Source organism: Bombina bombina, chromosome 1 (assembly GCF_027579735.1).
Source record: "Bombina bombina isolate aBomBom1 chromosome 1, aBomBom1.pri, whole genome shotgun sequence".
Taxonomy (NCBI): Eukaryota; Metazoa; Chordata; class Amphibia; order Anura; family Bombinatoridae; genus Bombina; species Bombina bombina.
Window position 1 is genome coordinate 568944086 of NC_069499.1, and position 288358 is coordinate 569232443.

General features: G+C 39.4%; 1 protein-coding gene and 1 long non-coding RNA gene across 2 annotated transcripts; one reads left to right on the forward strand and one right to left on the reverse strand.

The window, feature by feature from the left end:
* Positions 1–92882: 92882 nt before the first annotated feature.
* On the reverse strand, positions 92883–199361 carry LANCL1 (LanC like glutathione S-transferase 1). Its single transcript, XM_053698784.1, has 10 exons — positions 199283–199361; positions 193246–193337; positions 183317–183434; positions 182482–182689; positions 144910–145057; positions 142362–142508; positions 141391–141573; positions 141064–141240; positions 140789–140861; positions 92883–93300 (listed from the first exon to the last, which is right to left on the reverse strand). Exons 2-10 carry the CDS (start codon positions 193321–193323, stop codon positions 93224–93226), a joined length of 1209 nt encoding a protein of 402 aa, XP_053554759.1. The 5' UTR covers positions 193324–193337; positions 199283–199361; the 3' UTR covers positions 92883–93223.
* On the forward strand, positions 179654–227974 carry LOC128645653 (uncharacterized). Its single transcript, XR_008400135.1, has 2 exons — positions 179654–179878; positions 225148–227974. It is a non-coding gene; the product is annotated as an uncharacterized LOC128645653 (long non-coding RNA).
* The last annotated feature ends 60384 nt before the right edge of the window (positions 227975–288358 follow it).

Here is a 288358-nt window from a genome sequence, read left to right on the forward strand (position 1 = left end):
AAGGTATTATCTCGTCCGTGGGGCGCGTGGAGGGGGGATTTAGGGGCTTTTTTCCCTTTTTTTTTTTTTTTTTTTGTGTGTTTCTTGTACACTTTGATATTGCAGGTGTAATGTTTAATTTAAAAAAGACAGGCTGATGATATATAATGCAACGGTGTATGTATTATTTGGTGATACAGAGTGAACATGTTTTTGACATAAGAAATACCAGAAAATGGAGCTTGTGTTATTGATTGATTCGTTTCACTGCTATTGTATTAATGTTTTTTTTTTTTTTTTTATGTTGTTTTGTTTGTATCTGTATACTTCAGCCTTGTTTTTCTTTGTATATTAAGAATTGATAAATCAATAAAAAGAATTAAGAAAAAAAATACATAACAAGTCTAATATACCTCAGCTTTACAGAACCACAGTATTCTAGTATTGTTTATCATTCACTTAAAAGACCATATTTAACCATCAAACGTCTGTGTCTGCTCACCTGGTTATACCTCAAAATGTATAAGGTAATTTATGTATTCCATGGGGATAAAATCATATTCTGTGGTAAAGATGTATCCTCTGTTACAATGTAATGTGAGGGACAGGACTTTTGGAACCTATTGGCTTTTCACTGAAAGGATCAAAATACCTTCAACTTTTATTTATTTATGATAAATGTCCATTATACTAATGTAAGAGGAAGGCTCATCATTCAAAATTGATTATAAAATCCTTGATTATATTTTTTCAGAGGCCTCAGCTATTTCTATAACCGATCCAAAATAACCAGAGATAATGAGCAAAGTTTTGTATGAAAGTTTCCAAAGTTCTAACCTAGAGTTACCAGTTCTCTGCTTTTGAGAAACAGCTCCTGGCATTTCTCACAATTCTGGAATCCTTAACAAAAGAACCATACAACTGATTGGTAACACTAGACATATCCTCTGTATACTTCCATTCCCCATTGACAAAGGGGGGAGGTAATTAAATACTCAATACAGAAATATGACAAATCAGGAGGATGTTTTTTTTATTTTTGTTTAATGCCATTATTATTATTTTCAATAAAGCAACAAACAATCACTTCCATAATAAAGAGAACATCCACATAAGTATAACCATTGTACTTTGTTATATAGACACAAAACAATAGACAAATAAGGCATAAGAAATTATCAAACTATTGAATACCTAGTTTGCCATACATGAATACACTCCTCCTTGGAGAAGAAAAAAAATGAATTATATACATACATATGTATTATATACATACATATGTATATATAAAACATTATGCTGTAGGTCTGACAAAAGAAATCAGAGAGATCAAGAAAGATTAATCAGCTCTCAATTCTCTCCTCTCTACCTGTGTCTCCCCTGATGTAACTTACCCTCAACAGTCCTCTGTTGGAGGACTTCCTCTCTGTTAATAGGCCTCTTCATATATTGAGAGTCCAAAAATGGATTCAACAATTGTATTTGAATAACCCTGGCATTAAATTGAATAAGCATCACCGATTTACCAAGAAAGTGTTAAACTTTTAGTTCAGATAAGCTCCTTGTAACATATTGTTCAATAATAAGTTAATTCTTAAAATCCATTTTTTTTGTGTGTGTTTTTTGTATTTCCAATATTTCAATAATACATTTCTGGTAGCTAGAATCACCATATTAATCAATTTGTCTTCTTTCTGTTTAATCTGCCTAAGAAAAAAAAATATGTTTGGAATTTAAAATTATTTCGTTTTTAAGCAATTTCCTTAACTGTAATTAGCACTGTTCCAATTGTTTTGCACTTTAGGGCAGTTTCGAAAAACAGTGGACTATAACTGCTTTTTCAAAATTACATTTATAGCAAAAAAATTGGGGTGGGGGGGGCATCCATTTAGACATTTTATCAGGTGTTAGATATGCTTTATTTAATACTTTTGTTTGAAATATTCTCCACGCTGAGGAAAGTATAACATTTTCTACTCTGGAAAAGCTCATTTTAAAAATTTCTATGCTAATATCATGTAAAGTAGATTGCCATGTTGACCTTATCTCTTGTAGATTATCCTGGCCTTTAGTTAATTTTAATTAAAGGCTAAAGATGGAATGATTCCCTATTCTGCATTATTTTATCTATAAAGTCTACAGGTGTTTTTCTAGTTAGTTCAAAAATATAATGTCTAATTTGTAGATGCACAAAAATCCCTTATTTGGTAAGTCAAATTCCTGTTTGAGGGCTTCAAAGAACTTACAAACATTTGGACCTCCTCTTACTTTTCCAAAAAATTAAAATCTTTTTATAAATCAAAATTTAGGAATAGTTTAAAGTGTACAATTTCTCTGGATTATGGGAGATTTTAATACCCAAATAGTTAATATAATCAACTGCTTATGCAAAAGGAATTTGTTTTAGACTATACTTATTTTTAATAATCCACAAAATCAAATATTTAGTAGTTACATCTGTAATAAAAAAGGAACCACATTCTTTCAAAATAGATAAAACAAACCATCTGCATAAAGAGATAATAGTAATCTTTTCTCCCCACGTGTAATGCCTTCCAATTCCTTCTTCCGGTATATTGCAAGTGGTTCTATAGCGAGGTTAAAAAGATATGGTGATAGAGGACAACCTTGGCGTGTACTTTTTTGTAGCTGTATATACTGTATGTTGCTGGGAACCATTCACGAAAACAGAAGTTAAAGGTTGACTTTATATCAGTTTAATAACATTTAAAAAATTCCCATTAAAACCAAATTTAGTTAAAGATGTAAATGGATGGTCCCAGGTCACAGAATCAAACGCCTTTTCAGCAGCTAATGCAATAATAGCTACGTTTGATTTTGCCATAACTCTTTCTTTCTGAAATTTAGACCAATGCTGATCTAGTAGCAGGGCTGGCGCTCCCACTAGGAAACTAGGCAGCCGCTTAGGGTGCACTGTTGCCAAGGGCGCAGCTGGCCACGACCCGGTTCCCCAACTTGCAGCCTGCTACAACTATGTCAGAGTCAGCAGCCCCAGTCTCTACTAAAAAGCTTAATTTTGCAGCCGCACTGGTCCAAAGTAACTATTGTTTTTCAAATGATTCAATCAGCCAATCAGATTTTTCCCACCTTAATTCCGATTGGCTGATAGAATCCTATCAGCCAATCGGAATTCAAGGGACGCCATATTGGACGCCATCCCTTAAAGGAACCTTCATTCGTCGTCTAGTCATCGGGAGAAGAGGATGTTCTGCGCCGGAGGTCTTGAAGATGGAGCCGCTCCTTGTCGGATGGATGAAGATAGAAGATGCCGCTTGGATGAAGATGTTTGCCTGTCTGGATGTCCTCTTCTTGCTGGATAGGTTGAAGACTTTGGAGCCTCTTCTGGACCTCTTCTTGCTGGAAAGGATGAAGACTTCGGAGCCTCTTCTGGACGGATCGGTGATACCCGGCGTGGTGAAGATAAGGTAGGGAGATCTTCAGGGGCTTAGTGTTAGGTTTTTTAAGGGGGGTTTGGGTTAGATTAGGGGTATGTGGGTGGTGGGTTGTAATGTTGGGGGGTATTGTATGTTTTTTTTATAGGCAAAAGAGCTGTTTTCTTTGGGGCATGCCCCGCAAAAGGCCCTTTTAAGGGCTGGTAAGGTAAAAGAGCTGTAAACTTTTTATTTTAGAATAGGGTAGGTGTCAGGGTTTAGGGTGCACTGTTTCCTTAATTAGAGATCAACCAATCATAACCTACTCACTCCCATAAAACACCTGATCACTAAGCACACCTTGCTTAGTATTTTGTTATTCTCCTCAGAGTAACACTGAGCCTCTCAGTTCTCTGTAAGTTTCTAAATTGAATCTTATCTCATCTACAACTGGAGTTATATCTTTCAAGAACATTTTACTACGAATCTCCCAGTGTATTCCAGCCTGTTACAACTTCTTCAATATTGGAAATCTAAGTTTGGGCAAGTACTTACATTTATTCAAGACTGTCTGTTATTTGTGGACTTACGCTACCTGTACCATCTTATGCGCTCATATGTTATTTTAAACAACCTTGTGGCTCCCATTAAGAATAACCGGTTATTGAAGTTCTAAACAGTTATAACTTATCTGTTCCGTTTCATTAACATTATCTTGTTTTCGGCTGCACCGGAGAATCGTGACGTCACACGCTGTCAGTCAGCCGGCTTCAGCGTGTCTCAACTCCTGCTGCACTCGCAGCGTACAGAACCCGGAAGTGTTTGTCACTACCTACCGCACTCACAGTTTGCAAGGTACAATACCTCGTTTGCATTATAACTTTATTTGCTGATTTTCTCCATTATGTGATTCTATCTAAATTATCTTGGATAAGACTTACTTGCTGTGTATTCAATTTCTTCATATTACGCATTCAATTATTAATTACTCCTTACTTATTCATTTGGAAAGTTTCACCTATTCCATAACCTCTTATATTTTACAAGCCTGTTTATTCCAAGATTTATTTTGATATTATTCCTAATATTGCAGATTATACTATAGTGTGTATTTTATGCAGGGAATCATTAATCTTAGATTAACTGCACATATATCTATATGGGTTTACCAAGTAATAGTATTCTCATTTGATACTGTGCTACAAACCTATATCACATTCATCCATACTAAGCAGGCTTGAATCTTACATAATACTAAGCCATAAAAGAAAATGGAACCTGCTGATATTCCCCAAGTAGTCTATAACCTGAGTCAAAAGGTAGACAAAATGGGACAGGCTATCCTGGACTTACAGCTTGAAAATCTGGTTCTCAGAGAACTTATAAAGGAGGTAAAAGAACAACAAACCCCCAGTTCTGAACCACAGATAAGCTTGCCAGAATTATATAATGGTGATAGGAAAACCTACAGGCAGTTTAAAAATGCTTGCTACTTGCTCTTTAATTTAAAACCAAAAACTTACCCCACTGACAGGGTAAGGGTTTTGTCCACAATATCATTTCTAAGATCCGAACCCAGAATTTGGGCAGATCATTTGTGTGAAACAAATGACCCTCTACTAGACTCACTAACAAATTTTTTTCAAGCTATGGATGAGCTATATAGAGATACTGATATTCAACTAACGGCTGAACAGAAGATGAGGAGCTTAAAACAAGGAAAAAAGACAGTGGAAGAATATACCACTGAATTTAAGCTGTACGCATCAGATTCAGCATGGAGCTTGGTTTCTCTCAGAAACCAATTTAGATTGGGATTGTCTGATCCCGTCAAGGATGAGCTAGCTCGTATAGAGCTTCCAAGTACCTTGGATGCCTTAATGAAAGTCGCAACCCAAATCGACCGTAGGCTCAGGGAACGCAAAGCGGAACGTGGTCATTTTGATCCAACATTTAAAGCCACCACCTCCACCTATGCACATACAAAATCCCCTCCTACGGAGCATGTAACCCCCATGGAAATAGGAGTTATACGTGGACCATTAACTCCTGAAGAAAGGATAAGGAGAAGAACCAATCACCTCTGTATGTATTGTGCGAATCCCAGTCATACAGTTACGGACTGCCCAACACTACGAAAAAATAAAAAGAGTAAGTTTGTTCATATTAACAATACTCAAAGTTTAGATAAACAAATTTCTTACTGCAAACTATCTCTCCTTTTGCAGTGGGACCTTAAGAGATTGTCTACATCTGCCATCGTTGACTCTGGAGCCTTTGGCAACTTTATAGATAAATCTACTGTATTGAAAAATAAAATACCTATTGTGTTGAAGAAAACACCAGTCTCAATCAAAGTTATTGATGGCTCTGTGATTGCAAATAGTCCTATAACACACAACACAATACCTATATTAGTCATTACTGAGGATGGACACACCGAATATATAACATTCGATGTAATTCCATCACCCCATTTTCCTATAGTATTAGGTTTATACTGGCTACAGACACACAATCCCCATATTGATTGGACTACTTTAACTGTTACCTTCCAATCAAAATTTTGTGAAAACACTTGCTTTCCACATCATAAAATACTTCACACAGAATTAGAACAGATACAAATACCGGAACCATACCAGGACTTCATAGAGGTCTTTAGCAAAGTTGAGGCTGAAACTCTTCCACCCCATCGAGTATATGATTGCCCAATTGAATTAATTCCAGGTGCAACATTACCGGTTGGTCATTTGTATCCATTGAGTCACCCAGAGTTGATACATCTAAAACAATACTTACAAGATAATCTACGGAAGGGTTTTATCAGACCCTCTTCTTCACCCACAGCAGCCGGAATGTTCTTTGTAACCAACAAAGACACATCCCTTAGGCCGATAATAGATTATCGAGAGCTTAATAAACGGACGGTAAAAAACCGTTATCCGTTACCTCTCATCCCGGAATTAATTGAAAGATTAAGTAATGCTACCATCTTTACTAAGTTGGACTTGCGCGGGGCATACAATCTCATACGTATAAGGGAAGGAGACGAATGGCTCACAGCATTCAGAACTCGGTATGGACTCTATGAGTACCTAGTGATGCCATTCGGTCTTTGTAATGCCCCCGCAACGTTCCAACACTTCATTAATGATATTTTCCGGGATTTATTAGACATATGTCTAGTAGTATACTTAGACGACATCTTAATCTACTCCAACAACTTGTCAGAACATATAAAACATGTCCGTTGGGTATTAGCTCGTTTACAAACGCATAAACTATATGCCAAATTAGAAAAGTGTTCATTCCACAATACCACTATCTCATTCTTAGGCTACACTATATCTCCTGACGGTATCCAAATGCAAACCGAGAAGGTTGATTCAGTGAAAAATTGGCCAACTCCTAAAGACAAAAAGTCTCTCCAAAGGTTCTTAGGGTTTGCCAATTATTACAGAAAATTTATAAAGAATTTTTCTTCAATAGTGAGACCACTCACACAACTTACTGGTTTAACTCAACAATTCCATTGGAATCAAACTCATTCCAAAGTATTTGACTTCCTGAAACAAACTTTTACAGAAGCACCCATACTTAAATTTCCGAATGTTGATTTACAATATGTACTGGAAGTTGAATCCTCAGACTTTGCGATTGGTGCAGTACTTTCACAACAGAAAACATCCAAAGATCCTTTACATCCAATCTCCTATTTCTCAAAAAGTATGACATCAGCAGAGAGGAATTACGCAATAGGAGACAAAGAATTACTCGCCATCCGCAAATCGTTAGAATTCTGGAGACACTTACTAGAAGGTGCAAAAATGCCCTTCATAATTTATACGGACCACAAAAATCTCCAATACCTGCAAAATAACAAAACTCTATCAGCTAGACAGGTACGGTGGAGTCTTTACTTTGCAAGATTCGACTTCCAAATCCTATACCGCCCTGCAAACAAAAATGGAAAAGCGGATGCACTCTCTCGACAATTATCCGAACCTATTCCTAATGAAAATCCTAGATCTATAATTCCTTCTGAACGCTTCATCGGATTAACTTCAGACTTTCTTACTGATATAAAGAACTCTTCGAAAAATTCACCCACTGACACTAAGGTTCCTTTGGAACTGAAAGACGGATTATACTACTACAAGAATATGATCTATATTCCTAAAGATTTGAGACATCAAATCCTACAACACCACCATGATTCACCCTTAGCTGGTCATCCAGGGGAATCACGCACCATCGAACTTATAACAAGGACATATTGGTGGCCTCAATTGAGGGAAACTGTCTCAAGTTACATAAAGAGTTGTGTTACTTGTCAAGTATGCAAAACAGAGCGGAAATTACCGTACGGGCTTTTAATATCCATTCCAACTTCTGACAGACCCTGGAAACAAGTAGGAGTTGACTTTATTGTGGATCTACCTCCATCAAAAAATTATACCACTATCATGGTAGTTGTTGACAGTTTCACCAAAATGTCGCATTTTATCCCATTTCATAAACTTCCCACTTCAGCGGAAACAGCTAAACTATTCATACAACATGTGATTCGGCTTCATGGAGTACCAACAGTTCTGATATCTGACAGGGGATCTCAGTTCACATCTAAATTTTGGAAAAGTCTCTGTCAATCTCTTAACATAACTCATCAATACACAACTGCATTCCATCCACAAGCAAACGGACAGGTTGAAAGAATCAACCAATGGTTAGATGAGTACTTACGATGTTTCTGTTCCTATCAGCAAGACAACTGGATAACATACCTACCCTTCGCTGAATTTTCCTACAATAACCTAACCAACTCATCCACAAAATTATCTCCGTTCTTTGCAAATTATGGGTACCATCCAACCATCACTTCAGTTAGTACTACTCCTTCCAATTCTCCTCTGGTTGATGAATGGAATAATGCACTCCTAGACAATTTTCGGGTTATCAAAGAAAACATTTCAAAAGCTCAGAACTCCCAAAAGCACTATTATGATTTGCGGCACAGACAACCACCTTCATACCAAATTGGAGACCAGGTATGGTTGTCAACGAAAAACCTAAATCTACATCTCCCGAGTAGAAAAATGACGCAAAAATTCTGCGGACCTTTCCCCATTACTAGGGTAATAAATCAGAACGCAGTTACTTTAGATTTACCATCATCTATGAGAATACATCCAACTTTCCATGTTTCCCTCCTCAAACCATACGTTCCTACGAGAAACAATACACCCCAATTACTGCCGACCAGTTCCATCCAAGACTCAGAAGTCTATGAGGTGAAAGAAGTACTCGATTCAAGGTTTTCCAAGGGAATTCTGGAATATTTAATTAGGTGGAAGGGATATTCAGAGGATGATGACACCTGGGAACCCGCATCTAATCTTAATGCACCTCGACTTGTTACCCAATTTCACAGGAGATATCCAGATCGCCCCAGACTTCAAGCTGAGGATCAGCTTGTTTGAGGGGGGAGTCATGTCAGGGTTTAGGGTGCACTGTTTCCTTAATTAGAGATCAACCAATCATAACCTTCTCACTCCCATAAAACACCTGATCACTAAGCACACCTTGCTTAGTATTTTGTTATTCTCCTCAGAGTAACACTGAGCCTCTCAGTTCTCTGTAAGTTTCTAAATTGAATCTTATCTCATCTACAACTGGAGTTATATCTTTCAAGAACATTTTACTACGAATCTCCCAGTGTATTCCAGCCTGTTACAACTTCTTCAATATTGGAAATCTAAGTTTGGGCAAGTACTTACATTTATTCAAGACTGTCTGTTATTTGTGGACTTACGCTACCTGTACCATCTTATGCGCTCATATGTTATTTTAAACAACCTTGTGGCTCCCATTAAGAATAACCAGTTATTGAAGTTCTAAACAGTTATAACTTATCTGTTCCGTTTCATTAACATTATCTTGTTTTCGGCTGCACCGGAGAATCGTGACGTCACACGCTGTCAGTCAGCCGGCTTCAGCGTGTCTCAACTCCTGCTGCACTCGCAGCGTACAGAACCCGGAAGTGTTTGTCACTACCTACCGCACTCACAGTTTGCAAGGTACAATACCTCGTTTGCATTATAACTTTATTTGCTGATTTTCTCCATTATGTGATTCTATCTAAATTACCTTGGATAAGACTTACTTGCTGTGTATTCAATTTCTTCATATTACGCATTCAATTATTAATTACTCCTTACTTATTCATTTGGAAAGTTTCACCTATTCCATAACCTCTTATATTTTACAAGCCTGTTTATTCCAAGATTTATTTTGATATTATTCCTAATATTGCAGATTATACTATAGTGTGTATTTTATGCAGGGAATCATTAATCTTAGATTAACTGCACATATATCTATATGGGTTTACCAAGTAATAGTATTCTCATTTGATACTGTGCTACAAACCTATATCACATTCATCCATACTAAGCAGGCTTGAATCTTACAGTAGGGCATTTTTTTTATTTTGGGGAACTTTGTTATTTTTTTAGGGGGCTTAGAGTAGGTGTAATTAGTTTAAAATTCTTGTAATCTTTTTTTATTTTTTGTAATTTAGTGGGGGTTTTTTGTAATTTAGTGTTTTTTTTTTTTGTAATTTAGTTTAGTTGATTTAATTGTAGATAATTGTAGGTAGTTTATTTAATTAATGTATTGATAGTGTAGTGTTAGGTTTAATTGTAACTTAGGTTAGGATTTATTTTACTGGAAATTTTGTAATTATTTTAACTAGGTAGCTATTAAATAGTTATTAACTATTTAATAGCTATTGTATCTGGTTAAAATAAATACAAAGTTGCCTGTAAAATAAATATTAATCCTAAAATAGCTACAATATAATTATTATTTATATTGTAGCTATAGTAGGGTTTATTTTACAGGTAAGTATTTAGCTTTAAATAGGAATAATTTATTTTATTTCGTTAGATTTAAATTATATTTAACTTAGGGGGGGTGTTAGTGTTAGTGTTAGACTTAGCTTTAGGGGTTAATACATTTATTATAGTAGCGGTGAGGTCCGGTCGGCAGATTAGGGGTTAATACTTGAAGTTAGGTGTCAGCGATGTTAGGGAGGGCAGATTAGGGGTTAATACTATTTATTATAGGGTTTTTGAGGTGGGAGTGAGGTGGTTTAGGGGTTAATACATTTATTATAGTGGCGGTGAGATCCGGTCGGCAGATTAGGGGTTAATAAGTGTAGGTAGGTATCGGCGATGTTGGGGGGGCAGATTAGGGGTTAATAAATATAATATAGGTGCCGGCGATGTTAGGGGCAGCAGATTAGGGGTACATAGCTATAATGTAGGTTGCGGTGGTGTCCGGAGCGGAAGATTAGGGGTTAAAAGTGTAATGCAGGGGTCAGCGATAGCGGGGGCGGAAGATTAGGGGTTAATAAGTGTAAGGTTAGGGGTGTTTAGACTCGGGGTACATGTTAGGGTGTTAGGTGCAGACTTAGGAAGTGTTTCCCCATAGGAAACAATGGGGCTGCGTTAGGAGCTGAACGCTGCTTTTTTGCAGGTGTTAGGTTTTTTTCAGCTCAAACTGCCCCATTGTTTCCTATGGGGATATTGTGCACGAGCACGTTTTTTAAGCTGGCCGCGTCCGTAAGCAACGCTGGTATTGAGGGTTGAAGTGGCGGTAAATATGCCTGTACGCTCCCTTTTTGGAGCCTAACGCAGCCCTTCAGAGAACTTTCAATACCAGCGTTGTTTAAAAGGTGCGGGGGGAAAAAAACACGCGTAGCTAACGCACCCCTTCTAACACAAAACTCTAAATCTAGGTGTTAATAAATGCTAGATAGAATAATGCATTCAAAGAAAAGATTAGTCTGAGAATAACATGTAGATGTATTTTTTAAAGTTTCATTAGCTGTTAAAATAATGACAAAATAAGTGCAAAGTTTTAGTGCCTATAAAATAATGGGAGCTGCCATGTTGTAACTTGAGTTACCTTCTTTGCGGCGGCCAATTAGGGAGAGTTATAATTAGGTCACAAGAGTGTGCAGCCAATGGCTGTGTGGAATATAACTGTGTTCTGCACTTCCATTTCTTACAGGAACTGAAAAGCTCACAATTTCAGAATGTAATCACAGGAAAAGGGGACAAAGTAAATAATGAAAGTATACTGCAGAGTTTTTTTATATATATACAATTTATCATTTTATATTACCACCACAAAGTGTTAAATGTCCCTTTAATAGGGATATTTTTCTTAATAGCCTTTGTAATTTCCTCATCTGAAATGGGACTATTAATCACATTCAGATTTTCTACTGATATTTTAGGGAGTTGAATATTTTCCCTGAATTTTTTTTTCTGCTTGTTCACAAATATCCTTTTCTGTAACAATCATTGGAAACATTATGTAGCACAACTGATAATCTAGTAAGTATTATATCTATTAACCCCTACATTTAATGCTTCTATATTTTGTTTTTTCCTTTTAATCCGGACCAGGTTGGCCAAATATTTACCTGCTTTCTCTCCAAACCTATAAAAAGGGCTTTAGTTTTTAATTAATCTTGTGCTATATTCTGGTAAATAAAAAGTTTCCTTTCTTTTTTAGACTGATTTTTTCCCCCCCATAAATCTCTTTTGGGGTTGTTTACATAGGAGGCATATTTTTTCTGAAGCTGATTAAATAGTTGTGTTTTTCTTGCTTTATATTGTCTTTTTTAACTATATATGTTTTTATCTAAACTCTAATAAAGGCTTTGAATGTCTCCAAAAGGGTCTCTATTTTATATTTATATGAATAATTAAAGTAAGAAAATACAAATACACTTTGTTTTTAACCAATTCTGAAAATGCACATTAGATGGTAAAAATATGGGGGGGGGGGGGATATTTCCTAAATTATTTTGAAAATAATTTCTAGTAGCAACCTTTAATGAGATTATTATTGCATGATCTAACAGTATAATGTCTTTGATGTCTGATTCTATTTCTAAACTCAATATTTTCTCTTGAACAAAAAAAAAGTAAATTCTGGAGAGGGACTTGTGAGATCTGAAGTTGTAGATACATTTTTTAAAATATGGTTTCTCCAAATATCTTTCAATTTTACATTTTTACAAAAATTCTTCAACGGTTTAGTTGCTATATTACTAGCCTTCCCCTTTTTGTACATGGACCTTTCTAAGTCCTTAAATACTAACTTTGTTTTAACAATAATTTTTTTCAATTTAATGGCAAAATTAAAAGCGCATCAAATCATTGTGACATTTTTTTCCATATCACACAGTCATTGTATTATAGCTTTTAAGAGTATTTTAAAGTAACAAATGTATACCAACTAATTTTGTTAGTATATATTAGTTTTCTTAAAAATTAGTGCATTCGTTTAGATATTTTTACTTAAAAATTAAATAAACATCTATCTAGTTTTTTTGTTACCTGTATTAAATCTAATGGTTTATAGATGTTACAATGTAAAAATGTAAAAAATTGCCTTTGATGAACTGAAGACCATTCACAAAATGTGTCAGGGCAAAGATAGAGTACAGTGGTTTGAAAAAACACAAATGTTAATGCTGTTTTTCAATAGCAAAGCACTGGTAACTCCAAGTAAAAACTTTTTTTAAAAAAACTTTGCTAGTTACTTCTGGTTATATTGGAAATGCTGAGCTTTGCTCTAACATTGAAGATTTGTATGTTGCACATTTGTCATAAATAATTTACCTGTTTCAATAAAAAGGAATATATCAAACTGAGCCAACAACTTCCAAAGGAATTAAACTCTTTCCCTCACATTACACCATGACAGAGGGTACATCTTTACCACAGAGAGGGATTATATCTCTATGGAATGCCTACTTCATAGATTTTGAGGTATAACCAGGTGGGCAGATTCATTTTAAATTAATACTGGAGCATATACCTGGTGATAATACAACACTATAGAAGGATTTTGGTTTTCCTCTCTCTCTCATTCTTTTTCAGAGCTTCCTAATCCCCTTTCTTGTGTGTGTTTTTTATAACAGACATTTTCATCAGTGGTAATGAAGAAGGAACATTTATTTTAAGGAACAGTTGCAGAAAAGAAGGATTTACAATTGACTTTTGAAAAGAACAGTCTTATCACAGTATTGTACAGGTTTGACTGGTGCTCTTTAGTGATATACAGTATATATATATAATTTTAGCCAAAATATATTTCAAGTGTTTAAAATGAAGCTTTGGGGATATAGAAATCCCTTTCTCCTGAATGAGATTCCCTGGCTTTATATACAACTCTAATACGCTATCATGAGTACACTGGAGCTTAGCCAAAAAGGCAAAGTATTGTATTGTTAGGACCAGCCGAAACTGGGGCACCTTGTAAATTGGTGACTGGCTAAGCAGAATATGGCCATATTGGTTACGATTTTGGTTGCCAAACAGCTTTTCTAGATGACGTTGTGAAGATTTGCGTTTTCTCACATTTCCAGCAGTTCTCGTTTAGTCTAGTATCAAGATTTCAAGTACATTGAAAGATGACCAGAAAGGCTTAATTACTATGTTTCTGTCAATGGTTATACAGACTTTAATGTATAGTTGTTTCAATTGATTTTATTAATTTGATTTGTCCTAAGAAAAAAGTCTATATACAATTGTTTTAAGAATCTTGTCCTAATATGAGATTTATTGACCCTTGTTTTAATAATTTTAAATATAATATACATTATATTGTGCATAATTTTGTGTATAAACCTGATCTTGTCATTTAAGAAAGTATTAATTTGTGGTATATAATCATATAATATAAAATGACTAAACTTAAAGGGACAGTCAACACCAGAATTTTTGTTGTTTAAAAAGAAAGAAAAACCCTTTATTACCCATTCCCAGTTTTGCATAACCAACACTGTTATAGAAGTACACTTTTTACCTCTGTGATTATCTTATATCTAAACTTTTGCAAACTGCCCCCTTATTTTAGTTCTTTTGACAGACTTGCATTTTAGCCAATCAGTGCTCACTCCAGGGTAACTTCACGTGCATGAGCTCAATGTTATCTATATGAAACACATGAACTAATGTCCTCTAATGCATTCAATTAGAGGCAGTCTTCAAGGTATAAGAAATTAGCATATGAACCTCCTAGAATTATCTTTCAACTAAGAATACCAAGAGAACAAAGCAAAATTGGTGATAAAAATAAATTGGAAAGTTATTTAAAATTACATTCCCTATTTAAATCATTAAAAAAAAATTGGACTTGACTGTCCCTTTAATGCAAAAAATATTTAAAGCTTAAATAATAAAAACATAAATATCATTTGTTTCATTTTGTAAACATGTTATAAATCTAATGTAACAATGATGAATATATATTACTATAAAAAAAATTAAATCCAAAGACATATATTAAAAATCCATTTTGCAATCACAGTATCTTTCCCCCCTATATGTTTCTGTCTTAAATGTTTGATATAACTTAACTTACCTATGAAGGGAATACTGACTGACAAAAGGTAAGTCAAATTAATAAATAACACACAACAAATATCTTTGATGGAATCTGCCCACCCCAATCCTGTCAAAGAGGAAAGAGTGATGCAGGATATGCCAGTCACGAGTGCTTCTGGGGAATGCCTCATTAACATTTATGATGTGAATAGAATGATTGCAAACCAATTGCACATTGATTGAGAGTTTGCTGCTCCTACAAAACACTTCTTGCTCTTGGGATGCCCTGGGCATCAATTGGGTGCAATTTATTTCTCTCAGGACATTGTGATTTCCACCCTGTGCATTAAAGCCTGTATTAGAATTTTGCTATCCATCAGGAATAGTTGTAAAGTAAATAAACTTCTTACAGTGTGGCATCAACAGCCCAGTACCTTAAAAAAGCAAAGTGGGCCATTCCCTGACAAGCTTCTCAATACAGTGATGGTTACCAGGGGCAAGAAAGCTTACATGGAGTAGTATCCTTGCCAACCAACCTATGTTGCTGTTATCCTGTGGTTATCCTTGAGCAGTTCATATAAAGCAGAGACTTGAATAATTCAACCTTTATCTTTCTACTACCCTCACATCTCTCAGCACCTGAGGCAGTGCCCTTTGTATTTGCCTGGTTGGGTCCTATTGCTGGATGGATCACCCTTTCATTGAAAATCCAAGTCTAGTTTGTGTTTTCACCTTATTTGTGAGTATGTGGGGATCGAAAGCTTGGAGAACACTATACATATTTCAGAGGATCTTTTCAAATGAAGCAGAGGTGTGTATTCTTGCTGGGTGCACTATGGGGTATTCTCTTTTTGGTATATGAATCTATGTTACTATGTATGACTTACACTAATTCTTGTATATATAGCTATTGCATTATACATACTTTTATGTCTCTTATATTTAACATTGAAGTGTTTATTTAGCAGCTCAGTATAATTACAGTAGGTGAGTGCTTAGGCCAGTTGTAACATGAATTTAAGACATACTTAAATGTCAAAAAAGCTGCAAATAATGGAAACGTTGAGAACCAACAATTAAAATGTTATCCTTAAAGGGACAGTAAAGTCAAACAACTTTCTAATTTACTCCTGTTATCAAATTTTCTTTGGTTTGTTGAAGAGTAAAACTAGGTAAGTTTATAAGCGCTCAGGAGTGTGCATGTGTCTTTAGTATTCTATGGCAGCAGTATTTTGTAAAATTGTATAACAAAGCTACAAATATTGTTGCAAAACACTGCTGCCATAGAGTACTAAAGACACGTGCACACTCCTGAGCTCTTATGCGCCTACCTAGTTTTACTATTCAATAAAAGATACCAAGAGAACAAAGCTAATTTGATAACAAAAATAAATTGAAAGTTGTTTAAAACTGCATGCTCTGTCTGAATCATGAATGAAAAATTTTGACTTTACTGTCCCTTTAAACTTTTACGGTTGATAATACTCTTCAGCTGCTGTATGCTGCCATCTGCTGGATCTGTTAAACACTTGTTTCATTTTAGTTGTATGATTGAAGGAATGAATCAATTATGTTTTTTCAGATAGTAATATTCAAAGGAACAATTGAATTAGGAATAAACTGAGGTAAAGGTCTAAATTTACTCAAGCTTACAAAATGGTATATTAATTGTAAGAAAATTTCAGTTTTATAGTTGTAAAATTTTGGATAGAACCACACGAACTGATAAACCCACACCAAGACCTGTAATTACCACCACTATTCCTTTCCGCATTCTCATCACCACCCCCCAAGGGTCAGCAATCTATCGTACAACCTACAGATTTATTTATATTGGGATTTAGATTGTTGAGTAAAACATTAGGCTGGGTTGCCTGGTTGGTTACATTACTTCAGCACAGTGACCATAATAAGTTTCCGAGTTTCATGGGAAACAGCCACAGCCAAAAAGGGGACATATTGCCCATGCCTACATGTGTCTGAGTAAGGCAGTGTGTCTGAGTGTCTGTTTGTGTGTCTTCGTGTGTGAGAGAGTGTGTGTCTTTGTGTTTGTCAGTGTATTTCTGCATGAGAGTGAGTCTGGGAAAGAGTGAGTATATTTGTGTGTGTGTGAGAGAGAGAGAGAGTGTGTGTGTAAGAGAGAATGTGTGTAAAAATATATGTGTTAGTATGTGTGAGTGTGTGTTTAAGAGATAATGTATGTAAAAATATATGTGTTAGTATGTGAGAGAATATGTGTGTGTAAGAGAGAATGTATGTAAATATATGTGTTAGTATGTGAGAGTGTGTGTGTGTGTGAGACATAGTGTATGTGTGTAAGAGAGAATGTGTGTAAAATGTGTTAGTATGTGAAAGAGTGTGTGTGTAAGAGAGAATGTGTATAAATATGTGTTAGTATGTGAAATGGTGTGTGTGTGAGAGATAGTGTATGTGTGAGAGAATGTGTGTGCTAGTATGTGATAGAGAGTGTGTGAGAGTGTTAGTGTCTTTGTGGGGTTGACTGTCTTTGTGTTTGAGAAAGAGTGTGTGGGAGACAGAGTGTGTGTGTGTTAAAGTGTGTTTAAAGGGACAGTCAACACCAAAATCTTTGTTGTTTTAAAAAAATAGATAATCTCTTAATTTCCCATTCCCTAGTTTTGCATAACCAACACATTTATAATAATACACGTTTTACCTCTGTAATTACCTTGTATTTAAGCCTCTGCAAACTGCACCCTTATTTCAGTTATTTTGACAGACTTGCATTTTAGCCAATCAGTGCTCACTCCTCGGTAAATTCACGTGCATGAGCTCAATGTTATCTATATGAAACACATGAACTAATGCCCTCTAGTGGTGAAAAGCTGTGAAAATGCATTTAGATTAGAGGCGGCCTTCAAGGTCTAAGAAATTAGCATATGAACCCCCTAGGTTTAGCTTTCAACTAAGAATACCAAGAGAATAAAGAAAAATTGGTGATAAAAGTAAATTGGAAAGTTGTTTAAACTTGCATGCCCTATTTGAATCATGAAAGTTTTTTGGGGACTTGACTGTCCCTTTAAGTGTGTGTGTGAGAGAGAGTGTGGAAATCTATGTGCAAGTTTGTGTTATGAGCCATTATACATAGTGTGTACCCTGCAAACATTTTTTTGCAGTGTTGTACATGGTGCAAGAGTGTTTGGGTTGGGCCTGAACCCTCAAATGTCGTCCCCCCCCAAAAGGTACAAATAAAAAACAAACATTCATAGATCAAACAATCCTAATAGGCATACTGGCAGCAAATGATAAACAGGTTAATGGCAGTACCATAAAATATATAATGTAAAAGCATGTGTAATGCATCTCAGATACAACTATATTCTACCTCTTTTCTAGCTCCAGTAGTTAATATTAATGACCCTAACTTGCAGGTTATGAAAGTCCACCTGGCATGTTAAACTTGTCACCCAATAAATTCAATTAATATTTTATTCCAATGGTTGGGGGCGGAACTACCATTGGTGCAGTGGCACCCGGGGCCCAAGTGCTGGGGGGGGGGCACATAGCAGACAGTCTATAGAAAGGTGTGTGCAGAATGTGTACAATCCTTTTTTGTTTACAATAAAATCTGTTCATTTGGATCTCGGGGTTTTGGCGTGTTGTTACTCAGATGGGATAGAGTAAAGCCTCACTTTATTGTCACGCCATCAAGCAATCCTTGGAGCCGTGTCTTATTACGGCTTGTGGATATCGGAGCTCTTTTTTGGAGCAGCTTGTACCCCGGTCCCTGCACAGGAGATTCCAGGCCCTTTCACCCAGGCCTATTTGACCAATATTGGTCTTGACGCTGGAGCAATAGTGAAGCAGCAGGGGGTAAGCGACGCGGCGCAACAGTACAGCGGAGGGCAAGCCTCGCTCGTCAACTGTGAGAGTTGTGGATACCTGGCTCAGTTGGCGCACGCAGGAGATACACAAACACCCCGAGTGGCTGCCTCACGGTGAATCATTTGCTGACGACCTCAAATTTTGTGGACTCTGAAGCTTAAAGAGAAAGCCAGAGAGGGGAGTAGGCTTGCCGAGAGGTGAGGTGGTCGTAGTTCTGCTTGGAGCACGCAGTTTGTGGGGCACTAGATTACCATACTTGCAAGACCCGCTGGTTGGATGCTGTATCAATCACAGCTATAAGAAGATTGATACTATAAAGAGAATAAAAGCTTTTAAAACGGAAGACCCTGAAAGAGGCACCTAGGAGATACAAGCTCACTTGTTTGTTTTGCAGCATTAATCTTTTGCCTTAAGGAACTTGTTTATAAGCTGTCTCGGTGGGTTCCTAGCATTCTCAGCTTACTAATCCTCCAGGAAATTATTGATCTGAACAAGCAGCCCCATAAAGCATGTAAAGGTGTTCAAAGAAATGTTTCCGTTTAGAGGCAACCAACAGCAAACTTAATGTGTGGCATTCCACTCTGACTGGTAACTTATTTTCTGTGTATCAAGCATATGCACGCTTTTCTTCCTAGAAGACAGCTTGATGAATCCCCTGGGCTGGACATATAACGCTACTATCATGCTTATTGTAGTAGGCTAGTGCCCCCTTTTAAAGCTACTTATTTTTTTACCTTATGATATAATTGTATATTGTGGCTACTAAAATGCTACTAAAAGGGAAAGAGGGGGCAAATCTAAATTGAAAGGAAAAGGAGCTAGTAATATTTGTACAAAGCCCAGCGCTTTATCTTATTCAGTTCTTCCTATTGTATAAAAGGCCTTAAAAAGTGATATTGGTACGAACCTCCTGAACCTGAAGGTATCTTTGTACAGGGAATTATTCTCACGCACCATTCACGTAAGGTTAATTGACCTTCAAAAAATATATATACACATTTAGGTATACACTACATTTTTTCCTGGCCCAATGGCCCTTCTTAAGGACTAATAATGCACCCATCACAACATCACAGTTCACTGCGTGTCTGAACACTATCACTTTTTTTACTGTGTTCTCTTTTCTTTTTTTCTTCTTTTTACATGGAGAGATTTATCACTAATTATAAAACACAATCACCAAATATGCCAGCAAAAGTTAGAGACAGGAAAAACAGGGCCAGTACTGACAATACGGGGAATATCCCTTCAATGGTTACTACTACAGATACTGCTACTTCAGAATCACAAGATATAGTAAAGCAGATAGTCGAACTTATGTTACCTCAATTTGACCAAATTAAAATGGATATAAGTAATCTGACCACTGAAATTAAACACTTTACATTGAGATTAAATTAGGTAAAACAACACATCTCTGATTTGGAGGATGCTAAGGTAATACAGGACCAAATAACTAAGGATCAAAGCGTACAGATAGCAAGTTTACAATATAAATTAAATTAATTGGAAGACAGAGCACAACGTAACAACGTTAGATTCCTGGGTATCCCTGAGTCAAATGAGTATCAAGACTTATTCAATCTTATTTCTTTAATAATTCCTCAGAGCCTAGGAATAGCACCCAATGTATTACCACTAGCAGGGCACACCACTTGGGACCACTAAAAACATTACCAGATGGATCAGTTAAGACTAGGCCGGTTATAGCTAGGTTTCTTAATTTTCAGGGTAAGGTAAAGATTATGCATTATTATAGACAGAAGGCCCCATTCATAATTGAAGGTAGATCTATTTTAATGTTTTAGGACTTCTCAGTTGAGACGTCTCAAAAACGTAGAGAAATAACCCCTTTATGTACAAAATTAATTCAGGCGGGTATAAAGGCCACAGTTATCTACCCTGCAAAGGTTAAGATATTAACAGATGGTGAAAATAAGATTCTGAATAATCCTGAGGAAGTCAGGGAATTTGCAAAACTGAAAGCTATCTCTCTTTGAAATGATGCCATATAAAATTGCTATTATAATTTTTACTCTAGTACAGACATGTATATATGTATTATTAGGATATGCTACTTTTGGACTATGCTCCGGTCAAAGATGTTGATGTTGTTCAAATATCTTATTTTAATTTTTAATTTTTTTGTTTTGTTTTGTTTTGTTTTTCTTCTCTCCTCCTCTGCTCCACTCTCTCTCTCAGGCCCAACCCTACCTATAATTAGAAAATGAGCCGACCCTATGCATTTACTAATGTTGTTTAATACTTTTTAATGAATAATATAGTTGGAATGTTGGGGGGATATCCTCACCGCAGAAGCGCAAAAATATTTTAGCACAGTTAAAGAGATATAAAACTGACATTGCTTTTCTTCAAGAAACGCATTTGAATGATACTGAACTAAGTAAAATATGGTTGGGTGGGGGAAGTAGTGGGTACCCCTTGTGTAAATAGGTAAAAATGGAGTTGCTTTTCTCTTTCATAAAAAAACTTCAATATAAAATTATAAGAATGGAGTTAGATCCAGAAGAAAGGTATCTTATTATTCAGCTTGAAATATCAGGAATGACTCTTACACTGTGCAATGTCTATGGACCCAATAAAATAGATACATCTTTCTGGGCAAATTTACAGCATAAGTTGCTATCTAGTTTTTCAGAGAATTTGATTATTGCAGGTCATTTTAATCTAGCTAGGTACCCTACATTAGATAGATTAAAGCCTTCATTAAATAGAAACAGTAAGCAGGAAGTCAAAGTCTTTAAGAATTTTTGTAACTTAGTACATCTTAAAGACATCTGGCGGATTCAAAATCCAGACTTGAGAAAGTTTTCATGTGAATCCCGCTCACATCAAACGATGTCCAGTATAGACTATTGCTTAGTAAGCGAAAAAATGCTCAGACTAGAGATGAAGTCCGATATACAAGAAATAATAATATCAGACCATGCTATTTTAGATTACGCAATTCACAGGAAATCAATTTCAACAGTTTTTTTCCCCCCAGATATCTTATGGCAAATACCCAATTTAAGGCATGGTTAAGAGTAAAATGGATAGATTTTATCCAGATTAACTCCACACCAGGAGTGAAAACAGAAACCTTATGGGAAACTTTTAAGGCAGTGATAAGGGGCGAAATTAAAGCCTATTTGGTAATTCAAAAGTGCAAAAGCGTGGCTAGGGACATTGAACTTTCTTGTCAATTGCGTAATATATATAATTCTTATATTAGTGATCCATCTAGGGTACTATGGAACTCATACCATAGAGTTAAAAAGGAAAGATAACTATTTCTAGCACAAAAGGTTGCACAAGATGACCTTAGGAAGAGGTTTTTTTTTTCTTTAGACATGGGGGTAAAGCAGGGTAATTCCTAGCAAATCTAACCAAATCCAAAAAAAAGAGGGATATAATTGAATCTCTTAAGACTCCAACAGGCCGAATTATCAGTATTAAAGAACTCAAAAATTATATATCCTCTTATTTTCAGGAAGTATATTCTGAGACTCCAATAAATATGCAAATTAACAATGACTTTTGGGGAGAATTCAGGTTCCAAGGTTGGACAGGGCTAGACTAGATGAACTGAATCTCCCTACAACACTTTTAGAGGTAACTAATGCTATTAAGAAATTGTCAGCTAATAAGGCCACAGAACCAGACCAGATTCCAGCTGAGTTATATAAAATTCTCTCTGAGGACATTGCACCTTTGTTAGTATTCTTATTTAACCAATATTTCATTAATACCATCCCATGTTCAAAGTATTTTGCTGCATCACTTATAGCCTTGATTCTTAAAAAAAAAAAATCCAGAAGAGATCGGTTTGTATAGACCGATCTCGCTCTTAAATAGTGACTACAAAATTCTCATGACAATTATAGCACATAGGTTCAAACTTCTCATTGGTTCATTGATTCACAAGGACCAAGTAGGCTTCATGCCGGGGCAGAAATTCCACACATAATTTAGGTAAGCTCCAGTTATTATTAAATTTCTTTCAAACCCAAGCAGACAAGAAATAACCTACAGCAGGGCCAGATGCAGGAAAAGTATCAATTGATGCAGAAAAGGCCTTCGACTCCATTACGTGGGACCATTTGTTTACAGCATTAAGGAAGTATGGGGTCAAAGGTCCTTTTCTCCAACTTATTCGCTTAACGTATAATTCATCTAAAGCTTCTGTTATTGTTAATGATACTCTCTCAGATTATTTTCCTTTGCACAAGAGCTCAAGACAGGGATGCCCATTATCCCCTTATTTGTTTAACCTGGCCTTGGAGCCTCTTGCCATACAGTTAAGGAAAGAGCTGGATGGGATTAAGTTGGGTAAATGGAAGGTAACAACACTACTATATGCTGATGATTTACTAGTTCTATTGTCTAATACAAAAAAAATATACCAGTGCTAACTCAAATTCTACAAGATTGCGGGGCCTTTTCAGGCTACAAAGTTAATTCTTTAAAAACAGAAATTTACTGGCTAAGTAAAAATACGGCTTCCTTGCAATCTTCTCCTTTCAAGGAAGCAAAATAATTTTTTATATACTCTTTAGAACGGAAGGAAGACTTGCATTACCTGATATAGAAGCATATAATTTAGTCTGTATTGGAAAGATTGCTTTAGACTGGCTGACGGGAGCTGATTATTATGCAGTACTCCCTCTAGAGGAAAGTTTAATATACCCATTCTCTCTTTGTGCCCTCCTTCATACCCCCATTGATAAATATCCTCATAAAATTAGACATTTTCCCACGATACAGACGGCGATGGTGGTTTGGCAGAACATACTCAGAACTCTAGATATTACTCTAAGGCCTAGATTTGGAGTTTGGCGGTAGATGGGCTGTTAACGCTCCGCGGGCTTTTTTCTGGCCGCACCATAAAATTAACTCTGGTATCGAGAGTTCAAAAAAATGCTGCGTTAGGCTCCAAAAAAGGAGCGTAGAGCATTTTTACCGCAAATGCAACTCTCGATACCAGAGTTGCTTACGGACGCGGCCAGCCTCAAAAACGTGCTCGTGCACGATTCTCCCATAGGAAACAATGGGGCTGTTTGAGCTGTAAAAAAACCTAACACCTGCAAAAAAGCAGCGTTCAGCTCCTAACGCAGCCCCATTGTTTCCTATGGGGAAACACTTCCTACGTCTGCACCTAACACCCTAACATGTACCCTGAGTCTAAACACCCCTAACCTTACACTTATTAACCCCTAATCTGCCGCCCCCGCTATCGCTGACCCCTGCATATTATTATTAACCCCTAATCTGCCGCTCCGCACACCGCCGCCACCTACGTTATCCTTATGTACCCCTAATCTGCTGCCCCTAACACCGCCGAGCCCTATATTATATTTATTAACCCCTAATCTGCCCCCCTCAACGTCGCCGACACCTGCCTACACTTATTAACCCCTAATCTGCCGAGCGGACCGCACCGCTACTATAATAAAGTTATTAACCCCTAACCCGCCTCACTAACCCTATCATAAATAGTATTAACCCCTAATCTGCCCTCCCTAACATCGCCGACACCTAACTTCAATTATTAACCCCTAATCTGACGACCGGAGCTCATCGCTACTATAATAAATGGATTAACCCCTAAAGCTAAGTCTAACCCTAACACTAACACCCCCCTAACTTAAATATAATTTAAATCTAACGAAATTAATTAACTCTTATTAAATAAATTATTCCTATTTAAAGCTAAATACTTACCTGTAAAATAAATCCTAATATAGCTACAATATAAATTATAATTACATTGTAGCTATTTTAGGATTAATATTTATTTTACAGGCAACTTTGTAATTATTTTAACCAGGTACAATAGCTATTAAATAGTTAAGAACTATTTAATAGTTACCTAGTTAAAATAATAACAAATTTACCTGTAAAATAAATCCTAACCTAAGTTATAATTAAACCTAACACTACCCTATCAATAAATTAATTAAATAAACTACCTACAATTACCTACAATTAACCTAACACTACACTATCAATAAATAAATTAAATACAATTGCTACAAATAACTACAATTACATAAACTAACTAAAGTACAAAAAATAAAAAAGAACTAAGTTACAAAAAATAAAAAAATATTTACAAACATAAGAAAAATATTACAACAATTTTAAACTAATTACACCTACTCTAAGCCCCCTAATAAAATAACAAAGACCCCCAAAATAAAAATTTCCCTACCCTATTCTAAATTAATAAATGTAAAAGCTCTTTTACCTTACCAGCCCTGAACAGGGCCCTTTGCGGGGCATGCCCCAAGAAAATCAGCTCTTTTGCTTGTAAAAAAAAACATACAATACCCCCCCAACATTACAACCCACCACCCACATACCCCTAATCTAACCCAAACCCCCCTTAAATAAACCTAACACTAAGCCCCTGAAGATCTTCCTACCTTGTCTTCACCATCCAGGTATCACCGATCCGTCCTGGCATCCGGTGCTGAAGAGGTCCAGAAGAGGCTCCAAAGTCTTCCTCCTATCCGGCAAGAAGAGGACATCCGGACCGGCAAACATCTTCTCCAAGCGGCATCTTCGATCTTCTTGCATCCGGTGCGGAGCGGGTCCATCTTGAAGCAGCCGACGCGGATCCATCCTCTTCTTCCGGCGTCTCCCGACGAATGACGGTTCCTTTAAGGGACGTCATCCAAGATGGCATCCCTTGAATTCCGATTGGCTGATAGGATTCTATCAGCCAATCGGAATTAAGGTAACAGCCAATAGAATGCGAGCTCAATCTGATTGGCTGATTGGATCAGCCAATAGGATTGAACTTGATTCTGATTGGCTGATTCCATCAGCCAATCAGAATATTCCTACCTTAATTCCGATTGGCTGATAGAATCCTATCAGCCAATCGGAATTCAAGGGACGCCATCTTGGATGACGTCCCTTAAAGGAACCGTCATTCGTCGGGAGACGCCGGAAGAAGAGGATGGATCCGCGTCGGCTGCTTCAAGATGGACCCGCTCCGCACCGGATGCAAGAAGATCGAAGATGCCGCTTGGAGAAGATGTTTGCCGGTCCGGATGTCCTCTTCTTGCCGGATAGGAGGAAGACTTTGGAGCCTCTTCTGGACCTCTTCAGCACCGGATGCCAGGACGGATCGGTGATACCTGGATGGTGAAGACAAGGTAGGAAGATCTTCAGGGGCTTAGTGTTAGGTTTATTTAAGGGGGGTTTGGGTTAGATTAGGGGTATGTGGGTGGTGGGTTGTAATGTTGGGGGGGGGGTATTGTATGTTTTTTTTTACAGGCAAAAGAGCTGATTTTCTTGGGGCATGCCCCGCAAAGGGCCCTGTTCAGGGCTGGTAAGGTAAAAGAGCTTTTACATTTATTAATTTAGAATAGGGTAGGGAATTTTTTATTTTGGGGGTCTTTGTTATTTTATTAGGGGGCTTAGAGTAGGTGTAATTAGTTTAAAATTGTTGTAATATTTTTCTTATGTTTGTAAATATTTTTTTATTTTTTGTAACTTAGTTCTTTTTTATTTTTTGTACTTTAGTTAGTTTATGTAATTGTAGTTATTTGTAGCAATTGTATTTAATTTATTTATTGATAGTGTAGTGTTAGGTTAATTGTAGGTAATTGTAGGTAGTTTATTTAATTAATTAATTTATTGATAGGGTAGTGTTAGGTTTAATTATAACTTAGGTTAGGATTTATTTTACAGGTAAATTTGTTATTATTTTAACTAGGTAACTATTAAATAGTTCTGAACTATTTAATAGCTATTGAACCTGGTTAAAATAATTACAAAGTTGCCTGTAAAATAAATATTAATCCTAAAATAGCTACAATGTAATTATAATTTATATTGTAGCTATATTAGGATTTATTTTACAGGTAAGTATTTAGCTTTAAATAGGAATAATTTATTTAATAAGAGTTAATTAATTTCGTTAGATTTAAATTATATTTAAGTTAGGGGGGTGTTAGTGTTAGGGTTAGACTTAGCTTTAGGGGTTAATACATTTATTAGAGTAGCGGTGAGCTCCAGTCGGCAGATTAGGGGTTAATAATTGAAGTTAGGTGTCGGCGATGTTAGGGAGGGCAGATTAGGGGTTAATACTATTTATGATAGGGTTAGTGAGGCGGATTAGGGGTTAATTACTTTATTATAGTAGCGCTCAGGTCCGCTCGGCAGATTAGGGGTTAATAAGTGTAGGCAGGTGTCGGCGACGTTGAGGGGGGCAGATTAGGGGTTAATAAATATAATATAGGGGTCGGCGGTGTTAGGGGCAGCAGATTAGGGGTACATAAGGATAACGTAGGTGGCGGCGCTTTGCGGTCGGAAGATTAGGGGTTAATTATTGTAAGTAGCTGGCGGCGACGTTGTGGGGGGCAGGCTAGGGGTTAATAAATATAATACAGGGGTCGGCGGGGTTAGGGGCAGCAGATTAGGGGTACATAAGTATAACGTAGGTGGCGGTCGGCAGATTAGGGGTTAAAAAAATTTAATCGAGTGGCGGCGATGTGGGGGGACCTCGGTTTAGGGGTACATAGGTAGTTTATAGGTGTTAGTGTACTTTAGGATACAGTAGTTAAGAGCTTTATGAACCGGCGTTAGCCCAGAAAGCTCTTAACTCCTGCTTTTTTCCTGCGTCTGGAGTTTTGTCGTTAGATGTCTAACGCTCACTTCAGAAACGACTCTAAATACCGGAGTTAGAAAGATCCCATTGAAAAGATAGGATACGCAATTGACGTAAGGGGATCTGCGGTATGGAAAAGTCGCGGCTGAAAAGTGAGCGTTAGACCCTTTAATCACTGACTCCAAATACCGGCGGTAGCCTAAAACCAGCGTTAGGAACCTCTAACGCTGGTTTTCATGGCTACCGCCAAACTCTAAATCTAGCCGTAACATTCTCTAAATATCTTCCCATTTTGGGAAATCCAAATTTTATACCAGCATTAAAATCTAAAGTATTCAAATACTGGGCTCTGAGAGGAATTAAAATGGTCCACCAATTGATATATAAAGAATTAGGGGTCTGTAAAACCTTCACTAAAATTAAACAAGAATTTGATATAAGAAATAGAGAATTCTATGCCTTTTTACAGATAAAAATGTCCAGGAGATTTTGCAGAATAATACAGGGGCAGAGTTATGGGATAAGCTAGAACCTGTTATAACCCTCTTTAAGGCAGGCAAATACAACATTTCAGCTATATACAAAACAGTTATCGCTTCCTACGGCCATAATAATTTACAAAGACTAGCAGATATTTGGCAGGTCTCACCAGAAAGAATACAGGAAAGCTTTAATCTTTTAGATAGAGCAACAATTTCCTCCTCCTGGAGAGAAACACACACTAAAATTATAAATAGAGCATATGTTACTCCCCAGGTGAAGGCAAGATGGGATAAAACATTGGCACGCTGTCAGAAATGTAAGACTGTAAATGCAGACTTAGATCATTGTTTCTGGAATTGTACTAAAATTAAAAAATTCTGGTATAAGATAATTAATTGGGTCAATAAAATCAACCAAAGCAATATTTATCTAACTGATAAATATGTTTTCTTTCTTGTCAGCCAAGAAGAAATCCCGTTTAAAAATATTCGTCAGTTAAACATAATAATTATAACGGGAAGACTTCTGATCTTGAAATATTGGAAATCTAACAAAACCCAAAGTTTGAAGGAATTTATTCAGAAACTTAAAAACCAGCTAATACTGGAACAAACTGATACTTCTGTAAACTCAGAGCCCCAAGTTAAACAATGTTTCTATAAATGGAAAAGTATAATTGTGAGCTTCCCTGAAGAGATACAGAAGCAATTAATTGCACCTTTTAGGGGTACTACTTATCTTGAGTTGGCCATTGCAAATGAAGAATACCCTCCCTAATAGAAGATTAAAGGGGTGAGGGGTGAGGGGTGAGCCGAAACAGAGAGTTGAGTAGTTCTGTGGTTGTATTTTTTTTCTCTTTCCATTAGTTTAAGTTTATGTTTATTTCCGCTTATTTTTGTACATTTTAGTTTATTAAGAAAACACCATACAGTATGCAACTTAGTTTATAGTGCCAAATGTTGGGAATTATAAATATTGTTAATTGTAAAATTTTCTAGGAAATAAGGGATATATGTTCCTCAACTTTAATTTCAAGTATTTAATATTTAATGTTTAAAATTTATTTTGTGGCTATTTTGCCAATGAATGGTATAATTTTCCTTATAATGTTAAATATGTCAACTTTACTTATGTTAATGTTGCCACTACTGTATTCCCCTATATAAGGGGGTCAATATTTGTTATGACAAGGAAATATATTCCATATATGTATATTGAGGTATTGTTAGTAATGACAATGTCTGTAAAATACTTAGGGTACTATTTGTGTTCTCTTTTTTTTTTGTTTCTTTTGGAATTGTATACTGAATTGGTCTATCAATAAATATATAAAAAAATAAAATAAAAAAAGTGAGCCTTTTATTAGTGCAAACTGCAGGTTACTCTTATACTTTCTATCTATCCTAATCTATCTATCTATCTATCTATCAATCTATCAATCTATCTATCTATCCTTAATATCATTATACAGAGAAGCATGTCAATTATTGTTACTATTGCTTTCTACTGAGTTACTGTGGGGGGCCCAAAAACATTTTTGAACCATTTGTTTTTTTTTACCATTTAATTTATTACATCCTCATTTAGCTACTCTATAGACAATATTTCAGGAATACTTTTTTCTTTCGTAAGATGAGGAGAGTTCATAGGTGTCCATAACATGTGGGATATACTTCCTGCCACTAGGAGGAGGTCAAGAACCCTCACAAGAGCTTTAATCGCTCCCACTGCCTCTCCCCACTCAATTTGTTCTTGACCTTTAAAGAGAGAGGTTGAGAAAAGTGCACTGCAAGCAAGATTTTATTATTTTCTACCTAATTATTTATTGTAAGCTGAGAACTGACTTGAGACCTAGTACCCCTCTTTCATCTTCACTCAGGGAATAATTTCTCCAAGATTCTGAGTGAAGCAAGAATAAAGGAATACCTCAATTATGGGATATCAGTACTCTCACAGGTAAATCTCTCAGCCATAATTGCCTTCAGGTGTCACGTGGGGCCCCGTCTCTTAGCCTTCACCTGAGGGGTTGTTGGTATATTCACAAGTATCCTCTGCAGTATATTTATTTGCAATGAATGGGCTCTCTACTGGATCAGTATTCTGTGAGGAAGAAAGGAATCAGCATGCTTGTAAGATACAGTTAAGGGGTGCTGCAGTCCAGGTGAGTGACTCAGACACTAAACACAACCCAGGAACTATCCCTTGTACTCTACTTTTATAGGTACTACATAGTTGGGGGTTGTCAGCCTTTATTAATAGTGCATCACCTATGTGTTTTACACAAAGAAATATGGAATTCAGAGTTTCATTGCCTTATTACCCTGTTAGAAGCCCTCAGTATGTTTTAGTCCTGGGTTTACTTTATTTCCTCACAGAACAAAAAAGCAACACTGCCTCTTTAAGAAAACCGCTATTTGATTTGCGCAGTTAGTGGTTCAGCTCATAATGGATGAGGTTAGGGTTGGGGACACAAGGGGGAACAACGTTTTTTTTTTATTCTATATAATGTGTATGATGTGTTTTAGTGTTTTTTTTCTCACAGTCCTGCAGATCATTCTGGACTTAGGCTCCGCCCCACTTTGACTCCCTCACTGGATCTCCAAGTGACTGAACAATTTTCCTGGGCCTTTCTCCAGACTTTACAAGCTACCTGGGCTGGGTCCAGTTATAACCCTTGGAACAAAATTAAAGGGAAAATTTACCCAAAAATGTTCTCCCCTTTAAATTGTTACCAATGATACATTTTACCCGACAGCCTAGCTATAAAACTTGTGACAAACGCTATTTTAGGCTGTTAGCCGACAGCATGATTATTTAACCAGTAGTTTGTTAGTAAAGCGAGTGGGGTAGATATTCTTATAGCAGCTGGTGTTATAATCTAAGTTGATTATTGAGCTGAAAGCAGCAACAGTTATCCGGTACAATTTATTTAGTTAAACTACGAATTATAGAGCTATCAAAACTGTCTTACCTGTGGACTTAATTATATGACCTATCGGAATATAATAACCTATAGATCCAAGACTTATGGTATTTCCCTATTTAAAATCTATTGAAGGCGCTGCCTGTTGAAGCCAGTAAAACCACCTAGGTTTGAAAGTATTCTATTATAGTGCAGGATAACTAACCTGCTGTATATATATAAAAAATATATTAGATACACGCATACCGTGGTTTATTTAAACTTACAGGAACTAACCTGATATTGGGAAATATTGCTCATATCAATATAAGTCTTCAGTAGGTATCCACAGAAATTAGGCTATATAAAACGTTTATATTAGCACCAATACGGGTGATATTCATAAATCAGAGTACAGCTCACTAGGAGAAGTTGAATATCCTCTTTAATATATTTTGTGACAGCATTACAAGTGTATTGTTACTAGCAACATAGTAATTTATTAACATTCTGTTCTTCAACAAATTTGGATACGTTACCTAAGCATGTTCAGTCGCACCAAACACTTTTATTTACACCTGATAGTACCGTATAGTATTTATCCCATTCATGGTATCCCCCTATTCTAACTGATTAATTGAAGCCAGTACAACTATCTATATAAGAAAAAGTTTTACTATATTGCATGGATATAACCTGCTGTAAAATAAACAAGATATAAGCATACCTAAGTTTATTCAAATCACAGGAATTAACCCGATATGGGGAAATATTGAGAGCACTATTATGAGCCTCCAATAGATATTCATAGAATCAGGCTGTATGAACGTTTACATTAGCCCTAACACGGGTAATACCTATATCAGAGCTTTCCAAACTTTTCATGTTGGCGACACACTTTTTATACCTACATCATTTCGCGACACAGTAATTCAGTTGTACTGGCAAACAGGAGGTTAAACTAACTTGTTTTAAGAGATAGAGACACATACATAAATGATATAATAACAAAATGTATTTACAAGTATTTACAAGTAACAGTACGTATGTATGTGCAAGAATTAAAAAAAAGTTTAATAACACCAGTAGCTACTTACTATTTTAATGGGATGTATGAGGTTGATGGTATGAACACAATTTCTGAATATTTGGTGGAATATTAGCTAAAGACATTCGCATTTCATCATCAAGCATTTTTAATCTTCCCCTTCCTATCCATATATCAAGAGCAGGAGCAGCAATGCACTACTGGGAGCTAGCTGCAGAAAAAACCCACTGACTTCTGACTTCAGCTCAGCGTTTAAGCTGCCGCCCTCAGAGCTCTGTGGGTCTGATTGACTACTGCCCGCGCTGCAAACACACTGCTGTCCCACTCACTGACTACACATGCAGTCATGAGTCAATTAAGGAGACTACACGTGCAGTCAGGAGCCAATGTGCCGCCAAAGCTGCCAATGGGAATAGTTTCAGTTCCCACGGAGCTGCGCCAATAGGTTAAGATGATCTGTGGCCCCCTAGGTATCAATCACGTGTCAACCATGTGATATGCTTAGCAGGCAGGCGGAAAATCAGAAACCAAAAAAAAAAAATTTAAAAATTGGTGCTGAAGCAGGGACACACCAACACACTGCCGCCGACACACAGTTTGGAAAGCACTGACCTATATGATTGATTATAGCCTATAAGGAGGACTGGATTATTTTTCCCATCCAGTTCTGTAACAGATGTACGAGTGATACTAATAGTAACTTTTATTCAGAATACATAATATCATGAGTGACAACATAGCAATGTATTAACAATCTGAGCCTCAATCTAATATTACAAAGTTGCTTAAGCAGATATGAACATTTAATGTCAAGCTAATAAACGCCATTAGGTGTACTATACACATTAGGAAGTCAAATATTATGTTCAGTCGCACTAAACACTTGTACTAACATTCAACAGTACCGTATATTATTATTACTTTATTATCGGTTATTTATAGAGCGCCAACAGATTCCGCAGCGCTATTAACAAAGGCGGAGTAGAACAAAACAATTATAGGGATCAAATGGGTAGAGGGCCCTGCCAAGAGTTGCACTGTTGTAGTCAGCTCTTAAGAAGGTGATCTACAAACAGCTGGACTTTTAGGCTTACATGCTAAGGGGGTTCAGGGGATAGCAATGGAGGAGAGGAACTGGTATAAAGTAAGGTTAGCGTAGGTTGTATGCATCCCTGAACAGTAGAGTCTTTAGGGAGCACTTGAAGCTTTTAAAACTAGATGAGAGTTTTGTGGAGTGAGGCAGAGAGTTCCACAAGATGGGAGCCAGTCTGGAGAAGTCCTGCAAACGGGAGTGTGATGAGGTGACAAGAGAGGAGGAGAGTAGGAGGTCATGAGCAGAGCGAAGGGGACGGGAGGGAGGGAGAGTATCTGGAGACAAGGTCTGAGATGTAGTGGGAGCAGTGCAGTTGAGGGCTTTGTATGTCAGAGTGAGAATTTTGTGTTTAATCCTGGAGGCAAGAGGAAGCCAGTGAAGGGATTGGCAGAGAGGTGCAGCAGATGAAGAGCGACGTGTAAGGAAGATGAGTCTGGCAGAGGCATTCATTATGGATTGTAAAGGAGCTAGGCGGCAGGTGGGGAGACCAGAGAGGACAGAGTTGCAGTAATCAAGGCGGGAAAGAATGAGAGAGTGGATTAAAATCTTAGTCATGTCTTGTGTAAGGAAGTGTCTAATTTTAGAGATGTTTTTAAGGTGGAAGCGGCAGGCTTTAGCCAAGGACTGAATGTGAGGAGTGAAAGAAAGATCTGAGTCAAATGTGACCCCGAGACATCGGGCATGCGCGGTAGGGGTAATGATGGAGTTGTTGACAGTTATAGAGATATTGGGGGTGGAGATTTTGGAAGAAGGGGGGAAAATGAGGAGCTCAGTTTTGGAGAGATTTAGCTTGAGGTAGTGAGAGGACATCCAGGAAGAGATGTGAGAAAGACAGTTAGTGACACGGGTTAGCAAGGAAGGAGATAGGTCTGGTGCAGAGAAGTAGATTTGGGTGTCATCAGCATACAAATGATACTGGAAACCGTGGGACTTAATTAGGGAACCTAGTGATGACGTATAGATTGAGAAGAGAAGGGGACCGAGAACAGAGCCTTGCGGTACTCCGACAGAAAGTGGTGACGGGGCAGAGGAGGCCCTAGAGAAGGCTACACTGAAGGTACGGTTTGATAGGTAGGAAGAGAGCCACGAAAGGGCTGTGTCACAGATGCCGAAGGATTGGAGGGTTTGGAGCAAAAGAGGGTGGTCGACAGTGTCAAAGGCTGCAGACAGATCAAGGAGGATAAGCAGAGAGAAGTGGCCTTTTGATTTAGCTGTAAGTAGGTCGTTGGTGACCTTAACAATAGCTGTCTCTGTGGAGTGATAGGGACGAAATCCAGATTGCAGCAGGTCAAGAAAGGAGTTTAATGTAAAGAAATGGGATAGGCGTGCATATACTAGTTTACCGTATACTATTCATTCGCGAAGGGAATAGATTCTTGACTAGGGATTGTTCATCCTAGGTTCACAAATTAATCCCATCAGTAACTTTTTACCCTAAACACACGCTGCACACGATATCCCCTACCTCATCTGTGTTTTTAATTGTAGAATATATGTTTGTTTGTTTGTGGACTATTATTTTATTGAGAATCCTAATAAAGGTTAAATTTTAACTTGTTACGGTTAAGACCGTCTCCCCTCCCTGAGAATCCCTGTTCCAACCTAGAGCCTCTTCTTCTTAGATAAGAGTGCTTTCCAAGTGTACAATATTTTCAATCCCAGGATTGAAATTCCCTGTCTTTTCTCGAAACTAAAAAGTACACAGCACCTGACTCTGCTAATTATTTATACACAGAATAAGAGTGCGCTCAAAAAGAGCTCTACCAAGACTACTAAATAGGTATATTGAAAAGTATATAAGAACAATATAAACCTTAATAAAATAAGATCTAATACTGTAAATAAGAATATGAATATTTATTTATATAATCAACTTTAAAAACGTATACTTTATAAGCATTCATACAATAAAATGAGAATAAGGTGCACCTTATATTTTATACACAATTAGATTCTATACACAATTTGGATGTCTTCACATTAGGAAAAAGCAAAGATTTAATTGGAGTTTCTTGTATTTTTAGCGTGTATAAAGGATTGTATCCAAATCTTGCAACAAAGTATTTTACAACTCTAAATAGATGTATCCGATGTTTGAATATAGTTCACACAAATAGTAACATCCAGCGGACAGCTGAGTAGCAATATTAGCCCAATGATTTCCAAAAATTGTACTGTTTAATTTCTTAGGTGTAATATCGTCTTGTAATCAAAATTGAGAGTTGCCCACACTAGAATTAACTCACCAGAATACGAAAGTTCACAGATATTTCACTGCCTTTCTCTGACCCCTTTTTTGTTACCTTCTGTGTAGATTCGGCGTTTCAGAGAGCCGTTAGGTCTAGCTCTGACGTGTCTCACACACGTGTTTCTCTCCTCCACCAATCACAGGGTCAGATTACCGGTGGTAAAATTTTGAAAGCTCCGTAGACCGCAATCGATCAAGAGTTGTTTCAAGGGCAATATTCCAGCTGCTGCAAAAAACAATACATCTATTTCGAGCAGGAAACTTCACATTAATCCTAGCCATGTCCTAAGGAGGACTTTTACGTGTTAACGGCTTCTGTAGTAATCCGTGCAAAGTTTATACAAAGTTCAACATTTTCCTTTACGAGACGTCCACATTAAGCTGGCCAGCTTTCACAGGTCTGAGTCATCTACGCGTTTCAGCAGAAATGCTTTTTTCAAGATGTGCCTGTGGACTTCCCATCATGCTTTTATACCTGTCTTCTTAAAGTTGCAGGCTATTTTTATTGGATACTTCATATTAAATAGTTTTTTGACACGCTTATACCTCATTATAAACATTATACACGCTGTTATCCATTTCTTTGTATAGAATATAAATTAATAACGATCTTTACCTATAGACAGTAATCTGAAATTTGGCATAAATGGTATAAACCTTTCAAGCATACACCATTATCATTAATATTACTGATATGGGAATATTTGATCTATAACACAATGTGAATCTAATAAATGCAATAAATACAAAATATATATATATGCTATTTCATTCCAATTTCATTGTTATTTTTCCAAGAATAAAAACCTACTACATATAAATCGATAGATAACAATCTTACATATAAAAATTATTATTAAATATATAAATATTATTATTTAAAAAAAAAATTATAAAAAATATATAGAAATACATATACACAATTAAATTGTTTCAATTAATCACTTATGATAATCATGCTCATATAAATATATGAGTATAATTTATTTTAAAAGGCATTAGGTTTAAAAGTTCATTAGGATTAATATATATTAAATAAAAGGGTTTAGATCTAACTCAGCGTTTAATCCCCAAGGGGCCAGGGTTTTAAAATTAAAAATTAATTCGGCTTCCGTTTTTAATAATCTTTTATTTAAATCGCCCCCTCTGAACTGAAGCCGAATTAATTTTTAATTTTAAAACCCTGGCCCCTTGGGGATTAAACGCTGAGTTAGATCTAAACCCTTTTATTTAATATATATTAATCCTAATGAACTTTTAAACCTAATGCCTTTTAAAATAAATTATACTCATATATTTATATGAGCATGATTATCATAAGTGATTAATTGAAACAATTTAATTGTGTATATGTATTTCTATATATTTTTTTTAAATAATAATATTTATATATTTAATAATAATTTTTATCTGTAAGATTGTTATCTATCGATTTATATGTAGTAGGTTTTTATTCTTGGAAAAATAACAATGAAATTGGAATGAAATAGCATATATATATATATATATATATATATATATATATATATATATTTATTTTGTATTTATTGCATTTACTAGATTCACATTGTGTTATAGATCAAATATTCCCATATCAGTAATATTAATGATAATGGTGTATGCTTGAAAGGTTTATACCATTTATGCCAAATTATTTCAGATTACTGTAATTGTCTATAGGTAAAGATCTTTATTAATTTATATTCTATATAAAGAAATGGATAACAGCGTGTATAATGTTTATAATGAGGTATAAGCGTGTCAAAAAACTTTTTTAATATGAAGTATCCAATAAATATAGCCTGCAACTTTAAGAAGACAGGTATAAAAGCATGATGGGAAGTCCACAGGCACATCTTGAAAAAAGCATTTCTGCTGAAACGCGTAGATGACTCAGACCTGTGAAAGCTGGCCAGCTTAATGTGGACGTCTCGTAAAGGAAAAAGGTTGAACTTTGTATAAACTTTGCACGGATTACTACAGAAGCCGTTAACACGTAAAAGTCCTCCTTAGGACACGGCTAGGATTAATGTGAAGTTTCCTGCTCGAAATAGATGTATAGCTTTTTGCAGCAGCTGGAATATTGCCCTTGAAACAACTCTTTATCGATTGCGGCCTACGGAGCTTTCAAAATTTTACCACCGGTAATCTGACCCTGTGATTGGGGGAGGAGAGAAACACGTGTGTGAGACACGTTAGAGCTAGACCTAATGGCTCTCTGAAACGCTGAATCTACACAGAAGGTAACAAAAAGGGGGTCAGAGAAAGGCAGTGAAATATCTGTGAACTTTCGTATTCTGGTGAGTTAATTCTAGTGTGGGCAACACTCAATTTTGATCACAAGACGATATTACACCTAAGAAATTAAACAGTACAATTTTTGGAAATCATTGGGCTAATATTGCTACTCAGCTGTCCGCTGGATGTTACTATTTGTGTGAACTATATTCAAACATCGGATACATCTATTTAGAGTTGCAAAATACTTTGTTGCAAGATTTGGATACAATCCTTTATACACGCTAAAAATACAAGAAACTCCAATTAAATCTTTGCTTTTTCCTAATGTGAAGACATCCAAATTGTGTATAGAATCTAATTGTGTATAAAATATAAGGTGCACCTTATTCTCATTTTATTGTATGAATGCTGATAAAGTATACATTTTTAAAGTTGATTATATAAATAAATATTCATATTCTTATTTACAGTATTAGATCTGATTTTATTAAGGTTTATATTGTTCTTATATACTTTTCAATATACCTATTTAGTAGTCTTGGTAGAGCTCTTTTCGAGCGCACTCTTATTCTGTGTATTCTGGTTATAATTCTGGTTATTTTGAGTGTGATTGTTAGGGAATATCACGCTTTAAGAGTTGCTCTACTACCTTCCTGGGTATGTCTTATTTTATATTTTCTGCTAATTATTTGTAAAGAGATATATATTATCTTAGTTACTATTCAGAGTATCCTGAGTATAACCTATAGTAGTGCCATTAGTCTTGTTTTTTTCTTGTGTTGACTATAATAAACTCATAAAACCCTAATCTGCCTCTTCTGACATCGCCGCCACTAATAAAATGTATTAACCCCTATTCCGCCGCTCCCCGACATCGCCGCCACTATACTAAAGTTATTAACCCCTAAACTGCCGCCCTCCCACATCACAGACACTATTTAAATATGAACCCCTAATCTGCCGTCCGCCCTCATCGCCCCCACTATACTAACGTTATTAACCCCTAATTCCGCCGCCACTATAATAAACCTATTAACACCTAAACCGAAAGCCCCCCGCAACAAAATATACTAAATAAACCTATTAACCCCTAAACTGAAAGCTCCCCACATTGCAATATACTAACTTAAACTAGTAACCCCTAAACCTAAAGCCCCCCTAACTTTATATTAAAATTACAATTTCCCTATCTTAAATTTAAAACTTACCTGTCAAATTAAAAAACCTAACTAATAACTATTAAATAATATTAAACTACCAATTAAATAAACTATATTACACATTAAAAATATCCTAACATTACTCTAAAAGTTACAAACTAGGGCCTAGATTACGAGTTTTGCGTTAGCCTTAAAAAGCAGCGTTGGCCGGTCCTAACGCTGCTTTTTAACGCCCGCTGGTATTACGAATCTTGCAGGTACAGGTGTACTGCTCACTTTTTTGGCCAGACTCGGAAATACCACAAATCCACTTACGTCAATTGCGTATCCTATATTTTCAATGGGACTTGCATAGCGCCGGTATTACGAGTCTGACAAAAAGTGAGCGGTAGACCCTCTCCTGTCAAGACTGGTACCGCATTTAAAAGTCAGTAGTTAAGAGTTTTACACTACAAAGCCGTAGCATTAAACTATTAACTAAAGTGCTAAAAAGTACACCAACACCCATAAATTACCTATTAACCCCTAAACCGAGGCCCTCCCACATCGCAAACACTAAAATAAATATTTTAACCCCTAATCTTCCGAACCGGACATTGCCGCCACTATAATAAATATATTAAACCCCTAAACCGCCGCACTCCCGCCTTGCAAACACTAGTTAAATATTATTAACCCCTAATCTGCCAGCCCTAACATCGCCGCCACCTACCTACATTTATGAACCCCTAATCTGCCGCCGCCAACGCCGCCGCCACTATAATAAAGTTATGTACAACGATTAGTACAGCAACTCAGGAGTGCAGTGCTCGTGAAGACAGGGTCCTGCCAAGTCTCCCCAATTCCAATAGTGAATATATAAATGTCCACAGCACTGTATCATTCAAAATATTTTATTCTCTGTACATAACAGGTACTCAAACAGGGACGTTTCGAAACGTCGCTGTTTGAGTACCTGTTGTGTACAGAGAATAAAATATTTTGAATGATACAGTGCTGTGGACATTTATATATTCACTATAATAAAGTTAATAACCCCTAAACCTAAGTCTAACCCTAACCCCACCTAACTTAAATTTAATTTAAATAAATCTAAATAAAATTCCTATCATTAACTGAATAATTCATATTTAAAACTAAATACTTACCTATAAAAAAAACTAATAGTTACATTGTAGCTAGCTTAGTGTTTATTTTTATTTTACAGGCAACTTTGTATTTATTTTAACTAGGTACAATAGTTATTAAATAGTTATTAACTATTTAATAACTACCTAGTTAAATAAAAGACAAATTTACCTTTAAAATAAAACCTAAGCTAAGTTACAATTACACCTAACACTACACTACAATTAAATGAATTACCTAAATTAAATACAATTAATTACAATTAAATAAAATTATCTAAAGTACAAAAATCAAACACTAAATTACAGAAAATAATAAACAAATTACAAGATTTTTAAACTAGTTAAACCTAATCTAATCCCCCTAACAAAATAAAAAAAGCCCTGCCCAAAATTAAAAAAAAGCCCTACACTAAATTACAAATAGCCCTTAAAAGGGCCTTTTGCGGGGCATTGCCCCAAATTAATCAGCTCTTTTACCTGAAAAAAAATTACAATCCCCCCCAACATTAAAACCCACCACCCACACAACCAACCCTACTCTAAAACCCACACAATCCCCCCTTAAAAAAACCTAACACTAACCCCCTGAAGTTCACCCAACCGGGCCGAAGTCCTCAACGAAGCCGGGAGAAGTCTTCATCCAAGCCGGGCGAAGTGGTCCTCCAGACGGGAAGAAGTCTTCATCCAGATGGCATCTTCTATCTTCATCCATCCGGCGTGGAGCGGGTCCATCTTCAAGACATCCGACGCGGAGCATCCTCTTCAAACGACGGCTAAACAAATTCTATCAGCCAATCGGAATTAAGGTAGAAAAAATCCTATTGGCTGATTACATCCAATAGGATTGAGCTGACATTCTATTGGCTGTTCCAATGCCAGTTCAATCCTATTGGCTGATTACATCAGCCAATAGGATTTTTTCTACCTTAATTCCGATTGGCTGATAGAATCAGCCAATCGGAATTGAAGGGACGCTATCTTGGATGACGTCATTTAAAGGAACCTTCATTCTGTGTTTAGCCGTCGTTTGAAGAGGATGCTCCGCATCGGATGTCTTGAAGATGGACCTGCTCCGCGCCGGATGGATGAAGATAGAAGATGCTGTCTGGATGAAGACTTCTGCCCGTCTGGAGGACCACTTCGCCCGGCTTGGATGAAGACTTCTCCCGGTAAGGTGATCTTCAGGGGGTTAGTGTTAGTTTTTTTTAAGGGGGATTGGGTGGGTTTTAGAGTAGGGTTGGTTGTGTGGGTGGTGGGTTTTAGTGTTGGGGGGGAATTGTAATTTTTTTTCAGGTAAAAGAGCTGATTACTTTGGGGCAATGCCCCGCAAAAGGCACTTTTAAGGGGTATTTGTAATTTAGTGTAGGGTAGGGCTTTTTTTATTTTGGGGGGCTTTTTTATTTTGTTAGGGGAATTAGATTAGGTGTAATTAGTTTAAAAAAAATTGTTTATTATTTTCTGTAATTTAGTGTTTGTTTTTTTTTGTACTTAGAATTAGATAATTTTATTTAATTGTAATTAATTGTATTTAATTTAGGTAATTCATTTAATTGTAGTGTAGTGTTAGGTGTAATTGTAACAGGTTAGGTTTTATTTTACAGGTACATTTGTCTTTATTTTAACTAGGTAGTTATTAAATAGTTAATAACTATTTAATAACTATTGTACCTAGTTAAAATAAATACAAAGTTGCCTCTAAAATAAAAATAAATAGCGTAGGGTTTATTTTATAGGTAAATATTTAGTTTTAAATAGGAATTATTTAGTTAATTGTAGTAATTTTATTTAGAGTTATTTAAATTATATTTAAGTTAGGGGGGGTTAGGGTTAGTGTTAGACTTAGGTTTAGGGGTTAATATGTTTATTATAGTGGTGGTGACGTTGGGGGCGGCAGATTAGGGGTTAATAAATGTAGTTAGGTTGCGGCGACATTGGGGGTGGCAGATTAGGGGTTAATAAGTGTAATATTAGGGCTGTTTAGACTCAGGGTTCATGTTAGGGTGTTAGGTGTAGACATAAATGTATTTTCCCTATAGGAATCAATGGGGCTGCGTTAGGAGCTTTACGATGCTTTTTTGCAGGTGTTAGGTTTTTTTCAGCCGGCTCTCCCACATTGATTCCTATGGGGAAATCGTGCACGAGCACGTTTAGCCAGCTCACCGCTAACGTAAGCAGCGCTGGTATTGAGGTGAGATGTGGAGCTAAATTTTGCTCACTTTTTTGCGGTTAACGCCGGATTTGTAAAAACCCGTAATACCAGCGCTGTCTGTAAGTGAGCGGTGAGCATAAATTGCTCATTAGCACCGTACCCCTGTTAACGCAAAACTCGTAATCTAGGCGTATCTAATTACAAAAAATAAAAAAGACTAAATTACAAAAAAATAACAAACAAAATGATCAAAAATAAAAAAGAATTACACCTAATCTAATAGCCCTATCAAAATAAAAATCCCCCTTAAAATAAAAAAACCTAGCCTACAATAAACTACCAATAGCCCTTAAAAGGGTCATTTGTAGGGCATTGCCCTATGTAAACAGCTTTTACCTGAAAAAAAAAAATACAAAGATCCCCCCAACAGTAAAACCCACCACCCAACCAACTAACTCTAACAAAAACCTAAGCTACCCATTGCCCTGAAAAGGGCATTTGCATGGGCATTTCCCTTAAAAGGGCATTTAGCTTGTTTATGAATAGCCCAAACCCTAAACTAAAAAAAAACCCTCCCAAAAACCCTTAAAAAAAAAACTATCACTAATCCCTGAAGATCCACTTTTTTTTTTTAAGTCCCGCTTGAACGATCTTCATCCAGACGGCAAAGTCCTCATCCAGGCAGCCTCTTCTATCTTCATCAAGTCGGCGAGAAGTCTTCATCCAGGTGGCCTCTTCTATCTTCATCCCGGCGGCGCAGAGCGGGTCCATCCTGAAGACATCCAGCGCGGAGCATCTTCTGCATATGGTCATCGCCGTATACTGAATCTTCAATGCAAGGTACTCGATTCAAAATGGCATCCCTTGCTTTCCTATTGACTGATTTGATTTTGGAAATTCAAATCAGCCAATAGGATGAGAGCTACTGAAATTCTATTGGCTGATTTGAACAGACAATAGAATTTCAGAACCTCTTATCCTATTGGCTGTTTTGAATTTCCAAAATCAAATCAGCCAATAGGAATGCAAGGGACGCCATTTTGAATTGCGGCGGCGACCGTATGAAGAGGCTGCTCCACGCCGGATGTCTTCAGGATGGACTTGCTCCGCGCCACCTGGATGAAGATAGAAGACGCCTCCTGGATGAAGATAGAAGAGGCCGTCTGGATGAAGACTCTCGCCGCCTGGATGAAGATAGAAGAGGCCGTCTGGATGAATACTTCTCACCCTCTGGATGAGGACTTTGCCGCCTGGATGAAGATCATTCAAGCGGGACTTCAAAAACTGTAAGTGGATCTTCAGAGGTTTTTTTAAGGGTTTTTGGGTGGGGTTTTTTTAGTTTAGGGTTTGGGCTATTCGTAAACAAGCTAAATGCCCTTTTAAGGGCAATGCCCATACAAATGCCCTTTTCAGGGCAATGGGTAGCTTAGGTTTTTTAGATAGCTTTTTTTATTTTGTGGGTTTGGGGGGGTGGGGGGTTGTAATGTTAGTGGGTCTTTTTTTTTTCTTCAGGTAAAAGAGCTGTTTAACTTAGGGCAATGCCCTACAAAAGGCCCTTTAAAGGGCTATTGGTAGTTTATTCTAGATTAGGTTTTTTATTTTTGGGTGTTTTTTTTTAAATGGGTATTAGAATAGGAATAATTTTTATTATTTTTGATAATTTGTTATTTTGTGTAATGTATTTTTTACAAGCTTAATGCCCTTTTAAGGGCAAAGCCCATTCAAATGCCCTTGTCAGGGCAATGGGTAGATTAGGTTTTACTTTATTGTTATTTTGTGGGTTTGGGGGGGGGGGGTTGTATACTGTTAGGGGGTGTTTGTTTTGTTTTGTAGCAAAAGAGCTGTTAACTTTGGGGCAAGGCCCTACAAAATGCCCTTTTAAGGGCCCTTGGTAGTTTATTCTAGATTAGGCTTTTTTTATTTTGGGGTGTTATTTTTTTTTTTAAAGGGTATTAGAATTGGAATAATTTTTATTGTTTTAGATAATTTCGTCTGTTATTTTTTGTAATGGTAGTTTTTTTATTTTTTGTAATTTTAGTGGTTTTTATTTTTTGTAATGGTAGGTGTTAGTGTAAGGCATCTTAGGTTCTATTTCACAGGTAATTTTGTATTTATTTTAGCTAGGTAGTTAGTAAATAGTTAATAACTATTTACTAACTAGTTTACCTAGTTAAAATAAATACAAACTTACCTGTGAAATAAAAATAAAACCTAAGCTAGCTACAATATAACTATTAGTTATATTGTAGCTAGCTTAGGTTTTATTTCACAGGTAAGTATGTACAGTGGGGCAAAAAAGTACTTAGTCAGCCACCAATTGTGCAAGTTCTCTCACTTAAGAAGATGAGAGAGGCCTGTAATTTTCATCATAGGAATACCTCAACTATGAGAGACAAAATGTGGAAACAAATCCAGACAATCACATTGAGTGATTTGGAAAGAATTTATTTGCATATTATGGTGGAAAGTATTTGGTCACCTACAAACAAGCAAGATTTCTGGCTCTCACAGACCTGTGTCTTCTTCTTTAAGAGGCTCCTCTGTCCTCCACTCATTACCTGTATTAATGGCACCTGTTTGAACTTGTTATCACTATAAAAAGATACCTGTCCACAACCTCAAACAGTCACACTCCAAACTCCACTATGGTGAAGACCAAAGAGCTGTCGAAGGACACCAGAAACAAAATTGTAGACCTGCACCAGGGTGGGAAGACTGAATCTGCAATAGGCAAGCAGCTTGGTGTTAAGAAATCAACTGTAGGAGCAATAATTAGAAAATGGAAGACATACAAAACCACTGATAATGTCCCTCGATCTGGGGCTCCACGCAAGATCTCACCCCATGATCACAAGAACGGTGAGCAAACATCCCAGAACCACACGTGGGGACCTCGTGAATGACCTGCAGAGAGCTGGGACCAACGTAACAAAGGCTACCATCAGTAACACACTACGCTGCCAGGGACTCAGATCCTGCAGTGCCAGACGTGTCCCCCTGCTTAAGCCAGCACATGTCCGGGCCCGTCTGCAGTATGCTAGAGAGCATTTGGATGATCCAGAAGCGGATTGGGAGAATGTCATATGGTCAGATGAAACCAAAGTAGAACTGTTTGATAGAAACACAACTCGTCGTGTTTGGAGGAGAGAGAATGCTGAGTTGCAGCCAAAGAACACCATACCTACTGTGCAGCATGGGGGTGGCAACATCATGTTTTGGGGCTGTTTCTCTGCAAAGGGAACAGGACGATTGATCCGTGTACATGAAAGAATGAATGGGGCCATGTATCGTGAGATTTTGAGTGCAAACCTCCTTCCATCAGCAAGGGCATTGAACAGGAAACGTGGCTGGGTCTTTCAGCATGACAATGATCCCAAACACACCACTCGAGCAACGAAGGAGTGGCTTCGTAAGAGGCATTTCAAGGTCCTGGAGTGGCCTAGCCAGCCAGATCTCAACCCCATAGAAAACCTTTGGAGGGAGTTGAAAGTCTGTGTTGCCAAGCGACAGCCCCAAAACATCACTGCTCTAGAGGAGATCTGCATGCAGGAATGGGCCAACATACCAGCAGCAGTGTGTAACAACCTTGTGAAGACTTATGAAAACGTTTGACCTTTGTCATTGCCAACAAAGGATATATAACAAAGTATTGAGATGAACTTTTGATATTGACCAAATACTTATTTTCCACCATTATTTGCAAATCAATTCTTTCCAAATCAGACAATGTGATTGTCTGGATTTGTTTCCACACTTTGTCTTTCATAGTTGAGGTATACCTATGATGAAAATTACAGGCCTCTCTCATCTTCTTAAGTGGGAGAACTTGCACAATTGGTGGCTGACTAAATACTTTTTTGCCCCACTGTATTTAGTTTTAAATAGGTATTATTTAGTTAATAATTGTAACTTTAATATAGCTCTATTTTAATTATGTTAAAGTTAGTGGGTGTTAGGGTTAGGGTTACCTTAGGGTTAAGGTTACGTTTGTTTTAGGCTTAGGTTTAGGGGTTAATAGTTTAATTTAGATTGTTGCGATGTGGGGGGGCTGGCTGTTTAGTGGTTAATAGGTCTATTAGTGGTAGTGATGTGGGAGGCCAGAGGTTTAGGGGTTAATAACTTTATTTAGTGGCAGCGATGTCGGGGAGCAGCTGAATAGGGGTTAATATATTTATTATAGTGTGGGCGATGTTGGGGTGCAGGGGAATAGGGGTTAATAACTTTAGTATAGTGGCTGCAATATTGGGAGCGGCAGATTGGGGGTTAATAGATTTATTTAGTAACAGCAATATCGAGAGTGGCAGATTAGGGGTTAATAACTTTATGTAGGTGTCGGCGATATTGGGGGTGACAGATTAGGGGTGTTTAGACTAAGGGTTTATGTAAACGTAACTTTTTTCCCCATAAACATCAATGGGGCTGCGTTACGGAGCTTTTCATTCCGCGCTTCAGGTGTTAGGTTTTTTTTCTGACATCTTCTCCCCATTGATGTCTATGGGGAAAACGTGCATGAGCACGTCAAAACATCACTTGAATTGTGTGTGGTATGGAGCTTAAAACCACCATATCGCACACACAAGCCGGCTGTTTGAAAACTTGTAATGGCAGCGCTATAGAGGGTTAAATAACGCAACTTTTGTTGCGTTTGTTAATTTCCCTATAGCGCGCATAACTTGTAATCTAGCCGATAGCTTCTAAAAATAGGCTATTATCTGCCTCTTTTGAAGGGTAGATGCTTTTTGGATCAGAATTTGATTCTATTATCAAAACCGTCTCTGGGGGAAGGTTTTTTTTTTTTTCCTCAGGACAAGAAATCTAAGAGGAAGTACACACAAACAAATCGTTTTTGTTCTTTTCGCTCCCCTAGAGATCAAAAGTCCCCTCCAACCAGAAGTCTGAATCCTCCAAACCTTCCTGGAAACCAGGATCTTCTTGGTCTAAAAACAAACCAAAAAGCCCAACTCAAATCAGAACGCTGCATGAACATCAGACCTCCTTGGGGATGGTTTCATCTGACTCATATACCGTAGGATCTTGTAAAGGCGGCTGCATTTGTTCAGTGTGTTCAAGACTTAGAGGCTATGGGAGTTATCCAACTTTTTCCAATATCTCAAAAGGATCATGGTTTATACTTCAACCACTTCATTGTCCCAAAGAAGGAAGGCACTTATCCTATTCTGGACTTAAAAACTCTGAAGAATAACCAAACCTAATTGATGGAAAGACAAGAGATCTTTGGTAAGACCAATACACATTTGTATTTTTGTTTTGTTGAATGTTTTATAATTGTTTTGAATGATATGACCAGGAATAATGATTTGCACAGCAATTTCATACTGACAAGAAGGGTTGGCGCACTTAAAAACACCTGCTTAGAAGCACACATAGAACCTGCAACAACTGTAGAGAAGACAGGGGGACTGCCTACACACTACTATAACTACACCTTACAGAAACAAAGAAAAGAAAAAATAGACAGGCTTCTCCTAATACGCACACCCATGCTCTCTATCCATAACCCAGGCTTTATGTTCCCAAATGCACCACATAGAGTATATTCAACTGGCAAACTTGCTCACTTGACAACTCACGCTAGAGAGAATGGGGAACAGAGAGATGAAAGACACATGAGTAATGGAAATACAAGGATAGAAACCACTCCAAAATCCAGACAACAACCCAGACAAGACTATTAGAATGTTGCCGAAAATTACTCATACAAGGTTGACAGATATCTTGGTCATGTTTTGGTCAACTCATAAATCTTACATAAAATTTGATGTCACATTTTGCTTCCCCTCTCTCTCTCTCTCCCACCCCCCTACTGCCCCCCCCCCCTCCCCCTTCTTTTTTTTTTTTTTTTTTTTTTTTTTTTTTTTTTTCTTTTTTTTTTTTTCTCTCTCTCTCCCTCTCTCTTCACCCGTCATAACACAAACATGTAAATATGCCTCTTAAGGTGATAACATGGAACGTGGGGGGTCTCAATACACCCATCAAACGTAAAGCAGCCCTTAATCATCTTAGAAAATTAGGAGCAGACATCGCAATGTTACAAGAGACGCATCTCACAGATGTAGAACATCAGAAGCTACAGAGAGAATGGGTAAAGCACGTAGTTTTTAGATCACACACCAGCGCCAGTCGGGGTTTAGCTATAGTGTTTGGGAAAAGAGTGACAGTTGATGTGAAGAATGTACATCCAGATCCCAACTGCAGATACCTTATAGTTGAAGCAACAATAGACTCCATAGACTATACATTTTGTAACTTATACGCACCTAACCACAGAGACATGAAGTTCTGGCAAGACCTGATAAAGTCCTTAGCCCCTTATATGGGATCCAAATTGATAATAGGAGGAGACTTCAATCTCTCACCCACGCATACATTAGACAGGCTTTGGCTGGAAACACTCAGAATCAAGGACCCCAAAAAGAATTACAAAGCCAAATATGAATCTAGGATATTTAATATGTTCTTTAGGGACACTAACACCTGCGACATATGGAGGCTACATAACCCGGAAGGCAAGGAATACACATGTCTGTCAAAAGCCAAACATACACTCTCCAGAATAGACCTATTTCTAATAGCCAATAATCTATCCAACGAAATACAGAGCTGTAGAATACATGATATACTAATCTCAGACCATGCCCCGGTAGAACTAACGTTGAGAACAAGCAAACATCACACTAACAGGAACACACTCCGTTTCCCCACATACTTAGTCAAATCAGAATCGTTCGTTAAATTTTTACAACACTCCTGGACAGATTATGTAACAGACAATGCAATACATGTAGACAACCCTACACTCTTCTGGGAAGCAGCCAAAACAGTACTGGCAGGCAACATAATCTCATACGTTGCAAAAGTAAAATACAGAACTCAACACAGACATAAGGCCTTGCAAGAACGGCTAGGACAAGCCTATCTCCAATTCCTTCAGACAGGGTCGAGATCAACATATGATAACTACATAGTAGCTAAAACAGATCTAGAAACATTTACAAATCAGCAAGCAGCGGCAGGACTGCTGAAAACAGCGGGTAGACTATATAGATTTGGGAACCGGGCAGGCAAACTGTTAGCGACTCTAACCAAACCACACACGGTAAAGACTGGAGTAACTGCCTTACGCTGGAAAGACAAGACATATAACGACCCCAAAGACATAGTTAGGTGTTTTAAAACATATTACACGAACCTCTACACTAAGCAGCCACCGGCACCAAAAGAGACAGTAGCTCAATTCTGGAGCTCAGTAGAATTACCACAAATTAGGTCAGACCAAAACGATGCACTAAACGCCACGATCACACAGGATGAATTAATTGCCACCATCAAAAGTCTCCCCACAGGCAAGACACCAGGCCCAGATGGACTCCCATCCGAGTTCTACAAAGCCCTGCAGCCGCAAATATCCGTGACACTCATCAAAGTATTCAACACTTTGATGTTAACAGAAACACAACCCTCTAAGGAGTTCACAGCAGCCCATATCACATTGATCCCCAAACCCGGCAAAGATCACTCACTACCAGAGTCTTTTAGACCGATATCACTCCTAAACGTGGACTATAAGCTGTTCACAAAACTCATGGCAAATAGACTGCGGACGATCCTGCCGGATCTGATCCACCCAGATCAAACGGGCTTTGTGTTCAAGCGCACCTCAGTGGTGAACCTCCGCAGGGTCCTCCATGTCATAGAACATTACTGGACAAAGGGGAGAGAGAGCGCCACACATCCCTCACCGGAAGCCTTCCTGTTGTCTTTAGACGCAGAGAAGGCTTTCGACCGGGTAGAATGGCCACACTTGTTGGACTCAATGCGTAGATTCGGTTTTGACGGCCCGTTTCTGGGAGTGTTAAATAAAATTTATGACAAACCGGTGGCGCGGATTCTATCCAACGGACTCTTTTCAGGGGACTTCCCCCTTCAAAGAGGCACCAGGCAGGGATGCCCCCTATCTCCGCTGTTGTTCAATTTGGCGTTGGAACCGCTGGCAATAAAGCTCAGACACACCTTCCCGGGAATTGTACTTAAAGGGGTCCCCCTCCACTTGGCACTATACGCGGACGACATGTTGCTATTCGTGAACTCTCCACGAACACACATCCCCAACATCCTCCGAGCAATAACTGACTTCGGTAGCTTCTCAGGGTATAAGATAAATACCACCAAATCTGAGGTAATGTGGCTCAATAAACACCCTCACTCCACACATGACTTCCCTTTTGTGGAAGTAACAGAGAGACTGACGTATCTAGGCATTCACCTGCATAGAGACCCCTCCAAAATCTACAAACTAAACATCTCAGAAAAAGGTAACCAAATCGCTTCCCAATTATCCAACTGGCTCAATCTCCCTCTGGGATTGTCAGGTAGGATCAACCTGGTAAAAATGACGATACTGCCCAAAATACTCTACCCCCTGCTCATGCTACCATTCCTCATGACCAAGTCAGACATACAATTGCTCAACCGTGCAGTATCACAATTCATTTGGAAAAAGGGCAAACCGAGAATAGCAGCAGAAAAACTGCAACTTCCATACTCGGCGGGAGGACTGGGCCTCCCAAATCTCAGACTGTATAACTGGGCGGCACTGGCCCGTCTGGTCATAGACTGGCAACTAGACACAGGTCATTTCGGCGATCCCGGCCTTGAAAAGGCGATGGTAGCACCTGTGGCACTGTCATATCTACCATATGGGGGCCGGAAGACGCTCCCGCCGGGGGTACACAACAATGTGCTGTACGCAGACCCACTTATGGCTTGGCAAAAAATCCATAAATACCTGAAATCGGACATGCCCTCACCAAAATACATCCCGTTAATCGGAAACCCAGAATTTCCAGCTGGGAATGATCAAGAACCATTCCGAATCTGGAACAGAACCGGCCTCAAAATGGTTGGTGACGCGCTCGACACGCTACAACACACGATACGGTCATTTCAAGACTTAAGAGATAAATATCAAATCCCAAACAAACACTTTTATGCTTACTTACAACTGCGCCACTACATAGCGTCAATGCAATCATCTAATGCGGGATTCTGGGATGCATCACCCTTCGCAGTTTCACAAACACTTTTCAGGGCAGGGGCCTTCTCTTTGTCCCATATATACACACGACTGATACAACAAAGGGAAGCTCAGATCTTAAGTGATATAGCAGCCAGGTATAACAGCGACTGCTCAATAGAAATAACGACACAAGACATCAAGGAGAGCCTAGAACATGTACAACAAGCGACACTGGCAGTGTCACACAGAGAGGCACAGGTTAGAATCCTACACATGGACTACATTACACCTCATAGACTTTCAAAATGGAATGCTTCAATTTTGAATAGATGTGTCAAATGCAACTTAGAGGCCCCGTCACTTCACCACTATTTTTACACCTGCCCGAAGATTAGGAGGTTCTGGAGTCATTGTCATCACTGGCTTAAAACTACACTACACATAGAAACAGCAATAACTGAGGCAGAAATTTTCATGCTAAGATGGGAAGACTCACACAAAAGAATACACAAATTCCTTACACTATGCACTATCCTAGCTAGGCAATGCATCCTCACAAGATGGTTAACTAGACAGGCCCCAACAGTAGCACAACTGAAACATCTACTGCTTAAACATCTTTTTGTGGAGCAGTATGATGTCCGACTAGATACAAAACGTAGACTGCGCCCCTTCTTGAGGAAATGGTGGCCTTTTTTAGACTCACTGGACCTAGCTATTCGAAACCAGGTGTTGAAACCTTTTGCTCACCTGGAAGCAATGCAACAGATAGACATGGGAGGAGGGGCGGAACACACAGAGCAGACCACACAGAATCGAGAACCTCTTGAAGTGATGTTGTTCTAAGGGGGGAGAGGTGGAGGGAGAGAACCCCTTTTTTTTTTTTTTTTTTTTTTTTTTTTACCACCCCCCCCCCCAACCCATACAACATATCCAACCCTTTCCATCTATTTATCTCTCCTCTATCTCCCATTGGATACAAAACTGCTCGCAGTTAAACCACCTATGGATACCTGGTCAAAGTATTTATTTATCTATCTATTTATCTTTGTGTTTATCTTTGTTTTTTTTTTAGAAAGTTAATTCATATGTTTTTGAATGTTTTAAGTGTTTAAAAAAGGAAAAATTCTTTAAGGAATGGAGTGCGCAATAATATACTGGGACCGAGATATGGACATTACCTTTGAGATATGCCTCTCCTACAATGACTTTTGATCACTCACACCTGAATGTTCATACCTGTGTACTGGATCTCAAACAGCTGTGTAACTGTATAAATGTTCATTGAAAGTGATTACTGTCTATATGAAACATGATCAACGCGAAAATGTTGTAACACTCAATTCCTTTAATAAAAACGAATTTAAAAAAAAAAAAAAAAAAACTCTGAAGAAATGTGTTCAGGTACCCTCTTTCAAAATGGAAATGATCCGTATCATCTGGCCTCCAATTCAGGAGGGTCAATTTACGATAGAGTTAAAGGATGCATAGCTGCATATTCAGAAGGATCATTTCCAGTTTCAGAGGTTTGCTTTTCTAAACAAGCATTATCAATTTGTGGCTCTCCCCTTCGGTCTGGCCAGTGCCCCTTGCATCTTCAAGAAGGTTTTAGGGCCTCTCTTAGCAGTGAACAAAGCTCAGGGAATCTCTGTTGCTCCTTATTTGGAAGATATCTTGGCCTGTCTCTTTCTATGGCTACTGCTCATACCCATAGAATGATATTTTTATTTTAGGAACAAGGGTGGGAAATCAATGTCCCCAAAAGTTCGTTATCACCAGCCAAAAGGGTGGACTTTCTGGGTGTGATAATAGACTTGCTTATTTTTTACAGAACTTCACAGAACCAAACTCCAGACTGAATGTCTTTTCCTACAGATGGCGCATTCTCCGTCTGTAGCACAATTTATGGAAGTAGTGGGTCTTATGGTTGCAGCGTCAAAAGGGGGGACCTTTTTCCATTTCCATCTGGAAGAGCTCAGTTCTTCGGTCAAATAATCTCTCTCATGGTGGAGGTAAAGTCACTATTTGACCCTGGGAGCGTCTTTTCTTCTGCATATATAAATTGGGGTGCTTTTTGGGAGTCTCGAAGGGTCCAGGGAGTATGGTCCCCTCTGGAGGCGAGGTTACCTATAAACATCCTAGAACTTTGTGCAATTCTTTGGGCCCTTCAATATTGGCCTTTCTCAAACAGCCGTGGCATACATCAATCATTAGGAAGGGACTTGAAGTCCCTTAGCTATGCAAGAGTTATTTGATAAATTATTACTGAGGTGGGATCTTCAAGAAATAGATCTCATACATCCAGATTGATCCACAAGCTTCCGGTTTATTGTGCCAGGTCAAGAGATCCAAGGGTTCACATGATAGATGCTCTAGTCTGCCCTTGGAACTTTCATCTGGCCTATTTTCCCTATTTGTTCTTCTTCATTACAAGAATCAAACAGGAATTTACTTCTATAATTCTCATAGCTCCAGCGTGGCCCTGCAGAACTTGGTATCTGGACCTAATACAATTGGCATCTCTTCATCCATGGGCTCTACCCCTGAGGAAAGATCTGCTGTCTCAAGGACCCTTGTATCTTCCGGATCTCAAATCTCTAAATTTGATTGCATAGAGGTTGAATGACTAGTTCTGAAAAACAGAGGTTTAACAGATTCTGTTATCTTTACTGCAAGTCAGAATGCCTGTTTTACAGAATATTTATCATACGATTTGGAAAACTTACTTACTTTGGTGTTCTTCTAGAAGTTTCTTTTGGAAATCTTTAAGAATCCCTAGAATTCTTCAATTTCTTCAAAATGGACCAGATAAGGGATTATCGGCTAGTTTTTTAAAGGGTCAGATTTTGGCATTATTGAGTATATTTTACAAAAAAGTATTGGTGAAAATTCACCCTGTTATTAAACCCATTTCTCCCCCATAGAATTTGAATCTGAATCTTGAACCTGTGCACTCCTTGGGCCTAAAGTTATTGTCATGGAAAGTTTTCTTTCTTCTACCCATTTCTTTCTCTAGAAGAGTTCCTGAATTCTCTGACCTATCTTCTGATCACCTCTTCTTGATTTGCCATCAAGATAAAGCAGTCCTCCAGACTAAATATGATTTTCTATCGAAGGTAGTGTCTTCAGAAAAAGTAAATTTATGCTTACCTGATAAATTAATTTCTTCTACGCTACGACAAGTCCACGGATTTCATCCTTACTTGTGGGATCTTAACCTCCTGCTAACAGGAAGTGGCAAAGAGCACCACAGCAGAGCTGTATATATAGCTCCTCCCTTCCCTGCACCCCCAGTCATTCGACCGAAGGTTTAGGAAGAGAAAGGAAAAGCTAAAAAGGTGCAGAGGTGACAGAAGTTATAAAAAGAAAATATAATTTAAATCTGTCTGAAAAACGACAGGGAGGGTCGTGGACTTGTCGTATCGTAGAAGAAATTAATTTATCAGGTAAGCATAAATTTACTTTTCTTCTACAAGATACGACGAGCCCACAGATTTCATCCTTACTTGTGGGATACAATACCAAAGCTACAGGACACGGATGAAATGGGAGGGACAAGACAGAGACCTAAACGGAAGGCACCACTGCTTGAAGAACCTTTCTCCCAAAAACAGCCTCAGAAGAAGCAAAAGTATCAAATTTATAAAATTTGGAAAAAGTATGAAGAGACGACCAAGTCGCAGCCTTGCAAATCTGCTCAACAGAAGCATCATTTTTAAAAGCTCATGTGGAAGCCACAGCCCTAGTAGAATGAGTCATAATTCTTTCAGGAGGCTGCTATCCAGCAGTCTCATATGCCAGGCGGATGATACTCCTCAGCCAAAAAGAAAGGGAGGTAGCCATAGCTTTCTGAACCCTACGCTTTCCGGAATAAACAATGAATAATGAAGATGATTGATGGAAATCCTTAGTTGCCTGTAAATAAAATTTCAAGGCACGGACCACGTCCAGATTATGTAACAGACGCTCCTTCTTAGAAGAAGGATTAGGACACAAGGAAGGAACAACAATTTCCTGATTAATATTCTTATTTGAAACAACCTCAGGAAGGAATCCAGGTTTGGTACGCAAAACCACCTTATCAGAATGAAATATAAGATAAGGCGAATCACACTGTAACGCTGAAAGCTCAGAAACTCTACGAGATGAAGAAATAGCAACCAAAAACAAAACTTTCCAAGATAATAATTTAATATCTATGGAATGCATGGGTTCAAACGGAACCCCTTGAAGAACTCTAAAAACTAAATTCAAACTCCATGGAGGAGTAATTGGTCTAAATACAGGCTTAATTCTGGTTAGAGCCTGACAAAAAGACTGAACATCTGGAACATCTGCCAAATGTTTGTGAAACAAAATTGACAAAGCAGAAATCTGTCCCTTTAAGGAACTCGCTGATAACCCTTTCTCCAATCTTTCTTGGAGAAAATACAGAATCCTGGGAATCCTAACTTTACTCCATGAGTAACCCTTGGATTCACACCAAAAAAGATATTTACACCATATCTTATGATATATCTTTCTAGTGACAGGCTTACGTGCCTGTATCAAAGTATCAATGACTGAATCTGAGAATCCCCATTTAGATAAAGTCAAGCATTCAATCTCCAAGCAGTCAGCTGCAGAGAATTTAGATTTGGATGTTGAAAGGTCCTTGAATGAGAAGGTCCTGTCTTAATGGAAGTTTCCACGGTGGCAGAGAGGACATGTCCACTACATCCGCATACCAAGTCCTGCGTGGCCACGCAGGGGCGATCAGGATTACTGAAGCTGTCTCCTGTTTGATCCGAGCAATCACATGTGGAAGGAGAGGAAATGGTGGAAACATATAAGCTAGGCTGAACGACCAAGGCACTGTCAAGGCATCTATCAGTTCTGCCTGGGGATCCCTTGACCTGCATCCGTATCTTGGAAGCTTGGCATTCTGACGAGATGCCATCAGATCCAATTCGGGTCTGCCTCATCGGAGAATCAGAGAGGCAAACACCTCCGGGTGGGGTTCCCACTCTCCCGGATGAAAAGTCTGTCGACTTAGAAAATCCGCTTCCCAGTTCTCTACTCCTGGGATGTAGATTGCCGACAGATAACAAGAGTGGGCCTCCGCCCATTGAATTTTCTTGGATACTTCTATCATAGCCAAGGAACTCCTTGTTCCCCCTTGATGATTGATATAAGCTACAGTTGTGATATTGTCCGACTGGAATCTGATGAATTTGGCCAAAGCCAACTGAGGCCATGCTTGAAGCGCATTGAATATTGCTCTCAATTCCAGAATATTGATTGGAAGTAGAGACTCCACCTGTGTCCATACACCCTGAGCCTTCAGGGAATTCCAGACTGCACCCCAGCCCAGAAGTCTGCGGAAACACATCTGGGTCTGCGGAAACAGATGATCCAGTGACAACCACCAATGAAGAGAGTCTCTGGTCTCTTGATCCAGATTTATCTGAGGACATAAATTCGAATAGTTCCCATTCCACTGTCTGAGCATGCACAGCTGCAGTGGTCTGAGATGAAAACCAGCAAATGGAATGATGTCCATTGCCGCTACCATTAATCCAATTACTTCCATACACTGAGCCACTGATGACCGAGGAATGGACTGAAGGGCTCGGCAAGTATTTAGAATATTTGATTTTCTGATCTCCGTCAGAAATATCTTCATGTCTACAGAGTCTATCAGAGTTCCCAAGAAGGGAACCCTTGTCCGTGGAACTAGTGAACTCTTTTCTAGGTTCACCTTCCAACCGTGAGTTCTCAGAAAGGACAACACTGTGTCTGTATGAGATTTCATCAGATGATAAGTCAATGCCTGAATTAAAATATCGTCCAGATAAGGCACCACTGCTATGCCCCGTGGTCTGAGAACCGCCAGAAGGGACCCTAGAACCTTTGTGAAGATCCTGGGTGCTGTGGCCAACCCGAAGGGAAGAGCCACGAAACTTAAAATGTTTGTCCAGGAAGGCAAACCTTTGGAACTGATGATGATCCTTGTGAATAGGGAAATGAAGGTATGCATCATTCAAGTCCACGGTAGTCATATATTGACCCTCCTGGATCATTGGTAAGATTGTTCGTATAGTCTCCATCTTGAACGATGGGACTCTGAGAAACTTGTTTAGACACTTGAGATCTAAAATGGGTCTGAAAGTTCCCTCTTTTTTGGGAACCACGCAAAGATTTGAATAAAACCCCTGTCCCTGTTCCAGTTTTGGAACGGGAAAAATTACTCCCATGGTAGAGAGGTCTTTTACACAGCATAAGAACACCTCTCTTTTTATCTGGTCTACAGACAATTGTGAAAGATGAAATCTCCCTCTTGGGAGAAAATCCTTGAATTTCAGTTGATACCCATGGGTCACGATTTCCAATGCCCAGGGGTCCTGAAATCTCTTGCCCAAGCCTGGGCAAAGAAAGAAAGTCTGCCCCCTACTAGATCCGGTCCCGGATCGGGGGCCGCCCCTTCATGCTGTCTTTGTAGCAGCAGCGGGCTTCTTGGGTTGTTTACCTTTGTTCCAAGCCTGGTTGGGTCTCCAGACGGATTTGGACTGAGCAAAATTCCCTTCCTGCTTTGTGGAGGAAGAGGAAGCAGAGGGTACTCCTTTAAAATTTCGAAAGGAACGAAAATTATTTTGTCTCATCTTAACAGACTTATCCTGAGGTAGGGCATGATCTTTACCTCCAGTAATGTCAGAAATTATTTTCTTCAACTCAGGCCCGAATAGGGTCTTACCCTTGAAAGAAATAGCTAAAAGCTTAGATTTTGATGACACATAAGCAGACCATGATTTTAACCATAACGCTCTACGCGCTAAAATGGCAAATTCTGCATTTTTCGCCGCCAATTTAGCAATTTGAAAGACAGCATCTGTAATAGAAGAATTAGCTAGCTTGAGAGCCTTCATTTTATCCAAAATGTCCTCTAAAGGGGTCTCAACCTTTAGAGACTCTTCTAGAGCATCAAACCAAAAAGCTGCTGCAGTAGTAACTGGAACAATGCAAGCTGTTGGTTGTAAAAGAAAACCCTGATGAATAAATAATTTCTTTAAAAGACCCTCCAACTTCTTATCCATAGGGTCTTTAAAAGCACAACTGTCTTCAATAGGTATAGTTGTACGCTTAGCCAGGGTAGAAATAGCTTCCTCCACCTTAGGGACCGACTGCCAAGAGTCCCGTATGGTGTCTGATATGGGATACATTTTCTTAAAATTAGGAGGAGGAGAGAACGGTATACCTGGTCTATCCCATTCCTTTTTTATAATTTCCGAAATTCTTTTAGGAACCGGAAAAACATCAGTGTAAGTAGGTACCTCTAGATATTTGTCCATTTTACACAATTTTTATGGAGGAATCACAATAGGGTCACAATCATCCAGAGTCGCTAAAACCTCCCGGAGTAACAGGCGGAGGTGTTCAAGCTTAAATTTAAAGGACATGACGTCCGAATCTGTCTGAGGTAACATACTTCCAGGGTCTGAAAGTTCTCCCTCAGACAACAATTCCCTGACCCCCAACTCAGAGCCCTGTGAGGGTACATCGGAAATAGCCAGAAAAGCATCAGAGGATTCAGTATTTACATTAATACCTGAGCTACTGTGTTTACCCTGTAACACTGGTAACTTAGATAATACCTCTGTAAGGGTAGTTGACATAACTGCAGCCATATCCTGCAGAGTAAAAGAATTAGACACACTTGAAATACTTGGCGTCGCTTGTGTGGGCGTTAAAGGTTGTGACACTTGGGGAGAATTAGATGGAATATCCTGATTCTCTTCAGACTGAGAATCATCCTTAGGCACACTTTCTTTACCTAAAATATGCTTTTTACATTGTAAGGCCCTTTCAGTACAGGAGGTACATAAAGTAAGAGGGGGTTCCACAATGGCTTCTAAACACATAGAACAATTAGTTTCCTCAATGTCAGACATGTTGAACAAATTAGTACTAGCCACACTAGTCGTAAATCACCTCAAATATTGAATCAAAACAATTTTTAGAAAAAGGTACAGCGCCTTTAAAGGGACAGTCTAGGCCAAAATCAACTTTCATGATTCAGATAGAGCATGTAATTTTAAACAATTTTCCAATTTACTTTTATCACCAATTTTGCGTTGTTCTCTTGGTATTCTTAGTTGAAAGCTTAACCTAGGAGGTTCATATGCTAATTTCTTAGACCTTGAAGCCCACCTCTTTCAGATTGCATTTTAACAGTTTTTCACCACTAGAGGGTGTTAGTTCACATATTTCATATAGATAACACTGTGCTAGTGCACGTGAAGTAATCTGGGAGCAGGCATTGATTGGCTAGACTGCAAGTCTGTCAAAAGAACTGAAAAAAGGGGCAGTTTGCAGAGGCTTAGATACAAGATAATCACAGAGGTTAAAAGTATATTATTATAACTGTGTTGGTTATGCAAAACTGGAAAATGGGTAATAAAGGGATTATCTATCTTTTAAAACAGTAAAAATTCTGGTGTAGACTGTCCCTTTAAGAGATAAAAAGCGCAACAATTTTTCTCAAACTGCTTAAAGCGATCGAAAACGCTAAAACAATCAAATATAATAACTCAATTGGCCCAAAAATTATTGCACCCTATAGGTAAATGATGAATCTAAGTAGCATTTTAATCACAAAATATATGTTAATAGAAAAAAATGACCCCTGCACCTCGCCACAGCTCTGCTGTGGCGCCTACCTGCCCCAGGGTACTGCGAAAATGACTAGACAACGATCCAGTGAACAGATCTCAACTCTAGGCCCCACCGGAGCTAAATACCTGCTGCCTTCTCAGTCAGAGTTCAAAAAACTCCAGCCACCATCTTAGTTAAAAGACCTTTATTGTCTTATCCTGGGTCCAAACATACAACGTTTCAAGCCAATATGGCTCTTAATCATGTACATCTTAATTATACAGGTTCCTGCTTTTTATACCCTCACCTGTTAATTATTCATCAACTGTTCATTAACCCATTGTATGAAAAACACATATTGCAACTGCAATAGTGACATCTAGTGGTTATAATATATAGTACACTTTTCTTTATTTTTGATGTCTGCTTTTCAATAGAATGGGTGAACAGTATGTATATCATTTAAAATATAAACATAAAACCTATATACAATGTTAAAAGAGGAGCATAAAATCCAAACATCCACAATGTCCACACAGTCTACAGAGTATATTTACATCAACCAAGATTTATTCCTTTACAGAATGTATTTTTATTGAGAAAAATTCTTTCATTTTATTTAATTCATTATCTTTTTGTTCTAACATTATAGAACAACCTGCTATCCACAAGCCACTTCATGTGCCCATGATCAACCCAAAAGTGTAAACAATCCTAACCTATCCATGTATGATTTTCCTTAGTAAAACAGACTCCAATCAGTCTTTATTAAGACCCTTGGGGATAAGGCAATCTAGTTTATGGATCCAGAACATCTCCCTAACTTTTAGAAGATGCTCTCTATCGCCCCCCCCCCCTCCTTGGTTCTTTTAGAGCATCTTCTAAAAGTTAGGGAGATGTTCTGGATCCATAAACTAGATTGCCTTATCCCCAAGGGTCTTACTAAAGACTTTGATTGGAGTCTGTTTTACTAAGGAAAATCATACATGGATAGGTTAGGATTGTTTACACTTTTGGGTTGATCATGGGCACATGAAATGGCTTGTGGATAGCAGGTTGTTCTATAATGTTAGAACAAAAAGATAATGAATTAAATAAAATGAAAGAATTTTTCTCAATAAAAATACATTCTGTAAAGGAATAAATCTTGATTGATGTAAATATACTCTGTAGACTGTGTAGACATTGTGGATGTTTGGATTTTATGCTCCTCTTTTAACATTGTATATAGGTTTTATGTTTATATTTTAAATGATATACATACTGTTCACCCATTCTATTGAAAAGCAAAGAGACATCAAAAATAAAGAAAAGTGTACTATATATTATAACCACTAGATGTCACTATTGCAGTTGCAATATGTGTTTTTCATACAATGGGTTAATGAACAGTTGATGAATAATTAACAGGGGAGGGTATAAAAAGCAGGAACCTGTATAATTAAGATTTACATGATTAAGAGCCATATTGGCTTGAAACGTTGTATGTTTGGACCCAGGATAAGACAATAAAGGTCTTTTAACTAAGATGGTGACTGGAGTTTTTTGAAGTTTGTGATTGTGCTGAAGATTTGGCAAGTCTGTTGCTCCGTGCCCCACAAGAGAAGATTCAGGTGTGCTGTTTTCCACTTTTTTTGATTTTGATTCTCAGTCAGAGTACCATGCACGTCTGAGCGCGTGAAATAGGCCCCGCCCATCATGGACGTCGTCTGTGTTTGTATAACCGCATGGGAAGCGGTTAGGAAAATAAGCAATGTGGTCCCCTGAATTTCAATAAAAATAAACTGCAGCCCTACTGACTTTTATAAGTAATAAATATATATATAATGTCAAGATGCCTCTCCCAGTGTCCAGCCCCATGCAGATATAAACAATATGTATGCAATATAAGGATCTCCAGTAACACCCTCAGTGTTACAGGTCTACTGCTTACCCCTTCCCTTGCAGGGAAAAAAATGTCAGCCAATTCTGATATAACAAGTCTCCTCAGAAATAAAAGACTGAACATACCTCAATGCTGTTTGTAGCATGACACCGTTCTCCACACTGAAGATTTATCTTGCACTACCTTCAGAAGCTCTGTGGGAACCAAAATGGATCTTAGTTACAACTGCTAAGATCATCAACCTCAGGGCAGAAATCTTCTTCCATATCTCCCTGAGGAAAATAGTACACACCAGTACCATTTAAAATAAAAAACTTCTTGATTGAAGAATCTAAAACTAACACCTCACTTTACCTCTTCCTATTACTAACACAGGCAAAGAGAATGACTGGGGGTGGAGGGAAGGGAGGAGCTATATATACAGCTCTGCTGTGGTGCTCTTTGCCACTTCCTGTTAGCTGGAGGTTAATATCCCACAAGTAAGGATGAAATCCGTGGACTTGTCGTATCTTGTAGAAGAAATATTAATCAGGAAATTGTTGTTCCTTCTCTGTAACCAAATCTTTCTAACCCCAAGGAACGCAACAATATGGATGTAGTCAGAGCATTACAATTCTATCTTAAGGCTACTAAAGATTTTAGTCAGTATTCTAGCTTGTTTGTCCACTTTTCAGGTCCCAGAAACGGTCAAAAGACAGCCTCCAAAAAGAGTAACTGCTCATTCTACTAGATCTGTATCTACTACTTGGGTTATCAAAGATGTCGCCTCCTTAGAACAGATTTGCAATAGGGCAACTTGGTCTTCTCTTCATAAATTTTCTGAATGTTTTCTTATTGATACTCATGCTTCTTCCAAAGCTGCTTTTGGCAGGAAAGTCCTTCAGGTTGCAGTGTTAGGTATATAGGAACTGCCACCATTTTGTCCCACCCGCCCTTAATATGGACTCTCAGCTTGGGTATTGCATCCCACATGTAATGGACTCTCCTCATCTTACGAAAGAAAACAAAATTTATGCTAACCTGATAAATATCTTTCTTTCTTGACACGATGAGTCCACGGATCATCTAATTACTAATGGGATATATCACTCCTGCCCAGCAGGAGGCAGCAAAGAGCACCACAGCAAAGATGTTAAATATCACCTCCCTTCCCTCCCACCCCAGTCATTCGACCGAAGTAAAGGAGAGAAAGGAAGTAACAAGGTGCAGAGTTGTCTGAAGTTTATAACATACTAACACCCTGTCTAAAAAACAGGGTGGGCTGTGGACTCATTGTATCAAGAAATAAATAAATTTATCAGGTAAGCATAAATTTTGTTTTCTTTCTAATGACACAATGAGTCCACAGATCATCTAATTACTATTGTGAATCAATACCAAAGCTAGAGTACACAGATGATAAGGGAGGGAAAAGACAGGGAACCTAAACGGAAGGCACCACTGCTTGAAGAACCTTTCTCCAAAAAGCGGCCTCAGCTGAGGCAAAAGTTTCAAATTTATAGAATTTGGAAAAAGTCTGGAGAGGACCAAGTTGCAGCCTTGCAAATCTGTTCCATAGAAGCTTAATTTTTGAATGCCCATGAGGAAGGAACAGCCCTCGTGGAATGAGCCATAACTCTCTCTGGAGGTTGCTGTCCAGCAGTTTATAGGCAAAATGTAGACATGTGCATGGCGAAAAAATTTGGTTTGGTTCAATTCGGATTTTTTTGAATTTCGGTTCGAAACGATTCAAATTCGGAAAAATTTGAATCAATTCGGTTCGGATTTGTTTCGGATTCATTCGGATTCGAATAAATTCGGTTTGGATTTGTTTCGGATTCATTCGGATTAGAATAAATTCGGCTGGATTCGGTTCGAAAATTCGGAATTTCGGTAAGTGTTAGGTGGGATTAGACTAGTATTATGTACTGTACATTAGGTGTAACCCATAGCAGAGTGATATAACCTAATATACTGTACAATACTAGTGTAATCCATGGCCATCCGAATCTACCGAATAAATCCGAATAAATCCGAAGTAATTCGGATTTATTCGGTAGATTCAGCACTATTTTAATTCGGAGATTCAGTTCAATCCGAATCTCCGAATTTGCCGAATTTCCGAATCGAACCGAACCGAATCGCACATGTCTAGCAAAATGTATGATACTCTTCAGCCACAAAGAAAGAGAAGTAGCCGTAGCTTTCTGTCCCTTACGTTTTCCAGAGAAAACCACAAACAAGGCAGAAGACTGATGAAAATCCTTAGTCGCCTGTAAATAAAATTTTAGTGCATGTACCACGTCCAGATTGTGCAGAAGCCGTTCTTTCTGAAAAGAAGGATTAGGACACAAAGAAGGAACAACAATCTCTTGATTAATGTTCCGGTCAGAAACTACTTTAGGGAGAAAACCTAATTTGGTACGTAAAACTACCTTGTCCGAATGAAAAATAAGGTAAGGAGAATCATACTGTAATGCCGAGAGCTCTGACACTCTACGAGCAGATGAAATAGCAACAAGAAACTTTCCAAGATAGCAACTTAATATCTAAGGAATGCATAGGCTCAAACGGAGTCCCTTGAAGAACCTTAAGAACTAAATTAAGACTCCAGGGAGGAGTAACTGGTTTGAACACAGGCCTGATCCTGACCAAGGCCTGACAAAACGATTGCACGGTACGGAACGGTACGTCCACCAGACGTTTATGTAACAAAATAGACAAGGCAGATATTTGACCCTTTAGGGAACTTGCCGATAATCCCTTCTCCAAACCTTCTTGGAGAAAGGACAGAATTCTAGGAATCCTAACTCTACTCCAAGAGTAGCCCTTGGATTGACACCAATATAGATATTTACGCCATATCTTGTGGTAAATCTTTCTAGTCACAGGTTTACGAGCCTGAATCATGGTCTCTATGACCGATTCTGAAAATTCCTGCTTGGATAAAATTAAGCGTTCAATCTCCAAGCAGTCAGCTTCAGAGAAACTAGATTTGGATGAAGGAAGGGCCCTTGAAGTAGAAGGTCCTTCCTCAACGGAAGTCTCCAAGGTGGAAGAGATGACATGCCCACCAGATCTGCATACCAAATCCTTCGAGGCCATGCCGGTGCAATGAGGATCACTGACGCCCTCTCCAGCTTGATTCAAGCAATGACCAGAGGTAGAAGAGCGAACTGAGGAAATAGGTATGCAAGACTGAAATTCCAAGGTACCGGGCGTCTATCAGTACAGCCTGAGGGTCCCTTGACCTCGATCCGTACCTTGGAAGCTTGGCATTCTGTCGAGATGCATAAGATCCAATTCCGGCTGACCCCATTTGCGAATCAGGCTGGAAAACACTTCCGGATGGAGTTCCCACTCCGCCGGGTGAAAGGTCTGTCTGCTCAGGAAGTCCACCTCCCAGTTGTCCACTCCTGGGATGTGGATCGCCGACAGACAGCAATTGTGGGTCTCCGCCCACTGAATTATCTTAGCTACCTCTGTCATGGCCAAGGAACTCTGCGTTCCTCCCTGATGGTTAATGTAAGCCACTGAAGTTATGTTGTCCGAATGGAACCTGCTGAACCGGGCCGAGGCTAACTGGGGCCAGGCCAGAAGAGTATTGAAGATTGCTCTCAGCTCCAGAATGTTTATGGGCAGAACAGACTCTGACCGAGTCCAAGTTCCCTGAGCCTTTAGAGAGCCCCAGACTGCTCCCCATCCCTGAAGGCTGGCATCTGTTGTCACAATCACCCAAGAGGATCTGCGAAAGCAGGTTCCCTGGGAGAGATGATCCTGAGACAACCACCAAAGAAGAGAATCCCTTGTCTCCTGCTCCAGCTATATTCGCGGAGACAGATCCACATAATCTCTTTTCCACTGACTGAGCATGTCTATCTGCAGAGATCTGAGGTGGAAATGGGCGAATGGGATGATGTCCATTGCCGCAAACCATCAGACCGTTTACCTCCATGGACTGAGCCACTGATGGCCGAGGAGAGGACTGAAGCACTAGGCAAGAATTAAAAATCTTTGATTTTCTGACTTCTGTCAGAAAAATCTTCATTGATAAGGAATCTATTATGGTTACCAAGAAAATTACTCTCGTATTTGGAACAAAGGAACTCTTTTCCAAATTTACCTTCCATCCGTGAGATTGCAGGAAAGAAAACAATAATTCTGTGTGGGACCTTGCTTGTTGAAAGGATGGTGCCTGGACCAGAATGTCATCCAGATAAGGCGCCATTGCAATGCCCCGCAATCGGAGCAACACCAACAGGGATCCCAGAACATTTGAGAAAATTCTGGGAGCTGTGGCAAGGCCGAATGGAAGAGACACAAACTGGAAGTGTTTGTCTAGAAATACAAACCTTAGAAACTTGTGATGGTCCCTGTGGATGGAAACATGCAGGTACGCGTCCTTTAAATCCATGGTAGTCATAAATTGACCCTCTTGGATCAAAGGAAGTATGGAATGAATAGCTTCCATCTTGAAGGATGGTACTCTGAGGAATTTGTTTAGACTCTTGAGATCTAAAATTGGTCTGAAGGTTCCCTCCTTTTTGGGAACCACAAGCAGATTGGAATAGAACCCCAGACCCCGTTCCTGCCTCGGAATAGGAACTATCACCAGGTCAGAGAGGTCCCGTACACATTGTAGGAACACCTCTCTTTTTGTCTGGTCTTTTTGTCTGGTCTAATCTTGAAAGCAGAAACCTGCCCCTGGGAGGAAAGTTCTTGAACTCTAGTTTGTATCCCTGTAACACAATGTCCACCGCCCAGGGATCCTGAACATCTCGAACCCAAGCCTGAGTGAAGAAGGAAAGTCTGCCCCCCACAAGATCTGGTCCTGGATCTGGGGCAGGCCCTTCATGCTGTCTTTGATTCAATAGCAGGCTTTTTGGATTGTTTTCCCTTGTTCCTAGATTGATTGAAATTTCGAAAGGAACGAAAATTAATCTGATGTCCCTTTTGTTTGTTTCTCTTATCCTGAGGGAGAAAATGGACCTTTCCTCCCGTAATGTCAGAAATTATTTCCGTCAAACCCGGTCCAAACAAGGTCTTACCCTTGTAAGGAATTGCCAAAAGTTTAGACTTAGATGACACGTCCGCAGACCAAGATTCTAGCCATAAAGCTCTGCGGGCTAGCACAGCAAAACCTAAATTCTTTGCTCCCAGTTTAATAACCTGTAGGCAAGCATCCGTAATAAAGGAATTGGCCAACTTAAGGGCCTTTATCCTATCCTGAATCTCTTCAAGGGGAGTGTCTGTCCTAATAGAATCAGACAATGCATCAAACCAGTATGCCGCAGCACTAGTGACGGTAGTAATGCACACTTCAGGTTGCCATTATAAACCCTGGTGTACATACATCTTCTTAAGTAACCCCTTTAATTTTTGGCCATAGGATCCTTAAAAGCACTATCCTCTATGGAAATAGTAGTCCTCTTGGCCAGAGTAAAAATTGCTCCTTCCACCTTGGGTACTGTTTGCCAAGACTCCATGATAGAGTCCGCTATGGGAAACATCTTTTTAAATATAGGGGATGGAGAAAAAGGGATACCCGGTCCCTCCCATTCCTTAGCAATGATCTCAGTAGCTCGGTCTGGTACAGGAAAAACCTCCACCAAGGAAGGTACATCAAAATATTTGTTTAGCTTACTGGATTTCTTAGGATTAACTACGACCATGGTGTCACTATCATCCAATGTAGCTAAAACCTCCTTGAGTAACAGGCGGAGGTGTTCTAGCTTAAACCTGAAAGATACCACTTCAGTATCAGCAGGAGGAATTACACTTTCAGAATCTGAGATTTCACCCCCAGATGCTACCGAAGTATCCTCCTCCTCAGGCTTCTGGGAGGCGGCGTTCGAAATAGCAACAACTGTATCAGTAACCTCGCTAGCTGAATGTTTATTTTTTCTCTTGCATTTTTCCTGCAACATGGGAAAAGCAGTCAATGCATCAAAAACTGCAGAAGACATGAGGGAAGCAATGTCTTGCAATGTAACTCCAGGAGGACTCATAGAGGATGCGCAGGGTACTGCATGTGTGGGCGGAAAAATTTGGGACGCTTGAGGAGAAAGCTGCAGCATATATTGAAAATTGTCATTAGACTCCTGAACAGCATCCGCCTTAGAGAATGTTGGCTCAGAAAAAAGTTTATCCCTATGAGATAAAGTTCTCTCAATACATGAGGAACAGAAAGGGATTGGTGGTTCCACATTGGCATCAAAACATAAAGAACAATTGACATTTTGCAAAGCCTCTTGGTCCATTCTGACTCACAATGGATCAAAATATCAAATAAAAAAACTCAAATTTTTTTATAAAAATTAACAAAAAATTTTTACTGTCACTTTAAATTTTAAACCGTAACTTTTATTTTTTATCTGTAGAAAGGATAAACTAACTAAATTATCCTGCAGAACACCTCTACACATCAGCTGAGGTGCCTACCTGCCCTGCTGATACTGGCTCTCACTGTCAGAAACCGTCCCTTCTAGCAACAGATCTGGAACTCGGTAGAAGCAATAGAAGACCGGCTCCGGTCCTAAAAACGCACGCCTTTAGAAAAACATGCATCACCTAAATTGAGGCTGTATTCTCTTTCCCTCTGGACTAGGAAGTCAGGGAAAAATGTTTTTTTTTTTTTTTTAATTTCTTTATTATACATAGCCAACATAGAATACAATAAGCAACAATCAAGACATTCATCATTACACAGGACTTAATACACAAAATTGATACCTTCTCGGTATGGACATATTTAAAGAATAATAAACCGATTGGTTTAAAGCAAAATAAGAAAAAGAGGGAAAAGAAAAAACAAAAAAATAAAAACTGCAAGTTTAAATGTATTTCCGTCCTGCAGAGACAATAAACAAATAATTTGAATGAATTAAGTGGCAATGTATTTTTTTTCCCTATAAATCTAAAAAATAAATAATAAACAGGACTAGTTCAGCGAAGCTGATAGAGGAGACAAATGGAGACAGAATCCGCCACTGAAGTTGTAATGAGTAAGTCTTAATGATAGGTGCCCACTCTACCAAAAATATCTTAATTCTTTTCTCTGAAGCATGGGATAAGTGAAAAGATTCATATATAATTTGGGATTGTATCCCTTTAAGAATTAGCCCTAAGCTAGGAGGGCACTTAGCGATCCAGGATTTGAAAATATTATATCTAACTTAGTATGATGGTGTTTAAGATCCGAATTTTCAAGTCTGTCCTGGGATTGAGTACCAAACAGACTATATCTTCCAGGGAAAACGAGTAAACCCCATTATAGAGTCTATTGAACCAATATTGAATTTTCTGCCAGAGTTGTTTTATTTTGGGGCAGTGCCATAACATATGCATGAGATAGGGAAAAATGTTGCGCAACGCACATCGTGGGCGCCTCAAGAAAGTAATCTTCCGGTCTGCATATTGCTTCTAAAGTAACACTGCCGGGAGCCGTGATAACCACCTAAACCACAGAGCCAAATATACCTTTAGCCCCAGTGCCTGCATCCAAGCTGTCTGCATATTGTCTCCTCTATAGGAGAATTTATGCCATTACAAATAAAGTGCTTTATGTATTGTCCCATCATTGGTAAATAAAGTGCCAAAATTATTTCCTGGGTCTTTTTTTATTACCCCAGAAAAAATGAAGTCAGCACTTACCTCATAAATCTGCCAGACAGCAAGGCAGCTCACCAAGTTTGAGAGGTCCTCTCCCTCACATGGGCCTGTGGAAAAAAGGATAAAGACTGACGGCTAGATTACGAGTCTTGCGTTAGCCTTAAAAAGCAGCGTTGAGGGGTCCCAATGCTGCTTTTTAACGCCCGCTGGTATTACGAGTCAGGCAGGAGAGGGTCTACCGCTCACTTTTTTCCGCGATTTTAGCTTACCGCAAACCCCCTTACATCAATTGTGTATCCTATCTTTTTAATGGGATTTTCCTAAAGCCGGTATTACGATCGCTGGAAAAAGTGAGCGGTTAAGAGTTTTATGGGCTAACGCCAAAACATAAAGCTCTTAACTAAAGTGCTAAAAAGTACACTAACACCCATAAACTACCTATTAACCCCTAAACCGAGGCCCCCCACATCGCAAACACTATAATAAAATTATTTAACCCCTAATCTGCTGACCGGACATCGCCACCACTGTAATAAATATATTAACCCCTAAACCGCCACATTCCCACCTCGCAAACACTAGTTAAATTTTATTAACCCCTAATCTGCCGTCCCTAACATCGCCGACACCTACCTACATTTTTTAACCCCTAATCTTCCGCCCCCAACGTCGCCACTACTATATTAAATGTATTAACCCCTAAACCTAAGTCTAACCCTAATCCTAACACCCCCCAACTTAAATATAATTTAAATAAATCTAAATAAATTTACTATTATTAAATAAATTATTCCTATTTAAAACCAAATACTTACCTATAAAATAAACCCTAAGATAGCTACAATATAACTAATAGTTACATTTGTATCTATCTCAGGATTTATTTTTATTTTACAGGCAAGTTTGTATTTATTTTAACTAGGTACAACAGCTATTAAATAGTTATTAACTATTTAATAGCTACCTAGTTAAAATAAGTACAAATTTACCTGTAAAATAAACCTTAACCTGAGTTACAATTACACCTAACACTACACTATCATTAAATTAATTAACTAAACTACCTACAATTAAATATAATTAAATTAAACTAAAGTACAAAAAAAAACACTAAATTACAGAATATAAAAATGTAATTACAATTTTTTAACTAATTACACCTAATCTTATCCCCCTAATAAAATAAAAAGCCCCCCAAAATAAAAAAATTCCCTACCCTATACTAAATTACAAATAGCCCTTAAAAAAAAAATACAATACCCCCCCAACATTAAAACCCACCAACCACACACTCAACCCTACTCTAAAACCCACCCAATCCCCCCTTAATAAAACCTAACATGACCCCCTTGAAGATCACCCTACCTTGAGCCATCTTCACCCAGCCAGGCACAAGAGGACATCCAGACCGGCATAAGTCTTCATGCAGACGGCATCTTCTATCTTCTTCCATCCGGAGCGGGTCCATCTTGAAGACATCTGACGCGGAGCATCCTCTTCCATCCGACGGCGACTGAAGAATGAAGGTTCCTTTAAGTGACGTCATCCAAGATGGCGTCCCTTCAATTCCGATTGGCTGATATCAGCCAATCGGAATTAAGGTAGAAAAAAATCGCCATCGGATGGAAGAGGATGCTCCATGTCCGATGTCTTCAAGATGGACCCGCTCCGCTCCGGATGGAAGAAGATAGAAGATGCAGTCTGAATGAAGACTTCTGCCAATCTGGAGGTCCTCTTCTGGCCGGATCTGATGAAGACTTCTGCCCCCCTCTGGACGTCCACTTGTGCCCGGCTGGGTGAAGACGGCTCAAGGTAGGGTGATCTTCAAGGGGGTAGTGTTAGGTTTTATTAAGGGGGGATTGGGTGGGTTTTAGAGTAGGGTTGGGTGTGTGGGTGGTGAGTTTTAATGTTGGGGGGTATTGTATTTTTTTTTACAGGTAAAAGAGCTGATTACTTTGGGGCAATGCCTCGCAAAAAGCCCTTTTAAGAGTTATTTGTAATTTAGTATAGGGTAGGGAATTTTTTTTATTTTGGGGGGCTTTTTTATTTTATTAGGGGGATTAGATTAGGTGTAATTAGTTTAAAAATTTGTAATTTCTTTTTTTCTTTGCTGTAATAGTTAATAACTATTTAATAACTATTCTACCTAGTTAAAATAAATACAAAGTTGCCTGTAAAATAAATATAAATCCTAAGCTAGCTACAGTGTAACTATTAGTTATATTGTAGCTAGCTTAGGGTTTATTTTATCAGTAAGTATTTAGTTTTAAATAGGATTAATTTATTTAATTGTAGTAAATTTATTTAGATGTATTTAAATTATATTTAAGTTAGGGGGGTGTTAGGGTTAGACTTAGGTTTAGGGGTCAATACATTTATTATAGTGGCGGCGGCAGATTAGGGGTTAATAAATTTAATATAGTTGCGGCCACGTTGGGGGAGCAGATTAGGGGTTAATAAATATAATGTAGAGTTCGGCGATGTTGGGGGCAGTAGCTTAGGGGTTCATAGGGATAATGTAGGTGGCGGCGGTGTCCGGAGCGGCAGATTAGGGGTTAATAATATAATGTAGGTGGCGACAATGTCGGGGGCGGTAGATTAGGGGTTAATAAGTGTAAGATTAGGGGTGTTTAGACTCGGGGTTCATGTTAGGGTGTTAGGTGCAGACATAAAATTCATTTCCCCATAGGAAACAATGGGGCTGCGTTAGGAGCTGAACGCTGCTTTTTTGCAGGTGTTAGGTTTTTTTTCAGCCAGCTCAGCCCCATTGTTTCCTATGGGGAAATCGTGCACAAGCACGTTTTGCCAGCTTACCGCTACCATAAGCAGCGCTGGTATTACAGTGAGATGTGGAGCTAAATTTTGCTCAACGCTCACTTTTCTGAGGCTAACACCGGCTTCAGAAAACTTGTAATACCAGTGTTGGCTTAAGTGAGCGATAAGAAAAAAATGCTCGTTAGCCCCGCCCAGCCTTAACGACAAAAACATGTTACTGTTCATGGCATAGATTCCGGTAAGATCGTTTCATTTTCTTTTCATTGTAGGAATATATGTAATGATAGGATCTCAGTGGGACTCCTTTATCTTTATGGAATCAAGGATTAATATCTCCTAAGGGGGGTTATTGAACAGTAGGGGACTTTAATCATGTTTGTTATGTTATTCTGACTGCTTATGTGTAGAGATGTTGGGGCTCATAGCTATTACGGAATGTTAAAGGTTTTTCGAGCTGCGCAGTTCTTGAGGATTCTCTCTGTTTCTCTACTTGTATGGGTCATAGGAGGTGATGAGTGCCCCAGCCATTGGGGGTGTAAGGTGCCAGTTATTTTTGTCCATAATTTAATCAGTCAAGTTATGGAGGATTCTGATTTTTCAGAGAAGGATTTCTTTGATTAAGATTCAATTACCTGCGCAGATTGTAGGGAGGCCCGGGTATTACAGCCCAATCAATTATGTTTCATATGCCGTAATAAAGTGCTCTCTTCTCCCAATGCGTTCCCTAGAATATTCTGTTCCTATACAGGCAGTCGTCCCAAATACTGTTAACCCTTCTACGGAAGGAGGTTTATTTCAACCAGAGGTTGCTGCACGGTTTCGCACGGCCATATATTTGGCGTTGGCGCACTTACATCTTCCTGATTGCAAGCGAAAAGTTCATCCGTGTCCACTTAACCTGGGTGCGTCAGGTGAGAGATTGATTATTTTGGATCTTTCCTCTGGGGAAGCGGTTCTCTCTGAGGCTTCAGGGGTGCAGCCTTCTGGGTCGGGGTATTCAGATGCCCCGCCGGAGGCAAGTTTTGCCTTTAGATTCATCCTGGCGTGCCTGCGTATCCTGCTGAAAAATGTGTTGGCGGCATTGGAGGATTCTGGTTCTGACTCGTCAGCAACTCCTCAGTCTTCTGAATCAGATGGCGAACAGCGCTAGACGAGTGGAGGGATGGAGATCCTACTCCTGATTGTCTCTTGTTTGTGTATCTAATCCCAGTTCTGAGCTCTTGAGGAATCAGGTCTCTGACAGGCGGTCCTATTAGTGTTTCCATTCCTTTTTGGCATCCACCGGCAGGTGCTGCCTATTTTTTTTTTTATTCGGTTAGGATGTGTTTTATTTCTTTATTTCCAGAGCTCGAAACTGTTGTAAGACTTTTCCTTTTAGGAATATTTTCTGGGATTTGATACTGATGACTATATGGTGGCGATAGATGCTACTTCCGGCGGAAGTTCAGAAAAAAAATTCAAATTTTTCTTAAGAGACAAGGTTTAAGTCTCAGAGCTAATTTGTCTATCATTTGTCTGTTTATTTAGTCTAGCCCGGCTGGGTTTAGAACTTTCAGTTAACTGTTGAACAGTTCTGTCATACCCTGGACATCAGGCTGGTCCTGGTTGAGTACTAGTTTTCTCTGTTCTTTTGAGGTTTATATCAGACACGTTGTATCCTTGACAACAGGCTAGTCCTGTTTGGGTACTAGGTTTGTTTACTTCTTGTTTAGAGGTTATTTTTTTGTTTTCTACAAACTAAAGGTGGCCCTTCTATCTTAGATGTCAGGCTGGTCCTAGTTTATTTCATCTTGGTGGGGCATCCAATGTTTGGTCGTACTCAATCCTATGTGTCTTGTCCCTGCATAGCTAGCAGGGAATACGAATCCTGCTATGGCAGTATATTTGTAGTTCCTGAGGTCCTTTGGGCAGGCACTAGAGTTCTTCCTTCTGAGGAGAACTGTGGCTCAACTCATATGTAACAGAGCCACAGGTTCTAATCCCCACAACATGGAGATCTTTAGTACTTGGTGTAGAGGGTGATAAATTCCCTTCTATTGGTACTCCTTTGTGGATTGAATTGTCCTAATTTGGTTCTGATCTCTTTAAGCAGTGCTTCCTTTCTGAGGATTGCTGTATATTTTGCTTCCCCTTGCCGTTGGGGAAGACCTTCCTGTTATCTGGTTGAGGAGTCCAGGTTCTTAGGGACCGTTTTTCTTGCAGTATCCTCCTTTGGTATCTCATATACTTGGGGATCTGGAGGATTGATATGCAGCCTCTTTTCCCACCGCCTGATAGGATGCTCGTTCATTCATCAATTCCTTGAGCAGTGGGCTTTCCGGGGGTTGATCCTGACTAGATCTTTAGAGACTGTCATATTCTCTCAAACAGGGATTCATTTCTAAGATTTGAGTTCGGATCTCTTTTGGGTCCTACCTTTGTCTTCAGACTTTGTGGGTGTTATACTAGAAGACCATTTGGGGCTGAGTGGACAGTCACTGGGATACAGCATGAGAGATCAGAGTTCAAGACCCCATGGGGGCATGGCAGTGATTGCATCAACTTGTGTGCAATTTTCTTTACTGCAGGGATAACTTTGTGGTTGTTCCGCAAGGTTTTTAGGATTTGATCCGGCTCCTGGTTCTGGGTGTCCGGTTTTTATCCTAGTCCTTGTCTTTGACTTGGCATTTTGGTTAATCTGTTTTCCAGATTTTCATAGACTTTGGATCTGTCCGGCGACCAGTAGTAGGTTTGTTTCCTGGTCCTGGGGAAATCTCCTTGTTCCTACTGGAGTGGTTCATTTTCTCTCTTCAGGAGAAATGGAGGACATTTCCTGGGAAATTCTCTACTATAGTTTTCATGGGTTTTCCTTGATTTCCTTCTATTCGGGAGGATCTGGTCTTCTGCGCCTATCCAGTTGGCTCCTCCTAGTTATTTTCTCATCTGTCTCTAGGAGTTCAGTGAGTTGAGGGTCTTTCTTTGCTGAGGGTACCTTCCCTTCGAGTTTCTGAAGGGAACTGAGGATGGGTATCTGTGCTAGATAGCTGTCTGTAGTAAGGTAGTTATGTTCTACCTTTTTGTCCTTCTAGGACTTCGGTTCTGGTTAAGGCTTTACATTGGTTCTTTTGATCCATGTAGGAGATGTCTGTTTGCTGTCTGAAATTGTTTTCCTTTCTGTACTCTCCTCCGTCGGTAGAGTATTCTCTACGGGGCTTTGTCCTCTTGCAGCCTTGTAGGCCGCTCTTTTTCGAGTCATGCTAGGGGCTTCACCCTCTGTTTGTCCTCGAGTTTTCGGGGATTGCTTCTGGTGGTCCTTTCGGACCTTCTTATCTGATTCTCCCTTCTTCTCAGTTAGGAAGTATGGGGTGTTTGTTGTCCCCCTTGCCATTGATAATGGAGAGGTTTTTTTTTTGTGTGCTTCTGGTCGGTGGGACTTTTGTCTCCTCAGAGGTTTTTGTGCTCAGTTGAGTCCAGGATTTTAGAGTGGTCTCCAACAGGGATCCTTATGGTTCTAATTGATGAGCAGTTACTTTGTCCTCTTCCCATTTTTTTCCTTCTGCTTCTGTTGAAGTAGTTTTTATGGCAGGCTGTGGTGCCCTCAGAATAGGCCACCTTTTTTGTTCCTGCCTGTTTGCATTCAGTGTCCTCTATAGCTTGGGAATAGATTTACCAAAAATAATGAATGCAGCTGTGGAACCTCCCCATTTTAAGAAGCAAAACTTAAATTATGCTTACCAGATAATTTTCTTTTCTTCTGTATGGGGAAAGTCCACAGTTCCCCCACCCGTTATTTTTCCATGGGCAGCTTTAAATTCTTTTTTATTCGTTCTTCTGGCACCTTTTTCACCCTGATATTTCTCCTACTGTTCCTTGTTCCCTTGGCAGAATGACTGAGGGAAGTGGGGGAGGTATTTAAACCTTTGGCTGGGGTGTCGTTAACTTCTCCTGGTGGCCAGGTTCTGTATTTCCCAAAAGTAATGAATGCAGCTGTGGTCTCTCCCCGTACAGAAGAAAAGGATCTGGTAAGCATAATTTAAAGTGAAAGTAAATCCTAGCTTTGTACAAACGCTAGGATTGACTATTGAAACAAATAAAGGGGACTTTCATTCCTGAAGAATCAGATACTTCATGTAGAAAGCTCCTTTACTTGTTTCAACCGTTCGCCGTTCTTAGCTGCTACGGCAGCCCACGGCTAAATAAATGTTTTGCTAAGAGGTGACATTTTCACCTCTTAGCCAATAGCCGTGCAGTTAATCCGGCTTGGCGCCCATTTTTTAACCGTTGGCTGCTGTATCAGCTAAGAACGGCGATCGATTGAAACAAATAAAGGCGCTTTCTACATGAAAAAAATACTATTTATTAAAAACAAATTAAAATACATGTACATGTATTTTAATTTATTTTTAATAAATAGTATTTTTGTAATTTGTAAAAATACTCTTGTGAGTGATTTTACCTGCCTGCACCTGCTTGGAGTGGAACCTAACACACAGAAGTCTGCCACTTTTAGATATTGCATCCTAAGGAAAAGTCCCTTGGTGGTGAGCTGACACACCTTACCATAATATGCCAGCTTGCTTCTACTAGCACATAAGTGTGCCCATCTAACATGCGAGTACCCAATCTTCCTTTGTGCTAAGTCAAACACTATATCCTTTGTGATCTGCACAATTTGGTGCTTTTCCTGTGTTTTATCTTTCTACTACAGTTAATGACTGATGTCCTCTGTGGGTGAGCTGTCACACCTGATAAAATCTGCAGCCTGTCCCTACAAGCACATAGGTGTGCTCCAGAGCGGACAAACTTGAAAAGTAGAGGAGCATTGACAAGGGTTTGATGCACGTAAAATGTAAGTTTATTACAAGTAGCGCAACATGAGTGAAAAAATATACACGAGTGACAAAAAAACATATATACACAGCGTGGAGGGGATAATCACCCTGGGGTTAGATACTGAAAAAACCTTATCTTACGGGCTGGAAACAAACAGGTAGACGCGTTTCAGCATGTAGCCTTACTCTTTACCTCAGGTAAAGAGTAAGGCTACATGCTGAAACACGTCTACCTGTTTGTTTCCAGCCCGTAAGATAAGATTTTACCTCAGGTAAAGAGTAAGGCTACATGCTGAAACGCATCTACCTGTTTGTTTCCAGCCCGTAAGATACGATTTTACCTCAGGTAAAGAGTAAGGCTACATGCTGAAACGCATCTACCTGTTTGTTTCCAGCCCGTAAGATACGATTTTACCTCAGGTAAAGAGTAAGGCTGCATGCTGAAACGCATCTACCTGTTTGTTTCCAGCCAGTAAGATAAGATTTTTTCAGTATCTTAACCCCGGGGTGATTATCCCCTCCACGCTGTGTATATGTTTTTTGCCACTCGTGTATATTTTTTCCACTCATGTTGCGCTATTTGTAATAAACTTACATTTTACTTGCATCAAACCCTTGTACGTGCTCCTCTACTTTTCAAGCTTGTCCGTTCACAGTGGCCATTTTTGAGTGAGCACAGACGTAGGGTGCTAACAAGGTCCTGACCGCAGAGTACACTTACTATCAAGGACGTAAACAGGAGGAAGGGATACCGGCTTTACCGCCAGTGGAGGCGGTCCAAGACACAGCTCAGAGTTCTCGACAGGACAGGAGCATCTGACACTCAGAGGGGAGCGGTGTTTTCTACGGCTTCTCCAAAGTGAATGCCCAAGTAGTCCGGGGAGAACGGCAGGTACATACCTTGATGAACACTGTATCCTAAAGAGTCTGGTCGTGTTAAACCTTTAGGGCCACAGGTTGCGAATAGCCGAGAGTTTCCAGCTACACATCCCCATAGGGGAAATCCTTATGGGGCATCAATCCTCCTTTGTACAAACAAGTATATGAATGTTTATATCAGATGACATACAGGTTGTGATGAAGACTATCGTTTCCACAGCAGTGCTGCATATACGAATATCTGTGATTACTCATCCAACACCTTTTCCCCATACCTTTGTGCTCCAGAGCCTTGTAAGTACCCATTTGGCTTTGTGCTTATTTGATGATACTACACATGAGGTGCCCCTTTGTTTTGTCTTTTATATAGTATAATACCACATTGGTGACTATTGTTGTATAGGTTGTTTTTAATTCACATTATTTCATATAATACCACTTTTATATTCTTATTTATCTCTGTGAGATTCTGGTTGCCTTTCTAGCACTGTGTATCCGTTTGTATTTTTATATATATATATATATATATATATATTTATATATACTTATAACATATCCCCCTATGTGAAGAACATTGGATTGTGAAATATTTACAGTACATACACTTTATGAAATATGAATATTGCATAAAAAGAATTTTTCACATTTTCATCTAGTTGACTGCAAAGGGCTCCAATGCACTCATATATATACTTATGTATGTGTTTGTATGTCTGTAAATACATATATACACATATAAACACACACACAGATGAAACGTCATCTAATAAAGCTGACACTTTTTTTTGAGTGAAAATCCTGAGAGTGCATCTTTTGTTCCTGATTTATTGTAGCATTGTTACACCCAGGTGGTTGACCCAGGAGGGAGGATTAATTTTTTGCATTATATATATATATACACACACACATACATACATACATATATACATATACACACACACGTATATCCATATTTAGATATGTATGCACATTCGTGACAAAAATTATATTTTGTTTTAACAAAACGAATATCCGAATTGCTGCACCAACAAAAATTAAAGAAAACTAAAAAAAATACTGCTGAAAATCGCCCGTATTTCTTTGTTTACTTAAAAAAAAAATAGTTTGAAGTGGTTAAAGTGACACTGAACCCAAATTTTTTCTTGTGATTCAGATTGCTTGTGCACAGTAAAAGGACTAAGCACATTTGTGAAAACGTGTACAATTCTCCCATTAAAGAGATATGAAATCCATTTTTCCCCATGATTCAGATAGATTAGAGCATGCAATTTTAAGCAGCTTTCTAATTTACTCATTATCAAATTTTCTTTCGTTCTCTTGCTATCTTTATTTGAAAAAGAAGGCATCTAAGCTATTTTTTGTTCCGAACGATGGACAGCACTGATTTATTGGTGGGTTAATTTATCCACCAATCAGCAATAACAACCCAGGTTGTTCACTAAAAATGGGGCGGCTTCTAAACTTACATTCTTGCATTTCAAATAAAGATGCCAAGAGAATGAAGAAAACGTGATAATAGGAGTAAATTAGAAAGTTGCTTAAAATTGCATGCTCTATTTGAATAACTCAAGAAAAAAAATTGGAATCAGTGTCCCTTTAATACTTACCTTAGAGCGTTTTCTATGCTCTCAAGAGCGCATTAAGGTAAGTATTGTAGCTACAGGTGAACAAACTTTTCAACTGTAGCTTTGAAACATTTACATTTGTTTTTAATGAAAATGCAGTATTTGTTGTTTTAAATTAAAAGAATACCAAATAGTGCAGCCACTAATTTTCATGAATATTTGGAACAAAACTTTATTGGCTGCACATCTCCAATATATATATGTATCTCTATGTTAAAGCCTTTTGCATGCCTGAGACCTCATAACTTATTGAGTCCTTACAGCTTCCGTTAATGCAATTTTTTAAAAAAAATCATTTTTATTAGACTGGGTTATTATGAGTGTAACTGTACTTTTAAAAGTATTTTTGATGTGTATTGTGCAACTTTTTTGACTTATGTAAGTTAACCAAAGCTCTCACTATCCTGAAGCACGTGTAATTTAATTGCGCTCAAGCAAACTCCTTTACTTTCAACTTGTAATACTCGCATTACTTCCAACGCTCGCAAAGAGCTGCAATAATCCCCTTATTGCTCGCGTGCAACAATTAGTGCACCACTCGTAATCTAGCCCATAGAAGGATGAGGAGCTTAAAGAGATATGAAAAACAAAACATTTCTTTTGTGATTGAGACAGCAAACCATTTAAAAAAGTTTCCAATTTACTTCTATTATCAAATTTGCTTTCTTCCATGATATTATTTGTTAAAGAGACAGCTTTGGTGTCTGGAGCACTACAGGGCAGGAAATCGTGCTGCAATCTCGTGCTTTTGCATAAATAAAAAGAGAAAAGCGCTCAACCTGGGAATGAACAATAGCATAATAGCTTGTTCTATGGCCAGTTACCACCCAAGAAGCAGCCTCTTTTTGCTCAACATGTGCCTTTCACAGAGAAGAGCTTTCCTGTAGCATATCAATCTGATCCTGACTTAAAGAGACACGAAACCGAAAATTTTTCTTTCAAGATTCAGACAGAGCATACAATTTTAAACAACTTTCCAATTTACTTCTATTATTTAATTTGCTTCCTTCTCTTGTTATCCTTTGCTGAAAGGTTTATCTAGGCAAGCTCAGGAGCAGCAGCGCACCTAGGTTCTAGCTGTTGATTGGTGGCTGCATATATATATACATATTGATTGTGATTGGCTCACCCATGTGTTCAGTTAGAAACCAGGGGCACGATCCGATATAGATCGCAGTTTGCGGCGCAAGCGAGGGAACCGGCGTCGCCCGCAGTTTCAGCTCGCAACTCGAGCTATCCCATATAGGTCGCCGTCAGATGCTAACGTGCCGTAAGTCTGACAAACCAGCGATGTCCAGAAATCTGCGCAAGTACAAATTTCTGGCGTCGCCAGTGACTTGCGGCACGTTAGAAACTGCCGGCGCCTATAAAACCTGACTAAAGTCTAAAACACCCGCACTGTCTAACACGCCTCCCTAACATAGCCCGACACGTCTAACCCTCTATCCGCTATCCCCCCTCACTAGCCTAACAATAAAAAAGCTATTAACCCCTAAACCGCCGCTCCCGTACCCCGCCGCAACCTAATAAAGTTATTAACCCCTAAACCGCCGCTCCCGTACCCCGCCGCCAGCTATATTATATCTATAACCCCCTAAAGTGAGCCCCTAACACCGCTGCCATCTATATTAAAATTATTAACCCCTAATGTAAGCCCCTTACACCGCCGCCATCTCTATTAAAATGATTAACCCCTAATTTAATCTACCTACCCCGCCGCCAGCTATATTATCTATATTAACCCTAAGTATATTATAGTTAATATAGTTATTACATTATATATATTAACTATATTAACCCTAATTATATTAGGGTTAATATAGTTAATATAGTTACTATAGTATTTATATAAACTATATATTAACTCTATCTAACCCTAACACCCCTAACTAAATTTATATTAAATTAATCTAATTCATTTATAAACTAAAATATTCCTATATAAATCTAAATACTTACCTATAAAATAAACCCTAAGATAGCTACAATATAATTAATAATTACATTGTAGCTATGTTAGGGTTAATATTTATTTTACAGGTAAATTGTTAATTATTTTAACTAGGTATAATAGCTATTAAATAGTTATTAACTATTTAATATCTACCTAGTTAAAATAATTACCCAATTACCTGTATAATAAATCCTAACCTAAGTTACAAATACACCTACACTATCAATAAATTTAATAAACTACAAACATCTATCTAAAAATACAATTAAATTAACTAAACTAAATTACAAAAAAAAACAAACACTAAATTACAAAAAATAAAAAAAAGATTACAAGATTTTTAAGCTAATTACACCTATTCTAAGCCCCCTAATAAAATAATAAACCCCCAAAATAAAAAAAATTCCCTGCCCTATTCTAAATTAAAAAAATTTCAAAGCTCTTTACCTTACCAGCCCTTAAAAGGGCCTTTTGTGGGGCATGCCCCAAAGAATTCAGCTCTTTTGCATACAAATACAATCCCCCCCCCCATTACAACCCACCACCCACATACCCCTATTCTAAAACCACCCAAACCCCCCTTAAAAAAGCCTAACACTACCCCCCTGAAGATCTCCCTACCTTGTCTTCACCACACCGGGCCGAACTCCTCATCCGATCCGGGCGATGTCTTGCTCCAAGCGGCAAAGAAGAATTCTTCCTCCGGCGATGTCTTCCTCCAAGCGGCAAAGAAGAATTCTTCCTCCGGCGACGTCTTCCTCCAAGCGGCAAAGAAGAATTCTTCCTCCGGCGACGTCTTCCTCCAAGCGGCAGCAAAGTCTTCATTCTTCCGGCGGCATCTTCAATCTTCTTTCTTTGCTCCGCCGCCGCGGAGCATCCATCCCGGCCGACTGCTGTACTACGAATGAGGTACCTTTAAATTACGTCATCCAAGATGGCGTCCGCCGAATTCCGATTGGCTGATAGGATTCTATCAGCCAATCGGAATTAAGTTAGAAAAATCTGATTGGCTGATTGAATCAGCCAATCAGATTCAAGTTCAATCCGATTGGCTGATCCAATCAGCCAATCAGATTGAGCTCGCATTCTATTGGCTGTTCCGATCAGCCAATAGAATGCGAGCTCTGATTGGCTGATTGGATCAGCCAATCGGATTGAACTTTAATCTGATTGGCTGATTCAATCAGCCAATCAGATTTTTCTAACTTAATTCCGATTGGCTGATAGAATCCTATCAGCCAATCGGAATTCGGCGGACGCCATCTTGGATGACGTCATTTAAAGGTACCTCATTCGTAGTACAGCAGTCGGCCGGGATGGATGCTCCGCGGCGGCGGAGCGAAGAAAGAAGATTGAAGATGCCGCCGGAAGAATGAAGACTTTGCTGCCGCTTGGAGGAAGACGTCGCCGGAGGAAGAATTCTTCTTTGCCGCTTGGAGGAAGACGTCGCCGGAGGAAGAATTCTTCTTTGCCTGTTGGAGGAAGACATCGCCGGAGGAAGAATTCTTCTTTGCCGCTTGGAGCAAGACATCGCCCGGATCGGATGAGGAGTTCGGCCCGGTGTGGTGAAGACAAGGTAGGGAGATCTTCAGGGGGGTAGTGTTAGGCTTTTTTAAGGGGGGTTTGGGTGGTTTTAGAATAGGGGTATGTGGGTGGTGGGTTGTAATGGGGGGGGGGGATTGTATTTGTATGCAAAAGAGCTGAATTCTTTGGGGCATGCCCCACAAAAGGCCCTTTTAAGGGCTGGTAAGGTAAAGAGCTTTGAAATTTGTTTAATTTAGAATAGGGCAGGGAATTTTTTTTATTTTGGGGGTTTATTATTTTATTAGGGGGCTTAGAAAAGGTGTAATTAGCTTAAAAATCTTGTAATTTTTTTTATTTTTTGTAATTTAGTGTTTGTTTTTTTTGTAATTTAGTTTAGTTAATTTAATTGTATTTTTAGATAGATGTTTGTAGTTTATTAAATTTATTGATAGTGTAGGTGTATTTGTAACTTAGGTTAGGATTTATTATACAGGTAATTGGGTAATTATTTTAACTAGGTAGATATTAAATAGTTAATAACTATTTAATAGCTATTATACCTAGTTAAAATAATTAACAATTTACCTGTAAAATAAATATTAACCCTAACATAGCTACAATGTAATTAATTATATTGTAGCTATCTTAGGGTTTATTTTATAGGTAAGTATTTAGATTTAAATAGGAATATTTTAGTTTATAAATGAATTAGATTAATTTAATATAAATTTAGTTAGGGTTAGATAGAGTTAATATAGTTAATATAAATACTATAGTAACTATATTAACCCTAATATAATTAGGGTTAATATATATAATGTAATACCTATATTAACTATAATATACTTAGGGTTAATATAGATAATATAGCTGGCGGCGGGGTAGGTAGATTAAATTAGGGGTTAATCATTTTAATAGAGATGGCGGCGGTGTAAGGGGCTTACATTAGGGGTTAATAATATTAATATAGCTGGCGGCGGTATAGGGGGATTAGATTAGGGGTTAATAATTTTTATATAGGTGGCGGCGGTGTAAGGGGTCAGATTAGGGGATAGATAAGGTAGATGGCGGCGGTTTTAGGGGCTCACAGTAGGGGGTTAGTTTATGTAGATGGCGGCGGGGTCCGGGAGCGGCGGTTTAGGGGTTAATAACTTTATTAGGGATTTCGGGGGGGGGGGGGGGGGGGGAGAAATCGCGGTTGACCGGTAGATAGACATTGCGCATGCGTTAGGTTTTATTTAGCAGATCGCGGTTGACAGGGAGATAGACATTGCGCATGCGTTAGGTGTTAGGTTTATTTTCTAGTTAGTTTAGGGAGTTACGGGGCTCCAATAGTCAGCTTAAGGCTTCTTACGGCTGCTTTTTGTGGCGAGGTGAAAATGGAGTAAGTTTTCTCCATTTTCGCCACGTAAGTCCTTACGCTGCATATTGGATACCAAACTGCGCTGGTTTGGTATACCTGCCTATGGCCCAAAAAACTACGGGCGACGGCAGAAATATACGCGCGTAACTTCTAGGTTACGCCGTATATAGGATACCAAATCAGCGTAAATATTGGCGTCGCCGGCTTTTGCGGGCAACGATTTATATCGGATCGACCCCCAGTAGTGCATTGCTGCTCCTTCAACAAATGATACCAAGAGAATGAAACAAATTAGATAATGGAAGTAAATAAGAAAGTTGTTTAAAATTGTATTCTCTAACTGAATCATAAAAGAAAAAATTGGGGGTTTCATCACCCTTTAACAGTACAGTCCAGCCCTGAAATACCAGGCAATCCCTCTCAGAACAAGGGAAACTGCAAAACCCCAGACGTACGGCCTAGTGTGGGCCTCGCCAGTGAGGGGCAGCCATCATGCTTTTGCAAATGTTGAACAGAGTGCAAATTGCTTAAGATATAGGATTTGAAATGATGAATTATATAGCTTGTGCATCATTTTCCATGTCCCTTTACATTGCACAAACGTTTGAAGCTTTAGACCCCCATTAATGAATGTAATATTGATGTATGAAAGGTGCTATCGTAAAACATATACAGTATATATTAATATTATATTTGCATTGTGTCAACAGACATTTTCTGAAAAACACAGAAAGAAAAGCAAGATGAATCACTTTATTAAGTATATGAAAATTGTACAGCTTCAAAAATATTTGCAGTAATAAGTAACATGCAATACCGCAGAATATTTTCATCACTAGATAAGTAATGAAGTGCAGGATGATACAAACTGTAAGTATGTGGAACAGTAACATCTATTAGGGCATTTTATTTAAGTCTGGTGTTATAGAACAATGTGAATATATGGAAAAAAAATTAATGAAAAATCCATACTCTGAGAAAAAACAATACAAAAATGTACAATGTAATACTACTGCAATATTGAGAAATATAGAAATATCAAATGAAGTACAGTTTATAAACTATAAAGTGTATGCACTATACAGCAAAACAAAATGTATTCCTACTTTTGTTTAATATTTTACAATGTTTACACTGGCTTGTTTAAGAACAATATAATGGGACCCAAAAGTTGTATCAATCAATGTAGTGTGTTGACCTGGACTCTCAAAAACACAATCATGGAACCCAGAAGTAAAATATTGATTGGCTAATATTGGCTATTGTTATAATCAAATCATGTGACTTTATTAAATTGTTTAACCATTGGTTCTAATTAAAGGAGAGATGGAGGTATGTATCTGAATTATCAATAGGATTTTTTTTCCCAAGCTTCTGATTGGTTCCTAAAATATTTAAATATTTGGTTAAAAAAAAACACAAACAAAGAAAATGCTGTCTTTTTGTATTGTTTATTTTTTGCCCGTTGTTCTGTTTGTTGCTCCAAGGACTCCCTCACCAAGGAATCTGATTATTGACCAGGAAATAAGGGATTTTCTTTGTGACTAAGCTATTTCTATATGCAGATTGTTGGCTGCGGGGGCAAGATAAGATTAATTTTTTTTTTTTATTAAGCGTAACAATATAGGTTTTCTTTTCACCCAGTATATTTACTATATGTATGATGTTTTATTCCAGTGTTCATGTACTGGGGAAATTTGTATACATAACTTAAAAGACTTACAATAAAGTTAATATTTTTAAAGACCGTAAAATGCACATCAAATCCAACTCTTTTTTTCATTCTGGTATTTTGGCTTTTTCAAGTGTCAGATATTAACATCAAATAAAAAGAGATTTGAAAGCAACAGTATTATCACTATAGCCCACTGCATCACTCAGCAATCACAATATAGAGAGAAATATAATGCTGTTTCATGCTCTGCTTTTGACTGCAAACAGTTTGTGACTGTGACATCGATCAATAGTCAGGAAAACTCAGCAAAAAATGTCAGCAGCTGCACAGGATAACTGATCATGGAGTGAGATTTTCATCATTGCATTCCTTTATCTATCTTGTTAATCAACAAAGGGTATGTATATAAATAACAAAATAAATAACATTTACGTGTAGCTATATTATTATTAGCTAATAAACTAAAAGGAAACTAATCCAATTTAAATTTTCAACTAATTATGGAGTAAAAAAATTACAAATTATAGTTAATATGACCCTCCCCCGATATAACAAAAAAGAAAAAACGGACAGTGGAAGAGGCAATATAAAAAGGTAATAAATGGTTCATACTATCATATCAAGCCGAGTTAGAAAAGTATTTTTATCATCTCCATTCATCTAGTAAAACGTGGCTAACTCTCATGACTTGAATCATCCAAGATACATAGTGATGTGAAAGGCTTTTCACAAGGAGCTCTGATAAATGTTGTGGAAAATCCTCTCTTGTCGATAGTAGAGATATTTATATACCTGCCATCTGTCTCATAGGAAAACAATTTCCTTTGTAAGTAATGAGGAGGCAGTTTTGACAGCACTTGATGAAATCACGTTGCACTTGAATGCTTCTCAATTTCATCAGCCCAAAATGTCACATTTACAACTTTTTTGTTTTGCAATGTCAGAACACACTGCTTATCTCTATTTCTAATCTATCAAACCAGAATTATATGCTTAGTGTCATCTCATTGCTTCCTTAAACCTCTGCGCTCAAGTGCCTCCTCAGCTGGGCTCTGACCGTCATTGTTTATCAAATTCTAAGATGCATTAGTTGTTGAACAGCAATGAATTGCATCACAAGCATATATTAAAGGGATATAAAATGTTTCTGCTTTGCTTATAAATAATTAAAATGTTTTCTTTCAGGCAAATGGGTGAAGAAAAAAGCTCATTAAATTTAAAGGGACAGTCTACACCAGAATTGTTAGTGTTTAAAAAGATAAATTAACGCCTTTACTACCCATTCCCCAACTTTGCACAACCAGCATTGTTATATTAATACACTTTATAACCTTTAAACGTCTAAATTTCTGCCTGTTTCTATGCCACTAAAGCCTCTTATCACATACTTTATTTACTTTTCACAACAGGGGACTGCTAATTCATGTGAGCCATATAAATAACATTGTGCCAACGCCCGTGGTTTGTGGTAGACACTGAAATAATTGGATAAAATGCAAGTCAATATATAATAAAGTCATGTGATCAGGGGGTTGTCAGAAAAGGCTTAGATACAAGGTAATCACAGAGATAAAAAGTGTATTAATAAAACCATGTTGGTTATGCAAAACTGGGGAATGGGTAATAAAGGCATTATCCATCTTTTTAAACAATAAAAATGATGGAGAAAAGGAATAGACGGTGCCTTTAAGTTGAAACTAACAGGAAATACAAGTTGCATATCTCAGTGTTCACTGCTAGTTGGCTGATAGGGTAACTCCCACAGCTCCATCAATGGTACGGCATATCCTTACATAAGCCAGACAAGAAAAACATTATTTATGCTTACCAGATAAAATTCCTTTCTTCCAGATAGGGAGAGTCCACGGCTTCATTCTTTACTGTTGGGAAAAACAACACCTGGCCACCAGGAGGAGGCAAAGACACCCCAGCCAAAGGCTTAAATATCCCTCCCACTTCCTCACTACCCCAGTCATTCTGCCGAGGGAACAAGGAAAAGTAGGAGAAATATCAGGGTATAAATGGTGCCAGAAGAATAAGATAAATAGGGGGCCGCCCTTAGTCAAGAAAAAACGGGCTGGGGCCGTGGACTCTCCCTATCTGGAAGGAAAGGAATTTATCTGGTAAGCATAAATTATGTTTTCCTTCCTAACATAGGAAGAGTCCACGGCTTCATTCCTTACTGTTGGGGAAACTATACCAAAGCTCCAGAGGACACTGAATGAATAACGGGAAGGAACAAAAAGGAAGAGGCGGACCCTAGTCTGAGGGCACCACAGCCTGCAAAACATTTCTCCCGAAAGCTGCTTCAGCCGAGGCAAAAACATCAAACTTGTAAAAATTAGAAAAAGTATTTGAGGACCAGGTAGTCGCCTTACAAATCTGATCCAGAGGCCTCGTTCTTAAAGGCCCAAGAGGAAGCCACTGCTCTAGTGGAATGAGCCGTTATCCACTCAGGAGGATGATGTCCCGCTGTCTCGTAAGCTAAGCGGATGACACTCATTAACCAAAAAGATAGGGAAGTCGAAGTAGCCTTCTGTCCCTTACGCTTCCCCGAATAGACAACAAAGAAGAAGATTGTCTAAACTCCTTAGTAGCCTGAAGATAGAACTTCAAGGCGCAAACCACATCCAAATGGTGAAGTAAACGTTCCTTTGATGAAGGAGGATTAGGACACAATGAAGGAACCACAATCTCTTGATTGATGTTGCGATCTGACACAACCTTAGGAAGAAAACCGAATTTAGTATGCAAAACGGCCTTTTCTGCATGAAAAATCAGATAAGGGAACTCACATTGCAAAGCAGAGATCTAACAAACTTGGCAATAGCCAATAAAAAGAGAAGCTTCCAAGATAACAATTCAATGTCAACGGAATGCAGAGGCTCAAACAGTGCCTGTTGCAAAACACGAAGAACAAGATTTAGGCTCCAATGAGGAGCCCCATATCTAAACACAGGTCTTATCCTAATCAGAGCCTTAACAAAGGACTGCACATCTGGCAGCTTAGCCAGTCTCTTGTGCTATAAAACCGACAGGGCCAAAATCTGTCCCCTCAGGGAACTAGCAGAAAGGCCCTTCTCCAGTCCATCCTGGAGAAAAGATAAGATCCTGGCAACCTTGACTCTGTGCCAGGAAAAACCACGCTCTTCACATAAGAATAATTAGGTCCTCCACCCTTTGTGGTAGATACGCCAAGTAACTGGTTTCCGAGCTTGAATAAGAGTATCAATGACACTCTCAGAGAAACCTCTCTTGGCTAAGACTAAGCGTTCAATCTCCACGCAGTCAGCCTCAGAGAATCTGGATATTGATGAACAAATGGACCTTATATCAGCAGGTCTCTGCAACAAGGTAACTTCTACAAAGGAGATGAAGACATCCCCACTAGATCTGCCAACCACGTCCTTCGCGGCCACGATGGAGCAATCAGGATTACTGATACCCGCTCCTGCTTGATGCGGGCCATCACTCGAGGAAGAAGTGGCAATGGAGGAAAAAGATATGAGTTTGAACCTCCAGGGCACTGCTAGTGCATCTATTAGATTCGCTTGGGGATCCCTTGACCTCGACCCGTACCAGGGTAGATTGGTATTGAGACGGGACGTCATGAGGTCTATCTCCGGCATCCCCCACTTGCTGCATATCTCTGCAAACACCTTCGGACGGAGAGACCATTCCCCTGGGTGGAAGGATTGCCTGCTGAGAAAATCCACCTCCCAGTTGTCCACACCCGGAATGTGGATTGCTGACAGCGAACAACTGTGGGCCTCTGCCCACTCCAGAATCTGAGATACTTCCTTCATCGCCAAAGAACTTTTCGTTCCCCCCTGATGGTTGATTAAGCCAAGGATATATTGTCCAATTGGAATCTGATAAACTGGAACGAACCCAGAAGTGGCCAAGCCTTTAAGGCATTGAAGATTGCCCGTAGTTCCAAAATTGATAGAGTCCACAACCCCTGTGCCTTCCTGGCACCCCAAACAGCTCCCCATCTGGATAGGCTGTCTAATACAATCTGTAGAGACAGATCAGAGTGATCGCCATTCCACTGTCTCAGCATGCACAGTTGTAAAGGTCTGAGACGAAACCTGGCAAAAGGAATGATGTCCATGCAGGACACCATGAGACCAATCACCTCCATACACTGAGCCACAGAGCGACTCAAGGAGGTCCGGAGGGCAAGACATGCCGAAGTTAGCTTGCAATGTCTCTGGTCTGTTAGAAATATCCTCATGGATATGGAGTCTATTATAGTAACCAGGAATTCCACCCTGGTACTTGGGATAAGAACTCTTTTCCAAGTTTATCTTCCATCCATGTGATCGAAGAAGACTGAGAAGGGACTCAGAGTATTCTTCTGTAAGACAAAAAGATGGTGCTTGCACCAGAATATCATTCAAGTATGGGGCTACTGTAATACCCTGAGTTCTGGCAAAGGCTAGAAGAGCCCCCAGAACCTTCGTAAGGATTCTTGGAGCAGTAGCTAGGCCAAACGGAAGGACAATGAACTGGAAGTGCTGGTCCAGGAATGCAAACCTCAGGAACTGAAAGTGCTCCCTGTGGATTGGAGCATGAAGGTAAGCGTCCTTCAGATCTATAGTGGTCATACACTGGCCTTCCTGAACTAAAGGAAGGATGGACCTTATCGTCTCCATCTTGAAGGAAGGGACACTGAGTTATTTGTCTAAGCACTTTAGGTCCACAATTGGGCGGAAAATTCCCTCCTCCTTTGGGATCACGAAAAGGTTTGAATAAAACCCCAAACTTTCTCCGATAAGCACCGGGACAACAACTCCTGAGGATAGGTCCCGAACGCACCCTAGAAAGGCATCCCTCTTTTCTGGTCTGGTAGACAGGTTCGAGAGTAGGAATCTGCCCCAGGGAAGATCAGATTTGAAGCCTATCTTGTATCCCCGAGTACGACCTCCAGGACCCAAGGATCCTGTACATCCCTGAACCAAGCATCTGAAAAAAGAGACAGTCTGCCCCCTACAAGGTCCCGGATCGGACCTTCATGCCGATTTGTTTTTGGCAGGCTTCTTATTCGGCTTGGACTTATTCCAGGACTGAGCCAGCTTCCAAGTACTCTTGGGTTGCTTGAGCTTGGAGGAGGATTGTTGTCGTTGGGATTTGTCTGAACGAAAGGAACGAAAATTAGAAGATTGTCGCCCCTTAGACTTCTTCTTATCTTGCGGTAGGAAGGCACCCTTGATTCCGGTAACGGTAAAAATAATGGAGTCTAGGTCTGCACCAAATAAAATCTTTCCCTTTAAGGGAAGAGAAAGGAGTCTGGACTTAGATGTCATAACTGCAGACCAAGACTTCAACCAGAGCGCCCGGCGGGCTAGAACCGCAAAGCCAGAGGCCTTTGCATTTAGGCGAATAATTTGCATGTTCGCATCACAGATAGAAGAATTAGCAATTCTCAGAGCTTTAATTCTGTCTTGAATATCCTTGAGGGGAGACTCCACCTCAATGGAGTTCCGACAAAGAGTTGCACCAGTAGGTAGCTGCTCTAGCAACCGTGGCAACTGCAGCCGCCGGTTGAAACAAAAATCATGTATGTTGAAACCTTTTCCTCAGAAAGGTTTCCATTTTCTTATCCACTGGCTCTCTGAACAAAGAATTATCCTGAAGAGGTATAGTAGTACGTTTAGCAAGCGTAGAGATAGCACCATCCACCTTAGGAATGGAGCCCCACAAATCCAGTTGAGAGTCCGGGAACAACTTTTTAAAAATAGACGAGGGGGAAAAAGGAAGATCCAATTCCCTCCCATTCGTTAATAATGTTCGCCATTTTAACCGGCACAGGAAAAGTGAAAAGGAACTTTCCTGTCTTCTTAAACTCTATCTAATTTAGGTATCATAGGTTCTTCAGGCAGATCGGCCTCTTGAACCTCCAATGTAGATGGAACCTCCTTTAGATTTAAAATTGAGCACTTGCATTTTTTATTAAAGGACGGTTCCTCTGCAGCAGGAGGCTTAGACGCTAAAGACTCCGACCCAGAAAGTTCACCCTCTGAAGCTACATCGGATAACTGGTGACATAATAGCTAAATCCAATAAATATTTAGATGACTCCGGGTCAGGAGAGCTATGTTTAACCTTTCTCTTGCGTTTTTTAGAGTGAGGTAATGCACTGAGGGCCGCAGACACTGCCGTTTGTAACTGCGCTGCAAAGTCCGCAGGAAGAAGGCCCCCTCCGGATGGAGGATTAGATGTGATACGGGGAACTGCATGTGGAGTGAATAATGTAGCAAGGGTAGAAATCTCACAGGAAGTCCTGAGAGGTAGACGGCTCAGAGGGACCAATAGCCTTAGCAGGCTTGTCTCCCTTCTTAGACTTATAAACGGTCTTAAGGCATGTGGCACATAATTGAGTGGGCGGGAAAACCACAGCCTCCTCACAATATAAACAGGTATGATTTAGTACAGAAGAAGTACTTTCTAACACGTCAGCTCAGGTTATACCCACAGAAGGACACAAAAAAAAAAAAAAACTTCTTTTTTTTTTATATATACTCCCAATGGCTGGGGTACTCACCACCTCCTAGATCCAGACAGTTAACAGAGGAAACGCTCTCCTCAGGTTGAAGTCTCAGCTGGAATGGAGGAAATGAACATAGACCACATGCTGTGAAAAGTTCAGCAAGTTAATAGAAGCTGTGCATCATTTTCAAAAATGAAAGTGAAACCAGTTTGTTCCAGCCCAAAACACAGTCTATGAGCCAAGAAAATAAAATCACATAAAGCAGCATGTAAATAATTAATACACTGATTAATTAACCCCAATTGTTCAATAAACCCCCCTCAGAGGATATTAACCCTGGATCCTATCAAGGTATAAAGGAGACACACTGTGATCCTGTTATAGAGTTTTATGTGTAAAAAATTGAAACAATCTTACCTCCTGGATCCATGCTGCAGAACAGAACACAGCCTCTTAAGTGTGACAGTCTTATAGCAGCGCTCCTGACATGGACTTGAGTGAGAGAAAGCAGGCAGTGAAACTCGTCAACACTGTTTGCTTAGGAGCTGTTAGCAGTAGTCTGGATGGTTTCGCAGAAAAATTTTCCCTGCATCTACAGACTCTAACTTTCATCAGTACTCTTACTGAGAGGTTGATATGACTACTTAAAACTCCAGTCCTATCTCGAAGGGCAGATACCCTTTTTCAGGACTCTACAAATCTTCTGACACTTCTCTGCCACCTCCTATCATGACAAAAGGCAAAGAATGACTGGGGTAGTGAGGAAGTGGGAGGGATATTTAAGCCTTTGGCTGGGGTGTCTTTGCCTCCTCCTGGTGGCCAGGCGTTGTTTTTCCCAACAGTAAGGAATGAAGCCGTAGACTCTCCCTATCTTAGGAAGGAAATATTTTAACCACAGGATCTTCCATTAAAAAAATATATATATTTGAAATGCATTTAAATTGGAGAAATAAGGTGACACCATTGTCCCTTTATTAATGTGGGTGCAGCACAGAAATTTTTAGCAGTATTATTACATACAAAAAAAAGCATTTACTTTATCTGGGGGTTCTCTTTCAGAAAATAATACTAAAAAAATGCATCTATACTGGAAAGTCAGTGTACCCCATTGCCAATACTTAAGTATGAAACCATTCAGAATCGTTGCACAATAGCTAAACCAGTTTCATCTCAAAAACACAAACAAAGCAAGCAATGGTAGGGGGGACAATAGCCTTCCCTAGAGCATCCACTCCAGTCATCTGTTGTAAGTCTGTACCAAGTGCAAGGACACTCCTCACATTTCAAATGCAGGGAACCTGGCTTTTGCTGGCTCCAGTAAATCTGCCAGGAAATAAATAGTTCCAGCTATACCTATAGAGTAAGAGAGAAAAATATTATTTATTAAACAAGCCAAACTTTTTTTTTGTAACATTTGAATCCAGAAAAAGTAATCAACACTTTAATGGAGTAATTTATGGGTATACCCTACCCACATGCTCCAGTAAGGTCAGCAGATTAGCTTTCCAAAAAATAACGTATTATATATTTACTGAAGTAAAGTCAATTGATATAGTGGATATTAAAAGTCTGCACACCGTTGTGAGATTGCAGCTTGTTGAAATGTATAGAAAGAAATAACAACAAATGTAAATGTAAGACTTTTTCCATCTGTAATGTGATCTTCCAACAAACTTCAACACCCTGATTGCATAAGTCGTCTGCACTCAACTAATACTTTGTGGAAACACTTTTTGGATTTATTTTGTGAATAATGTTCTATTAACTTTGCGCATCTAGACTTTGGAATTTTATCCCACTCTTCTTTGCAATAAAGTTCAAGTTCCTTTAAAGGGACAGTCAACACCAGAATTATTGTGGTTTAAAAAGAAAGATAATCCCTTTATTACTAATTCCCCAGTTTTGCATAACCAATACAGTTATATTAATACACTTTTTACCTCTGCGATTACCTTGTATCTAAGTCTCAGCAAACTGCCCCCTTATTTCAGTTCTTTAACAGACTTGCTTTTTAGCCAATCAGTGCTCACTCCAGGGTAACTTCACGTGCATGAGCTCAATGTTTTCTATATGAAACACATTAACTAATGCCCTCTAGTGGTCAAAATGCATTCAGATTAGAGGCAGTCTTCAAGGTCTAAGAAATTAGCATATGAACCTCCTAGAATTAGCTTTCAACTAAGAATACCAAGAGAACAAAGCAAAATTGGTGATAAAAGTAAATTGGAAAGTTGCTTAAAATTACATTCCCTATTTAAATCATGAAATTTGTTTTTGGACTTGACTGTCCCTTTAAATTGCAAGGGGTTCTCCTGTGTAGAGCTCTCTTTAGGTCATTCCAACAGGGATGGCTAACTGGAGGCCTAGGGCCTCATGCGGCCCCTGGCAAAAAGCAGAACTAACGTGTGCAATATTTTTTGTGGCCCCTGGAAAAAGAATAACTAAAAATGTGTGCTTTGGGGTGGCGAAAACTCAAGTCCTCTGGAGAACAGCAAATAAAGGCTACCCTGCAACCATACCTATATGCCATGTGCCACTGGATATTTTAGGGAATTATTTAGGTTTAATAGTCAAAAATCTATACATGCAGCCCTTTAGGCTTCAAAAATATTAACCTGCAGCCCCCCTGAGTTAGGAAGTTGGCCATCACTGTTTTACAGTTTAGGCCGAAAAGTTCAACTTTTGTCTCGTTTGACCGTAGCACATTTTCCCACATGAGTGACTGAATTCATCTATTGGCATTATTTAGGTGGGATCGATGTCCAGACAAGTGCAGATTACGAGAGATGGTGGTCACAAGCAAGGAGTGACCGGTACCTGCCAGAATTTCCTGTAACTCCTTCAATGTTGCTACTGGCCTCTTGGTAGCCTCCCTGATAAGTTTTCTCCTCATTCTCTAATACACTTTTGAGGGCCATCTGATCTTTGCAATGTCTCTGTGGTGCCACATTTTCTCCTCTTATTGATAAAGATTTTGACAGTGCCCTTAATATCATTGTATATCCCTCTCCTAATTGGTACTTTTCAAGAATTAGCTCTTGCAGTTTCTATGGCAACTCTCTGCAGACCATGGCTCTGCCAGCAGGTTGCAACCCCAAACATTTAAAGGGACAGTCTAGTCAAAATTAAACTTTCATGATTCAGATAGGGAATGTCATTTTAAACAATTATCAAATTTAATTTTTAAATTTGCTTTGTTTCTTTGGTGGTATTTTTGAAAAGCTAAACCTAGGTAGGCTCAAACTGATTTCTAAACCGTTAAAAACCGCCTCTTGGCTCAGAGCATTTTGAAAGTTTTTCACAGTTAGATAGTACTAGTTCATGTGTGTCATATAGATAACATTGTGCTCCCTCCCGTGGAGTAATTTAGGAGTTTGCACTGATTAGCTAAACTACGTGTCTGCCAAAAGCCCTGAACTAAGGGGGCAGTCTGCAGAGATTTAGATACAAGGTAATCACAGAGGTAAAACATATTAATATAACAGTGTTGGTTATGAAAAACTGGAGAATGGGTAATAAAGGGATGATCTATCTTTTTAAACAAAAATTTTGGTGTTGACTGTCCCTTTAAGTAAATACCAAAGCAACAGCTGACTACCGGGTAGATTACGAGTTATGCGCGCTATAGGGAATTTAAGGATTGCAACAAAAGTTGCGTTATTTCACCCTCTATAGCGCAGCCATTACAAGTTTTGAAACAGCTGGCTTGTGCGTGCGATATGGTTGCGTTGAGCTCCATACTGCACAAAATACAAGTGCTTTAAGCAGCTCTCATTCTATTGGCTGATTCAAATCAGCCAATAGAATAAGAGCTGCTTCAATCCTATTGGCTGATTTGAACAGCCAATAGTATTTTAGCAGCCCTAATTCCTATTGGCTGATTCAAATTGTTCAACCAATAGGAATGCAATGGTAACCCCAGTAAAAAAGGGGTACCTTGCATTTCAATCCTCCGTGTGCGGCGGAAGATCGCATGAAGAGGACCTCCACCTCTCGCCGCCTGGATGTCCGGACTTCAGGAACTGTAAGTGGATCTTCGGGGGTTAGTGTTAGGATTTTGTAAACTTTTTTTTTTTTTTTTTAAGTTTAGGATTTGGGCTTTTCTTAAGAGAGCTAAATGCCCTTTTCAGGGCAATGCCCATACAAATGCCCTTTTCAGGGCAATGGGTAGCTTTGGATTTTGTTAAAGTTAAGTTTTTTTTATTTTGGGGGGTTGGTTGGGTGGTGGGTTTTACTGCTGGGGGGTCTTAGCTCTTTTACCTGTAAAAAAAAACTAACACAGTTTAACTTAGGGCAATGCCCTACAAAAAGGCCCGTTTAACCCCTTAATGACCGAGGACGTGCAGGGGACGTCCTCTTAAAAAAGTCACTTAACGACCAAGGACGTACCCTGCACGTCCTCGGTTTGGAAAGCAGCTGGAAGCGATCCTGATCACTTCCAGCTGTTTTCCGGTTATTGCAGGATGCCTCGATATTGAGGCATCCTGCAATAACATTTTTTACCCCTCCGGTGCAGAGAGAGCCACTCTGTGGCCCTCTCTGCACCGGACATCGATGGCCGCATTCGTTGGTGGGTGGGAGCTGAAGTGGGAGGTGGGTGGGCGGCCATTGATGGCTTCTTGGTCAGAGAGGGGGGCGGGATCGGGGGCGGTATCGCCACGGGTGCGCGCGCATGCACGGGGGGTGGTGGGCGGGCGCGTGCACGGGGAGGGAGCGGGTGGGAACCACTTACACTACAGAAAAAAATTTTTATTGCGGGGAGAAAGGAGGGATAAAATCCCTGATAAAAGTCATCAAAGGGATCTGGGAGGGGGTGGGGGATTAGTCTTGGGGGGGGTGAAGCTACACTGCAGAAAAACAAAAAATAAAAAATAAATAAAAACATTTTTATATGCAAACTGGGTACTGGCAGACAGCTGCCAGTACCCAAGATGGCCCCCAATAAGGCAGAGGGGGAGGATTAGAGAGCTGTTTTGGGGGGGATCAGGGAGGTTGGGGGCTAAGGGGGGAATCTTACACAGCAGCATATGTAAATATGCTATATAAAAAAGGATACCTTTTATTTTAGTACTGGCAGACTTTCTGCCAGTACTTAAGATGGCGGGGACAATTTTTGGGGTGGGGGAGGAAAGAGAGCTCTTTGGGAGGGATCAGGGGGTCTGATGTGTCAGGTGGGAAGCTGATCTCTACACTAAAGCTAAAATTAACCCTGCAAACTCCCTACAAGCTACCTAATTAACCCCTTCATTGCTGGGCATAATTCACGTGTTGTGCGCAGTGGCATTTAGCGGCCTTCTAATTACCAAAAAGCAACACCAAATCCATATATGTCTGCTATTTTTGAACAAAGGAGACCCCAGAGAAGCATTTACAACCATTTGTGCCATAATTGCACAAAATGTTTGTAAATGATTTCAGTGAGAAATCTAAAAGTTTGAAAAATTTAACGTTTTTCTTTATTTGATCGCATTTGGCGGCGAAATGGTGGCATGAAATATACCAAAATGGGCCTAGATCAATACTTTGGGTTGTCTACTACACTACAGCTAAAATTACCCCAAAAAGCTCCCTACATGCTCCCTTATTAACCCCTTCCCTGCTGTGCATAATACATGCATGGTGCGCAGTGGCATTTAGCGGCCTTCTAATTACCAAAAAGCAACGTCAAAGCCATATATGTCTGCTATTTCTGAACAAAGGGGATCCCAGAGAAAAATTTACAACCATTTATGCCATAATTGCACAAACTGTTTGTAAATAATTTCAGTGAGAAACCTAAAGTTTGTGAAAAAATTTGTGAAAAAGTGAACAATTTTTTTTATTTGATCGCATTTGGTGGTGAAATGGTGGCATGAAATATACCAAAATGGGCCTAGATCAATACTTTGGGATGTCTTCTAAAAAAATATATATACATGTCAAGGGATATTCAGGTATTCCTGACAGATATCAGTGGCCCAATGTAACTAGCGCTCATTTTGAAAAAAAGTGGTTTGGAAATAGCAAAGTGCTACTTATATTTATTGCCCTATAACTTGCAAAAAAAAAACAAAGAACATGTAAACATTGGGTATTTCTAAACTCTGGACAAAATTTAGAAACTATTTAGCATGGGTGTTTTTTGGTGGTTGTATATGTGTAACAGATTTTGGGGGACAAAGTTAGAAAAAGTGTGTTTTTTTCCATTTTTTCCTCATATTTTATATTTTTTTTTATAGTAAATGATAAGATATGATGAAAATAATGGTATCTTTAGAAAGTCCATTTAATGGAGAGAAAAACGGTATATAATATGTGTGGGTACAGTAAAAGAGTAAGAGGAAAATTACAGCTAAACACAAACACTGCAAAAATGTAAAAATAGCCTTGGTCCCAAATGGACAGAAAATGGAAAAGTGCTGTGGTCATTAAGGGGTTAAGGGCTATTGGTAGTTTATTGTAGGCTAAGAATGTTTTTTTTTTATATTGGGTGGGCTTTTTTATTTTTACACGGCTATTAGATTAGGTGTAATTCTTTATTTTTGATCATTTAGTTTGTTAGTTTTTGTAATTTAACGTGTTATTTTTGCAATTAGATATTTTGTAATTTTTATAGTAGTGTTAGGATTTTTTTAATGTGTATTTTAGTTTTCTTTAATTGGTAGTTCGTTTAATTGTTAGTGTAAAAGTTAGTTTTAATTTAATTTAAGATAGGAAAATTGTAATTTTAATATAATGTTAGAGGGGGCTTTCGGTTTAGGGTTACTAGTTTAAATAAGTTTATTGCGATGTGGGGGGCTTTTGGTTTAGGGGTTAATAGTTTGATTTAGTATATTTCGTTGTGGGGGCTTGCGGTTTAGGGGTTAATAGGTTTATTATAGTGGTGGCGGTGAGCGGCGGAATAGGGGTTATTATCTTTATTATAGTATGGGTGATGTTGGGGTGCGGGGGAATAGGGGTTAATAACTTTAGTATGGTGGCGGCGATGTCAGGGAGCAGTGGAATAGGTGTTAATAAATTGTATTAGTGGCGGCGATGTCGGGAGCGGCAGATTAGGGTTTAATAACTAATTTTGTGTTTTGTGATGCGGGAGGGCCTCGGTTTAGGGGTTAATAGGTAGTTTTTGGGTGTTAGTCTACTTTGTAACACTTTAGTTATGAGTTTTACGCAACAAAACTGTTACATAAAACTCATAACTACTGCTCTCAGATGCGAAACGGATCTTGTTGGTATAGGCTGGAACGCAAGCTTTTTAGCCTCACCGCAAAACTCGTAATCGCTGCGCTATGGAAATCCCATGAAAAAACATAATTTTTACGATTGTGAGACTGACGTTGTGTTACAGGCTAAAAGACTTGCGGTACAGCTATACCGACAAGACTTGTAATGGCTGCGGTGCTGTTTTAACGCTAAAATTACACATTTTTGCAGTGTTAAAACCCGTACGCAAAACTTGTAATCTAGGTGTTTATCTGGCTTTAATCAAAATCACTTTCATTGATGGAAGGGGTATGCTGTTTATCTACAGGCATGATTTAGAATGTGAGATTTTTTTTATTTATTTTTTAACTGAACTCGGCTAGAGAGACTCCCATTATGCAATCAGGGTGTTGTAGTTTTTTTTTTATTTAAAATTTTTCAAATAATTAACTATTTGGTTTTCCCCTGGATTTTTGTGTTTTGGAAGATCACATTACAGACGGAAAAAGTCTGATATTTACATTGTTTTTATTTCTGTCTTTACATTTCAAAAACCTTCAATTTCATGAGGGTTTGTAGACTTTTTACAGTCATTGTATCTGTAATATTGCAACTTTTGTCTTTAAGCGCTTTGAACATGGTTTCCCATCAAACCCTTAAACAAATGCAAATTCGTAGAGTGGAATTGTATAAGCTTATATGGAGTGTCACGGTAAAACATTGTATCAGACACTATATACCCTTGGAGGAGAAACCGCAGATATTCCTTTTACTGCGGTGGTAAATATTTACCCTCTTTACTGAGCAAACTCCTGGAGTTTGAACAATATTTGTCATTCCTTGAATCCCATAATATACATCACATAATTATTATTTTTATTAATTGTTATTATTGTCATCATCCATGTATAAAATCATATACAAGAGTTCAAAGAGTTGGTTCAATTAAATAGACACATTTTGGAGTTCTACGATAGTAACCTCACAGTTCATTACAGGCCGTAAATAAACAGAAATATTTTGATACGCTTGCTCCAGGGGTGCTAAAGTCCAAAGCTAACAATTGTATATACAAATAGGAAAATAAATACTTAATGTGATGGGAAACTCCCCCTTTGAATAAACAGATCAAAAGGTCCCCTTATGCCCATCCCACTTACAATTTACTTCTAGTGCACTACTGCTTACTGATTACTGCACATATATGCCTTTCCCCAGTCTCACACTCACCCAGTGCGTTCAGCTAGCTCCCAGTAGTGCACTGCTACTATTTAAAAAAAGGATAAGACAATGAAGCAAGTTTTATAGAAGTAAATCGGAAAGTTGTTTAAAATTGTATGTAATAAAATAAAAAATGTACAGTTTCATGTCCCTTTAACTTCAACTACAGATGAAAAATACAGAAAAAAATGCAAATGCAACCAAAAGCTCTAAAATATGTGCACATGCTCAATAACTTAAAGGGATAGTCTAGTCAAAATGAAACTCATGATTCAGATAGAGCATGCAATTTTAAGCAACTTTCTAATTTACTCCAATTATCAATTTTATCACCGGCTCGCGACAGACCTCTCTGCTCTAACACTAATGTACGTTTTTCTCAAAGATACTGGAAAACAGCACACAAATCACTGAGGCACGGAATCACAGACTTGCCAAGTTTTTATCAGCAATATCAAACAATAGATTCCAGCCTCCAATTTTGAAAAAAACAAACAAAAAACTTTATTTTTTCATCATTGGGTCCAAGGAAAAAAGTACAACGTTTCAGGCCTGCACTAGGCCCTTAGTCATGTATGTTTGATTATACACAAATGATTGCCTTTTATATTTTCTCCTTTTACAATAGAAGCACTACCTGCATACTAGTGACATCTTGTGGACAAAAATTAATATTACATTTTAAGCATTTTTGTCTATTTTAGTAATGCAAAGTGCTCCTGGGAACATAATTTATACCAACAGACAACTTAAAAACCCATATATACAATTAAAAAAGGAGAAATTGCACAACATATAGCGCATACCAAATCCACTTAAAAAAACAGGGCCAAATCAAAATCTTTGTTTAAGTCCTTAGAGGTTAATGTCTAACAATCTATTGTTTAATATTGCTGACACTAATGTACAGCAGCATCTCCAGGCCTGAGTGTAGTGTGTGGTTGGGACCCCCACTGCAGAATCTTTGCTTCCCCAAGTTCCACTCCGCCAGTCTCAGCCAAAGTGTAAACAACACCCCCCGGGCCCACAGGCTGCAGAGCAGAGTGCAGCTTCCTAGTCCCTCTGCCCCTACTCACCTTGGCCTCTCAGTTAGAAATTAAACTCCATCTAAAATATCACAATCATTCCGTATCTGTTTATTCAAAGAGGGGAGTTTACCTTCACTTTAAATTTAAAGCACTATGGTCTCAAACCAGATTTATTAAACCATATATGTGATAACAATATTTAGCATAGTTAGTACAAAAATAACACTGACTGCCTAATTTACCAAGCACAACACTAAAATACTTTTGGAGGGGAACACAAAACATCTTAAATATTAGCATAACATAATTAAGCATAATACACATTCTGACCTACAGTTTAGCTCTGCAATAGGATTGAACAGTAAGATGTCATATAATGACCAAATTAGGGGTGGGCGATATGGGCAAAAATAGAAGAAAAAAAAAAAAAAAATCAAGAGTTTTGACCCCAAAAAAATAGCGATTGCGATTTTTATACCGATTTTCTTATAAAATTACTATAACACCTTCATTTTTCAATAAAAATTTTATTCAACACTACAGAATCTTAATGTACATGTTTCTCAATGTGCAATATACTCTGGGAGCATAAAAATGCAAACCACAAAATAGTTAAAATAAAATTAGCTGCCTATGCTGTGGTTACATAGTAGACACTAGCCAGTTCTTAGGTCTTCTGACGCAACATTGTCATGTTTTCTTGGGCAGTCAGTCTAGCTGTGGGCCGATTAATATAAGTATAAGCATGGAGAAACATGAAAAGTGCTGACTTTACAGCAGTATGATTTGTGTATAAGTGCAGTAAAGGTAGTACAATGCACACACTGCTGCATTTGTTATTCATTTGCAGGGGTGTGGAAATTTAAAAAAAAAAAAAAAAAAAAAAAACTACTTGTCCAAGGGACTAAAGCGGGAGCAAATCTACAATCTATAAAGCGGGAGCCAATCTACTTCAGTACTACAATCTAACAAAATAATTTTAACCAAAACTGTATTTAAATAAGGTTTTTATTGATAAAAAATTAGGAGACAGACCTAACAATACTTTAATGCAATCAACAAAAGCAAGTAGGTAGTGAGATTAAACAGAACAGATTTCCAAATAAGAATTGTAGCTTACTATATATATATATATATATATATATATATATATATATATATATATATATATATATATATATATATATATATACAGGGAGTGCAGAATTATTAGGCAAGTTGTATTTTTGAGGATTAATTTTATTATTGAACAACAACCATGTTCTCAATGAACCCAAAAAACTCATTAATATGAAAGCTGAATATTTTTGGAAGTAGTTTTTAGTTTGTTTTTAGTTTTAGCTATTTTAGGGGGATATCTGTGTGTGCAGGTGACTATTACTGCGCATAATTATTAGGCAACTTAACAAAAAACAAATATATACCCATTTCAATTATTTATTTTTACCAGTGAAACCAATATAACACCTCAACATTCACAAATATACATTTCTGTCATTCAAAAACAAAACTAAAACAAATCAGTGACCAATATAGCCACCTTTCTTTGCAAGGACACTCAAAAGCCTGCCATCCATGGATTCTGTCAGTGTTTTGATCTGTTCACCATCAACATTGTGTGCAGCAGCAACCACAGCCTCCCAGACACTGTTCAGAGAGGTGTACTGTTTTCCATCCTTGTAAATCTCACATTTGATGATGGACCACAGGTTCTCAATGGGGTTCAGATCAGGTGAACAAGGAGGCCATGTCATTAGATTTTCTTCTTTTATACCCTTTCTTGCCAGCCACGCTGTGGAGTACTTGGACGCGTGTGATGGAGCATTGTCCTGCATGAAAATCATGTTTTTCTTGAAGGATGCAGACTTCTTCATGTACCACTGCTTGAAGGTGTCTTCCAGAAACTGGCAGTAGGACTGGGGGTTGAGCTTGACTCCATCCTCAACCCGAAAAGGCCCCACAAGCTCATCTTTGATGATACCAGCCCAAACCAGTACTCCACCTCCACCTTGCTGGCGTCTGAGTCGGACTGGAGCTCTCTGCCCTTTACCAATCCAGCTACGGGCCCATCCATCTGGCCCATCAAGACTCACTCTCATTTCATCAGTCCATAAAACCTTAGAAAAATCAGTCTTGAGATATTTCTTTGCCCAGTCTTGACGTTTCAGCTTGTGTGTCTTGTTCAGTGGTGGTCGTCTTTCAGCCTTTCTTACCTTGGCCATGTCTCTGAGTATTGCACACCTTGTGCTTTTGGGCACTCCAGTGATGTTACAGCTCTGAAATATGGCCAAACTGGTGGCAAGTGGCATCTTGGCAGCTGCACGCTTGACTTTTCTCAGTTCATGGGCAGTTATTTTGCGCCTTGGTTTTTCCACACGCTTCTTGCGACCCTGTTGACTATTTTGATTGAAACGCTTGATTGTTCGATGATCATGCTTCAGAAGCTTTGCAATTTTAAGAGTGCTGCATCCCTCTGCAAGATATCTCACTATTTTTGACTTTTCTGAGCCTGTCAAGTCCTTCTTTTGACCCATTTTGCCAAAGGAAAGGAAGTTGCCTAATAATTATGCACACCTGATATAGGGTGTTTATGTCATTAAACCACACCCCTTCTCATTACAGAGATGCACATCACCTAATATGCTTAATTGGTAGTAGGCTTTCTAGCCTATACAGCTTGGAGTAAGACAACATGCATAAAGAGGATGATGTGGTCAAAATACTCATTTGCCTAATAATTCTGCACTCCCTGTATATATAAATACTTAAGGGACAGTCTACTCCAGAATTATTGTTTAAAAAGATAGATAATCCCTTTATTACCCTTTCTTCAGTTTTGTATAACCAACACGGTTATATTAATATACTTTTTACCTCTGCGGTTACCTTCTATCTAAGCCTCTGCAGCTAATCAGTGCTGACTCCTAGGTAGCTCCATGTGCGTGAGCACAATGATATCTATATTGCACACATGAGAACAAAGAAAATGTGATGATAAAAGTAAATTGGAAAGTTATTTAAAATTGCATGCCCTCTCTGGATCATAAAATGTTTAATTTTCACTATATTGTCCCTTTAATAGGGAGACAACCTCCCTCTAAAAGGGACATTGAAGTAAAGTAAGTTTTTTGTTTTTTTTATGTTCCTGTGTTTTTAAAAAAAAAAAACTAATATAGCTATGCGATTTCTGCTTGTCCTCCTATAAAGTAGTTGGTCCCAGGGATTCGTTTTGTAGGAAGCATTTTTACGTAGCTTTAAAATTAACTTAACTTTGTTGAAACTAAGCTCTTCTGCATGAGGGCATACCTAGGTAAGCTCAGGAGTGTTGCATGTGTAAATTATATATATATATATATATATATATATATATATATATATATATATATATATATATAATCTCATTACATGCAAGTACTACTGCCATATGTTCAACACACATGCACACTGCAGAGCGTACCAGGGTATGTTGTCATGGCAATAACCTCCGTTTTCTTTAAAAGTAGCCTTATTCAGCCCAATCATATGGACTAAAAACATAATTTATGTAAGAACTTACCTGATAAATTAATTTCTTTCATATTAGCAAGAGTCCATGAGCTAGTGACGTATGGGATATACATTCCTACCAGGAGGGGCAAAGTTTCCCAAACCTCAAAATGCCTATAAATACACCCCTCACCACACCCACAATTCAGTTTAACGAATAGCCAAGAAGTGGGGTGATAAAAAAGTGCGAAAGCATATAAAATAAGGAATTGGAATAATTGTGCTTTATACAAAATCATAACCACCACAAAAAAAGGGCGGGCCTCATGGACTCTTGCTAATATGAAAGAAATTAATTTATCAGGTAAGTTCTTACATAAATTATGTTTTCTTTCATGTAATTAGCAAGAGTCCATGAGCTAGTGACATATGGGATAATGATTACCCAAGATGTGGATCTTTCCACACAAGAGTCACTAGAGAGGGAGGGATAAAATAAAGACAGCCAATTCCTGCTGAAAATAATCCACACCCAAAATAAAGTTTAATGAAAAACATAAGCAGAAGATTCAAACTGAAACCGCTGCCTGAAGTACTTTTCTACCAAAAACTGCTTCAGAAGAAGAAAAAACATCAAAATGGTAGAATTTAGTAAAAGTATGCAAAGAGGACCAAGTTGCTGCTTTGCAAATCTGATCAACCGAAGCTTCATTCCTAAACGCCCAGGAAGTAGAAACTGACCTAGTAGAATGAGCTGTAATCCTCTGAGGCGGAGTTTTACCCGACTCAACATAGGCAAGAAGAATTAAAGATTTCAACCAAGATGCCAAAGAAATGGCAGAAGCTTTCTGGCCTTTTCTAGAACCGGAAAAGATAACAAATAGACTAGAAGTCTTTCGGAAAGATTTAGTAGCTTCAACATAATATTTCAAAGCTCTAACAACATCCAAAGAATGCAACGATTTCTCCTTAGAATTCTTAGGATTAGGACATAATGAAGGAACCACAATTTCTCTACTAATGTTGTTGGAATTCACAACTTTAGGCAAAAATTCAAAAGAAGTTCGCAACACCGCCTTATCCTGATGAAAAATCAGAAAAGGAGACTCACAAGAAAGAGCAGATAATTCAGAAACTCTTCTGGCAGAAGAGATGGCCAAAAGGAACAAAAAACTTTCCAAGAAAGCAATTTAATGTCCAATGAATGCATAGGTTCAAATGGAGGAGCTTGAAGAGCCCCCAGAACCAAATTCAAACTCCAAGGAGGAGAAATTGACTTAATGACAGGCTTTATACGAACCAAAGCTTGTACAAAACAATGAATATCAGGAAGAATAGCAATCTTTCTGTGAAAAAGAACAGAAAGAGCAGAGATTTGTCCTTTCAAGGAACTTGCGGACAAACCCTTATCTAAACCATCCTGAAGAAACTGTAATATTCTCGGTATTCTAAAAGAATGCCAAGAAAAATGATGAGAAAGACACCAAGAAATATAAGTCTTCCAGACTCTATAATATATCTCTCTAGATACAGATTTACGAGCCTGTAACATAGTATTAATCACAGAGTCAGAGAAACCTCTTTGACCAAGAATCAAGCGTTCAATCTCCATACCTTTAAATTTAAGGATTTCAGATCCTGATGGAAAAAAGGACCTTGAGACAGAAGGTCTGGTCTTAACGGAAGAGTCCACGGTTGGCAAGAGGCCATCCGGACAAGATCCGCATACCAAAACCTGTGAGGCCATGCCGGAGCTACCAGCAGAACAAACGAGCATTCCTTCAGAATCTTGGAGATTACTCTTGGAAGAAGAACTAGAGGCGGAAAGATATAGGCAGGATGATACTTCCAAGGAAGTGATAATGCATCCACTGCCTCCGCCTGAGGATCCCGGGATCTGGACAGATACCTGGGAAGTTTCTTGTTTAGATGAGACGCCATCAGATCTATTTCTGGAAGTTCCCACATTTGAACAATCTGAAGAAATACCTCTGGGTGAAGAGACCATTCGCCCGGATGCAACGTTTGGCGACTGAGATAATCCGCTTCCCAATTGTCTATACCTGGGATATGAACCGCAGAGATTAGACAGGAGCTGGATTCCGCCCAAACCAAAATTCGAGATACTTCTTTCATAGCCAGAGGACTGTGAGTCCCTCCTTGATGATTGATGTATGCCACAGTTGTGACATTGTCTGTCTGAAAACAAATGAACGATTCTCTCTTCAGAAGAGGCCAAAACTGAAGAGCCCTGAAAATTGCACGGAGTTCCAAAATATTGATCGGTAATCTCACCTCCTGAGATTCCCAAACTCCTTGTGCCGTCAGAGATCCCCACACAGCTCCCCAACCTGTGAGACTTGCATCTGTTGAAATTACAGTCCAGGTCGGAAGCACAAAAGAAGCCCCCTGAATTAAATGATGGTGATCTGTCCACCACGTTAGAGAGTGTCGTACAATCGGTTTTAAAGATATTAATTGAGATATCTTTGTGTAATCCCTGCACCATTGATTCAGCATACAGAGCTGAAGAGGTCGCATGTGAAAACGAGCAAAGAGGATCGCGTCCGATGCAGCAGTCATAAGACCTAGAATTTCCATGCATAAGGCTACCGAAGGGAATGATTGTGACTGAAGGTTTCGACAAGCTGCAATCAATTTTAGACGTCTCTTGTCTGTTAAAGACAGAGTCATGGACACTGAATCTATTTGGAAACCCAGAAAGGTTACCCTTGTCTGAGGAATCAAAGAACTTTTTGGTAAATTGATCCTCCAACCATGATCTTGAAGAAACAACACAAGTCGATTCGTATGAGATTCTGCTAAATGTAAAGACTGAGCAAGTACCAAGATATCGTCGAAATAAGGAAATACCACAATACCCTGTTCTCTGATTACAGACAGAAGGGCACCGAGAACCTTTGAAAAAATTCTTGGAGCTGTAGCTAGGCCAAACGGTAGAGCCACAAACTGGTAATGCTTGTCCAGAAAAGAGAATCTCAGGAACTGATAATGATCTGGATGAATCGGAATATGCAGATATGCATCCTGTAAATCTATTGTGGACATATAATTCCCTTGCTGAACAAAAGGCAAGATAGTCCTTACAGTTACCATCTTGAACGTTGGTATCCTTACATAACGATTCAATATTTTTAGATCCAGAACTGGTCTGAAGGAATTCTCCTTCTTTGGTACAATGAAGAGATTTGAATAAAACCCCATCCCCTGTTCCGGAACTGGAACTGGAACTGGCATAATTACTCCAGCCAACTCTAGATCTGAAACACAATTCAGAAATGCTTGAGCTTTCACTGGATTTACTGGGACACGGGAAAGAAAAAATCTCTTTGCAGGAGGTCTCATCATGAAACCAATTCTGTACCCTTCTGAAACAATGTTCTGAATCCAAAGATTGTGAACAGAATTGATCCAAATTTCTTTGAAAAAACGTAACCTGCCCCCTACCAGCTGAGCTGGAATGAGGGCCGCACCTTCATGTGGACTTAGAAGCAGGCTTTGCCTTTCTAGCAGGCTTGGATTTATTCCAGACTGGAGATGGTTTCCAAACTGAAACTGCTCCTGAGGATGAAGGATGAAGGATCAGGCTTTTGTTCTTTGTTGAAACGAAAGGAACGAAAACGATTATTAGCCCTGTTTTTACCTTTAGATTTTTTATCCTGTGGTAAAAAAGTTCCTTTCCCACCAGTAACAGTTGAGATAATAGAATCCAACTGAGAACCAAATAATTTGTTACCCTGGAAAGAAATGGAAAGTAGAGTTGATTTAGAAGCCATATCAGCATTCCAAGTCTTAAGCCATAAAGCTCTTCTAGCTAAAATAGCTAGAGACATAAACCTGACATCAACTCTGATAATATCAAAAATGGCATCACAGATAAAATTATTAGCATGCTGAAGAAGAATAATAATATCATGAGAATCATGATTTGTTACTTGTTGCGCTAAAGTTTCCAACCAAAAAGTTGAAGCTGCAGCAACATCAGCCAATGATATAGCAGGTCTAAGAAGATTACCTGAACACAGATAAGCTTTTCTTAGAAAGGATTCAATTTTCCTATCTAAAGGATCTTTAAACGAAGTACCATCTGACGTAGGAATGGTAGTACGTTTAGCAAGGGTAGAAATAGCCCCATCAACTTTAGGGATTTGTCCCAAAATTCTAACCTGTCAGACGGTACAGGATATAATTGCTTAAAACGTTTAGAAGGAGTAAATGAATTACCCAATTTATCCCATTCTTTGGAAATTACTGCAGAAATAGCATTAGGAACAGGAAAAACTTCTGGAATAACCACAGGAGATTTAAATACCTTATCTAAACGTTTAGAATTAGTATCAAGAGGACCAGAATCCTCTATTTCTAAAGCAATTAATACTTCTTTAAGTAAAGAACGAATAAATTCCATTTTAAATAAATATGAAGATTTATCAGCATCAATCTCTGAAACAGAATCCTCTGAACCAGAAGAGTCATCAGAATCAGAATGATGATGTTCATTTAAAAATTCATCTGTAGGGAGAGAAGTTTTAAAAGATTTTTTACGTTTACTAGAAGGAGAAATAACAGACATAGCCTTCTTGATGGATTCAGAAACAAAATCTCTTATGTTATCAGGAACATTCTGCACCTTAGATGTTGAAGGAACTGCAACAGACAATGGTACTTTACTAAAGGAAATATTATCTGCATTAACAAGTTTGTCATGACAATTAATACAAACAACAGCCGGAGGAATAGCTACCAAAAGTTTACAGCAGATACACTTAGCTTTGGTAGATCCAGCACTAGACAGTGATTTTCCTGTAGTATCTTCTGACTCAGATGCAACGTGAGACATCTTGCAATATGTAAGAGAAAAAACAACATATAAAGCAAAATTGATCAAATTCCTTAAATGACAGTTTCAGGAATGGGAAAAAATGCCAAAGAATAAGCTTCTAGCAACCAGAAGCAATGAAAAATGAGACTTAAATAATGTGGAGACAAAAGCGACGCCCATATTTTTTAGCGCCAAATAAGACGCCCACATTATTTGGCGCCTAAATGCTTTTGGCGCCAAAAATGACGCCACATCCGGAACGCCGACATTTTTGGCGCAAAATAACGTCAAAAAATGACGCAACTTCCGGCGACACGTATGACGCCGGAAACGGAAAATAATTTTTGCGCCAAAAAAGTCCGCGCCAAGAATGACGCAATAAAATGAAGCATTTTCAGCCCCCGCGAGCCTAACAGCCCACAGGGAAAAAAAAGAGTCAAATTTTCGAACGTAAGAAAAAATGAATAATTTAAATGCATAATCCCAAATATGAAACTGACTGTCTGAAAAATAAGGAAAGTTGAACATTCTGAGTCAAGGCAAATAAATGTTTGAATACATATATTTAGAACTTTATAAACAAAGTGCCCAACCATAGCTTAGAGTGTCACAGAAAATAAGATTTACTTACCCCAGGACACTCATCTACATGTTTGTAGAAAGCCAAACCAGTACTGAAACGAGAATCAGCAGAGGTAATGGTATATATAAGAGTATATCGTCGATCTGAAAAGGGAGGTAAGAGATGAATCTCTACGACCAATAACAGAGAACCTATGAAATAGACCCCGTAGAAGGAGATCACTGCATTCAAATAGGCAATACTCTCCTCACATCCCTCTGACATTCACTGCACGCTGAGAGGAAAACCGGGCTCCAACTTGCTGCGGAGCGCATATCAACGTAGAATCTAGCACAAACTTACTTCACCACCTCCATCGGAGGCAAAGTTTGTAAAACTGAATTGTGGGTGTGGTGAGGGGTGTATTTATAGGCATTTTGAGGTTTGGGAAACTTTGCCCCTCCTGGTAGGAATGTATATCCCATACGTCACTAGCTCATGGACTCTTGCTAATTACATGAAAGAAATATATTTACTGACAGATATATAGCTAACTCAACAGCAAGCTCCAGCAAAATATGTTAGCAGGCACTTAATCATGGGCAGAATAAATCAAAAGGTCATGTCATTAAATGGAAAAAAATGTAGACACCGCTTTTGACTAGGAGATAGCCAATGATAAAAATTTACAAACAAACTATTAGAGAAAAATGCGGTTAAATGCAAAATAACAGCCAAATGAAAAAATACATAATAAAAAGGAAATAGTAGTAGTAGCAATCACATTTCAAATGAGCAGATTTTATTTAATTTTTTCTGGCTAATTTCAAACTAAGCGACCAGTTTGCACTAATTGTTACTTAACTTAGTTGCGAGGCTTAAGTGTAAGAGCTTACACGAATTAGCAAGTAATAAGCTTGATTTACACTAGCAATTTATGTGGTTGAAAAACGTGGTTGAACTGGGGGCCCTTACCTGCTAATAAGTGTCACTCTGAGTTCAACTGCTCTGCTTCACGCTACTAATCTTCTGTGACAGCTCTGTGTTCCCAGGACTCCATGTTGTTGTCTGCTATGCTCCCAGTCTTCACTCTTCAGTGATGTGAGCTGTTGACCTGCTGCGCTCCCAGGACTCCTTGCTCTCGGCTGCTGATCCCCTGCACTCCCAGTGACCGCTCTGTCTTCCATCTCATGATCCTCTTACCGCCAAATAAAGGTTTCACATGCGCACTAGGCACTAACTAGACGCCAGCCTCAACCACATGTAATTGCTATATTTTTGGATTACTGTCTCTTTAAGAATCGCTGGTCCGGAGGTTACTATTCTCTCAGTGCTCCGGTAACAGGATTTTTCCTGGAGGCACTGAGGCAGCAACAATCACTGGCTGCATGACGGGGGATGCGGCGCTTGTTCTCTCCTGCGACTACGGAAGGGTTAAACAGTTTCTACAACAGGAGAGCCGTTTGGCATGCATCCCCACCCACCGTTCTATCACTTCAGCAGTGCTTAAGCCATTTCAAGACAGGCTGCACCGTTCGCTACACTCAATGCACTTGACCTAAGGAGGGGGGCATTATATACTTATATATGTCCCAACAAGGTTGGGAGTGTTAAGGATACAATGCCATCAAAAATAAATAAATAAATCTCTAGCCTTGCAGTCTGCTTGCCCGTAGCAAGGCTAAATGTAAAAAAAAAAAAAAAAAAAAGTACATGCCCGGCGCACAGAACTACATGTCCCGGGCGATAGGAATTGCGTATCCCTGATTTAGATGAGTGACTGTCCAGGCAAACATGAGGGATGTGTCATTAACAAGGTCAATCCTGATATCCTGCAGCCTGTCATATTACATCACACAGTTATTCTGTAGTACATAACAGAACACTAAGAACAGTTATCGTTAGAGTACATAATACAAACAAGTGAACTCAACACATACAAAGCTAATTGAAATTAAATTAGCTGGTCAGTTCTTACCACATTGTCCATGTTTTCTTGGGCAGTCAGTCTAGCTGTGGTATGAGTAACATATGAAGCAGTGCATGGAGAGACCTGAAAAGTGCTGACTGTCCAGCAGCATGATTTGTGTTTCTAAGTGCAGTAAAGGTAGTACAATGCACACTGCTTCATGTGTTAGTCATTTAGCTGAGTGATTCGTATTCAATCGGGTTGATTTCCGGCGATTCCTGTCCGCCTGCTCAGAGCAGGCGGACAGGGTTATGGAGCAGCGGTCTTTAGACCGCTGCTTCATAAGTTGTGTTTCTGGCGAGTCTGAAGACTCGCCAGAAACACGGCCCTTCAAGCTCCATACGGAGCTTGATAAATGGGCCTGTATGTGTTTAACCAAAGAAACAGGATTAAACAAACAGTAGAAGTACTGCATGTCATTTTTTGACTATTATGGCCCTTTAATGAAGGTCTTAAAATTTTGATAAAACACATATCTGTAGCAGTGGTCTCCCCATGACCTTTTTAGCAGGTGCACCACCCGGCTGATTTAAGTCAATATAAAGCTAAAATTAGTTTATTATTAAAATTGTTTAATTTTAATGCACACATTTTCATTAAATACATTTATGTTAAATTATGCAATTACTTTGTGCTTAGGATAGCAGAAAATATTACACTGACCCACCCCGCTACATCATAATACCACCAGGCTTGCTGCAAAATGTTCTGTGGAGAACACTGTATAGTGTTACGAGAATTTCCCGTTTACATAGAACGTGCTTATTATTACTGCAACTAGAGGTAAATAACATTTAAAAGTTGTTTGTAGAAGGAGCAGAAATTGTATGGCAGGGCTTGACCAACCCATGCGCAAGGGAGCCACTGGCTTCTAGAATTTTACCCCTGGCTCCTAAGATTTTGGGTTATTCTCCATATATCTATAGCGAAATACCACTATCTGGCTTCTAAATGTTTGTCTGACTACTAAATATTCTATTTCTTACTGGCTCCTAAATGTTAAACAGATTTGTCGACTTCTGCTGTATGGTATGGTTCGCACTGCGATTTTAACCAAGTGAACAATAAAATATTACAATATCTATACTATAATCGCGTTTGTAACGTGTTCGTCACAGTCGCCAACGCATCCTTTAAAGGAATGTTGGCTGCGCGCGCAGCCAAAAGAATCCTGCATCCAGGTGGATTCCGAAAATGGCAGGGTGGTGAAAAAATCCACCTGGATGCAGCGTAGGCAAATGAAGCATTAAGAAAAGAAAAAAAAAAAAAAAAACACGCAACCGCCCAAACAAACACCTAACCACTCGCACGGAATATTAAAAAAAACTAAACCGCCAGCACAAAGTATTAAAGGGATAGTAAATCCCAACATTTTCTTTTACGATTCAGATAGAACATACAATTTTAAAACAACTTTCCAATTTAATTCTATTATCAAATTTTCTTCATTCTCTTGTTATCCATTGCTGAAGGGACAACATTGCACTACTGACAAGAACCTGAAAATATCTATTTAGCCAATAACAAGAGACAAATGTGTGCAGGCACCAATTAGCAGCAGCTCCCACTAGTGTATATGTGCATACTCATTTTTTAACAAGGCATACTAAGAGAACAAAGCACATTTGAAAATAGAAGTGAATTTAAGTGTCTTAAAATAAAATGCTCTATCTGAATCATGCAAGATTAATTTTGACTTTCCTATCTCTTTAACAAACACCTAAACCGCCAACCCACACATCGCAAAATAATAAAGTAATTAACCCCTAATCTGCAAATTAAACAACGGAAATATAAATTAAAATATTAACCACTAAATCGCCAACCCCCCACATCGCAATAAACCTAATTACAAATAAAACCTAACATTAAATTACAAAAAAATAATCTAAAATTTCAAAAAATAAAAAAAAAAAAGTCTAAAATTACAGAATTTTTTTTATCAAAAATAAAAAAATAAACCTAATCCCTATGAAAATAAAAACACCCCCTAATCTAAACTAAACTACCAATAGCCCTTAAAATGGACTTTTGTAGGGCAATGCCCTAAGTTAAACGGCTCTTTTACATGTAAAAAATACTAAGTCCCCCCTAACAGTAAAAACACCCCCCGCAATAAAAAAAACTAACACTAAAAAAATCTAAAGGGGCATTTGTATTGGCATTGCCCTTAAAAGGGCATTCAGCTCTTTTACTGCCCTTAAAAACAGCAAACAGCATTTTTTTTTTATTTTGGGGGGTTGGTTGGGCAATTTTTTTTTTTAGGTAAAAGAGCTGTTTAACTTAAAGCATTAGATTAGATTATGGGGTGTTTTTATTTTGCGGGGGATTTTTTATTTTTATAGGGGTATTAGTTTAGGCTTTTTTATTTTGATTAGCTTGTTTATTTTTTTTCTGTCATTTTACAATTTTTATTTTTTGTAATATTACCTTTGGGATTTGTATTTTTTTAAAACATAGACTGCCGTCTGGGCAGGCTTATTGCCTAGTAAATATATATTTGTATTATACAATTGTTCAATGAAGAAACAGAGTCAATTATTCCCCTTCTTGAGACTGAAAATGCACAACGGATGGGCTTACACAGAATATTTAATGAAAAACATAATTTATGCTTACCTGATAAATTCCTTTCTTCTGTAGTGTGATCAGTCCACGGGTCATCATTACTTCTGGGATATTACTCCTCCCCAACAGGAAGTGCAAGAGGATTCACCCAGCAGAGCTGCATATAGCTCCTCCCCTCTACGTCACTCCCAGTCATTCGACCAAGGACCAACGAGAAAGGAAAAGCCAAGGGTGAAGTGGTGACTGGAGTATAAATTAAAAAATATTTACCTGCCTTAAAAACAGGGCGGGCCGTGGACTGATCACACTACAGAAGAAAGGAATTTATCAGGTAAGCATAAATTATGTTTTCTTCTGTTAAGTGTGATCAGTCCACGGGTCATCATTACTTCTGGGATACCAATACCAAAGCAAAAGTACACGGATGATGGGAGGGATAGGCAGGCTCTTTATACAGAAGGAACCACTGCCTGAAGAACCTTTCTCCCAAAAATAGCCTCCGATGAAGCAAAAGTGTCAAATTTGTAAAATTTGGAAAAATTATGAAGCGAAGACAAAGTTGCAGCCTTGCAAATCTGTTCAACAGAGGCCTCATTCTTGAAGGCCCAAGTGGAAGCCACAGCTCTAGTAGAATGAGCTGTAATTCTTTCAGGAGGCTGCTGTCCAGCAGTCTCATAAGCTAAACGAATTATGCTACGAAGCCAAAAAGAAAGAGAGGTAGCGGAAGCTTTTTGACCTCTCCTCTGCCCAGAGTAAATGACAAACAGAGAAGACGTTTGTCGAAATTCCTTAGTTGCCTGTAAGTAAAATTTTAGAGCACGGACTACATCCAGGTTGTGCAGTAGACGTTCCTTCTTTGAAGAAGGATTTGGGCATAAAGAAGGAACAACAATCTCTTGATTGATATTCCTGTTAGTAACTACCTTAGGTAAGAACCCAGGTTTAGTACGCAGGACTACCTTATCCGAATGAAAAATCAAATGAGGAGAATCACAATGTAAGGCTGATAATTCAGAGACTCTTCGAGCCGAGGAAATAGCCATTAAAAATAGAACTTTCCAAGATAACAACTTTATATCAATGGAATGAAGGGGTTCAAACGGAACGCCCTGTAAAACATTAAGAACAAGGTTTAAACTCCATGGTGGAGCAACAGTTTTAAACACAGGCTTAATTCTGGCCAAAGCCTGACAAAAAGCCTGGACGTCAGGAACTTCTGACAGACGTTTGTGTAACAGAATGGACAGAGCTGAGATCTGTCCCTTTAATGAACTAGCAGATAAACCCTTTTCTAAACCTTCTTGTAGAAAAGACAATATCCTAGGAATCCTAACCTTACTCCAAGAGTAACCTTTGGATTCACACCAATATAGGTATTTACGCCATATCTTATGGTAAATCTTTCTGGTAACAGGTTTCCTAGCCTGTATTAAGGTATCAATAACTGACTCAGAAAATCCACGTCTTGATAAAATCAAGCGTTCAATTTCCAAGCAGTCAGCTTCAGAGAAATTAGATTTTGATGTTTGAAGGGACCCTGTATCAGAAGGTCCTGTTTCAGAGGTAGAGACCAAGGTGGACAGGATGACATGTCCACCAGGTCTGCATACCAAGTCCTGCGTGGCCACGCAGGTGCTATTAGAATCACTGATGCTCTCTCTTGTTTGATTCTGGCAATCAATCGAGGAAGCAACGGGAAGGGTGGAAACACGTAAGCCATCCTGAAGTCCCAAGGTGCTGTCAGAGCATCTATCAGGACTGCTCCTGGATCCCTGGATCTGGACCCGTAACGAGGAAGCTTGGCGTTCTGTCGAGACGCCATGAGATCTATCTCTGGTTTGCCCCAACGTCGAAGTATTTGGGCAAAGACCTCCGGATGAAGTTCCCACTCCCCCGGATGAAAAGTCTGACGACTTAAGAAATCCGCCTCCCAGTTCTCCACTCCCGGGATGTGGATTGCTGACAGGTGGCAAGAGTGAGACTCTGCCCAGCAAATTATCTTTGATACTTCCATCATAGCTAGGGAGCTTCTTGTCCCTCCCTGATGGTTGATGTAAGCTACAGTCGTTATGTTGTCCGACTGAAACCTGATGAACCCCCGAGTTGTCAACTGGGGCCAAGCCAGGAGGGCATTGAGAACTGCTCTCAATTCCAGAATGTTTATTGGCAGGAGACTCTCCTCCTGACTCCATTGTCCCTGAGCCTTCAGAGAATTCCAGACGGCACCCCAACCTAGAAGGCTGGCGTCTGTTGTTACAATTGTCCAGTCTGGTCTGCTGAATGGCATCCCCCTGGACAGATGTGGCCGAGAAAGCCACCATAGAAGAGAATTTCTGGTCTCTTGATCCAGATTCAGAGAAGGGGATAAGTCTGAGTAATCCCCATTCCACTGACTTAGCATGCACAGTTGCAGTGGTCTGAGGTGTAAGCGTGCAAAGGGTACTATGTCCATTGCCGCTACCATTAAGCCGATTACCTCCATGCATTGAGCCACTGACGGGTGTTGAATGGAATGAAGGGTGCGGCAAGCACTTTGAAGTCTTGTTAGCCTGTCCTCTGTCAGGTAAATCTTCATTTCTACAGAATCTATAAGAGTCCCCAGGAAGGGAACTCTTGTGAGTGGAACGAGTGAACTTTTCTTTTCGTTCACCTTCCATCCATGTGACCTTAGAAATGCCAGCACTAACTCTGTATGAGACTTGGCAGTTTGAAAGCTTGAAGCTTGTATCAGAATGTCGTCTAGGTATGGAGCTACCGAGATTCCCCGCGGTCTTAGTACCGCCAGAAGAGCACCCAGAACCTTTGTGAAGATTCTTGGAGCTGTAGCCAATCCGAATGGAAGAGCCACAAACTGGTAATGCCTGTCTAGGAAGGCAAACCTTAGGTACCGATAATGATCTTTGTGAATCGGTATGTGAAGGTAAGCATCTTTAAATCTACAGTGGTCATGTATTGACCCTCTTGGATCATAGGTAAAATTGTCCGAATAGTCTCCATCTTGAACGATGGAACTCTTAGGAATTTGTTTAGGATCTTTAAGTCCAGGATTGGTCTGAAAGTTCCCTCTTTTTTGGGAACCACAAACAGATTTGAGTAAAACCCCTGTCCCTGTTCCGATCGTGGAACTGGATGGATTACTCCCATTAACAAGAGCTCTTGTACGCAGCGTAGAAACGCCTCTTTCTTTGTCTGGATTGTTGACAACCTTGACAGATGAAATCTCTCTCTTGGAGGAGAGTATTTGAAGTCCAGAAGGTATCCCTGAGATATTATCTCTAGCGCCCAGGGATCCTGAACATCTCTTGCCCAAGCCTGGGCGAAGAGAGAAAGTCTGCCCCCCACTAGATCCGATCCCGGATCGGGGGCCCTCAATTCATGCCGTTTTAGGGGCAGCAGCAGGTTTCCTAGTCTGCTTGCCCTTGTTCCAGGACTGGTTAGGTTTCCAGCCTTGTCTGTAGCGAGCAACAGCTCCTTCCTGTTTTGGTGCAGAGGAAGTTGATGCTGCTCCTGCTTTGAAATTACGAAAGGAACGAAAATTAGACTGTCTAGTCTTGGCTTTGGCTTTGTCCTGAGGCAGGGCATGGCCTTTACCTCCTGTAATGTCAGCGATAATCTCTTTCAACCCGGGCCCGAATAAGGTCTGCCCTTTGAAAGGTATATTAAGCAATTTAGACTTAGAAGTAACATCAGCTGACCAGGATTTTAGCCACAGCGCCCTGTGTGCCTGAATGGCGAATCCTGAATTCTTCGCCGTAAGTTTAGTAAGATGTACTACGGCCTCCGAAATGAATGAATTAGATAGTTTAAGGACTCTAAGCCTGTACGTAATGTCGTCCAGAGTAGCTGAACCAATGTTCTCTTCCAGAGACTCAATCCAGAATGCCGCTGCAGCCGTGATCGGCGCAATGCATGCAAGGGGTTGCAATATAAAACCTTGTTGAACAAACATTTTCTTAAGGTAACCCTCTAACTTTTTATCCATTGGATCTGAAAAAGCACAGCTATCCTCCACCGGGATAGTGGTACGCTTAGCTAAGGTAGAAACTGCTCCCTCCACCTTAGGGACCGTTTGCCATAAGTCCCTTGTGGTGGCGTCTATTGGAAACATTTTTCTAAATATCGGAGGGGGTGAGAACGGCACACCGGGTCTATCCCACTCCTTAGTAACAATTTCAGTAAGTCTCTTAGGTATAGGAAAAACCTCAGTACTCGTCGGTACCGCAAAATATTTATCCAACCTACACATTTTCTCTGGTATTGCAACTGTGTTACAATCATTCAGAGCCGCTAACACCTCCCCTAGTAATACACGGAGGTTTTCCAGTTTAAATTTAAAATTTGAAATATCTGAATCCAGTCTGTTTGGATCAGAACCGTCACCCACAGAATGAAGTTCTCCGTCCTCATGTTCTGCCATCTGTGACGCAGTGTCTGACATGGCCCTAATATTATCAGCGCACTCTGTTCTCACCCCAGAGTGATCACGCTTACCTCTTAGTTCTGGTAATTTAGCCAAAACCTCAGTCATAACAGTAGCCATATCCTGTAATGTGATTTGTAATGGCCGCCCAGATGTACTCGGCGCTACAATATCACGCACCTCCCTCTGAGCGGGAGATGTAGGTACTGACACGTGAGGCGAGTTAGTCGGCATAACTCTCCCCTCGTTGTTTGGTGAAATTTGTTCAATTTGTACAGATTGACTTTTATTTAAAGTAGCATCAATACAGTTAGTACATAAATTTCTATTGGGCTCCACTTTGGCATTGCAACAAATGACACAGGTATCATCCTCTGAATCAGACATGTTTAACACACTAGCAAATAAACTTGCAACTTGGAAATACAATTCAATTAGAATAATATTAAAATGTACTGTGCCTTTAAGAAGCACAGAAGATCTATGACAGTTGAAAATTAATAAATTGAAACAGTTATAGCCTCAATCCTTGTAAACAACACAACTTTAGCAAAGGTTTAATCCCATTAGCAAAGATAACAAATTCTGAAAGCAGGAAACAAATTACAGAATAAACGTTTTTTATCTCAGTCAAACTATAATTCTCACAGCTCTGCTGAGAGAAATTACCTCCCTCAAAATAAGTTTGAAGACCCCTGAGCTCTGTAGAGATGAACCGGATCATGCAGGGAATACAATGAGTTGCTGACTGAAATATTTGATGCATAGAAAAAGCGCCAAAAAACGGCCCCTCCCCCTCACACACAGCAGTGAGGGAGAACAGAAACTGTCAGAAAAACAGATTAAGCAACTGCCAAGTGGAAAAATAGTGCCCAAACATTTATTCACTCAGTACCTCAGTAAATGAAAACGATTTTACATTCCAGCAAAAACGTTAAACATAATCTCTAGTTATTAAACAGCTTTATGTATTTCTTACAGTGTAATTCTAGTGAAGTACCATTCCCCAGAATACTGAAGTGTAAAGTATACATACATGACATTATATCGGTATGGCAGGATTTTCTCATCAATTCCATTGTCAGAAAATAAAAACTGCTACATACCTCTATGCAGATTCATCTGCCCGCTGTCCCCTGATCTGAAGTTTACCTCACTCCTCAGATGGCCGAGAACAGCAATATGATCTTAACTACTCCGGCTAAAATCATAGCAAAACTCTGGTAGATTCTTCTTTAAACTCTGCCAGAGAGGTAATAACACACTCCGGTGCTATTTTAAAATAACAAACTTTTGATTGAAGATATAAAACTAAGTATAATCACCATAGTCCTCTCACACATCCTATCTAGTCGTTGGGTGCAAGAGAATGACTGGGAGTGACGTAGAGGGGAGGAGCTATATGCAGCTCTGCTGGGTGAATCCTCTTGCACTTCCTGTTGGGGAGGAGTAATATCCCAGAAGTAATGATGACCCGTGGACTGATCACACTTAACAGAAGAAACATATGGCTGCAGCCCCTGAGAATTTAGATTGTCACCGATTAACACTCTCATATTATTTCCTGTCAGTTACCGACCTATTTCATTTGGGCAGCCTGTAAATGTTTATAGGACCAGATTTTATAAGATTTATGAAAAAGTTTTAAATGGCCTAATATTAACGTTCTAGCTCAAGACCACAGCTAATAAACTTAAAAACGTGCACGGGGAGTTATATAGTTATAGTAAGCAATGAAAAAAAGAAAAAAAAAAGTAGTCTGGCAATTTTTTTTAGGAGAGCAGTTTTGTTTACTTTTTGGTGGTTTTCTCTTTTGACATTTTATTAAACAGAAATGTGGTAACTTAGAAAGATGTGCTTTCCATATCCTGTAAAAATAAACCCCACAATATTTCAGAAGTGTAGTGCTAAAAGGACATTATGGTCAAAATTGCTTAAAGTGAATGTAAATTGTGATGATTAAGTACCCGTTTTTAAAAAATTCGATTAAAAACAGGGGCACTTTAATTTATCAAAATTTACATTTCACTTGTGTTGTGAAAATACTTACCTTTTAAATCTCGACAGCCGCTCCAGCTTCCCTCAGTCGTCGCAAGCTTCTTCCTATGTCAGAAATGACGGATCGGTCATCCTCCAATCACAGCTTCCCCCTGGGGGAATCGGTGTCTGATTCAAAGCCGTGATTGGAGGATGCCGGATTCCTCATTTAAGAGGCTTTGCGACGGGTGGAGGAAGCGATGCAGCAACTGTCAAGATTAAAAGTATTCTTACAACACAAGTGAAATGTAAATTTTGATGAATTAAAAGTGCCCCTGTTTTTACGGCACTTTAGCATCAAAATTTACATTCACTTTAAATATTCATAGTCAGAAAAAAAAATAAAAAAAATTCATGCTTACCTAATAAATTTCTCTCTCTTGTGGTGTATCCAGTCCACGGGTTCATCCATTACTTGTGGGATATTCTCCTTCCCAACAGGAAGTTGCAAGAGGACACCCACAGCAGAGCTGTCTATATAGCTCCTCCCCTAACTGTCACCCCCAGTCATTCGACCGAAGACAAGCAAGAAAAAAGGAGAAACTATAGGGTGCAGTGGTGACTGTAGTTTAAAAATAAAAAACACCTGCCTTAAAGTGGCAGGGCGGGCCGTGGACTGGATACACCACAAGAGAAAGAAATTTATCAGGTAAGCATAAATTTTGTTTTCTCTTGTAAGGTGTATCCAGTCCACGGGTTCATCCATTACTTGTGGGATACCAATACCAAAGCTTTAGGACACGGATGAAGGGAGGGACAAGGCAGGTACTTAAACGGAAGGCACCACTGCCTGTAAGACCTTTCTCCCAAAAATAGCCTCCGAAGAAGCAAAAGTAGCAAAAGTATCAAATTTGTAAAATTTGGAAAAAGTATTAAGCGAAGACCAAGATGCCGCCTGACAAATCTGTTCAACAGAGGCCTCATTTTTAAAAGCCCATGTGGAAGCTACCGCTCTAGTGGAATGAGCTGTAATTCTTTCAGGAGGCTGCTGGCCAGCAGTCTCATAAGCTAAACGGATTATGCTTCTCAGCCAAAAAGAAAGAGAAGATGCCGAAGCCTTTTGGCCTCTCCTCTGTCCAGAGTAGACAACAAACAATGCAGATGTTTGACGAAAATCCTTAGTAGCTTGTAAATAAAACTTTAAAGCACGAACCACGTCAAGATTGTGTAATAGACGTTCCTTCTTTGAAGAAGGATTAGGACACAGTGAAGGAACAACAATTTCCTGATTGATATTCCTTTTAGATACTACCTTAGGAAGAAACCCAGGTTTGGTACGTAAAACTACCTTATCTGCATGGAAGATCAGATAAGGGGAATCACACTGCAAGGCAGATAACTCTGAAACTCTTATAGCAACTAAAAACCGAACTTTCAAAGATAACAGCTTGATATCTATGGAAAGCAAGGGTTCAAACGGAACCCCTTGAAGAACCTTAAGAACTAAATTTAAACTCCATGGCGGAGCAACTGGTTTAAACACAGGCCTGATTCTAACCAAAGCCTGACAAAACGCCTGAACGTCTGGAACATCAGCCAGGCGCTTGTGTAAAAGGACAGAGCAGAAATCTGTCCCTTTAAGGAACTAGCCGATAATCCCTTTTCCAATCCATCTTGGAGAAAAGATAGTATCCTTGGAATCCTGACCTTACTCCACGAGTAACCCTTGGATTCACACCAATGAAGATATTTACACCATATCTTATGATTTGGATGTTTGAATGGACCTTGGAGTAGAAGGTCCTGCCTCAGCAGCAGAGACCATGGTGGGAAAGATGACATGTCCACCAGATCTGCATACCAAGTCCTGCGTGGCCACGCAGGTGCTATCAAAATCACCGAAGCTCTCTCCTGCTTGATCTTGGCAATCAGACGAGGGAGGAGAGGGAATGGTGGAAACACATAAGCCAGGCTGAAGGACCAGGGCAATGCTAGAGCATCTATCAGCGTTGCCTGGGGATCCCTTGACCTGGACCCGTAACGAGGAAGCTTGGCGTTCTGACGAGACGCCATCAGATCTAGTTCTGGTTTGCCCCATAGATGAATCAGCTGGGCAAATACCTCCGGATGGAGCTCCCACTCCCCCAGATGAAAAGTCTGCCGACTTAGAAAATCCGCCTCCCAGTTCTCTACTCCTGGGATATGGATAGCTGAGAGATGGCAAGAGTGAATCTCTGCCCATAGAATTATCTTGGAAACCTCCATCATGGCCAGGGTACTCCTTGTTACCCCCTGATGGTTGATATATGCTACAGTCGTGATATTGTCCGACTGAAATCTGATGAACTTGGCCGCAGCTAGTTGAGGCCATGCCTGAAGAGCATTGAATATCGCTCTTAGTTCCAGAATGTTTATCGGAAGGAGGGCTTCCTCCTGAGTCCACGAACCCTGAGCCTTCAGGGAGTTCCAGACTGCGCCCCAGCCCAGAAGGCTGGCATCTGTCGTCACTATAGTCCACTCTGGCCTGCGGAAACACATTCCCCTGGACAGATGGACCCGAGATATAACCACCAGAGAACAGAATCCCTGGTCTCTTGATCCAGATCTAACAGAGGAGACAAATCTGTGTAGTCCCTATTTCACTGGTTGAGCATGCAAAGTTGTAGTGGTCTGAGATGTAGGCGGGCAAACAGAACTATGTCCATTGCCGCTACCATTAGGCCGATCATTTCCATACACTGTGCCACTGATGGCCGAGGAGTGGAATGAAGAGCACGGCAAGAAGTTAGAAGCTTTGATATCCTGACTTCTGTCAGAAAAAATTTCATTTCTACTGAATCTATTAGAGTTCCTAGGAAGGAAACTCTTGTGAGAGGAGAGAGAGAACTCTTTTCTATGTTCACTTTCCACCCATGAGACCTCAGAAAGGCCAGAACAATGTCCGTATGGGACTTAGCGATTTGAAGAGTAGACGCCTGAATCAGAATGTCGTCTAGGTAAGGGGCTACCGCTATGCCCCGCGGCCTTAGAACCGCCAGAAGGAACCCTAGAACCTTCGTAAAGATTCTTGGTGCCGTGGCTAACCCGAAGGGAAGAGCCACAAACTGGTAATGCCTGTCTAGGAAGGCGAACCTGAGGAACTGATGATGATCTCTGTGAATCGGAATGTGGAGATAAGCATCTTTTAAGTTCACTGTAGTCATTATTGACCCTCCTGGATCATAGGGAGGATGGTTCGGATTGTCGCCATCTTAAAGGATGGGACCCTGAGAAATTTGATTAGGATCTTGAGATCCAAGATAGGTCTGAAAGTTCCCTCTTTTTTGGGAACTATAAACAGGTTTGAATAGAAACCCAGCCCCTGTTCCTCACTTGGAACCGGGTGGATCACTCCCATAACCAGTAGGTCTTGAATGCAACGTAAGAATGCCTCTCTTTTTATCTGGTTTACAGATAGTTGTGAGAGATGAAATCTCCCCCTTGCAGATGACCCTTTGAATTCCAGAAGATATCCCCGGGAAACAATCTCTAGCGCCCAGGGATCCTGGACGTCTCTTGCCCAAGCCTGGGCGAAGAGAGAAAGTCTGCCCCCCACTAGATCCGGTCTCTGATTGGGGGCTACTCCTTCATGCTGTCTTAGAAGCAGTCGCAGGTTTCTTGCCCTGCTTCCGCTTGTTCCAAGCCTGGTTACGTCTCCAGACTGGTTTGGACTGGGCGAAATTTCCCTCTTGTCTTGCATTAGAGGAAGTTGAAGCTGCGCCACTCTTGAAGTTTCGAAAAGAGCGAAAATTATTCTGTTTGGTCCTTAACTTATTGGACCTATCCTGAGGAAGGGCGTGGCCTTTTCCTCCAGTAATATCAGAAATGATCTCCTTCAGACCAGGCCCGAATAAGGTCTGTCCCTTGAAGGAGATGTTAAGAATTTTACATTTTGAAGTAACGTCTGCTGACCAGGACTTAAGCCATAGCGCCTCTAACGGGGTCTCCACCTGCAGAGCCTCCTCAAGAGACTCGAACCAAAAAGCCGCTGCAGCAGTAACTGGGGCTTTGCATGCAAGAGGCTGGAAGATAAAACCTTGATGTATAAAAATTTTCTTAAGGAGGCCCTACAATTTTTTATCCATAGGATCTAGGAAAGCACAACTGTCCTCGACGGGGATAGTTGTACGCTTAGCTAGGGTAGAGACTGCTCCCTCCACCTTAGGGACCGTCTGCCACGAGTCCCACATGGCAGCATCTATGGGAAACATCTTTTTGAAAGCAGGAGGGGGAGAGAACGGCACATCTAGTTTATCCCATTCCTTAGTAATAATTTCCGAAAACCTCTTAGGGACTGGAAAAACATCAGTGTAAACAGGCACTGCAATGTATTTGTCCATTTTCCACAATTTCTCTGGAACCACAATGGGGTCAGTCATCCAGAGTCGCTAAAACCTCCCTAAGCAATAAGCGGAGGTGTTCAAGCTTAAATTTAAACGCTGTAATTTCAGAATCAGGCTGAAGTAACGCCTTCCCTGAGTCTGAAATGTCACCCACACAGATAGAAGCTCACCTGCCTCGGCTTCTGAGTATTGTGAGCGAATATCGGACACAGGCATTAAAGCATCAGAAAGCTCTGTATTAGTTCTAGCCCCAGAGCTGTCTCGCTTTCCTTGTAACCCTGGCAGTTTGGAAAATACCTCTGTGAGGGTATTATTCATAACTGCCGCCATGTCCTGCAAGGTAAACAAATTAGACGCGCTAGATGTACTTGGCGTCACTTGAGTGGGAGTTATAAGTTCTGACACATGGGGAGAGTTAGATGGCATAATCTCCCTTTTTTTTTTTAAGTCAGAGAATCCCCTGGAGATAAATCTTTAAGCGCCATAATATGGTCTTTATAGTTTATAGAAATTTTAGTAGATTTGGTACACATTCTAAGAGGGGGTTCCACCATGGCTTCTAAACATATTGAACAAGGAGTTTCCTCTAAGGTAAAACAGCAATTAAACAAAAACGTTACTGTGCCTTTAAGAGAAAAAAAACTAACACTTAAACTGCAAAACAGTGAAAAAAATATAGCAAATTCTTTGAAATTTTTAGTGTGTGTAAGGGACTAAAGCAGCATTGCACCCACTTGCAAATGGATGATTAACATCTTAGGCCCCAAACCGGATTAAAAAACGTTAAAAAAACGTTAAAAGACGGTTGAGCAGCCTGCCACAGCTCTCCTGTGGCTCCTACCTGCCCTCAAATACGATTCTGTGCAGAAATAAACCCCTTGTAATGGTCCTCAGGTGTCAGAGGACTCCTCTAGGGAAGCTGGATGTCTCAGTCTGAATAAAAACTGTGCATTTAGAGCGCCAAAATAGGCCCCTCCCACCATGTACTGGATGCCAGATGGGCCTTAAGAAAGTACTCCTAGGAGTATCTGAATATCCATGTGGAAACTAGGACCTAAATAAAGAGTTATCTCCCTCAGAGAAAAAACTTCCTATTTTTAAAATCATGTAAACGTTTTGTCCCTAAGTAATATAAGCATCAACATGAGTATTACCCTGTTCTGTAAGCATGATCCCAGTATCAGGCTTACCTCAGTACACAAGGCTCTGTCAGCATTTTCTAGAACTCTCATCATCTCTCTAGAAATAAAAATACTGAACATACCTCAAAGCAGGTAATCTGCAGGCCGTTCCCCCAACTGAAGTTGTCCCATATTCTTCAGTTATGTGTGAGAACAGCAGTGGACCTTAGTTACAAACCGCTAAGATCATCAAATCTCCAGGCAGAACTCTTCTAATTTCTGCATGAGAGTAAAACAGTACAATGCCGGTACCGTTTAAAAATAACAAACTCTTGATTGAAGGTAAAACTACACTAAGTCACCACATATCTCTTGATACTTCCTTTCTTGTCGAGAGTTGCAAGAGAATGACTGGGGGTGGCAGTTAGGGGAGGAGCTATATAGACAGCTCTGCTGTGGGTGTCCTCTTGCAACTTCCTGTTGGGAAGGAGAATATCCCACAAGTAATGGATGAACCCGTGGACTGGATACACCTTACAAGAGAAAATCCATTTTTAATTCTGCCAGTTTTTCCTAAAATCTAGACCTTAAGAATGCCACACAATTAATGCTTCATATGTCCAAGAGTTAATTTCTATCTGTCCCTAATTGGTCACAGCAAAGAAACTAAAACAAGTAATACCTAAGAGGCTTTTCAAAAGGGGGGTGTCCCTGAACTGCAAAACAATACAAAATTTATTATAACAACAATAGTGTTAAATGCTAAAAAGGGACAAACTCTTTCTTTCGTGATTCAGATAAAGCATACAAACAACCTTCCAATTTATTTATATGATCAAATTTGATTTGTTGAAAGAGCAGCAATGCATTACTGAACGCAAGCTAAACACATCAGGTGAGTCAATAACAAGAGGTGTACACTAAATACAACAGAACTCAGTACAGCTTCCATTATGCAAATCTGTTATTGTTTTCCAAAACTTCCATACTCAATCCACCTCAGCATGAAGGATACCAGTGTTGTACAAATATCTGGAGAGATGTTCTGCTATTATTCAGACATTTGTTTCAGCTGCTCTTTGCTCTATCTTTCTCTTTAAAATACCCCAAAGGTATTGAATTCAAGTCAGGTCCATACTTGGCCAGGTCATAGTTTTCACTTTTTTCTTCTCTAGAAACTGTTATTTTGTCAGTGTGCTTTGGATCGCTATCATGCTGGAATATTCCTCTTCTGCCAAGCTTCTGGAGACTGGGAGTCCTCTTGTCAGCCAGTATTTTGGTATAGCCACAGGCATTCATGGTGCCATCTATAATATATCACTCATGTATCCCTCTATCATCACACTCCAACTTCCATGCTTCACTATTGAGACTATGCATTCACTGTGGTAATCCTGGCCAGGTTCACGCCAAATATGCTGGTGCCCAAGAATGTGCTTCAAAATATTCATCAGCATTATTTCCATGTACTTTAGCAAAGTTTAATCTTGCAATTTTGGGCCGAAGAGCAAGTACAGATTTTACTTGGACGCCATTCATAGAGGTTGACAATATACAAACTCCTTTGCACTGTCACAGAAACTCAGATTTCTATTGATAACCCCTGAGCCAAGGCTGAAACACTTGCCTGACTGTCAGAGCTAGATTGTGCAAGTAGCGCACTGCCTGTGGCATCGCTTTAGGAGGACGGCCACTGCGACTCTGATTAGTGGTACTATGACTCGTTCTATACCGCCTGATTACTGCTGCAACGGTGTTTCCACTTTTTATATTTGGTCACTGATCTTCCTGTATCCTTTTCCATCATTGTGACGTCTCAAAATCAGATTTTTCAGTTATTCTGGCTATTCTTTTACATGTGGAGCCATGCGGATAGAAACAACCCATAGGTCCAAAATTGATTAAGTTCTGGTGTTCACAGGTAATTTTATAATCATGTTCATGCAACTAGGCTAATTGGAAATCACAGGTGTACTAAATTTTGTTTTCTAACTTGTGCGTCAGTGATCACAGGGGTATTCGCTTTTGTTGCATTAAGTATGTGCATCCACCAATCAGTAGCTAGCTCCCAATAGTGGACTGCTGCTCTTGAGCATACCTAGGTATGCATTCAAACGAAGAATACATAGTGAATGAATCAAATTAGATAACTGAAATAAATTGGAACATTGTTTAAAATTGTATGTTCTATCTGAATCATCAAAGCTTAATTTTGACTTTACACTCCATTTAACCCCTTAGTGACCAGAGCACTTTTCCCATTTGTTGACCGTTTGGGACTAGGGCTATTTTTACATTTCTGCAGTGTTTGTGTTTAGCTGTAATTTTCCTCTTGCTCATTTACTGTACCCAGACATATTATATACAGTTTTTCTCGCCATTAAATGGACTTTCTAAAGATACCATTATTTTCATCATATCTTATAATTTACTTTAAAAAAAAATATTATAAAATATGATGAAAAATTGGAAAAAAAACACACTTTTTCTAACTTTGAACCCCAAAATCTGTTACACATCTACAACCACCAAAAACACCCATGCTAAATAGTTTCTAAATTTTGTCCAGAGTTTAGAAATACCCAATGTTTACATGTTCTTTGCAAGTTATAGGGCAATAAATACAAGTAGTACTTGCTATTTCAAACCAATTTTTTTTTTTCAAAATTAGCCATAGTTACATTGTAACACTGATATCTGTCAGGTATCCCTGAATAACCCTTCACATGTATATATTTATTTTTAGTAGACAACCCAAAGTATTGATCTAGGCTCATTTTGGTATTACTTTTTTAAGACACGATGAGTCCACGGATCATCTTAATTACGAATTGGATATTCACCTCCTGGTCAGCAGAAGGAGGCACAGAGCACCACAGCAGAGCTGTTAAATAGCTCCTCCCTTCCCTCCCACTCCAGTTATTCTCTTTGCCTACGTTAGTGATAGGAAGAGGTAAAGTGAGGTGTTAAATCAAGAATGTATTATTTTTAAAGTAGTGCATGATTGTGCTGCTTTGTCCTGGGGTGCAACCGTAGTCCATATCAGTCTCTTTAGAGGACATTGGTGGCTTTAGAGCAATGGGAACTTGTGGGACATAATTCTCACTGCGCCTCCTATATTATTGCTGCCCTAACCCTGAAAACCTGAGGAATACATATTCAGGAATTTCTTTTTCTTCACAGGTCCATGTGGGGGATAGGACCCCTCAAACCTGGTGAACTGCCTTTGCTGTCAGGCAGCCATATGAGGTAAGTGCTTGATTTTTTCCTAGGTCTTAGAGGAAAAGGAGCAATTGTATTTGACTTCATTTTATTCATAAAGGGCTTATTGTTATACAACGTATTAGGCTTGCGACATAAGACTCTCAGTTTGAGAGAACAAGACAGCATGTACAGGCACTGAGGCTGGCAGTATTAGCTTACAAGGTGTTTTTTAGAACTAAGGCGTTAGTTTTATCACTGTTTAACGCCCATGAGAGCGTTGTTGTGATTAGCCACGCCCACGATGGGCGGATTGTCCGGATTGCATGCTCTCTGTTCTGCGCCTCTATCTGGAGTCAGATTAAGACCAGGTACACAATGGATAAACTCCTCTGCCTAGAGACGCATGGTTTCTGTCTAAAGCAGGCGTTTCTAGGTCAGGAGAGTTACTAATTCGCTTCCCTATCAAGTCCAGATTGCTGGCCAGAAGGGGAAAAGAGGCTCTGGTCTTGCAATAAGGTAGGCACCTCAGCAGAGCTGCTGAGGTGTAAAGGTAATGAATCAGTCATAGACTGACACAAGTGTACATATGTGTAGCACTCACATTCCTTTTGGGCCTAGTTGGGTAGATAGAGGTAGGAAAAGGTAAGGGAGGGGGAAGTGTATATACAGTTAAAAATAAATCTTTAATAGGAATTATTTAAAATATGATGTTTCACATACACACAAAAAGAACAACTTAAAAACACAAGGGAATGGAAGTGTTGATGTGTTACAGAAATATATTGGTCAATTCACTATCAGTAACAATGATGATCATGGGTTCCAACCTAGGATGTCGTTGTTAATCCATAGTTAGTACATATTGAAAAATTGTTTCACTGGTGAATTACTACGTAAGAGTTTTTTTATAAGGAGGTCTCCAGTTAAGTGTTGTTTAGAAGAGAAATAATCTCTATATATAAAGTTGCAAATAAGCTTTTATCAGGGAATATAAATCTAGTAACAGAGGATTAATAGCACATAATTATTCCTGAATATAAATATTCAGCATATATAGATGTGAAAGGATATTTATGTAATCAAATTCAGCTTACGCTGTTATCATATGATTCACAGTGATATCCTAAATTATAGTATTGCAGTATGTTCTTTCCCTTTCCTTGACTATGTGTTTATACACAGGATTAAACGTTTTCAAATAATCTAACACTAAAGAGAGAGGAGAAACAATCAATCTAAACTCGTTTAATTTTATGAATGGAACATTTGTGGGATTGATACATATAACCGCTACTTTTTAAGTGTATCTTATAGGTACTTGTGCGGTTCAAAGTAGTTATAAAGTGATATATATCTTGGAATGATACATATAAGTAATGGAAAACTACAGCAAACGGTTTATAGATAAATCATGTATGGTAATTTTATGCATAACCATCTGTGTTACTTCATTAGTTATGATGATCGCATATGAATATTTATCCAGATTTAAGTAACAACTGATATGTGCGTTTGAACTGTATGCAGCGTGGATTCATCAAATTATTTTACAACAAATATATGCTCATTCATCTAAGCAAGTGGCTGCAACAAAACGCTGTAGTTGGTATCTGTTTAGTGTCCGGTATAGGCTATGTATATTAGACCGTAAGTAGAATTGACTACTATATAGTTCTATAAATTAGATACTGCACAATATCAGTAGCCGTTAACGTTTTTATGCATTTAGAATAACAAAAGAGGAAGAGTACAGATCCTCAAGTAGCAGTAGCCAATGTCTGCTAAATAATACCAATAATACTGGTATGAAGTTATTTCCCTAGGGACGAGTTAATTCTTTTTGTTATAAGAATATTTTAACTTGCAGGGATAGAAAGTGTTGATGCTAATATTAGCGGTACTTGATAAAACTTAATACCAGTATGAAAGTGGATGGTCACATATATTTTGAACATATTTGATCTAATTTTAGCGGTACTTGATAAACTTAACAGTAGTATGAATGCGGTACTTTAAATAACTTAATACCAGTATGAATGTGGTAGGTCATATATATTGTGACCATATTTGATTTACCTTTAGCAGTACTTGATAAACTTAACAATAGTACAATGTGGATGGTCACATATATTTTGACCATATACGATCTACCGTTATAGGTGGTATTATTTAGCAGACATTGGCTACTGCTACTTGAGGATCTGTACTCTTCCTCTTTTGTTATTCTAAATGCATAAAAACGTTAACGGCTACTGATATTGTGCAGTATCTAATTTATAGAACTATATAGTAGTCAATTCTACTTACGGTCTAATATACATAGCCTATACCGGACACTAAACAGATACCAACTACAGCGTTTTGATGCAGCCACTTGCTTAGATGAACGAGCATTTATTTGTTGTAAAATAATTTGATGAATCCACGCTGCATACAGTTCAAACGCACATATTGTATACTTAATAAATAAATAGCAACTATAGCGATTTACTGTGTTGTGCGCGGATAGTTGAAATATACATCTACTCCATATAACAACTTAAATTTGTGGATATTCAAGCTCACGCCACATATACCTGAACCGCATATCATATGTATTTAACATAAGTCAGCAACCATAGCGATTTGTCACAGCTGTATGATTAGGCGGTTGAACACAAACCAATTATGGGAAACAACTGAATACTTTGGAATACATGAGTGTATACCGCCCAACTTATATTTATATAAAACAATTGTATACTTATAGATATATGAGCTTGGGCCGCCCCAACTTATATTGAATTCACTGTAATCAGTTTTTACTTAAATCTGGATAAATATTCATATGCGATCATCATAACTAATGAAGTAACGCAGATGGTTATGCATAAAATGACCATACATGATTTATCTATAAACCGTTTGCTGTAGTTGTCCATTACTTATATGTATCATTCCAAGAAGAGTCCGATATATATCACTTTATAACTACTTTGAACCGCTCAAGTACCTATAAGATACATATAACCCCTACTTTGTAAGTGTATCAATCCCACAAATGTTCCATTCATAAAATTAAAAGAGTTTAGATTGGATGTTTCTCCTCTCTCTTTAGTGTTAGATTATTTGAAAACGTCTAATCCTGTGTATAAACACATAGTCAAGGAAAGGGAAGGAACATACTGCAATACTATAATTTAGCACGTTAGGTGTGAATCATATGATAACAGCGTAAGCTGAATTTGATTACATAAATATCCTTTCACATCTATATATGCTGAATATTTATATTCAGGAATAATTATGTGCTATTAATCCTCTGTTACTAGATTTATATTCCCTGATAAAAGCTTATTTGCAACTTTATATATAGAGATTATTTTTCTTCTAACCAACACTTAACTGGAGACCTCCTTATAAAAAAACTCTTACGTAGTAATTCACCAGTGAAACAATTTTTCAATATGTACTAACTATGGATTAACAACGACATCCTTAGTTGGAACCCATGATCATCATTGTTACTGATAGTGAATTGACCAATATATTTCTGTAACACATCAACACTTCCATTCCCTTGTGTTTTTAAGTTGTTCTTTTTGTGTGTATGTGAAACATATTTTAAATAATTCATATTAAAGATTTATTTTTAACTGTATATACACTTCCCCCTCCCTTACCTTTTCCTACCTCTATCTACCCAACTAGGCCCAAAAGGAATGTGAGTGCTACACATATGTACACTTGTGTCAGTCTATGACTGATTCATTTCTGTTCTGTATACACAGCACCCCTGCTCATCATTATATTACACTATTGTATCTATCAATGTTTAGATCAATAAATTAATTATTTATATGAGCATCCCTGCCTCTTTACCTTAGTAGTGCCATTAGTACCCCTTCTCTTCTCTCTGAGGTGTAAAGGTGTCTTATTTGTGTATGCTGCTTTGAACACGTTTTTTTTCCTCACGCAGTAAAAAAAGATTTCCCTTTTAAAGAGACAGTAACGTTTTTTTAATTCAAACTTATTTTGTCAAAATTAAAGTTTTTATTGCATATTTATATCTTTGTGATTAAGTATGGACATAGGAGCCATGCAAAATGTTACTTGCTCCATGTATTTGGACGCAAATGTGGAACCACCAATCCCTTTCTGTCGCTCATGTATTGAGAGGGCTTTAAGTTATAGGGAAAAGATTTTTACTGAGCAAAACTTTTCAAGAGCGGATGCTTCACTAGAGTCTAATGAAGAGATTCAAGGTATGCCGCAGCTTTCTCCACAAGCGTCCCAGACCTTAACGCCCGCTCAAGCAGTGCCCTGTACTTCTGCTCTAGCGCCTGCTGGAGTTACCTTGAAAGACATAGCTGCTCTTATGTCTTCCACAATTTCTGATGCGTTGTCTGCTTTCCCAATGCTGCAAGGCAAACGTAAGAGGAAAGCCAGACATGCAGTAAGTGAGGTTTCTGATGCAATGGAGGCAATCTCGGAAGTACCCTCCCAAGGACCTGAGGAGGAGGGTATTGAGGTTCCATCTGAAGGCGAAATTTCAGACTCAGAAAGTTCATTGCCTCTGAATAATTCTGAGGTTGTATCTTTTAGGTTTAAGCTAGAAGACCTCCGCCTGCTGCTCAGGGAGGTGTTGGTTACTCTAGACAACTGACTCCACAGTAGTAGTTACCCCTGAAAAGTCTAGTAAATTGGACAGATATTTCAAAGTTCCTTCTTACTCAGACGTATTTCCAGTGCCAAAGCGAGCTTCGGAGATTGTTACTAGTGAATGGGAGAGACCAGGTATTCCCTTTTCTCCCTCTCCTATTTTCAAGATGTTTCCCATAGCTGACTCTTTCAAGGAGGGCTTGGCAAACAGTTCCTAAGGTGGACGGTGCTGTTTCCACCTTAGCCAAGAGAACTACTATTCCCATAGAGGATAGTTGTGCTTTCAAAGATCCTATGGACAAGAAGTTAGAGGGTTTGCTTAAAAAGCTTTATGTTCACCAGGGTCTGTTATTACAGCCTGCTGCATATGCATTGCTACCGTCACTAGTACGGCAGTATATTGGTTTGATGCTCTGTCTCTCAGGACTGAGACTTCCTTGGAGGAGATCCACGACAGGATAAAGGCTCTGAAGCTAGCTAATGCTTTTATTACGGACGCTTCACTTCAAATTATTAAACTGGGAGCTAAGAGCTCGGGTTTCTCTGTCCTAGCCCGCAGAGCCTTATGATTAAAACCTTGGTCTGCGGACGTGTCATCTAAGTCTAAACTTTGAGCGATTCCTTACAAGGGGAAGACCCTGTTTGGACCTGGCCTGTCAGAAATTGTTTCTGATATCACGGGAGGTAAGGATCATCTACTCCCTCAGGATAAGAAAAACAAACAAAAAAGGACGACAGAGTAATTTCCGTTCCTTTCGTAAGCAGGAACAATCTAAGTCTACTTGGAAACCCAACCAGTCTTGGAACAAGGGTAAACAATCCAGGAAGCCGGCTATTGAATCCAAAACAGCATGAAGGGCATGCCCCCGATCCGGGACCGGATCTGGTAAGGGGCAGACTTTCCTTCTTCATTCAGGCTTGGGTTCGGGACGTTCAGGATCCCTGGGCGATAGAAATAGTCTCTCAGGGATACAAATTGGAGTTCAAAAGTTTTTCTCCCAGAGGCACCTTTCTGCTTTCAAGATTATCTGCAGACCAGAGAAAAGGAGAGGCATTCTTACATTGTGTAAAAGACCCTTCCGCCTTGGGAGTGATTGTTCCCGTTCCAGTCCAGGAACAGGGTCAGGGTTTTTATTCCAATCTGTTTGTGGTTCCCAAAAAAGAGGGAACCTTCAGACCAATTTTAGACCTAAAGAGTCTAAAACAAATTTCTCAGGATTCCTTCCTTCAAGATGGAAACTATTCGTTCCATTCTTCCCTTAATCCAGGAGGGTCAATTCATGACAACTGTGGATTTAAAGGATGGGTACCTACATGTCCCTATTCACAGGGATGACCACAAGTTCCTAGACAAACACTTCCAATTCGTGGCTCTTCCTTTCGGCCTGGCCACGGCTCCCAGAATTTTCACAAAGGTTCTGGGGTCTCTGTTGGCGGTCCTTTGGTAACGGGGCATTGGGGTGGCGCCTTATTTGGACGACATTCTAGTCCAGGCACCATCTTTTCAGCAAGCAAGATCCCACACCAACATAGTGTTATCCTTCCTGAGAATTCACGGGTGGAAGGTAAATTTTAGTCACTTTCTTGGAAACCATAATAGACTCCTGGTCCATGAAATTTTTTCTGACAGAAGTCAGGAAATCAATGATTTATCGATACTTGTCTAGTCCTTCAGTCCACTCCACGGCCGTCAGTGGCTCATCCCATTTGCTCGTTTCCATCTCAGGCCTCTGCAGTTAAGCATGCTCAGGCAATGGAATGGAGATTATGCAGACTTGTCTCCTCGAATAACTCTGGAACAGGAGACAAGGGACTCTCTTCAATGGTGGCTGTCTCTGGATCATCTTTCCCAGGGAACCTGCTTTCGCAGACCTTCTTGGGTGATTGTGACAACAGACGCCAGCCTTCTGGGGTGGGGAGCAGTATTGGGCTCCCTAAAGGCTCAGTGAGTTTGGACTCAGAGTCTGTTCTTCCTATAAACATTATAGAATAGAGAGCAATCTTCAATGCTCTTCTGGCCTGGCCCCAGTTAGCCTCACTATGGTTTATCAGGTTCCAGTCAGACAACATAACTTCAGTGGCTTACATCAATCATCAGGGAAGAACGAGGAGTTCCTTAGTGATGACAGAGGTAACCAAAATAATCCAGTGGGCGGAGGCCCACTCTTGTTGTCTATCGGCAATCTATATCCCAGGGGGTGGACAACTGGGAGGCAGATTTTCTGAGCAGGCAGACCTTTCATCTGGGGGAGTGGGATCTCCATCCGGAGGTGTTCTCCAATCTGATTCTTAAGTGGGGTCAGCCAGAATTGGATCTCATGGCATCCACATCAGAATGCCAAGCTACCGAGATACGGATCAAGGTCCAGGGACCCCCAGACGAAACTGATAGATGCTCTGGCGGTTCCTTGGACCTTCAGTCTAGCATACCTATTTCCTCTGTTTGCTCTTCTTCCTCGGGTAATTGCTCGAATCAAACAGGAGAGGGCTTCGGTGATTCTTATAGCTCCGGCCTGGCCTCACAGGATTTGGTATGCGTATCTGGTGGAGATGGCATCTCTGCCTCCTTGGAGACTTCCGTTGAGAAATAACCTTCTGATTCAGGGGCCCTTCCTTCACCCAAATCTAGTTTCTCTGAAGCTGACTGCTTGAAGATTGAACGCTTAATTTCATCCAAGCGCGGATTTTCTGATTCGGTCATAGAGACCATGATTCAGGCTTGTAAGCCTGTGACTAGAAGGCTTTACCATAAAATTTGGTGTAAATACCTTTATTGGTGTGAATCCAGGGGCTACTCATGGAGTAGGGTAAGGATTCCTAGAATTTTGTCTTTTCTCCAAGAGGGTTTGGAGAAGGGTTTATCGACGAGTTCCCTAAAGGGCCAGATCTCGGCTTTGTCTATTTCGTTACATAAACGTCTGGTGAATGTCCCAGACGTTCAATCATTCTGTCAGGCCTTGGTCAGAATCAGGCCTGTGTTTAAACCAGTTACTCCTCCATGGAGTCTTAATTTAGTTCTCATAGTTCTTCAAGGGGCTCCTTTTGAGCCCATGTATTCCTTAGATATTAATATGTTATCTTGGAAAGTTTTATTTCTTGTTGCTATTTCTTCTGCTCGAAGAGTGTCAAAGCTTGCGGCTTTACAGTATGAGTCTCCTTATCTTATTTTCCATTCAGATAAGGTAGTGTTATGTACTAAATTAGGATTAATTCCTAAGGTTGTTTCTGATCGGAACATTAATCAGGAGATTGTTGTTCCTTCGTTGTGTCCTAATCCTTCTTCTCAGAAGGAAAGACTTCTGCAAAATTTGGACGTGGTCCGTGAGTTAAAGTTTTACTTACAGGCGACTAAGGACTTTCGTCAGTCTTCTTCTTTGTTTGTGGTTTTCTCAGGAAAACGTAAGGGACAGAAAGCTACGGCTACTTCTCTTTGGCTAAAGAGTATCATCCGTTATGCATATAAGACTGCTGGACCGCAGACTCCCGAGAGTGTTACGGCTCATTCCACGAGGGCTGTTGCTTTCTCATGGGCGTTCAAAAATGAAGCTTCTGTGGAACAGATTTGCAAGGCTGCAACTTGGTCCTCTCTTCACACTTTTTCAAAGTTCTACAAATTTGACACTTTTGCCTCGGCTGAGGTTCTTCAAGCAGTGGTGCCTTCCATTTAGGTTCCCTGTCTTGTCCCTCCCGTATCATCTGTGTACTCTAGCTTGGGTATTGGAACCCATTAGTAATTAAGATGATCCGTGGACTCATCGTGTCTTAAAAAAGAAAAGAAAATGTCTGCTTACCTGATAAATTTATCAGGTAAGCATACATTTTCTTTTCTTTTTTGACACGACGAGTCCACGGCCGCCCTGTTCCTTTAAACAGATTGTGGGTTATTAAGTAAACTTCAGACACCTCTTCACCTTGACTTTTCCTTTCTCTTCCTAACTTCGGTCGAATGACTGGAGTGGGAGGGAAGGGAGGAGCTATTTAACAGCTCTGCTGTGGTGCTCTTTGCCTCCTCCTGTTGACCAGGAGGTGAATATCCCATTAGTAATTAAGATGATCCGTGGACTCATAGTGTCAAAAAAGAAATACATTTATCAAGTAAGCATACATTTTCTTATTTCATGCCACCATTTCACAGCCAAATGCGATCAAATAAAACAAATCATTCATTTTTTCACTAACTTTAGGTTTCTCACTTAAATTATTTACAAACAGCTTGTGCAATTATGGCACAAATGGTTGTTATTTCTGAACAAAGGGGATCCCAGTGAAGTATTTACAGACATTTATGGATTTGGCATTATTTTTTGGTAATTAAAAGGCCACTAAATGCCGCTGCGCACCACACTTGTATTATGCCCAGCAGTGAAGGGGTTAATTAGGTAGCTTGCAGGGAACTTGTAGTGTTAATTTTAGCTGTAGTGTAGTAGACAACACAAAGTATTGATCTAGGCCCATTTTGGTATATTTCATGCTACCATTTCACCGCCAAATGCGATCAAATAAAAAAAAAATCATTCACTTTTTCACAAACTTTAGGTTTCTCACTGAAATTATTTACAAACAGCGTGTGCAATCATGGCACAAATGGTTGTAAATGCTTCTCTGGGATCCCCTTTGTTCAGAAATATATGTCTTTGGCATTTCATTTTGGTAATTAGAAGGTCGCTAAATGCCGCTACGCACCACACTTGTATTATGTCCAGCAGTAAAGGGGTTAATTAGGTAGCTTGTAGTGTTTCATTTTAGATTTAGTGTGGAGATCAGCCTCCCACCTGAAACATCCCACCCCGACCTCTCTCAGGCACCTCTCTTCCCTCCCCCACCTCACAATTGTTACGTTCATCTTAAGTACTGGCAGAAAGTCTGCCAGTACTAAAATAAAAGGTTTTGTTTTTTCTTTAAATATATATTATCTGCAGTGTAGGTTCCCCCCCTAACCCCCAACAGCTCTCTTAATGTCCACCCTCTTCCTATTTGCGGCCATCTTAGGTACTGGCAGCTGTCTGCCAGTACCCACTTTGCACACTCCGGTGCTATTTTAAAATAACAAACTTTTGATTGAAGATATAAAACTAAGTATAATCACCATAGTCCTCTCACACATCCTATCTAGTCGTTGGGTGCAAGAGAATGACTGGGAGTGACGTAGAGGGGAGGAGCTATATGCAGCTCTGCTGGGTGAATCCTCTTGCACTTCCTGTTGGGGAGGAGTAATATCCCAGAAGTAATGATGACCCGTGGACTGATCACACTTAACAGAAGAAAATTGTGCTTTTTTTTTATTATTTCCATATTTTCTGTAGTGTAGCTGCCCCCCCCTCAATAACCTCCCCCTCCCAGATACCTTTTCCCAAGACTTATCTCCACCTCCTTTTCCCTCTCCCTTCTTATCATCATTCGACTAAGTACTACAAAAGCGTGCACAAGCGCGTTCCCGCCCCCCTCGCCGCACTGGATCAAAGGAATCATCACTGACAGGAAGTGATCCAGCGATGGGCCTCCCTCCCACGCCACCAACGATCGGTACCATTGCTGTCCGATGCAGAGAGGGCCACAGAGTGGCTCTCTCTGCATCGGTTGCTAAAAAAAAAAAAAAAAAAAAAAAAAAAAAAAAAAAAAAAGGAAGGAGTATTTGCAGGATGCCTCAATATCGAGGCATCACTGCTAAATCCTGAATGCGTCTGGCAGCGATCACGATCGCTTCCAGCGCTTGAAACCCCAGAGGACGTGCCCTTGGTTATTAAGGGGTTAAACATTAATTGTGTATGCAATGCACAACTTATTTATGGTGCATTTATTAAAATGGTCTTTCATGTCCATTTAAGGAGCATATGTACGCAAACAACACATTGTATTGATAATTGCAGCAGTTACACATATACATACATATATATATACATATATATATACACATATATATATATATATATATATATATATATATAAATTTTTTACATATATACAGTTGTAATCAAAATTATTCAACCCTCATTGCAAATCAGGTTTGTCAATTTACAGACTTTCAGCTGCTTGCAATGATCAAATCAAACAAGCTTATGAAATAGCTAAACACAACGAATGCTTTAAGTGTTTTCCTCAAATTCAACTGAAAATGCAACTTTTAATGAATTCTGCAGTCTCAAAATGATTCAACCCCTTTTATGATGGGATATATATATATCACTGATCACCTTGTCTGTTAATGATTGCCTAGGGTTATTGACCAGACATTTCACTTACCTTCAAAAAGCGAATAAGGAGTATCTGGCGTGCTGCAACCATGCTCACCATAATCCATGCACCACTCTGCAAACTAATATAAAAAAAAACACAGAACAAGAGAATCATACAAAGAATATGTAACTGATACTAATCATGATTGCTGCTCAGACACTAACTATTCTGTGTACAACATGGGTAACGTTTCATAACTCACTATATCATGCAGCAGAGGAAACCCATGTTATCTGCCTAGCGCAGATATTAATCCGAGGATCAGAAGTGTATGACCATACCTTGCATGCCCTATACAAATACTTGACATCCTTAGTCAAGTTGTAGAGAGCCAGGAAGCTGTAGGCATTTCCTGCCACTCCGTGGCAAAGACCGTAACCTTTTTTCAGTAAGCCACGTTGCCATGAGACCTCTGCACAGTGGACAGCATCAATCAGGTACTGCTGCTCCCCAAAAACCTGAAGCAGGGCAATGTCAAATTGAAGAGAAAGAAAGGTAAGTCTAGTTTTCTCTAGAAAGACATCCAACTGAGATTTTGGCACAAATAGCCCCTTCAGTTGTTTGATTCGATTGATATGTTAGAGAGTGTTAGAGACGTATACTTGTACCTTGTGGGCCTGTATGAGCATGTAAATCACACCAGGGGCACCGTGGCACCAATGTACAAGCAGGTCTCTATTATCTCCAATACAGGGAGGGTAATTGCCAGTTGGAAACTTCAGATGATTGAAATATTTCACGCTGGGTCTAACTAAGTAATGGAGCTTCTCTTGGCTGACATGACATTCAGGCTGAGGACAAAACAAATTATTACACAGCAAACAAATCATAGTGTCATAGTTTCACATTTAGCTGTTAGCACACACACACTATCCATAAAGAGTTAACATTGAAGTAGGAAACTCTAAGACAACATTTTCTGGTTTGCACTAGTTTGTCACACCTGTCTTACTGTCACTACAATGTTATGAGTAGGTATCTCCATACCTTCCTATATACATATATAGTGTGCATTAAACTAATCATCAGACTGGATTTATATGAAAGTTCATGCTTTTATAAGAAAGTTATTTGTACATAAAATATGGAAATAACCCTTTCAAGTGAAATTAAGTTGAGATGCCAACTTTAGTTGCATATTTGGATATACTCGGGATTTTACAGATTTTTCATTTGTTTTGCAGATTGTCTAGAAATCTTAATGTTTCTTGGCATATTTTTTTTTCTTTTGAAACAGAGTGCTGGTGACTTAACCAGTCAATGCCGGACCCAACACCGAACTGGTGTTATGCTAAGGGCACCAAGCAGATTGCATAGTGCTGCATATAGTATACAGCTTCAATACCAGTTGCATTTCAGTAATAAGTTCTATTTCGTCCATTAAATATGGACACATTTTTGAGCACATTCTTCAACAATAATACATTTCCTGAATGAATTCATTCTAAATCAGTGCCAAGTACTTGCTGAATATTCAACATTACCTTTTACAAAAAAAGTACATTTGCCCTTTATTGGATGGAACATTTGATTGAAATAAAAATCTGTGTCGTATTTTTGCACAGTTAAGCTCTCTTACCTGCATTAGGAAGTAGTATATCCCAGCTATACCATGGGCTGGGCCCACATAGTACTCTTTATACCACTCATACATCAGAGGGCTCTGAGCAGTCAGGTTCCTGCTTCCTGCCAGTCTTTGCCCAGATTCCACCACAGTGTTACACACCTATCAAAAAACAAACTTTTAGACCTCGAGGACATGAGCCTCCAACCACACCATAACTAATCTGCATAGTCTGTCTGTCTATAATTAAATGGTTTCATTTTGCTTTGAACCTTAAAGTGAATGTAAACTTTGACTAATGTGTGCCCGGTTTTTAAAAATCCTATTAAAAACAGGGGAACTTTCATTCATAAAAGTTTACATTTCAGCAGTTTTGTTAAAATACTTACCTTTTCTTCTTGAAAGCCGAACCAGCGATTCCCCCGCCCGCCACTCGTCTCTTCATAGGTCAGAAATGAAGAATCCGACTTCCTCCAATCATGGCATGGCCTCTGACATTGTTTGCTCGGGGGGGGGGGATGCAGTGATTGGAGGAAGCCGGATTCTTCATTTCTGACATAAGAGACGAGCGGCAGGTGGGGGAATCGCTGGTTAGGCTTTCATAGAGGAAAAGGTAAGTATTTTAACAAAACCACTAAAATGTAAACTTTGATGAATGAAAGTGCCCCTGTTTTTAATAGGATTTTTAAAAACCGGGCACACATTCGTCAAAGTTTACATTTACTTTAGGTCACTATGTTATAGATTATGTGCTACATGCAACTAAACATAGCAACTACAGACAGTTTTTGTTTAGGTATTTAATTAGGGTAACAACCTTCCTGGCAGTTCTACAGCAAGTGTGCGTGAGAAGTAAATACATTTCCTAGCATTTAATACAACAAATGATTGAAAACAAATTTATTGGAAGAGTTGTAAAGATCAAATAAAATCAGTTACCTGAAAAGAAAATGGAATTTTACGAGCAATCAAAGTGTGGATCTTAATGGCTAAGAGGGTAGTAAATGCCACAATACCTTAGATACATTTAAAAATGGCTTAGATACATTTCTGGCTAGAAACAGAATTCAGGCATATGATTGTTTGTGTTAAATGGGTCACCCTTTAAATGTATTTAAAATTAAGCTCAATTGGACCTTTTTATTGTAAATCAAGTAGGATCTATAGAGGTTGAACTTGATGGACTTCTGTCTTCTTTCAACCTCATCTTCTATGTTACTACCCTAACAGCTGTCAACCATGTTTGACCATTTCATTACCCTAGCAGCACATTGACAGTGCCAATAAGCAGAAAAGAACAGAACTTTATATTGCTAATGTAGCTTACAGATACAAACTTTAAATACATATTTTCAAAGTGAGTGATGCATGTGAATTGACCAAATTTCTAGGAACACACTACAAATGTTCAAAAATGGCCCCATATAACCCAAACACAAACTTATTTGCAATAGGTCCTTGTAAATTGATTGGTAAACAAAAATGCTAATACTATTTTAAATTATTTTTAAGGAAACGGTGACATTTACTAATTATATCAATAAGAAGTTGAAGAGATTTTATCAATAAAGTAGGTTATGTTTCTGTGTGTTAAAGAACATTAGATTGTGATGATACATTGCATAAGTGATGAAATGTATATTGTGTGCTAGAAGTTGCAACGTATATATACCAGTTGTGTGGACCTACCTCATATCTAAAGAAGCAGTCATTTGTGAGATGTTGTAAAAAGTGTGAGTGGGTGGAAAAATCTAATCAAAGGATGGAAACCAGAAAATAAAAAGCGTTTTCTTAGGATAAGTTTATTCAAGCTCCATCAAGCTCAGAATGGAGCTTGATGCCCGTTTCCACGCGAGCCTTCAGGCTCGCCAGAAACAGCAGTAATGAAGCAGCGGTCTAAAGACCGCTGCTCCATAACTTGTCCGCCTGCTCTGAGACCGCGGACATCAATCTGCCCGATCCTATACGGTCGTGCTGATTGACACCCCCTGCTAGCGGCCGCGAATCTGCAGGGGGGGCAGCATTGCACAAGCAGTTCACTAGAACTGCTTGTGCAGAGATGCACGCTGCCTAAAGCCTTACAGTCAAATAGGCATGTGGGGTAAGCTTTGTGGTCTTTTCTCTTTGACAGAAACTAGGTGCACTTCACTTAGTCACTTATGCCTGTTTGGTCAGTAAGTGTGCAGGAGAATATACAGTGCTATTAACATTTATTTTTTAAAGAGATAATGATTGCCATTCCAGAACAGATTATATTAACGTTTGTTAAGCTGTATTTCACTTTGAATTACCTTATGGTGAAATAAACCAGTACCAGTTTACAATCCCTTCAGGTTTTTAGTAGCTCAGTACACCTCACAAAGAAACAGAGCATACATTTTAAAAAGAGGAAAGGCTCCAGCATAGATAAATATAATTGAACAACATGAAAGATATTTTGTTTGCATATATTCCAGAATATCACCAACTAATACAAAATAATGTTTTTGTGCTGCTTTAATTGTTAAAGTTGTGAGTATAAAAAGTGTACAGTGTCTGCCTGTAACATAAAAAGACATCTCACTTGTTGAATGTAGCCAGAAGGAATCTTTTCCTCTCCAAAGTGCCTGTTGACAAAGAGTAGAGCATACAGATACCCCATGCGACCATATAGTAGTTCGTCTGGGAGATGCGAATCTAGCTTTACCACTGAAGCTTGCATCTGTAGTAGGCTGCAAAACAAAGTCTGATACAGCAATTGCACAAAGCTGGGGGTATTCAATAGGGCAAAGTAGGAATTAAGTTACAACTAGTTTAAAGGGACAGTGTACTCTGCCAACCAGATTTATCAAAGTATTGTATGAAACAAGCAATTGTTTAAAAATAATAACTGTTCTGTGCAAAAATAAACAATCAAAACAATAATCCTCAAACAGGCAAGATTTGTATGTTTCAGGGTGAGTGTAGGAATGCCCTTTGAAGGTGCGGAAGAAGAGCAGCAACACCCAAAAGCCAATTCAATCCTACAGTTAAATTACATGACAAGCTAGTGGCTGAGCGCTAAAGCCTTACTACAGCCCATGCTCTGCTGCCATACGGACCTGCTTGCTTCATCTAATCAGCTATCACTGTGCTTCTATACTGCCAAGCCCTGCTTCCTTAAATTAAAGGGACAGGAAAGTCAAAATTAAACTTGCATGATTCAGATAGAGCATGTCATTTTAAGACACTTTTCATTTCACTTCTATTTTCAAATGTGCTTCGTTCTCTTAGTATCCCTTTTTAAAAAATAAATATGTACATATCATACACTAGTGGGAGCTGCTGCTAATTGGTGCCTGCACACATTTGTCTCTTGTGATTGGATAACTAGATATTTTCAGCTTCCTGTCAGTAGTGCAATGCTGTCCCTTCAGCAATGGATAACAAGAGAATGAAGAAAATGTGATAATAGACTTAAATTGGAAAGTTGTTTAAAATTGTATGTTCTATCTGAATTATAAAAGAACATTTTGGGGTTTACTATCCCTTTAACCCCTTAATGACCGGACCATTTTTCAATTTTCTTACCCTTAATGACAATGGCTATTTTTACATTTCTGCAGTGTTTGTGTTTAGCTGTAATTTCCCTCTTACTCATTTACTGTACCCACACATATTATATACCGTTTTTCTCGCCATTAAATGAACTTTCTAAGGATACCATTATTTTCATCATATCTTATAATTTCCTATAAAAAAAATATAAAATATGAGGAAAAAATTGAAAAAAACACACTTTTTCTAACTTTGACCCCCAAAATCTGTTACACATCTACAATCACCAAAAAACACCTATGCTAAATAGTTTCTAAATTTTGTCCTGAGTTTAGAAATACCCAATGTTTACATGTTCTTTACTTTTTTTGCAAGTTATAGGGCCATAAATACAAGTAGCACTTTGCTATTTCCAAACAACTTTTTTTCAAAATTAGCGCTAGTTACATTGGAACCCTGATATCTGTCAGGAATACCTGAATATCCCTTGACATGTATATATATTTTTTTTAGAAGACAACCCAAAGTATTGATCTAGGCCCATTTTGGTATATTTCATGCCACCATTTCACCGCCAAATGTCATCAAATAAAAAAAAAAGTTCACTTTTTCACAAATTTTGTCACAAACTTTAGGTTTCCCACTGAAATTATTTACAAACAGCTTCTGCAATTAAGGCACAAATGGTTGTAAATGCTTCTTTGGGATCCCCTTTGTTCAGAAATAGCAGACTTATATGGCTTTGGGGTTGCTTTTTGGTAATTAGAAGGCCACTAAATGCTGCTGCGCACCACACGTAAATTATGCCCAGCAGTGAAGGGGTTAATTAGGTAGGTTGTAGGGAGCTTGCAGGGTTAATTTTAGCTTTAGGGTAGAGATCAGCCTCCCACCTGACACATCCCACCCCCTGATCCCTCCCAAACAGTTCTCTTCCCTCCCCCACCCCACAATTGTCCCCGCCATCTTAAGTACTGGCAGAAAGTCTGCCAGTACTAAATAAAAGGAGTTTTTCTTTTTTTTAATAAAAAAAAATAAAATGTTTTAGCTGTGATGGACCCCTGCCTTAGCCCCAACCTCCATGATCCCCCCCCCCAGCTCTCTAACCCTCTCCCCTACCTAATTGCCGCCATCTTGGGTACTGGCAGCTGTCTGCCAGTACCCAATTTGCCCCAAAAACAAGTGTTTTTTTTATCTGTTTTGCCATTTTTAAATGTTTTCTGTAGTGTAGCAGCCCCCCACAATACCCCAACCCCCTCCCCCTCCCAGATCCTTATATATTTATTAATTTTATTCTTTTTTCCCCCCTCTTCCCTCCTCATTGGTGTCAGTGGGTAGCTAATCGCGCATGCGCACCCCCGCACGCTCCCGGCACCCGGCGTGCACATTGCACTTACAGGAGCCGGATGCCGGGTAGCGATGGGCCGCCCACCCGCCTCCCTGTTATGCTCCCACCCACCAACGAACCGGCACCATCGCTACCGGTGCAGAGAGGGCCACAGAGTGGCTCTCTCTGCATCGGAGTCTTCTGAAAGGGTATTGCAGGATGCCTCCATATGGAGGCATCACTGCAATACCCTGAGAGCTGCTGGAAGCTTCCAGCACTCTCTTAGACAACTGACGTACCAGGTACGTCTATTGTCATTAACTGTAAGTTAATGCATGACGTACCTGGTACGTCAGTTGTCATTAAGGGGTTAAGGGTTATATTATAAGAGCCATAGTTGCTATAAGAACATATATGACTGCATCAGTTATTGCTTTTTCTACTGGCAACACAGCAGTTTTAAAATAACAAAGGAACATAATAACCTATATATCTCTGTTACAAACGCTGCCTATAGCAACACATGAAAACCAATGAAGTAATGCAAATATAGGGTGCGCTTAGACAAGCTAGCAGGATCTGCACACTACAACTCATACAATAAATAGTACAATCGCTTAGAGAAGCTAGCAGGATCTGCACACTACAACTCATACAATAAATAGTACAATCGCTTAGAGAAGCTAGCAGGATCTGCACACTACAACTCATACAATAAATAGTACAGTCGCAAAACAATGGAGTAAACCAGACAAATTTAGTAAAAAATTGAGATGACTCAAAGACATCAATTATTCAGACTTATAAATTCATAAAAAAGCACATATAATTTCACCAAATCTAGTTCTGCATTTAATCCTTTCAGATGAAGGGTTTTAAATATGAAAATAATTTCTTCTTCCTTATAAAGCAATCTTTTCTCAATATTGCCTCCTTTAAAGGGACAGTCTACACTTTAAAGACTTACCTTAGATTAGGCAGCAAATAGCCTCCTGCACCCATTTCTATAGTATGCAGCAGGAACGGTAAAACAGTTATTTTAAAAAGAATATTGTTTCTGACACTTTGAAATGGCCGACAAACCCCGCCTACTGATGACTTCACAATCTGAGCTGCATTTGGGCACTCTGCTAAATAGTATTGAGTCTGCTGAATCCAACTAAGCGAGGCTTTTGCGATTCGACTTACTAAGTTACATGAAGCCACCAAGAGACAAAGGGAGTCCACCATGTAAAAATGCACAGTGCTATATCGTTTGTCAAGACAGAAAGTGAAAGGAAAATCATATAGAATACAGTTTATATTTCACAATTTAAAATAGCTTATTTGGCATTGAGCAAAGCTGTACAATGCTAAGTTAAAATCACATCATAGGAAATTAGATACTCAAGTTTCACATATTAATCTAGTCACAATGTGCCATAGCCCTAATTAGCAATTATACAAATATTTGTCATAGTGTGGGTAAATTATTTTTAGAAATTATATAGCTACTGAAATAATCCTAAAAAAGTAATACAAAAATATAAATTGCATTATGACAAGACAAAGGGAGAGGGATAACTACTTAAATATAGGTGTTTTGTAAAATGTTTAAAGTAAGGGTGTGAAATTATATCATCCTACACAAACACCAAAGTATAAAGCAAACTTATCTGTTCATAGAGTTAAATTAAAGGGACACTGAACCCAAATTTTGTCTTTTGTGATTCAGATAGTGCATGACATTTTAAGCAACTTTCTCATTTACTCCTATTATTAAATTTTCTTCATTCTCTTGGTATCTTTATTTGAAATGCAAGAAAACAGAATTTATGCTTACCTGATAAATTACTTTCTCCAACGGTGTGTCCGGTCCACGGCGTCATCCTTACTTGTGGGATATTCTCTTCCCCAACAGGAAATGGCAAAGAGCCCAGCAAAGCTGGTCATATGATCCCTCCCAGGCTCCGACTACCCCAGTCATTCGACCGACGTACAGGAGGAAATATGCATAGGAGAAACCATATGATACCGTGGTGACTGTAGTTAGAAAAAATAATTCATCAGACCTGATTAAAAAAACCAGGGCGGGCCGTGGACCGGACACACCGTTGGAGAAAGTAATTTATCAGGTAAGCATAAATTCTGTTTTCTCCAACATAGGTGTGTCCGGTCCACGGCGTCATCCTTACTTGTGGGAACCAATACCAAAGCTTTAGGACACGGATTAAGGGAGGGAGCAAATCAGGTCACCTAAATGGAAGGCACCACGGCTTGCAAAACCTTTCTCCCAAAAATAGCCTCTGAAGAAGCAAAAGTATCAAATTTGTAAAATTTGGCAAAAGTGTGCAGTGAAGACCAAGTCGCTGCCTTACATATCTGGTCAACAGAAGCTTCGTTCTTGAAGGCCCATGTGGAAGCCACAGCCCTAGTGGAGTGAGCTGTGATTCTTTCAGGAGGCTGCCGTCCGGCAGTCTCATAAGCCAAACGGATAATGCTTTTAAGCCAAAAAGAAAGAGGTAGAAGTTGCTTTTTGACCTCTCCTTTTACCAGAATAAACAACAAACAAAGAAGAAGTTTGTCTGAAATCTTTAGTGGCCTCTAAATAGAATTTTAGAGCACGGACTACGTCCAAATTGTGCAACAAACGTTCCTTCTTTGAAACTGGATTCGGGCACAAAGAAGGTACAACTATCTCCTGGTTAATATTCTTGTTGGAAACAACTTTCGGAAGAAAACCAGGCTTAGTACGCAAAACCACCTTATCTGCATGGAACACCAGATAGGGTGGAGAACACTGCAGTGCAGATAACTCTGAAACTCTTCTAGCAGAAGAAATTGCAACCAAAAACAAAACTTTCCAAGATAATAACTTAATATCTACGGAATGTAAGGGTTCAAACGGAACCCCTTGAAGAACTGAAAGAACTAGATTGAGACTCCAGGGAGGAGTCAAAGGTCTGTAAACAGGCTTGATTCTAACCAGAGCCTGAACAAACAGCTGCCAGCCTTTTGTGAAGTAAAACAGATAACGCAGAAATCTGTCCCTTCAGAGAACTTGCAGATAATCCCTTCTCCAACCCTCTTGTAGAAAGGATAAAATCCTAGGAATTTTTATCTTGTTCCATGGGAATCCTTTAGATTCACACCAATAGATATATTTTTTCCATATCTTATGGTAAATCTTTCTAGTTACAGGCTTTCTAGCCTGAATAAGAGTATCTATTACAGAATCTGAAAACCCACGCTCTGATAAAATCAAGCGTTCAATCTCCAAGCAGTCAGTTGGAGAGAAACCAGATTCGGATGTTCGAATGGACCTTGAACAAGAAGGTCCTGTCTCAAAGGTAGCTTCCATGGTGGAGCCGATGACATATTCACCAGGTCTGCATACCAAGTCCTGCGTGGCCACGCAGGAGCTATCAAGATCACCGAAGCTCTCTCCTGGTTGATCCTGGCTACCAGCCTGGGAATGAGAGGAAACGGTGGGAAAACATAAGCTAGGTTGAAGGTCCAAGGTGCTACTAGTGCATCTACTAGAGTCGCCTTGGGATCCCTGGATCTGGACCCGTAACAAGGAACCTTGAAGTTCTGGCGAGACGCCATCAGATCCATGTCTGGAATGCCCCATAATTGAGTTATTTGGGCAAAGATTTCCGGGTGGAGTTCCCACTCCCCCGGATGGAATGTCTGACGACTCAGAAAATCCGCTTCCCAATTTTCCACTCCTGGGATGTGGATTGCAGACAAGTGGCAGGAGTGATCCTCCGCCCATTGAATTATCTTGGTCACTTCCTCCATCGCCAGGGAACTCCTTGTTCCCCCCTGATGGTTGATATAAGCAACTGTCGTCATGTTGTCTGATTGAAACCTTATGAATTTGGCCTTTGCTAGATGAGGCCAAGCTTTGAGAGCATTGAATATCGCTCTCAGTTCCAAAATGTTTATCGGGAGAAGAGATTCTTCCCGAGACCATAGACCCTGAGCTTTCAGGGGTTCCCAGACCGCGCCCCAGCCCACCAGACTGGCGTCGGTCGTGACAATGACCCACTCTGGTCTGCGGAAGCTCATTCCCTGTGACAGATTGTCCAGGATTAGCCACCAACGGAGTGAATCTCTGGTCCTTTGATCTACTTGAATCGTCGGAGACAAGTCTGTATAATCCCCATTCCACTGTCTGAGCATGCACAGTTGTAATGGTCTTAGATGAATTCGTGCAAAAGGAACTATGTCCATTGCTGCAACCATCAATCCTATTACTTCCATGCACTGCGCTATGGAAGGACGAAGAACAGAATGAAGAACTTGACAAGAGCTTAGAAGTTTTGATTTTCTGACCTCTGTCAGAAAAATTCTCATTTTTAAGGAGTCTATTATTGTTCCCAAGAAGGGAACTCTTGTTGACGGGGAAAGAGAACTTTTTTCTATGTTTACTTTCCATCCGTGAGATCTGAGAAAGGCTAGGACGATGTCCGTATGAGCCTTTGCCTTTGACAGAGACGACGCTTGAATCAGGATGTCGTCCAAGTACGGTACTACTGCAATGCCCCTTGGTCTTAGAACCGCTAGAAGGGACCCTAGTACCTTTGTGAAAATTCTCGGAGCAGTGGCTAACCCGAATGGAAGTGCCACAAACTGGTAATGCTTGTCCAGAAAAGCGAACCTTAGGAACTGATGATGTTCCTTGTGGATGGGAATATGGAGGTACGCATCCTTTAAATCCACCGTAGTCATGAATTGACCTTCCTGGATGGTAGGAAGGATCATTCGAATGGTTTCCATTTTGAACGATGGGACCCTGAGAAATTTGTTTAGGATCTTGAGATCTAGAATTGGTCTGAACGTTCCCTCTTTTTTGGGAACTATGAACAGGTTGGAGTAAAACCCCATCCCTTGTTCTCTTATTGGAACTGGATGAATTACTCCCATCCTTAACAGGTCTTCTACACAATGTAAGAATGCCTGTGTTTTTATTTGGTTTGAAGATAATTGAGACCTGTGGAACCTTCCCCTTGGGGGTAGTTCCTTGAATTCCAGGAGATAACCTTGAGAAACTATTTCTAGTGCCCAAGGATCCTGAACATCTCTTGCCCAGGCCTGAGCAAAGAGAGAAAGTCTGCCCCCCACCAGATCCGGTCCCGGATCGGGGGCCATCCCTTCATGCTGTTTTGGTAGCAGTGGCAGGCTTCTTGGCCTGCTTACCCTTGTTCCAGCCTTGCATCGGTCTCCAGGCTGGTTTGGGTTGAGAAGTATTACCCTCTTGCTTAGAGGATGTAGAAGTAGAGGCTGGTCCGTTTCTGCGAAAGGGACGAAAATTAGGCTTATTTCTAGCCTTAAAAGACCTATCCTGAGGAAGGGCGTGGCCCTTTCCTCCGGTGATGTCTGAAATAATCTCTTTCAAATCAGGCCCAAACAGTGTTTTGCCCTTGAAAGGGATGTTAAGTAATTTTGTCTTGGAAGACACATCCGCTGACCAAGACTTCAGCCAGAGCGCTCTGCGCGCCACGATAGCAAACCCTGAATTTTTCGCCGTTAATCTCGCTAATTGCAAAGCGGCATCTAGAATAAAAGAGTTAGCCAATTTAAGTGCATGAACTCTGCCCATAATCTCCTCATACGAAGATTCTTTATCGAGCGACTTTTCTAGTTCTTCGAACCAGAAACACGCTGCCGTAGTGACAGGAACAATGCATGAAATTGGTTGAAGAAGGTAACCTTGCTGAACAAACATCTTTTTAAGCATCCATAGGATCTTTAAAAGCACAACTATCTTCTATGGGAATAGTAGTGCGTTTGTTTAGAGTAGAGACCGCCCCCTCGACCTTAGGGACTGTCTGCCATAAGTCCTTTCTGGGGTCGACTATAGGAAATAAATTTCTTAAATATAGGGGGAGGCACAAAAGGTATGCCGGGCCTTTCCCATTCCTTGTTTACTATATCCGCCACCCGCTTGGGTATAGGAAAAACATCGGGGGGCACAGGAACCTCTAGGAACTTATCCATCTTACATAATTTCTCTGGAATGACCAAATTGTCACAATCATCCAGAGTAGATAATACCTCCTTAAGCAGTGCGCGGAGATGTTCTAATTTAAATTTAAATGTTACAACATCAGGTTCAGCTTGTTGAGAAATTTTCCCTGAATCTGAAATTTCTCCCTCAGACAAAACCTCCCTCCTGGCCCCTTCAGATTGGTGTGAGGGTATGTCAGAAGCGTTATCATCAGCGTCCTCTTGCTCTTCAGTGTTTAAAACAGAGCAATCGCGCTTTCTTTGATAAGTAGGCATTTTAGATAAAATATTTGCAATAGAATTATCCATAACAGCCGTTAATTGTTGCATAGTAATAAGTATTGGCGCACTAGATGTACTAGGGGCCTCTTGTGTGGGCAAAACTGGTGTAGACACAGAAGGGTGTGATGCAGTACCATGCTTACTCCCCTCATCTGAAGAATCATCTTGGGCACTATTATTATCTGTGGCATCATTGTCCCTACTTTGTTTGGACACCATGTCACAATTATCACATATATTTAAATGGGGAGACACATTGGCTTTCATACATATAGAACATCGTTTATCTGATGGTTCAGACATGTTAAACAGGCTTAAACTTGTCAACAAAGCACAAAAAACGTTTTAAAATAAAACCGTTACTGTCACTTTAAATTTTAAACAGAACACACTTTATTACTGAATATGCGAAAAAGTATGAAGCAATTGATCAAAATTCACCAAAATTTCACCACAGTGTCTTAAAGCCTTAAAAGTATTGCACACCAAATTTGAAAGCTTTAACCCTTAAAATAACCGGAGCCGTTTTTACATTTAACCCCTATACAGTCCCAGGAATCTGCTTTGCTGAGACCCAACCAAGCCCAGAGGGGAATACGATACCAAATGACGCCTTCTGTAAGCTTTTTCAGTGTATCTTAGCTCCTCACACATGCATCTGCATGCCTTGCCTTCCAAAAACAACTGCGCATTAGTGGCGCGAAAATGAGGCTCTGCCTATGACTAGAGAAAGGCCCCCATCTGAAAAAGGTGTTCATACAGTGCCTGCCGTTTTTTAACAACAATCCCCAAGATTATAATAATTATAAAGCGCTATAATCTGTCAAATATGCTTAGCAAGTAATCGTTTTAGCCCAGAAAAATGTCTACCAGTTTTTTAAGCCCTTATAAAGCCTTTATTCTCATACTTAATCTAAGAAAATGGCTTACCGGTCCCCATAGGGAAAATGACAGCCTTCCAGCATTACCAAGTCGTGTTAGAAATGTGGCCATCATACCTCAGGCAGAAAAGTCTGCCAACTGCTTCCCCCAACTGAAGTTACTTCATCTCAACAGTCCTGTGTGGAAACAGCAATCGATTTTAGTAACGTTTGCTAAAATCATCTTCCTCTCACAAACAGAAATCTTCTTCTCTTTTCTGTTTCAGAGTAAATAGTACATACCAGCACTATTTTAAAATAACAAACACTTGATTGAAGAATAAAAACTACATTTAAACACCAAAAAACTCTTAGCCATCTCCGTGTAGATGTTGCCTGTGCAACGGCAAAGAGAATGACTGGGGTAGGCGGAGCCTGGGAGGGATCATATGACCAGCTTTGCTGGGCTCTTTGCCATTTCCTGTTGGGGAAGAGAATATCCCACGAGTAAGGATGACGCCGTGGACCGGACACACCTATGTTGGAGAAACTAAGTTTAGATGCCGGCCCATTTTTGGTGATCAACCTGGGTTGTCCTTGCTGATTGGTGGATAAATTCATCCACCAATAAAAAAGTGCTATCCAGAGTTCTGAACCCCCCAAAAAAAAGCTTAGATGCCTTTCAAATAAAGATAGCAAGAGAACGAAGAAAAAACATAATTTATGCTTACCTGATAAATTCCTTTCTTCTGTAGTGTGATCAGTCCACCGGTCATCATTACTTCTGGGATATTACTCCTCCCCAACAGGAAGTGCAAGAGGATTCACCCAGCAGAGCTGCATATAGCTCCTCCCCTCTACGTCACTCCCAGTCATTCGACCAAGGACCAACGAGAAAGGAAAAGCCAAGGGTGAAGTGGTGACTGGAGTATAAATTAAAAAAAAATATTTACCTGCCTTAAAAACAGGGCGGGCCGTGGACTGATCACACTACAGAAGAAAGGAATTTATCAGGTAAGCATAAATTATGTTTTCTTCTGTTAAGTGTGATCAGTCCACGGGTCATCATTACTTCTGGGATACCAATACCAAAGCAAAAGTACACGGATGACGGGAGGGATAGGCAGGCTCTTTATACAGAAGGAACCACTGCCTGAAGAACCTTTCTCCCAAAAATAGCCTCCGATGAAGCAAAAGTGTCAAATTTGTAAAATTTGGAAAAAGTATGAAGCGAAGACCAAGTTGCAGCCTTGCAAATCTGTTCAGAGGCCTCGTTCTTGAAGGCCCAAGTGGAAGCCACAGTTCTAGTAGAATGAGCTGTAATTCTTTCAGGAGGCTGCTGTCCAGCAGTCTCATAAGCTAAACGAATTATGCTACGAAGCCAAAAAGAAAGAGGTAGCGGAAGCTTTTTGACCTCTCCTCTGCCCAGAGTAAATGACAAACAGAGAAGACGTTTGTCGAAATTCCTTAGTTGCCTGTAAGTAAAATTTTAGAGCACGGACTACATCCAGGTTGTGCAGTAGACGTTCCTTCTTTGAAGAAGGATTTGGGCATAAAGAAGGAACAACAATCTCTTGATTGATATTCCTGTTAGTAACTACCTTAGGTAAGAACCCAGGTTTAGTACGCAGGACTACCTTATCCGAATGAAAAATCAAATAAGGAGAATCACAATGTAAGGCTGATAATTCAGAGACTCTTCGAGCCGAGGAAATAGCCATTAAAAATAGAACTTTCCAAGATAACAACTTTATATCAATGGAATGAAGGGGTTCAAACGGAACGCCCTGTAAAACATTAAGAACAAGGTTTAAACTCCATGGTGGAGCAACAGTTTTAAACACAGGCTTAATTCTGGCCAAAGCCTGACAAAAAGCCTGGACGTCAGGAACTTCTGACAGACGTTTGTGTAACAGGATGGACAGAGCTGAGATCTGTCCCTTTAATGAACTAGCAGATAAACCCTTTTCTAAACCTTCTTGTAGAAAAGACAATATCCTAGGAATCCTAACCTTACTCCAAGAGTAACCTTTGGATTCACACCAATATAGGTATTTACGCCATATCTTATGGTAAATCTTTCTGGTAACAGGTTTCCTAGCCTGTATTAAGGTATCAATAACTGACTCAGAAAACCCACGTCTTGATAAAATCAAGCGTTCAATTTCCAAGCAGTCAGCTTCAGAGAAGTTAGATTTTGATGTTTGAAGGGACCCTGTATCAGAAGGTCCTGTTTCAGAGGTAGAGACCAAGGTGGACAGGATGACATGTCCACCAGGTCTGCATACCAAGTCCTGCGTGGCCACGCAGGTGCTATTAGAATCACTGATGCTCTCTCTTGTTTGATTCTGGCAATCAATCGAGGAAGCAACGGGAAGGGTGGAAACACGTAAGCCATCCTGAAGTCCCAAGGTGCTGTCAGAGCATCTATCAGGACTGCTCCTGGATCCCTGGATCTGGACCCGTAACGAGGAAGCTTGGCGTTCTGTCGAGACGCCATGAGATCTATCTCTGGTTTGCCCCAACGTCGAAGTATTTGGGCAAAGACCTCCGGATGAAGTTCCCACTCCCCCGGATGAAAAGTCTGACGACTTAAGAAATCCGCCTCCCAGTTCTCCACTCCCGGGATGTGGATTGCTGACAGGTGGCAAGAGTGAGACTCTGCCCAGCAAATTATCTTTGATACTTCCATCATAGCTAGGGAGCTTCTTGTCCCTCCCTGATGGTTGATGTAAGCTACAGTCGTGATGTTGTCCGACTGAAACCTGATGAACCCCCGAGTTGTCAACTGGGGCCAAGCCAGGAGGGCATTGAGAACTGCTCTCAATTCCAGAATGTTTATTGGCAGGAGACTCTCCTCCTGACTCCATTGTCCCTGAGCCTTCAGAGAATTCCAGACGGCACCCCAACCTAGAAGGCTGGCGTCTGTTGTTACAATTGTCCAGTCTGGTCTGCTGAATGGCATCCCCCTGGACAGATGTGGCCGAGAAAGCCACCATAGAAGAGAATTTCTGGTCTCTTGATCCAGATTCAGAGAAGGGGATAAGTCTGAGTAATCCCCATTCCACTGACTTAGCATGCACAGTTGCAGTGGTCTGAGGTGTAAGCGTGCAAAGGGTACTATGTCCATTGCCGCTACCATTAAGCCGATTACCTCCATGCATTGAGCCACTGACGGGTGTTGAATGGAATGAAGGGTGCGGCAAGCACTTTGAAGTCTTGTTAGCCTGTCCTCTGTCAGGTAAATCTTCATTTCTACAGAATCTATAAGAGTCCCCAGGAAGGGAACTCTTGTGAGTGGAACGAGTGAACTTTTCTTTTCGTTCACCTTCCATCCATGTGACCTCAGAAATGCCAGCTCTAACTCTGTATGAGACTTGGCAGTTTGAAAGCTTGAAGCTTGTATCAGAATGTCGTCTAGGTATGGAGCTACCGAGATTCCCCGCGGTCTTAGTACCGCCAGAAGAGCACCCAGAACCTTTGTGAAGATTCTTGGAGCTGTAGCCAATCCGAATGGAAGAGCCACAAACTGGTAATGCCTGTCTAGGAAGGCAAACCTTAGGTACCGATAATGATCTTTGTGAATCGGTATGTGAAGGTAAGCATCTTTTAAATCTACAGTGGTCATGTATTGACCCTCTTGGATCATAGGTAAAATTGTCCGAATAGTCTCCATCTTGAACGATGGAACTCTTAGGAATTTGTTTAGGATCTTTAAGTCCAGGATTGGTCTGAAAGTTCCCTCTTTTTTGGGAACCACAAACAGATTTGAGTAAAACCCCTGTCCCTGTTCCGATCGTGGAACTGGATGGATTACTCCCATTAACAAGAGCTCTTGTACGCAGCGTAGAAACGCCTCTTTCTTTGTCTGGATTGTTGACAATCTTGACAGATGAAATCTCTCTCTTGGAGGAGAGTATTTGAAGTCCAGAAGGTATCCCTGAGATATTATCTCTAGCGCCCAGGGATCCTGAACATCTCTTGCCCAAGCCTGGGCGAAGAGAGAAAGTCTGCCCCCCACTAGATCCGATCCCGGATCGGGGGCCCTCAATTCATGCTGTTTTAGGGGCAGCAGCAGGTTTCCTAGTCTGCTTGCCCTTGTTCCAGGACTGGTTAGGTTTCCAGCCTTGTCTGTAGCGAGCAACAGCTCCTTCCTGTTTTGGTGCAGAGGAAGTTGATGCTGCTCCTGCTTTGAAATTACGAAAGGAACGAAAATTAGACTGTCTAGTCTTGGCTTTGGCTTTGTCCTGAGGCAGGGCATGGCCTTTACCTCCTGTAATGTCAGCGATAATCTCTTTCAACCCGGGCCCGAATAAGGTCTGCCCTTTGAAAGGTATATTAAGCAATTTAGACTTAGAAGTAACATCAGCTGACCAAGATTTTAGCCACAGCGCCCTGCGTGCCTGAATGGCGAATCCTGAATTCTTCGCCGTAAGTTTAGTAAGATGTACTACGGCCTCCGAAATGAATGAATTAGCTAGTTTAAGGACTCTAAGCCTGTCCGTAATGTCGTCCAGAGTAGCTGAACCAATGTTCTCTTCCAGAGACTCAATCCAGAATGCCGCTGCAGCCGTGATCGGCGCAATGCATGCAAGGGGTTGCAATATAAAACCTTGTTGAACAAACATTTTCTTAAGGTAACCCTCTAACTTTTTATCCATTGGATCTGAAAAAGCACAGCTATCCTCCACCGGGATAGTGGTACGCTTAGCTAAGGTAGAAACTGCTCCCTCCACCTTAGGGACCGTTTGCCATAAGTCCCTTGTGGTGGCGTCTATTGGAAACATTTTTCTAAATATCGGAGGTGGTGAGAACGGCACACCGGGTCTATCCCACTCCTTAGTAACAATTTCAGTAAGTCTCTTAGGTATAGGAAAAACCTCAGTACTCGTCGGTACCGCAAAATATTTATCCAACCTACACATTTTCTCTGGTATTGCAACTGTGTTACAATCATTCAGAGCCGCTAACACCTCCCCTAGTAATACACGGAGGTTTTCCAGTTTAAATTTAAAATTTGAAATATCTGAATCCAGTCTGTTTGGATCAGAACCGTCACCCACAGAATGAAGTTCTCCGTCCTCATGTTCTGCCACCTGTGACGCAGTGTCTGACATGGCCCTAATATTATCAGCGCACTCTGTTCTCACCCCAGAGTGATCACGCTTACCTCTTAGTTCTGGTAATTTAGCCAAAACCTCAGTCATAACAGTAGCCATATCCTGTAATGTGATTTGTAATGGCCGCCCAGATGTACTCGGCGCTACAATATCACGCACCTCCCTCTGAGCGGGAGATGTAGGTACTCTCCCCTCGTTGTTTGGTGAAATTTGTTCAATTTGTACAGATTGACTTTTATTTAAAGTAGCATCAATACAGTTAGTACATAAATTTCTATTGGGCTCCACTTTGGCATTGCAACAAATGACACAGGTATCATCCTCTGAATCAGACATGTTTAACACACTAGCAAATAAACTTGCAACTTGGAAATACAATTCAATTAGAATAATATTAAAACGTACTGTGCCTTTAAGAAGCACAGAAGATCTATGACAGTTGAAAATTAATAAATTGAAACAGTTATAGCCTCAATCCTTGTAAACAACACAACTTTAGCAAAGGTTTAATCCCATTAGCAAAGATAACAAATTCTGAAAGCAGGAAACAAATTACAGAATAAACGTTTTTTATCTCAGTCAAACTATAATTCTCACAGCTCTGCTGAGAGAAATTACCTCCCTCAAAATAAGTTTTGAAGACCCCTGAGCTCTGTAGAGATGAACCGGATCATGCAGGGAATACAATGAGTTGCTGACTGAAATATTTGATGCATAGTAAAAGCGCCAAAAAACGGCCCCTCCCCCTCACACACAGCAGTGAGGGAGAACAGAAACTGTCAGAAAAACAGATTAAGCAACTGCCAAGTGGAAAAATAGTGCCCAAACATTTATTCACACAGTACCTCAGCAAATGAAAACGATTTTACATTCCAGCAAAAACGTTAAACATAATCTCTAGTTATTAAACAGCTTTATGTATTTCTTACAGTGTAATTCTAGTGAAGTACCATTCCCCAGAATACTGAAGTGTAAAGTATACATACATGACATTATATCGGTATGGCAGGATTTTCTCATCAATTCCATTGTCAGAAAATAAAAACTGCTACATACCTCTATGCAGATTCATCTGCCCGCTGTCCCCTGATCTGAAGTTTACCTCACTCCTCAGATGGCCGAGAACAGCAATATGATCTTAACTACTCCGGCTAAAATCATAGCAAAACTCTGGTAGATTCTTCTTCAAACTCTGCCAGAGAGGTAATAACACACTCCGGTGCTATTTTAAAATAACAAACTTTTGATTGAAGATATAAAACTAAGTATAATCACCATAGTCCTCTCACACATCCTATCTAGTCGTTGGGTGCAAGAGAATGACTGGGAGTGACGTAGAGGGGAGGAGCTATATGCAGCTCTGCTGGGTGAATCCTCTTGCACTTCCTGTTGGGGAGGAGTAATATCCCAGAAGTAATGATGACCCGTGGACTGATCACACTTAACAGAAGAAAATGATAATAGGAGCAAATTAGAAAGTTGCTTAAAATTGCATGCTCTATCTGAATCACGAAAGAAAAAAATTGGGTTCGGTGTCCCTTTAATGATCCTATTCTATTACTCCCTTAAAGGGAAAGTAAAGGCAAAATTAAACTTTCATGATGCAGATAGAGCATCTTAAACAACTTTCCAACTTACTTCTGTTATCAAATTTGCTTTGTTCTCTTGGTATCTTTTTTGAAGTAACTAGGTAATCTCATAAGAGCTCAGGAGTGTGCACGTGTCTTTAAAACTCTAGGGCAGCAGTATTTTGCAACATTGTATAACAAAGCTTCAAATAATGTTGCAAAACATTGCTGCCCTAGAGTATTAAAGACACGTGCACACTCCTGAGCTCTTATGAGCCTAGTTTTACTTTTCAAAAAAGATACCAAGAGAACAAAGCAAATTTGATAACAGAAGTTGGAAAGTTGTTTAGCTTTTTTTTTTGTTACTTGAAGTGACAGTTAAGGCAAATCTAAACTTTCATGAGTATAGTTTTAGTGATTAATCTACTATGTTAGTAATCTCCATCAGATGTAGCAATATTCAATTGCTTAAAGTGTATGTCAACTTTCATGAATGAAAGCCCTGTTTTTAAAAATACTATTAAAAAAACAGGGGCACTGTCATTCATGAAAGTTTACATTGAAGCCGTTCTTTTAAAATACCTTTTATTCCTAGCAAGCGTGGAACACCGGAGCAGCAATTCCTCCATCCTCAGGACGTCTCTTCTTACTTCAGAAATGACGAATCCGGCTTTCTCCAATCACAGCGTGGCCCCAGGCAACATTTGCTCTGGGGGGGGAGCTGTTATTGGAGGAAGCCGGATGCGTCATTTCTGACGTAAGAAGAGACGACCTGGAGGCTGTTCCACGCTTGCCAGGAAGAAAAAAAAAAAAAAGTATTTTAAAAGAACGGCTTCAATGTAAACTTTCATGAATGAATGCCCCTGTTTGTAATAGTATTTTTAAAAACAGGGCTTTCATTCGTGAAAGTTGACATTTACTTTAAACAAAAATGACAACAAATTGTGACTAGTTTGTAAAAATATTAACACTGTACCTATCTGTAACTAATATTCCTATGTGTAGGATACAGTATTAAGTGGATGGGAATAAACTATAGAGTTTTGGTGAAAACATAAATTCATAATCTCCATACATACCAAACTCATCAAATATGGGCTAAACAATCTGGGAGCTATATTGGGGTAGATTACAAGTGGAGCGCTAATTTCTTGCGCACCCGTAAACACGCAAATTTGCCAGTTTACTGGAGCCCGATAAATAACCAGCCATTACAAGTGGCTGATTATTGCTACCCCACATAACATCTTTATTTTTCAATAAAGTAGATGCATGAAGCAGTTATAAGGGGCTAAAGTTGGTGTGTGTGGGGTGTTAGAAAAAGAAACGGCACTGAAAAGTGCCTTTACATAGCAGTCTATGGGAACTGTTTGTTCCCTGTAAATATAGGTTTATGCTAATATACATATATATTTATAGGTGTATATACACATATTAACACAAATATATATGTATATATTTAAAATTGCTGCCCATCGCTGTGCAACTTACCCCCTTCGCTGCGCTAGTTCTAATGCCGTGTCTGACGGCATGAGAAAGAGGCTCCCATAGGAGGCTATGGAAGAGTGCTCTCATGAGTGCAATAGGAACGCAAGGTCACATTCGCATTGCAACTCACTTGGTATACTAGCGCACATTTGTGTGCGCTGGTATTACTAAGTTGAGCACAAATACCGCTTTCGCAGAAGCAATATTTTGCGCACAACTTGTAATCTAGCCCATTATGTTTAACATTATCTAGACTCTCCCATCAATAACTTCCTCACTTAATTATAGTTAAGGCACACACAAAAATAAAAAGGAGATAAAACTCCAAGTGCAAAACACCCCTAACACGGGTTTCACATATATGCTTCTTCAGAGGTTGGGTGAACAGCATTACCACTGCTTCATTTAACAACATAGGAAACCCACCTCTCATTGTGGATTGGTTTATGAGCCAGTCACCTGATCAATATCATTAGGTAGCTTAATTTGCTGTTTATCAAATGTTTATATAGACACATTAATCAAATCCTGAGTATGACACAGCCGTGCAGCATTGTGATAAACAGGAATTGTTCCTATAAGGATTATATGTATTAATTCCATATATACAGAATTAACTTCTTAAGAAATAACATTCACAATCATGTACTGATATTGCAAAGATAAAGTAGATTATTTGTCTGGGAGCATAAATACATTTTATATAGCAAAATCCTAAAAAAAAAAAATCCATAAATGACACTGAATAATTTGTATTTTCTGAAATCTGAGAGTATCTGCACATATGAAATTCAGTTCTAAAAGGATGGTATTTTGTTCAGGCAGCCCACAGCAGAAACTTATTTTGCTAAGAGGGGACATTTTCACATTTTAGCAAATAGCGTGCGGGAAATCCGGCTCCCATGGGCGCCAAGCAGGATTTACTGCAAAGCTATTGGCTAAGAGGTGAAAACATCGCCTCTCTAGCAAAACAGTGATCTGCCGTGGGCTTCCTTAGCAGCTCAGAACGGCAATCACTTGAAACAAATAGGCGCTTACTGCATGAAGTATGTTATACTTCATGAATGAAAGTCCCCTTTATTTATTTCAAAAACGCTAGAGATTGACTGTTACTTTAACATTTACATGTAAATCAAATAGAAAAAGGAATCTATACTATAATCGCGTTTGTAACGCGTCCATCGCACACTCAGCCAAAAGAATGCTGGCTGCGCGCGCAGCCAAAAGAATCCACCTAGATGCAGCGTAGCCAAATGAAGCATTAAGAAAAAAAACACCTAAGCGCCCGCACAAAAAAAAAAACACAATGTAACTGCCCGTACGAAGTATTAACAAAAAAAAAACACAACACCTAAGCGCCCGCAAGAAATATTAACAAAAAAAAAAAAAACACGTAACCGCCAGCATGAAATAAAAAAACCTAACCGCCCGTACGATGTATTAACAAAAAACACCTAAATGCCTGCAAGAAATATTAACAAACACCTAAACCACCAACATCGCAAAATAACGTAATTAACCCCTAATCAGCAAATTAAACAACAACGCAAATAACAAAATTAAAATAACTCCTAAAACGCCAACTCCCCACATCGCAATAAATCTAATTAACCTATTAACCCCATAAACCGCCAACTCCCCACATCGCAATAAACCTAATTAACCTATTAACTCCAAAACCGCCAGCCCCCCCAAAACGCAAATAACTAATTTATTTACTAAGCCCCCTAATCTAACACCCCCTAAATTAACCCCAATTACATAAAATAAAAAATACTAGGTTACAATTAAAGAAACAAAAACCTAAGATTAAATTAAATAAATCTAAAAATTACAGAAAAAATAAAAATAAAATTATGCACCCATAAAAAAAACATAATTTATGCTTACCTGATAAATTCCTTTCTCCTGTAGTGTAGTCAGTCCACGGGTCATCATTACTTCTGGGATATTAACTCCTCCCCAACAGGAAGTGCAAGAGGATCACCCAAGCAGAGCTGCTATATAGCTCCTCCCCTCTACGTCACACCCAGTCATTCGACCAAGAACCAAACGAGAAAGGAGAAACTATAGGGTGCAGTAGTGACTGGAGTATAATTTAAAAATTTAGACCTGCCATAAAAAACAGGGCGGGCCGTGGACTGACTACACTACAGGAGAAAGGAATTTATCAGGTAAGCATAAATTATGTTTTCTCCTGTTAAGTGTAGTCAGTCCACGGGTCATCATTACTTCTGGGATACCAATACCAAAGCTAAAGTACACGGATGACGGGAGGGACAGGCAGGATCTTTATACGGAAGGGACCACTGCCTGAAGAACCTTTCTCCCAAAAACAGCCTCCGAAGAAGCAAAAGTGTCAAATTTGTAAAATTTGGAAAAAGTATGAAGAGAAGACCAAGTTGCAGCCTTGCAAATCTGTTCAACAGAGGCCTCGTTCTTAAAGGCCCAAGTGGAAGCCACAGCTCTAGTGGAATGAGCTGTAATTCTTTCAGGAGGCTGCTGTCCAGCAGTCTCATAGGCTAAACGTATTATGCTACGAAGCCAAAAAGAGAGAGAGGTAGCAGAAGCTTTTTGACCTCTCCTCTGTCCAGAATAAACGACAAACAGGGAAGAAGTTTGGCGAAAATCTTTAGTTGCCTGTAAATAAAATTTCAGGGCACGGACTACATCTAGATTGTGCAGAAGTCGTTCCTTCTTTGAAGAAGGATTCGGACATAATGATGGCACAACAATCTCTTGATTGATATTCTTGTTAGTGACAACCTTAGGTAAGAACCCAGGATTAGTACGCAGAACTACCTTATCTGAATGAAAAATCAGATACGGAGAATCACAATGTAAGGCTGATAACTCAGAGACTCTACGAGCCGAGGAAATAGCCATTAAAAACAGAACTTTCCAAGATAACAGCTTGATATCAATGGAATGAAGGGGTTCAAACGGAACACCCTGTAAAACGTTAAGAACTAAATTTAAGCTCCATGGTGGAGCAACAGTTTTAAACACAGGCTTAATCCTGGCCAAAGCCTGGCAAAAAGCCTGAACGTCTGGGACTTCTGACAGACGCTTGTGTAAAAGAATGGACAGAGCTGAGATCTGTCCCTTTAAGGAACTAGCAGATAAACCCTTTTCTAAACCTTCTTGTAGAAAAGACAATATCCTAGGAATCCTAACTTTACTCCATGAGTAACTCTTGGATTCGCACCAATGTAAGTATTTACGCCATATTTTATGGTAAATCTTTCTGGTAACAGGCTTCCTAGCCTGTATTAAGGTATCAATAACTGACTCCGAAAAACCACGCTTTGATAAAATCAAGCGTTCAATTTCCAAGCAGTCAGCTTCAGAGAAATTAGATTTTGATGTTTGAAAGGACCCTGAATTAGAAGGTCCTGTCTCAGAGGCAGAGACCAAGGTGGACAGGATGACATGTCCACTAGATCTGCATACCAGGTCCTGCGTGGCCACGCAGGCGCTATCAGAATCACCGATGCTCTCTCCTGTTTGATCCTGGCAATCAATCGAGGAAGCATCGGGAAGGGTGGAAACACATAGGCCATCCCGAAGTTCCAAGGTGCTGTCAAAGCATCTACCAGGACTGCTCCCGGATCCCTGGACCTGGACCCATAACAAGGAAGCTTGGCGTTCTGGCGAGACGCCATGAGATCTATCTCTGGTTTGCCCCAAAGTCGAAGTATTTGGGCAAAGATCTCCGGATGAAGTTCCCACTCCCCCGGATGAAAAGTCTGACGACTTAGGAAATCCGCCTCCCAGTTTTCCACTCCAGGAATGTGGATCGCCGACAGGTGGCAAGAGTGAGACTCTGCCCAGCGAATTATCTTTGATACTTCCATCATCGCTAGGGAGCTTCTTGTCCCTCCTTGATGGTTGATGTAAGCTACAGTCGTGATGTTGTCCGACTGAAACCTGATGAACCCCCGAGTTGTTAACTGAGGCCAAGCCAGAAGGGCATTGAGAACTGCTCTCAATTCCAGAATGTTTATTGGAAGGAGACTCTCCTCCTGAGTCCATGATCCCTGAGCCTTCAGGGAATTCCAGACAGCGCCCCAACCTAGCAGGCTGGCGTCTGTTGTTACAATTGTCCAATCTGGTCTGCTGAATGGCATCCCCCTGGACAGATGTGGCCGAGAAAGCCACCATAGAAGAGAATTTCTGGTCTCTTGATCCAGATTCAGAGTAGGGGACAAATCTGAGTAATCCCCATTCCACTGACTTAGCATGCACAATTGCAGCGGTCTGAGATGTAGGCGTGCAAAGGGTACTATGTCCATTGCCGCTACCATTAAGCCGATTACCTCCATGCATTGAGCCACTGACGGGTGTTGAATGGAATGAAGGACACGGCAAGCATTTTGAAGCTTTGTTAACCTGTCTTCTGTCAGGTAAATCTTCATTTCTACAGAATCTATAAGAGTCCCCAAGAAGGGAACCCTTGTGAGTGGTAAGAGAGAACTCTTCTCTACGTTCACCTTCCACCCATGCGACCTTAGAAATGCCAGTACTAACTCTGTATGAGACCTGGCAGTTTGAAAGCTTGACGCTTGTATCAGAATGTCGTCTAGGTACGGAGCCACCGAAATTCCTCGCGGCCTTAGCACCGCCAGAAGAGAGCCCAGAACCTTTGTGAAGATTCTTGGAGCCGTAGCCAACCCGAATGGAAGAGCTACAAACTGGTAATGCCTGTCTAGGAAGGCAAACCTTAGATACCGGTAATGATCTTTGTGAATCGGTATATGAAGGTAGGCATCCTTTAAATCCACTGTGGTCATGTACTGACCCTTTTGGATCATGGGTAAGATTGTCCGAATAGTTTCCATTTTGAACGATGGAACTCTTAGGAATTTGTTTAGGATCTTTAAATCCAAGATCGGTCTGAAGGTTCCTTCTTTCTTGGGAACCACAAACAGATTTGAGTAAAAACCTTGTCCGTGTTCCGACCGCGGAACCGGATGGATCACTCCCATTAGTAAAAGATCTTGTACACAGCGTAGAAACGCCTCTTTCTTTATCTGGTTTGTTGACAACCTTGAAAGATGAAATCTCCCTTTTGGGGGAGAGGCTTTGAAGTCCAGAAGATATCCCTGAGATATGATCTCTAACGCCCAGGGATCCTGGACATCTCTTGCCCAAGCCTGGGCGAAGAGAGAGAGTCTGCCCCCACTAGATCCGTTCCCGGATCGGGGGCCCTCACTTCATGCTGTCTTAGGGGCAGCAGCAGGTTTTCTGGCCTGCTTGCCCTTGTTCCAGGACTGGTTAGGTTTCCAGCCTTGTCTGTATCGAGCAACAGCTCCTTCCTGTTTTGGTGCAGAGGAAGTTGATGCTGCTCCTGTCTTGAAGTTACGAAAGGCATGAAAATTAGACTGTCTAGCCCTAGGTTTGGCTCTGTCTTGAGGCAGGGCATGGCCTTTACCTCCTGTAATGTCAGCGATAATTTCCTTCAAACCGGGCCCGAATAAGGTCTGCCCTTTGAAAGGTATGTTAAGTAATTTAGATTTAGAAGTAACATCAGCTGACCAGGATTTTAGCCACAGCGCTCTGCGTGCCTGAATGGCGAATCCGGAATTCTTAGCCGTAAGTTTAGTTAAGTGTACTACGGCATCAGAAATAAATGAATTAGCTAGCTTAAGGGTTTTAAGCTTGTGTGTAATCTCATCTAATGGAGCTGATTCAAGGGTCTCTTCCAGAGACTCAAACCAAAATGCTGCTGCAGCCGTGACAGGCGCAATGCATGCAAGGGGTTGCAATATAAAACCTTGTTGAACAAACATTTTCTTAAGGTAACCCTCTAATTTTTTATCCATTGGATCTGAAAAGGCGCAGCTATCCTCCACCGGGATAGTGGTACGCTTAGCTAAAGTAGAAACTGCTCCCTCCACCTTAGGGACCGTTTGCCATAAGTCCCGTGTGGTGGCGTCTATTGGAAACATTTTTCTGAATATAGGAGGGGGTGAGAAAGGCACACCGGGTCTATCCCACTCCTTAGTAACAATTTCAGTAAGTCTCTTAGGTATTGGAAAAACGTCAGTACTCGACGGTACCGCAAAATATTTATCCAACCTACACATTTTCTCTGGTATTGCAACTGTGTTACAATCATTCAGAGCCGCTAATACCTCCCCTAGTAATACACGGAGGTTTTCCAGCTTAAACTTAAAATTTGAAATGTCTGAATCCAGTTTATTTGGATCAGATCCGTCACCCGCAGAATGAAGCTCTCCGTCCTCATGTTCTGCAAATTGTGACGCAGTATCTGACATGGCCCTATTATTATCAGCGCACTCTGTTCTCACCCCAGAGTGATCTCGCTTACCTCTAAGTTCTGGTAATTTAGACAAAACTTCAGTCATAACATTAGCCATGTCCTGTAGTGTGATTTATAATGGCCGCCCTGAAGTACTCGGCGTTACAATATCACGCACCTCCCGAGCGGGAGATGCAGGTACTGACACGTGAGGCAAGTTAGTCGGCATAACTTCCCCCTCGTTGTTTGGTGAATGATGTTCAATTTGTACAGAATGACTCTTATTCAAAGTAGCATCAATGCAATTAGTACATAAATTTCTATTGGGCTCCACCTTGGCTTTTGCACATATAGGAAAAAAGGTGTGTTAGGGTTAGCGCTAAATTAAAGCTTAAAAAGGGTGTAAAGATAGATATTCTTTAAGAGTTATATATATATTTCTTATATAGTGATGTTCATATAAACATTGTGTTTCATATTAAAAGTTTTAATGAGAATTAAAAATACAAATAAAGATGGATGCCGGCATCAATTCTATATGGATAGTTAAATACAATGTATACAAATGTAGCGTAATATTATAAAACAATTGACAAATATATCAAAATAATTAAAAGCAATTTAAACAGGTTTGAAATATTATACTTTAAAGAAAAAATAGCGATTATCACCGTGCATATAGGTGTTAGATATTTGCATTGATATTACCTTATATGCAGAGATTTGTGTATATTCGCTATTGCAATGGACCGGGACTCTCAGTGTTTAGTCCTGTATTGATTATGTTTTTTTGAAACAGTTTCTATTTGTCGGCAGTTCTCTCAAGAAAAAGAAAGGTCAAAGTTCCAACTTTAATTTTCACTGCCGTATGATGTCCGTGTCCTGATATTTGTGATGGCTTTGTGTGCGTATCATATACGCCGTATCGAATGTCAGCGTGACAGTGAAATCTCTATATTGTTGTGGGGAGATTTCTCCTTGTGGTTAGTTGCCTCCAAGTGGTTCCGGAGCAAAGTTGAAGAGAAGTGGATTGTTTACTGAGTCACCGCTGTCTTATTTCACAGCGTTAGTATATAAGAAGGATAGTGATCAGATCATGGGTTAGGAATTATACTTATGGAACTGCACATGCTTATGATTAGTTCAAAGTACCCAGCCTACTGCACTATATCCGACTTAAATGAAAGTATCCAAAAGTAACAATGTTTCCAGTGAGCAAAAGTGGTTTCTGCTGTGAGTGATTACCTCCCTCAAAATAATTTTTGAAGCTCTGTAGAGACGATCCGGATCATGCAGGAAGAGAAAAAGACTTTTAACTGAATTTTTGATGCGTAGCAAAAGCGCCAAAATAGGCCCCTCCCCCTCACCCACAGCAGTGAGGGAAGTTCAGTAAACTGTCTCAGATTAAAATAAACGACAGCCAAGTGGAAAAACAGTGCCCAAAAAACAATTTTTCACCCAGTACCTCAGATATTTAAACAATTTAGCATGCCAGCAAAAACGTTTAAAATCAAATATCATGAAATGTCATTAAACAGCCTGTTGCTAGACGTTCCCACTGCAAGTAAGGCTAAAGATTATATGCATATAGTATTACCCAGAGAAGTACCATTCCCCAGAATACAGAAGTGTACACATATATACATAAACAGCCTGATACCAGTTGCTACTACTGCATTTAAGGCTGAACTTACATTATATCGGTATTGGCAGTATTTTCTCAGTCAATTCCATTCCTCAGAAAATAATATACTGCAACATACCTCTTTGCAGGTGAGCCTGCCCGCTGTCCCCTGATCTGAAGTTTACCTCACTCCTCAGAATGGCCGAGAACAGCAAAATTAATTTTAGCTACGCCGGCTAAAATCATCCAAAAACTCAGGTAGATTCTTCTTCAAATTCTACCTGAGAAGGAACAACACACTCCGGTGCTGTTTTAAAATAACAAACTTTTGATTGAAGATATAAAAACTAAGTATAATCACCACAGTCCTCTCACACATCCTATCTATTAGTTGGGTGCAAGAGAATGACTGGGTGTGACGTAGAGGGGAGGAGCTATATAGCAGCTCTGCTTGGGTGATCCTCTTGCACTTCCTGTTGGGGAGGAGTTAATATCCCAGAAGTAATGATGACCCGTGGACTGACTACACTTAACAGGAGAAAAAATCCCTAGGTACTCACAGTTCCTGAAGTCCGGCGGCAAAGGTCTTCTTCCAGGCGATGAAGGTCTTCATCCAGCACGGGGACATCTATCTTCATCCGGAGCGAAGGAGGCGCAGAGGTAATTGTGGAGCGGAGGTGACCGCGGAGCACGAGCGGCCGTCGTGGAGGTTACTCTTTATGTGGTCGCCACCGCACAATTATATTGGGGTACCTTGCATTCCTATTGGCTGAAATTTTGAAATCAGCCAATAAGATGAGAGCTACTGAAATGGATTTCAGTAGCTCTCATCCTATTGGCCGATTTCAAAATTTCGGCCAATAGGAATGCAAGGTACCTAAATGGGGTACCTTGCATTCAATATTTAGTATGCGGCGGCGACCACATGAAGAGGATCCTCCACACTGGTCCTGCTCCATGGTCACCTCCGCTCCGGATGAAGACCTTCAACACCTGGAAGACCTTTGCCGCTGGACTTCAGGAACTGCGAGTACCTATTTCTTGGTTAGGCTTAGGTTTTATTTTTATGGGCGCAAAAGCCCATACAAATGCCCCTTTAGGGACAAAGGGTAGCGTTTTTTTTTTAGACAGGTTTTTATTTTTATTTTGGGGGGTTGGCTGGGTGGGGGTTTTAATGTTAGGGGGTAATTGTTAAAATTGTTAGGTAAAAGAGGTGTTTTAACTAGGGCAATGCCTACAAAAGGCCCTTTTACGGGCTATTGGTAGTTTAGATTAGGGGGTGTTATTTTTTATAGGGGTATTAGATTAGGTTTAATTATTTATTTTTATAATTTAGTTTATTTTTTTCAGTAATTTTAAATAGACTGCCCTCTGGGCAGGCTTATCGCCTAGTTGGATATTAATTGAATTCTTAAATTTTTACAAACTAGTCACAATTTGTTGTAATTTTTGTTTAAGCAATTGAATATTGCTACATCTGATGGAGATTACTAACTTGGGGCGCGATACGATAAAGATCGTAGTTTGCGGCGCAAGTGAGGGAACCCCCGCCGCCCGTAGTTTCAGCTCGCAACTCGAGCTATCCTATATACGGCGCCGTCAGATGCTAAAGTGCCTTAAGTCTGATAAACCAGCGATGTCCAGAAATCTGCGTAAGTACAAATTTCTGGAGTCGCCAGTGACTTATGGCACTTTAGAAACTGCCGGCGCCTACAAAACCTGACTAAGTTATAAAATCACCCGTACTGTCTAACATGCCTCCCAAACATAGCCCGACACGTCTAACCCTCTATCCGCTATCCCCTTTCACTATCCTAACAATAAAAAATGTATTAACCCCTAAACCGCCGCTCCTGGACCCCGCCGCCACCTACATTATATTACCCCCTAATGTGAGTTCCTACCCCGCCGTCATCTACATTAACTACCCCCTAATGTGAGCCCCTTACACCGCCGCCAGCTATATTAAAAATATTAACCCCTAATTTAATCCCCCTACCCCGCCTCCAGCTATTTTAAAATTATTAACCCCTAATCTAATCCCCCTACCCCGCCGCTAGCTATATTAAAATTATTAACCCCTAATTTAATCCCCCTATACCGCCGCCAGCAATATTAAATACATTAACCCCTAATTTAATCCCCCTATACCGCCGCCAGCTATATTAAATAGATTAACCCCTAATCTAATCCCCCTACACCGCCAGCTATATTAACCCTAATTATATTAGGGTTAATATAGTTAATATCGTTATTATATTACATATATATATATATTAAGTATAATAACCCTATCTAACTCTAACATCCCTAACTAAATTCTTATTAAAATTAATCTAATATTAATATTATTAATTAAAATATTCCTATTTAAATCTAAATACTTACCTATAAAAGAAACCCTAAGATAGCTACAATGTAATTAATAATTACATTGTAGCTATTTTAGGGTTTATATTTATTTTACAGGTAACTTGGTATTTATTTTAAAAAGCAAAGAATTGCACAAGCACCAAGGGTATAAATCAGCTTGTTTGCAGGTGTGCCATCTATTGGACCTGCACCAAGGTCCCAAGAAGTCAGTCCAAAAATAATGATATAGCTGCACCACCATCTGTATTAAAACATCATTATTTTATTGTGCCACTTAAACCAGACAACGTTTCGGACCCATGTCCTTATTCATGTCTAACATACAACTCTAAAAACAAACCTTATAAAGGCTGCGGCTCCACCCACCACACCTGTTCTCACCTGTGTTCAATTAATACAAACTTTTTTGTTTTGCTTAATGCCATCTAGCGGTCATTATTTACATCTCTAATTACATTTATCATAGTTTTTCAACAAAGGACATAAAGAGAACAAAACTTTTCCCCATCATTGTTAATCATACATCAAGTTAATCTACTCAGTACAAAAAATAATTGAATATACACTTATTGTCATTAGTTATTGTATTGCAATGTATTATTTTCAAAAAATAACATACAAAACATAAAAAAGGGGATTTTTTCTTTTCTTAATTCTTTTTCAACATTGCTAATTCAAATATCTTTTGAAGAAAAGCCAATTTTAATTGTTGCCCTTCCAATTAGATCTTATTAAATGGTCATCTTGAAAAAAGAATACTTTTTGGAGCTCTTAAACAATTACCAAGAACGTCCTTCAACAAAGGATAAAAAACAAAAAGGTCAACCTAAAAAAATTCTTTTTTTTATAAAATTTATGCCAGTTCTTAAATCTTTTTACATGTTCAGCATTAAATTTAAAAAGGTATTAGCTAAATGAATTTAAATTCCAATCTATCCAAAAAAAGACTTTCAACAAAAGATATCAAAAGAACTGAGTAAATGTAACTATCCGTATCCCTGAAGTTTTAAACCCAAATTTTTTTTAGAAAAGCCTGCCAGTTAAACTACTATCAAGTACCTAATCATCCATATTTACTGACATACACTCCAATCCATTTCTATTCATCCCATTGGGTATCATAGTCCCCAGTTCATGAATCCAGTATAATTCTCTATATTTTAACAACCTAACCCTATTACCACCCCTCCTAGGAAGACTAATTTGTTCTAACACCTGGAATCTAAGTTGATTAATCTGGTGTCCAGCAGTTATAAAATGGTGGGATACAGGAGCATCCAATTTTCCTGTCCTGATATTACTTTTGTGTTGGTTAATACGCTCCCGTACCATCTTGGTGGTCTCGCCCACATACCCTAAACCACATGGGCACTTAATTAGATACACCACGAACTTAGAGTTACAAGTATAGTAATCCTTAAGTTTATATTTCTTACCCGACGAGGGATGGGTAAAAATGGGGCCTTTAATGATATTATTGCAGTTTTGACAATTAAGGCATGGAAAACATCTCAAGTTTTTATGCCCAATGTGTCCCTGGGTAATTCTATGTTATGTTTTGTATGTTATTTTTTGAAAATAATACATTGCAATACAATAACTAATGACAATAAGTGTATATTCAATTATTTTTTGTACGGAGTAGATTAACTTGATGTATGATTAACAATGATGAAAAAAAGTTTTGTTCTCTTTATGTCCTTTGTTGAAAAACTATGATAAATGTAATTAGAGATGTAAATAATGACCACTAGATGGCATTAAGCAAAACAAAAAAGTTTGTATTAATTGAACACAGGTGAGAACAGGTGTGGTGGGTGGAGCCGCAGCCTTTATAAGGTTTGTTTTTAGAGATGTATGTTAGACATGAATAAGGACATGGGTCCAAAACGTTGTCTGTTTTAAGTGGCACAATAAAATAATGATGTTTTAATACAGATGGTGGTGCAGCTATATCATTATTTTTGGTATTTATTTTAAACTAGGTACAATAGCTATTAAATAGTTAATAACTATTTAATAGCTACCTAGTTAAAATAATGACCAATTTACCTGTAAAATAAATCCTAACCTAAGTTACAAATACACCTACACTATCAATAAATTAAATAAACTACAATTATCTAAACTACACTAACTAAACTACAAAAAAAAAAAAAAAAACAAAAAAAAAACACTAAATTACAAAAAATAAAAAAAGATTACAAGATTTTTAAGCTAATTACACCTATTCTAAGCCCCCTAATAAAATAATAAAGCCCCCCAAAATAAAAAAAATAGCCCTACCCTATTCTAAATACAAAAGTTAACAGCTCTATTACCTTACCAGCCCTTAAAAGGGCCTCTTGCGGGGCATGCCCCAAAGAAATTAGCTCTTTTGCCTGTAAAAAAAAAAAAACACAATAACACCCCCAACATTACAACCCACCACCCACATACCCCTACTCATACCCAAACCCCCCTTAAATAAACCTAACACTAACCCCCTAAAGATCTCCCTACCTTTTCTTCACCCAGCCGGGCAGAACTCTTCATCCGATCCAGGCGATGTCTTCAATCAAGCGGCAGAGAAGAAGTCTTCCATCCGGCGATGTCTTCATCCAAGCGGCAAAGAAGAAGTCTTCCATCCGGCGATGTCTTCAATCAAGCGGCAGAGAAGAGGTCCTCCATCGGGTCGAAGTTTTCTTCCAAGCGGCATCTTCAATCTTCTTTCTTCGCTCCTCCGACGCGGAACATCCATCCGGCACAACGACTTCCCGACGAATGAGGTTCCTTTAAATGATGTCATCCAAGATGGCGTCCGTCGAATTCCGATTGGCTGATAGGATTCTATCAGCCAATTAGATTAAAGTTCAATCCGATTGGCTGATTGATTCAGCCAATCGGATTGAACTTGAATCTGATTGGCTGATTCAATCAGCCAATCAGATTTTTCTACATTAATTCCGATTGGCTGATAGAATTCCATCAGCCAATCGGAATTCGACGGACGCCATTTTGGATGACGTCATTTAAAGGAACCTCATTGGTCGGGAAGTCGTCGTGCCAGCAAAGAAAGAAGATTGAAGATGCCGCTTGGAAGAAAACTTTGCCCCGATGGAGGACCTCTTCTCTGCCGCTTGATTGAAGACATCGCCGGATGGAAGACTTCTTCTTTGCCGCTTGGATGAAGACATCGCCGGATGGAAGACTTCTTCTCTGCCACTTGATTGAAGACATCGCCCGGATCGGATGAAGAGTTCTGCCCGTCTGGGTGAAGAAAAGGTAGGGAGATCTTCAGGGGGGTATTGTTAGGTTTATTTAAGGGGGGTAGAGTAGGGGTATGTGGTTGGTGGGTTGTAATGTTGGGGGATGGTATTGTGGGGGTTTTTTTACAGGCAAAAGAGCTGATTTCTTTGGGGCATGCCCCGCAAAAGGCCCTTTTAAGGGCTGGTAAGGTAAAAGAGCTGTTAACTTTTGTATTTTAGAATAGGGTAGGGACATTTTTTTTATTTTGGAGGGCTTTATTATTTTATTAGGGGGCTTAGAACAGGTGTAATTAGCTTAAAAATCTTGTAATCTTTTTTTATTTTTTGTAATTTAGTTTAGTTTATTTTATTGTATTTTAGTTTAGATATTTGTAGTTTATTTAATTTATTGATAGTGTAGGTGTATTTGTAACTTAGGTGAGGATTTATTTTACAGGTATATTGGTAATTATTTTAACTAGGTAGCTATTAAATAGTTATTAACTATTTAATAGCTATTGTACCTAGTTAAAATAAATACCAAGTTACCTGTAAAATAAATATAAATATAAACCCTAAAATAGCTACAATATAATTATTAATTACATTGTAGCTATCTTAGGGTTTATTTTATAGGTAAGTATTTAGATTTAAATAGGAATATTTTAATTAATAATATTAATATTAATTAGATTTATTTTAATAAGAATTTAGTTAGGGATGTTAGAGTTAGAAGGGGTTATTATACTTATATATATATATATATACATATGAACGATATTAACTATATTAACCCTAATATAATCAGGGTTAATATAGTTAATATATATATATAATATAATAACTATATTAACTCTAATATAATTAGGGTTAATATAGCTGGCGGCGGTGTAGGGGGATTAGATTGGGGTTAATTAATTTAATATAGCTGGCGGCGGTATAGGGGGATTAAATTAGGGGTTAATGTAATTAATATAGCTGGCGGCGGTGTAGGGGGATTAAATTAGGGGTTAATAATTTTAATATAGCTGGCGGCGGTGTAGGGCTCACATTAGGGGGTAGGTAATGTAGCTGGCGGCGGTGTAGGGCTCACATTAGGGGGTTATACATTTAATATAGGTGGCGGGGTCCGGGAGCGGCGGTTTAGGGGTTAAATACTTTATTAGGGATTGCGGCTGGGGATCGCGGTTGACAGGTAGATAGACATTGCACATGCGTTAGGTTTTATTTGGCAGGTAGTTTAGGGAGTTACGGGGCTCCAATAGACAGTGTAAGGCTTACTACGGCTGCATTTTGCGGCGAGGTGAAAATGGAGTAAGATTTCTCCATTTTCGCCACGTAAGTCCTTACGCTGTATATTGGATACCAAACTGCACGGGTTCGGTATACCTGCCTATGGCCCAAAAAACTACGGGCGAAGGCAGAAATATACGAGCGTAACTTCTAGGTTACGCCGTATATAGGATACCAAACCCGTGCAATATTCAGCGTTGACGGCTTTTGCGGGCGACGCTGCATATCTGATCGGGCCCCTGGTAGGTAAATTGCTAAAACGAATACTTTTTTGTTACTTAAGGGAGTAATAGGATCATTAATTATTTAACTCTGAGAACAGATAAGACATCGGAGGAACTCTTCTGGATCGATTGGTGAAGATAAGGTAGGAAGATCTTCAGGGGCTTAGTGTTAGGTTTATTTAAGGGGGGTTTGGGTTAGATTAGGGGTATGTGGGTGGTGGGTTGTAATGTTGGGGGGGGGGGGGGGGGTATTGTATGTGTTTTTTTTTCAGGCAAAAGAGCTGAATTCTTTGGGGCATGCCCCGCAAAGGGCCCTGTTCAGGGCTGGTAAGGTAAAAGAACTTTGAACTTTTGTAATTTAGAATAGGGTAGGGCATTTTTTTTATTTTGGGGGTCTTTGTTATTTTATTAGGGGGCTTAGAGTAGGTGTAATTAGTTTAAAATTGTTGTAATTTTTTTCTAATGTTTGTAAATATTTTTTTATTTTTTGTACTTTAGTTAGTTTATTTAATTGTATTTATTTGTAGGAATTGTATTTAATTTATTTATTGCTAGTGTAGTGTTAGGTTTAATTGTAACTTAGGTTAGGATTTATTTTACAGGTAATTTTGTAATTATTTTAACTATTTTAGCTATTAAATAGTTCTTAACTATTTAATAGCTATTGTACCTGGTTAAAATAAATACAAAGTTACCTGTAAAATAAATATAAATCCTAAAATAGCTATAATATAATTATAATTTATGTTGTAGCTATATTACGGTTTATTTTACAAGTAAGTATTTAGATTTAAATAGGAATAATTTATTTAATAAGAGTTAATTTATTTTGTTAGATAAAAATTATATTTAACTTAGGGGGGTGTTAGGGTAGGGTTAAAATTAGCTTTAGGGGTTAAAAAATATATTAGAGTAGCGGTGAGCTCCGATCGGCAGATTAGGGGTTAATACTTGAAGATAGGTGTCGGCGATGTTAGGGAGGGCAGATTAGGGGTTAATACTATTTATTATAGGGTTATTGAGGCGGGAGTGAGGCGGATTAGGGGTTAATAAGTGTAGGCAGGTGGAGGCGACGTTGTGGGGGGCAGATTAGGGGTTAATAAATATAATATAGGGGTCGGCGGTGTTAGGGGCAGCAGATTAGGGGTACATAGCTATAATGTAGCTGGCGGCGGCGTGCGGACGGCAGATTAGGGGTTAATAAGTGTAGGTAGCTGGCGGCGACGTTGTGGGGGGCAGATTAGGGGTTAATAAATATAATATTGGGGTCGGCGGTGTTAGGGGCAGCAGATTAGGGGTACATAGGGATAACGTAGTTGGCGGCAGTGTACGGAGCGGAAAATTAGGGGTTAAAAAATGTTTATAGAGTGGCGGCGATGTGGGGGGGCCTCTGTTTAGGGGTACATAGGTAGTTTATGGGTGTTAGTGTACTTTAGAGTTTAGAGCACAGTAGTTAAGAGCTTTATAAACCGGCGTTAGCCCAGAAAGCTCTTAACTACTGACTTTTTTCTGCGGCTGGAGTTTTGTCGTAAGAATTCTAACGCTCACTTCAGCCACGACTCTAAATACCAGAGTTAGAAAGATCCCATTGAAAAGATAGGATACGCAATTGACGTAAGGGGATCTGCGGTATGGAAAAGTCGCGGCTGGAAAGTGAGCGTTAGACCCTTTCCTGACTGACTGACTCCAAATACCGGCGGTAGCCTAAAACCAGCGTTAGGAGCCTCTAACGCTGGTTTTGACGGCTACCGCCAAACTCTAAATCTAGTCCTCAATGTTTACATGTTCTTTGCTTTTTTTGCAAGTTATAGGGAAATAAAAAGAAGTAGCACTTTGCTATTTCCAAACCACTTTTTTTTTAAAATTAGCGATAGTTACATTGGAACACTGATATCTTTCAGGAATCCCGGAATATTCCTTGACATGTAAATATTATTTTTAGAAGACACCCCAAAGTATTGATCTAGGCCCATTTTAGTATATTTCATGCCACCATTTCACCACCAAATGCGATCAAATAAAAACAATCCTTCACTTTTTCACAAACTTTAGGTTTCACACTGAAATTATTTACAAACAGTTTGTGCAATTATGGCACAAATGGTTGTAAATGCTTCTCTGGGATCCCCTTTGTTCAGAAATAGACATATATGGCTTTGGCATTGCTTTTTGGTATTTTTTTTTTTTACATAATATATTTCGTTAATAAATGTATTTTCTTCTCCCCTACAGTTCCGTTACAAGCTCCGCCCACGATCCATTTCCTGTCTGTTTAGCTTATGACGTATAGAGCGTTCCCACTTGCTCTATACGTGCCTACAATGCTCGTGCCCGGCGAAGATAACCACTGCGCATGCACAAAACATAGACAACGGTACACAATGCACATGCGTTAATGCCAGTCTTTGCTTTATAAAATAAATATATATAAATAAAACAGGCTGAATCGTAAGCTTGTTAGATTGCGACTAAAAACGGATAAAACTAATAATAAAGCTAAAAATGAAAATTTTCATGAATGAAAGTGCCATTGATTTGTGCTGTATTGCAGATAAGTGCATAGTAATACAGCAAACTTTACCTTCACTTTAAGTACTGGCAGAAAGTCTGCCAGTACTAAAATAAAAGATACATATATTATTATTTTTTAAAGCCATATTCTGCTGTGTAGGATCCCCCCTTAGCCCCCAACCGTCCTGATCCCCCCCAAACAGCTCTCTAACCCTCCCCCTCTACCTTATTTACGCTATCTTGGGTTTACAATTAAATGGGGTTTTTTTTGGTTTTTTTCCTATTTAGTGTAGCTTCACCCCCTAGATCCCAATTCCCTCCCTCCTCTCTCCCACTTAATTTTTCAAAATGTTCCATAGTGTAGCGGTTCCCACCCGCTCCCGCCCCCCCCCCCCATGCCCAGTGACTCCGCCCATGATCCCGCCCCTCTGTGACTGATTCCTAACACCAATGGCCGCCCACCCGCCAACGATCACGGCCATCGATGTCCGATGCAGAAAGGGCCACAGAGTGGCTCTCTCTGCATCGGGTGGCTAACAAGTGTTATTGCAAGAAAGGGATATTTTAAAAACTTTTCTGCGCTGCCTTGTTAAGGTATGCCTTTGCTCCTGGGATATTTTCCCCAAAAAATATCTTGTATGGATGTGTGAGAGAAAGAGTTCAGGTATTGCACTAGGTGTTACAATGTACTAGGTGCAATACTCAGATCAGTTTTATATCATTTCTGTACATCAGAAAAAGTGTTTCAATAATACAATACACCCTCACATATTTGTATCACTAACTGTTCCTCTTGATATCAAGTGTTTTAAGAACATTTCTTACAGCCATATAGATATATGACTTTAATTTTTATTTATATATCTTTTGTAAATAAAAATTATACTCTTTTTAAGAATTATATGAGTCCAGTGAAGTATTTGAAACTAGTTCATTTCTAGCAATTCACATAGGTTTAAGCATTTATTTGCACCATATACTCCTAAACTCTCTCTCTCTAACAAGTGTTATTGCAAGAGGACTCGATAGAGGCATTACTGCAATAACATGAAAGCGGCTGGAAGCGATCAGGATTGCTTCCACCGCTTTCAAAGACCAACGACATATGGGGTACGTCGTCGGTCGTTAACTGCATTTTTTGCAGGACGTACCCATACGTCGTTGGTCGTTAAGGGGTTAAACACCTATATTAAAATAGTTATCCCTCTCCCTTTGTTGTGTCATATTGCAATTTATATTTTGGTATTACTTTTTTAGGATTATTTCAGTAGCTATATAAATTTCTACAAATGATTTACTTACACTATGACAAATATTTGTATAATTGCTAATTAGGGCTATGGCCCATTGTGACTATATTCATAAGTATAAGTGAAGTTAGACTATTTAATTTCCTATGATGTGATTTTAACTTAGCTTTGTACAGCTTGGCCAATGCCAAATAAGTCATTTTTAAATTGTTAAATATAAACTGTATTCTATACTTTATAATTTAACTCTCTCCCTAAATGTTTCTTTCTTTGGGATTGGACGCCATATGCAGCTTGGATCGTGATGTCATCAGTGGGCGGATTTGTCTGGCATTTCAAAAATGGTCAGAAATTATTTACCTTTTTAAAATAACATTTTTACCATTATTGTTGCATGATATAGAAAGGGGTGTAGGAGACTATTTCCATCTTAAAAGGGATACTGAACACAATTTTTTTTTCTTTCGCGATTGAGAGAGCATGCAATTTTAAAGCAACTTTCTAATTGACTCCTATTATCAATTTTTCTTCGTTCTCTTGGTATCTTTATTTAAAAAAGCAGGATTGTAAGCTTACGAGCCAGTCCATCTTTGGATCAGCACCTGGGTAGCGCTTGCTTATTAGTGGCTAAATGTAGCCACCAATCAGCAAACGCTACCTAGAGTGCTGAATCTATTTGAAAAAGCAGGAATGTAAGCTTACGAGCTGGACCATTTTTGATTCAGCACTCTAGGTAGCGCTTGATGATTGGGGGCTACATTTAGCCACTAATAAGCAAGCGCTACCCAGGTGCTGATCCAAAGATGGACCGGCTCGTAAGCTTACAATCCTGCTTTTATTTTTTTTAAATAAAGATACCAAGAGAACAAAGACAAATTGATAATAGGAGTCAATTAGAAAGTTGCATGCTCTATCTGAATCATGAAAGAAAAAAAAAATGTGGGGTCAGTATCCCTTTAATTCAAGGTAAAACTAAGATGATTACGGTGTAGACTGTCCCTGTAAACTTTCAGATGAAGTTTATCATCACTAGAATGTTGCATGCAGCAGCATTAGTGTCACTGGTAACTTTTTTTATAATAAAAAAACGTGCATTGGTGATATTTTTAATATGCTACAAAACCACACTCATCCACGCTCTCCATTTTTCACTCTTACTAACAGGGCTCCTTTTTTAAAAAAAATATTTTTATTATTAGTCGTTTCAGTTACTTACACCCTGATGCAGTCATCTGCTTCTCTTGAACATCCCAGTTTATGATATACAGCAGCCCCTATAGCATAAGGACCAGCATCCCCACAAAAAAAGGTGACATCGCGTCTGGTTAGACAACGCAGGCTTCTGTTGATATACTCTTGTGCTTTCTGCAGAAGAGATGGCTCTCCATACACGTCAGAAAGATGCAGGTACAAAAGTGCAATTCCTGGTTATTGTAAATACAGATAATGCAAGTGAGGAACACCTGTGACACAATCATTTTTTTACAGTTGCCTTAAATGTATCAGTTGTAACAAATATATAGAGACTATAATTAAAGTACTTAGAGCAAGAGGACTCATTCCAAAAATGTCCTATCTGGAAAATAGAACCGAGGACCTAAAATATTTGACACTAATGTTTAGAAAATAGACCAAGTAACTATCTCATAGTATTGACTGGTCATACAAAAATGCAGTGATATGTGGGAGTGCAAAAGAGCTCCTAACACTTGTGGCTGGGTATCAGGGACTCAGGAGGTTGATGGGGGCCTGTCACTATTTTGTGAGTGCAGCTGTGTTTAGAGGGGTTGTTGTTAGAGGGAAGGTTTGTGGGTGTGTCTAGGTGGTCTGTGGGTGTGTCTAGTCGGTCTGTGGATGTGTCTGGGCAATGGGAAATTCTGCAAATAGGTACATATGCCTGTCTCAGTGGGACAGCAGGGCAGAGCTCTGAATCAGGGACTGTCCCTCTCAGATAGGGACAGTTGGGAGTTCTGGTGCAAATCATTACTATATATACACTTACAATTACAGAATTAAAGGGATTAAGTTTAGTTCTTCTGTGGAGATTTTACCTGCCCAGCCGGTGTACACAGTGCAGTCTCCTGGGTCAGCAGATTTTAGGCCTTTTTCCATATATTGCAGCATGTCCTTTATCTTATTGTTCAGGCGATGAATAAAATCAGATGTCAGCTACAAATAAAAACATAAATTATGCTTACCTGATCGTTTTCTTTTCTTCTGACGGGAAGAGTCCACAGCTGCATTCATTACTTTTGGGAATACAGAACCTGGCCACCAGGAGGAGGCAGACACACCCCAGCCAAAGGCTTAAATACCTCCCCCACTTCCCTCATCCCCCAGTCATTATGCCAAGGGAACAAGAAACAGTAGAAGAAATATCAGGGTGAAAAAAGGTGCCATAAGAACAAAAAATTAAGGCCGCCTCATATATAAACACACGGGTGGGAGCTGTAGACTCTTCCGGTCAGAAGAAAATAAAATTATCAGGTAAGCAGAATTTATGTTTTTCTTCTTAAAACGGGTCCACAGCTGCATTCAATACTCAAGCTAGAGGACACTGAATGCAAACAATGGGTGGGTACACTTCGAAAGGCACCACAGCCTGAAATTAGCAGACACCCTATAAAAATATAGATACGACGGATGAAAACTCGAAGCCCAGGTAACCACATTAGTTACACCGCCAGCAAAGCCAAACTTAAGACCACTCAGTCCCAGAGTCCGTTGAGCACAAACAGCCTCCGAGGAGTCAGTCCCGCGGTTCACAACTCCCATGAAGGTACCCGGCCGAAAGACAAGGACCCTATCTGCCCCCAAAAGGGAGAACAGATTTCCAGGAGAAATCCAAAGGATTATTCCACACAGCTCAACAAACATAGAACAACCCATGGTTGTCTTACAATAGTTAAGACCAAGGAGACAAACTCCCTAAAAACACAAGGACCTAATAATAAAAAAATTAAAAAAAAAAAGAAGGATCCATACACAGGGAACACGTCATAAAAAGGACTCGAGGGACACCATATCCCTGACCCAGTACCATACCATAAGGTACTTCAGAAAAACATGAGTTCCCTGATGCCTCATATCAGATTGAAACCTGCAGGCTAGACAAGCATAGACAGCAGAAATAGGATAACTATCCCAGCAGTTAGTAAAGATCTCTCCAAGAGAACACCAAACCGCCTGAACAGGAACTCTTCCAGCTTCCAGGTTGGAAAGCTGACTCAACCATTGTGAAACCCAAATCACCGAAAAGGTGTTTTAAAAGCCTGCTAGCATACATACACAGTGCAAATAGTTGTAGCTTGTTTCAAACTGCAAACCTTCCATAGGCTCAACAACAGCCCTCCGAATACAGGGCTCCAAGGAGCGTCCCCTCCCAGCACCAGTAGAAAAGAGGACATCAAAAGTCCTCCCACCAAAGGGGAGGACCGACTCTGGAAGAAAACGGTCAACACAGCATAGATTAACTGATCCCCGACCTTCCCTCCAGGGTAATGGTCCCAGCCCAAAGGCTAGTCAAACATTGAAGACAAGAGTCCCAGACCTCTGGAAGAGAAAAGGATGGGTCGAAGAACAAAGCCCCCGGGTACACCTCTGACCACTACTACAAACGGCTTGCTACCGTTAGTCAGGATAGACATTGTGCTCAGTACGAGACCCCCTACACTGCTGTCTTCCCAAAAGAGGAACACTTTCCAAGAGGGCTCTCAGACCTCCAGCATCTATATATCAGCATCCAACATTTAGCAGGAGCCCCAACAGGGTTGCAACCCACAGCCTCTCGCTGCAGGAACGGTGGAACCAGTTACTACTCCACATCTCCCCTTGCAAGAATCTAAAAACAAAAGAAGGGAAAAACCCTTAAAAAAAGGAAAGAAAACAAGGGGCTCACAGGTCGCCACAGATACTAAGGTAACTCCAAACCAGGATAACTCATCTCCCGCTCTAGAAAAGAAGGGTACAAAAAGCAACGGAAACCACCCTACCATAGAGGCGAGACTCCCAGGCCATATGGCCAACCCAGTTGAAAGACACCTGGAGTCTACAAGGAACATCAAATGCACCAGAAGACCAGTAGGGACCCGTCAGAAACCTAGAACCTAAGCCACAGGCAGATAGGTATCTCCCATAAGAAACAGAGCCCTTCCCCCTCTCTGAGAGAGGTACACGGGACCACAAACACCTAAGGTGAGACCGAACCGTCCACACCCATCCAGGGAGAGACATTGACTCAGGCCCAAGTCTTCGAAAAATGGAATTGATCGAAAGATCTAACTTCCTGAGGAACCCTAAGCTGCCTCCTATGATTAGGAGCGCACCATCTAAAGCCTATAGACTTGGCGATCTAGCAACAGCCTCAAACTCAAGAGTCTGAAAGAGCTCCTGAACAGTTTAAGAATTCGGCACTCAGTGCACTTGGATCGCAAGGACAATCTCGTGGACAAGCGTTAACACGTGTTACACACGCAGGCAAGGTAGCAACCAACACCCGAAGGTGAATGAGAACCCTGGACCTTGCTTGCCATCCCAGAGAGCTAGACGTAAAGCACCCTCCACAAAGCCCCTAACGGAACATTGAGGATAAGTGGTCAGCTACCTGACCCCAGAAGGGCGACCGTCTGTAACCGACCTCGACTCTTCACTGTTAAGCCCCAAGGCTAGATTTGCAACGAGGACGCAGATAACACCCAAATGTCGAATACCATGGTCAGACCAAGGGTGTAATATGGAAGAGACAACAGCCAGAGATCCTTGTGGGATCGATCTTCCAAAAAAAAAACTAACAGGGTAAAAGCTGGAAGCCTCGCAGCTCCCCACAGAAGTCAGGGAACCCCTGCACTACACCTCTTAGAGTAACGCAACTCTGAGCAGAGAAAGAAGGACATGTCCGCGCTTCCAGACCAGATGATCCACCCAAGGCGGGAAGGAAGGCAACTCCATCACCGCAAAAAAATAAATAAAAATATTATCAGCACCACGAGGGTGACATGAACCCAGGTAACAGCAGAAAGGCGTCCGACCAGTACCTGCCTGGTATAAGGATACTCTAGAACTGCCCAAGGTCCAAGAAAATTCAATCTGAAGGATCGATAAATGAACTAGAAAACATAATTCTATGATTCAAAAAGTGCGCAACTTCCGAAGAAGTGCCCATGCGACCACAAAAATCGCAAGTATCGGTTCCAGAGAAGAACGAACGTTCTCAAAAATGAAAATCTAACAGACATGAGCTTGAGAAAAACAAATTAAACACTTCCATCCGGAACGCAGTACCCATCAGGTGAACGCCCAAGGTGAATGAGAACGCCAACGGGTCCAGACAAACAGAGGCCCCATTCACCCAAGCTCAGAACTGGAACCGAAACATAAAGAAAAAATAAAACAGAGACTTTAGGAGATTGGCTTCATCCTCAAACATCATATCCCATTTGCCATCCAGCATCTAAGGCCTCAAATCCCTCGGCCCACTAGGATTGGGATCCTCCAACATCGCCAAAACATGTCTTAAAAGAAAACGAAGACGTGCCAGCCTTTAATGGAAGGCAAAATCATCCCTCGCCGGATCAACGAAAGACCCTGGCGCTGAGGATGGGGCCCCTAAAGCCTCAGAGGCCAACCCTTCCCCAGAAGGCCGAACTAAATCAGGTGATCCCACGCTGAACGGGCCCTTGTTATCAGAACACGGACAGTATCTAAGAAATATTTCACTTGGGAGATATAAATGAGTCAGCGCCATAGAAATAGCCATGAGGAATCGTGCCGTAACCTCTGGAGGAAACAAGCCACCCTCCGGAGGAGTAAAGGCCATAAGGACACCTGCTTGCGTAGCCAAGAAAGTGTCTAGGGCACACGCCTCACAGGACATGGAAACATCGGAGGCGGATGGCTCAACGCACTAAGCTCCCTGATTCGGGAGGAGAGAGTACTCTAGAACGGCAATCAGAACATAACTGATGGGCATTGATTACCCGGGCCATTTATATTCATCACAAGACACATTCTCCGTATCAAAAACATTTGTGTCTAACATATAAGAATCCTCCATAATCTTGGGATTACAAAAACTAACTGGCACCCTTTTTACACCCCCAATGGCTCTGTCACACAGCATACGGAAGTGAGAAACAACGTAACCGCACCCATCACAAGGTGCGCCGTGCAATCTCGAGAGATCACGTCATTAAGATAAGGCCGTTATGTCCCATAAAAGCCGTGAGCCTAGTTATTGCTACATATTCGCAGATAGAACCACATAACAAACATGATTAAAGTCCCTCCTGTTCAATAACCCCCCTCAGGAGATATTAACCCACGATTCCTTATTAAAATAAAAGGAGTCCCACTGTAACCCTACCTTGTTTCGTTAACATTACATTCAAATATCGAAATAAAATGAAACGATCTTACCGGAATCTATGCCGTGAAACAGGAACACGGCCCTTCAAGTGTGACAGATAATAGCCTCGCTTTCGACATGGACTTGAGTGAAGAAAGGTAGGCAGCGAAACTCGTTACCACTGATTACCAAGGGAACAGGTTTAGGAGATGGATATCTCCTAATGGAAGTACAAATAAGTGAGGGTAGGTTAGCTGTTACACCTGGGAAGAAGTGTGTGTGGATAACTACAGTTTTTGTTTGATACGTCTGTACCTTTGTGGCTTAACAATACTAAGTCAGATAGTTAAATGCTTTTAAACCTAAATAGTTAGACAATGCTGGGTCTGACTCAATGTGATTTGAAACTCAGTATATAATGTGAATGAAATCTATTAAACATATCTCTCATGAGGTTAAATGTATTTTCCTCAAGGGGTTGATATATTGTGTCAAATAATCACTCACATCACTTTATATCCCACAACTAAGTTATTGTTAGGCTTGAGAAAATATATGGATATGAGTGGCGGTGAATAGCGCAAAATTAAATGTTATTTGGAACCCTTAAGGTTCTATGATTATATTTATATCAAGGGGTTGATAAATTTATGTCAGACAATCACTCACATCACTTTATATCCCAACACTTAGTTGTTATGAGGTTTGCACACATGTGTAGATATGGGTTGTAATTAATTGCTCAATAGTAAATGTTATTTGAGACCACTCCGGTTCTATAATTGTGTTTACCTCAAAGAGTTAATATATTGTGTTAAAAAATAGCACAATAGTAAATATTATTTAAAACCACTCCGGTTCTATAATTTTATTTACCTCAAGGAGTTAACATATTGTGTCAAATAATCACTCGCATCACTTTATATCCCACAACTATGTTGTTCTGAGGCTTGCAAACAGGTACAGACGTATCAAACAAAAACTGTAGTTATCCACACACACTTCTTCCCAGGTGTAACAGCTAACCTACCCTCACTTATTTGTCCCTTCAGACAATTGCGGTGCAACATATTCAGAATGCATTATAGCAACACTTTGATTTTGTGTAAGTGTTTTTAATTCTCACTTTTTCTTCCCTATCGTAAACACTTTCTATTAAAAGTTATATTTTAAATTCTTTCTCATCTGTCCATTTCACAAATGAGATTGGCAATATTGGCATTAATGTACAGTACAGTTACGGCTAGATTTAGAGTTTGGCGTTAGCCGTGAAAACCAGCGTTAGAGGCTCCTAACGCTGGTTTTAGGCTACCGCCGGTATTTGGAGTCAGTGATTAAAGGGTCTAACGCTCACTTTTCAGCCGCGACTTTTCCATACCGCAGATCCCCTTACGTCAATTGCGTATCCTATCTTTTCAATGGGATCTTTCTAACGCCGGTATTTAGAGTCGTTTCTGAAGTGAGCGTTAGAGCTCTAAAGACAAAACTCCAGCCGCCGGAAAAAAGCAGGAGTTAAGAGCTTTCTGGGCTAACGCCGGTTCATAAAGCTCTTAACTACTGTACCCTAAAGTACACTAACACCTATAAACTACCTATGTACCCCTAAACCGAGGTCCCCCCACATCGCCGCCACTCGATTACATTTTTTTAACCCCTAATCTGCCGACCGCCACCTACGTTATACTTATGTACCCCTAATCTGCTGCCCCTAACCCCGCCGACCCCTGTATTATATTTATTAACCCCTAACCTGCCCCCCACAACGTCGCCGCCAGCTACTTACAATAATTAACCCCTAATCTTCCGACCGCAAAGCGCCGCCACCTACGTTATCCTTATGTACCCCTAATCTGCTGCCCCTAACACCGCCGACCCCTATTATATTTATTAACCCCTAATCTGCCCCCCTCAACGTCGCCTCCACTTATTAACCCCTAATCTGCCGAGCGGACCGCACCGCTACTATAATAAAGTAATTAACCCCTAATCCGCCTCACTAACCCTATCATAAATAGTATTAACCCCTAATCTGCCCTCCCTAACATCGCCGACACCTACCTTCAATTATTAACCCCTAATCTGCCGAGCGGACCGCACAGCTACTATAATAAAGTAATTAACCCCTAATCCGCCTCACTAACCCTATCATAAATAGTATTAACCCCTAATCTGCCCTCCCTAACATCGCCAACACCTACCTTCAATTATTAAGATTATGGGTATGTGGGTGGTGGGTTGTAATGTTGGGGGGGGGGTATTGTATTATTTTTTTTACAGGCAAAAGAGCTGATTTTCTTGGGGCATGCCCCGCAAAGGGCCCTGTTCAGGGCTGGTAAGGTAAAAGAGCTTTTAACTCTATTAATTTAGAATAGGGTAGGGCATTTTTTTATTTTGGGGGTCTTTGTTATTTTATTAGGGGGATTAGAGTAGGTGTAATTAGTTTAAAATTGTTGTAATATTTTTCTTATGTTTGTAAATATTTTTTATTTTTTGTAACTTAGTTCTTTTTTATTTTTTGTACTTTAGTTAGTTTATGTAATTGTAGTTATTTGTAGCAATTGTATTTAATTTATTTATTGATAGTGTAGTGTTAGGTTAATTGTAGGTAATTGTAGGTAGTTTATTTAATTAATTTATTGATAGGGTAGTGTTAGGTTTAATTATAACTTAGGTTAGGATTTATTTTACAGGTAATTTTGTTATTATTTTAACTAGGTAACTATTAAATAGTTCTTAACTATTTAATAGCTATTGTACCTGGTTAAAATAATTACAAAGTTGCCTGTAAAATAAATATTAATCCTAAAATAGCTATAATATAATTATAATTTATATTGTAGCTATATTAGGATTTATTTTACAGGTAAGTATTTAGCTTTAAATAGGAATAATTTATTTAATAAGAGTTAATTAATTTCGTTAGATTTAAATTATATTTAACTTATGGGGGTGTTAGTGTTAGGGTTAGACTTAGCTTTAGGGGTTAATCCATTTATTATAGTAGCGATGAGCTCCGGTCGTCAGATTAGGGGTTAATAATTGAAGTTAGGTGTCGGCGATGTTAGGGAGGGCAGATTAGGGGTTAATACTATTTATGATAGGGTTAGTGAGGCGGGTTAGGGGTTAATAACTTTATTATAGTAGCGCTCAGGTCCGCTCGGCAGATTAGGGGTTAATAAGTGTAGGTAGGTGTCGGCGACGTTGTGGGGGGCAGGTTAGGGGTTAATAAATATAATATAGGGGTCGGCGGTGTTAGGGGCAGCAGATTAGGGGTACATAAGGATAACGTAGGTTGCGGCGGTGTACGGAGCGGCAGATTAGGGGTTAATAATATGCAGGGGGCGGCAGATTAGGGGTTAATAAGTGTAAGGTTAGGGGTGTTTAGACTCGGGGTACATGTTAGGGTGTTAGGTGCAGACGTAGGAAGTGTTTCCCCATAGGAAACAATGGGGCTGCGTTAGGAGCTGAACGCTGCTTTTTTGCAGGTGTTAGGTTTTTTTTCAGCTCAAACAGCCCCATTGTTTCCTATGGGAGAATCGTGCACGAGCACGTTTTTGAGGCTGGCCGCGTCCGTAAGCAACTCTGGTATCGAGAGTTGCATTTGCGGTAAAAATGCTCTACGCTCCTTTTTTGGAGCCTAACGCAGCATTTTTTTGAACTCTCGATACCAGAGTTAATTTTATGGTGCGGCCAGAAAAAAGCCCGCGGAGCGTTAACAGCCCATCTACCTCCAAACTCCAAATCTAGGCCTTAGAGATTTGATGCAAAAATCATACAATTAACTTATCAAACTCCCTGAGTGCTATAAATGTATACTTCCATTAGGAGATATCCATCTCCTAAACCTGTTCTCTTCAAGTTTGCTTATACACAGCACCCTTCAGCTCATTATATACATCTTTACTATTTCACTGTATTATCAAACTCGAGCTATTGGGAATTTAGTTACAAATTGCAAGTAGTGCCTTTGGACCCATTCCCCTTCAATCAAAGTATCAAGCAGCTGATTACCAAGGAGCTGTTAATATGAGTTGGGATGGGTTCGCAGGAAAACTCTCCCTGCATCTCCAGACTCAAACTTTCATCCATGCTCTCACTGAGAGGCTGACAGGATTACTTAAAACTCCAGTCCCATTGCGAAGAGTACTACCCTCCATAAGAGAATATCTCAAACTTCTGACACTTCTCTGCCAACCTCCTGTGACGAAAGGCAAAGAATGACTGGGGGATGAGGGAAGTGGGGGAGGTATTTAAAAAGGGACAGTCTAGGCCAAAATAAACTTTCATGATTCAAATAGAGCATGTAATTTTAAACAATTTTCCAATTTACTTTTATCACCAATTTTGCTTTGTTCTCTTAGTAGTCTTAGTTGAAAGCTTAACCGAGGAGGTTCATATGCTAATTTATTAGACCTTGAAGGCCACCTCTTTTCAGAATGCATTTTAACAGTTTTTCACCACTAGAGGGTGTTAGTTCATGTATTTCATATAGATAACACTGTGCTCGTGAAGTTATCTGGGAGCAGGCACTGATTGGCTAAACTGCAAGTCTGTCAAAAGAAGTGAAATAAAGGGGCAGTTTGCAGAGACTTAGATACAAGATAATCACAGAGGTTAAAAGTATATTAATATAACTGTGTTAGTTGTGCAAAACTGGGGAATGGGTAATAAGGGGATTATCTATCTTTTAAAACAATAACAATTCTGGTGTAGACTGTCCCTTTAAGCCTTTGGCTGGGGTGTCTTTGCCTCCTCCTGGTGGCCAGGTTCTGTATTTCCAAAAGTAATGAATGCAGCTGTGGACTCTTCCTGTTTAAGAAGAAAAAAGAAACATTACATTGCAACCTTAAACATAGGTTAAAACAATTAAGATTACTTTTCTATTTTTTTGGATTACTGAAGGGCTTGCCTTGCTACAAATAAAACAAATAAAAGATAAGATAAAAAAAATAATTATTGCACTCATTGTAGTGAAAACAAAAAGGGATAATATGGATTTATCATCAAAAAGATTTTCACCAACTCATTGTATGCTTCTTGAAATGTATTTAAAAACAAAAACAAGAATTTAACAGCTTTCAAAAAAAAACTAAAAAAAAAAAAAACCCTTTGAGAATATATAGATTTTAGTGACCTGTTCCGATTGTTTTTAACAAAAATGTGTTTACTAAGTGATTGTAAACTTTAACAAATTAAAGCCCAGTTACAAAAACTCTTAAAACTGGGGCACTTTAATTCATTAAATTTTATAATGATGGTTATTTTTAAAAATACTTACCTTTGCGTTATGGTAAATATAACGCTGAGCCTCTGCTCACATCTGCTGCTTTCTTTAGCATATACATGGCAACTTCCTCCAATCATTGCGTTGCCCCACGAGCTGGGCACCAAAGGGGGCACACAACGATTGTTGTTTAAAATAACGCAAAGGTATTTTTAAAAAAAAGCGTCATTGTAAACTTTAATGAATTAAAGTGCCCCATATTTTTAAGATTATTTGATACTGGTCTTTAATTAAATAAAGTTTAAAGTAACTTTAAGGTGACTCTCTAAATGACTTACTTCCAGCTTTACCTTTTAAAAAAGAAGTTCCACTGCTATGACATCCATTTAATATACACATTTCCTAATTCTCACCTGTCCCGTGGGATGAAAGGCTGTAGCAACATGCTGACTGTAATCTGGATATGGGTTTTGGAAATTCCTCTGCTCCATGATACAACACGGTCCTAAGGGAAGTGACAAGGTTTAAATTATAACTGTTATTGGCTTTAACCCCTTAAGGACAAGGCCATTTTTCAATTTCTTTCCCTTAAGGACCAGGGCTATTTTTACATTTCTGCGGTGTTTGTGTTTAGCTGTAATTTTCCTCTTACTCATTTACTGTACCCACACATATTATATACCGTTTTTCTCGCCATTAAATGGACTTTCTAAAGATACCATTTTTTTCATCATATCTTATAATTTACTATTAAAAATATGAGGAAAAAATGGAACAAAAAAAACACACACTTTTTCTAACTTTGACCCCCAAAATCTGTTACAGATCTAAAACCACCAAAAAACAACCATCCTAAATAGTTTCTAAATTTTGTCCTGAGTTTAGAAATACCCAATGTTTACATGTTGTTTGCTTTTTTTGCAAGTTATAGGGCAATAAATATAAGTAGCACTTTGCTATTTCAAAACCGCTTTTTTTCAAAATGAGCGCTAGTTACATTGGGACACTGATATCTGTCAGGAATCCCTGAATATCCCTTGACATGTATATATTTTTTTAGAAGACATCCCAAAGTATTGATCTAGGCCCATTTTAGTATATTTCATGCCACCATTTCACCGCCAAATACGATCAAATAAAAGAAATTGTTCACTTTTTCACAAACTTTAGGTTTCTCACAGAAATTATTTACAAACAACTTGTGCAATTATAGCATAAATGGCTGTAATTGCTTCTCTGGGATCCCCTTTGTTCAAAAATAGCAGACTTATATGGCTTTGGCGTTGCTTTTTGGTAATTAGAAGGTCTCTAAATGTCACTGCGCACCACACGTGTTTTATGCCCAGCAGTGAAGGGGTTAATTAGGGAGCATGCAGGGAGCTTGTAGAGTAAATTTTAGCTTTAGTGTAGTGTAGTAGACAACCCAAAGTATTGATCTAGGCCTATTTTGGTATATTTAATGCCACCATTTCACCGCCAAATGCGATCAAATTTAAAAAAAAACGTAATTTTTTTCGCAATTTTAGGTTTCTCACTGAAATTATTTACAGCCAGCTTGTGCAATTAGGGCACAAATGGTTGTAAATGCTTCTCTGGGATCCCCTTTGTTCAGAAATAGCAGACATATATGGCTTTGGCGATGCTTTTTGGTAATTAAAAGGCTGCTAAATGCCGCTGCACATCACACGTGTATTATGTCTAGCAGTGAAGGGGCTAATTAGGGATCTTGTAGGGAGCTTGCAGGGTTAATTTTAGCTTTAGTGTAGAGATCAGCCTCCCACCCAACACATCAGACCCCCTGATCCCTCCCAAACAGCTCTCTTCCCTCCCCCACAATTGTCCCCGCCATCTTAAGTACTGGCAAAAAGTCTGCCAGTACTAAAATAAAATGTATCTTTTATTTATTTTTTTTAGCATATTTATATATGCTGCTGTGTAGGATCCCCCTTAGCCCCAAACCTCCCTGATCTCCCCCCCCCCCCAAACAGCTCTCTAACCCTCCCCCTCTACATTATTGGGAGCCATCTAAAAAAAACATTTTTTTTATTTTTTCCCCCACTTTTCTGTAGTGTAGCTCCCCACCCTCTCCCAGATCACTTTGATTATTTTGATTTAAGTTTTTATTCCCTCTCTCCCTCTAAATTTAAACAAACTATGTTCCATAGTGTAATGGTTCCCACCTGCTCCCTCCCCGTGCACGCGCCCGCCTCCGCCGTGCGTGCGTGCATCCGTGCGCGCCCCCCCAGCGATCCTGCCCACCTCTGCAATCCATCGATGGCCGCCCACCCACCAACGATTGTGGCCATCGATGTCCGGTGCAGAGAGGACCACAGAGTGGCTCTCTCTGCATCGGATGGGGCAAAATGTTATTGCAGTGATGCCTCGATATCGAGGCATCAATGCAATAACCGGAAAGCGTCTGGAAGCGATAAGGATCGCTTCCAGCCACTTTCAACCCCAACGTCGTACAGGGTACGTCGCTGGTCTTTAAAGACCAGTTTGTGCAAGACGTACCCTGTACGACGTATGTCGTTAAGGGGTTAAAGGGACATAAAACCCAACAATTTTCTTTCATGATTCAGATAGAGAATACAATTTCAAACAACTTTCTAATTTAATTCTATTATCTAATCTGTTTCTTTCTCTTATAATCATTTGTTGAAGGAGCTGCAATGTACTACTGGTTTCTAACTGAACACATTAGTGAGCCAATCACAATCAATATATATATATATATATATATATATATGCAGGCACCAATCAACAGCTAGAACCTAGGTTCTCTGCTGCTCCTGAGCTTCTTTCAGCCAAGGATAACAAGAGAAGGAAGCAAATTAAATAATAGAAGTAAATTGGAAAGTTAATTAAAATTGTATTCTCTATCTGAATCAGGAAATAAAAAAATTGGGTTTCATGTCCCTTTAATCCTAGAACTCATTTTCATATACATATAGTAGCCATAGATTTGTACTCCCCCTTTCAAAAGTTTCTGTCCAACTCTACCTCCCATAGAACTTTATGCCTTAAAGAGATATGAAATCCAAAAATATTCTTTTGTGATTCAGCGCATACAATTTTAAAAGAATTTCCAATTTACTTCTATTATAAAATTTGCTTTGTTCCCATGATATTCTTTGTTGAAGAGATGCCCAAGTAGGCATCTACAGCACTACATGACAGGAAATTGTGCTGCCAGCTAGTGCTCCTGCGAATGAATAACATTCTTGCAAAATGGCTGACATATAGTGCTTCAGACACGTGCACACTCCTGGGCGTTCTTTAAAATTGGTTGCTCTAAATAATGAAAGAAAAATGTTGTGTTTCATGTCCCTCTTAGGTTTATTCTTCTCTTCATCTCCACATACATCAGAAGCTTGTCCAACCTAAAACCTGCAGTTCACAACTGGTAACAAGGATTGTCATACCCAGCATTCTCTTTCCCCTACAGTACTTTCCATGCATAAGGTGCACTAAGCACTCACACAAACAGGACAAAAGCAACACTAAGATGTAAGGGTCTACAAAAAGCATCCATCTAGTCTGAGGTCTGATGTGGCTGTGTAGCTGGCATCTAAAGGGTTGCTGAAGCATATGGTATAAAGTTTGTTATGGGCATGTTACAGTGACACTCGATTTGTCTTATGTGTGAATATAGAGGTCAAAGGATTTTCTGACGCATGCAATTAGTTGACGTTTTGATCTAAGTATTTAGTGGTATTAAAGGAACATGAAAGTTATAATTAAACGTTTAAGGTTCAGATAGGACATGCTGTTTTATAAAACTTATATTTACTTCTGTTATCAAATTAAGTTTCATCTCTTGGCATCCTGGGTTGAAAATCATACCTAGGTACGCTGATGAGCAACAGTGCACTACTGGAAGACAGCTGGTAATAAATAGCTACACACATGGGTTTGATCATTGGCTCAACAGACATGTTCAGCTAGGTACCAGTAGTGCACTGCTTCTATGGAGCTTAAGCTTATGAAAGGGTATTTATATGATCTGGGGTCCGATGTACCACTAAGGCATGCATTTGCTTTAATTCTGGCATTACAAGTGTTGCTGCAACCTACATTTGGTTTAAAGTCTAATGTCTGGATATGTAGCTGGCAAAAAGCAGATGCTGAGCCATTTCATCTTTGGTTTGGGTATACAAGCATTTTTTTGTTAAAAAATATACACAGCATGGTTAAAATATTGTGTGTCTCTAAAAAATGCACAATTTACTTCTAAATTTGAAATATATTTGTTGACCCCAGTTTAATACATAACCTATAAAATGAAAACCTTGAGTCTGATGACTCTTCACAGCAAGAGAAGTTACCAGTTCCACCCAGATAACATATATATATTTGTCACAGAACACAGCCTGCATGCCCAGGTCTGACCAATCTCATTCCATAAATGAAAGTGCTTTCCATAAAAAGATATTGGTTCTGTAATTGTGTACACATCAATGACAGACTTCCAGGCCATTATAATTCAGGGGCGTCCACATTAGAATTAGAATTTTTATTTTCATTGCAGGGTCAGAATGATTCAACCACAGAGAAAAAAAGCAAGATCTTTCAGCCAGCAACACAAATAAGTTTTAGAAATATTGGTGAGCAATCTGTATTTTAAACAAGAAAACGTACATGAGTAGTGAATGGTGATTGCTAAATACACCACGATAACATTAATGCGCCATGTGTCGCACATAAGCATCATTGAATGGCAAGGAGTCCTTGTAAGTCTTGTAATGTACCACCATGACATTATTTAACTCATTAGTACCCCAGAAGAGTGCAAATAGCATTAGGAATGAGGGAAATATTGTGGAAACTAGAATTATAAAATATAATATTTAACTATCTTGATTACCTTCTGACCACAGACAGAATGTGATCTGATACACAGTTTTAATACTGATAACCCTTCAAATTCAGTTTATTAAAGGGACACTAAACCCAAAATGTTTCTTTCATGATTCAGGTAGAGAATACAATTTTAAACAACATTCCAATTTACTTCTATTATCCATTTTGCTTCATTCTTTAGATATCCTTTGCTGAAGAAATAACAATGCACATGGGTGAGCCAATCACAATGCATCTATGTGCAGTCTCCAATCAACAACTACTAAGCATATTTAGATATGATTTTCAGCTAAGGATATCAAGAGAATGGAGCAAAATAGATCATAGAAGTAAATTAGAAAGTTGTTTAAAATTGCATGCAATTTATAAATCATGAAAGAAAAATGTTTGGTTTCATGTCCCTTTAATACACAAACAATGTCAACCCAAATGGCAGAAATGCATCCCAGAAATGCTAAATAATGATTTTAAACTCTATGATGAACCCTCTCCAAAAAGCTTAATTTAGATTGAATTATTATACAGGGAATGATTATGAGTGTAGATATATAAAATGTACAAATGGATACCACAGCACCATGATGGGGGTACAATAAATAAAGACAAGAGGATGATTACAAGGCCCTGCTCCCAAGAGAGCTTTCAATCTAAGTAGTGGGAAAACATGGTTATAGTAATGCAACACTAGTTCCCCCTAAAGATGCCTATGTACAAATCTAAAGCCTCAATTGGTGGAAAAACAAGTTATCATATAATAAATTGTAACAACAATGATAAAAGTTGATTTAAAAAATATATATAATATGATCTGTATTGGTTCTGGACTGGGAGCCCCTGGACTGCAAGGTTATTTCACATTTATTTATAAAATATTTTACCAGGAAAGATACATTGAGATTTCTCTCGTTTTCAAGTATGTCCTGGGTACATATACACTTAGCTTAGGGCTAACAGCCTGGTATTCAGTGCTGGCAGTACAGTAAAATGTAAGTACAAAACTGGACACTGTGTGGTCAGATCTAAAGTTTGATTAGGGCTTATAGCAGCTGATCTGAGGTGCAATAAAGGCATATAACTGACAAAGGGTGCAGACAATAGGGTCTAATAAAAAGTATGAATAATACCCTAAGTACCACGACCCCCTTATTACCTGCTGGCAATTTAGTATTTGATGGCAGGAGACCTGGAAACCCTAACAATTCCCAATCCCCTACCTTACGAGGAGGCAAGGAGATGGGGGATCACACATAAACCTGGATGCAAAGATACCTCCCACTACTACTCCGTGAGCATACTCATAACAAACATCAATAGGCCTAGATACAAGAAATAACGCATAGGGCTGCTGGGGTCTCTCATATAAGCACAGCCTATACACTCTCATATATTAACACAAGCCAGGCATTGTCACAACAATTCACACTACTCGGAACACAAGCAGAGGGTTCTAGCTGCTAAAACAATTCATACAGACACCCACATAAGCTGTCAGCACCCCTCAAATGCTCAAGGGTAGGTCTGTGTGCAGAAAATATATTTTGGAGATAGATAGGACAAAATACAGCAGGAAGAAAGAAAACAACTCACTGCGATGAGAGAAAGAAAAGATGCACTCTATCTCCAGGCCTGCTTCTTACAGCGTGACAGCAACACCTCCCACTGCATGAGATCACAGAAACACGCCCTCCCTGCACTGACACACGCCTCCTCTTACTGAAGCATCCAAATACTATAGTTCTGAGGGCTATATACTTGCTTGAATTGCAGATACCCTCTCAGTCTACTCGCCAAATTATGCGTAAACACATTAAAATAAGTAACATATACACACAGGCACATTTTAGAATCCTTTCAGTCTTTAAAGCACACATATCTCCTCTTTACTTGTACATACACAAAACCACACTGCCTCCATTACAGAAACCTCATGTTAAAAACAAAGGCCTAGATTCACTACAAACTAAGGATCTACTACTATTTCATTACAGGGGTACTACACGTGTTAGTGTATCATCTCTATGGGATAGCAGAGAAACTGGGGAGATTTAAATGTACATTTATTAAAGTGAGAATAAGAAAATTATCCAGTTTTTTGGTACAAAAAAAAAACCCTCACGGAGTTCTTTAATTGCAGAGTGAATTTGGGTCAGAGGCAGAAATGTAATTGATTGTACCTTCTGTTATACCAGCACTCGCCGCCTTCCTTTAACCCCTTTGCCTCGCGATGTTATATAACACCCCTGTGCTTGTGCTGTAGCTGCTTTAATCTGGCTCCATTGCATTTATAACTAAATTTCAACCTCATTTAAATTATATATATTTTTTTAACAGACCAAGTAGCAAGCACTCTTAGAAAAAAACTAGTTTGCAGAAGAAATAGCCTAACATGGTAAAACACAGCCATATGAAATTGATAAAAAGACATATTTGAGTCATGTTCCATGATGTACATGGTAAATAGCAGCATATGAGTCATTATTTCCTAAATGTTTCACACATAATATTGTCCCACATCGAATGATAATTTAAAATGTAATACATTGTAGTTATAAATGAACATTCTGATATCTGTATATATTTTTATTTATTTATAATTTAAACACATGTTTTGAGCTATATTGCTTTCTAATAAGCAAGATAATAATCATGCTTACTAACATTCAGTATGAGCATTAAAGGGACATTGTACTGTTTATTTTCTTCCCTTGAACCCCTTCACTACCGGGATTTTCAGAGAATAACTTGCCCAAAATACCAGAGAATTTTTTAGCATTTTTGCTATCACTCCATTTAAGCAGAAATAGAGCCTTGTTTTTTTTTTATTTACGTTCAGTCGAAGAGCCAGGTTTTGAGGTCCTTTCTGAACTTTGTAAGGGAGATGGATTGTCTGAGGTGCAGTGGGAGGGTGTTCCATGTCTTTGCTGCTATGTGGGAGAAGGATAGGGTTGCCACCTTTTGCCCAGAAAATTCCTGGACACTTTTTAAGTGGGCGTGGAGGTGGTGTGTCCCAGGGCGTGGCTTCTCTCTGCCTCAACTTCATTATAAAATCAATATTTTATATATATAGTAGTATAGTATACAAGTCCCTTCCTATGACAGAGGTCATATTGTGAGGTACAAGTCCAAGTCCCTTCCTGTCAGTGACAAGGAGGGAATGATATAATGGGGTACAAGTCCCTTGTGACCCTGACAGGGTGTGACATAAAATAAGTAAGATACGCTCTTTTCTTGGCAGGAGTGCACAGTGCGTTGTGGGCACCAGCTTTCAGTGACAGTGGGTGATAAAGTCGGCACAAATGAGTGCATGTGGGTGATATTTTATCACTGTGTATATAGTAACTATTTACAGTTACACACAGGACACCCCCATGTCCCTTTAATAAATCAGTAAACATATATCAAGTATATTATATTTAGAAATGGATCTCTGATCTATTTTAAATGTAATATAACTACCAATGAATGATGGAGGAAATGTTTTTATTACTCATCCTGATAAAACCTTAAAATTGCTGTCAGACTTTCCATGACAAACGAAAAAAATAAGTTTCTTCACTAAAATATTGTGCAGTTTTCTAATTGGTACAGCAATTTAAATAAGACAGTTTGGTTTACGGAATAGCTTAGATTATATCACTGCTTACTTTCATTTAACCTACTAAATTTGCACTCTTGCGAAATCAATTCAATGCTCTGTGGATCAATTGTTAAATCTATTGTAAAGTCCACATTGAACTAATTGAACATTTATATTGAGCTATTATTATTATTATTATTATTATCGGTTATTTGTAGAGTGCCAACAGATTCCGCAGTGCTATTAACAAAGGCGGAGTACAAAAAAACAGTTATAGGGATCATGAGAAAAAATTTATCCAGATTTTTGCATTAAGCTATTGATTGCGAGATAAAGCTGCAGAACAACTGGCTTCTCATTTTGGCAGCCGATGGGCTTAATCAATACACATTGATCTAATCCATCGTTTACTCCAAACTGCTTTACCAAAGCTATTGATCTGTTCCCTCTCCGCCTGTAGCTTTTCCCGCTGAACCTGAGGCTTCAGTTCCCGGGACAAATACCTACCCTGAGAGATCCACTGGCGCCCTAGCACCTTCCCTCTGCAACCCACGATCATATCAGTGTTTGTATGTTTCTGCTTTATTTACTGCCATGGAGATGTTTAATATGAGCCCTAGCCTAGCACCTTCCCTCTGCAGGCTTCAGCCCCAGCTCACCGTACTCCACGGGCCAGGCCGCGCCGCCTCTCTAACCTCCGTCTGCACAGACAGCCTAAAGTCTCTCACATTTTCAGCTGCAGCATCAGCTCCTACCGGCCCGGGCTCTCCTGCCAGGCTCGCACAAACAACAGCTCAGTACTTGGCAGCAGGCTGGAATCAGTCGCCATGTCAGTGAGTCAGTGACCCACCAGGCCAGTACTACCTAGCCATTCGTCACTTCCTGTACTCACAGTATGGGGGGGAGGCGCCCAGTTCATTCACTCACACATGTCAGACTCACAAGGCCACATAAATTAAAAAAAAAAAAAAACTAAGAAAAATGTTGTGTGTGACAGCGTAAGTGACAGGTAGCTGGGCAGGCCAGGACATTGGAGGCTAGTTCCGGGACACGGGACATACAGTCCCAGACCGGGACTGTCCCGGTGAGACCGGGACAGGTGGCAACCCTAGAGAAGGATCTTCCGCCCGCTGTGGATTTGGTGATGCGGGGGATGACTGCGAGTGCTTGGTCGGCCGATCATAGTTGTCTGGCGGGGTGTAGACATTTACGCAGTGGTTGATGTATTCGGGTCCGATGTTGTGTAGGGCCTTGAACGCATGGGTAAGGAGCTTGAAGGCGATTCTCTTGTTGATGGGAAGCCAGTGAAGGTTCCTTAGGTGTTCGGTGATGTGGCATTGGAGAGGGATGTTGAGGATGAGTCTGGCTGAGGCATTCTGGATATGTTGGAGTCTCTTTTGGAGTTTGACGGTGGAGCCGGCGTAGAGTGCGTTGCCGTAGTCCAACCAGCTGCTGACAGGGGCATGGGTGACTGTTTTCCTGGTTTTGGTAGGGATCCACTTGAAGATTTTTCGTAGCAGGTGTAGGGTGTGGAAGCATGTTGAGGTGATGGCATTGATTTGTCGGTTCATGGAGAGTGATGAGTCCAGGATGAAGCCTAGATTTCGTGCGTGGTCGGTTGAGGTTGGAGGGTGACAGAGGGCTGTGGGCCACCAGGAGTCAGCCCATGCGGATTTATTGGGTCCGAGGAGGAGGACTTCGGTTTTGTCTGTGTTCAGTTTGAGCCGGTTGTCATTCATCCAGGCGGCGACTGCTGTCAGCACTTCGTGGACATTCTTTTTGGCGGTGGTGGGATCTCGGGTGAGTGAGATGATTAACTGGGTGTCGTCGGCGTAGGAGACAATGTTGAGGTTGTGGCGTCGGACAATGGCTGAGAGAGGGGCCATGTAGATGTTGAAGAGGGTGGGACTCAGCAAAGAGCCTTGTGGTACACCACAGTTGACTGGTGTGCATTTGGAGGAGAAGGGCGAGAGTCTGACTTTCTGGGTCCTGCCCGTGAGGAAGGAGGTGATCCATTCCAGGGCTTTGCTTCATATGCCGGCATCGTTGTGGTCAACAGTGTCAAAGGCTGCTGAGAGGTCTAGGAGGATGAGGGCTGCGGTTTATCCTCGGTCGAGCATGGCACGGATGTCATCTGTGGCGGCGAGGAGGGCGGTCTCTGTGCTGTGGTTGCTTCTGAAACCGGATTGCGAGTGGTCCAGGGTGTGGTTGGCCTCAATGTGGTCAATAAGTTGCGAGTTGATGGACTTCTCTATGACTTTGGCTGGGAAGGGGAGTAGAGAGATGGGGTGGTAGTTATTCAGGTCCGTGGGGTCTGCCGAGAGTTTCTTCAGCAGGGGTTTCAGTTCCGTGTGCTTCCAGACATCTGGCAAGGTGCCATTTTTGATGGAGCAGTTGATGGTGCAGCGGAGTTCAGGGGCGATAGTGTTGCTTGTTTTGTTGAATATGTGATGGGGGCATAGGTCCGAGGGTGCGCCAGAGTGGATGGATTTCATGATTCTGAGGGTGTCCTCTGTGGTGAAGGGGCTCCAGATAGTCTGTGTGTGGTGTGTGTGTGGGGGGGGAATTTGGGAGGAGTGTCGTTGGGTGTAGGGGAGTGGGTAGTGGAGGTTGAGTTATGAGGTGCGAAGCTGTCATAGATGTCGAGGATCTTGCGGTGGAAGTGTGCAGCAAGGATATTGCAGAGGTCCTGGGAGGGTGGGATGTTGGTGGTGTCGCTGTTGGGTTTAGAGAATTCCTTGAAGACTGAGAACAACTCCTTGTTATTGTGTGCATTAGAGTTGATTCTGTCTTGGATGGCTGTTTTTTTGGCAGTTTTTATGAGGTGGTGGTGGGTGGTGATTACTCCCTTAAAGGCAGCTTTTTCCAGAAGGGTCTTGCTGGATCTCCAGGTTCTTTCCAATCGTTTGAAGTGGCATTTGGAGTCCTGAAGGGCTGGGGTAATCCAGCTGGCCTTGCTGGTGGTTTGGCGGATGGACGTTTTTTTGAGGGGAGCGAGGGTGTTGGAACATTCTGTAATCCAGAGGTGGAGGTTGCGGGCGGAGGAGTTGGTGTCTGTGGTGGTAGGTGGGGAGGATTTGTTTAGGGTGCAGTGTAGTTGGTCTTGGGTGATGTTCCAGTTTCTGCGGGGCGGGTGGTACTGTCGGAGGTGGGTGGTGGGTTTGTTGAAGGAGAAGTGTATGCAGTGGTGGTCAGTCCAGAGGAGTTCGGTGATGTTATTGATTGAGATGTGGTTGCCTGAGGAGATCGGGTCGAGGGTGTGGCCGGCTGCGTGGGTTGGGTAGTTTACGAGTAGCTTTAGTCCGATGGTTCCAAGGTTTTCCAGGAGGGTGGAGGTGTTGTGATCATTGGGGCTATCAACATGGAAGTTGAGGTCACCAAGGAGGATGTAGTCCATTGAGGCTAGGGCATGGGGTGCAATATGCTCGGTGATGGAGTCGCAGAAGACGGGACGAGGTCCGGGAGGTCTGTATGAGGGTGCCGCAGAGGGTGGTGTTGGGGTTGACCTGGATCTTGAAGTGTAGGTGTTCTAGGCCTAGTGAGTGGTCGTCAGAGCTGGTTGCGACTTGCATGGTGTGTTTGTGGATGATGGCAATGCCTCCTCCAGGTCGGTTGCTTTGTGGTAGATCTTGTAGCCTTCGGGTATTGCAGTAGCAATGTCCGGCACTGATGTGGGGTTTAGCCAGGTCTCGGTGAGGAAGGCGACCTCTGGGAAGGTGTAGTCTAGCAGGTTCCAGATTTCGAGGGCGTGCTTGTGGATGGAGCAGGTGTTGAGGAGGATGCAGTTGAGGTAATTGAGGCTGTTTTTGGGTGGGTTAGTTGGTTGCTGCAGGTAAAAGGTCCGAAGGTGTTGGTTGGGTATGCGTGGTGGCAGGCAGACGATCTACAGATGTTGAGCTCGTGGAGGGTAATGGCGTCATAGTGGCGGCAGTTTCTGGAGCCAAGGTTCGTGGCATTGGGTGCGGTCAGGGCACGGACGGGAGCTGATGGGCTTGCCTTTGGCATGCCAGCAGCGTGGTCGTGCAGGGAGCAGCATTAAATACAGCAGGAAGGTGGGGGTGGCTGGTTAGCTGGATAGGGGTAGGTGTGAAATAAAAACAGAGCAAGCAGGATACAGTAAAATACAGCAAAAATACATAAGGAGGAGGGAGAGAGAACTGGAGGTTTAGAGTGGAGCAAATATAACTCCTTCAGAGCTATCCTCATTCTGCTATACAAAAATACAGATACCCTAAGGTATTATACAGACTCACAAACAAATAAGATTTTTGTACTACAGCTAAATCCAGCCTGCAGTTAAATGGGGACACAATACAACAGAGGTCCTAACCTAAGCACAAAATAAAATAGCATTTTATGATCTAAAAAAAAAAATTACTACAGGAGTCAGTGACTAACAATTAGCAACTTTAGCACCTTGTTGCGTTATGTTCCTGGTCTTGATCCCACACTGCATAAACTGCATAGAGGTTAAGGTACAAGCAGGAAAATATTTGTTGAAGATCACTGTCTCCATTAGACACTGCAGATGAGCTTTCTGCCATGATGTCTGATATATGCTAAATGCCGATGATTGAGGTGCGAACATAGTACACAAATACAAAAGTTAAACTGTTATCTATAGCTCAATGCTGGTGTTCCTAAAAAAGGACTGGATTAACACTTCCACAATATACGCAACATGCTCTCAAGTCTGCAATTACAAGACATGCTTACTTATAATGAAAGACCTAAAGCAGTGATTTTTAACCTTTTTTTTGCTGTGGCACACATTTTTACATTAAAAAAATCCTGTGGCACACCACCATCCCAAAATTTAAAAAAAAAATCACACATTGTAGCCTAATACAGCAATATATATACACACATACATACATACACACACAATGTATGTAATTGTGCTGTGATGCCATGCCATCTACAAACTATACGTGACATATTGACATTCATTCACAAACAATCATAATGATTGTCTGTGAATGAATGTCAATATGTCATGGTTGTAAATGATGTCTGCCTGATGAGCCTGTCACATACCACACAATATTTCAAAATTTGAAAGAGGGACATCCCTGCACTGGGAGTAAAAAACAAGCAAAGTTTAAAAAATATGTCACACTGTTGTCATTCTGCCGCGGCACACCTGAGGATCTCTCATGGCACACTAGTGTGCCACGGCACACTGGTTGAAAAACACTGACCTAAAGAATGACATCCTGGGTAATGGACAAAGAACTTCCACCATGGAGGATAAAGTTGATGAAATAATTGAGGAAATACCCTTTTTTAAAGACCTTGAAAATAGGTCGTGAAGATCTAATATTCAACTAAGAAATCTACCAGAATCCTATGACAAATTACCTGAGGTTTTACTTAGACAGAGCTCACAGAGCAACATACAAGCCTCAGAATCCTAATATACCTAGAGATATCATAATTACATTTTACTATTTCCTCACTAAAGACCGTCTACTTCAAGCTAGAAGCTACAAGGAAATTGTCACAATTTGAATTTGAAGGTCACAGGCTTGTTTTTCACAGACCTATCACCTATCACTTTGAAAAAGAAAAGGGAGCTTAAAAATGATTTATCTTCTAAAGGCACAAATCAAATATAGATGGGCCTTTCCTTTCAGACTTATATGTATACATAATAGCAACACATACTCATGTACCAACTTAGAGTAAGGTCTAGAAATGCTGAGAAGACTTAACCTGCAAGTTGAGAGTAATGCTCCACCATTGCCACAAAGACCCCCAAGGAAACAGATCCAGCGAATCTGGAACAAGGCCTCTAAAGACCCCTCCTCGTACACAAGCTTGCAAAGTTCTACCAGAAAGAGTCCTGAAACACCAAAGCAGCCTATGACTTTTAGTTGAATACCTTACTACAGAACATGTGGAAGATTAGACTTGCTAAATTGTTCTACTGAAAGTGAACAATTTAGAATGTTACTCAGTTCAGTTTAATTTACCAAAAGACTGACTGCATGAAGCAGAAAGTTGTTTATTGATGAGGTTTCGATTATACAATTTTATGTTCCATTTGGATTTGATTGTTCATTTTTGTTTCCCATTTTAGTAGGTGAATAACCTTCTACAGAATAGATAGAAGATTAGACCTGCTGAATTGTTCTATTGACAATTAATAATATACAACTAGATTATGAGTTGTGCGTTAGGCTGAAAAAGCAGCGTTAACAGGTCCTAACACTGCTTTTTCCCTACCGCTGCTATTACGAGTCTTGCAGGTTTAGGGGCACCGCACACTTCTTTGGCCTTACTGCAAAACGACTTACGTAAAGTTTGTAAAGTCTTTTTTCTATGGGACTTCCATAGCATTGATATTACAAGTCTGTCCTGGGAGGCCAAAAAGTGAGCGGTACACCCTCTACCTCCAAGATCCCTAACGCATTTAAAAGTCAGTAGTTAAGAGTTTTATGGTACAACGCCGTAGCATAAAACTCATAACTAAAGTGCTAAAAAGTACACTAACACCCATAAACTACCTATTAACCCCTAAACTGAGGCCCTCCCGCAAACACTAAAATAACATTTTTAACCCCTAATTTGCCGCTCCGGACATCGCCGCAACTATAATAAACATATTAACCCCTAAACGGCCTCACTCCCGCCTCGCAAACACTAGTTATATATTATTAACCCCTAATCTGCCGTCCCTAACATCGCCGCCACCTACCTACATTTATTAACCCCTAATCTGCCGCCCCCAACGTCGCCGCCACTATACTAAATGTATTAACCCCTAAACCTAAGTCTAACTCTAACCCTAACACCCCCTATCTTAAATATAATTACAATAAATCCAAATAAAAATTAATATTATTACCTAAATAATTCCTATTCAAAACTAAATACTTACCTATAAAATAAACCCTAAGCTAGCTACAATATAACTAATAGTTACATTGTATCTAGCTTAGGGTTAATTTTATTTTACAGGCAAGTTTGTATTTATTTTAACTAGGTAGAATAGTTATTAAATAGTTATTAACTATTTAATAACTACCTAGCTAAAATAAAGACAAAAGTACCTGTAAAATAAAACCTAGGCTAAGTTACAATAACACCTAACCCAACCCTACAATTAAATAAATTAACTAAATTAACAACAATTAAATAAATTAAATTAAATTAGCCAAAGTACAAAAAAACAACACTAAATTACAGAAACTAATAAACAAATTACAAGATCTTTAAACTAATTACACCTAATCTAATAGCCCTATCAAAATAAAAAAAATCCCCACCCCAAAATAAAAAAACCCCTAGCCTAAACTAAACTATCAATAGCCCTTAAAAGGGCCTTTTGCGGGGCATTGCCCCAAAGTAATCAGCTCTTTTACTTGTATAAAAAAATACAAACAACCCCCCAACAGTAAAACCCACCACCCACACAACCAACCCCCCCAAATAAAATACTATCTAAAAAAACCTAAGCTCCCCATTGCCCTGAAAAGGGCATTTGTATGGGCATTGCCCTTAAAAGGGCAGTTAGCTCTTTTGCGGCCCAAACCCTAATCTAAAAAATAAAACCCAGTGTACAAATAAAAACAATTGGATCAGCTCTGGTTTTAGTAAGAGGAATCTATCAACCAAATCAGTAGATGGACGAATAAATTATATGATAAAGATATGATGTATTTATTAAAAGATTATTAAAATGTTAAATGTTATATAGCAGATAATATCATAATATAATATAAAGTGACCGGTCACCTCTACACAATTGCTAATCTTATAAAACAATATCTATTCATATAAATTACAGTAAAAAATTGAAAATCATAAACATATGTTAAAAAACGGCTGGTCTCAGATGTATGCAATACTTGTAATGTGCCTCTGTGGGCAAAGTTCGATCCTTTAAGGGGCAAATACTGTCACTCACTTTCAATCACACCTTATTACACACCTTATCCCTTTCTCCAATACAGATCCGGAATGATGTATTCTGTGATATTTCCGGACTCCTACTTTTAGCAGGTGGAGGGTGGTGTATTGTTTAAGTGTACAAGTGTCCACAGAAAAAGTTCAATCTCACCTCAAGTGTAGATATAGTGCTTTCTCCACAGCCACTGCGACTCCTGTGCTCGAGTGCTTATTTCTGTGTTTCCTTGGACGCCACCGCGTCTCCTATGCGACTCCTCGTTGGTTGTTGCTTCCGTGTTCTATCACGTGTGTTTAGCCGGCCAATAAAGGTCCTTTAAAAATGGGATAGTTCAAATGGCTTGTTATCCGGGTATTTCAGCATATATTAAACTCTGCGCAGAGTAATGCGAGCTCAATCCTATTGGCTGATTGGATCAGCCAATAGGATTGAACTGATTGCATCAGCCAATAGGATTTTTTCTACCTTAATTCCGATTGGCTGATTGAATTCTATCAGCCAATCGGAATCTAAGGGACACCATCTTGGATGATGTCACTTAAAGGAATCGTCATTCAGTAAGAAGACTTCGTTTAAAGAGGATGCTCCACGTCGGATGGACCACTTCTGTCAGGTTCTGTGTTAGACAAGTTCTGTGTGCAGTGAATCTCAACTGCAGACCTAGTATGTAACTGGTAAGAAGGAATTTTAAGTAGGCTCCTGCTATCTTGTTACAGGAGAGTGGTTGTGAGATGCTTCAGGCAGCAGTTAATAGGAGAGATATGGTTGAGCTAAGGTAACTGCAAAGAGAGAGCGAGGAGCGCCGTATCCAAACAAGCAGGTATCAAACTAGTTGCATATAGTCCAGAGGCTAAACGTCTTAGTTAGCAGTTTATAGGGTAGTAATTGTCTTACTCAATATGCAGTTAGTAGTCCGGTAGTAGGCTGTGGGAGCAGAGGACAAAACAACAGGTCCGTTGTGCTGTGAAGGGAGAAATGCTTGAAGCTGCAGCGGCAGCGTCTGAGAAGGGTGTGTGCGTCCTGCCCAATCAGGAGGCTGGATTTGCTGACAGGCTCTATGCTCACTGAGCGCACTGGAGGCAGACGGCCAAAAGCAGAGGGAGACGGTAAGCGGCTGAAAGCAAACAAGCCGAAAGTAGAAGCCCAGTAAGTCAGAAGCACAGCTTCTAGTCAGAGGTTTCCAATTGTAGTTGTCTTTGGTAATAGTTCTTGTAGCAGCTGTGAAGTCCGGTAATTAGAATGAGGCAGCTTGAGGAATCCCACAAGACAGGGAAAAGTCTTTAGATAACCCCTTTAGTGATGATAGGTGTTATGGGGTCACGGCACTTAACGAGTGCTAGGAATGTAATCCAGAAGATTAATAGTTTTAGCTTTGCCGGGCGTTAGGAGTCTCTGCATCAAGGTAGCTTGGTCAGTAACTCAAACGGATTAATTGGCAGGTGTAAGGGGGAGGAGTAGCCTTATATAAGGTTTGCTTAAAGGTACATACACACTGACAGGAACCTGACAACTTCGCCCGGCTTTTTTGAGGACTTCGGCCCGGTTGGATGAAGACTTCTGCCGCTTCCTTGAGGATGGATGTCTGGTCTTCAGAACAGTAAGTCGATCTTCAGGGGGTTAGTGTTTTTTTTTAAGGCTGTATTGGGTGGGTTTTATTTTTTAGATTAGGGTTTGGGCCGTAAAAGAGCTAACTGCCCTTTTAAGGGCAATGCCCATCCAAATGCCCTTTTCAGGGCAATGGGGAGCTTAGGTTTTTAGATAGTATTTTATTTGGGGGTGGTGGGTTTTACTGTTGGGGGGGTTGTTTGTATTTTTGTTATACAGGTAAAAGAGCTGATTACTTTGGGGCAATGCCCCGCAAAAGGCCCTTTTAAGGGCTATTGATAGTTTAGTTTAGACTAGGTTTTTTTTTATTTTGGGGGGGCTTTTTATATTTTGATAGGGCTATTAGATTAGGTGTAATTAGTTTAAAGATCTTGTAATTTGTTTATTATTTTCTGTAATTTAGTGTTTTGTTTTTTTGTACTTTAGCTAATTTAATTTAATTTATTTAATTGTTGTTAATTTAGTTAATTTATTTAATTGTAGGGTTAGGTTAGGTGTTATTGTAACTTAGGTAAGGTTTTATTTTACAGGTACTTTTGTCTTTATTTTAGCTAGGTAGTTATTAAATAGTTAATAACTATTTAATAACTATTCTACCTAGTTAAAATAAATACAAACTTGCCTGTAAAATAAAAATAAACCCTAAGCTAGATACAATGTAACTATTAGTTATATTGTAGCTACCTTAGGCCTAGATTTGGAGTTTGGCGGTAGATGGGCTGTTAACGCTCCGCAGGCTTTTTTCTGGCCGCACCATAAAATTAACTCTGGTATCGAAGTTCAAAAAAATGCTGCGTTAGGCTCCAAAAAAGGAGCGTAGAGCATTTTTACCGCAAATGCAACTCTCGATACCAGAGTTGCTTACGGACGCGGCCAGCCTCAAAAACGTGCTCGTGCACGATTCTCCCATAGGAAACAATGGGGCTGTTTGAGCTGAAAAAAAACCTAACACCTGCAAAAAAGCCGCGTTCAGCTCCTAACGCAGCCCCATTGTTTGCTATGGGGAAACACTTCCTACGTCTGCACCTAACACCCTAACATGTACCCCGAGTCTAAACACCCCTACCCTTACACTTATTAACCTCTAATCTGCCGCCGCCGCTATCGCTGACCCCTGCATTATATTATTAACCCCTAATCTTCCGCTCTGTAAACCGCCGCTACCTACGTTATCCCTATGTACCCCTAATCTGCTGCCCTAACATCGCCGACCCCTATATTATATTTATTAACCCCTAACCTGCCCCCCACAACGTCGCCGCCAGCTACCTACAATAATTAACCCCTAATCTTCCGACCGCAAAGCGCCGCCACCTACGTTATCCTTATGTACCCCTAATCTGCTGCCCCTAACACCGCCGACCCCTATATTATATTTATTAACCCCTAACCTGCCCCCCACAACGTCGCCGACACCTGCCTACACTTATTAACCCCTAATCTGCCGAGCGGACCTGAGCGCTACTATAATAAAGTTATTAACCCCTAATCCGCCTCACTAACCCTATCATAAATAGTATTAACCCCTAATCTGCCCTCCCTAACATCGCCGACACCTAACTTCAATTATTAACCCCTAATCTGACGACCGGAGCTCACCGCTATTCTAATAAATGTATTAACCCCTAAAGCTAAGTCTAACCCTAACACTAACACCCCCCTAAGTTAAATATAATTTTAATCTAACGAAATTAATTAACTCTTATTAAATAACTTATTCCTATTTAAAGCTAAATACTTACCTGTAAAAAAAAATCCTAATATAACTACAATATAAATTATAATTACATTGTAGCTATTTTAGGATTAATATTTATTTTACAGGCAACTTGGTAATTATTTTAACCAGGTACAATAGCTATTAAATAGTTAATAACTATTTAATAGTTACCTAGTTAAAATAATAACAAAATTACCTGTAAAATAAATCCTAACCTAAGTTATAATTAAACCTAACACTACCCTATCAATAAATTAATTAAATAAAATACCTACAATTACCTACAATAAAACCTAACACTACACTATCAATAAATAAATTAAATACAATTCCTACAAATAACTACAATTACATAAACTAACTAAAGTACAAAAAATAAAAAATAACTAAGTTACAAAAAATAAAAAAATATTTACAAACATAAGAAAAATATTACAACAATTTTAAACTAATTACACCTACTCTAAGCCCCCTAATAAAATAACAAAGACCCCCAAAATAAAAAAATGCCATACCCTATTCTAAATTAATACATTTAAAAGCTCTTTTACCTTACCAGCCCTGAACAGGGCCCTTTGCGGGGCATGCCCCAAGAAAATCAGCTCTTTTGCCTGTAAAAAAAAACATACAATACCCCCCCCCAACATTACAACCCACCACCCACATACCCCTAATCTAACCCAAACCCCCCTTAAATAAACCTAACACTAAGCCCCTGAAGATCTTCCTACCTTGTCTTCACCATACCAGGTTCACCGATCGGTCCAGAAGAGCTCCTCCGATGTCCTGATCCAAGCCAAAGCGGGGGGCTGAAGAGGTCCATGATCCAGCTGAAGTCTTCATCCAAGCGGGGCAGAAGAGTTCTTCCATCCGATTGAAGTCTTCATCCAAGCGGCATCCATCCGGAGCGAAGCGGCAGCATCCTGAAGACCTCCACCGCGGAACATCCATCCTGGCCGATGACTGAACGACGAATGACGGTTCCTTTAAATGACGTCATCCAAGATGGCGTCCCTCGAATTCCGATTGGCTGATAGGATTCTATCAGCCAATCGGAATTAAGGTAGGAATATTCTGATTGGCTGATGGAATCAGCCAATCAGAATCAAGTTCAATCCGATTGGCTGATCCAATCAGCCAATCAGATTGAGCTTGCATTCTATTGGCTGATCGGAACAGCCAATAGAATGCGAGCTCTATCTGATTGGCTGATTGGATCAGCCAATAGGATTGAACTTGATTCTGATTGGCTGATTCCATCAGCCAATCAGAATATTCCTACCTTAATTCCGATTGGCTGATAGAATCCTATCAGCCAATCGGAATTCGAGGGACGCCATCTTGGATGACGTCCCTTAAAGGAACCGTCATTCGTCGGGAGACGCCGGAAGAAGAGGATGGATCCGCGTCGGCTGCTTCAAGATGGACCCGCTCCGCACCGGATGGAAGAAGATCGAAGATGCCGCTTGGAGAAGATGTTTGCCGGTCCGGATGTCCTCTTCTTGCCGGATAGGAGGAAGACTTTGGAGCCTCTTCTGGACCTCTTCAGCACCGGATGCCAGGACGGATCGGTGATACCTGGATGGTGAAGACAAGGTAGGAAGATCTTCAGGGGCTTAGTGTTAGGTTTATTTAAGGGGGGTTTGGGTTAGATTAGGGGTATGTGGGTGGTGGGTTGTAATGTTGGGGGGGGGGTATTGTATGTTTTTTTTTACAGGCAAAAGAGCTGATTTTCTTGGGGCATGCCCCGCAGAGGGCCCTGTTCAGGGCTGGTAAGGTAAAAGCTTTTAAATGTATTAATTTAGAATAGGGTAGGGCATTTTTTTTATTTTGGGGGTCTTTGTTATTTTATTAGGGGGCTTAGAGTAGGTGTAATTAGTTTAAAATTGTTGTAATATTTTTCTTATGTTTGTAAATATTTTTTTATTTTTTGTAACTTAGTTCTTTTTTATTTTTTGTACTTTAGTTAGTTTATGTAATTGTAGTTATTTGTAGCATTTGTATTTAATTTATTTATTGATAGTGTAGTGTTAGGTTAATTGTAGGTAATTGTAGGTAGTTTATTTAATTAATTTATTGATAGGGTAGTGTTAGGTTTAATTATAACTTAGGTTAGGATTTATTTTACAGGTAAATTTGTTATTATTTTAACTAGGTAACTATTAAATAGTTCTTAACTATTTAATAGCTATTGTACCTGGTTAAAATAATTACAAAGTTGCCTGTAAAATAAATATTAATCCTAAAATAGCTATAATATAATTATAATTTATATTGTAGCTATATTAGGATTTATTTTACAGGTAAGTATTTAGCTTTAAATAGGAATAATTTATTTAATAAGAGTTAATTTATTTCGTTAGATTTAAATTATATTTAACTTAGGGGGGTGTTAGTGTTAGGGTTAGACTTAGCTTTAGGGGTTAATACATTTATTAGAATAGCGGTGAGCTCCGGTCGGCAGATTAGGGGTTAATAATTGAAGTTAGGTGTCGGCGATGTTAGGGAGGGCAGATTAGGGGTTAATACTATTTATGATAGGGTTAGTGAGGCGGATTAGGGGTTAATTACTTTATTATAGTAGCGCTCAGGTCCGCTCGGCAGATTAGGGGTTAATAAGTGTAGGCAGGTGTCGGCGACGTTGTGGGGGGCAGGTTAGGGGTTAATAAATATAATATAGGGGTCGGCGGTGTTAGGGGCAGCAGATTAGGGGTACATAAGGATAACGTAGGTGGCGGTGCTTTGCGGTCGGCAGATTAGGGGTTAATTATTGTAAGTAGCTGGCGGCGACGTTGTGGGGGGCAGGTTAGGGGTTAATAAATGTAATACAGGGGTCGGCGGTGTTAGGGGCAGCAGATTAGGGGTACATAAGTATAACGTAGGTGGCAGTCGGCAGATTAGGGGTTAAAAAATTTTAATCGAGTGTCGGCGATGTGGGGGGACCTCGGTTTAGGGGTACATAGGTAGTTTATGGGTGTTAGTGTACTTTAGGGTACAGTAGTTAAGAGCTTTATGAACCGGCGTTAGCCCAGAAAGCTCTTAACTCCTGCTATTTTCCGGCGGCTGGAGTTTTGTCGTTAGAGCTCTAACGCTCACTTCAGAAACGACTCTAAATACCAGCGTTAGAAAGATCCCATTGAAAAGATAGGATACGCAATTGACGTAAGGGGATCTGCGGTATGGAAAAGTCGCGGCTGAAAAGTGAGCGTTAGACCCTTTAATCACTGACTCCAAATACCGGCGGTAGCCTAAAACCAGCGTTAGGAGCCTCTAACGCTGGTTTTCACGGCTACCGCCGAACTCTAAATCTAGCCGTTAGGGTTTATTTTATAGGTAAGTATTTAGTTTTAAATAGGAATTATTTAGGTAATAATATTAATTTTTATTTAGATTTATTGTAATTATATTTAAGTTAGGGGGTGCTAGGGTTAGACTTAGGTTTAGGGGTTAATACATTTAGTATAGTGTCGGGCGATGTTGGGGGCAGCAGATTAGGGGTCAATAAATGTAGGTAGGTGGCGGCAATGTTAGGGACAGTAGATTAGGGGTTAATAATATTTCAATAATGTTTGCGAGGCGGGAGTGCGGCGTTTTAGGGGTTAATATGTTTATTATAGTGGCGGCGACGTTAGGGGTGGCAGATTAGGGGTTAATAAATATAATGTAGGTGTCGGCGATGTTGGGGGCAGCAGATTAGGGGTTAATACATATAATGTAGGTGGCGGCGGTGTCCGGAGTGGCAGATTAGGGGTTAATAATAATAATAATAAGTATAATGTAGGTGTCGGCGATGTCAGGGCGGCAGATTAGGGGTTAATAAGTGTAAGATTAGGGGTATTTAGACTCAAGGTTCATGTTAGGGTGTTAGGTATAAACATACATTTTATTTCCTCATAGGAATCAATGGGGCTGTGTTACGGAGCTTTACGCTGCTTTCTTGCAGGTGTTAGACTTTTTTTCAGCCGGCTCTACCCGTTGATTCCTATGGGGAAATCGTGCACGAGCGTGTACAACCAGCTCACCGCTCACTTAAGCAGCGCTGGTATTGAAGTGCGGTAAGGAGCACAAATTTGCTCAACGCTCACTTCTTGCCTTTTAACGCAGGGTTTGTAAAAACCTGTAATACCAGCACTGCAGGTAAGTGAGCGGTGAGAGAAAACTGCTCGTTAGCACCGCATAGCCTCTAACGCAAAACTTGTAATCTGGCCGATAGAATGTTATACAATTTAGTTTCATTCAACAAAAGACAGACTGCATGAAGCAGCAAGTGGTTTATTGTGGAGGTTTAGTTTAAACAATTGTATGTTCCATTTGGATTGCATGGATTAGATTTGTTTCACAATATAGTTAGATACTATATTTAAAATGTACAGGAAGATTTACATATCTAACCCAGATTATAGATATTAATAGCTTTAGGCCATTTAGGATGAAGCAAGGAATCTTTACAGTAAACTTTTTAGCTTAAAGAATCATAGACGATGAGTTGGTCTAACCTTGAACATATATAGTTTATCGAGGGCTAGTTTCAAGATGAATTACCCTAGGAAGAATACAACTAAGAGCAAACTATTTAAAAACATTACACATAATAACTAAATAGATTGTGACTGAAGATGTATTAAATAGGACTCACTAGACTGTTCCGATGGTTGTTATTCAGAGTTAAGGATATCCAAGGATTATTTATGTCAGTAAAAAATACTTACAATGCAGAGATTTAAATAGCATTTCACTGTTATATATAAATATGGATCACAATGATGAGTCCCTTTTAGATGATCTGATGCTACAATGGGAAACATATATGTAAGTAGTTAGAAATATAAGGTTAAAATAGATATCAGTTTTGCAAAATGAGCTTGAGAAAAATAGCTTTAAGAACTTTTGGTTAAATTGTTTCTGTTAAAATACAGTCTTATCCTTGATCAGGAAAACGTCATAACTGTTTGGGTTAAAAATAGTCCAGATTTTAGATGCAGGATCAAGGAATGAAGTTTTAAATGCATTGTGTTTGCCCCAAGAGATCAGTATAAATAATTACAGAATGTTAGACTATTATTATTATTATTATCATTTATTTGTATAGTGCCGCCAAATTCCGTAGTGCTAGGTACAATGATAGGGGTATACAATGACAACATTTTTGCTAAAAATACAAAACCTAAAACTAAACAAATCTAGTACAGGAGGAAGAGGGCCCTGCTCCGGAGAGCTCACAGTCTACAGGTTTAGGGTGCAGAGACATAAGGTTGGGGTGGCTTGTTACATCAGTTGTAGTTGCAGTAGTGAGTCAGGCAGTTCATGTATTAGTTTGGTTCGGATGAGGGATGGAGGAGATATGGTAAGCCTTTCTGAATAGGTGGGTTTTCAAGGAGCGTCTGAAGCTATACAAGGTTAGGGACAGTCTTATGGAGCGGGGTAGAGAGTTCCAGAGGACATGAGCAGCACGTGCAAAGTCTTGGAGGCGGGAGTGGGATGTAGAGATAACAGGAGTGGAGAGACATAGGTCAGAGGTTGATCGAAGAGGATGGGATGGGGAATATTTTGCGATAAGAGAGGAAATATAGTTGGGAGTTAGACTGTTTAGTGCTTTGTAAGTTAGGGTTAATACTTTAAACTGTATTCTGGAGTGTATGGGTAGCCAGTGTAGAGACTGGCAGAGAGGAGTCGCTGATGTAGATAGGCGACTTAGGTGGATGAGTCTAGCAGAAGCATTCATAATAGATTGGAGGGAGGAGAGGCAGTGTTTTGGAATGCCATTTAGGAGTAGATTGCAATAATCAATGCGTGACAAAATAAGGTAATGAATAAGTATTTTTGTCGTTTTTTTAGTAAGGAAGGGAAGAATTTTGGAAATGTTCCGTAGGTGTGAATGGCAGGATATGGTAAGTGCTTGTATATGTGGGTTGAATGTGAGCTCTGAGTCTAGTGTGACCCCAAGACAGTGAACCTGTGGTGAGGTGTTGAGTATAGAGTCTCCAACTGTCAGATAAATGTCACTTGTTGGATGTCTCGAAGAGGGGGGAATAAGAAGCAGCTCAGTTTTGGACAAATTGAGTTAGAGGTAGTGTGAAGACATCCAAGAGTAAATTGCAGAGAGGCGGTTGGAAATCTGGTTGAGTAAAGAGGGAGAGATATCAGGAGAGAAAAGATATATTTGGGTATCATCAGGATATAAGTGGTACTGGAATCCAAAGGAGGCTATAAGTTTTCCAAGGGAGGATGTATAGAGAGAGAAAAGCAAGGGACCCAAGACAGAGCCTTGCATTACTCCAACTGAGAGAGGCATAGGATCGCAGATATGTTGTTAAAGGAAGCTGAAAAGAGTGGTTTGAGAGATATGAGGCAAACCAGGAGAGGGCTGTGTCTTGGATGCCAAATTAATGCAGTATTTTTAGGAGGAGAGGATGGTCGACTGTGTCAAAAGCAGCGGATAGGTCAAAAAGAATTAGTAAGGAGTAGTGGCCTTTTGCTTTAGCTGATAACATGTCATTTGTTACTTTAGCAAGAGCAGTTTCTGTTGAGTGTTTAGGGCGGAAACCAGATTGTAGTGGATCAAGTAAGGAGTTAGTGGTGAGAAATTGAGTTAGCCGATTATAGACCAGTCGTTCCAATAATTTTAAAGCAAAGGGAAGTAAGGAGACCGGTCAATAGTTAGAAGGGGTGGAGGGGTCAAGTGAGGGCTTTTTTAGGATTGGTATGATTGACGCATGCTTGAATGTATCCGGAAATGTGCCAGCAGTGAGAGATTGGTTAAAGAGATGAGATAGGGTAGGAGTTAGTGAAGCAGAGAGAAAGGGAAGAAGTTGTGAAGGAATAGGGTCAAGTGAGATGAGCCAAGGATAGGAGTACAGAGACTTCTTCCTCTGTTACAGGGGGGGAGTAGCATAGAGTTTTGTTAATAGAAAGGGTGGGTAGGATTGCTGGGTTTGAAGGGTGTGAGGTGCAGATCTCTTTTCTAATGGTGTCAATTTTATTTTTGAAGTGATCAGCAATAATCTGAGCAGTGAGGTTGGTAGTGTGCAGGGGTGCAGGTGGACATAGAAGGGAGTTAAAGGTTGAGAGCAGCTTTCTGGCATTGGATGCATGAGATGACACAAGGGAGGAAAAATAGAGTTGTTTGGCCAGGCTGAGCGCAGAGTTGTAGGACTTAAGGATGAATTTATAATGTCGGAAATCAGCACAAGTGCGTGATTTCCTCCACTGCTGTTCAGCAGCCTGTGAACATCGCTAAAGATATCTGGTCTGTTTTGTGTGCCACGGTTGCCGCCGAGTTATTGATGTACGACGAACAGTGCAGGGTGCAGCTTTGTCAAGTGTTGATTTTAGTGCCGAATTACAGATGCTCTTGTTTCATATTGTTGTTTTTTATCTTAAATGTTTTTCTTTATTTCTAGAATTTCTTTTTCTTCTTCTGGTCACTCGTGGTCTTCACTATATTCATCATTCTAAGGTGGGGAGTGTTATTGTTCATCTGAGATGCTCTGCAAAAGGGATAATGAATGTTCTATGGTCTGTCAGAGATCTTCAACTTAGGTTACTCACTCTATACTCATATTGTAAGCACACACTCAAACACAAATATGTAGTTTTACAATAATATCTCATAATGTTAGGGGGTTAAAGTCCAATGTAAAGAGGAAAAAAGCTATTACAGAGTATAAAGCCAGTAAAGCCCATATTATTATGCTACAAGAAACACACTTCACATCTGCCCAAACTCCAAAATATTGGGATACTGTTTTCCCGATCCAATACCATGCTATTAGTCAAAAAAAGAGAGAGGAGTCTCCATTATATGGCATTCAGCTCTTAATTTTCAGGAATAGAAAGTAATTAGGGATCCTAAAGGCAGATTTCTTATTATTAGAGGAAAAATAAAAGGAAATTCAATAGTTTTGGTAAATGTATATGCCCCAAATGAGAACCAAAATACATTTATGTCTAAAATTAGTAAACTACTAACTTCTTGGAAAAAATATTAGATAATATTGGCAGGAGATTTTAATTTAACAATTGATGATCATATAGACAGATTACCTTCACCAACCACACCTGGGAAAAAGGTACTGAGTGACTTAATCTTAGACCATAATCTTATAGATTGTTGGCAGATAAATCCTATTCTACGATTGATTATATTTTTATTAGTCAGATATTGTGCCCCCTTTTGATAAATACCGAGATTACACATACAACTTGGTCTAACCATTCAATAGTTGAGATCTCTTTAAGAGGCTTCTTTGACCCGTCACGGACTAGGTCTTGGTCTCTCGACCCATCCTTTTTTGCAAAATGATTTGGTATGTCAAAAACTTACAAGACACATTAGAGACTTTTGGATTAATAATAAGGCCTCAACAGATAACCCCTTATATGTGTGGGGAAGCGCTTAAAGCTTACCTTAGAGGAATACTAATTGGGGAGAAAGCGTCCCTTCAAAAAATTAAAAATAGCCTAATTTCTAAAAAAAAAAATGGAAATAGAAAAACTACATAAGCAGCATATTGAGACCAGATCACAAAACATCGCTAACATACTCAAATCCAAAAAGGAAGAACTGCATAAATTATTACATGAGCATTAGCATCCCTAAGGATTGTAGAGGTGCAATATTTTGTATATGCGAACAAGCCAGATCGTATGTTAGCCAGAAAAAATAGAAATATTACTAGAACCAATTCAATCCCACAATTACAAACCCCTGTTGGCAAAATTATCAATAATCCCTTAAAAATAGCTAACATGTTTGCGGATTTTTATCAAAATCTTTATAATCTGAAACAAGACCACAACATAAATAGAACCCAGCAGATTAAAAATTTTTTAAATAAATGCAACCTGCCTAAACTAGATGAGCAAGACATGCCTGAATATACCTAACATATCACAAGAGATAGCAGTAGCCAATGAAACAACTAAAAAGCAACACAGCACCTGGGCCTGATGACTATTCAGGTGGTTTTTATAAAACATTTGTTCTCGAGCTGATTCCACATCTAGTAGAATTTTTTAACTTTATGCTTAAGGGAAGAAAAATACCATCTGATCTACTCTCAGCTAGAATAAGTATAGTGCCAAAGCCAGGCAAAGACAAATTTCACTGCAAAAATGACAGACCTATCTCATTGATAAATCAAGACCTTAAACTATTTACGAAAATCCTAGCAACCAGATTAAATCCTTTTTTGCCAAAGATTATTTCAAATGATCAAGAAGGTTTCATACAAGGTAGAAAAGCTCCTGATAATATTAGAAGAGTAATACACTTGATAGATTTTGTAGCCAGGGAAAAAGTGCCTTCTCTGTTCTTATCTTTAGATGCAGAGAAGGCATTTGATAGGGTATTGTGGGACTATATGATCTTAACTTTGAATCACTTCGGTGTAGGAGGCAACCTCCTTAAAGCAATAAAGACAATATATACAACACCATCAGCATTCCTTAGCAATTTATCAATCCAAAACAATAAATATTCACAACAGGATTACTACTACTACACGCAAACTCTCTTTATTCGCGGATGATAATCATTCTAGCAATATCTAAGCCAATGTTATTCTTGCCACATTTATATGAACTACTCTCAAAATTTAGCAAGCTCTCAGGCTACAAAGTTAACAATGATAAGTGTGAGGCAATTGAGGTAAATTTACCAGAACATACAAAGAAACTTTTAGAAATCAATTTTGACTTCAAATGGGCGTCAAAAGCGATCAAATACCTGGGAATACTTATCCCAAACAAGCTTGACAAATTATATCAATTTAAATACTCCCCCTTGTACACCCATTTGAAAAAAGAATTGAAAAAATGGGCCTCTTACAAAATCTCATTCTATGGGAAAATAGTGGTGAGCAAAATGGTAATATTACCAAAACAATTAAATTTATTTAGATCCTTGCCTCTTTCTATACACTTAAAAGACATTCAAGATATACAGAAGAGCCTTCAGGAGTTTATTTGGCCATATAAAAGAGCGCACATTAACAAGAGCACGATGTTAAGAAATAAGAAGGAGGGAGGGATTGGAGTTCCAGACCTACAATCTTATTCCAATGCAGCTAGACTAGCACAAACCTCTCTATGGAATCATATTAGCAATGATATAGCATGGGTACATTTAGAATGCGACTCCAAAAAAAGATAGACCAATAGAGTGGTTAAAATATATTACAATTGCACACACTATAAAAATATGGGATAAACTACAACCAAAATTCAACCTGATTAACCATAGATCACTGATTACACCATTAGTAGCACCAATAACTAAGATTGAGACTACAACTATAAATATTTGGGCAAATAAAGGTCTTTATCCCATTGCAGATGCGTATATTGGAGCTGATATTCTAACATTTAAGCAATATAACAACATAGTGCCTTGTCTTCCAAATTCTTGGCATCATTACCTACAACTCTTATCAAGAGTTAATGAATTTAAAAAAAAAAAAAACATAAACTGAATTTACGTACTTTGAAAAGCTTTGCATCACCTCTCATAGAACCAAAGGTACAATCTCAAGTATATACAACATTTTATGCAAAAAATAACCACCCACTTAGCTTAAGTTCATTCAGAAATAGGAAACTGAGGGACGATTCTCAAAAGATATAGCAGAATGGGCTGACACTATCAAGAAAGGTCTATCCTGCTCTGTCAGTGCTAATTTAAAAGAAAATTACATTAAAGGGACACTGAACCCAAATTTTTTCTTTTGTGATTCAGATAGAGCATGCAATTTTAAGAAACTTTCTAATTTACTCCTATTATCAATTTTTCTTCGTTCTCTTGCTTTCTTTATTTGAAAAAGAAGGCATGTAGGCTATTTTTTTAATTCAGAACCATGGAAAGCACTTGTTTATTGGTGGGTGAATTTATCAGCAAGAACAACCCAGTTTGTTTACCAAAAATGGGACGGCATCTAAACTTTCATTCTTGCATTTCAAATAAAGATACCAAGAGAATGAATAAAATGTGATAATAGGAGTATATTAGTAAGTTGCTTAAAATTGCATGCTCTATCTGAATCACGAAAGAACAAATTTGGGTTCAGTGTCCCTTTAAGGGGAAATAAAGATGGTACTTGCACACCAGTAGGCTTAAATGGGGCGATCCAACACAACAAATGTGTTGCAGAGGCTGTAAAGAAACATGGACATATAGTCACATGTGATGGACTTGCCCAGAAGTTAAAAATATTTGGATACAGAATAATGAGCTTCTTAGTAAAGTTTTTAACAAACATATAATTTTAAGCATTGAGCAAGCCTTTTTTCATTTTCCGATTGAAGGCCTATCCAAGAAGTCACTGAAATTGGTAGGGTTAATTTGCACTGCAGTTAAAACTACAATAGCAAAATACTGGAAAAACTCGGTACCACATTTTGATATAATTATAAATAAAATTAAGTACTATCACCAAATGGCAATTATTGCTTCCACAATTTTAGATGATAGATCTGATTACATTGAAGTTTGGGAGGAATGGATAATTTAGGAAGATAAACAAAGGATGCAAAATAGACAAAGCATCGGATAAGACACATACACCAAGCGCTTCGCCTGTTAAAACGAGGACCACGAGTGACCACTCTCCTTTTCCTTTACTCTCATTATGCCCTTTTTTTCTCTTTTTTTTCTACCCTTTACTGTAACTCCTCTCTCGTATCCTTTGGATTCTTTATACCAAAGGAGTACCTTCCTGAAAGAATTTTTTTCCACAGGGATTGTCTCCCTGACTTATAACTCTATGTTTATGCTCTTAAAAAGTCGAAGATGGGACAGCAATTCAGTTTATTTTATTGTTACAACACAATGTTACTACCATTTTACTATGTACTGTGACTTTATTTAAAATTGTTTGTAATAATATAATATTGGAAAAACTATACAAATATTTCAACATAAAATTAGATGCACTATCTGAATCATGAAAGTTTATTTTTCATTAGACTGTCCCTTAATTTTTTTTCTGCAATGAAGTGGTGTCCCCCCCATCCCGAGATCATTAGTTAGGGACTCCCCACACCCCCACCCATCCCTTTATTTTTTATTTTCTGCAGTGTAGGGTCCTCCCACTCCCCTCTCCCTCCCCCCTCTGCTGCTGGGCCGCCCACCCTACTCCCGGATTCTCTCCCACACCTCTCGCCGGCACCAGCAGAATATTGTTACAGACAGGGACACACACAGAGTCACCGTCTGTAACAACCTGGCATCAGCCCTCATATGGAACCAGAGCACCGATTGCGCTCCGGTTCCATATGCGGGCAGATGACTGAAGCTCAGGAACTCCAGTTCTCAGCTGTAACATAACAGCCAAGATGGCTGGAGCTTCCTGAAGCTCAGGCGTTTATATACATTGTGCGGTACAATAAGCAAAGTACCGCACATGTAAAGATACGTCCATTTGGGTGACGGGGTTAATGTGTTTGTTTTCTCCTCATTAGCCGCATGCTGGCAGTACCTTATCTGATTAAATGTAAGATTCACAGATGGAAGTTAGCTACTGCATGTTTTATTTATATTTAACATAAACATGCAAGAAGCAAATGCTCTAAACTGTAAACTTGTTAAAACATTGCTTACAAGAAAGAAATTCTGATGATGCTGTTTATATTTTATTTTGCAGCTTACATGAAGTACATATCTGTGTGCAACTGGAGCCTGATTGGCCACTGACTGAGAAACAGAAATGTCATAGCTTTGTTGGTGGACAGTGACACCCCCACCCCACAACATAAAAACAAAAAAATTTGCTTTCTGTGATTTACAAAAAAAGAAAAAGAAAAACAGAAAACTTTCTATAATTGTAACTTCCTTTTGTTTGTAATATGTGGCTTAGATAAACCATTGCAGCGATTCATTAAGATTGGAATTTTGCTCTGGCTATATTTCTTCTTTTTTTGTTGGTTTGTGTTCAACGCATAACTAATATGAACTTAATTACACATTGAAATGTATTAGAATAGGGCCTAAGCATAGGTACTTTAGCTTGCATCCTTTGGTCAAACATAAAAACATGGTCTTTCATACAAGGTTGGTGTAGGGATTAGCTTTCTCTTTGCTTTTTAAGGATTTGTACTCTATAATCATTTTTTGTTTTGAATACAACATGTTAAAATGACAATGTATTCAGTCAAGACGCTAATAAGTGTCCATTGTATTAGAATCTGCTGTAGGAGCTCCCTTTCACACACACGTCTGTAAGGATCTAGTTTATCTTCTGCATATTCCCACAAGAGGGAGTATGTACGTTAATAAATACAGCTTTTAAGTTTATGTAAACGTGTATAGGAAAAATTAGATTTGGATAAATAATTTGTCTGAAATATATCAAGAATTTTGGTTGTCCGAATCTTATAACTCTTATAACTTTTAACTCATATCATATATTTTATACTCTCCCGTGATTTTAGATCACATTAGTTTGAGCTACTCATTACCACTTCTGCTTGTTACTCACTTCTTATATTATGTTAAGAATGTAGTTTATTATTATTCCACACATATTCTCAGGGCCGGCTCAAGATATTGTGCTGCCTGGGTCAGAGAATGAAATGACACCCCCTGCCCCAGTAGTAACATTACTGATTAGCATATCAACCTACTAGCCTGGCCGCTGACCTTACTAAGCCTGCCTGCCTACCTGTTTGCAACTAATGCTTATGCAATATTGCACAATAAGTGGGAAGGTAGTTAGGGAAGAGATGCCCTTGTCCCACCTTGAATGTTGCCCCTGACCAGTTTTGTGCCTTTGTGCATGACTAGGATATACTGCTCAGAGCCTGCAACTTCCCCATGAAGACACAAAAGTGGTCTGGGTCTGACAGTGACTGACTCAGTCAATAAAGTGCTGCCCCTTTATCAATTGCTGCCTAGGTCCATTGGACCCACTTGGTCCCATGGTTTAGCCGGCTCTGCATTATCTTAGTAATATAGATCACTTCTTACTAATACTTATAACATTGGTGTGTCTTCCGTGTCCTTCTACCTTAGTCAGTACTCACCCCTTGTCCCATTGTTTAGTTTATTATATGAAACATTAGTATAAAGTAATCTTCCCTATCTCTTCCATTTTATACTGCACAATCACATTGCAAGTAATTTCACACATTGTTAGTGTTTATATTATATATATATTGGGTTTCAAGTATCGTTATAGTCTTCACTAGCATTTACTACACCATTTATTTGTGTCAACCAATATCAGAGACCATATTTTTATCACGCTTAATCTTAACCATATTTGCACGTATTTATTGTATAAATCTTTTGTCTTTTATGTCAAGTATTGACAGTGTCCATCTAATATCATACAGTGAAGTTATTGTTACACTGTTTATGCAGTTACTATAGTGATATGACGTCTGCAGCCCTCCCAATTGTTGTGCGATTGGCCAGGATGTTGATTGCAGATGCCTTCTTTCCCCACAAGTTTGTCTTGATACATTGGGGCCCATTTATCAAGCTCCGTATGGAGCTTGTGGGCCCGTGTTTCTGACTTCAGACTCTTCAGACTCACCAGAAACACCAGTTATGAAGCAGCGGTCAGAGCAGGCGGACAGGAATCGCTGGAAATCAACCCGATCGAGTACGATTGGGTTGATTGACACCTCCCTGCTGGCGGCCCATTGGCCGCGAGTCTGCAGGGGGCGGCGTTGCACCAGCAGCTCTTGTGAGCTGCTGGTGCAATGCTGAATACGGAGAGCATATTGCTCTCCGCATCCAGCAAGGTCTTGCGGACCTGATCCGCACTGTCGGATCAGGTCCGCAAGACCTTTGATAAATAGGCCCCATTGAATCATACAAATACTTTTTTACACTTTTCCATGCTGTTGCTCAAATATATTGATTTGATACATAGGGGTCTATTTACATATGTGCGGACAGACATGATCTACTATAGCGAACCATGTCCGACGCACATCAATAAATGCCGACAGCATACGCTGTCGGCATTAATCATTGCACCAGCAGTTCTTGTGAACTGCTGGTGCAATACCAGCAGAAACAAGGGGAACAGGGGCCATTCGACCCTTGTTAAATAGACCAGATTCAGTATATATTCTGTGGAATATAGCATCAAGTATGGTCAGTGACTCTGTTAACTATCGTGGGGTGGTCCCAGTGGGGCATATATTTACATTTTATATCATTTTTGTGTAGGTATATTTCTGTCAATGTAGTATGGCTTATATATTTCATTCTTTAAACTGTATATGTTACTTTGATGTTTGCCAAATTTGTTTGGTTGTTTACCTGCATGTCTGGTGCACATAGTAACAAGCTGTGAAACAGGTGTATTCTATTATCATGTGACCTATCACTGCAGAGGATAGGGTTTTTAAATTAGCATGTGTTGTTAGTATACCACTGTATTAGCTTGAGGAAACAGTCCGGTTGAGACTGAGAAACACGTTGTTGTATTTTATAGTAAACAAATCTTTTTTTATCAACACTTGCTTTTTAATTTTATTTCACTTCTATTTTTTTATTTACAACTCTTATTTATTAAACTCATATTTTGGACAATTCCAGTTTACTCATTAGTCCTGGCCTGCTTTGGTTAGCACCCCTATATAGGTGCACTCCAATTGTGAGTATTTTGATTCACTATCAAACCATATCTGGCTGTAGCTGTGCTGGGCTATGTTTGTTTGCATCTCCCTTATGAAGGATTTGAGAGCTTTCTACAATCAAAACCCCAGACGTGCCAGTGTTTGCTGGACTACTGAGATGTTCCAGCATGCGTATCCTGCACCCTGTAGGTTCCCTTCCATTGTGAGTTGCTTTATTACTACTCTTTTCCAATTGTTACTGCCATACAAGGCCATTGGGCGCCTTTGTGTTATTTTCTTATAGATCATCACTTTTCAAGAGAAGTTGACCATCCTTATGGCAAAGAGCAGCCTGAGCCTGACTGATTGCCAGAGGATTCATTATATCTCTATCTCTTGACATTTTATATATGATTTTTTATTAATAGTTTCACCTATATTACTTATTTTTTTTAACATTTCCACTTATATTATTCATTTTTATATAATTTTGTTTTAAGAGATCGCCTCCTCTTTTGGGGCAGTTATTGCACATTTTTTAGAACTCCTCATATATTTAGAATCTTGTAAAATGTTTAATTTGTCTTTGTGCAAAAAAATGTATTAAAATAAGTGAAGTCCAATATCAAAGGGACAATGCACTTAGGCAAGCAGCTGATAACTGTTTTTTTGCATTAAAAGCAGCTCCAGGAACCCCTTTTTATAATTGGGCTGGGCTCTTTCTCTCTTCCAAGCCCAACTGGGAATTGCATTTATGCTGCTGTCAATTGCTTACACACGGCTAGATTTAGAGTTTTGTCAATAAGGACCCGCGTAGCTAACGCTGGCTTTGTTCTGGCCGCACCATAAAAATAACTCTGGTATTGAGAGTCCACATAAAGGCTGCGTTAGGCTCCAAAAAAGGAGCGTAGAGCATATTTAACGCAGCTTCAATTCTCGATACCAGAGTTGCTTACGGACGCGCCCAGCCTCAAAAACGTGCTCGTGCACGATTCCCCCATAGGAAACAATGGGGCTGTTTGAGCTGAAAAAAAACCTAACACCTGCAAAAAAGCTGCGTTCAGCTCCTAACGCAGCCCCATTGTTTGCTATGGGGAAACACTTCCTAACTCTGCACCTAACACCCTAACATGTACCCCGAGTCTAAACACCCCTAACCTTACACTTATTAACCCCTATTCTGCCGCCCCCACTATCGCTGACCCCTGCATATTATTTTTAACCCTAATCTGCCGCTCCATAAACCGCCGCTACTTACATTATCCTTATGTACCCCTAATCTGCTGCCCCTAACACCGCCGACCCCTATATTATATTTATTAACCCCTAATCTGCCCCCCAAAACGTCGCCTCCACCTGCCTACACTTATTAACCCCTAATCTGCCGAGCGGACCGCACCGCTATCATAATAAAGTTATTAACCCCTAATCCGCCTCACTAACCCTATAATAAATAGTATTAACCCCTAATCTGCCCTCCCTAACATCGCCGACACCTAACTTCAATTATTAACCCCTAATCTGCCGACCGGAGCTCACCGCTATTCTAATAAATGTATTAACCCCTAAAGCTAAGTCTAACCCTAACACTAACACCCCCCTAACTTAAATATAATTTAAATCTAACGAAATTAATTAACTCTTATTAAATAAATTATTCCTATTTAAAGCTAAATACTTACCTGTAAAATAAATCCTAATATAGCTACAATATAAATTATAATTATATTATAGCTATTTTAGGATTAATATTTATTTTACAGGTAACTTTGTATTTATTTTAACCAGGTACAATAGCTATTAAATAGTTAAGAACTATTTAATAGCTAAAATAGTTAAAATAATTACAAAATTACCTGTAAAATAAATCCTAACCTAAGTTACAATTAAACCTAATACTATACTATCATTAAATTAATTAAATAAAATACCTACAATTACCTACAATTAAACCTAACACTACACTATCAATACATTAATTAAATACAATACCTACAAATAACTACAATGAAATAAACTAACTAAAGTACAAAAAATAAAAAAGAACTAAGTTACAAAAAATAAAAAAATATTTACAAACATAAGAAAAATATTACAACAATTTTAAACTAATTAGACCTACTCTAAGCCCCCTAATAAAATAACAAAGCCCCCCAAAATAAAAAATGCCCTACCCTATTCTAAATTACTAAAGTTCAAAGCTCTTTTACCTTACCAGCCCTGAACAGGGCCCTTTGCGGGGCATGCCCCAAGAAGTTCAGCTCTTTTGCCTGTAAAAAAAAACATACAATACCCCCCCCCAACATTACAACCCACCACCCACATACCCCTAATCTAACCCAAACCCCCCTTAAATAAACCTAACACTAAGCCCCTGAAGATCATCCTACCTTGTCTTCACCTCACCGGGTATCACCGATCGGTCCTGGCTCCAAAATCTTCATCCAACCCAAGCGGGGGCTGGCGGTCCATCATCCGGTGGCTGAAGAGGTCCAGAAGAGGCTCCAAAGTCTTCATCCTATCCGGGAAGAAGAGTAGATCCGGACCGGCAACCATCATCTTCCAAGCGGCATCTTCTATCTTCATCCGATGAGGACCGGCTCCATCCTGAAGACCTCCACCGCGGACCCATCTTCATCCGGCGACGTCCAACTGAAGAATGATGGTTCCTTTAAGGGACGTCATCCAAGATGGCGTCCCTCGAATTCCGATTGGCTGATAGGATTCTATCAGCCAATCGGAATTAAGGTAGGAATATTCTGATTGGATGATGGAATCAGCCAATCAAAATCAAGATCAATCCGATTGGCTGATCCAATCAGCCAATCAGATTGAGCTCGCATTCTATTGGCTGATCGGAACAGCCAATAGAATGCAAGCTCAATCTGATTGGCTGATTGAATCAGCCAATCGGATTGAACTTGATTCTGATTGGCTGATTCCATTAGCCAATCAGAATATTCCTACCTTAATTCCGATTGGCTGATAGAATCCTATCAGCCAATCGGAATTCGAGGGACGCCATCTTGGATGACGTCCCTTAAAGGAACCGTCATTCTTCAGTTGGACGTCGCCGGATGAAGATGGGTCCGCGGTGGAGGTCTTCAGGATGGAGCCGGTCCTCATCGGATGAAGATAGAAGATGCCGCTTGGAAGATGATGGTTGCCGGTCCGGATCTACTCTTCTTCCCGGATAGGATGAAGACTTTGGAGCCTCTTCTGGACCTCTTCAGCCACCGGATGATGGATCGCCAGCCCCCGCTTGGGTTGGATGAAGATTTTGGAGCCAGGACCGATCGATGATACCCGGTGAGGTGAAGACAAGGTAGGATGATCTTCAGGGGCTTAGTGTTAAGTTTATTTAAGGGGGGTTTGGGTTAGATTAGGGGTATGTGGGTGGTGGGTTGTAATGTTGGGGGGGGGTATTGTATGTTCTTTTTTACAGGCAAAAGAGCTGAACTTCTTGGGGCATGCCCCGCAAAGGGCCCTGTTCAGGGCTGGTAAGGTAAAAGAGCTTTGAACTTTAGTAATTTAGAATAGGCTAGGGCATTTTTTATTTTGGGGGGCTTTGTTATTTTATTAGGGGGCTTAGAGTAGGTGTAATTAGTTTAAAATTGTTGTAATATTTTTCTTATGTTTGTAAATATTTTTTTATTTTTTGTAACTTAGTTCTTTTTTATTTTTTGTACTTTAGTTAGTTTATTTCATTGTAGTTATTTGTAGGTATTGTATTTAATTAATGTATTGATAGTGTAGTGTTAGGTTTAATTGTAGGTAATTGTAGGTATTTTATTTAATGAATTTAATGATAGTATAGTGTTAGGTTTAATTGTAACTTAGGTTAGGATTTATTTTACAGGTAATTTTGTAATTATTTTAACTATTTTAGCTATTAAATAGTTCTTAACAATTTAATAGCTATTGTACCTGGTTAAAATAAATACAAAGTTACCTGTAAAATAAATATTAATCCTAAAATAGCTATAATATAATTATAATTTATATTGTAGCTATATTAGGATTTATTTTACAGGTAAGTATTTAGCTTTAAATAGGAATAATTTATTTAATAAGAGTTAATTAATTTCGTTAGATTTAAATTATATTTAAGTTAGGGGGGTGTTAGTGTGAGGGTTAGACTTAGCTTTAGGGGTTAATACATTTATTAGAATAGCGGTGAGCTCCGGTCGGCAGATTAGGGGTTAATAATTGAAGTTAGGTGTCGGCGATGTTAGGGAGGGCAGATTAGGGGTTAATACTATTTATTATAGGGTTAGTGAGGCGGATTAGGGGTTAATAACTTTATTATAGTAGCGGTGCGGTCCGCTCGGCAGATTAGGGGTTAATAAGTGTAGGCAGGTGGAGGCGACGTTGAGGGGGACAGATTAGGGGTTAATAAATATAATATAGGGGTCGGCGGTGTTAGGGGCAGCAGATTAGGGGTACATAAGGATAACTTAAGTAGCGGCGCTTTGCGGTCGGCAGATTAGGGGTTAATTATTGTAGGTAGCTGGCTGCGACGTTTTGGGGGGCAGGTTAGGGGTTAATCAATATAATATAGGGGTTGGCGGTGTTAGGGGCAGCAGATTAGGGGTACATAAGTATAACGTAGGTGGCGGTCGGCAGATTAGGGGTTAAAAAAATTTAATCGAGTGGCGGCGATGTGGGGGGGCCTCGGTTTAGGGGTACATAGGTAGTTTATGGGTGTTAGTGTACTTTAGAGCACAGTAGTTAAGAGCTTTATGAACCGGCGTTAGCCCAGAAAGCTCTTAACTACTGACTTTTTTCTGCGGCTGGAGTTTTGTCGTTAGAATTCTAACGCTCACTTCAGACACGACTCTAAATACCGGAGTTAGAAAAATCCCATTGAAAAGATAGGATACGCAATTTACGTAAGGGGATCTGCGGTATGGAAAAGTCGCGGCTGAAAATTGAGCGTTAGACCCTTTTTTGACTGACTCCAAATACCGGAGGTAGCCTAAAACCAGCGTTAGGAGCCTCTAACGCTGGTTTTCACGGCTACCGCCAAACTCCAAATCTAGGCCATAGATTTTCTATGGCAAATACAGAAGTAATGCAATTTTTAGTATAGGTTGTGTTTTCAAATGTCAAAATAAATGTAAATGAACTATTTGTAAACAATTCAATACACTCCAGCAGTTAAAATGGATCATTGGGAAAAAAAGTAAAAGGTAGAAAATGTTACAGTGTCTCTTTAATCCCAAACTGTCAACCCCCTCAAGCAATTTACCCTTTAATGACCAAAACTCACACCATAATTAACCTCCTTAATCATGACTCCCATTACACTTAACCCACTTAGGGCCAGATTAAGAGTAGCGGTCTGTTTCGCATGAGTAATATTGGGTTTATCGTGGCTGTTTGCACAAGTCAGAAGCTTTACTCGTATTACAAGTTGAAAGTAAATGCGAACGTGTGAGCCCAATCCCGATATCCGCTAGAAAGATTACCGTGACCACAGAGCTGTGGTTAACTGTTACATGAAACTAAAGTGTCACAAAACACATAAAAATTACATACACTCATAATAACACTAATACAATTATTTAAATTTAAATAGTTTTTATTGAAAAGTTTTACAGTATGTATATAAAGTAAATGCATTACATTCTCATTACTTCTAAGATAAAGGCATTTAATCCACATCAGTAGCTAGTAAACCTGTCTGAATGCCTCCGTGAATATCTATTGTTTCCAGTATGAAATTAACAAATCTTAGTGTAGCTTCTATTTAACATTTATCAGAATTTACACACAACAGAAAAACAAGGTTGTGTAATGAGTTGCAATAAAACTAAGCAAAACAAATTTAAAACTAAACAACAGATTAATAGAAAAGAAAATAGAAAAGGAGAGGGATGGGGAGGAGCGGGGGGGGGGGAGCAGCAAAAGAATCAGTGACTCTTTTCATATATAGCACATTACCTTGTAAATAAAGACACCTGTTCCACGGCACACCCTGTCGTCCTGAAATCGGCTCGATCTAAGTTAGATTCCTAGTTGTTTGTTCCTGTCTACCTATCCAGTAGAACCATACCTTATGCATTGTCTCCTTAGTGTTTAGGATTCCCGCTGCCTCTTCATACATGTTATATGTGAATTGTATTTTATTGTATATCTCTGTCCATGACGGAGCCCCTGTCTTCCAGTATCTCACAATACATGTTCTAGTGATTGTACATAGATCTCTAATGAAAGTGTTCAGGTGTCTGTGGTAAATATCTATGTGTTCGTGTAACAGTGCCTGTTGTATGGTAAGGGTAAACTCCTTGTCCACCAACTGCCCTATAAACAAAGATAGTCTTCTCCACACTTCTTGGATAACCTCACAGTCCCACCACATGTGTTTGTATGTACCTCTCTTTCCACAGCCCCTATAACACAAATCGCTTCCCTGGGAGTTCTTGGGAGAAGTCCTAACTGGAGTTAAGTACCATCGGAAGGCTGTTTTCAATGTGTTTTCCTTCAAATCAACGCTTAGTAGGCCCTTATCTCCCGACTGGAGTAGTGTTTCCCATTCTTGTCTATCTTTTACTATATCTAGTTCCTGTTCCCATGCTAGCATTATGTGTGTTTTAGGTGCATTTGGGGGGGATTGAATAGCCACATAGAGCCTAAATATAGAGTGTTTGGACCTATGGGGACTGATGCTGGAGATTTCTAGCACCGTGGACATCTTACCTGGTGCATTTTTATGGAAGTCTCGAAGAGAGGACTGCAACTGTAAATAAATGAACCAGTGTAGTTTGATGGGTGCAATCCTCTCCTGTAAGTGGGAGAACGACAACACCAAACCATTCTGTAGAATGTCCGCCACTCTGTACAGGCCTTTGTTTTCCCATTTCTGTAGGAGTTTACGTGTGTCCCCCTGTAATAGGTACCTAATCGGCATCAACAAGGAGTGTTTTGAAAGAATATCTTCTCTCTTCCTCATTTTCGTCCATAATTTAATTGTTAGGTCTCCTGTGTGTAACAGTAACAGTATTATCTTGAGTAACTGTTAAATTTAAAGACAATAAAATTGTGTTTTGTGACACCAAATCAGAAAGCGAACACTATGTGAAGTGACACCAGGTTGATTTGGTGCAAATTAAGCCTTTTAATATTGGTAGGATTCTGAACGGTTTAGCTAACAGTCAGATACAAACAGCACAGGAAATTAGTAAGTTAGCAAGGTACTTTGTAGTTCAGGAATAAATGCCAGTAGTAGTCATACAGTCATTAGACATAGAAATCTTATACTTTAGTTAACTAACCGGATCAGATATGCTTGTCTCCCTTCAGTTGAAGCTGCAGCTGACATGCAGAGATGAGATCCTGTGTTGAGGGAGAGAGGCGCGGTGTTTGGCGTGTGATGTCACCACAATCACTTATCCAGAGCTCAGAAGGATTTCTGACAATGTTAAAGCTGAAACAATTATGGAACAAGGTTTGAGAGTTACCTTTGATGAGATTGGATATTATACTCCTTAGTTAGGTAAATCAGTCTGTGAAAATGTGGAACAGGCTGCAGTCTGATTAGCTGAGTGCAGTTGGAAGTCTGTGAAAACTGCAGGCATCCGGTTCAGGGAGAGATGAGACAGAAAGGCTGAATCAGTCTGAAATATAAATAAACACTCTGAAAGGATTAGATTAGGTTTGCTCACACAGATAGAAATAGTTGAATAGTACTTTGAAATCCTTAGGTTGTTTAAAGTATAGTTAAATTGGTAGTTAGCTCAGGAACAAGTATGTCTCTCAGGGAGTTTTACAAATTACTAAGCAAAGCTTGGGGGTGTGAGCAGGTGTGATAAAGGGAGTGTGTACCTGTGATTGTTTAGTACACCTTAAAGGAAAAGCAGCATAACTGAAATACTCTGACAGGACCCCCTCCTCAAGCAAGCTGAGCCTCAGCTTGAGGTCGAGGACGGCTGGGTTGCGACAATGGAAAAGGGATACCAATCTAGGTGCAGAAAGATTGCTAGATGGTTCCCAACTATCCTCCTCCTCTGTGACGTTTTTCCATCTAATTAGATATTGGAGAACCCCACTGGACATTCGGGAATCCAAGATCTTTTCAACTTCAAAGACATCATTTTCAGACGGTACCAACGTTGTGGGTAATGGGGGAACAGAAGACCTTGTGGGATGGTAGGGTTTCAACAAAGAAACATGGAAAGTGGGGTGGATCTTCATGGTTGTCGGAAGCTGTAACGTGACAGCATTGACATTTACCACTTTAGTGATAAGGAAAGGACCACAATATTTCTGAGTGAATTTTTTACTTGGCAGATGAAACTTCAGATTCTTCGTCGACAACCATACTTGATCACCTATTTTATATTCTGGTGGTTTCCTATGTCTCAAGTCATAGTAAAATTTCTGGGAGTTTTGCGCCTTTCCAATATTTTCTTTGATGATACGGAAGTTTTCTAATAGGGTGTTCTTTAGTTCATCCACCATAGGTGAGTCTGCTGGTGTTGAAGATAAAGAAGTGAAGCTGGGATGGTACCCATAATTTGCATAGAACGGGGTCATCTTTGTAGAGGTGCTTGTTAAGTTGTTATATGCAAATTCTGCATAAGGTAAGTATTTCGTCCAATCTTGTTGTTGACATGAACAGAAACAGCGGAGGTATTCATCGAGCCACTGATTCACTCTCTCAGTCTGTCCATTCGCTTGAGGGTGATATGATGTTGTATAATGGTGTTGAATATTTAAGGCTTTGCATAGGTCTTTCCAGAAATGGGACGTAAACTGAGACCCTCTATCAGAAATAATTACGGAAGGTACCCCATGTAATTTTAGGATATGATTCAAGAAGAGAGTAGCAGTTTCAGATGATGATGGAATTTTGTGATATGGTAAAAAATTTGCCATTTTGGTGAATGTATCAATAACAACCATGATGGTATTCTGGTTATTGGAAGGTGGTAACTCTACAATAAAATCTATACCAATCTGCTGCCATGGAGAATTCGAAACTGGGAGGGACATAAGCAGTCCATAAGGTGTTGACCGGTCATTTTTTGAGATCTGACATATTACACAACTTTTAATGTATTCCTTGATTGTATCCTTCATGTGAGGCCACCAGTAATTCCTGGAAATTAGTTCCAGAGTCCTATTTACCCCTGGATGTCCTGCTAAAGGAGTGTCATGATGTTCGTTTAGAATCTTTAAACGTAAGTCAGTTGGTAAGAATATTCGATCATTATAGTAGTAAACACCATCTTTTTGCTTGATGTTTTTGTTATGAACTTGTTCAACAGGAGCTGAGGAATTTCTTATTTCTGTTAAGAGATCTGAAGTGAAACCAATGAATTTTTCTGCTGGTATAATAGCAGTTGGAGTTGGAGAGTCATCGATCTTTAGAAGTTGTCTTGAGAGGGCATCAGCCTTTTCATTTTTGTTAGCAGGTCTGTAAATGATGTGAAAGTCAAATCTAGAAAAGTATAAACTCCATCGCACCTGACGTGAGGACAGTGTTTTGTTATTTTGGAGGTATTGTAAGTTCTTGTGATCCGTATAAATTAATATGGGATACTGGGCTCCCTCCAAGAGATGTCTCCAAAATTCTAGTGCCCTCCTAATAGCTAGTAGTTCTTTATCACCGATGGTATAGTTCTTTTCAGCAGGAGACATAATCTTGTAGAAAAAGGGTACAGGATGAAGTGGGGAGCTTTCGGAAGTACGTTGTGATAGAATGGCACCGATTGCGTAGTCTGATGAGTCTACCTCCAAAACATATTGTAAATTTACATTTGGAAATCTTAAGATTGGTGCTGAGATGAATCGATTTTTTAAATGTTGAAATATTTCAGTATGTTTCTGGGTCCAATGGAATGGTACTGTGGAGCCGGTGAGTTGCGTGAGTGGTTTTACTATCCCAGAAAAATCTCTAATAAATTTGCGATAGTAATTAGTGAAGCCTAAGAATCTCTGTAGTTCTTTTTTATTGGTTGGTACTGGCCAGTCTCTAACGGAATCTACCTTTTCGGTTTGCATCTGAATTCCTGAGGAGGAAATTGTATAACCTAAAAATGAAATTGTTGATTTGTGGAATGAACATTTTTCCAATTTAGCATATAATTTATGTACTTTTAATCTGGCAAGCACCCAACGTACATGTTTGATGTGATCTGTCATATTGTTGGAGTAAATGAGAATGTCGTCTAGGTAAACGACTATGCATATACAGCACATCTATAAATATCAATATGTATTAAATGCTTTTATGTATCAACTGTGCCACTCTTAGATCTTATATCTAGATATCAAAACCTACACATCTATACAGCACAACTACCATAATTGTAGCTGAGCTATAGCGCTATACAATTTCTCAGACAGAATACCATATTTTCACACCTATACCACACCAGACCTCGCCAAGATTTGGCGCTCCTTTCTAAACCACGTTTTGACACATATTTTCTAAAAGTGGGCACCTGGGGACCCACTATAGACAGGAGCTATAGGTCCACACTTTCAGCGCTGTAAGAAAACATTGAAACGACTATGCATATATCCAGTAAGTCACGAAAAATGTCGTTAATGAAATGTTGGAAGGCTGCGGGCGCTTTACAAAGGCTGAATGGCATCACTAAATATTCATACAGACCATACCTGGTTCGGAAAGCAGTGAGCCATTCGTCACCTTCTCTAATGCAAATTAAATTGTAAGCGCCATGCAGGTCAAGCTTTGTGAAAATCTTGGCATTGGTAAGTCTTTCAATTAGTTCCGGAATTAATGGTAACGGATATCGGTTTTTAACGGTTCGTTTATTTAGCTCTCTGTAATCAATTATTGGTCTCAAACTAGAATCCTTATTTGCCACAAAGAACATACCTGCTGCTGTTGGGGATGAAGATGGTCTAATGAAACCTTTTTTAAGGTTATCTTGTAGGTATTGTTTTAAATAATCGAGTTCGGCTTGACTTAATGGGTATAAATGGCCAACTGGTAGGGTGGAACCTGGAATTAGTTCTATAGGGCAATCGTATACCCTATGGGGAGGTAAAGATTCAGCTTCTGTTTTGCTAAAGACATCTGCAAACTCATTATAAACTTTTGGGATGTTAAATTCTTCAGTAGAAGTTAGCATGATAGATTGTTGAGGATAACAAGTATTCTTACAATATGCAGAGTGTAAAGATAACTTAAATGTAGACCAATCTATTGTGGGATTATGAAGTTGTAACCAATGAACCCCTAAAATAACTGGAAAATGAGGAGAAGGTATGACATCAAAGGTGATGTATTCTGTATGTCCTTCGGGTGTAAATACAAGTAGTGGGACAGTGTGGTGTGTGACTGGACCTTCTGTTAGTGTTGAACCATCAATAACTTTGAGGGACACCGGTATCTTTTTCAAAACAGTTGGAATTTTATTTTTTGTTACTATAGTAGCATCAATGAAATTGCCAAAGGCGCCCGAATCAATGATGGCAGCTGTCTCCAATCTTCTAAGGTCCCACTGTAGTAAAAGAGAGAGGTTACAGTAAGCTGTTGAACTGTTACTATAGTGTGAATTATGTAACATGATTAACTTACTCTTCTTGTTCTTGCGAAGAACTGGGCATTCAGAAACGGTATGGTTAGGTCTGGCACAGTACATACACAGTTGTTTAGATCTTCTTCTCATCCTCTCCTCTGGGGTAAGCGGCCCTTTAATCACTCCAATTTCCATAGGAGTACTGGTTTCTGAACTGATAGTAGTAGTTGGAGAATAAGAAGATGCATGAGATTGTGGTGTTGTTTCTGTCTGCATTCTTTCTGCCTTTCTTTCTCTCAGTCTTCTGTCTATCTGTGTGGCTACCTTAATCATAGCTTCTAAAGTATTGGGCATTTCTATACGAGAGAGTTCATCCTTTATACTTTCAGATAACCCTAACCTGTACTGATTTCTTAAAGAAATCATACTCCAAGAGGAATCAGGGGCGCGATCCGATATACGGCATAGTTTGCGGAGCAAGCGAGGGAACCCGCATCGCCCGCAGTTTCAGCTCGCATCTCGAGCTATCCAATATACGGCGCCGTCAGATGCTAACGTGCCGTAAGTCGGATAAACCAGCGATGTCCAGAAATCTGCGCAAGTACAAATTTCTGGCGTCGCCAGTGACTTACGGCACGTTAGAAACTGCCGGCGCCTACAAAACCTGACTAAAGTATGAAATCACCCGCACTGTCTAACACGCCTCCCTAACATAGCCCGACACGTCTAACCCTCTATCCGCTATCCCCCCTCACTATCCTAACAATAAAATATGTATTAACCCCTAAACCGCCGCTCCCGGACCCCGCCACCAGCTATATTAAATCTATAACCCCCTAAAGTGAGCCCCTACCCCGCCGACATCTACCTTACCTACCCCATAAAGTGAGCCTCTACCCCGCCGCCATCTATTTTAAAATTATTAACCCCTAATTTAATCCCCCTACCCCGCCGCCATCTATATTAAATTATTTAACCCCTAAAATACTAAACTATGCCTACCACTAAACCTAAGTCTAACCCTACAAATAGCCCTGAAAAGGGCTTTTTGCGTGGCATTGCCCCAAAGTAACAGCTCTTTTGCCAGCCCTTAAAAGGGCTTTTTGCGGGGCATGCCCCAAAGAATTCAGCTCTTTTACCAGCCCTTAAAAGGGCTTTTGGCGGGGCTTTGTCACAATGTAAACTGCTCTTTTGCCTACAATCTACATCCCCCTACACCGCGGCCACCTATAATAAATGTATTAACCCCTAATCTAATCCCCCTACACCGCCGCCAGCTATATTAACTATATTAACCCTAATTATATTAGGGTTAATATAGTTAATATAGTTATTATATTATATATATTAACTATATTAACCCTAATTATATTAGGGTTAATATAGTTAATATCGTTATTATATTATATTATATTATATATATATATATATATATATTAAGTATAATAACCCTATCTAACTCTAACATCCCTAACTAAACTCTTATTAAGATAAATCTAATATTAATATTATTAATATTATCAGCCAATCGGAATTCGACGGACGCCATCTTGGATGACGTCATTTAAAGGTACCTCATTCGTCGTTCAGTCGCCGGCCGGGATGGATGCTCCGCGTTGGTGGAGCGAATAAAGAAGATTGAAGATGCCGCTTGATGGAAGATGCTGCCGGATGGAAGAAGACTTTGCTGCCGCTTGGATAAAGACATCGCCGGGATGAAGAATTCTTCTTTGCCGCTTGGATAGACATCACCCGGATCAGATGAGGAGTTCGGTCCGGCGTGGTGAAGATAAGGTAGGGAGATCTTCAGGGGGGTAGTGTTAGGTTTATTTAAGGGGGGTTTGGGTTAGATTAGGGGTATGTGGGTGGTGGGTTGTAATGTTGGGGGGTTGTATTGTGTTTTTTTTCAGGCAAAAGAGCAGTTTTCTTTGTGGCATGCCCTGCAAAAGGCCCTTATAAGGGCTGGTAAGGTAAAAGAGCTTTGAACTTTTTTTTAATTTAGAATAGGGTAGGGAAATTTTTTTATTTTAGGGGGCTTTATTATTTTATTAGGGGGCTTAGAATAGGTGTAATTAGCTTAAAAATCTTGTAATCTTTTTTTATTTAGTGTTTTTTTTTGTAATTTAGTTTAGTTTATTTAATTGTATTTTTAGATAGATATTTGTAGTTTATTTAATTTATTGATAGTGTAGGTGTATTTGTAACTTAGGTTAGGATTTATTTTACAGGTAATTGGGTAATTATTTTAACTAGGTAGCTATTAAATAGTTAATAACTATTTAATAGCTATTATACATAGTTAAAATAATTAACAATTTACCTGTAAAATAAATATAAACCCTAACATAGCTACAATGTAATTATTAATTATATTGTAGCTATCTTAGGGTTTATTTTATAGGTAAGTATTTAGATTTAAATATGAATATTTTAGTTTATAATATGAATTTTATTTATTTAATAAGAATTTAGTTAGGGGTGTTAGGGTTAGATAGAGTTAATATAGTTTATATAAATACTATATTAACTATATTAACTATATTAACCCTAATATAATTAGGGTTAATATAGATAATATAGCTGGCGGCGGGGTAAGTAGATTATATTAGGGGTTAATAATTTTAATATAGATGGCGGCGGTGTAAGGGGCTTACATTAGGGGTTAATACTATTAATATAGGTGGCGGCGGTGTAGGGAGGGCAGGTTATAGGGCAAAAGAGCTGTTTACTTTGCGGCAAAGCCCCGAAAAAGGCCCTTTTAAGGGCTGGTAATAGAGATAATTATTTTAGGGGGATTAGATTAGGGGTTAATAATATTAATATAGCTGGCGGCGGTATTGGGGGAATAGATTATGGGGTTAATAATTTTTATATAGGTGGCGGTGGTGTAAGGGGTCAGATTAGGGGAAAGATAAGGTAGATGGTGGCGGTGTAAGGGGTTCACATTAGGGGATAGATCAGGTAGATGGTGGCAGTTTTAGGGGCTCATAGTAGGGGGTTAGTCTATGTAGATGGCGGCGGTTTAGGGGTTAAATACTTTATTAGGGATTGCGGCGGGGGATCGCGGTTGACAGGGAGATAGACATTGCGCATGCGTTAGGTGTTAGGTTTTATTTCGCAGATCGCGGTTGACAGGTAGATAGACATTGCGCATGCGTTAGGTGTTAGGTTTATTTAGCAGCTAGTTTAGGGAGTTACGGGGCCCCAATACTCAGCGTAAGGCTTCTTACGGCTGCTTTTTGTGGCGAGAAGAAAATGGAGTAAGATTTCTCCATTTTCGCCACGTAAGTCCTTACGCTGTATATTGGATACCAAACTGCGCTGGTTTGGTATACCTGCCTATGGCCCAAAAAACTACGGACGACGGCAGAAATATACGCGCGTAACTTCTAGGTTACGCCGTATATGTGATACCAAACCAGCGCAAATATTGGCATCGCCAGCTTTTGCGGGCGACGATTTTTATCTGATCGAGCCCCAGAAGCATGCAACTTGAATTCTGCGGTGTAATCTTCAATAGGCTTCTTCGCTTGCTTTAGTTGTCTCATTTTATGTTCAGCTGTTAGTTGTACATCTGTATCTGTATACAATTCCGTCGAATTCCGTCGAATTCCGATTGGCTGATAGGATTCTATCAGCCAATCAGAATTCGACGGACGCCATCTTGGATGACGTCATTTAAAGGTACCTCATTCGTCGTTCAGTCGTCGGCCGGGATGGATGCTCCGCGTTGGTGGAGCGAATAAAGAAGATTGAAGATGCCGCTTGATGGAAGATGCTGCCGGATGGAAGAAGACTTTGCTGCCGCTTGGATAAAGACATCGCCGGGATGAAGAATTCTTCTTTGCCGCTTGGATAGACATCGCCCGGATCAGATGAGGAGTTCGGCCCGGCGTGGTGAAGATAAGGTAGGGAGATCTTCAGGGGGGTAGTGTTAGGTTTATTTAAGGGGGGTTTGGGTTAGATTAGGGGTATGTGGGTGGAAGGTTGTAATGTTGGGGGGTTGTATTGTGTTTTTTTTTCAGGCAAAAGAGCAGTTTTCTTTGTGGCATGCCCTGCAAAAGGCCCTTATAAGGGCTGGTAAGGTAAAAGAGCTTTGAACTTTTTTTTAATTTAGAATAGGGTAGGGAAATTTTTTTATTTTAGGGGGCTTTATTATTTTATTAGGGGGCTTAGAATAGGTGTAATTAGCTTAAAAATCTTGTAATATTTTTTTTTTTTTTTTTTTTTTTTGTAATTTAGTTTAGTTTATTTAATTGTATTTTTAGATAGATATTTGTAGTTTATTTAATTTATTGATAGTGTAGGTGTATTTGTAACTTAGGTTAGGATTTATTTTATAGGTAATTGGGTAATTATTTTAACTAGGTAGCTATTAAATAGTTAATAACTATTTAATAGCTATTATACATAGTTAAAATAATTAACAATTTACCTGTAAAATAAATATAAACCCTAACATAGCTACAATGTAATTATTAATTATATTGTAGCTATCTTAGGGTTTATTTTATAGGTAAGTATTTAGATTTAAATAGGAATATTTTAGTTTATAATATGAATTTTATTTATTTAATAAGAATTTAGTTAGGGGTGTTAGGGTTAGATAGAGTTAATATAGTTAATATAAATATTATATTAACTATATTAACTATATTAACCCTAATATAATTAGGGTTAATATAGATAATATAGCTGGCGGCGGGGTAAGTAGATTATATTAGGGGTTAATAATTTTAATATAGATGGCGGCGGTGTAAGGGGCTTACATTAGGGGTTAATACTATTAATATAGGTGGCGGCGGTGTAGGAAGGGCAGGTTATAGGGCAAAAGAGCTGTTTACTTTGCGGCAAAGCCCCGAAAAAGGCCCTTTTAAGGGCTGGTAATAGAGATAATTATTTTAGGGGGATTAGATTAGGGGTTAATAATATTAATATAGCTGGTGGCGGTATTGGGGGAATAGATTATGGGGTTAATAATTTTTATATAGGTGGCAGCGGTGTAAGGGGTCAGATTAGGGGAAAGATAAGGTAGATGGCGGCGGTGTAAGGGGTTCACATTAGGGGATAGATCAGGTAGATGGTGGCAGTTTTAGGGGCTCATAGTAGGGGGTTAGTCTATGTAGATGGCGGCGGTTTAGGGGTTAAATACTTTATTAGGGATTGCGGCGGGGGATCGCGGTTGACAGGGAGATAGACATTGCGCATGCGTTAGGTGTTAGGTTTTATTTAGCAGATCGCGGTTGACAGGTAGATAGACATTGCGCATGCGTTAGGTGTTAGGTTTATTTAGCAGCTAGTTTAGGGAGTTACGGGGCCCCAATACTCAGCGTAAGGCTTCTTACGGCTGCTTTTTGTGGCGAGAAGAAAATGGAGTAAGATTTCTCCATTTTCGCCACGTAAGTCCTTACGCTGTATATTGGATACCAAACTGCGCTGGTTTGGTATACCTGCCTATGGCCCAAAAAACTACGGGCGACGGCAGAAATATACGCGCGTAACTTCTAGGTTACGCCGTATATGTGATACCAAACCAGCGCAAATATTGGCATCGCCAGCTTTTGCGGGCGACGATTTTTATCTGATCGAGCCCCAGAAGCATGCAACTTGAATTCTGCGGTGTAATCTTCAATAGGCTTCTTCCCTTGCTTTAGTTGTCTCATTTTATGTTCAGCTGTTAGTTGTACATCTGTATCTGTATACAATTCATCCAATGCATTAAAAAAATCTGTTAATGAATTTATGATAGGTGAATTGGTTTCAAATAATTGATCAGCCCATTTCCTAGGCTCTGCTCTTAAATATGATACAGTGGTAAGAACCTTCACTCTATCAGTGGGATAAGTGAGAGGCTTTAGGTTGTACAATAGATAACATGCATTTTTAAACTGTCAGTAATTCCTTCTGTCACCAGAAAATGCTTCCGGCAAACTCACTTGTGGTTCAGGTGTAGGAAATCTTTGTTCTCTATTGTCCTTGAACATATCCTTTAACACTTTATTCTCCACTTGTAAGTCTCTAATAGCTTGCCCCATCTGGTCGATTTTCTGACTCAAATTATAAACAACCTGGGGTAATTCAGCTGGATCCATAACTTTAACCAGCTTACTTTTCTTTTTCAGGATTAGTAATATGTAACAGTAACAGTATTAACTTGAGTAACTGTTAAATTTAAAGACAATAAAATTGTGTTTTGTGACACCAAATTAGAAAGTGAACACTATGTGAAGTGACACCAGGTTGATTTGGTGTAAATTAAGCCTTTTAATATTGGTAGGATTCTGAACTGTTTAGCTAACAGTCACATACAAACAGCACAGGAAATTAGTAAGTTAGCAAGGTACTTTGTAGTTCAGGAATAAATGCAAGTAGTAGTCATACAGTCATTAGACATAGAAATCTTATACTTTAGTTAACTAACCGGATCAGATATGCTTGTCTCCCTTCAGTTGAAGCTGCAGCTGACATGCAGAGATGAGATCCTGTGTTGAGGGAGAGAGGCGCTGTGTTTGGCGTGTAATGTCACCACAATCACTTATCCGGAGCTCAGAAGGATTTCTGACAATATTAAAGCTGAAACAATTATGGAACAAGGTTTGAGAGTTACCTTTGATGAGATTGGATATTATACTCCTTAGTTAGGTAAATCAGTCTGTGAAAATGTGGAACAGGCTGCAGTCTGATTAGCTGAGTGCAGCTGGAAGTCTGTGAAAACTGCAGGCATCCGGTTCAGGGAGAGATGAGACAGAAAGGCTGAATTAGTCTGAAATATAAATAAACACTCTGAAAGGATTAGATTAGGTTTGCTCACACAGATAGAAATAGTTGAATAGTACTTTGAAATCCTTAGGTTGTTTAAAGTATAGCATAGTTGCCAACATTTAAAAAAAAATTCCAGGGACACTTTGCAGCAGAGCAAGCAAGCGGGTTACTGGAGTATTGACGACCTACTGTTCAACTGCTCCGCCCACTCAGTTCTGCAATCAAAACACACCCATTTGAAAGTAATAGCATAATTTAGACTTATCCATAGTTTATTATACAGATTACAGCACCAAGCTCTTACACCTACCCAGTCTCTGGAACACATTCTGGGCATATGGTTATTTTTACAACACAGCATCAAAATTAGAAAGACAAATAATATGTGAACCCATTCAATAATAATAACAATATTCCATTAGGAATTAATTATATTTAAATAATACACTATATCTATCACCTATCTATCTGTATATATATATATATATATATATATATATATATATATATATATATATATATATATATATATATATATATAGAAAACACAGAGAAAAACATCAAGGCTGAATTGTGGTTTCCTGCCGTGACAAACAGTCACTCTGAAGACCTCAATGAAGTATGCCTGAGCTCGGTGGGGAAATGGAAAGACATCGTGGATCAACAGGGGTAAGGATTCACAGGATTCTTTACAGCAGATAAATGAATGGAGGGTTTAACTTATGATTCTCCGGTAACTTTACCATACGGCACGGCCACCGCTGCACCTCTGGAAGACCGGTGAATTCTTGCAATATCCACTCCTTGCGTCCGCTCTCTGGCGTGGCTGCACTTCCTGTCACGCCCCTTAGTCGATACCAGCCAATCCGTGCTCGTCTGTGACGTAGCTCCACCGCTCAGCCAATCCTTCTAGGGCAACTTCGAAAATCCCAGTCCGGGGAACAAATGGAAATATCCCTGATATTTGCCAGGAATCAGAAAGTTCGCTACAAGACCTGGCTTTTGCAAGGGATAACAAAACAGATACAAAAAGAGAAAAAAAGCCGGATACGGTCTTGAGTTAAATTAAAACGTCCAATTTATTGGTCAATGTTAAAAATTGACAGTACTCAAACGAAAAAAGTCTAACATGTTTCGGCACACGGCCTTACTCATAGACATAATTTTCTTAGTGAAAACCGCCAGTATTTAAAAGCAGTAGTGAGTAACTATTGGTTGTCATTAATTGCTAACAGGTAACAAGTGATAATATACTTAAACAATAAGAGAACCCAACTAACAATGCTGTTGGATAAAAACATAATTGCTGCACAGATATATGGATTTAAAATATATAGGTGGCATATAAATCCCAACAAAATTAATATTTAATGAAAATATACCATATATGTGGCAGCTAGTTTACATTCAATTGAATCAGCAGGTATATATATAAGTGAATAAATCTATACAGACAGATTACAATATACAAAAATAAACCATGTAAAGATTATATTGGTTCGCTGAAGCAATTTGGAAAATCACATGCTTGTGATCATGCATACAATATTAATACATAAGCCTAAAACAATTTTAAATGGCTACTGTATATATGGGCTTTTGGAAAAACACCTCTGTTTCATACAATTTTTGTATATATTAATGATAGTCTCAAATATATTTAAATCTGTTGTTGATAACAATGTTAATAATAATTGAGCACAAAAAGGCAAATGAAATTAAGAAGATTGTGTTATAGAAGTACAAATACTCCTATTGGTGATGTGAACACATACAGGAGAAATAATAATTTGGTGCTTGGTGTATATCATTGATTCAAAACGATTAATTACAAGGTGAACCTTGTGTTCTTAGAAAATATGTTTTAACAGCACCAATTATCCTGTTAATGTAAACACCAACAGACACTAGTTGCTTATTAATGAAATTATTCAAATTTGGATATGAGTTACTCAAAAGTGTGCTCAGGGGAAAACTTTGTAATTGGTTTAATATAAATGGAATAGTGGGGTGGGGGTTTAGTACATTATGTTGTGGGCATATATAAACCCCTCACAAAATGAATACTGTTTGTGGTTGTCCTAAACAAATTATCAGATTGATACATGATCATATAATGTCTGGTGAATTATTCCCAAAAATTTATAATGTCATTGATGGAATTATATCCATCAGGGATACGCGATTTTAAAGTGAAGATCCAAAAAGCTTCTTTTTTCAAGAGAGCCTTGTTTCGATCGCCACCTCTATTTTGTGCCTGTATGTGGTCAATGACCATCCATCTAAAGGTTGTGTTACTGCTAGCATGTATCTGAATGAAATGCTTAGCCATATCAGATACAGGATCTGATCGTTTAATATCCGATAGATGTTGACGGATGCGTTCTCTAACCTCCCTTGAAGTGCATCCCACATATTGTTTTGGGGTGCATGTGCACCAAATCACATATACTGCAAATTTTGTGCGACAATTCACGCAACTTTTTACTGTATATGTCTTATTTGTGGTGGCGGAGGAAAAGACATTGCCTCTTTGAATAAAGCTGCAAGGGATGCATGCATTGTAACCACACTTGTACATGCCCCTAGTTTGCAGCCACGAGCTTGTTGTTGTTTTATCCTTAGGTAAAGCACTGGGGGAAATAATATTTCCTATAGTGCAACCTTTCCTGTAGGAAAACCTACATCCTTTGTCGATGAAAGGAACCAATCCCTCATCTGCCTTAAGCATAGGTAAATGTTTACGAATGATCTTACAGATGTTATCATAGTCAGATGAATATTGAGTAACAAAGGTAACCCGATCACTAGTGGGATTGGTCCTTTTGGGTTTATTTGTCAACAAAGTTTTCCTGTCCAAACTATCCACTTCATTTTTTGCCTTTTGAATGGCTGTGTTTTGGTAACCTCTACTCCTGAGTCTGTGAGTAAGGTCTTCACTTTGTATAGCACAATCTTGTTTGTCAGAACAATTCCTTTTTATTCTAATATACTGTCCCTTTGCTATGGCATAGGGAACATTTAGTGGGTGGTTGCTTCTACCATGTAGGAGTGTATTGCCTGATATAGGCTTTCTAAAAATTTGTGTTTTTACATTGTTAGTACCGACCGGATTGCTTAGCTGAACATCTAGAAAATTTATAGATGTTTTGTTTGTTTCAAAAGTGAATTTGAGACCCCATTCATTTTCGTTTAGATATCCAATGAACTCTTCAATGAGTGTGGGCTGACCAATCCAGATCAACAGTAGATCGTCTATAAAGCGATTGTAGCTTTTGATATACCGAAGGAAAGGGTTCTGTTACCCATATATCATGCTAAGTTCGAACCAACCCATTACTAAATTTGCATATGAGGGCGCAAATTTCGCCCCCATTGCTGTTCCTTGCAACTGGAGATAAAAGGAATCATCAAATTTAAAATAATTATGTGTTAATAAAAATTGCAACACATCCAAGATAAATTGAATAAATTCTTTAGTATAATTTGTTTTATTTTCCAAATAGAATTTAACAGCAAGGATCCCCATAGTATGGGGGATAGATGAGTATAAAGCTACAACGTCTACTGTTAGCCAAGAAAATTCTTCTTGCCATATAAAGCCATCAAAAATTTGAAGCACATGTTTGGTATCTTTCAAAAAGCTTGGTAAGGAAACAACAAGTGGCTGCAATATGCTGTCCAGCCATTCCGATAGTGGTTCGCAAAGCGAACCAATACCAGACACAATCGTTCTACCTTTTACATTCACAGTGCTTTTGTGCACCTTGGGCAAGACATGTATAATAGGGGTAATGGGATTGTCAACGGACAAAAAATCAAAAGTTTTGTCGTCAATGTGGCCAAACATGAGGCCATCATCCAAAAGGGAGATGAGGTCCTTTTTAAATTTGTGTACAGGATCACAAGGTAAAACCTTGTAATCAGTAGGATTATTAAGCTGCCTCATAATCTCCCCTTTATATGATTTTAAGTCCCAGATGACAACACTTCCACCTTTATCTGCGTTCTTGATCACCAAATCTGAGTTTGACTTTAATGAAGTCAAAGCAGTTCTCTCTTGTTTGGTGAGATTGGGTTTACTTTTTAAGGGTTTTTTGGCAAGATCAATCAGGTCTTTCTCAATTCTTTTTTGGAAAGCAACCAATGTGTCCCCCCTTGTTTGTAAAGGATAAAACGTAGATTTTGGTTTAAACCCAATATGGGCATTGCATGTGCCCAAATTTAGTTCAGCATTCTCTTCATTCAATGACATAAGAGCCTGGATATCCCTGACTTCAGAAAAATCAAAACTCAGAGTGTTTGGAATATTCTCAGATGAACTACCATAATGGTCAGTTCTGTTGTCAATCTGTTCACCAATCTCTTGTGAGAAATAAAAATGTTTTTTCAATGTAAGTGCTCGAATGAATTTATTTATATCTACCAAGGTTTGGAACAAATTAAACCTAGTGGTAGGGACATAACCTAGTCCATAACCGAGTACTTTGATCTCATCCTTATTCAATTTGTAATTGGTGAGATTGATGACATCATAAGTGGAGTCAATAGACTCATCCATTAGATTCAAAACATTTCCATTTGAAATACATGTATCACCCATCAAATCTGATATTTGTTTTGACCCCTCACTCTCCTTGTTGTATACCTGGGTTGTTGTCTTAAATTTGGATTTCCCCTTGTATTTGCCCCTCGCCCTCGATTTACATGGTTCATTGGGGTAATCTGAAAAACCTGATCCAGTATATTACTGTCGGTTTGTTCTTTCTGTGAACCTGTCTGTTCTAATGCAGTTTGATATTTATTTGACGTTGTGGGATGCTCAACTTCCTTTGAAGTAAAGGATACAGTTTTTAATGTCTGATCCTTGGAGTTTTTTAGTAGTATAGATTTAGGTTGTGCCCCCTGAGCCTGATAGGCTTCATTGTCAGGATTACTATGATCTGAGTTGCTGGCATCACCTGAATCTGAACCACTCCAAGTGTCTTTTTTATTTTGATTTACTCTGTTGGACCTCCATCTACGTTTGCGTTCCCTAGAACGATTTCTATTTTGTCTTTGCCAAATATAAACCTTATTTTGACTATAATCCATTTGATCTCTCATGTATTTTTCGTGTTTTGATTGCACTAACTCCTTTTTTAGTTGCGCTATACTGTCATTTAAAATATTGTCTAGTTCTTTATAGTTTTTTTCTAACGTGTTTAAATCCAATTCTTGTTGTAAGAGAATGATTTGATCTCTGACCGCTCGAAGTTGGGCATCTTTGTATTCAATGATAAGTCCCATCAATTTGAAAGAGCAGTCAGAGAGAGAATCATTCCATTTTTTAATGAAAGCCTGATCATCTACAGAGAAAGTGGGAAATTTCTTAATTCTAAGGCCCCTGGGAACCATTTGTAACCTTATATAGCGATCCAGGGTCCATTTGTCCCATTTTAACCTCAATTCCCTTTTCATTAAATTTTCCATAGATTGGAATTTGTCACTTAGAGGGTTCACACTGTAATTTTCACAAAAAATATTTTCAAAATCTTTTTCTAATTGATCTAAATTGTCAATAGTGGTGAGTGAGTAGAATTGTTGATCCATGTCAAAGCCTGATGCTGCTTCCATATTTGAAAGCTGAGGATGGAGCTTCACTCGAAAGTGGCTGTATATATCAAGAAATGGTGTCAACAATTGAACTCATTCAGATGAAGATTAATATGCAAATAACAAACAACAAGTGTATATATGTGCTGCTATATTATAAATTTTAAAGTACTAAAGTATCCTATTGCAAATTAGAAAATGTTCACATTAATGTTTATAGTGGAGAATTAAAGAGCAAAAAATACTTGTTTTCTTTCTAAAAGCTGGGAACAGTTATACCTGTGTTTTAGAAAATAAACAAAATGAAACTCTGTGTTGAAGCAATAGGAACACACACATATTTTCTAATAGGACAAATAGGAAACCGGTGAGTTGTATAGTAACTTTTCAATAATGCTAAAAAAAAAAATTGGTAGGAAAAATGAATGATGAATATGCACACTTGTATGTCTGTGTACTTGTGAAAACTAGAGCCAGAACAGAAAATATCACAAATGTGTACGCAAATAAACTTATATACCTATGTGAAAGTTCAAGCAAAACCAAAAAATGTTATAACAGTACTTTTAGATATTTTTCAAATACAATGAATAAAACCTGACAAACGAAAAAAGAGATGGAGTTAGTGGTTAGAGCAAAAAATTGGATAGCATCTACGATTAAATAACCATATTGATTCAAAAAACAGTATGTGGTTGGAGTTCTCCTTATTGGATATAGACCTCTGGACTGAAAAAATATATATGAATATATATGTATGCAAAACGAACATAAAGTCCAAAGTCCCAGCTGCTAGGAAAAAGTATGCAGAAAATCAACACAAAAAACAGTCATAGATGTAAGACAAGCTTCCCTTCCGCTTGTAATGGTAGAAAACACAGAGAAAAACATCAAGGCTGAATTGTGGTTTCCTGCCGTGACGAACAGTCACTCTGAAGACCTCAATGAAGTATGCCTGAGCTCGGTGGGGAAATGGAAAGACATCGTGGATCAACAGGGGTAAGGATTCACAGGATTCTTTACAGCAGATAAATGAATGGAGGGTTTAACTTATGATTCTCCGGTAACTTTACCATACGGCACGGCCACCGCTGCACCTCTGGAAGACCGGTGAATTCTTGCAATATCCACTCCTTGCGTCCGCTCTCTGGCGTGGCTGCACTTCCTGTCACGCCCCTTAGTCGATACCAGCCAATCCGTGCTCGTCTGTGACGTAGCTCCACCGCTCGGCCAATCCTTCTAGGGCAACTTCGAAAATCCCAGTCCGGGGAACAAATGGAAATATCCCTGATATTTGCCAGGAATCAGAAAGTTCGCTACAAGACCTGGCTTTTGCAAGGGATAACAAAACAGATACAAAAAGAGAAAAAAAGCCGGATACGGTCTTGAGTTAAATTAAAACGTCCAATTTATTGGTCAATGTTAAAAATTGACAGTACTCAAACGAAAAAAGTCTAACATGTTTCGGCACACGGCCTTACTCATAGACATAATTTTCTTAGTGAAAACCACCAGTATTTAAAAGCAGTAGTGAGTAACTATTGGTTGTCATTAATTGCTAACAGGTAACAAGTGATAATATACTTAAACAATAAGAGAACCCAACTAACAATGCTGTTGGATAAAAACATAATTGCTGCACAGATATATGGATTTAACATATATAGGTGGCATATAAATCCCAACAAAATTAATATTTAATGAAAATATACCATATATGTGGCAGCTAGTTTACATTCAATTGAATCAGCAGGTATATATATAAGTGAATAAATCTATACAGACAGATTACAATATACAAAAATAAACCATGTAAAGATTATATTGGTTCGCTGAAGCAATTTGGAAAATCACATGCTTGTGATCATGCATACAATATTAATACATAAGCCTAAAACAATTTTAAATGGCTACTGTATATATGGGCTTTTGGAAAAACACCTCTGTTTCATACAATTTTTGTATATATTAATGATAGTCTCAAATATATTTAAATCTGTTGTTGATAACAATGTTAATAATAATCGAGCACAAAAAGGCAAATGAAATTAAGAAGATTGTGTTATAGAAGTACAAATACTCCTATTGGTGATGTGAACACATACAGGAGAAATAATAATTTGGTGCTTGGTGTATATCATTGATTCAAAACGATTAATTACAAGGTGAACCTTGTGTTCTTAGAAAATATGTTTTAACAGCACCAATTCTCCTGTTAATGTAAACACCAACAGACACTAGTTGCTTATTGAAGAAATTATTCAAATTTGTATATGAGTTACTCAAAAGTGTGCTCAGGGGAAAACTTTGTAATTGGTTTAATATAAATGGAATAGTGGGGTGGGGGTTTAGTACATTATGTTGTGGGCATATATAAACCCCTCACAAAATGAATACTGTTTGTGGTTGTCCTAAACAAATTATCAGATTGATACATGATCATATAATGTCTGGTGAATTATTCCCAAAAATTTATAATGTCATTGATGGAATTATATCCATCAGGGATACGCGATTTTAAAGTGAAGATCCAAAAAGCTTCTTTTTTCAAGAGAGCCTTGTTTCGATCGCCACCTCTATTTTGTGCCTGTATGTGGTCAATGACCATCCATCTAAAGGTTGTGTTACTGCTAGCATGTTTTCGTTTGAGTACTGTCAATTTTTAACATTGACCAATAAATTGGACGTTTTAATTTAACTCAAGACCGTATCCGGCTTTTTTTCTCTTTTTGTATCTATCTATCTATCTATATATATATATATATATATATATATATATATATATATATATATATACAAACAACAAATGTTGTGCAAAAGAGATTTTCCGGGACATTTCCAGAGACAAAAAAAATCCAGGGACATACAACAAAATCCAGGGACTGTCCCTGGAAATCAGGGACTGTTGGCAACTATGGTATAGTTAAATTGGTAGTTAGCTCAGGAACAAGTATGTCTCTCAGGGAGTTTTACAAATTACTAAGCAAAGCTTGGGGGTGTGAGCAGGTGTGATAAAGGGAGTGTGTACCTGTGATTGGTTAGTACACCTTAAAGGAAAAGCAGCATAACTGAAATACTCTGACATTGTGTGAGTTTCTGGGGAATGATCGCTAGCTCTAGTCTGTTGTGTGTCCCATAGAATGGAGTCCAGGTCTACTCTCCCTTCTAGTTCTGTCTCTTAAGTAATCCAAATGGGTTCCTCCGTCTTTTTCAGTAACATCGCATCCTGTGCTGCTCTAGTTGACCTATAATAGTACGTCAAATTAAGGCCCCCTACCTCTCCCAATGATCTGTGTCGGTGTACTAAAGATTTAGAGATCCTAGCTGATTTTGTCCCTCTAATAAAGGTTGAAAGATCTGTCTGCAGTCTTTCTATATTCAAAGAGTATTCCAGCCACCAAGTTTTCTTAAAAGACCTTTATTTCACATGGGGTCCCAAACAAACAGTTACAACGTTTCAAGCCACACCAGGCTCTTAATCATGTATAATTAGATACACAGGTGTATGCCTTATATACCCTTACCTATTATTCTACATCCTGTGTTAGAATCTAACTGTACAACAGTGCCATCTTGTGGATGCAATAATTCAATGCAACTCCAAATTCAAAATAGGAGGTGAATAAACACATAGATAAAATCACTTAAAAAGACATATACAACCAAGTACAAATTTAAAAAGAGGAACAATGCATAGCAAAATTATTTCAAACAGCTGATGTTATTTATGTTGTCAATAGAGAAAAAGAATTTTATCTTAATACATTATCACAGATTTTATCAGAGAAAAAGACTCCAGTCAAAATCTTTGTTCATACCCTTTGGCTTCATGTACTCTAGTTTATATACCCAGAACATCTCTCTCATTTTTAATAGTCGTTCCCTATCTCCACCCCTTCTAGGCCTATCTACTTGTTCAATAATTTGAAACCTAAGTTGACTGATATTATGACCCATAGAGAGGAAGTGAGAGGAAACTGGCGCTTCTTTATTCTTACATCTGATATTAGATTTGTGTTCAGTTATCCTCTACCTTACCTCTCTACAGGTCTCGTCAATATAAATTTGGCCACACGGACATTTAATAAGATAGATACAGTATGTAGCCCTGCATGTGAGATACTTATTTATTTTATATTTCTTCCCAGTAATGGGATGATAAAAAATTTCCCCTTTGATCATAGAGCTACAGTGGGAACAATTCAGACATGGGTAGCAGCCATGTCTCTTAGGCCCAATAGTTTTCTGACTCTCTTGTTTACAGCTACCAATATCTGAATGTACCAACTCATCTTTGATACTTCTGTTTTTCTTTTAAGCCACCATTAAATTTTCTTTAAATTCCAAAACTTCTGGATGGCAGTCTTTTATTATATGCCAATTTTTCTTCAAGATACCAGTAATTTGATTACTTAACCTATTAAATTGTGTGACAAAAATCATACGGTTTGACTTCGTTTTTTGTTTATTTATCTTATCTGAATTGTTCTCATTCATGATCGCATCTAATTGTTTAGAGATCAAAAATGGAGGATACTTTCTATTTATAAATTTGTTCGCCATTTGTTCCAATCTATATTTACATTGTTCTTGATCCGAAACTATTCTTTTCACACGAGAAAACTGACTTTTAGGGATTGCCTGAAAGACATTTTCTGGATGGTAGCTCCCATATTTCAGCAAGTTGTTCCTGTCAGTACTCTTTGTGTAAAGATCAGTATATAGAAATCCCTCCTTATTATAGACAATAGTATCAAGATACTTAATCCTCACCTCATTCATGTTCAGTGTAAACTTTAAACCTGTAACTGAATTATTAAGATCCTGTACAAATGACAGGAGGCTACCAACGTCGCCCCCCCCCCCACACGCCAAACACATCATCGATATATCTCCACCAGGAGGCTCCATAACGTTGAAAAGATAGATGAGAATATACAAAATATTCTTCAAAATTATTCATGAAAATGTTGGCGTATGTGGGGGCGACGTTGGAGCCCATTGCTGTTCCCTGTTTTTGTAAATAATATGTATCTCCAAACAAAAAATAATTCTGATATAATATGATAGACAACAATTCAACAAGGAACCCAATTTCTCTCTCAGTATAGTCTCTATTAGATCTCAATGTATTCTCAACAGCTTCAACCCCACTAGTATGTTTTATTGAGGTATATAGACTAGAAACATCTAAAGTAAATAAAATACATTTTTCTCCAACATATCCAAGATCCTTAATTTTGTTTAAGAAGTCATTAGTATCTCTAATATAGGAATTTGCTTGTTTTACAAATGGCTGTAATATTTTTGTCTAAGAAAACAGAGATAGATGAAAAAATAGAACCCATTCCTGCCACAATTGGCCTACCAGGGGGTTTCTCTTTAGCCTTATGTATCTTGGGCAAAACATATATAACCGGTCTAATCGGATTATCAATATATAAAGCTTCTCTAAATGATTCTGTGATAACTTCCCTCTTGACTGCAAGGTCTAAGATGTTTTTAATTTCTTTGTTAATATCAATGGTTGGATCTCTATTTAGTATTTGATATACTTGATTGTCAGATAGTTGTCTATTAATTTCTGCCACATAATCTATTCTATCCAAAAGCACAATGGCTCCGCCCTTATCGGCTTCCTTAATGATTATCTCTTTGTTGTTTTTTAATTTCTCAATAGCAAGTTTGTCTTTTTTGTTCTTTTGTACCAATTTATTTTTTCTCTCTCTCTTAAAAAGAATATCAATTTCTTTTTGTACCAAACTCATATATGTGGCTAAGCTATGTGTAGCTGTAGGTGTAAAAGTGCTCTTTTTGGAAATACCATAATCTTTAACATTCTTAAATCTAGTAACATTAGTATTATCAGTGCTTGGTGTCTGTGCATAATCCCTCTGCATAGCAAAGTAAATTCTTAATTTTAATTTTCTATAAAATTTCTGCAAATCTTGTTGTACCAAAAACTCATTACAGTGATTATCCAGACAATATTATAATCCTTTGTTTAGCGCCATTTCCTCCTCTTCACTAAGAATGTAAGAGAATAGATTATAAACCAAGTTTTCTTTGCATAGTGTCAAATCATTCACACTAGAATCACACATCCTATCATCCACACTGTGCTCATTGTGACTAAATGCTTTACTTAATTCAGTGTCATCATCCACAATTAAAATACATACATACATTTTTCCAGGAGAGAGAGATTCAATAGTAAGCATGTCTGTCATATCATTATTTACACTCTGGTTAGTATTTCTATCAAAAAGATTACTGTCTAGTAAAGATTCATTACAGCTCCCAGTCTTATTAGACTCTATACCATTAGTACATTTAACCAATTTTGTGCCATTAAGGTTAGTAACTTTATCTAATATGGGAGTCCCGGATTTTTTGTCACAGTCCTCATTCGTAATAGCACCCACAACAATATGTGGCAAATGACTATAGCCATGGATTTGTTTAAAGTCCTGGATAGGGCCTTTTTCAAAAGTTCCACATATTTTTTCTTTTTCAGTTGTTTGGTTTAACGCCATAACAGGACTACATCCATCTGTGGTATCACTAACATTCCCCAAAGATCTTATCTGCTCATACCTCTCAGGTTGGTTATGTGTCCTTGGGGGCATAGTGGCATTTAGTACCTGTAATGGCCTCGTTGCGCTCCTCGTCCCCGGCGTGTACGTTGTTGCTCTGACATCATCGGCCGACCGGAACTGCCGCCTCTTGTGCTTTCTCCCACCGCGGTGGAATCTGCGTCTGAATCTTCGGTCAAAAAACCGGCAGATGAATCCAGGCTGCTGTGCAGTTGTCTGTTTATTCCGTCTCCCATATTCTCTTGTCTGTTTCACAAGGCTTGTACTCTGGCGCCATCTATAGACTGTACCTTGGCTGTAATCTTGTTCATCTCTAATAAACTTTGTTCTTTTTTTTTTTTTTTTTTACTTTCCAGGTGTTTTCTGTAATCGCTCACAGATTTCTCTACCTCCATCACAGCTTTCTTATATTCATCAAGGGGTAGGCATTTAACCATTTGTTCTTTTTGCAGGTTAATTTGTTCTTTATATATTTCATGGCAAACAAATTTATAAATAGAAACTATCCTCCATCTTTGTTCTCTAAACAATTAGATGCGATCATGAATGAGAACAATTCAGATAAGATAAATAAACAAAAAACGAAGTAAAACCGTATGATTTTTGTCACACAATTTAATAGGTTAAGTAATAAAATTACTGGTATCTTGAAGAAAAATTGGCATATAATAAAAGACTGCCATCCAGAAGTTTTGGAATTTAAAGAAAATTTAATGGTGGCTTATAAGAAAAACAGAAGTATCAAAGATGAGTTGGTACATTCAGATATTGGTAGCTGTAAACAAGAGAGTCAGAAAACTATTGGGCCTAAGAGATATGGCTGCTACCCATGTCTGAATTGTTCCCACTGTTTATAAAATAAATAAGTATCTCACATGCAGGGCTACATACTGTATCTATCTTATTAAATGTCCGTGTGGCCAAATTTATATTGGAGAGACCTGTAGAGAGGTAAGGGAGAGGATAACTGAACACAAATCTAATATCAGATGTAAGAATAAAGAAGCGCCAGTTTCCTCTCACTTCCTCTCTATGGGTCATAATATCAGTCAACTTAGGTTTCAAATTATTGAACAAGTAGATAGGCCTAGAAGGGGTGGAGATAGGGAACGACTATTAAAAATGAGAGAGATGTTCTGGGTATATAAACTAGAGTGCATGAAGCCAAAGGGTATGAACAAAGAATTTGACTGGAGTCTTTTTCTCTGATAAAATCTGTGATAATGTATTAAGATCAAATTCTTTTTCTCTATTGATAACATAAATAACATCAGCTGTTTGAAATAATTTTGCTATGCATTGTTCCTCTTTTTAAATTTGTACTTGGTTGTATATGTCTTTTTAAGTGATTTTATCTATGTGTTTATTCACCTCCTGTGTTGAATTTGGAGTTGCATTGAATTATTGCATCCACAAGATGGCACTGTTGTGCAGTTAGATTCTAACACATGATGTAGAATAATAGGTAAGGGTATATAAGGCATACACCTGTGTATCTAATTATACATGATTAAGAGCCTGGTGTGGCTTGAAACGTTGTAACTGTTTGTTTGGGACCCCATGTGAAATAAAGGTGTTTTAAGAAAACTTGGTGGCTGGAATACTCTTTGAATCTGGATTGACTGGGACCTGGCAAGTCCTTTTTTGTTCCGTGCCCCACTGAAAAAGCAAAGGTGTGCTCTTCCTTCAAAATCATTTGTGCAGTCTTTCTATGTCTGCTTTGACGATTGCTATTGGCAATGCTCTGAATAAATAGAGTAATCAGGGTAAAATAGTCATTTTGACTACTCCTAGCCTTCCCAACCAAGAGAAGTTATATTTACTCCATTTCGTAATGTCTTGTCTAATTTTCCGGACTAGAGGTGGATATTTATACTTGTACAGGTGTTGTGTCTGTTGTGGAAAATTAATTCCCAGGTATTTAAGTATATGCTTGACCCACTGGAAGTCAAAGTTTAACTCCAATAGTTTTTGAGTTTGGCAGGGAATGGGGAGAACTTCACATTTATCCCAATTAATTTTGTAGCCTGAGATGGCTGAAAAGAGGTCAACACTTATTTAAATTAGGTAAGGATATGAGAGGCTTTGTAATCGTCGTTAGTAAGATGGCATCCGCGAACAGGGCGAGTTTATATTCTGATTGTGCTATTTTAACTCCCTCTATTTCTGGGTGTAATTTTATTCTGGCTGCTAGTGGTTCGATACAGAGCGTGAATAACTGAGGCGAAAGGGGGCATCCCTGTCTCGTGCCTTTAAATATAGGGAAGGTGTCAGACTTATAGCCTCCCGCAGTCATTTGGGCCTGAGGCTGCGAGTAAATTGCTCGGATAGCTGTCATAAAGGAACCATCAAAGCCCATCTTCAGTAAAACCGAGATCATGTATCTCCAGTCAATTCTATCGAACGCCTTCTCTGCATAAAGTGATAATAGCAGAGAAGGCGTCCTCTGTCTCTCTAAATGATTAATAAGTTTAGTGATTCTGTGTATATTGTCTGGAGCCTCCCTGTCTTTAATAAACCCCACCTGATCTGGGTGTATCAGACCAGGAAGAATCACCTTAAGTCGGTTTGCTAAAACCTTAGTAAAAAGTTTCAAGTCCTGATTTGTTAATGATATTGGTCGGTAATTCTAACACCCTTTATGGTCTCTTTCAGGTTTCGGGATCACCACAATCCTCGCTAGCAACAGTTCTCTCGGAATAGGATTTCCTTCCATGATATGATTACAAAATTTGGTCAAATGTGGAATTAAGGTGCTGCGAAACATCTTGTAATACTCCCGCGGAAAGCCGTCAGCGCCTGCTTCTTTACCAGGCTTAAGGTCCTTCACTGCCCTCAACACCTCCAGGTTGGTAATCGGAGCTTTAAGTTTATCAATTTGGTCTTTAGTAAGTGATTTTAATGGGCAGTGAGCTAGGAACTTGTTAGTGCGTATGTCTGTCTCTGTGCCATGTAAGACTTTTTGTCCGTCATATAATGTGCTTTAAAAGGTAGCAAATGTGTCTACTATGGTTTGTGGGTCAGACGTCAGCTTCCCCTGTTCTGTCTCTATAAGAGGGATAGTTGAGGCTTTGCATCTCTCTCTAATTTTGTGGGCCATATATTTGTCTGGCTTGTTAGTGTAAATGAAATAGTGTGCTTTCAATTTTTGGATTGCTCTCGCCACCTGAGAGTTTAGAATTTTTGCCAGCATGGCCTTCTTAGTCTGAAGAGTCTGTAGTGTCACCGCCCTCCTTGTCAATTTGTGTTGTCTCTATTGTTTTCTCTACTGTTGTCTCTATTGTGTTCTCTGCTGTTTTTCTATCTCTTCGTGAAGTTATCCCATTTTTTTTCTGTGTTGTTGATTTAATCTTGCTTTCTCCTGTATAAGCCGTCCCCGTATTACTACTTTATGTGCCGCCCAGGTGTTTATAGGGTTGGTTGTAGTGTCCACATTTATCTCCCAGAACTCCACCAATGACTGCAAAATGTTATCGTGCCTCTGTGAGTTTTTCAAAAGAGTTGGATCAAAAATCCATGTCCTATTACGTTGAATATCTTGCATCCCACCCAATCTTAATGATAAGACAGAGTGGTCTGACCATGCACAAGCATGTATAGTGGAGCTCTGTAGCATCGAGTGGAGAATCTGTCTAACATAAATATAGTCCAACCGTATGTAAGTTTTATGTGCTGCAGAGTAAAATGTATTATCGCTCGTCTCCCGTACAGTGTGTTCCAGGTATCAATCATAGCGTGTCGCGCAAGTGAATCTTGTATCGATTTAACCAATCGATTGTGTCTATGTTGTTTACTGGATAACGGAACATTATTAACCGCTGTATGTGGAACCATAGTTTTGTTGATGTCTCCTGCTAATATGATCTTAGTTTGAGACCATTGTGTTAAAAAATGGGAGATGTGTCTAAAGAAATCATGTTGGCTTTCATTTTAGTCGTATATATTACATAAAGTAACCTCAGTGTCCAGCATCTGCCCCCTAACTATTAGGTATTGGCCTCCCGGATATGCTATGGTGCTTTCATGAGTAAAGCTAATCGAGGAATGTATAAGAATTGAAACCCCTCTTTTCTTTGTATCCGCTGTGGCATGATAATGTGTATTGAAATGTTTCGCCCAATATTTTGGGATATAAGCTTTCAGGAGGTGTGTCTCCTGTAAGAACAGAACATTGGCTTTTAGGAGTGTGTACAGGGACATAGCTATTCTACGTTTGGTATCAGTATTGAGTCCACTTACATTATGTGATACTAGGTGTATATTAGTGGTAATTTTTATCCTCCTTATCTCTATTCCCTACTCTGGGTGTGTTATAAGTATAGGTATTTACCCTCAGATGAGAAGTATTAGTCGATATGCTGCTGATCTTTGGAGCCTGGATCTCACAGGAGTGTGCCGTGGAGATGTTACTGAGAAGAAAAAAACATTTGGGGTGGGAAAACACGTCAAACAGGTGGGAACAACAACCAAAATCTTATCCCCAACCTTGGGACAAAATTACAATACAATTATTTAAAAGAAATATTGCACAAAAAGTTATAAGGGTTCAAATAGTTTAGGGGTTTATTGCAACATGAGTTATGGGGCTGATGTAACATATTTGTGATTGAAAGTATATGAAATGAATGAATGAGTTAATAGATTTTGTTATCCATTCATTAATCTTTCAATTTGTTTAGGAAGCATTTCATTTTCATACAAATACAAAGAATAACAAAATTTCCATTGTGTTTTTGCATTTGTACAAATAACAAATGGACTTCACTATCTTTTCATGACTAACATAGACAACACAGGTTTTAGGTTATCTAAAACCAAAAATCAAGGCAGATGTTATGACCAGCCCGAAGCCATGAGGACAAAAATGGAGACAAGCGATGATGACTTTCAGAAACTATAACTAAGCTACCGTTTGGTTTTTTTTAATGTGGTCTATGGTATCAAGGTATGCTTTTTGGCACCATCTTGTCTAAACATTGACTATTTTCACCTATTCCTGGTCAACATTTTGCAGCTTGCCTTGCTCATCAAATCAGTTCATTGTATTATGAATCCTATGAGCTCCAATTTATGCAGCAGAACCTAATTGTGCACTAATTGATCCTGCATACAGCCTCTAACTTGCCATCATAGTACACCTGCCCCGTCTTGCTAGCCATTGCCTCCATACAATGTCCTGCTGACTGTTATAGTAAAGGCAAAATTAAACTTTCATGGTTCAGATAGAGCCGGTCCATTTCCACTCTCCTTTCCATGCTGTGATCGTCTTGCTACAATGTTTTTTAATGGATTTCAATAAAGTATGTCTATGATTATAGGATGTAAAAATCCAAAATTGTATTCCCCGTTGATAGTTTGTGGTATAACACTATTAATTTGATTTGTTTGGCAAATTACTTTGGCTTTTGTCATAATTACCAGCAAACTTTAAATTGCACGTATTGGTATTCAAAAAGCTCAAAAAAAATCTTACTGTATCATCATCACCTTCCCAAATAAATATCAGATAATCTATATAGCAAAAAATATATATATCTAGTAATCCTACTAACATATCTAATATGTTGTCTGTAAGGATTAGCGTGCTCGCTATCTGGCGGGGCACCAGCTGGCCCACACGGCTATTTTCTAAGAGGTGAAAACGTCGCCTCACAGCAAAATAGTTTTCTGCCGTGGGCTGTCTAAGGAATGCTTGAAACAAATAAAGGAACTTTTAGCATGAAGTATTTTATAATTCATGACTGAAAGTCCCCTTTATTTATTCCAAAGGTAAATTCTAGCGTTTCACAAACGCTAGGATTTACCATCACTTTAAATAATCTAAAAAGAGTTGAATAGCCGGTATTCCTGTGTTCATTTGTCGGAAATAATGAAGTTACATCTACAGTCCCAAATTTATAGGTTGGCCTCTACTCAATGCTTTCAAACTTTGTTAATATAGATGTTGTATATTACAAATAACTGTGAAGTTTCACCACCAATATAGTGAAAAAAAACTATAAATTAATTCATATAAAGGTTAATTTAAAGACCCAATGCCTACTATAATGGGGTGACCCGGATGGATAATAGGGTCTTTGTGAATTTTTGGGAAAAAATGAAAAATAGGAGTTACTGGATTTATTGGTGACAAAAATGATTCAAGCTGTGCATTAATTAAACCATTCTGTTTGCCAAACAAAAATCAGCTCCTACAAGGTACCTTTATAAATGGTTGGATTTCTTTGCAACCGTGGATATGCTTGTGAATCATTTAACTGTCTCATAGCTTCATAAATGTGTGCTGTCCTTTATAAAACAACCACATTGCCCCCCTTGTTTGAGGTTCGAATCACTATCTGTGCATTGTCACCCAATTTTTCAAATGCAATTCTTAGAATTGTAGACATTAATAAATTTGGTTTTATTGTGCAAAGTATCTCAATTTTTCTTCTATAGTTCGTTGAAAACTGTCTAAAGCACTAGAATGTGATTGTATAGGATAAAAAGTACCTTTACCCCTAAATTTGCTCAAATCTAAACTCTTTTCATCAATTTCTTTATAAATAGTTTGTCCTCCCTCTCTCAACAAATACGGTAAATCAGTGATAGTGCATTGCTCATCAAATGCCAAAGTGAATCTAACTGTGTGGATGAAGTACCTCCCAAAACCTCAGCTTCTTGGGGTTTATCATTGAATACATTTTTATGTAATGTTAATAAAGTGTTAAATGGATTGAAGTGCTTTGTAAGAACAAAATTTAAACCTTTAGAGAGAACATTGGTTTCATCTCTAGTTAATGAATAAGATGACAGATTAATTACATTGTTCAAAGATATTTCCCTTGTTTCAGGGACATGTTCCTTTTGGGCAATTCTCATAGTTCTTGATTAAAGGACGTGATTTTCTTTTCAAATTATTTATCATACGTTTTAAACTCTTGCTCATGTTGAAAAGCTATATTCCATAATAAGTCTATGGGGCCGATTTACCAAGCCGTCAATCGGCCCCAATGCATCTGTTTCCACGCAAGCCTTCGCCATAAGACTGCTGCTCCTTAACTCATCCGCCACCTCTGAGGCAGGGACAGCAATCCGCCCGATCGCATGCGATCGGGTTGATTGAAACCTCTCCACTAGCGGCGAATCTGCAGTGGGCGCATTGCACAAGCATTTCACAAGGAATGCTTGTGCAATGATAAATGCCAACAGCGTATGCTGTCGGCATTTATCTATGTGCAGTGGACATGATCGCTACAGAAGTTCATGACCATCCGCACATTGATAATTAGGCCCCAAATAGTGCAAATGAGCGTTGATCTAAAATATCTCCATATTAGGTCAGTTACATTTCTACCCAACATCAACCTATCAGACCAATTATTTTTTAGCCATAAATAAGGTACATGTGGTACTGTTGATCTGAGTGTGTCCATTTTCCTATCAACCTGGAGAGACTTCAAAGATTCTATTATATAACCACTTTTACTTAAAGGGATACTAAACACAATCGGCTAGATTACGAGTTGTTCGTTAAGGTAAAAAGCAGCGTTAAGAGGTCCTAACGCTGCTTTTTTACGCCCGCTGCTATTCCGAGTCTTAAAGGTTTAGGGTCACCGCACACTTTTTTGGCCTTACCGCAAAATGACTTACGTAAACTTCGTAAAGTCTTTTTTCTATGGGACTTCCATAGCGCTGATATTACGAGTCTGTCCTGGGAGGCCAAAAAGTGAGCGGTACACCCTCTACTTTTAACGCATTTAAAAGTCAGTAGTTAAGAGTTTTATGGTACAACGCCGTAACATAAAACTCATCACTAAAGTGCTAAAAAGTACACTAACACCCATAAACTACCTATTAACCCCTAAACCGAGGCCATCCCGCATCGCAAACACTAAAATACAATGTTTAACCCCTAATCTGCCTCTCCGGACACCGCCGCCACCTACATTATATTTATGAACCCCTAATCTGCTGCCCCCAACATCGCCGCCACCTACATTATATTTATTAACCCCTAATCTGCCGCCCCCAATGTCGCCGCAACCTACCTACACTTATTAACCCCTAATATGCCGCCCCCAACGTTGCTGCCACTATAATAAACATATTAACCCCTAAACTGCCGCACTCCAGCCTCGCAAACAATAGTTAAATATTATTAACCCCTAATCTGCAGTCCCTAACATCGCCGCCACCTACCTACATTTATTAACCCCTAATCTGCCGCCCCCAACGTCGCCGCCACTATACTAAATGTATTAACCCCTAAATCTAACCCTAACCTTAACACCCCCTAACTTAAATATAATTAAAATAAATCTAACTAAAAATTCCTATAATTAACTAAATTATTCCTATTTAAAACTAAATACATACCTATAAAATAAACCCTAAGATAGCTACAATATAACTAATAGTTACATTGTAGCTAGCTTAGGGTTTATTTTTATTTTACAGACAAGTTTGTATTTATTTTAACTAGGTAGAATAGTTATTAAATAGTTATTAACTATTTAATAACTACCTAGCTAAAATAAATACAAAAGTATCTGTAAAATAAAACGTAACACTACACTATAATTAAATAAATTTACTAAATTAACAACTATTAAATAAATTAAATTAAATTAGCTAAAGTAAAAAACAAAACACTAAATTACAGAAAATAAAAAACAAATTACAAGATATTTAAACTAATTACACCTAATCTAATAGCCCTATCAAAATAAAAAAGCCCCCCCAAAATAAAAAAAAACCCCTAGACTAAACTATCAATAGCCCTTAAAAGGGCTTTTTGCTGGGCATTGCCCCAAAGTAGTCAGCTCTTTTACCTATAAAAAAAATACAAACAACCCCCCAACAGTTAAACCCACCACCCATACAACCAACCCCCCAAATAAAATACTGTCTAAAAAACCTAAGCTCCCCATTGCCCTAAAAAGGGCATTTGGATGGGCATTGCCCTTAAAAGGGCAGTTAGCTCTTTTGCAGCCCAAACCCTAACCAAAAAATAAAACCCACCCAATACACTCTTAAAAAAACCTAAGAGAAAAACACTAACCCTCTGAAGATCGACTTACAGTTCTGAAGACCGGATATCCATCCTCAAGGAAGCGGCAGAAGTCTTCATCCAACCGGGCCGAAGTCCTCAATGAAGCCGGGAGAAGTCTTCATCCAAGCCGGGCGAAGTGGCCTCCTCCATCCAAACGGCATCTTCTATCTTCATCCATCCAACGCGGAGCGGCTCCATCTTCAAGACATCCGACGCGGAGCATCCTCTTTAAGTGACGTCATCCAAGATGAATTCTATCAGCCAATCGGAATTAAGGTAGAAAAAATCCTATTATGCAAGCTCAATCCTATTGGCTGATTGGATCAGCCAATAGGATTGAACTTCAATCCTATTAGCTGATTGAAGTTCAATCCTAAGATTTACATTATTGCTTTACATTATTGCTTTTTAACGAAAGACAGCAAGAGAACAATTCAAAAATAATAATAGGAGTAAATTAGAAAGTTGCTTTAAATTGCATGCTCTACCTGAATCATGAAAGAAAAAAATTGGGTTTAGTATCCCTATAAGATAGTGATAGTAACAGATTACCAAATACCTATAATATTCAGGCTAGATCAGCTTTTAATTATTAATATCATACTTTACCCTTTCATCTTTGAGTGGGGAACAACTGGCTATTTTTCAGCAGTTCTCCATGGAGGGTTGCTGCATTTACAACTGTGACTTCCCTAGTGACTTTTCTATCCACAATAAAGCCTTAGCCAAGCACCTCTTACATGTAAAAATAAGTTCCTCTGTAAGGGATTGGAACATGTTCATGATTCCATACATAAATAATTAATCAAACAGTTTGGGCTAAATTACAAGTTGAGCGTTAAATATCACCTGTGCTCAAGCGATATTAGTTCTCCACTGAGTATTACCAGCAAAAGCTAATGTGTGCTGGTATTACAAGTTAAGCACAATGCGAACGCGAGCTTGCGTTCGCTAGGAAGCATTGCTAGATGACATGACTAAAAGCCTATTGCATGCTTAAAACATTGTTTGTATGTTTATACCTATAGACCCTGTTTAAGGAATAATGGTCTTTTTAAAGATATTGGTGTCTGGAAATAGTTTGTATTTTGGCAGTGCAGTTGAGACCTGACTAGTCTCCTTCCGTGCCCCAATTTGAAGAGTGTGCTGTCTTCCTACCTTGAATTACAAGAAAATTATCTATGTCATTGCTTATTAATATTTTATTCATGGTCTTATAAGTTAGGGATTCTTTGGGCAAAGAGCAGTAACTGTCTCTCTGACACTAGAGACTGAGAGAGGCAGACTTAAATTTTGTTTTGCGGTGTGGCTTCTGGGTATCATCACAGTGCTTGAGATGAGACTTGGCTGAACATCTTTTACAAAGTGTTTGTCACCTGATGAGATAGAGTTCCTCCTGTGTGTGATCACTGTGATCGTCTTCCCTGCCAGTGATTTCCATCAAAAGCAGGGGCGTAAGTTTATGGTTTTAAAAACCATATACCAGTGATTTGATGAAGGTGATATGAAATAAGTTCAGAAATTTGTACATATCATACAATCAGTTCACATATAAATTTGTGCAATAGAAATAGTAACAAAGGCATGAAACTTTTATATTATGAAGCCTGTATCAAAGCTTCTAGATGATACAAGAAGTCACTCTCGGAACTCCCCCCCCTGAACCCAAAGAAAATCATAAAATTAAAGAAGACAAGGTATAAAGGACCGCTAATAAATCCCAGATTACAGTTAAACCTCAGATATTATACATTTTTAATAATAAAATGAAGAATGGCTTTAAAGGAAGTATTTATTATTACTTTTGATTCAAAGAAAAGCCTTCTTTTTAGTAACGGTGGCCTCTCTTGGACCCCTTATCCACGTTTTTGTTCTTGATATTTTTATAAACTCGTAAAAAAGATCTTGAAAGTGAACAGCCCTTCACCCCAGAGCCATGACATGTTTAATTATAAAAATACTGTAAATTAAAATTACAATAATGCAAACATTAAATGCATACAGGCATTGCATAAGGTTGTTTGTTGAACTGTTGTGTCCGATGTTGCAATCATGATTTATGTATTCTTGCATTTCTATTGATTGCTGTTTGTTTTGCAATATTACATATAGCTAGCCAATTAATATAGTTACATATTTCAATTTCAGGACCAACCAATAGCAAAGGACAAGTAAACAGATATGAATATATCCTCAATTAATCTATATCACTGTATATTAAGTACATCTAAAATGTTTCTTCGTAAAAAGCCTCAAAATATTGGGAAATAAAACCTAAGAGGCCAGTGTTGTGGTTTATGAGGTCCTGTCACGATGAGGCCAATTTATCAAATGTCTGTCAGACCTGATCCGACAGTGCGGATCAGGTCCGACAGACATCGATGAATGCGGAGCAATACGCTCTCCATATTCAGAATTGCACCAGCAGCTCACAAGAGCTGCTGGTGCAACACCGCCCCCTGCAGACTCGCGGCCAATCAGCCACCAGCAGGGGGGTGTCAATCAACCCGATCGTACTCGATCGGGTTGAATTGCTGCGATGCCTGCTTTGAGACGGCGGACAGGGCTATGGAGCAGCGGTCTTTAGACCGCTGTTTCATAACTGCTGTTTCTGGCGAGTCTGAAGACTCGCCAGAAACACGGCGCTTCGAGCTCCATTCGGAGCTTGATAAATGGGTCTCAATGACTTTACCAGAGCTTTTAACTTTCACTAAAATGTCCAGTACTAATTTTTTCTTCAAGCACAATATTTAACCATGAACTTCTAATATGAGCACTGCTTTTCTGCTCTCTGCGTATATAGGGAGCTATAGCAAGCAAACCTGCAATCATTGTTTAATGCCCAACTTTAGACCGCTGTTTCATAACTGCTGTTTCTGGCGAGTCTGAAGACTCGCCAGAAACACGGCCCTTCGAGCACAATATTTAACCATGAACTTCTAATATGAGCACTGCTTTTCTGCTCTCTGCGTATATAGGGAGCTATAGCAAGCAAACCTGCAATCATTGTTTAATGCCCAACTTTAGACCGCTGTTTCATAACTGCTGTTTCTGGCGAGTCTGAAGACTCGCCAGAAACACTTGTAATACAGGTTCTAGCGGTTCTAGAGGTAAAATGATTGCAACTTTGCTATTGGGCTACTCATGATAACAAAAGTGCTCCACTTGTAATCTTGGTCATAAGGGTAAAGGTTCAGACTGATCAGAATTAAAGGGACAATAAACCCATTTTTTTCTTTCATGATTTATAAAGTGTATGCAATTTTAAACAACTTTCTAATTTACTTCTCTAATTTGCTTCATTCTCTTGATTTTCTTTGCTGAAAAGCATACCTAGATAGGCCTAGAAGCTGCTGATTGGTGGCTCCACATAGATGCTTCGTGTGATTGGCTCACACATGTGCATTGCCATTTCTTAAACAAAGGATATAAAAAGAATGAAGCAAATTAGATAATAGAAGTAAATTGGAATGTTGTTTAAAATTGTATTCTCTATCTCAATCATGAAAGAAAAAAAATTGGGTTTAATGTCCCTTTTATGAGTTAAACAAAATAAAATTGGAGGATATTTGAAATGTATATGTAATTTAATGCAAATATAAAAATCTTTTGTAATATGTAAAATTGTATATAGGTTTCCATGCTTGTTGCAATAATAAGAGAATGAAGAAGTCTAATCTGAGACTAAGCCAACCTACATAGTGACATTTAGGGCGACATGTTGCGTTGGCAACCTTTCTGTCCCCTACTATTAAACTATTTTACATTTTCAAAACTGCTCCTTGTAATTGAATGTCTCTCCCTCATATCAATCTCTGTGTATGAGAGGACTAGTCTGTTTTCCTTGTGAATTTGTGAATAAAGGCACCTCTCTCAGGTGAGCTTGCTGGCTCTCTGAGGGCATCCTGCTCTCTGTCACCTGACTGCCAAAAACAACAAATCAGAGCAAATAGACATTGGAACAGCAACACTCAGCAGGCCGGGGGATGAAGAAATTTGGCTGAAGCTGAGTGATAAGTTGTACAGTTCACTATGCTGTCCAAGGTCACAGACACAGATAGCAGTACACATACCTTTAAATTGTTTTCTACCACTCAAAAAACATGCTAGTGCACAGGTACTTATTTAGATCAATATAGAAATGCTGTTTCTTTGTATTGAAAATATATTTTATTTATTTTTATGCCCACACTGTTTGTTGGTTATTGTTTTCATTGAGGTTTTTTAGTGTTGAAGGATATTAAAGGGACAGGAAACCAATTTTTTTATTTCATGATTTAGATAAATCATGCAGTTTTAAACAACTTTCTAATTTACTTCTATTATCTAATTTGTTTTATTCTCTTGATATTCTTTGCTGAAAAGCATATCTACATAGGCTCAGTAGCTGTTGATTGGTTGCTGCACATAGAAGCCTTGTGTGATTGGCTCACCCATGTGCATTGCTATTACTTCAACAAAGGATTTCTAAAAAATAAAGCAAAATAAATAATAGAAGTAAATTGGAATGTTGTTTAAATGTGTACCCTCTATCTGAATCATGAAAGAAAAACTTTCGCCTAGATTTAGAGTTCTGCGGCCAAAGGGGTGCGTTAGCTACGCATGCTTTTTTTCCCACGCACCTTTTAAATACCGCTGGTATTTAGAGTTCACAGAATGGCTGGGTTTTCAGTGCGTTAGGCTCCAAAAAGGGAGCATACAGCATAATTTAACGCCACTGCAACTCTAGATACCAGCGGTGCTTACGGAAGCGGCCAGCTTCAAAAACGTGCTCGTGCACGATTCCCCCATAGAAAACAATGGGGCTGTTTGAGCTGAAAAAAAACCTAACACCTGCAAAAAAGCCGCGTTCAGCTCCTAACGCAGCCCCATTGTTTTCTATGGGGAAACACTTCCTACGTCTGCACCTAACACTCTAACATGTACCCCGAGTCTAAACACCCCTAACCTTACACTTATTATCCCCTATTCTGCCGCCCCCGCTATCGCTGACACCTGCATATTATTATTAACCCCTAATCTGCCGCTCCGTACACTGCCGCCACCTACATTATAGCTATGTACCCCTAATCTGCTGCCCCTAACACCGCCGACCCCTATATTATATTTATTAACCCCTAATCTGCCGCCCCCAACGTCGCCTCCACCTAACTATACTTATTAACCCCTAATCTGCCGACCGGACCTGAGCGCTACTATAATAAAGTTATTAACCCCTAATCCGCCTCACTCCCGCCTCAATAACCCTATAATAAATAGTATTAACCCCTAATCTGCCCTCTCTAACATCGCCGACACCTAACTTCAATTATTAACCCCTAATCTGCCGACCGAATCTCGACGCTACTGTAATAAATAGATTAACCCCTAAAGCTAAGTCTAACCCTAACACTAACACCCCCCTAAGTTAAATATAATTTAAATCTAACGAAATAAATTAACTCTTATTAAATAAATTATTCCTATTTAAAGCTAAATACTTACTTGTAAAATAAACCCTAATATAGCTACAATATAAATTATAATTATATTATAGCTATTTTAGGATTAATATTTATTTTACAGGTAACTTTGTATTTATTTTAACCAGGTACAATAGCTATTAAATAGTTAAGAACTATTTAATAGCTAAAATAGTTAAAATAATTACATAATTACCTGTAAAATAAATCCTAACCTAAGTTACAATTAAACCTAACACTACACTATCAATAAATTAATTAAATAAAATACCTACAATTACCTACAATTAAACCTAACACTACACTATCAATAAATTAATTAAATACAATGTCTACAAATAAATACAATGAAATAAACTAACTAAAGTACAAAAAATAAAAAAGAACTAAGTTACAAAAAATAAAAAAATATTTACAAACATCAGAAAAATATTACAACAATTTTAAACTAATTACACCTACTCTAAGCCCCCTAATAAAATAACAAAGACCCCCAAAATAAAAAAATGCCCTACCCTATTCTAAATTACAAAAGTTCAAAGTTCTTTTACCTTACCAGCCCTGAACAGGGCCCTTTGCGGGGCATGCCCCAAAGAATTCAGCTCTTTTGCCTGTAAAAAAAACACATACAATACCCCCCCCAACATTACAACCCACCACCCACATACCCCTAATCTAACCCAAACCCCCCTTAAATAAACCTAACACTAAGCCCCTGAAGATCTTCCTACCTTATCTTCACCATACCAGGTTCACCTATCGATCCAGAAGAGCTCCTCCGATGTCTTGATCCAAGCCCAAGCGGGGGGCTGAAGATGTCCATGATCCGGCTGAAGTCTTCATCCAAGCGGGAGCTGAAGAGGTCCATGATCCGGCTGAAGTCTTCTATCAACGGCATCTTCAATCTTCTTTCTTCCGGATCCATGTTCATCCCGCCGACGCGGAACATCCATCTTCACCGACGACTTCCCGACGAATGACGGTTCCTTTTAAGGGACGTCATCCAAGATGGCGTCCCTCGAATTCCGATTGGCTGATAGGATTCTATCAGCCAATCGGAATTAAGGTAGGAAAATTCTGATTGGCTGATGGAATCAGCCAATCAGAATCAAGTTCAATCCGATTGGCTGATTCAATCAGCCAATCAGATTGAGCTCGCATTCTATTGGCTGTTCCGATCAGCCAATAGATTTAAATTATATTTAACTTAGGGTGGTGTTAGTGTTAGGGTTAGACTTAGCTTTAGGGGTTAATCCATTTATTACAGTAGCGGCGAGATTCGGTCGGCAGATTAGGGGTTAATAATTGAAGTTAGGTGTCGGCGATGTTAGGGAGGGCAGATTAGGGGTTAATACTATTTATTATAGGGTTATTGAGGCGGGAGTGAGGCGGATTAGGGGTTAATAACTTTATTATAGTAGCGGTGAGATCCGCTCAGCAGATTAGGGGTTAATAAGTGTAGGCAGGTGGAGGCGACGTTGAGGGGGGCAGATTAGGGGCTAATAAATATAATATAGGGGTCGGCGGTGTTAGGGGCAGCAGATTAGGGGTACATAAGTATAACGTAGGTGGCGGTCAGCAGATTAGGGGTTAAAAAAATGTAATCGAGTGGCGGCGATGTGGGGGGACCTCGGTTTAGGGGTACATAGGTAGTTTATGGGTGTTAGTGTACTTTAGAGCACAGTAGTTAAGAGCTTTATAAACCGGCGTTAGCCCAGAAAGCTCTTAACTACTGACTTTTTTCTGCGGCTGGAGTTTTGTCGTTAGATTTCTAACGCTCACTTCAGACACAACTCTAAATACCGGAGTTAGAAAGATCCCATTGAAAAGATAGGATACGCAAATGACGTAAGGGGATCTGCGGTATGGAAAAGTCGCGGCTGGAAAGTGAGCGTTAGACCCTTTCCTGACTGACTCCAAATACCGGCGGTAGCCCAAAACCAGCGTTAGGAGCCTCTAACGCTGGTTTTCACGGCTACCGCCCAACTCTAAATCTAGGCCTTTGGGTTTAGTGTCCCTTTAAACTTCATGCACTAGATTACACGTTTGCAATATTCCAAATACAGAAGATGGGGACTTGCAGAGCAACTGGTTGGAACTAAAGATAATGGTGGTGTACATGTTTTGTGTGTTTAGTGGGAAAACAAAACAAGTTTGCAATAATAATCAGGAATATCCTGCATCTTAATAAAGATATTAAACCCAAATATTTTATTGTGTGATTCAGTCAGAGCAAACCATTTAAAAAAAAGTTTTCCCTTTACTTCTATTATCTAATTGACTTTGTTCCCATGGTATTCTTTGTTGAAGAGATACCTAGGTAGGTGTCTGGAGCACATCATGGCAGCAAATGTTGCTGCCATCTAGTGCTCTTGAAAACGTATAACATTCTTGCAACATTGCTGCCATATGGTGTTCCAGACACATCAGAGCTTACATCTCTAATTTTAAACAAAAGATTCCAACAGAACAAAGAACATTTGATAATAGCAGTAAATTAGAAAGATATTTAATATTGCATGCTCTATCTGAATCATGAAAAATTAAATTTGGGTTTCATGTCCCTTTAAGAAAAAAAACTGGGTTTTATATATCTTACCACAATCTATTTTCCTTTTGCACATCTAGCAGCCGATTTACTAATGTGCGAGCGCTGTCGGCATTTATCATTGCACAAGCATTTCTAGTGCATGTTTGTGCAATGCCACCCCTTGCACATTCGCGGCAAATCGGCCGCTAGCAGGGGGTGTCAATCAACCCGATTGTATCTGATCTGGCTGATTGCTGTCCCCGCCTTAAAGGTGGCGGAAGAGTTAAGGAGCAGCAGTCTTAATACATATTAACTCCTGTTTCCGGCGACCCTAAAGACTCTGCACGGAAACAGATGCATACCGGGAGTTGATAAATTGACCCCCTAGTGTCTAGTGTGGCTAGATTACAAGTGGAGCGCTAAATTATTATCCTTTAAAATTCTTTTCATTCAGAAATATTCTAATCACCAATAAGGTTAAATAGATTAATTTACTGAAGAGCTTGTATAATTTATAGGCTACGAGATGGAACAGGTAAAAAAGAAAGAGGCAGGTGACACAATTCTTATAATGTTATAATAGAGTATTTACCTAGTAGTAAGTATTCCTACTAAATTGCATGGAGAGATGCAAGATCAAATTCAAAACCCATTCAACTTTAGTAACTGCAAAATCACTTTGCATAGTTACTTTTTTTCTAAAAAAAACAAACTAAAGGATTGTGGTCGACCCCTACATCTATTTTACTTTCACACTCCATTGTATTTTTTGTCCCCCAGAAACTCAACGTAAAACCTATTTTTTTACATTATTAATTCATGTTGCAATCAGTTGAATTTGCAAGCTTGTCAAAATGTACGCATAGAATTAGGAAATAGTAACAGTCCTCTTAGTGTGCAGAAAATGTGCCATTCATAACGTATGCTGCAGCCTCTTTTGTGCCAACTACTGGCAATAGATGAGTGCACCCGATAAACAGCCAATCAAATAAGGGGAGTATGCCATGTATGTCATGCCTCTTCCAAAGTGACGTTTGTGAGGAATTTAATGAGATTAGAATAGTTGGCATCAGGAAATCTGGAAGAGTTTAGCTTAGATAATAAATAATTTGTGCTTTGAGACAACTCTGCTTCACTTATAGAAACATTAATATGAATAAATTAAAGAATTGCAATAAAATATGTAACTCAACTGTGTAATAGCAACGGATGTGTTCATTGGATGATTGTAGTGACACTTTTTACTGACAGTTACATGCAGCCTTTCTGAGCCTCTTGTTATCAGACTCTAGGTCAGGCTTATCAACCAGCTCCTCTATAAGCCATGTCCCCTTGTCAGACCTCAGACCAGAACCTATGGCCTAGCAGTCCCTCTGTAAACCATATATCCACATCAGAACTCAGATCAGATCCTGCAGCCCTTCCTTCTGCCACTTACACATATCAGTTCAAACATCTGACCCAGCAGATCCTCAATAAACATCTAACCCAGCAGACCCTCAATAAACATCTGACCCAGCAGACCCTCAATAAACATCTAACCCAGCAGACCCTCAATAAACATCTGACCCAGCAGACCCTCAATAAACATCTGACCCAGCAGACCCTCAATAAACATCTAACCCAGCAGACCCTCAATAAACATCTAACCCAGCAGACCCTCAATAAACATCTGACCCAGCAGACCCTCAATAAACATCTGACCCAGCAGACCCTCAATAAACATCTAACCCAGCAGACCCTCAATAAACATCTGACCCAGCAGACCCTCAATAAACATCTAACCCAGCAGACCCTCAATAAACAGCTGACCTAGCAGACCCTCAATAAACCAAATCCCCCCAAGATTATATTAACCCTAAAGCATCTTTATACCCAGATTATATTCCTTTCACTTATTTAAGCATTATAACATCTTATCTGAATTACATATATACCCTCCAGCCACTTGGTTAGAAACCTGCTTACATCAGACCCCTGACCATACAGCCCCTGTCAGTAACAATGGCCACGGTTGCTTCCACATCTGGTATGGGTAGTGCCATGTTCACTTGCATTACTTGTCCATTGCAATTTATGCTTTGCCTACTGATTCCCCAGCTATATGCTTCATCATATGATGTTTCATATGCATATTTGCATCTTTCATTTTTTTTCCCCAAGAATAATTTTTTTTATAAAGTAAACTTGTTAACAATAACAACAAATTCAGTAAGTTATTTTGTAATCATAGGTCCAGCAATGTTTGCACAGTAAATACAGTAAGCATGTCTGTAAGAACAGTCAAATAAATACCATGTACATACATAGAGTCTCCCGAGTTTAGGAGATCCTGCAAAATGAGCAAGAGTTATTATCATAACTAAAATATAAAAGCTAGTGCAGTTCAATACTCAACAATATGATTGAAATATTATAATGGCTTCGAAAAGTCAGCCTGTTTTTACCATTTAACATACTTCTTCTAATAGCCCAACAGGTTAAATATAGTGCGCATCTCCAGGCGGGGCAAGTAACCAACAAAAAAATGAAGAGAAGGGAGGGGGAAGAGGTGGGACGGGAGGTAATAGGTCACATATTATGGGGAGAAGAGGGAAGAGGGATAGGGAAGGAGGGGGGGGGGAGAGCAAGAGCGAAAGGTTGAGTGTGGGAGGGAGCAGATGAGGGTCTATAGCTAGATGGCAGGTTCATATTGGATTAAGAGCTAAATTACACTATAGAGGGTAACTAGGGGCCTTAGCATGTCTATGAACTTGTCTGCAGTCTTCTTGGTAGCCGACCCAGGGTTCTCAAATCTGCCAATAGAGATCCTCTTTGTCTAAACCAAAGTAAAAACTTTGTTCCTGAATTATAGGGGTTACAGTAGTAATGTCTGGGGGTTGAGTCTGTTTCCACGCTCTCGCTATTGCCAGTTTCATGGCTGAAAGAACAAAGACTATTAGTTTAGACAGGGGGGTCGGAGTATTTCGCGGGAACATGTGTAGGAGGGCAATCTCAGGGGTTATCAGGGCAGCCAGCCCAAGGGCAGAGCAGAGGTTAGATATTTGATTCCATTTGGGCTGTAATTTTGGGCATTCCCACCATATATGGATATCTGTGCCTCTTAATCCACATTCCCTCCAACAAAGGGGGGATGCTGAAGGAAACATCTGTGAAAGTCTGGAAGGGGTATAATACCATATCAGGAACAGCTTCATGTATGATTCTAGAGTGTCTGCACAGTGTACAGTCTTTTTAGTCAAAGTCATAGCTATATGTAGATCCTTGTCCGCAATTGGTCTGGATAAGTCCCCCTCCCAGGCCCTAAGTTGCCAAGGTCTATCCTTATTTGTGGATGTCTGAAGTAGATTGTAATGAAACTATATGAGTCTGGGAGTCTTGGCGTGGAGCTGCCACAATTTTTCCCAGGTGGTCAGGGGTCTGTTGAAAACTTTAGGAAATCCCAAGATAGCAAGAAGGTATATAGTCTGGAATATTCAAATGTGGCCCATAGAGGGGGGTCCTGGATGATAGAACCTATATTGCTCGGAATGAGCAGTGTGCCCGAGGAGTATAAATGGGAAATCAATCTCAAGTCCCACTCACCCCACTGCAGTACATGCGTATCAGGCAGGGCTGAGAGTAAAGCCGGTAAGGAATGAATAGGAGATGGATGTGGGGCAACCTCAGGTAGGTACCTGAGCTTTTGCCATATTTGCACATTTTCCCTGATAATTACATTTTTGATCCCTAGAGTATCTAACCGGTAGTCAGGAATCCAGGGTAAATCAGCAAGGCCCAACCTTCCGGGCAAATCAAAAGCTTCTATAGTTTTCCACCCCTGAGGTTCTCCTTTGTCCGCCCACACCGTAACGTGGGAGAGTCTAGCAGCTTCATAGTAGCCGCGTATGCTAGGCATAGCTACATCTCCCTGCTCATATCGCTTCTGAAGTATTTTCGCTGCAATGCGGGGCTTGGACTTGCCCCAGATATAGCTCTGACCAAGGGATTGAAGCTTATCGATCAGGGCGCTAAGAACATTAAGGGGAATACAGCGAAAATAGTAAAGAATTTTAGGTAGGATCGTCATTTTAAAAGATGCTATACGGCCTAGCCATGAAATCTCTCTAAGACTCCAGGAGGTGGTGAGTTCGGTAACTTCTTTAATAATAGCAGAATAGTTTAGGGAAATTACTAGCTTTGGGTCAGGGCCAAGCTGTACCCCTAAGTGTCGAATGGTATTTTGCGACCACTGAAAAGAATATGACGTTCGTAGAACATCTAGTTCGAATGTAGGAATACAGACAGGCAAGGCTTCCGTTTTAAGGACATTGACCTTATAATAGCTATGAGCGCCAAATTTGGATATAAGGTCCAGAAGAGCAGGCAAGGAGCCTAGTGGATTCGTTAAAAATAAGGTCACGTCGTCAGCGAACAGGGCTATCTTTGCAACTTTCCCACCAAACCGAACACCCCGTATCATGTGGGAATTCCTAATGGCTTGGGCTAGGGGTTCAATAGCTAGAGTAAAAATCAGAGGCGACAGGGGGCACCCCTGTCTAGTACCGTTAGTGATATGAATTTCCGAGGAGGCAAATCCCAGGCCCTTAACAACCGCAGAAGGATAAGAGTATAGGGCCCGAATTGCCATAATTACTTCACCTGGTATGCCAAACTGAGCAAGCGTGCACCACAGGTAGTCCCACCTGACCCTGTCAAATGATTTTTCCGCATCTAACAACAGTGCCAGCATGGGCTGCTTCAAGCGAGAGGCCTCTGTGAGAATGTCAAGTACTTTTTGAGTATTATCTGGGCCTTCTCTGCCAAAAGTAAACCCGACCTGGTCAGAGTGTACTACCTTCGGGAGTAGGCTACTGAGGCGGTTAGCCCAGAGCTTTGCATACAACTTTACATCTCCGTTGATCAATGAGATCGGTCTATAACTGGTACAGTGGGAGGGATCTTTGTTTGGTTTAGGGATAGGTAGGATCGTTGCCTGCAAGATTTCCCTTTTGAACAAACCTGACTCTCGAGCCTCTGAAAAAAGTTTGAGGAGGATTTTGTTTAGCTCTGTCTTAAAGAGCTTATAAAAGGCCGCCGGATATCCATCAGGGCCAGGAGCCTTGTTATTCTGAGTATTTTTAATGGCCAGATTAAGTTCAGCCAAAGAAAACGGGGCCCTAAGGGCTTCTTTGTCCACCTCTGGTAAAGTTGGCAAGTTCAAGTTTTGTAGAAAGTCAGTTATGCTTTGTACAGAGGATTCTCTGTCAGCCATAGAGGGCTGAAGATGGTAGAGTTCAGAGTAGTATGTCGCAAAAGTTTCTCCGATTTCTTTGGGCGAAGAGACTGATATAGTGCCCCGTTTAAGTGCCAATATCCTGGCTGCCGCTGTTCTACCTCGCAATTTATGCACTAGAAGTGTTGAGGCCTTATTACCCTGGCAATACATTAACTTCTTAAATCGAGCATAGGACTCCCTAACTCTCTCTAACTCCCTGTCTGCTAGTTGTGCTCTGAGTTTTTTAATTTTATCAGCTAGAAGCAAGGATGGAGCGTTTTTATTCTCCAGTTCTAAAGACCATAATTCAGTCATAAGAAGGCCTAAGGGAGCACCAGCTTGACGTCTAAGCATTGCCTGTCTCCTAATACATATCCCCCTCACGTACGCTTTTAGTGTAGCCTATACTGTTTGAGATGGCATATCTGGGGTTTCGTTAATACTCAGGAACTCAACTATAGAGTTTTGGAGGGAAGCCCTAAAAGACTTATCCTGGAGTACCTGTTTCGGAAATTTCCAACTAGGTCTAGCCATTTTGGTTAAATCAGTGGAGAAGGTAAATGTGAGTACATCATGATCTGACCATGAGCAGACTGTAATATGCGAGGTTAAAACTGTGTCAAGTGACCACGAGTCTGTGAAAAAATGGTCCAGTCTCGAGTAGGAGTTATGAGGTCTGGAAAAATAAGTATAGTCTTTGTCGTTGTGATGGTGTGCCCTCCAGATATCATATAGGTTATGTTGGATTATGTGCTGACGAAATCTATTGGCAGTATTGATGTTTCCCTTTTTGAACTTTCTTGTCAACTATTGGGTCCCAAACCATATTGAAATCCCCGCCTAAATCTATAGTTCCGACTTTGTAAGTCTCAACTTTAGACAGTATCCCTTTCAAGAAACTGGATTGTGATTGGTTCGGGACATAAATATTGACCAGTGTAAATACAATAGTATTTAGCTTACAGACAAGAAATAGAAATCTCCCTTGATTATCTTTCTCTACGTGCATGAGTTCAAAGTGTATAGATTTATGTATGGCGATCGCTACACCTCTAGACTTCTAAGAGTGGGAGGCCGTAAAAACTACAGGGTAATCGGGAGTCCTGTATGGATTCTGGGATGACGCTAGCCAGTGAGTTTCTTGTAAAAATATAACTTGTATTGTTAGAGCCTTCATAGAGTTAGTAAGCATCTTCTTTTTTCCTGCAAATTAAGTCTCTTAGCATTTAAAGTTGCAAAGGAGATATTATTAGGGGTTGTTTCCATTGTAGAGTTAGTGAAAAAGGAAGGTGGAAAGAGGAAATGTAGAGGAGAGAGGTTTAGTAACTTAACTTACCCCGCCTGGATCCGCGCACCACAATACAATTCCCAGCGGTCTCAGATTGTATATGGTCAAATCAGTTGCTCGATGAGACCCCAGGGAACCGAACCTCCAATGACCTAAAACTTTTACTTAGAAGAAAGAACAAGATTATAGTAAGTAAACTATATAATACAAAAATACAATACACACCATTGAATTGGAACCAGACTTGGTTGGTGGTAACTACTTAAGGTGTGGGTAATATTGCAAAAGTGGTGAACCGATGGATCACCAAAAGGAGAAGTTTATCTAGGAATTAGACTGACTTCTCCAGTCCCCTTAAGAGGGGATAACACAAATTAGATTTGCGTATATAAGGGGGGGGGGGTACAAGTAAACAACTTGCAAGAGAGGATTGACTATCTAAGGGGGAATGTGAACTAAAAACCAACAGTAGGGTCTCTCGAGTGAGCTAACAGAATAAAACAATTCTGCATTCAGTGCAATGGTACTAAACTATATCATATTAACATATTCAACTTCCAGGCATCTCTTGGAACAGTTCTGAACAATTGTCCAAGAAATGTCTGGTGAAGTTTATTCAACTTTAAATAATTAGAGGAGTGGTAGGTGCCTGCGAATCCCAGCCACTGAGGAAAGAGTAGCTAAAGGATAGAGGCAAAGTGCCTCTAGGTAAATTTAAAACCTCATACAAGAAGTCCCAAGCCCCTCCACTCCTCTCGTTGACTAAGCATCTAGACATAGAGTAATAATAATTAACAGAAACACATAAGAAAACATATACTGTATAAAGAAGTACCATCTTATGATATTCAGTTCAGTGAAGAAGAAGGGAATGTCCACTTTCATGTAATGGGCCGTTGCGACCGTGGGGTCACATCCGAGGCCTCAGGTCTAATTCTTGAAGCTAGAGGGTCATCTACTGTGGATGACCGTTGTGGTTGAGGGGTCAAATTAGGGATTCCAGATCGGTGTTTAGGGTGTATAGAGTAACTTCCTGATCAGGGTCCTGTGAAAACCAGACCCCATTCTTTTAGCAGATCAAACCCTTCCTGGGGAGCTATAATTGTGTGAGTTTCTCCATTCTTTGAGACTATTAGCTTTGTCGGGAAGCCCCATCTATATCTGATATTTTCTGTTCTCAGAATTTGGGTGATGTTTCTAAAAGTTCTCCTTCTTTGTAAGGCAGGGGCGTATCATGGCCAAGGCCAACGAGGCCCGTGCCTAGGGCGGCAACTTTGGGAGGGGCAGCAGTTGAGAGCGGCAAGCACCATTCACATAAGATTTTTGCGCTGTGCACATTTAAAAAACTGAAGAGACTGAGAGACGCATATTGATTTCAAGGTAAGTGTCCCCGGGTCCCCACTGACACCAATGCTTTTTATTGTGTTCTACTGAGTGACTTTGACAGTCTCTCAAGAAACTAGTGGTAGTGGAAACTAGTTAGTCTGTGTCTGTTAATTTGCTTTATGCACAAGAGCGGTGGGCCACAAGTTCAACATCACCATGCATGCCATGATGATCGGCACAGTGTGAGAAATACAGTGAGTGTGAGAAATGTAGCCACCGGTCTCACAGTCTCACTGATCAGTCAGGCCATATGCAAACAAACATTGTGGATTGTGGTGTATAAAAAGTGTTGTTATATCGCCAAAAAAGCAGAATGATAATATTATTTGTGGTATTTTTTTAAATGCATATGGTTGCATAGAGGCAAAAGAATGGGGGCAGCGAAGCAGACCTGTAAAGCAAAAAAGTGTCTCCTATCTGCTTCTGGCGATTTATGGGAGACAGTTACTGTGGCTTTGCGTTGATAGGGCAAGTTTCGAGGGTGGACGCAGCATTTAACTAATTACGAGCACAATAAATGTTGTACTGTAACTAAAGCATTTAGAGGTTAAACAACTATGACAGCCTAAAACCGCTGTGAGGGGGTCTTTTCTCCTTTGGTCGTCGGTCTGTGTGTAAACTCAGCTCTCTGCACAGGCGATATCATTCTTGATTCATAGCCCAACAAGACAATCTTTGGTAAGCAGATCTATGTTTAATCTTCAAAAGGTATGACAGGAATTCCTGTAAGCTGTATGTTTAACAGCTTGTAATTGCATTGTAAGAATATACTATATAAAGTTAAAATGAAGCGTTTATTCAAGTACAGTCTGTACTTGAATAATAAACGCTTCATTTTAACTTTATATAGTTTGTTTCTCCTTCCCTTTGCTGGAGGCGGGACCGTGAGCCGCTAATTCTTTTCTTATGGCACCCACTGCAACTTCCAGTTTGATTACATAATACATTACATGATACACTGACTGATCAGTGAGACCGGCTACATTTCTCACACTGTGCCGATTAATGGCATGGTGATGTTGTGCATAAACAAACTACAGTACCAGTCCAGTAAGTTAGCATTAGCACTGCAGAGAATGCTGAGGGGAAGGGAATGTTAAGGTACTGGCTGCAGGCTGCAGCAAGATGGGACCTTGCACCTGGAAATTGATAGATCTGTACAGTACCAATAGTTAAGCTCCTGAGTGGCAAGTTACTCTCCTGATAAGCTGTGTCTTGTTGAGCATATTTAAATACATAGCCCTGCCTTACCTCCTATTACTTACACAAACATCTGTCTAGACTGTCTGTGGTTTGTATACCTCAGAGTCAATTTCTAGCTGTAAATCTCTCCCTCCCTCCTCTCCCTCCCTCCTCTCCCTCCCTTCTCTCCCTCCCTCCTCTCCCTCCCTCCTCTCCCTCCCTTCTCTCCCTCCCTCCTCTCCCTCCCTTCTCTCCCTCGCTCCTCTCCCTCCCTTCTCTCCCTCCCTCCTCTCTCTCCCTCCCTTTTCTCCCTCCCTTCTCTCCCTCCCTCCCTTCTCTCCCTCCCTCCCTTCTCTCCCTCCCTCCATCCCTTCCCTCCCATCCCTCCCCTCCCTCCCTACCTTTTCTCCCTCTCTCCCTCCCTTCTCTCCCCTCCCTCCCTTCTCTCCCCTCCCTCCCTTCTCTCCCTCCCTTCTCTCCCTCCCTTCTCTCCCTCCCTTCTTTCCCTTCCTTCTCTCCCTCCCTCCCTTCTCTCCCTCCCTCCCTTCCTTACGTCTTTGCTTCCCTCCCTCCCTTATCTCCCTCCCTTCCTTATCTCCCTTTACATTTACTTTGGAATTGTTATGAATAAAATAAAAAAAATTTTTTAACATCTTGACAAAAAAAATATTAAGGCAAAAAACGGCTTAAAACCTGTGCGTGCTGGGGGGGGGGGCAGCAGAATCTTGAGTGCCTAGGGCAGCACAAAACCTAAATACGCCACTGTTGTAAGGTATAGCTGGAGATGTCTGGAAAGACTGAAATTTGTTGGAATTTAGCTGGTAATTGAGGCTTATTGGTCAGCTCTCTCATTATCTTCTCTTTATGGGTGAAGAAATGGATCCTAGCTAGGACATCTCTCGGTTTGTCCTGAGAGACAGACCTTGGCCGTGCAACTCTGTGGACTCTGTCTAATAAAAGGCCTGGCGGGTCTATGGAAGGTAGTAAGGTATTGCAGAACTCTAAAACATATGACTCCAGATCTTGTGAGCCAATCTCCTCAGATATCCCCCGAAACCTCAGGTTATTCCGTCTGGACCGGTCTTCCATGTCAGCAAGTTTTAATTCTAAGTCAGATATCTGGGTTGCCAAACTCTGAGAATATGTTAACAAATGGGCTTGGTCAACAGCTAGATCTTCTTGCTTGCGTTCTAGGGTTTCAGTGCGTTCCCCTAGTGCAGCAATATCCCTTCGGAGCTCTGCTGTGGAACCTTTGATTTCTTTAGTTAACCTGTCTTGAAGGAGGTTCATACGTCTTGTTAGAATATCAACAATATTTAAAGATAAAGCGTCTGGCGTGGGAGACTGGGAATCCATGCTGCTTTCAGACTCGCTACCATCCATTGCCAAAGCAGAGTCTCTGTATGATTGAGTTTTGCCAGCAGATTGGCCTTTAAAGTGATCCGCCACTGTCTTCTTGGGTGGTTGAGACAGTTTTGGTCTTCTTTTAGCAGTTTGGGACATGGTCTGTATCTTATCTTTGATCAGACAGATGTATGGTATAAGTTTAGTGATAGGTCACACTCGAATGCGAAATGGAAGCGAGGAGAAGCAAAGATGGAGAGAGTTATAACATAGTCCCCTTGGTATCAATCTTGGTTTAGGCAGCCATGTTCAGCATACTGCCTGAAGGTGATAAGAAATATGCCAGTATGGTTTTTATCAGTAATTTATCCTAACAGCACTCAGCAAAGACAGATGGTGCAATAGGCTTTATATACACTCTCTCCAGGGAGTTTGCCCTCACTGGGCCATAACGGAAAAAGGTAAGGGGTTATGTCCTGCTGCAGTCACATACAGCAGGAAAGTGGTGGAGAGGGTGTATGGAAGGTAGGGTGTGACCTTCAATTGTGGACACCTTGTATGTAAAGAAATACCAAGGCCCGATTCCCTGTGGAGAAAAGTACAAGTTAAGCAATAAACACTACACTCTGAATTGTGGAATTACAGAGACACCTAAGCTGACGCAGCAGCCGAGAGTATATATTGTGTGACAGTCACACTGGGTCAGAAGTGCCTTAGGGGGTTAAATCTCAAAATGACACCAATTGCTTACACTGGTACTGAAGTTGTGAGGATCCAATCAGGTGTTCCCTGTTGATAGTAATTGTAGGAGATGTGAGCAGATTATGCAGAAATAATAAAGATTAGGCCCAATTAGAGTTGAATAGGTCTGTCTTTAATCTGAGGCCTGCTTATGTACAAGAAGTATAGTTCCTTTATATGGTTATGCTGCGCGATGTAGAGGGTATGCAAAAGTCAGTAACAACTTAATTATAGGCAGAATGAAACTTCCCTTCTTGTTTAGTATACAATCTGCTTGGTTAATTATAACCTCCCATACGCACTTCTCCAGATAATATAAATTAGCAAGCCCTGTATCTGTTTTGTTTTATATCAGGGATCTAGCTAATGAAACTGAATATACGGTAAATACCAATCCAATAAATGCCTAGGCGAACCTCTATTGTTGTGTCCTTATGCTGTCCTCTCCTGGGCAGGTTGTCACCATAGGATAATGTGGGGAAAGGAAACAGGGGTATGACCCGCCAGCGATAACCTGGCGGGAAAGGAAGGAGAGGACACCCCTAATACCTGAGGATAAAGTTTATGTTATGCGTGCAGACGTATTTCAGCTTAGTTTGAATATACCTTCAACAAAATGACATAGACCCAGAGCTTATAATATAAAATGAAGCAGGTTAAATAATACAAGTTTAAAACAACATATATAATCCCTATTTGTTTATAGAGCAGCTATGGGTGGTATTATGCTGCAAACCCTGCAGGGAAAAATAAATGTCGTTATAACACTGTATATATACAGAAAAAAAAATGACACTGTACTTTGGGCTCAAGGCTCAAAGACAATTACGCTGACACAGCAGCTTTAGACACCGTATCCCCCAAGCTATTGTTTAGTTCATCAAGAACACTGTGTAGGTTTATATTCCCCTAATAAATTTACCCCAATTATGAGCTGAAAATGTCACTGCTCGCACTCCTGTGTGTAGGGAAAGGCTGTTACACAGCAAGAGAAAAAAGAGGCTACAAACCAAATGTTGAAATAATGAAGGCTGTCAAGTCTCCTAATACTCTTCAGGTTGTGACCTGTGCAAGTTCACTAAATTAGACTAGATTGCCTCTATCAGATTCATCAAATCTATGTCTCTGGTAGTATAGGGTTAAGTGGAGCACATCTAGTCTTTCCTAACGAATTGCATAGTTCCAGTGTAGCATGTAACCTGTTATGATGTGTGAGGCCAGGTATCAGCTAGCAAGTGTAGTGTCTGTGAAACTTATTTTCCCAGGCCACGTGGATCACTCAGAGCCAGAAGGGCCCTATAAAGATTAATAAGTACTCACTCAGGGTCGCCTGGCCTCCCGGATTTTCCTTGCTGCACTCCACTGACCCCCTCAGGAGAACAGAGCCAAAAAAAACGGGTCCCCGATCTCCGGTGCTGCTGTGATGTGCAGGCCTCTAGATGCAGATGGACGATGTATGTAGTGGAAGTGGGAGCGCAAGATGGCCGATGTTCGTGCCCTTTTCCTTCTTCTCCAATAACCAGCAGATAAAGCGTTGTGTTTAGGCTAAAATCAATTTATCCAGCCCATTTTCTTCCTCCAGACTCCCAGGTCATGTACTTGCCTCT

Coding starts and splice junctions, on each gene's coding strand:
- LANCL1 (XM_053698784.1), bottom strand. CDS start 193,323: ATGGAGCAGAGGAATTTCCAAAACCCATATCCAGATTACAGTCAGCAT. Junction 145,058..182,481: donor GCAGATGACTGCATCAGGGT/GTAAGTAACTGA, acceptor TTTGTTTTGCAG/CCTACTACAGATGCAAGCTT. Junction 142,509..144,909: donor CTTCTGGCTACATTCAACAA/GTGAGATGTCTT, acceptor GTTTTTTGATAG/GTGTGTAACACTGTGGTGGA.